The sequence below is a fragment of the Amphiura filiformis genome, chromosome 10, assembly GCF_039555335.1.
Source record: "Amphiura filiformis chromosome 10, Afil_fr2py, whole genome shotgun sequence".
Taxonomy (NCBI): Eukaryota; Metazoa; Echinodermata; class Ophiuroidea; order Amphilepidida; family Amphiuridae; genus Amphiura; species Amphiura filiformis.
The window spans coordinates 40,035,781-40,324,138 of NC_092637.1; the positions used below are offsets into that span (position 1 = coordinate 40,035,781).

The 288,358-nt window shown below is 37.2% G+C and overlaps 9 protein-coding genes, 2 long non-coding RNA genes and 1 pseudogene across 11 annotated transcripts; 7 read left to right on the top strand and 5 right to left on the bottom strand.

Annotated features, from left to right (window-relative positions):
• Positions 1-14,362: 14,362 nt before the first annotated feature.
• Positions 14,363-106,367, bottom strand: LOC140163267 (serine/threonine-protein kinase Nek10-like). The gene is made up of 35 exons (XM_072186665.1): positions 105,936-106,367; positions 65,203-65,368; positions 64,278-64,338; positions 61,286-61,434; positions 60,147-60,207; positions 54,115-54,152; positions 52,596-52,804; positions 52,187-52,191; positions 51,937-52,009; positions 48,839-48,906; positions 48,180-48,259; positions 47,198-47,284; positions 45,676-45,805; positions 44,083-44,174; positions 43,405-43,507; positions 41,716-41,755; positions 40,794-40,855; positions 40,353-40,439; positions 37,675-37,842; positions 36,568-36,696; positions 34,796-34,979; positions 33,476-33,597; positions 32,600-32,702; positions 32,064-32,142; positions 31,102-31,231; positions 29,749-29,819; positions 25,055-25,204; positions 24,433-24,549; positions 24,038-24,096; positions 21,881-21,955; positions 21,085-21,198; positions 17,930-18,097; positions 16,393-16,613; positions 15,800-15,917; positions 14,363-14,713 (listed from the first exon to the last, which is right to left on the bottom strand). The coding sequence occupies exons 2-35, from the start codon at positions 65,247-65,249 to the stop codon at positions 14,520-14,522; spliced, it is 3,594 nt and encodes a 1,197-aa protein (XP_072042766.1). The 5' UTR covers positions 65,250-65,368; positions 105,936-106,367; the 3' UTR covers positions 14,363-14,519.
• On the top strand, positions 67,948-69,111 carry LOC140162845 (uncharacterized). The gene is made up of 2 exons (XR_011860360.1): positions 67,948-68,010; positions 68,180-69,111. It is a non-coding gene; the product is annotated as an uncharacterized lncRNA (long non-coding RNA).
• A 4,064-nt stretch (positions 106,368-110,431) lies between the features above and the next one.
• Positions 110,432-112,913, top strand: LOC140163268 (low-density lipoprotein receptor-like). The gene is made up of 5 exons (XM_072186666.1): positions 110,432-110,474; positions 111,215-111,539; positions 111,623-111,844; positions 112,085-112,485; positions 112,609-112,913. Exons 1-5 carry the CDS (start codon positions 110,432-110,434, stop codon positions 112,911-112,913), a joined length of 1,296 nt encoding a protein of 431 aa, XP_072042767.1.
• Positions 112,914-121,949: 9,036 nt separating this feature from the next.
• LOC140162846 (receptor-type tyrosine-protein phosphatase U-like) lies at positions 121,950-130,371 on the bottom strand. The gene is made up of 8 exons (XM_072186156.1): positions 130,264-130,371; positions 128,503-128,609; positions 127,664-127,889; positions 126,874-126,973; positions 126,148-126,391; positions 125,346-125,415; positions 123,754-123,844; positions 121,950-122,737 (listed from the first exon to the last, which is right to left on the bottom strand). The coding sequence occupies exons 2-8, from the start codon at positions 128,593-128,595 to the stop codon at positions 122,632-122,634; spliced, it is 930 nt and encodes a 309-aa protein (XP_072042257.1). The 5' UTR covers positions 128,596-128,609; positions 130,264-130,371; the 3' UTR covers positions 121,950-122,631.
• A 2,022-nt stretch (positions 130,372-132,393) lies between these two features.
• On the bottom strand, positions 132,394-140,320 carry LOC140163269 (contactin-1-like). The gene is made up of 6 exons (XM_072186667.1): positions 140,181-140,320; positions 137,613-137,921; positions 136,624-136,914; positions 135,924-136,238; positions 134,047-134,469; positions 132,394-132,722 (listed from the first exon to the last, which is right to left on the bottom strand). Exons 3-6 carry the CDS (start codon positions 136,694-136,696, stop codon positions 132,394-132,396), a joined length of 1,140 nt encoding a protein of 379 aa, XP_072042768.1. The 5' UTR covers positions 136,697-136,914; positions 137,613-137,921; positions 140,181-140,320.
• On the bottom strand, positions 137,548-155,787 carry LOC140163270 (uncharacterized). Its single transcript, XM_072186668.1, has 7 exons — positions 155,685-155,787; positions 150,258-150,560; positions 145,518-145,778; positions 144,127-144,258; positions 142,259-142,411; positions 141,937-142,071; positions 137,548-137,921 (listed from the first exon to the last, which is right to left on the bottom strand). The coding sequence occupies exons 1-7, from the start codon at positions 155,734-155,736 to the stop codon at positions 137,548-137,550; spliced, it is 1,410 nt and encodes a 469-aa protein (XP_072042769.1). The 5' UTR covers positions 155,737-155,787.
• Positions 155,788-162,646: 6,859 nt separating this feature from the next.
• LOC140162847 (protein Skeletor, isoforms B/C-like) lies at positions 162,647-193,957 on the top strand. Its single transcript, XM_072186157.1, has 13 exons — positions 162,647-162,725; positions 172,939-173,088; positions 174,862-174,931; positions 176,514-176,622; positions 179,853-180,018; positions 180,804-180,882; positions 181,573-181,804; positions 183,406-183,645; positions 184,005-184,428; positions 187,466-187,659; positions 189,670-189,697; positions 190,773-190,942; positions 192,139-193,957. The coding sequence occupies exons 1-13, from the start codon at positions 162,680-162,682 to the stop codon at positions 192,268-192,270; spliced, it is 2,040 nt and encodes a 679-aa protein (XP_072042258.1). The 5' UTR covers positions 162,647-162,679; the 3' UTR covers positions 192,271-193,957.
• Positions 193,958-224,577: 30,620 nt separating this feature from the next.
• Positions 224,578-249,903, top strand: LOC140163272 (2,3-bisphosphoglycerate-independent phosphoglycerate mutase-like). Its single transcript, XM_072186669.1, has 12 exons — positions 224,578-224,590; positions 225,305-225,471; positions 226,092-226,208; positions 228,284-228,416; positions 231,919-232,101; positions 232,717-232,751; positions 239,126-239,284; positions 241,763-241,889; positions 242,522-242,670; positions 244,225-244,342; positions 246,266-246,400; positions 249,755-249,903. The coding sequence occupies exons 1-12, from the start codon at positions 224,578-224,580 to the stop codon at positions 249,901-249,903; spliced, it is 1,485 nt and encodes a 494-aa protein (XP_072042770.1).
• Positions 249,904-256,908: 7,005 nt separating this feature from the next.
• LOC140163273 (uncharacterized) lies at positions 256,909-261,439 on the top strand. The gene is made up of 6 exons (XM_072186670.1): positions 256,909-257,048; positions 259,392-259,503; positions 259,998-260,047; positions 260,196-260,324; positions 260,674-260,876; positions 261,296-261,439. The coding sequence occupies exons 1-6, from the start codon at positions 256,973-256,975 to the stop codon at positions 261,437-261,439; spliced, it is 714 nt and encodes a 237-aa protein (XP_072042771.1). The 5' UTR covers positions 256,909-256,972.
• A 4,561-nt stretch (positions 261,440-266,000) lies between these two features.
• Positions 266,001-277,805, top strand: LOC140163274 (protein Skeletor, isoforms B/C-like). Its single transcript, XM_072186671.1, has 11 exons — positions 266,001-266,094; positions 266,991-267,140; positions 268,145-268,217; positions 270,124-270,229; positions 271,528-271,699; positions 273,096-273,168; positions 274,358-274,589; positions 275,642-275,881; positions 276,403-276,832; positions 277,330-277,523; positions 277,632-277,805. Exons 1-11 carry the CDS (start codon positions 266,034-266,036, stop codon positions 277,803-277,805), a joined length of 1,905 nt encoding a protein of 634 aa, XP_072042772.1. The 5' UTR covers positions 266,001-266,033.
• Positions 277,806-278,244: 439 nt separating this feature from the next.
• Positions 278,245-281,339, top strand: LOC140162848 (uncharacterized). Its single transcript, XR_011860361.1, has 3 exons — positions 278,245-278,271; positions 278,962-279,131; positions 280,801-281,339. It is a non-coding gene; the product is annotated as an uncharacterized lncRNA (long non-coding RNA).
• Positions 281,340-281,845: 506 nt separating this feature from the next.
• Positions 281,846-286,171, bottom strand: LOC140162849 (microfibril-associated glycoprotein 4 pseudogene; annotated as a pseudogene).
• Between the last annotated feature and the right edge of the window lie 2,187 nt (positions 286,172-288,358).

A 288,358-nucleotide genomic window follows, 5' to 3' on the forward strand; every position in this document is an offset into this window, starting at 1 on the left:
TCAAATGAGTCACTCATTTGAAATTCCCACTGCCTGGGGAAGATTAAGGTCATGTCTTCCATAGGGGTGTATGGATAACAACAGGAATAACCTAATGTTGCATTGAAAGAGAGTAAGCCTGATGGCAACTTGGCGGCAATTTTCCCACAACATTCCTCATCAGGTATTGATTTAAGGGTGCTGGCATTACAGTGACTCGCATTGGACATTGATTACAATCACTAGAAACTACTGATCTGAGCGACGATTGCCTATCTGTACCGGTGTTTGATTGAACACTCGGCGATTTGTTTGGAAACATATCTGTGACTCCCAGCATACAAGGCAAACATAGTAGGGAGGATTGTAGCCATCAATCTCTTCCTGATGCTCAGTTGTGCCAAATAAAGACCCAAGCACAGTAAGGGTTGTAGCAATGTCGTATTTACTGTTTTTGGCTGAAACTTGCTATTAATCTCAGTATCGCACAAAAACAGTATCTGGTCGAAATTTGTCGAATATTGCTAAGCTATATACTAGCCTCACAGAGAGTCCCTCAATAGTATGAAATATAATAAACCATTAATGAACAAATGAAGGAATAGATGGATTAGGCTCTACTTATGTATGTGTGTGCTAATTCTATTAATACATGCTGTTTCCGTTGGAAGTATGAAGTAGCTCTACCAGGACATGTTTTTTCGTGCATTTTCCGAGGTGTACATATCAACTGCTCAGTGCCAGAAGTGTGTAAGTGCAATAGCTGCCATTTGTAGATGTGTACAATATACTCTGTGTAAATTGCCAAATGTACACATGGCAGCTATTGCACTTGCTGAGCAGTCAATATTTGAGTGAATGCTCGCGATTTGAGCCTGCGCACTGACATCACTGCTAAGTCAGGGTGAAAATGGCATTTACCTACTTCTGGCACTGAGCAGTCGATTTGGTAGTGTTTATTCAGGACAGGTCCTTGCAGATGACTTTGCTGAACCAAGTAGAAACAATTTTGCACCAACATGTTTGATCAATACTTGTTTGTGTCACTGCTTTGACACTATCGGTGCATCGCACCATGAAGCTGTTTAAGTTATGCCCAGTCTACGCATTCCAGCAAAAGACAGATACCCCAAAAATACACATCGCGTTAAGGGGGTACTACACCCCTGCCCAATTGTGTGCCTATTTTTGCATTTTTCTCAAAAATTATAGTGCATTGGTGGCAAGTAAGATATGTATATTATAGGGGCAAGGACTACAACTACTGCACTGGAAATTTTATTTCAGCACAGACAACAGTTGTGGAGTTACAGTCAAAAATGAGGGAAAATCAATATTTGATCAATAAATCAATAACTACTTGCATTGAGTTACTGAATTTTCAGTGCAGTAGTTGTAGTCCTTGCCCCTATAATATACATATCTTATTTGTCACCTATGCACTATAATTTTTGAGAAAAATGCAAAACATAGGCACAAAATTGGCCAGGGGTGTAGTGCCCCCTTAATATGCAGAGGTTTTTTGATTTCACAAGTCTGTGAATTTGATGAATCCATGGACTGATGTGGAGGTTTTACTTCATACATCAAATGGCATAGGAACTTTTCTTTACTTCATAAAAACAAATTGTATATAGGATATGTATATTACTGTGTATTATATTGTATCAATATTTTCTTCATCACTTCACACATAAATATTGTACCACACAATGGTGTATGTGTATGATATATTGTTATTTAATAACAACAGAAAGTCATAAAAATGATAACATTGTGTTTGTTTTTTAATTTTCTTGATTTTGTTTTGGATAGGGCTGTGTGTATGGGATTTTGGCATGGTCCAAATTTATCATGTTCTGTACAACCCCGCATGTTTCTTGATTTTAGTTTGGGTAGCAAAATTTAAAAATTTAGGTATTTTTGGGAACAAAATGTTTATCTTCGATACAAAAAGGTCAAAATTTTTGGTTTAAAAGTTATCATCCAAATGGTTGTTTAATCCGGTTGTTTGGCTGGCTGGAAGCAAATTCAGTAATCCGCTATGCAACTCAAACGCAATGACCGATAACGTCAAACTTGGTATGGTGATTGCATATGGTGGCCTTATGTGCTGTATAGTTTTGTGTCATGTTATTTGCATATTTATGATTATTAATGAGCTTGCCGCTCCCGGTAAGCGAAAATAAACAAGTAGTGTTGAAGTTTAATTTAATTTACTTTTATTAATGAGCTTGTTTGCATATTTTGCTTACATTTTCATTAATCCACTCTGCAGCTAAAACTTGGTATGGTGATTGGATATGATGGCCTGATGTGCTGTTATTTTATTTGCAAATTTGTGCTTATTTGTATATTTTGCTTACATTTTCATTAATCCTCTCTGCAATGCAACAGCAGATCAACTTCAAACTTGGTATATGGTGGCCTGATGTGCTGTAGTGTTTATAGTGTCATATTTATGAATATTCATGAGCTTATTCACATATTTGTGTGGGGCCGCCTTAAAACCACATAATTCTAATAATTATGATGAACAGCTAATTCCTCCCAGCTACATACACTTAAGATTTGTACAGATTAGATTAGATTCGACACAAGAAAAAATACAAACTCATTTCACCTAAATTACTCATTTCTCAATTTATTCACTTCTCTGTCCAATATTCTGCTTGTTCTTTGACCTTCACTTTTTTTTTTAATCAAGTTCTAGCAGTTTTAAACTTAATTTGGCTATTCCAGTTGAAAACCATACACCCTTTACGGAAGACATGACCTTAATCTCGCACTCAGAGGGTGTAGATTTCAAATGGAATCACACATTCAGGTAACCCCATTTGAAATTCACACTCCCTGTGTGGAAATTTGAGGTCATGTCTTCCACAAGGGGTGTATGGATTTCAACTGGAATTGCCCATTTCACACTGCAATCAAAATGATTGGTACACAAAATCAAAATGCACCATAAAATCCACTGAATTTATAGATTTAATGTTAAAAAAGTGCAGGCATGAGATTTTCAGCTGATCAGATGAATTCAGGTTTTTTGACTGCTCAATTTTATGTGTTTTAATCTATCTTCAGCCAAATTTGGGTCATTATTGCCAATATCACAGTTTTTCAGCTTTTTTTGTACTGCTTCAGTCAGTCTGATGTGACCGATTGTGATCATATCAAGAGGATAAAATGTTGCATTTCGAAGGGTTCCAATGAACGCCAAAATTGAAGGGTACCAAACATTTTGATACAGACTGTATGATGGGATCGTAGATTCGAATTCCCACTGTTCACGACCTGAGGAGAATTTAAGCACTTACTTTCAAGCTACAGCAGTGACAGTTCAAACCCTGTTGATAACACTTTTGTAATGTATTATGGGAAGTACTTAAATCATCCTCTAGTTTACATAATCTCTGTGACATACATCTTCAGAGACCAAACTTTCTTCCTACTCATGTTTCCTTTTAGTGGCAAATAATGCTCAACAACGTAAAATTTATTATCAAAATCTTTATAGAACACACATAAAACATAAGATGGGTTTATAAGGGTTGGTGGATTAGCAAACTGGGTATTAAGGTAGGGCTAGACAATGGAACTATTGAGATTCACATGGCAAGTTTGAACCAGATTGATTTGGGTCAAAATGGACACTGTTAGGTACACTTTTGAAGAAATTAGCTGTGAGTTTTTTGTTTTTCCCACAAATCTAAGAGAATTCACTTGTATCCATTGAGCATGAACTGTCCTTTAAAGGCTTAATGTACGATTTCCTTCAAATTTTAAATTTGTCATTATATACTCAAAATGCTGAAATAATGATCGGGAATGGTTTCTGTCCATTTTGAGCTGAAATAACGAGGTAACGTGCATGAAAGAAACACTGCTTGTTATTTTGGCCGTTTAACACGCAGTTCTATGGGCGTATAAAGTCATAATTTCTTGAATTATGACTTTATGTCGAACTTTGCTCTGTTTACCTACAAACACAACAAATTTGGCTGATTCCATTTAGGTGCAAGTTGTGACATGTGTAAACATTACAAATATGCCAAAAATCAGGTTTAAAAAAATTAACCAAATTCATATTATAAGATCGTACATTATGGCTTTAAGCCACCGAACCAAGCAAAATCCAACAGCATGTGTACCCTCTCTTGAGCGTGATGGAGCCAGGCAACATAGAGTAGAGGGCACATCCATCCAAAACTAACCAAGGATCAATCCTCTACCTTTCATGTAAGCTATCACGCTCAAATTACATACCATGCACATATTATTACATGTTTCAACAGTGGCATAGCCAGGATTTTCCCAAAGGTGAGCATGGTGCGACAAAATGGTAAAAAAATGTATAAAAATCTTAAATATCATAGCGGCCAGCATCCCATGTGGTAAGAGGTCCCAGGGCAGCTTCTCCCTTTCCCCTTAGTTACTCCACTGTGTTTCAATTCTCAAAGTTTTAGTAAATAGTCATAAACCCAGATCCAGTATTAGCTGTATAATATCATAACCATTTGGATCAAACTCACCATGTGAACACCACACTACTCAAAAAAATTCAAAGGATCAGAATACACCAGAAATATCAATTGAATGAGCAGGTGGTGGTCGCTGTGCATTCTCTAAATTCAGTAAATTTTCATCGCTCACCGTGTAATTGAATGGGATTATTTTGAAATTTTAAAACGCTTGAAATATCACAAACAAATAGGCCTATGTTAATAAATAATATAAATACAAGTTGAAACTGCTGGGGTTCAATAATGAACCCCACAAAACTAACTGAGTATATGGAAAATGCCATACGGTCGAGCGGTTTTGCCAGCTCTTTCCAACCATCATGCTGCCTGTGAATGAGCACAGCCCGACATAGCGTGAGAATTTTTCGAAAAACACTGAGCGTTGTACGTCAGCGTGTGCGCCTGTGTAACGCTGAAGTGAATCCAACTATGCCAAGTGACTGGTTATTGTATCAAGTCATGCATTCACAATGTAGTTTGAAATATGCGATATACAATCACTGTTGGATCGTGTACAGGTGTTGAAAGCTGTATTCATTCAATTGAAATTTCTTGTATAATTTATTATGATTTTTCAAAACGAGCATTAAAATTGTCAATCAGATGCATATGAGTGTCATTTCATTCAGTAATGCATTGTTCAGGCAACACTAGCACTACCAAGTACTGGAGTCCCATGACACACACCGACATCGCCTGGCTAATAATTACATTGTACAGCAGAGACACTAATATCAATACCCGGGATCGAGGGATCGATATACGATTACACGTGTATGTGCTATGCACGATTTGATATTCAGACGATAAATTTTGGATACCGGGTAGAAAATGATGAATATCTCCCATAATTGTGTTATTCTAAAGAAGCTGCTTTTGATGCTTGCACTTGAATATATGTGTTAAAAGGATATGATAGTCGTTAGCTTGGGTATTGAGAAAGAACCGTGCGTATTGATTCCGATTCTGATTTTATGTGCCAAACTATAGCACAGCGTAGGCCACTGGTGGAGGCAGTCTAAAAGCAGATGACCTCATGGCGTATACCATGCTCACTGACTTAGTCTTAGTTGGATGTCCCTCGGCCCATTATGCGTCTCAAAACTATTAAACAGGTCGGAACAAAATGGCCATGCGTGGCTGTGGATTCAACCTACCATGGCGATTTCTGCCATGAAGATATCGGGCGATGACACTGTGTGACATTGATTAACACTTATGAGCACAATGAGAACAGACAAGAAAGATTGCAAATTCCGATTCCAATTTTGATCCATTAAATATTTTGAGTAGTGTATAAATGCTAATTATATTGGGCCTAAATGTAAATCTATGAAAGGATTTCTAATGAAGGAAGGAATATATACCGGTTTGTAGGCCTAGAACTTAATTTACAATAGCACATTTTTAGCACATTATTTCTATATTCTGGAGATTTGAATATGATTTATTAATTTTTAAAATACCTATTTAGCACAAGTTTTACCCATACTATATTAACTCCTGGACGGAAAACAAATATTGCAAATGAACAAATGGCAGGCTTATTATAGTGAATACTTTAAAATAACCTAGCTCACAATATGGATACATGGTATACATAACTTTTCTATACCACTACTTAAATATGACATTTGAGATATTATTATTGAAGTTAATAAACATTGCAGGTTTGCAGGTTACTTCTTTATACTTTGATCAGCTCATAATCGGCAGGAATTGTTAGGCTTTTACTATACTATGCCGAAAAGGACACCGACTTACAATTTCACTCTCAACAAGTAATATGCAGTTATCAACCTTTAAGTAATTAACCTTTTCAAGTAATACTGGTTTCATATCACAACTTCAGTTTAAAAATATTGGGGGAATATTATTACAATAGGTCTCTGTGCTATGGGCATTGACTTGAATTTTGCAACTTTATCATTGCTTCCTCTCTATGGTTAGCAGTATGACAATTTTCATATTTTTAATACTATTTGTTTTTTATGATACAATTAAAAAATAATACTTCACTCTTCAAATTACTTTACAAGTTGAAAAATCTTGAAACAAGTTGGCTTCAGCCGAAATGACGTACAGGTCTTTGCATATATTTACATACATGTACAACACTATTTATATAATAAGTACATTTCATCTGTATGGACCTGCTCAATTCATTAGAAAATATAATTTGTACAACATGTACTTATTTACTTATATATTACAATCATGCAAATACTTAAGAGGTGGGGTATGAACGTTTGGATAGTATTTATTGTGGGACATTAGAGCACATCAAACATCGAATTGCATTCTAAATACGAAGAATGACCTTCTGATATCAAATAATTTTGATTTTTTGAAATTTGCAATGTAATACACATTTTATGGCAAATGATTAAATATTGATATTTTTGATATTTAACAGTACTTGAAGTAAACTTTTTTGATTGGAATGCATGCATAATTTATCCTAAATGAATGGTTTTAAATACAAACACCAGAAAGCAAAACCATGCATATATCAAAAATGTGAAAAATATCATATTTTAATAATTTGTCATAAAATTTGTATTATATCGTGAATTTCAAAATATTAAAATTATTTGATATCAGAAAGACATTCTTCGTATTCAGAATGCAATTTGATGTCTGTGTGCTCTCATGTCCCACAAAAAATACTGTCAAAACGCTCATTCCAGATCCCTTAAGGTCAAGGCTTATATATCCTATATAGGCCCCTACTTGTTACTTAGGTATGTATCTTACAGGGGTGTGAGAGGCCTCAGACAAAAAAAGAGGAAAATTACTCAAAAAAAAGCTGAAAAACAGTGTTTAATTCAGGGTAAAAACGCCAAATAGGGGCTGAAAATAAAAGATAACTTTTGGCAATAAAAAAGCTGAACTCTCACACCCCTGATCTTATTGGAGAGATTCATCAAGAATTCAAATTTAAAAGTTTTCATAGTAAAATTCCAAGAAAAACTCACTTGTTTTCCATACAGTTTTGCCTTTCCAACTAATCCAGAGGGTGTCCACAAAACTGCTTTTAATTTATGCTAGTTTAAGATTGGAATGCATGCATAATTTATCCTAAATGAATGGTTTTAAATACAAACACCAGAAAGCAAAACCATGCAGGTTGAAAGTTATGGGACAAAACAGGGAATGTATAATTATATCCATATAAAAGTATCTTAACAGGACAGGACAGATTTTGTTTTGGGACAAATTGCCTGAAATCCTTCATTTTTATCTTTACACAAATATAATAAGGACTGAAAATTCAACTGGGATTACAACTTGTAAGATACATACAACTAACATGTATCACAGCCTTTGGACTATTCCAGTTAAAATCCATACACCCCCTATGGAAGACATGCCCTTTATCTTCCACATGGGGAGTGTGAATTTCAAATGGGGTTACCTGAATGGGTGACTCCATTTGAAATTCACACCCCCTGTGTGACAAATTAATGTCATGTCTTCCATAGGGGGTGTACGGATTTCAACTTGAATAGCCCAATTAATCTTCATCTTGAAATAGTCTTCAAAATATCCTAATTAATGCAGTAAACATTCAACATTAAAAATAAAACTACACAGATCTTAAATTACAGTAAACAAAAATAACGTTTTACAAAAACGAATTGATATTACATAAAAAAATAAACACAACAAATAAGTGAAATACATTTCTTTCCAGATCCTCAATTCCAGAAAGCACAGTTCCATGGTCACACATCAAAACATTGACAATGCATCAAAGGTATGTCTTATTGGAAAGAAACATGGTCGGTCGCCAGTGCTGTACGGTGCAAACATTTTAGTCGCATTGGCGACTAGATTTTTTAAACCTTCAATCCCTGCCACCAATGGCGACTAACTGTATTCGCCAGCAAATAGGATAGGATAGATCAAAAGTTTTGATTGTTTTAAGTACTCAAGATGGTGTCAAAGTCAAAATGAACTTTGAATTTGATGAACTTTGGGAACAAGGAGAAGGAGGATGAAGCAATAAAATCAGAGAATCCAAAAGTACTATATGTAAGGTCATGGACCTGGAAATGGAAGTAAGCCTAAAAAACTTAAAATTGAACATAGATTTAAACCATTGTGGCAGAATGATTTCGAGCGGTTGGAATACGATGAGTTGGTGCCTCAGTTTTTTTACTTGGGAGCAAAATTTGGGCGCCTAAATTTATAAAGTTAGGAGCCATGGGCGCCTAAATTTATAAAGTTAGGAGCCATTGGCTCTTCAATCAGTTTTTGCACCGTACAGCACTGTCGATCGCAATTAAAAAAATAAACAAATAAAAGTGGCCCAATAAGCAAATAAAACACAAGTTAAGCATAGTGCTTAATCCTGTTTAGAGACCATAAAATTGTACCTCCTTGTTTTGCAATAAGATGGTATGGTACAAACACAAAGAAAAAAAATTACTCTATTCGGATTCAATTAAAACCATCATACATAACACTGGAAATTAATTAAAAGTTGTCCCCTGGCCCAGAAAACATTGGCCATTTGATTACTGAAAAGCAAGTAGATGGACGGCTGTTTTTGATATATCAGCTTTATACAACAAATACCTATAATTCAAATTTGCAAATTTGACTCATAATGAGCTTATTAAATATACCAATATGAATTATGAAATACACACAATAACATGCACAAACTAATGCTATATCAGTCTAGAATTCATTCAGAACTTAAAATTCCCATTCAAAAATATTTCTGCAAGTTGTAATAATCAATGAAGTATGACCAACAAAACTGCACAGCATGTATAGACCATCTATATGCAATCAGAAGTGAAGAAAATGTCCCCAAAACATGCATAATCGGGGGGGGGGGGGGGAGTAAAGTTTGGTTTGTGTAGTAATGTGCTGCTGAGAATGTGAAAGTGGACCCATCTCTATACCAATTTCTGAACACAAGTTTCCCCAAACATTTTGGGAAAGTTGCAAACATTTTGGCTACAGTGAGGCAAAATTGAGCTATTTTCCGAAAAAATTGAGAACATATGTAAAAAAAGGACCCATCCATACTACCAAAATTGGCCAACAAAAAAGGGTCATTGATATAGGCCGAAAATGCTACCCATGTTTGTGGCATGTCCCCGTTTGGTCATTTGTACTGAGTACCCTCCCCCGGGTTATACACACCGTTGGTGAATAAATTATTTGGAATAATACCGGTAATTTCGAATTTGAATTGGTTTCAAACCATGATATGCACATATGGCCACTGTAACTAAGGAACCAACCACTCTTCTTCCTTATTCATTATACTTATAGTTTATACATGCTTTGCTAGATAAGTTCCGTTCTGAATAATTTATAGTAATTGTTCACTCCTCCCTCACACACTATGCTATATAGATAAATTTTGTATCTTATTTTACAATGCGTATTGTTAACAATTGTTTGCCTTACAAAAATAGAGCACTACATACATATATTTATTAAGGTTTGTACAGTATTTTTACTAATTAAAATAAGACAGTATTTCTAGATCCTGGAAGGATATGTACAATATGTAATAATTATTTGCTTCTGTTTTATATACATTTGATTCTTCAATTTCTTCATGAGGTGTAGTCTTACCATGTTCAACCTTTTACCTTTCATATCTAAATTCAATTTAGTTCTTTAATTCTATGCACAATGTCATACTGTATTAGGAAGCCCAAAAGTCCATGTTATGTCAAGAAATGCCCAATTTCTTAACTTTTACTTGATTTTGTCTTGAATTTCCTTCAAAATTTAATTCAAGACATAAATTAACAAAAGTCAAGAAATTGACCGCTTCTTGACAAATCATGGATTTTCTGACTTGGTAAAGATTGCCATGCACCATTAGGCCTAAAAAATGTTTGTTTGCCGTACCAGACTCAACAAATTACGGTACTTTGGTCACTTTTTTACTGAACCTTCTCCCATTAATCAAAATTTGCAACGAGTGTGTACTCCGATGGGCAATTGGATGAACACACTTGTGACATGATCCAAGGGGAATGAGTCACATGTCGGCAATTTATAAGTTTTTTACATCATTTTCTGGCAGTTTACAAATGCTATATTTCGATGCAAACCCCATCAAAATCGGACATCTGGTTACTGAGTTATGAGCAATTTACCAAAGGCTAAAAACAATGTAAAACAAAAGAATTTGAACACTGTTTTTGTCAATATCTCAAAAACAATATTAGCGACATCTGACTCATTCCCCTTGATCATGTCACATATAAGTGCATGCGTCTGCTGTGTTGTGTAACCTCCCTGTGGCATGGAAAGTGGCAGGTGCTTTGTCACACTGTTTTCAATCTCAATTGGCTATCTGAGTATATTGTATGTATGTAGATGTTCGGATATCATAAGAACCTTAAATTTCAGCAATAATTTGCATTTTTACATTGGCCTAGATATTGTGTCTTAAAAAGCCACTGAAAAAATAAATATATAGGGTTGGTATTCTTTTACAGAGTCAAGATTTTTCAAATGTTGGTTAGTCAGGTTACAGCATGGCAAACAAACAATTTGTATACCTTTATCTACATGTGGACATGCTGGTCGTTTTTATCAGTGCCAATAATGCTAAAGTTTTATTCAGATTTCCTTTGAAAGCTTAACCATCGTGTATACGTGCGCGATGTCAAGCGTGTGCATTGGACCTTGCGCAAATAATATGCGCTGGACGGCTAGCAGTACGCTTAATTTGTAAAAAGAAATCTGAATAAAACTTTACATTTGCTTTAGCCTAACTTTTTCCAATTTCGTAACTTTTCCTTGAATTCATACTCTTCCAGGAACTAGGATAATGAGAATTCTTTTTGTTTATACTACTGCTTCTAATTATTTCATTGGAAAAATACTAACGGCAACCATCTAAGAGTGGTTCAAATTGAGATTTAACTAAAAAAGTTTAAAACATTTTCACTGAATTACAAGAAGGTTGTGTTTCCTTGCCTAAATTCATCCTTCTTGTTAGCTGGCATCCCTGAAAATCTTCAAATACTTATTAAATACATATCTTTTTACAAATACATTTTTTTTTCAAAAAAAACTTGTCTTCACAATGTTACAGATACAAAAATGTTGATAAGAAATAATTAACAATAAATACAATAGTACACTTCAAAACATGGCACACAAAATTCAAATGGACGGACAAATACAAAAGATACAATTTGCTATGAACATTGCAGACAGCTGAAACTTATATTAGTCTCAGGTGTACACATTATAAAACTTAAACGTACAAATCATGTATTATTTCAAATTCATTGGTAAAATTCATTGCTAAAATTCATTGGTTAATTCATTGCTAAAATTCATTGGTAAAATTTCCAGGCATTTTTCAGATCAAGGTTGTGGTTAAACACTTCAGTGTTGCCAGATTAAACACCTATTTTTTTTTTTACTTTTAGCAACACATGAGAAATTGGCAATACTCTATGTTCAAGGTGTTTTAACAAAAGGCACATATAAACAATACATAGATGGAAAAAATCATACACTTCACCCTATTTACTAAATTAATCTTGGCAACAGGATGGTAATTCATGACAAATTGGCAACACTTGTGTGTTCAAGGTGATTTAAAAAGGCACACAATCAAATACATAGATAAGTGCACAAACGGGCATAATGCACTTCAGTGTTGCCAGATGTAACACCCAATTTTCAAAATTACTCCTCATGTTTGATAAGGCAAGACAACTTTGTACTATCAAGGTGTTTCAACAGAAAGGCACACTAGTGCAAATACATCTATATTTTTGTAGATTTTTTTTTATTTGCTTCATGTACATGTTGCACAGACTGCTGCCCTCATTCATCAAACTTTTTCGGTTGACGACTAAGGAACTTACGTGCTCAAAATTGTCAGACTATACACCAGAATCTGGTGATCTGAGACTGCGCAGCTGTGTCCAAATTGACCTTTTGACCATGTTTGTTGTTAAACACATATTTTTACAACTTCTGAGGACAATCCTGTCACAACAGTGCGGCAAGACGAGGGCGCTGATGTGCATTCAAGCAATGGAGCACAACCAAAGTCACAAGCGAATATTTTCACGAGTCTGACACGATACGGAAGGTAATTGTTCAGTCATCAGTACAACCATAACACAAATACATGCGCAGTGCTGACGACCAAGAATTTTAGTCCACATACTGCACCGTCAAATCAGTGACAATATAACTTTGACAAATCTCCTTTGTTTGTATAATATCAATGTGCAAGGTACCAGCATTTTACAAAAATACAAGCACAGTGGCGTAGCTAGGGGTTGTGGTGCCCAGGCTATAAGGATACATAATGGCGCCCCTCCCCAATTCTTGAAACAAGTGGGAGCAGAGCGCGCGAAAATTTGTACTCATTAATTTTGGTTATAATGAAGTTCTTAAATTGATCATTCAAATGATTTTGTGCTCAAATGCACGCAAAGCGCACAAAAAATTTGACTTTCGTCGCTAGGAGGGAGCGCAGAATCAATGCACAATTGGTCAATTGGCCCCCTCTGCCCCCCCATCACTACGCCACATTTTAAATATGATCTATCATTATAAAATGAATACATACAAACCAAAAATGCATATTGTCAACACTGATTTGAGGAAGCCAGTAACACCAAGTTTTGAGACAGTTGTGCAAATGACCACTTCTGTACATGTACTTTACAATATTACATACATAGTGATAAAAAGTAATGGGCTGTTTTGCCAATAGCTATTTCTAGTTAATATTTGCCTACACAAAGCACACTTTATGTAAATTCAAGGTGTTTTTGTGTCAAGAACATCATCTTGAGTCAACAAAATTACAAAAATACGATTTCATATATACTTATATTTTTAACACATATCATCAGCATGAATCTGATAAACATTTTCTTTAAGGTTGACCTTACTAGTGCCGGAGGGGATGGATTAGGTTTGACTTGTGAGATGGGAGGCCCCATACACCCCTATTAGCCTTTTCGAGATATGGCAGACACAATACCGTAAAACCCCGTCTACAAGCATATATGGGTTTTTTTATGAAAGCTTAACGAATACTAATTAGGCGTATATATACCACTACAATAGATTGGTCTTACAATAATACTTGTGTTTATATCTCTTGAATGGGCGACTCCATTTGAAATCTACACCACCTATGTAGGGGATTAAGGTCATGTCTCCCACAGGGGGTGTATGGATTTCAACTTTAATAGCCCATCATGTCAGGTAGTTTTAGTCTCTCCGAGCATATTATGCTTATTGGACTATGCTTTGGTTCACCATGAGTTCAGTAGTGACGTCAATGCTTTTTTTGCGGTTCCGCCACAAGCGTGCGTGACAAACCACCCTATAATCAAATGAAGTATTTCTTGGCCCAACTGGAACAATGTGAACGCTGGTGGCTCCGCGATAAACACACACGAATATAGCGCGGTACAGAAGAAAGTATACAAGCGCCTTACACTGCGTACACGCTTAGTACACTACATGGACGCAACGCGCATGTTCCAGTTTGGCCAAGAAATACTCAATTTTATTATAGTAAATGTGTGTGTTAGCTCTGCACAATTAACTTTACGCGCATGAATCGATATTGCAACCAGCAAAATACACACCTATGTCACCACCAAACTTGAGGTAAACCAACGTTTACACATAATACCCGGACACTTCCACCGTAAATACAGGATATACCAGTAGTCATAATGAGTCTACCTGTGGTCGGTATCAGATATGGTTTTCATTTGTGCCATGTTCAGTTACTCACCAAGTATTCATAAGTACTCCCTTCTCCCTTGCAGCCTCCGAAACCAGTCATGAAATCTGATATAGTGTAGGGTACAATTCATGTCCAGCTATTCTTTTAGTTTTCCTAAAGCACATACTTTGTCGACTAAATTCAATACTTGAAGCCATAAATTCTACACATCATGAATCAGATAAAACAATTCATACACTACACAAAAACCTGAACAATTAAGTCGTAAATGCAGCCTCTGCAACCATCTATCACGAATCCGATAAAGCATTTCGTCTTGGCGTTGGAGGACTAGCTGTGATAGGTCCTAGGGGTAAAGTTCGATTCCTGGCATTTGGTGTCATGTCGTAGTAACCACTCTCAACTAACACACTCTCGATGAAGTTCTGCATCTGTTCATAAGTGAGCCCGATCTCCGTGTCATGAGCATCCAGGTTCGCAACAGCTGGGTGATAGAATTAAACAGAGTCATAAATAAAGTTATTTATAAATGAAATTCTGTGAAATGTTGAAGGTTTGGACAATCATATGGATTATATCAAATGAACCTAATTTTCAATTGACAACAACAGACAGCAAAACAACTTGATATGGGGGAGGTGAGAAGAAGTAGGTTCTTCATGGAATCTGTACAGAAGCTGGAAATTGCGGACTGTGAAGCACTACGTCGTTGGGCAGGAAAAAGCTCCTTTGTGTCTTTGGCCTCTGAACATGTTTAAAGCAAAACCTCCTATATGTAACCTGTTGGCAGTTTTGTTTTAAACATGTTCAGGGGCCAAAGACACATAGGAGGTTTTTCCTGCCCAACGACGATTGGAAAATTAAAACGATGAAAAATTAGGCCTTCTGAATTGATCAGGAATGAATTAGTAGGTCCTGTGGTAAGACTGTTACTTGAAGATTAAGTTCATCTTTATCAATTCAGCCTTAGCTGGTGAGAAGAAGGCTTATGATACCTCAACCCCTATGTAATAAGATTTTGGTCAAATTTTAATTTTGTCATTTGCCAAAAACTGTCTGAAAGGTTTCTTAGTCATTATAAGCCAAAATAATGAGGTAAAATTAAAGAAAACCACTTAACAACTTGACTGTGGAGCTCTACGCGGGAAATGGCAAATTAAACCGAGGATCCCCGGTTTTAGTCAAAAACAAATCAAATCCCTTCAGGCTTAGTATTTCACAGGGTATTTACGTACACTATTTACCCTTTGCACAGATCCGCCATTTTGTTACAAAAACGAGGTCCGCCCTGCAAACGCATGCGCAAAAAGTGATTTCTCGCGTTTTTCTAGCACACTTGACGGGCATACGCACACACACACTTTGCGGGTAGAATCTAGTTTTGAGATGACCGACCGTGCCATCAGCGAATTGGGTATTACAATCATGCATAAGTAGAAATTCAAAAAAATTTACAGGTGTCCTTTTGAGCAAATCACACTTTATTGCTTTAACTGGTTTCAGAAGCCCTGTCTTGTCTTAGGAATGCTATAATCATGGGCATATCGTGTGTGATGAAATACAAACTCACCAGTTTTGTCTCCTGATACTTGCAAAGCTGCTTCTTCATGGCTAGCTTGCCTTAGTAACGCAGACGTTTCACTAACTCCAAGATTTAAATCTATCAAATCTTTAGAACCTATGCAGACCTGTAGAAGATGGCAAAATAAAATAATACATTAAGCATGATATGTATAGCTAAATCAATTATCCCCTGTGTGTCTCACACACAAATACACATTAAATAACAGTGCATTTACAGAAATCTATACACTGCCTATGAAGACATGACCTTCATGGAGTCACCCATTTTAGGTTTACAACTCAAACTGGAATAGCCAATTTCTGGTGCAAAACATCTTAGGGGGGTGTGTGTGGTGGGTGCATGTTGGTAAATCACCCGAAGGACACACATTGAAAAGGAAATGTGGACGGTCCAGATTTTAAGGCTAGGTGAAGGGTAGAAAATTGCAGACAATTAGAGAATAAGGGATATAGGATTTTTTGTTTTGACTATTCTCTACCGCGTGATAGACGACAGGCAGGTGCAATATTTTGCGTAGTACAAAAAAAACATTGCACTTGTATGTGTGTACAAGCACATGTTCGTGCATTGCATCTCACCTTTTTCAATTCACTCTTTAGGTTGACTGAACTACTCTGTATAGAGAACAGCGCTTTCTTAAATCTCTCGATGACCCTCCTCCTTGGGTTCGGTGATAACGTTGGAGGTAGTTGACAGATGAAGATGATCTTATGGATGACGTGTAGCATCTTGAGCACAGGGTCACTGATCTGACGGACCTTACGAGGCGAGATGGTCAGTGTAGCGGCGGCTGAGGCAGCTGCAAAAATTACAGAAGAGATCATAGAATTATAAACTATAATAATTATGGTCAGTCTAACCGCTCCTGAGACAGCTACAAGGTTATAAAAAATGCTCTTTTTTAAAGGAGTATTTCGTGATCACTGATCCTAGCATCCTCTTTTTATGACATTTTTCACATAGATATCTACAAAGAAAGGTTATTCCCAAAATTTCAGTTAATTCTGATTTTACGTTTGCTAGTTGTGCATGATTATGTGTATTACACTGCTCCACACTGTTGTAATTTTGTTCTGGTATATACCAGAACGTGATTCAAAGTTGATGATATAGTTGCTAAACAAATTAATTTGCAAGAAATTTTTTGTACATAAACATTATGTAGCCAGAGATTTCCAAAGCTATAAAAATCTCAGCTATGTTTAAGAAGAGTGGGGATGAGAACGTCTGGATCAGAGAATGCCCATTTAAGGCAGAGAAGATATTTTACCCTTCCCAGAATCCTTTGTAACATGACATATCACCTCATTTCATCAATGGCTCTTCTATTACTTTTTACATGTTCCATTTGTTTTCAAGTTGATCATTGACTGGCTAAACATAAACAAACATAATTTTTAAGATTTGGATGTGCTCTGTTTATTTACATTTTGCCATAGTCTACCCATGTTGCATTTCTTATAGAGTAACTGAGTAGTAGTATCAAGTAGTCAAAACAAAATTATTCATTAAATTTTTGAAAACATTTCATTCTTTTTTTTTTTTTTTTTGGGTTGGAAAAAAATTGCTTCCCCAGATTTTAACCTACAATCCCTTGGTTTCTAGCTAGCACTCTGCATCTCTCTCTCATGCATCCTTTGATACCTCTGACCCTTGTTAGTTCAGTGGCTAATAAGAACACTGCATAGATACCTAGTGGTCAAAGGTTCAAATCCTCATCAAGGTTTTTCCCCTTTGCAAACCCAAGGAAAAGAACAAATTCTTTTCAACAGCTCTTCCTATATAGGACTATACATTTCATTCGGTGATGAATTCACACTTCTACATTAACGTATACGTAAACGGACATACACGTTACATGTGAGTGTGCAAACTTTGTGAAATAATCATGTGAATTAGACGATCTTTAGCTTCTTTTCATTGTTGAAAGGGATTCAATCAAGTTACACAGTGGTTCATCAACTCTGCACCCGACGCGTCCGCATATTTATATTTGCTATACGTATCTCTTGATCATCATTCAATAATATTGTTATCGTTGTTTCTGTATCCTGTTTTGCTCATCAATAAATAATCATCTGACAAAATTATTATCCATAATTTTCCTCTACTTACTTTGTCTTCCTTTCTGTCCAGCAGATGTCCTTCGTAATGTTTCCAAGTAGGACCCACTCTGTGATCTGTGTAGCATCCTGCCTGCAGGACTGGGTCTATCAGATGTAGAGAGTAATGATGGTTCACTTGGGGAGGGAAGGAGTGTGGCCATGCTGCCTTTATTACCAGCTGGGGTAAAAAAAAGAGAAAATAATGAAAATGGTTATTAAATTATTCAGAGGCTACTAAATTAAAAGGATGCAACCGAAAAAGACGGAATGGCGATATGGGAAGAGGTCCGATTTTAGAAGCAGAGGAAAACTGGAGCACCCGGAGAAAAACCTGCGAGGACGAGCATGGATCGGCAACCAAAATCACATGTGTCAATGCAGGAAATTGAACCCAGGCCGCAGTGGTGAGAAGCGAGTGAGAAGACCACCACACTATAATTAAAGAGATAAAAAGAATTTATCGCGTCTGATGTCACTGTCAATTACAATCCTTGATTGGTTTATACAGGTTAATAGCGCGTAAAAGGAAGGCCGATCTATCTGGTACTGATCGGAGAAAAGGAATAGCAGCAAATGGCGAAAAATTACGTACTTTTACAGCTTTTCTAGGCATTGTTGACATGGTGCCTTTGCGAAAGAAAGTTTCCTAATATAAAGACCTAACTTTTGAGATGTTTGCATGTTTGAAGGTGCAAAATTAACAATAAGGCGCCTGGTTATACCGCCGCGTTCAGCAAGTCATCATCACAACACTTGTAAACAAACCGTGTTTCGAATTTGATTGACAGATGACGTCAGACGCGATAAATTCTTTTTATCTTTGTCTTTCATTATAACCCATCCTAATATATCTGTGGTGCAATCTGAACAGGTCATAATTCTGCATCCAAGTATGCTAGGACTTTGGCCCAATCAGATCAGGTTGTATCACATTTAACTAGAGTTCCTGTCTATTTTTATGCCTCCACCGGAGGTATTATGTTTCCTGGTTGTCCGTACATCCGTCCGTCTGACCATCTGTCCGTCCGTCCGAGCTTGCGAGTGCAATTTCTCGGAACTGGTAAGGCGTATAGTGATGCAATTTGGTGGAGGGGTGGCAATTGGCAGTCTCCAAATTTTTCTAAAATCTTTCAAAATCTCCAAAGCAGGTTTTCGTCGCAAAATATGGTAATTAAGTCCCTAATTTGCATAATTTATGCATATCAAGCAAAATAACCTTGTGCACAGATTATCTGGAGATCTGTACGAGTTACAGTGATGAAACTTGGCGGAGAGTAGAACAGCCAGAGGTTCTTGACCTGATTTGCTTTTCAGCGCAAAATTTGCATAATCGCAAGGTCACTGTGAGGTCATTTGGGTCATCCAGGTTCAAATTGCCTTAGATTGTCGCAGGTTCATGAAATTTTGTGGGGATGACCACTGAAACAAGCCAAAAATGTCAAGGTCATTTTGGGGTCATTCGAGGTTATCTGGGGTCAAAACGCTATAAACTGCTGCAGGTTCATGAAATTTGGTAGGAACAAAGAATGTGAAGCTCATTTTGGGGTCAAGTGAAATTGTACTGGTTAAAATGATGGGTGTCAAGGTGGAGGCATAGCGGCCGACGCTTTGCGTCAAGAACCGCGCAGGTCGAGAATCGCGAAATTCTAGTTCAGCTCATTTCTGTTTGTGTGAAGAACAAGAACAGAATTGACACACTTTTCATCTGAAACTACACACATCCATTCATGCATGATCATGCTATTAGTATTTGTAAATACTAGTCATTAGGTTATTAGAATTAAACTATGTTGCTGAGGCTGTAACTTGCATGCTGGGATATATAAAGGGTACATATAAGGGCGTAAAATGTTTTTTTAACATTCAAAAAAAATTTAAAAAATCGATAATTTGCTGCAAAATATATATTAATGATATATATGAAAAAATTTGTGCAAAAATAACATTTTGACATTTTGAAAGTGTTGTTTGAGTGTTTTCTCACATAACGTTTTGAAGTGTTTCATCACCTTTATAAAACCTAACATTTAATGTTGTTAGAACATTTTTACCAAAACCCCTGAGAAAACCCTGTTTTTAATGTTTTAAAACATCTTGTGTTTGCTGGGTTTCCCTTCCCTCAATCAATCAATCCATTTCTATTAATGGCTCCTCTTTCCTGTTTAAATATCCCCTCCTTTCCTCTCAACCAGCACTTAGAGACCAAAGTTTTCCATTTTACCAGTAAAGAAAATGGAATGCAGTGTTTTGGTGGAAAACCAGTTTATGTTATAACTTCTTGGAGAAGACTTTATCAGACTAATTAATGTCATTTTAACTTTGCCTTGCCTTAAGGGATGGGGTATGAGCGTTTGGACAGTATTTATTGTGGGACATTAGAGCACATCAGACATATCGAATTGCATTCTGAATACTGAAGAATTACTTCTGATATCAAATAATTTTGATTTTTTGAAATTCGCAATGTAATACACATTTTATGGCAAATGATTAAAAATTGATATTTTTGACATTTAACAGTACTCAAAGTAAACTTTATAAATCTGATGATTTATACTTAAAGTGTATGTAGGTGGGATGAAAAGCCGACGATCAATTGAAAATTTTGACCTTTAGTATTGAAGATATGGATTTTTTCCCCAAAACACCCAAAAAAATTAGGTCTTTTTGGGAAAAAAATCCATATCTTCAATACGAAAGTTCAAAATTTTCAATTGATTGTCGGCTTTTCCTCCCAGCTACTACACTTTAAGAATATGTCATTAGATTTATAAAATTTACTTCGAGGACTGTTATATATCAAAAATGTGAAAAATGTCAAATTTTAATAATTTGTCATAAAATTTGTATTATATCGTGAATTTCAAAAAATGAAAATTATTTGATATTAGAAAGACATTCTTCGTATTCAGAATGCAATTCGATATGTCTGATGTGCTCTCATGTCCCACAAAAAATACTGTCGAAACGCTCAAAACGCTCATTCCAGATCCCTTAAACACTCCAAATTCATGCTAACAATAATGGTCTGTCTATGTTGAGGGTGTAATTTTGCAATTTGAAAACTGTTGGAAACTGGTCTTGCAATTCACAAAACAGAATTTGCCTTTCAGAAAACGGAAAACTTTGGTCTCTACCAGCACCTTTTCACTCTACAAAACAAACCTGGAATTTCCAGTGACAAATATCGCTTTGCATTGCTCGTCTTTCCTGCGCTTGGAGGATGCGGCACAGCAAATGTGACTTTACCGTTACTGGAATTGAGATTCAAACTGGAACCTAATACAGACAAAACACACAGCCGATACAAAGCAAAACATGCAATATGATGTTAGTAAGCCATGCTATATATGCAAATGCTACATGCAAATAAAATCAGCAATAACTGCTCTAAGTAAAGATGTTATACTTGGTGAGTCCTAAACTAGATGTTATATAGTTTGATCAGCTCGTAATAGGCGGGAAATGTTAGGCTTTTACCACTACGCCAAAAAGTAGACCCACGTTAAGAGTGCTATTGGTTGACCTTTCTGGTCTTTATTTTGTGTGTTAAAGAAAGTAGACAGAGTATCTGACTTGAATTAATAATTTGTGATGCTTCTGGCGAGATGTCACAAGAAAATTCTTAAAATAACATATTTTGATATTGATCCGCGATATTATAATATAAGTCCCACCGATTACGAGCTGATCTAAGTATAGGCCACACTCATGAAATATTAATGCTTTGGTTCTCGTCTGGAATATATATGAATTTATGAGGGAAGGTGTTTTTTTTGTTTTTCAATGTAAAATTACCATTGTTTGAAGTTTTGGGTCTTTTCCAAAAGTGCTTGAGGAAAACAAGGGGGTCCTTCTGGTTTTTAACTGAATTATTATACTTTGAAGATCACACTACAGAGTTAACGAATTATTGCAAATAGACATACTTATAGATCTAGAACTATTATGAACTGCTTACCAAGCACAGAGCTACTTGTGCTGCTATTTAGGCTGCTGCTGGATCCAGGGTCATCCTCTTCTATGCCACTGGAATCTGATTTGGAAATAACATATAACTAGACTTAGCTGTGGTCTAAGACCACGAACACAGCCGTGTTGTGACCCCTTAATGACCTTTGAACCCAAAATATATGAAAACCCCATAGACATTGGCTAATGTCAATGTATGTGTGCACGTGGCATCACTTTGCCATGTTATTTGTGGCAGAAGGGGCATTTTGAAGGTTTTTCGTCTCAGACCGGAAGTGACCCCTTAATGACATTTGACCCCAAATAAAAAATACCACATATGAATTGGGTAACCACAATTCATGTGTGAACATATACTATTACTGTCCTATGTTTTTCTTATCAAATAAAAAATTTTGAAGGTTTTTCGTTTTATACCGGAAGTGACCCCTTAATGACCTTTGACTCCAAATCTGTGTACACCCCATAGACACTGGGTAATAACAATGCATGTGTGCAAGTGGCGTCACTGTCGTACAGAATCTGTGGAAGAAGATGCATTTTAAAGGTATTTCGTTTTATACCGGAAGTGACCCCTTAATGAGATTTGACCCCAAATAAAAAATACCACATATACATTGGGTGACTGCAGATCACGTGTGAACATACCGTTACTGTCCCGTGTTTTACTTAGCTTATAATTTTTTTAAAGATATTTCGTTTTTACGGAAGTGACCCCTTAATGACCTTTGACCCCAAATCTGTGTACACCCCATAGACACTGGGTAATAACAATACATGTGTGCAAGTGGCGTTTCTGTCCCACATAATTTGTGGAAGAAGATGCATTTTAAAAGTATTTCTTTTTATACCGGAAGTGACCCCTTAATGAGCTTTGACCCCAAGTAAAAAAATACCACATATACATTGGGTGACTGCAGATCATATGTGAACATACCGTTACTGTGCTATGTTTTACTTAGCTAATAAAATTTTTTGAAGGTTTTTCGTTTTATACCGGAAGTGACCCCTTAATGACCTTTGACCCCAATCTGTGTACACCACATAGACTCTGGGTAATAACAATGCATGTGTGCAAGTGGGGTTAAGCTGTCCCTCGTAAGTTGTGGGAGAAGATGCATTTTTAATTGAAATCACGTTTTTGACCCCTGTGACCCCTGCGTGACCTTTGACCCCGCGAGTTTCATGTGACATGTAGGGGCATGGTCAATAATTATTGTGACCAAGTTAGGTCAAAATCGATGTAAGCATGTGAGTGCTAGAGCAAATGTAATGGTTGACAGAAGAAAGAAAGAAGAAAGAACCTGTAAGAAAAAAGACACAGCCGTGACTAACGTCACGGCTGTGTAAAAATGATGTTGCTTTTTATGGCAGGTATCAAATAAATAGAGAAACATGGGAAAATGTGTGCTGCAGAAAAAACCCAAGTAGGCTTGGGAGAATTGAGAGTGACAGAGGAAGATGGAGAGAGATGGGAAGAGGGGGGAGAGAAAGAGGGGGGAGGGAGGGAGAGTGAGGGAGGACAAGAGAGGAGTTGTAGAGAGTACAGAGGGAAGGAGAGAGGGAGCAAAAAAGTTTAGCATGAGGGAGGGAGGGAGGGAGGGAGGGAGGGGAGAGATTGTGAGAGGGAGGAAGGGGAGAGATTGTGAGAGGGAGGGAGGGGAGAGATTGTGAGAGGGAGGAAGGGAGAGATTGTGAGAGGGAGGGAGGGAGAGATTGTGAGAGGGAGGGAGGGGAGAGATTGTGAGAGGGAGGGAGGGAGAGATTGTGAGAGGGAGGAAGGGGAGAGATTGTGAGAGGGAGGGAGGGGAGAGATTGTGAGAGGGAGGAAGGGGAGAGATTGTGAGAGGGAGGAAGGGGAGAGATTGTGAGAGGGAGGAAGGGGAGAGATTGTGAGAGGGAGGAAGGGGAGAGATTGTGAGATGGAGGGAGGGGGGGAGGGAGTGTGGATAGATTGTGAGAGGGAGGGAGGGGAGAGATTGTGAGGGAGGGAGGAAGGGAGAGATTGTGAGAGGGAGGAAGGGGAGAGATTGTGAGATGGAGGGAGGGGAGAGATTGTGAGAGGGAAGGGGATAGATTGTGAGAGGGAGGGAGGGGAGAGATTGTGAGAGGGAGGAAGGGGAGAGATTGTGAGATGGAGGGAGGGTTAGAAGCTGCTTGCGGTCATGAACACCATTTGGCAAGTCATCAGAATCGAAAACATCACTAAAAATTAATAAAAAAAAGAATGAACAATTTTAACTTTAATAGTTACATGACACTAGACTATTCCATTTGAATGCACACAACCCCTGTGGAAGATTTAGCTAAAGTCGCCCACATAGGGAGTATGGGTTTCAACTCCAGTTGTGACAGATATTAAGCCATATACAGGGAGAACATGGATTTGAATATAATTAACACTAGCCAATGCCATTTTTTAAACATAATCCTTCTGTGGCAGACTTTTCTTAAATCTTCCACAGGGGTATGGAACCAGCAGTGTAGCCAGCCTTTTAGTGTGAGTGCAAAGTCATATATTTGAACAACCCCTGCACTTACCCTAACGAAGAAGCTCCACCGCTGCCAGCCAAGTTGTTCAGCTTATCATAGCGTTCTTGCGATGCTATGAATAGACGGTGATAATTCTGCATGTTCTTAGTAGCTTCGTGATAATGTCTGGGGATAAATCACACATTTCAAAAATGAGAAACCAAATTACTTCATATACTATCCTTTGAGGTTGTTAACCCCAAGAGCACTTGCGCCTTTCTTACAGTGTCTGTGATTGGCTAATTACATGATATAACCATGTGAGTAGCCAATCAAAATATTGCTTTTATACATCATTAGCAATTTTGAGTTTAATCTCCTTCAGCCCTACTGACTATTCTTACAGCATCTCTGACTGGCTCAATACATGATATAGCCCTCTTTGTAACCAATCACAATCAAGCTGCCAAAGAACTATATAGTTTTCCTCCATACTGGAGTTCTTTTAAATAATCTAATGAGCATTGACCGTAAATTTGCATTCCTTTAATTTTCAATGAAGGATCATGTAACTCAAATTATTATAAATAATTTTAATATAAAGCAACAAAATAAAAAAAAACCTGTTTTACCGCCGGACAGACTTTCAAGTAGGGACGCTCGATCAGGATTAAAAGCCCTTAAAGCCTACCTTTGTGTTCGTTTTCTTTCCCTTTCCAGTTTCTTCTCCAAGCTAATCTGACTTGTTCTCAATAGATCCATGTGCCTCATCATAACATCAGCAATCAAACCAGCAACCTCTACAATATCTGGTCTCTGATCCGCCTCGGCTGTTAGACAACTGAAATTAACAACAGAATAACAAGATATGAGCTACACTGTAGATTGAATAGATCTATATGTCTCGTCATAACATCAGCAATCAAACCAGCAACCTCTACGATATCTGGTCTCTGATCCGCCTCGGCTGTTAGACAACTGAAATTAACAACAGAACAACAAGATATGAGCTACATTGTAGATTGAATAGATCCATGTGCCTCATCATAACATCAGCAATCAAACCAGCAACCTCTACGATATCTGGTCTCTGATCTGCCTCAGCCGTTAGATAACTGACCTTGGAGTCATTTTTGACCGTAACATGACCAGGTCTGAACATATAACCCAACTTTGTAAATCAATAAACTGACAAGTACGCAACATCTATAGATTTCGCTGTTTCATTGACTATGATACTTGTAACCATGCTGCTAGAACTCTCATTCTCTCTAAACTGGACTACTGCAATGTTCTACTAAATGGCATCTCCAAGAAAGATCTTAAAAGACTCCAAAAACTGCAAAACAAGTGTGCTCGGTTAGTGTGTCAGCAACCACGATCTGCTCACATTACTCCACTTCTTGATCAACTGCACTGGCTCCCTGTCTCAGAAAGAATTACATTCAAAACTCTTTTCTATGTTTTTAAATCACTAAATGGGCTCTGTCCTCAGTACATTGATGCTTGCCTACAAAGTTAAGATTGAGGCCGGACTCTATGCGTACTCATTCATCATCCTGTATCACATTGGAAATTCCATCATCCACAAAACAAGCTGGGGACAGAGCTTTTTCCATTGCTGCTGCTCAATCTTGGAATAGGCTTCCTGCCACAATCAGAAATGCTCAAAACATAAACAGGTTCAAAACAGCTCTCAAATCTCATCTTTATCCGCAGTAACTTTTGTTTTTTGTTTTCCATAAACTCTTTGTACTTCTCATGATACATATATGTCACCATTGTTATATTTAATTATTGCTTAATGTTTATATTTTTGATCTTTTGTGTTTTGCTTACCAGCGCTTTGAAACTTTCTTGAAAAGGCGCCTTATAAATGTTGTAGTATATGTATGTATAATTAACAACAGAACAACAAGATATGAGCTGCAGCTATATATAGACTGAGGGCCAATGCTTGTACCTATTCTTCTGGCATGGTCAGGACTGTAACTTACTGCCCTACCCTTTATTGACAAATAAAAAAAAATCTTTCTCAATAGGTTGAGATACTCAATCAGTGTGTTGATAGTGGGAGCAGATGTGCGATACATTCCGGTATAATTTCGATCCGATCAGAAATTATCCAGAAACTTGCCCACTATCAACACTAGCAGTATATGTATGTATACATCGATATCCTTCTCAACCGAATGATATTGTCGCGAGATATTTGCACTATAAACCCACGAGGATTAATTAATCATGTGCGGTATTACCAGAAGTAGCTTGGGTGACATGCTACAAATAGAAAGGCAGGCACGGTCTGAATGATCACTGCACCGCATTCAAAACAAATCAACGGGTCAAGTTTTCAACATGTCAGAACAGAAGCTACAGAGTTTGTCAGGGGAGGGTCAACAGGTAAACTGGACAGACGACATGGTCAAGTGCATAATTACGCTTTGGTAGGAGGCGGTGGTGCGAAAGTTCCTGGACAACAAAAATCAAAGAAATACCACATCACCTACATGAACATGACCAAGGAACTAAGAAGGAGATCTGTCAGCTTGAAGCATGCAGCAATTGCATAAATTGCGACATGGTCAAGTGCCTAATTACGCTTTGGTAGGAGGCAGTGGTGCGAAAGTTCCTGGACAAACAAAACAGAAATACCACAGTACATCACCTACATGAACATGATCAAGGAACTAAGAAGGAGATGTCAGCTTGAAGCATGCAGCAATTGCATAAATTGCGACATGGTCAAGTGCCTAATTACGCTTTGGTAGGAGGCGGTGGTGCGAAAGTTCTTGGACAACAAAAATCGAAGAAATACCACATCACCTACATTCATTCATTCATTCATTCATTTATTTATTTCCACAATTCACATAGAAATATGCATTAAAATACCATCAAAGAATCATGGAGGAGATGGCCGAAAGGCCAGTAAGGCCAGAGGTAGCCATCCCTTTAACAGAAAAGTTACCAAACAGAAAATTCAACAGCAAATAATAAAAATTAAAAACAACAAACAAACAAACAAGAAACAAAAAAAAAAAAAACTACAATGCTCGAACATGATCAAGGAACTAAGAAGGAGATGTCAGCTTGAAGCATGCAGCAATTGCATAAATTGCAACATGGTCAAGTGCCTAATTACGCTTTGGTAGGAGGCGGTGGTGCGAAAGTTCCTGGACAACAAAAATCGAAGTAATACCACATCACCTACATGAACATGATCAAGGAACTAAGAAGGAGATGTCAGCTTGAAGCATACAGCAATTGCATAAATTGCGACATGGTCAAGTGCCTAATTACGCTTTGGTAGGAGGCAGTGGTGCGAAAGTTCCTGGACAAACAAAAAAGAAATACCACATCACCTACATGAACATGACCAAGGAACTAAGAAGGAGATGTCAGCTCAAAGCATGCAGCAATTGCATAAATTGCTTGTATCCAAAATCAAAGTTTTGAAACAGAAGTTCCAGAATGCAGAAAAGGCAAATACAAGCGGGCAAGGCCACAATAGCAGTTTGAGTTGTAAGGAGGGGGAGGGTCAACAGGTAAACTGGACAGACGACATGGTCAAGTGCCTACTTACGCTTTGGTAGGAGGCGGTGGTGCGAAAGTTCCTGGACAACAAAAATCGAACAAATACCACATCACCTACATGAACATGACCAAGGAACTAAGAAGGAGATGTCAGCTCAAAGCATGCAGCAATTGCATAAATTGCTTGTATCCAAAATCAAAGTTTTGAAACAGAAGTTCCAGAATGCAGAAAAGACCAATACAAGCGGGCAAGGCCGCAATGGCATATTGAGGATATGCAAGTATTATTACCAAATGGCAGCGTTCTTGGGGAACAGGGATCTTACCCACCCTCGAGTCGTTGTCGACCGTGGGACAGGGAATTCCGGTAAATACAAATTTATTTCGTGTATCTATATAATAATTGTGGCAACACCAGCCAGTTGTGTAGGCCTATATGTATATTTGGCGAGGGGGGGTGGAGGGCAAAAGGCAAATACAAGCCGGCAAGGCCGCAATAGGATATTGAGGATTTGCAAGTATTATTATGAAATGGTACCTTTTTTGAGGGACACAGATATAACCCATCCTTGAGTTGTTAGGACCTTCATCAACCTGTCTCCTCTTGGCCACTTTATATAGCAGGGGTATATTGTTCTTAGCATGGCATTATACACACTTCATGCACAATTTGACAAGCCGTTGACCTGCCAATACCAGTTACAATGATTCATGTGAGAGTCTTGCCCAGACAGTTAATTAAACAAGTCTGCTTCTTCAAACAAATTTGAATTAAATTAACAGCCCAGTGATAATCTGGCACTGCTAAATCATTCAATGTTGCCTGTTCAAATTTAATTCAAATATGGAACACATGAAATTTGCATAGTAGAAGTTTGACACCTACTTATTTATTGTTAAACTAACTTATATATTGTTGTAGTGTTAAGATGTAGTCATATTTTTCTCCAACAATGTATGCAAGTTAGAAAAGCAAAAGAAATCAACATTAAGCAAAATTATCAGATATTATTTATTATGCATGTACAATTAAACTATTATTTTAAATTTATTTGTAGCATTGACTAAATATGTATCAGGCTTGACATGTCTGCTACATACTATTAGCAACAGTAATAAGTAATGACAGGTTTTCCAATAGGTGACCCCGGAATGCCGTCACAAGCCGTTGACCTCCGTTGACAACAAATCCGATTCAGAAGTCAAATTTGTAGTGTTCTCTGGTTTGTCCCTTTTCAAATCGGCCAAAATACTACCATTTCTATAACTTCTCGACATGGGGCCTCCAGCCAACAACAAAAATAAAAGACTCTCCTCTACATGTTCATGTGTTCAGCTTCACATAAAGTGCCATTTTCGCCAAGTATTTAACCTTTATTTGACCAAAATCAGCCCAGAAATTTGCTTGATTCAAGGTCAAAACAGAATGTAAACAAAGTGAGTCAGCTCTGCTACAAGTCTTCCAACTAGTCGCCTGCTCCACGATCTATTGTGGGTTGAAAAGCGTAAGTGTACCGTCATGTAAAAGCTTGTAAAATAAGTACCCGGATGGCCGGGGTCACCTATACTAGCTTACAGATCCCCTCTCAGAAGTATATATGTGGATCCTGGGTTTCCATACCGGAAGTCAAGTTTAACCGAAATTCCTTCCCACCATACAATATGGGGGTTCTAACTTTGCATCCCTATTGCACCCCACACACGCTATCAGCAGAGCATACAGTACATGTCCTGTGTGACGTACGCAACATGTTGTTCAAGTATACGCAATGACAGGGTCAAACTGAGTTCCCGTAGAGAAACCCATGACCCACGTCTTGATTGCCCGTACTATTTTCTCAGACATACCTTTTTATGGTATTAGTCACAAGTTCTGAATAGCTCCCTTCAGGTACTGGATCATACTGAGCCTCCACAATCTACAACAAAATATACAAGTTGTGTTCATTTTAGAGTAAGGAGAGTTTTCATGACAGTAGCTTAATGTTTTCCCACATAAAATAAGTTTTTAGATATTAAAATAATATTTAACTGACTAAGAATGAGAATAGAATAAACAATGTGAATTTTTGTTTTACTACCCCTCTACCGTGTGATAGTAGATAGTTCCAATATCTCATCGTGGTGGATACCGGCTGCACGGGCATCTACAACTCAAAATATTGGACCTATATTTTGATCAGCTCGTAATCGGCAGGATTGTTAGGTTTTTAACACTACACTGAAAAGTAGACCCACATTAAGAGTGATATAGTTGATCTGTCTGATCTATGTGTATGTGTTAAATAAAGTATAGGACTTCTATTAATAATTTGTGATGCTTCTGGTCAGATGTCACAAGGCAATTCTCAAAATAAAATATATTGATATCAATCCGCGATGTTATAAGGCCCGCCGATTAGATGCAGATCACAATCATCATACATGGTCCTGTGTCACAACCTGGGGTACCTTTGTGTTACATAGTAAAAAAATGAAATGTTTCAAACATTTTACCTACACGTCTCATTTGAAGTGGTTCATCCTCCTGAGCATTTTGACACCTTTTTTATGGAAATCGGTTAAAAAATGAGAGAGTGCTGGTAAAAACAATCACAAAGTAGGTGGGATTTAACCCCACCTCTTTTTTCCACATTTACAATCATTCTGAGCAAGTATTAGTCTTTGAAATGACCTTCCATTGCCTTCTGTATTTATTTACTTGGTTTAGATGTCTGGGAGTTCATTTAGACATTTTTTTACTAGATTCAAATTTTTAATTTTTCTTCTCCTAATCCTCAACCACCCTTGGCACATTTCATGCCAAATGTCATAAGAAAATAATTAAAAATTATTTTAAAACAGGTTAAAAACATGAGTAGTATAGAATAAATTAGCCTCAATTTAAGACTAATTTCTAACTAGAAGGAATACTCAAGAGACAGTGTTATGAAATCCCAACTGCACATAAAAATGTAACAAAACCACCTTTTTGGGTACCCCAGTATATGACACAAGATCACACACATTTAAATGTTATTTGGGCATATGGCAAAACAATCAAGAGGCATAATATTTCTATGAGCGATATGCAAGAATGATAGAGTTGAACATTAAATGGATATGGCAAAACAATCAAGAGGCATAATATTTCTATGAGCGATATGCAAGAATGATAGAGTTGAACATTAAATGGATATATCCATTCCAGAGTAAACCTACCTTACTAGCCAATGCTAACATATTAGAGCTATAGAATGGTGGCTGTAGTGTACACATCTGATATAGTATACATCCTACAGCCCATACATCTGATTTCTCACCGTACGGCAGATTCTGGATAATCTCAGGGCTGTAACAAACGACACAAAAATAATACATGTGCATATCAGAACAGATTATAAACATGCCAATATGATGTAAAACTTGTTCACAGTTCCACACATGGTTAGTTAGTAATGTAGGCTATGGTTCTATGAAGGGCACAAGATAAACTTGCTACGAACCGCTTATTCCAGTTGAAATCCATACGCCCCCTATGGGAGACATGACTTTAATCTCCCACACAGGGTGTGTAGATTTCAAACGGAGTCACCTATTTGGGTAACCCCATTTGAAATTCGCACTCCCTGCTGTGTGGAAGATTAAGACTGTGTCTTCGATAATTCCAACTGGAATAGCCTAATGGTAAGTGCAAAAGACAAACGAATATACCCTCACTTTCCATCTGACACCGCACATTTTCCAAATTACTTTAAGAATACATAATATACCCAATTAAAATTTGACTGACATTGTATATTATACAATGTCAGTCAAATTTTAATTGGGTTATTTTTTGCCAAATATTATGAAATAATATTAGCAACAATTGTCAGAAAGTTGGTAATTTTAAGCCAAAATAATGAGGCAAAATGAAAGAAACCCTCTATTTTGGCCTCTTATCTGTGGTGTTCTATAGGGGATTTTTAACTTAACATTGTTCTCTTATCCTCCAAGCAGAATAAATGTGGCTGAATTCAATAAGTATAAGTTAGGACATTTGCAAACATTACAAATATGCCAAAAAATTAGGGTTGAAAAATACCAAATTCAGTTTAAAAGATTGTATATTATGGCTTTATTCTAATTACTTACTAATTTTAAAGATTGATGATATCAAAAATATAAGAAACCAAGCTTACCAATTATATAATATAGTGCCAACCACAGATGTCATTTTGCTGCAGTCTGGTTGCTTCTGTCTAGCAAGGCCAAAGTCAGCTGTAAAAAAAAAAGATAATATCCAGAATATCATTTTGAGGCTTCAAATTTAGTTTCACACATTTTTCTGTGTGGACTAACCCACCAACTAATGGATGTTGATATGTATTTTCATATGTTATATTATGATCTTTATCATGATCTCTCAGAGTACAATTCGATGGGTGAGTGCAGTATAGTCGTATGATGAAATTTTGTTTGATGAAATGGAGTTATTGATTATATGCCTATCACTTGTTGGGAGTGAAATTGTAAAAAATAAAACAAACAAAATAACACCCTCTCCTGTAATATCACCAAAATGGTTGATACAACTATACTGCACTCTACCAGGCAAAAAATCTTTGCAGCGGTATCTCAGAGCCAGGGCAATATGAAGAAAAATACTCTGCATGCATATACAGCTATACACAACTACTCAGCCCCCCCACAACACACCCCACCCCAGTTAACTTACTTATAGTGACTTTATCATTCTCTCCCAGCATAATATTGTTTGGTGTTAGATCTCTATGTACAATTTTCTTTTCTTTATGGAGATACCTCAGAGCCAGGACCAGCTGAAAAAAGAACAAAAACCAATTATCAATTATCTGCATTTTTACAATAATACTGTTTCAACATATACGGTGTGATCAAGCAAAATCAGTCTGAAGTCTTATAGGATAGTAAAAAGCATTTACAAATCTGCATTTTGCAGAAATGGAACTAGTTCAAAAGATACGAGCAAGAATTTCCAAAACAAGAGGAAACAAAAGGAATTATTTCCTTTGTTTGGCTATATCTCAAAATTAGGATTTGCTTGATCACATCACATATTACTACAACAATGCAGGTTGAGAATAATTTTAAGACACTACCCACAGCAAATTTTTACCTCAGTTTCAAGATAGGGACTTCTAAGAACCTCATCTAAACCTAAATCTGATACTAAAAAAAATAATCCTATCCCTAAAAGATAACTATATTCCTATCGTTTTGGGATCAGGCTTCGAAATAAGCCAAACATTTTCTGGGCCCTCTAGGGTTTTCTTTATGAAGTTGATAAGCATTTTGTGTTCAAAAAGTTGAATCTCCAAGAAATCCAAGAGCCTTTGCATATTTTTAATGGCATTTGGCCTAAGGGCCTCCTTTATTGGGTTATTCCAGTTGAAATTCATGTAGCCCTAATGGAAGACACGATCTTAATGTTCCTTACATGGGGGTGTAGATTTCAAATGGATTCACCCGTTCAGGTAACCCCACTTGTAATTCACACCCCCTGTGTGGAAGTTTAAGGTCTTATCTTCCATACAGGGTGTATGGATTTCAACTGGAATAGCCCAATACACACCTGGATAAAGATATTCCATATTCTTTCTTCCGAGAACTTTTCTCCTTTTTCCTTCAGTGAGTTGAAATGCTCGTACAATGGAGCACCCTCGATAAGTTCCATTACTATAAACAACTTCTCATCTGCAATATGAACAGAAAATAAAATACGTAAATGGATTTATTGAGCATCATACTGAAAACAATCTATGAGCATTCACAAAAACAAATTCATATCAAGCAAAATACAATCATACAACAGTGTTGCAGCCATCTTATTTAACTTAACATTCCATACTCTCGATTCTGAAAACATTTGAACGCTTAAGATGTTCTCCAGTGGACTTTTACAGGTAGGGCAAAGGAGGAAAGGTAACTTTCAAGGGAGACAAACTTTGATGAAAATGTTTAACATAAAAAAAAAGAACAAAAAGGCTTAAAATCTTAAATATCAGGGCAGCCAGCATCCCACGTGGGGGAGGGGGATTTGACTTGACTTCTCACAGGTGGCAGCTGCCCCCTTTCCCCCTTCCTTTAGCTATAGCACTGATGTTCTCTAAATTATTAATTTGTGAATTATTCTCTCTATGTTATCGATTGCTGGGGTGATGCATCTGACATGCAGTCACTCAAACACTTTTGCATTAACCATTACATTCCCACCGCAACCACCTTGCATCTGAATTCTAACAATTTACATTCAGTAAACGTCCTGTAGTACCTGACCACATTAAGTTAAATTTATACTACATCGCTGAGTAATAGCGATTGGTTTCAACCAATCTCATTGGTCAAATACCAATCCTTTGCTCAGCGATGGAGTATAAATTCAGCTTTAAGGTGCCTAAGATGCTTCTTGATGATGGCTAATTCACTCACTATATTCTGTTTTCTCCTTCGATGTTTTGCCTATTGCAGGGTTGTTGTAATTGTAATATATACTTTTGACAACTGAACCCTAATAAACCCCTCTTTTGTATCCAAGGTAATTCTATGACTGTACACTTATATTGAGGAATAGTGCCCTTACAGAGCAAACAACTTACATTCATTGGGATATTACAGTTACAATCCATATACCCCCTATGGAAGACATGTGCTTTATCTTCCACACAGGGGGGTGTGAATTTCAAAATGGGGGTTACCTGAATGGGTGACTCCATTTGAAATATACACTCCTTGTGTGGGAGATTAAGGCCATGTCTTCCACAGGGGGTGTATAGATTTCAACTAGAATAGCCCATAAAATGTCCTGTAGTACATACTCTCTATACTCCTACCATACACATGTTATTATCCTATGACACAACTACCACACACATGTTATTATCCTATGACTTACATTCAGTAAACGTCCTGTAGTACCTGACCACATTAGGATGTCTAAGATGTTCCTTGATGATGGTTAATTCACTCACTATACTATCTATACTCTTCTCCTTCTCCTTTGATGTCTTGCCTATTGCTGGGTTATTGTAATTGATCTCTTTCATGGCCAGAAATAAACCACTGGTTGATTTCTTCACCTGTGAAAAATATGTGAAAAGAAACATAATCATAACACAAATTTTACATGGTTTTTTGAAGACAAAACTGTTAAGGGCAGTGATTTATAGTGCGCTACGCACAGGCACAACGCCTAGACGTTGATCCACATTCAAGCCTCTGCACACTTTAAAGGTTGTCGATGATCACTACGGCCCACATCATTCCATAAACCATTTAACAACAACACAGGGACTTTGCTGCTTCAAGAGCGCACACCCTTGACTTTCCACAAATAACCATCGCAACCAGGATCAGCTCCCCGAGTTTCGTACAGGTTACAACAAGACAATTAGCAGTAAGTTCCTTGTCCAGGGGAATTTCAAGTAAACTCAATTTTCACGAGAGCGTACTTTACCACCACCAGGGTTCGAACCCGCAACCTCTCGCACCATAGTCAAGCGCCTTATCGATTGAGCTAACTTGACTGCAACAAGTGCGTACTTAGTATATATAAGTAAGTCCAACATCAGATAGCAACGTTTGCACATTATTTTTTGTGGGACCTGAGAGCACATCAGACACACCAAATTGCACTCTGAATAAGAGGAATGTCCTTCTGATATCATGATATCAAATAATTTTGATATTTTACAAATTTTATGGCAAATCATTAAAAAAATCAACATTTTTGACATTTAACAGTCCTCGAAGTAAGCTTTATAAATCTAATCAATGATATGTACTTAAAGTGTATGTAGCTAGGAGGAAAAGACGACCATCATTTGAAAATTTTGACCTTTCGCATCTAAGATATACATTTTTTCCCGTAAGGCGACGAGAAAAGAAAACCCTGTTCTACAGGCCTGACCGACCCAGATTTTGAACAAATTGGGAAAACAATTTTTCCTGTACAAATGAATGCCGTCCCAAATTTCGGAAATTTTATTTTCTCAAATTGCAAATTATTTACAGATTTTTGTGATTTTTTTGGGTCATTTCAAAACAAAAAAAAGACCTAACAATTTTTGCATGTGCACCTGCTGTAATAATGCCTAAGACATTGACCAATCATATAGAAGATGTTGGGGTGAGTTAGGCAATTTTTATAGGTGACAAATGGAGCATTATGTATTTTAACAAAGACTGTTTGTCTGAAGATGTTGCTGATATTTGCCTAAGTCACAGGCCAAAGTCACTGAAAGTAGCATTCATTAGTTCAGTATTCCTTTCTGATTATTCCTTTTAATTTGTCTGTTAGTGTATGTTCTTGGCCAAAGATTGGTGAAGAAATATGTTTAAATGCATCCATATTTTGTACTTTTTCTCAATATTACAAAAAAATGGATAGTAGCTTATTAGCCTTATACATATTTAAAATTCATTTGACTTGTGTTCATCAAAGTTCATCTGTTTTGGTATAAATCATGATTTTGATTTAATCTTTTGATCCAAAAACAAAGAACACATCAGCGAGTGAGTGACTGTATCAAGATCGATATCACGACTTGATCCAGTCACTCGATCGCTGATGAAAGATGAAGTACCATCTGAAAATTCCGAGGTAGCTATAAATTTCAAAAGTTTAAATCAAAATCTTCTTTTGACTTAGTTCTCATGGTAACCTACCTTGTACACACTACCAAATGCACCGGTTCCCAGATGTTCATACACATAGTAGCCTGCTATAGATTTGGTTGGTTCCCGATTCTGATTTGTATCATGGAAATTCTGTTTGATTTCTTCTAGTTTCTCCTTCTGCAAAATAAATAGTTGAAAATTCAAATTAATTGACAGATTATCATAATAGATATAACTTTGTTTTAGCATAATACAAAATTTTCCAAATATAGTTTTGAATTTCACAATTAGTGTTTACAGGGGTGTGAGTGACCACAGATAAAAAAAAGTCTGAAAAAGTCTGAAATTTGGAATCTCCTATACTTTTGTACAGAGGAAGTGCAGAAAAAGAGAAAAAAATCAAGATCAAAAATCTGAACTCTCACACCCCTGTGTTTACCTGTAACATCGAAAAATCTTACAGCGTAAAGCGACTGCAAGTGCAAGCATTCCATGTGATTGGATTGCACAACAATCCAAGCACTTGTATACACACAGAAAGGCTGGCCAGGCCAGGTCAACCGAAAAAACCCTTGTGGCTTGCTGTCCCTGGTCTTGTCGGCGGCGCCCACATTTCTCTTCATCTTCTTTCTTCCTTCCTTCTTTCCTCTCCCTCCACCAAAAAACCAGCATCAGGGTTAATCTCTTTTATGTTTTATAAAATGTTTTATCAATGTATTTAGATGTTTTTAAACTTTGTAATTTGTCATACAATTCAGCCCCAGGGCTACTGCAAGATGATGATTTTTTTTCTATTTCCATGCCTAACAAAATGTGAAGCAACCTATTTCAAAACATTCAATGCAGGTGTCAAAATACTTTTTATTTAATTTCGTGGGCTACTTTTGAAAAAATTGCCCCCTGTAATTCAACTTTCAGGGTTACTTTCAGGATTTTGAGCGCTAAATACCCAAAATCACCATTTACTTTGAGTCACAAGCCTCAAAATAGGTTTCTTTCAGGGGCTACTTAAATCACCCCCGTCATTTCATTTTTGAGGGCTTAGCGCCTGTCAATTTTGAGTGCAGATTCAACATGTAGTTTTTATAATGCTAACAATATCACCCACACACTCGTCTTTCAATTGAGTATATTTAATCAAGTATACTGACTTACCGGTATAGCATTCAATTTATCCACTAAAGGTTTGTAAGCAGATATATCCGTGACATAATGACCGACATCGATGAAGGCTTCAAACAAATCAGGAGGGAAGAGACGCTTGAATAGCTGCCGGTTGCGCTCCATACTGAAGAGAAACCTCAATGTCCTGAAGGCATTTTTCTATTGAATAAATCAAATTAAATCAGAAGTTTTAATATTCATGAGACAAATGAAAAAAATAGCAGCTGGCATTTGATAAATGTGACCAGCTCCAATAAAACCCGGAACAAGTCGCCAGACATGTTTTTGAATTATTTTAGAATTATTAATTTCATGGTATTTGACTGTGGGACAAAGTGGACTTTCAAATCCTTGAAAGTACTTATTAAAAAGATGTTTATTTAATCAACAAATAACAATTGAACTATGATAATCCCTATTCAATCCTGTGTAAGGCAGGAAATTAATTGGCCCATTACTCAGAATAGCAATTTGGCAAAAATATCAAGGTATATTACAAAATTATCCCCGAATTATCTTGAAAAGTATTGATGCTATTTACAGTATTGTTTGTAATAAACACCCGGGCGCGTTGCATTTTTCCAAAAGGGGCGTTTATTGAAGTGAATTGTCTGTGAAAAAACTTAAAAATCGTGTTCAATTTCCCGATGGTGCTCCTATTAAAAGGAGGGATTTACGACTATACAAGATGGCGGCGCCCAAGGAAAATGATATTTTCGTGGGAAATACAACAAAATTACACCTGTAAGTGCATGGAATTAGTGAAATTCTACCATAATTAGGCAATGAAATGGATGGGAGTTGAATCATAATAGGTTTTGTCCATTCAATTTTGCGATCGTGACTGACATGACTGATGCCAATTTTACACGATATGGCATGGAAATGTTTGCATTTTTGTCAATTTTTCACAGAAAAATTGGAGGGGGGTGTTTATTAGAGGGGGAGCGTTTATTACAAACAATACGGTATATAATTTTGGTATCATTTTAAACCTTGTCTAGTGCTTACAATTTTATTCAAATCATGAAATGTCAAAAATGAAACTTGTTCCTGGTTTTGTCAGAGCGGGTCACAAATGTGTTTTAAACATTGATATTTGTTGATGCGCGTGTGCACCATCCTGAACATTTAAATGTGTATACTTCTGCGTATAGCTACAAAGTAACGCCTGTTTCAATTTCATTGCAGGTAAGCGAGGTCTATTCTGGCCACTATAATTGAAGACCAAATTAAAAAGACAAGTTAGCATCTGACGTTAGTGCAAAGGCGTGGCGTGATTGGTTGCTGACCTGCACAGTAAAGCATTTTTGGTCTGGTTGACAGGACGTTATACGCAAACTAGTCAATTATAATAAGGATTTTGTTGGCTGTTGAATTTGGGATTTTAAGCTTTTAAAAGGAATTTAAAATACATTTTTATGTTTATGACTGAGGTTAATGACTAGATATGGTTTTGCTGATGTTCAAATGACAAATGTGACCTACTCCCACAAAATGAGCATAAGTCGCAAGTTTGTAGTTTTGAGGATGCTGAACTGATGTTCTTTGTAATGTGGCTCATACATGTTCAATTTTACTGCGCAATAGCAAATACCCTAAATACATCATCTACCTTTGTGCACTATTAATGATCGTTTGTAGATTACACAATGGTAGAATTTGTATTGAGGGTCTTTGATATTGCCCAATATAAATGAACGTGTATGAACCACATTAGAACCGCATGTCTGTATAAATGGGGCATTCTGCATGCCAGTAGTATGTCTTTTGTGAATGGGGCATATCATGCACAATGGGGCATTCACAAAGGATACACTGCAGACTTGTACATGCGTGCATCAAATAAAGAATGTCAACTTAGCAGCAAGGAGGTCTCAAACTACCAATGTTCGACTTTACGCTCATTTTGTGGGAGCAGTTCACAAATATCAATGGACTTAAGGATGGGGTATGAACGTTTGGACAGTATTTATTTTGGGACATTAGAGCACATCAGACATATATCGAATTGCATTCTGAATACAAAGAATGTCCTTCTGATATCAAGTAATTTTGAATTTTGAAATTATAATGTAATACACATTTTATGCCAAATGATTAAAATTGATATTTTTGATATTTAACAGTACTCAAGTAAACTTGATAAATCTGATGATTTATACTTAAAGTGTATGTCGTGGGTGGGATGAAAAGTTAACGATCAATTGAAAATTTTGACCTTTCAGATTGAAGATATGGATTTTTTCCCAAAACACCAAAAAAATTAGGTCTTTTTGGGAAAAAATCCATATTTTCAATATGAAGGGTCAAAATTTTCAATTAATCGTCGGCTTTTCCTCCCAGTTACATACACTTTAAGAATATGTCATTAGATTGATAAAATTTACTTCGAGGACTGTTATATATCAAATATGTGAAAAATATCAAATTGTAATAATTTGTCATAAAATTTGTATCATATCGTGAATTTCAAAAAATGAAAATTATTTGATATCAGAAAGACATTCTTCGTATTCAGAATGCAATTCGATTCTGATGTGCTCTCATGTCCCACAAAAAATACTGTCGAAACGCTCATTCCAGACCCCTTAAAGTTTGATTTTTTTCCATCACAATGCACTCACCCGCATTGTTTTGTGAAAAATAAAATCAGCCCACAGTCTTACCTGTAGGTTATTAACAGCCTGCGCTTCTGTCCTATTACTACATCTTTGTGGGAATATCTGCATTCCAAGGTAGTATATACCATTATTCTGTAAGAATCAATCAATCAAAATAAATAAACAAACAACAAAAATAAACAATTGATCAGCAACAACTCTTTTTGAGCTTTGAGAATGAGATTTTTGATATATTATTGTTATGGGTTTGAGCGCATCACATATTTGGTCATTTGATAACTACATTTGGATCCTACAATGATATAAAATTGGATCGATTAAGCCCATATTTATTGGTACGTCTCGTCCAATAATTTAAAACTCATAGTGAGACCAATCAATATTGGGTGTAAAGCATCCAATTTTACCATTATTATGTTTTGGATCCAATATTTTCCCACACTCGGATCCATCAAAACATAATAATTACTGTAATTGGTCACTTACTAGTACTATTTGTTGTGCATTTGTGTCGTTGTGAACCAGCTCTGTTAATGCAGCACAGCAAGCTGAAAATTAAAAAAAATATATATATTAAACCACGTAAAATATAAATTACATTTCACGTCTTATACATTTTTAATACTTTAAATAATTTATTCCTGTAAAATGTATATAGCAGCAACAGAAATAATATATGTATGGATGAATGAACAATGTGACTGCATGAATAAATTGTGAATACAAATTAAATAAAATGCCTCAATGTCAAAATGATTGAATCAATCAATCAACACTGAAACAAACGAATGCAATACTTATAAGGTGGGTAACCTGATTGACAATCTCATCCCCCACTTTACCTCATCAAAATGCTGATTTTGGTATCAGATGAAAGCTCATATTTTTCTCATAAACATATTGAAATTGGGCGTTCCAAATCGGTATGGTTCCGAAGAAATCGTCAAAAAACTGTCGAATTAGTCTCAAATATGGTATACCACATTTAAGACTAATAGGCAGTTTTTTTATAATATCTTCGGAAATACACCGAGTTGGAACTTCTAATTTCAATATGTTTATGAGAAAAATAGGGCCTTTCACTTGAAATCAATATATTACATGATCATGATGATTATCATTAATGGAAACACTGTACACTACCAATACCACTCTGTATAAATGTTGGTAATTCCATTAGGAATTAGTCACACTTACAAAAAACATTTACATGTTCTTTTTGCATGAGTGCTTGAAAGGGATGACATTTTATTTGATTTTCCAAATATATCAGGTCACCTTCCTTTAAAATGAATCCTTATATAATGAACAACAGGATGAATAATGAATGAGTATATAATTGACCATCACAATGAATGAATGAATGAACGAATGAACGACAAACAAAGAATGTGAAACCAAAATTTACCTGATTTCAAGGCAAGAATTTGGTCTGGCTGAACTTCCTCCTGTAGAAGAAAGTAAACAAAGCATGTTAAAGTTAGTAATGCAAACGTTTGCACACATAGATATTGCAGAAAACAAGCTTGAAGAATAAAAATAAACATAGAGATTAATTTGCTCCTCAGAAACTGGCATTTTTCAGGAGGAGTTCAGTAACTAAAACTATTATTGTCTTCATGGCAGGACTTCCAAATGTTCTGGGAAACTATGTGAAATTTTACACTGATTGTCCCAAAATTCTAAATTGGGGTAAAGTAATGAATACTGGATGAATGTAAGTCGTAGACTGTGCTGCAAACAAAGGGATATTTTTGTAAAGACTTTAGTCTAAAGCATAACAAAAAAGTTACTAATGTTGTAAAAGTCATGATTCCTTCGTAGACTACTTACTAGCTGGATAACTGAAAATCCAGGTTAATGGAGGCTGAAATACAAGCTTAAATTTCATTTTCTCCAGCAAGTAAGGCATGTAAATAAAAATTCCTTTAAAAAGGAATAGGGCGAGCAAATGAGGAAGTGTCAAGATAAAAGTGTAGTTATTTTATTGTTTGAACTGTTTCTATAATTCGCATCAATCATAATGAGTATGTTTTTATGTGCCTGAAATGACAATGACTATTTAGCCCATGATCTTGCAATGAGACTACAGTGTATGGGCCTATTTGTCTAATCATTTTGACTATTTAATTCTGACCATGTGATTAAAACAAGCTTTCAGATTGGTGAGCTATTGTGTACCAAGTGATAAGGCCGGGCACAGAGTAAAAATACACTGAATAATTTTTTACACCCAATTTACTGGCAAAAGGTGGGGCCAAATAAATCTTAGTTGATTCTTGAACACGATTTAAGCAGGAACCTTGAGGCAGAATTTGAATACATATTATCCTGTAACGTTTACTTAGCCTAACAGTCAATGAACGTTCATTGTTAGCATAATAAGTAGCTTTGGGTATCTTATGTTTATGAAAAAAAGTGTTTACAAATGAATAACATCTGTTATACATATACATCTACTTGCTAATACACTGAAAGTCTAATAGAAATGAAGGATAAAGAACAATTACAGAACATTTTTTGTTCATTAAGGGATGGGGTATGAACGTTTGGACAGTATTTATTGTGGGACATTAGAGCACATCAGACATATCGAATTGCATTCTGAATATGAAGAATGTCCTTCTGATATCAAATAATTTAGATTTTTTTTAAAATTCGCAATGTACCGTATTCATTCCAATAAGCGCCCAGGGCGCTTAACAAAGTCATTTTGGGTGGGCGCTTATTTTTTACCTAGTTTACCTAATTTTTTTGTAAGGGGTGTTGAATAGAGACAAATTTACGTATGTTTTAAAAGAGTCCTGAGACGTTCTAGTAGCTTTTCTGATGTAGAAAATGTATTGCAAGTTTACACAGGACTTGTAGTCCTCGACGTCTATTTGTCACTTCAACATTGATGGTACCCTTTAGTAAATTGAAAATTTCCTGGGTGGGCGCTTATTAGGGCACGGGCGCTTATTGGAACGAATACGGTAATACACATTTTATGGCAAATGATTAAAAATTGATATTTTTGATATCCAAAAACAGTGACATCTCAATATTTACTCAAACAGGATGAAGTTCCAGCATGCCCATAAGTTATCCTACTCACCGTGTCCTCCACTGGATATGATATCGAGTGGTATCTTCCTGAGGTACTGGCGCTACCTAGTCCACTAGATGTTGACGTCATGTCAGATGTAAACTGACGGTCACTGCAAATAGGCAGATATCAAATGGTGTTAATGATTTGCTATTAATTTCAAACACCAACAATATATTTTTCCTTGTCAAGACAATATTTAGAATTTGACCGCCGTCCGCCGGTGCCCTCGCATAACCGGCAGCTGTGCCTGGTGTCTATTTTGTTCAGAATGCATTTAAACTGCTGGTTCTGCCAAGGTGTAGTGGTGCGACAGGTTATATAGGGACTCACAGCAGCTGAAGGGAGTATCCCATATCATGCATCTGCTTGCTCCATAGCAAATACATACAAAGAGCGGCCTAGATATTGAGAGCTATGAATAGTTTCACAATACTTTGGCGATCATATTTTTTCAAACAAAAGTCTTAACTCCCCTGATATAAATAAGCGAGTAATTGAAAGTTGAAGTGAGGGATTTTGTGTACACTTTATATGGCATGTGCAGACTGCAGAGCATGATGGGATACATCTATCTGCTGCTGTGATAGGGACTGCATATATCAATTTAATACTTGTCAGTGGGCAGAAATTACATAAAAGTAAATGGCCAAACAAATAATTGGACAAACAAAGCAGGATACTTACTGAAGCAGAGCAAGTAGTAGTGGTATACCACCCATAAGTCTAATATCATTACTGGTGTCTGCGTCTTCAGCTAGCTGAACCAAACACCATACCTGAGAAACAATAATGGAATGGCATATTGTAAGCTTGTATTGTTAGCATTAGACCCTCCCTCGGGTCCATGGAGAACGACTGGTAATGTAGATTATACAACATTAAATAAACCCGATACATGGACCCTCCCAATGTGTAGGCAAGTTGCCTTCCAGCTCCCAGCATTTTGTGGGAGTTCACTTTTACCGATCCTGGGTCAGACAAGTTTTCTATATCACGTCCGTGGTCTCACTGTCTTGCCGTTTGTGTAAGCGGCTACTTAGCCTGACCAATCAATGAAGATCTCAGCAAGCAAGGCGATATTTGAAATAGGTTTTCATTGATAGTCTATTGTTCATAACCAACGCGCGTGCAAAATGACAATAGAACTGGGTCATGCATGTTATGTGCCTACCATATTTGAATTGACAATGAGGCGGGGCTATCATAATTGACGCCACAGTCACGTTACACAGCTTGATAATTATTTGGAAGGGAGTTTACTATCAAAGTGGAACAGTCTGGGTTTAGGAGAGCTATTATAAAAAAATAAACAAGTTGGTCTGTAGATTAATTGAGATTTTGGTCGACACACAGTGCTCTAGGAGCACTATAACTTTGTTGTCATTTATAATTAGGGCTTAGTGGTGTGTTGTTTTAATCTTTGGAGTGAAGGAGAAGGTGGTTTTAGCTCTAATTATTTACCCACAGATGGAACCCAGACTGTGGGACAGTCTATGTTAGCATAAGCATCTCGTATATATTCAGGCACATAGGTTAGAAGCAAACTCCATTTTTAGTATAATTTTGATTCGTATGCTTGAGTCCCTATCTCCTGCTCAATAACCAATTCTTTGAACTGCTACATTTTCATCAAAATCCAAATCAGTATCTTAAAAAGAGCCACTTGTGTTCTGATAGTTACCCTATATCTTCTTTAAACTAATACATTTTCATCAAAAATTAATTCTAAATTAGTTTCCAAATTAGCTTCCAAATTAGTTTCCTTAAAAGAGCCACTTTTATTCCGATAGTTACCCGATATCTTCTTTAAACTGCTACATTTTCATCAAAAATGAATTCTAAATTTAGTTTCCAAATTAGCTTCAAAATTAGTGTCCTTAAAAGAGCCACTTTTATTCCGATAGTTACCCGTTATCTTCTTTAAACTGCTACATTTTCATCAAAAATGAATTTTAAATAACTAGTTTCTAAATTAGCTTCCAAATCAGTTTCCTTCAAAGAGCCACTTTTATTCCGATAGTTACCCGAGATTGCTGGCTTCTATTTCAAATCAGCATCAAAAGCATTCTATAAAAATAAAAAGTTCATCTTCAATTTCATACCCATATGAAAGACATGACCTCAGGCTCCCACATAAGGTATGTGAATTTCAAATAGCACCACCTGAATGGGTGATTCCATTTGAAATCAACACCCCCTGTGTGTGAGATTAAGGACATGTCTTCCATAGGGGGTGTATGGATTTCAACTGGAATATCCCAGTCCTGAATTACTTACCACATTCCATATAAGTTTGAGATTGTCATAATGTAATATACTGAGTAACATGGGCACACCGTCACATATCTTCACTTGTTCCCTGACCTGCTCCTCCTGGCATAGAGTTCGTAGCAAACTAGCAGCAAGTCTGAACAAATAGAAAGATACATAAAAGATTTTAAAAATAGTTGATACAATAGTGCAGAGGCGAGACAGGCAGAGTGCTGTTAACAGCACATATACCTACCTTCAGTGGCCTTATCACAGCATACAAAAATTGACCAAATATAAATATCTTGTCAAGAATACACCTAGACTGGCCCCCAGTCTCGGTTCGGTTCCATCTCTGGATAATGTAACAATAAATAATTACGTAATGCCCTATGAAAAAAAATGCCAACTCCCCCCCCCTTATTTTCTTCAATGCCAAAAACCCATTCCTCTTCATCCACAAATCGACGCCACTAATTACACCCACCACAGTCATTCAACCATGCAGCAATATAGAAATATACTCGTATTATAAGTGAACGCGAAAGTCCGTTGAGCGCTGATTCCGAGACTGGTCCAATCTGTTAGAGATCTCACTTCCAAATATTCGTTCAACGAAGCACGGTGATTCCGATGTCAATTACGAAAGCCCCGCCCCAGTTTCAATTCAAATATGGTAGCACAAAGCTATGCCGCGGGATGTGACGCAAGATCGGATGGGACACTTGTCAACAACTGAGAGGTATTGAGCTCAAGTGGCACGCGTCTGATAGACCCATGGTACGCGCAATAATAAAAGGCAACCACTCGACTCGGACTTAGGCCTATTGTCCATTGACGTACCTTATCGCGTGCGGTTTGCAAATGTTTGCACATTATTTAGCTAGGGAAGCCTTTTCAAATATCCCCGCGCTGCCAAGCTGCGTTGATTGGTCGGATACAATATCGTTGTTTAGTCGCTACACAAACGTTAATGTAGTGAAAACATGGACGTGGTATATAGAAAGATTATGCGTGACTCCAAATCCGTAAAAAGTGAACTCCCAGCATTTTGTGGGAACTGGAAGTCAAATTGCTTACAGACTGGGAGGGTCCATGTATTGGGTTGATTTTTAATGCTATGTAATCTACATTACCAGTCGTTCTCCATGGACCCGAGGGAGGGTCTAGAATACACCCAATTTGATCAGCTACACCCCCGGGGAAAGAGAGGCAAGTGAGGTAAAGCGCCTTGCCCAAGTGCACAACACGATGGCAATACCGGGGTTCGAACTCGCAACCCTCCGATTGTGAGGTAGAGCCTGTACCGCTGTGCCACCGTGCACCCACTATCCTTTAGTATTGACATATGATGCTTACCATTCTCATAACCTTGTTCTTGATGGTAGAATACAGCATAGATTGGTCTCAGTGTAATGTTGATTTGTTCAATAACAACGAGATGCAACAGCATCCACTACTCAAAATATTGGCCAGCCCATCCATAGTGACACGATATTGGATAGGCAAAAGACAAAATCCTATCATTTATTCTCTAAATCCTACTCACTTCTTGGATAAGATGTCATAGTCTTGTACTATTCTCAGCAGTGTTTCTATACAGTCTAATTCTCCAATGATAGCTCTTGGTTCAGGGCTGTAGAAAAAAAGATATTGATTCATACTGTAAGAAATGGTGTCTTCCAGAAAGGCAATCGTCGTTGGGCAAGAAAAACCTCCTCTGTACTTGTGGCCCTTGAACATGTTTAAGATAAAACTGTCAAGAGGTTACATAGGTTTTGATTTAAACATGTTCAGTGGCCAACAATGTAATTCTTCCCTGGCTCTACCACGATTGGGCTATTCCAGTTGAAATCCATACACCCTATATGGAAGATATGACCTTAGTCTTCCATATAGGGAGGGTAAATTTCAAATGGCGTTAATTGAATAGGTGACTCCATTTGAAATCTTTTTGAAATCTTCACCCCCCTGTGTGGGAGATTAAGGTCATGTCTTCCATAGGGTGTATATGGATTTCAACTGGAATATTAATAGCCCATTTTTCCCCAAGTGGTCCTCATCCCATTTGACCCAGTCAAACTTTGTGAGGCCTAGTGTCACAGGAAATGGAAGCAAAGGGATATTCTAGTTGAAATCCATACACCCCCTATGGAAGACATGACCTTAAGCTCCCACACAAGGGATGTAGATTTCAAATGGAGTCGCCCATTCAGGCAACCCCATTTGAAATTCACACTCCCTGTGTGGAAGATTAAGGTCATGTCTTCCATAAGGTGTGTATGGATTTCAACTGGAAAAGCCAAATTTGCAACAAATCATCATCAAACAAAAGCTATGTAAGGAATTTAATTAAATTGCATAACTACATGTAGCATGTACGACAAAATTGTCTAATTTCGTAAAATATCGTGGCTCTTTTAAACATGTTTCATTGTGCTTACAAAATCCTTTCCAATTCTAACTGGTGTCATGTGTTCCAACTTGAGAAATAGACAATGTTCATTGTTTTCTTTGTTTTTAGTTCATACCTTTGCGCGAGTCCAATGAGTGCATATAGAGAACAGTGTAGCACCATCACATCACTAGCTGATAGTAGTAAAACCAAGGGCTGTAAAACAAATGATAGTGTATTTGCTTAGTTATTTAAGACTGTCAATACTGTTACTTATGGCCAGAGATCATGTCAGGAATTCCAAGTCAGTTCAAGAGTTCACTTAAATCTCATCTCATCAACATTATTGACTGTGTATATTTTTTGTTTCTTTGCATATGTGTAGAAATGCAAGATTTTGTTCAGTGCATTGGGGTCATTTCACTTTATAAGCATGTCATTCATTTCTCCATTCATTATTACTTATGTACACCATGCAATTAAAACACAAAAATCTAAACAAGCTATATTGTTAACTTCATTGTTCATTTTTGAAGGAAAGCCATTGAGTACACATTCTATTTGAACTGACATTTTCAAGCACTTTCTAACAATTTCAATCAAAGGTTTAAAAAAAATAATTGTAAAATGCTGTGTGCCCACTTCAAAATATCATTAAAGTGTTTCAATAGGATGTGCAGGTCTCAATGTGGTTTTAGTGTCATGGTGAAGTACTCAAGAGCTAAATCTTCTGATATTATAGTTTGTTAACTAAACAATGATTCCACGGTCACCCGTTTAATTGTGAATACTTACTCTGTGTGCCCGACAAGCCACTAGCCACTCCCTTTGTTTCACATCACTAGATAACTTCTGGAAGATATCTGAAGAAAAGAAAAAATATTGCAAAATTATAGCCTTACCCTTCAATTTTAATTTATAGTTCTAAATATTTTCACCTTTACATGCAGGGATCACTGATAGTATCTTATTTTGCTTCTTAAAAAAAAAAATCACATCAATCAACAGTTTCTCCTTTTTAGCTTTCAAAATGTCCACGTTTTATCAATTTTTGCTCACAGCAACACCGCAGATGACAGATAATATTGATGATGATTACTATTAATAGATGACCAACATCACTCCTGATGACTGTCATTGATACAGTCAATACAATTAGTTAATTGATTCCACAGGTCACTGGCTTTCTAATTAAGAATGTGTATAACATGGTCATATCTCATTTGACTAATCAACTTGATTCCAAATGCATATTTCACAATTCTGGGACAAAACATACATACAGACAAGACATACAGTAGGCATCAAAAAAAAATTCACCTTGACTATGGTCGCAAATAATTTACAATTGCAAATTTTAGCAACATACAGGGTGATTTAAAATGAACTGTACCCAACTTTACCCATTTTTTATATATATTCGCAGAGATTGTACATATCAAAAAACTATCAGAAAAAGCAGTGATAAGTGTTCTGCAGTAGAAATTTTGAATTTTGATAATAAGTGGTGTTAGTCAGAAGATATCGCATTTTCAATTTATCATCCTATTTTTAGACCAACACATGGAACTAAGTTTATCCGTGTTCTCTAACCGCAGTAACAAAATTGGTGTGTTTTATAAAAATGTACTTTTCTTCAAAACCATTTGAGGTAAAGACATGATTTTTTCACCAATAATAGGAAACATACTCTCCTGTTACAGCTTACAAACACAAATTATTTAAATGTCGGTAAGTATTTTATTTTAATTTTTGAATGTGGGTACAGTTCATTTTAAATCACCCTGTATGTTTGCTTATGTCCCATTATATTTATTAGGACTGGGATATCAGGTGGATCAGTTTGAAATGCTGCCATCCCCCATAGAAATTTTGGCCAGTATTTCATTCATACTATTGATACAATCAACCCCCATTTAGGTAATTGAATCCGCAGGTCACTGGCACTTTAATATATAGAATGCACAAAAAAGTCATACCTCATTTGACTAATCAACTTGATTCGTAAAAAACAATTATCATCGGACAATATATTCTGCTCTAATTGTTCTATGCATGCCATTCTGCTGTTCCTGGCATAGCATACTGCCTGCTATTTTATGTGGCTAATTAATACATATTTCTACTAATTACAAGATGAAGCCCACACTATGTTATTCTCTTTATACCATACATGGGGCTATTCCGTGGAAGACATGACCTTAATCCCTCACAGAAGGGGTATAGATTTCAAATGGAGTCACCCATTCAGGTAACACCATTTGAAATTCACACTCATTGTATAAAAGATTAAGGTCATATCTTGCATGGGGTGTATGGATTTCAACTGGAATAGTTTATTCTGCTTCATGTGATTCAGCACATCAAAAGAGGGGACTTTGTTTTTTTGCAGCAGTGCTTTTTAAAGATATAAGATTAAAATAGACAGAAAAAAATAGAATTTGGCATGCTTTTTTACTTGTATCAATATTTCATGTATATCAATTTTGGCAAATGAGGTGTCATTTTAAAGCTTGCAAAATGCTTCATTTGAAGCAGAAATTCTGAACTCAAAATTGACTTCACCTGCAAAGTCCTAACTTGGTTTTCAGCAAAATCCCTGTGTATTTTTAGAAGACCTCTATGTAATGCAAGCAATTTAATTTACAAATCTGCAGGATAGACCCATAGACATTGCCTGTATAGTATATAATTAATGTCTTTATAGCCATGTAAACACCTCACACATTTCTGCACATTTTGACCTCATTTGTAGCAATTGACTAAATATTGACGTCACAGCGCACATGTAACCCAAGATTTGAAAGTTGCAGTAAATTGTATTGATTTTGTATTCAGTATAATGGAAGGAAATCTGTGTAATGATATCTGAGTGTTTTTGTATTGTATGTAAGTGCAATTTTCAAATCTGGACCTCACTACATTAAATTGACCATTGTTTTATTGTTTTCTGGGCTATCGTATAAAATGAGGTGTCAAAATGCGCAGAAATAAATTCTGCTTCCAACACATTTTACAGATTTGTAATACAATAACCCGTTTTTGAATAATGGCCATTATTTAAGGGGGGTTAGTTACTTTTTTTTGACCTGTTTATTTGACGATGAATATGAAAACATATTCTTTCAAGTAGTCAGCACTAGGATCCACAACATGCTCATCTATCAGGGCAGAGTTCTTCAACTCCAATACATTTGTACATTCATTGAATGACCTTTGAAAATTTGAGTACAAAAACTCATACTCTGCAACTTGAGGTCAAATTTTGCACTATCATTGTTTAATTGAGGTTATTGAACTATGCCATTGGGATGAGGTTATTGTGATCCATAGTGCAGGCTTTTAACTCACAAAATGATTTTGAAATAATTTTGACCTCAAATTCCCTTATGCATAATTGCTAAGCAACTTACATGATGTAAGCAATTTACAATTGTGAGAAATCCCTAGGCAAACAAATCAAGCTCTTTCAACCCAATTTCATGCAGCAAATTGGTAGCTTGCATTGAAATTCAAAGTCAAGGCCAAATGCAAAGGGTTTTAATATTTGATTGCAGCACAAGCATAATACCACACATACATGTATGGTATAAATATACGACGGTTTCGTTGGCGGGCCAGCAAAACACCCATGGCTACCGGTCGACGATCGATTGCATGGCATGCGAGGGGTCTCAGGTTCAAATCGCGATGGAAAGAAACGACTTCTTTGTTCATCTTCTCTCTTAATTCCTTCCTTCTTTCCTTTCCATTTGCCAAAGAGCACTTGGGGTATTGGGGTTAAACCCCTTCCATCCTACTGACTATTCTTACCATATGTCTGATTGGCTCAATACATGACATAACCCTCCTTGCAACCAATCAAAACAGTTCTTTGATAACCAATGACTTACTTGACATTTCTTTAAGGATATCCACCATAAATGGTTCCTGGTCCCCATTGGATAAGTAATCCTCAGTCACCATCTGAATTCATACAACATCTGTGATTGGCTCAATACATGGCATAGCCCTCATTGCAACCAATCAAAACAGTTCTTTGATAACCAATGACTTACTTGACATTTCTTTAAGGATGTCCACCATAAATGGTTCCTGGTCCCCATTGGATAAGTAATCCTCAGTCACCATCTGAATTCATACAACATCTGTGATTGGCTCAATACATGGCATAGCCCTCATTGCAACCAATCAAAACAGTTCTTTGATAACCGATGACTTACTTGACATTTCTTTAAGGATGTCCACCATAAATGGTTCCTGGTCCCCATTGGATAAGTAATCCTCAGTCACCATCTGAATTCATACAACATCTGTGATTGGCTCAATACATGGCATAGCCCTCATTGCAACCAATCAAACAGTTCTTTGATAACCAATGACTAACTTGACATTTCTTTAAGGATATCCACCATAAATGGTTCCTGGTCCCCATTGGACAAGTAATCCTCAGTCACCAGCTGAATTCATACAACATCTGTGATTGGCTCAATACATAATATAGCCCTCATTGCAACCAATCAAAATAGTTCTTTAATAGCCAATCACTTACTTGACATTTCTTTAAGGATATCCACCATAAATGGTTCCTGGTCCCCATTGGATAAGTAGTCCTCTGTCACCGTCTGAAGCCTATCTGATAACACCTTCACACCACCTAGCTCAAATAGTGTCCTCTGGAAGGCTTGGTCTCGTAGCAGAAGCCGCAGACAGATGAGAACCCGGACTATGTTTTCCGTTGGGGCTCTTTCAACCCATTCTCTGTAGAGAGATAGAAAAGAAAGAAAACAAATTTATGCAAAATTTTATTCCAAATGACTTGACTCAAGATGAATTTTTGATGACTCCTTTACAACCCAGCAAAAATGAAGTGCTTTTCAAGATATTAAAATAGACAGAAACAAAATTATGAAAATGATAAGAATTTTGGGATGCTTTTACAGTTTTCACTCAAGTAAAATATGAATGCCTTGATAAATTTTAGCAAGTAAGTTGTCATTTTAAAGCTTGCAAAATTCTTGCAGAGCAGAATTACTGAACTCAAAATTGACTTCACCTGCAAAGCCCCCCAGTGACAAATGCCCCCAGTCAGAACTCATCCCCCCCTCCCGTTGCCCCCAAGTAAAAACCCAAATTAACAAAAATTTCCACTTTTTGCTGCAATTTTGTGCAAAAATTGTTGATTTTGCCCCCTCTGAAATTCACTTTTCCCCTGAATGCCCTTTCCCCCGAAAAAAATTCCTGGCGCTGCCACTGCCCCCCCCCTCTTTTTTTGATGTGATGCATCACAAATTTAACCTTTATATTTCATGGTTAAGAATTACTTAGTGTGACAATGAAAGACTACATTTTCATCAAATGATGGATTTCATCTAGAAAACTAATTGGCATGATCTCATTAATACTCGATGGAGGAGGATATGCACTCCTTTACAATTATTAGAGAGCGAGAGCATTCATGAATAATCTAGCCCCACAGCAGAGAGGAGTATCCCATCATGCATTGCAGTATATCTGCATGCCCCATAGCAAATGTATACAAAATATAAACAAGAGCCGCTTAGATATTGAGAGCTATGGATAGTTTCACAATACTTTAGGGGTCATATTTTTGCTTACAAAAGTCTAAGCTTCCCTAATTTAAACGAGTTATTTAAAGTTGAAGTGAGGGATTTTGTGTACATTTTCTATGGCACATTCAGTTCTATTATGGTACCGCAAAGCATAATGGGATACTCCCTTCAGCTGCTGTGATCTAGCCCCTTACTCTAGAGACATTCAGAAAAGAAAAAATAACCTCCTCTTATACATGACAGAAATGACAACCATTACTAACTGTTTTCTGTCTCAACATCCCAGCGAATGCCCTTGACCTCAGAACTAAGATGTGCAAATATTGTAAGAGATTTAAAGCAATACATTTTCTCTTTGAGAATGATATTTAAAGTCAATCCCTTTGATATATCTTCCAGAAATGATGCTGCATCATGCATGCATCAATTTGTTTTTAAAAAAGTACATCAAATTATACCAAAAAATTATATGTTTAGAATGGAGAAAAGTCTACTTACGAAGTACATAACCTGCTTTTTACAAGTGAAATGAAGATCTGAAAAAAAAAAGACACAATGTTAAATTATTACAAATGCAAAATTGACTAATACATTTTACAATACTGTTACTGTACTTTTATTATCATTTTTGTCCACTTGCATTAAGCATACACTATTTTCATGACTTTTCACTGTAAAGCCACTGAGCCATTAAAGAGAAGACATTTGTATTTTTAAAGGGCAGGTCTATTCGAAGAGAATAATTATTACATTACAAGTTGACACTTGTTGCAATTTTTTATGCATATTTCTCCTGAAAAAGAACAAATTGTGTGTGTAAAGTTCGGGCTCGTACGTGTTCTTCCCCCGTTTGAAGCGTAATGACGTAAGTAAATGAAGCGGACACTATATCATGCTCTCATCATACAATCACAATCACTTTGACAAGTTTGACATTAGCAACAATGAGTTGTACTATTATTTACCATAACAATGCTGCATAACAATATGCAGACTATTGTTCTCATTTGGGGCACAAAGCATCACACAGTATTGTTACTATGTGTTTGCTTTGTAATATTTCATCCAACTGAAATTATAATAACTATAGCATTGCAATATCGCACAGGGAAATCAGATACATGAGTTTGTGGACTTAACACGGTTTATATGCAGTCTCAGATTGATCACACTGAAATTCTAAGCTCAAATTATTTTTTTATTTTTTAGCCCAAATATTTCTCATGATATACATATGAATTGTAATATCACAATTTACTAAGCGGCTGATTTTATCCATATGTTTAAAAACCATTAAATTTGTAATAATTAATTCAGAGTTTTTTTCTGTGAACAACAACAGTATACGTTCTGTGCATTGAGAATGTTTATAGTCCCTTCTCGCAAAGCAGGCATAGTCATTTCATGACGTCTACTTTTTTCTAGATCAAATCTGTCTCGTTCGAAGGAACTCACCGCTTAAGTTGGATTTTGCGGAATATCAATTTTAAACGTCTGATTTTCTCAAAAAGAGAGTCATTTTCATTGTCCTCATAATATTACCTTGCCAATGATATGATGTTGTCCGAGCAATATACCTGACCTTTAATCAACATTACAATAAAACAATAGATGATCTCGTGTTGCTCTTAAACATTTTTTTTACAATATGAATTTGTTATTTGAAATTCTTAAACACTTGAGAACGTTCCTGCAATCTCATTGGTTCTTACCTGTGTGATATGACACGATATCACACGGGTTGGCGCGTGTGCATCAACGCGATACGCATGCTCTCTATTTGAACCAATCGGAGGCACATGGCAACAACGGGACTGATCGATTTTAAGCCCTAGGTAGTTCCTTGTAAAATGTAGGATTTAATTTGATTAAAATTACTTATGAAATTTCTATTTGAATTGAAGTGTTTAAGAATGAGAATAAAGGTATTGTTTTTAGCAGCTGTCGTGCATCTATCGTCTCATATAACACGGGCGACGTCATTATTTTTGGCGTAAAACAACTCGGCTTTGCCTCATTGTTTTACTTAAAATAATCATGTCGCCCAAGTTATATGAATGAGACGATAGATGCACTCCAGTGGCTAAAACCGGTACCTTTATTCTCTAATTAATAACTTTGTAAATAATTTTTATATGGGTAGAATTAATTCTCTTTGCAAATTTTGATAAATATAAATCTCCTCCAGTTAAATTTTCATCACACATTGCATTAGAAGACACACAAATAAATTTCATTTACTTTTCTGCTAGATGCAGAAATTATAGAAGAAATTCAAGGTTGATCGTTTATTGTCAGCAGTGACCTTGAACATTGTGAATAATAAGTAGGGTAAAACAGTTCTAATAATGCCAATCTTTTCTATTATTCACTGTCAGGTCCATTTATCACATTAAAGTCATAATGTCATGCAAGTATGTAAACAAATAAGATTTGAAATAAACAGGGATGTGGGAGACAACAAGCCAAAAAGGAGGAAAATTATTGAGAAAAAAAAAAAGAACCTGAAACACAGAAAAATCGGGGTAAAACTGTCAAATATGGGTCAAATCAAAAAAAAAAAAAAAAAAAAAAAAAAAGAAGAAGAAGAAGAAGAAAAAGAACATTTTGGCAACAAAATGAGGAAATCAGCTGAAAAGAGGAACTCTCACTCCCTGAATAAAGAAATTTATTTAAAACAATTGTTTCTTATACCTTTAATTAGGCTTAATAAATAAACAATTTAATTTTTTTTTTGGGGTGTGGTGGATTTGTAGCATTTAATTTTTTTAAATTATTTAATAAATCCAGAAAAAAAATGCATTTTGGATGAACATAAAATATTGGAAGAAAATTAATTTTCATTCTCTTATTTTCATTTTAAGGGTCTTGATTTATTTATTTCTTATTTAACCTGGGGTGACCAATCAATGTACTGGCACTGTTCTCCCTTGGTTCCCAGGTGATTGTTACCTCATAGGCTATATAACCCACATTTTGAAAGTGTCATTTCAGATATAAATCTGAACTGACACTTCCACAACGAATTGCTTATTTCAGCCTGCATCACATATTGGGCTGTTCCAGTTGAAATCCATACACCACCTATGGAAGACATGACCTTAATCTCCCACATAGGGGGTGTAGATTTCAAATGGAGTCACCAATTCAGGTTACCCCATTTGAAATTCACACTCCCTGTGTAAAAGATTAAAGTCATGTCTTCCACAGGGGGTGTGAGAATTTCATCTGGAACAGTCCATTGTATCAACCTTGCAGAGGACACAAAACCTCTATGATTGATAACTACTGCTGACTTAACCCTCTCTGGCGTCGACTGCAGACGACAATTTCAAAATTTTCATTAAAAATTCAAAAATTTCCAAAATTGTACCTTTTTATGACCATATTTGGAATCGGCATGCAAAATGCATTAAAATGAGTACAAACAAGCCTAGTATTGGTTCAGAGGTTCTTGAGATAGGTTTTGATATTTTGAGAAAATATCTCAAAACTTGGGACCTTTTATGTCGAAACCTATGGCTAGCATGCAAAGCATTAAGGAAGGAAAACAACACGCCATCTGCCATGGCTATATGCAGCAGGTTGACGAAGACATTGTTTTCTTATTTTTTTGTACCATTTTCATATGTATTGTATACTACATGATATGATTGGCTTGGTGTATCTTGCCCTCCACAAATTTAAGGAAAATTAAAACATGCAGAAAAGACAAGAAAATAAATAAAAAGCCAAAAAATTGTACAAATTAACTTAGTAAAATATTGAAGTAGGGCAGGGCTAGGTTTAGAGATTCAAATTAAAACAACAGAACGTGATTTTAGTCTGTAAGAGGTTAAAAGAGAAGAAGCTATACGAAATTGTATGAAGCTATACAATGCTACGTACATGTGTCAAATTGTAGTATTGTCTTACCGGCCTTTATAGACCAGAATGACGATGCACAATTCAGAGAAATACTTAATTAGTTCTTCTTGCACCTGCTAAGGAGATGGATAACTCCGATTTTGTTATTTTGAACAAGAATTTCCCTCTTTTTGTGTATGTCTGCCTCTCCCTCTGTCTGTCTGGGTGATTTTGTTATTTTGAACAAGAATTTCCCTCTTTTTGTGTATGTCTGCCTCTCCCTCTGTCTGTCTGTCTGTCTGTGTTTCTTGCTCTGTCTTTCTTTCTGTCTCTCTAATATATTCCTTTACTCAATGATCACATCTTTATTCAATACTTTTTCCTCTTTAATTTTCTTGGAGTGTAATTTCTATATTATTTTCTTGTCAGGTTATGTTGTCATCTTGAACCAGTGGCACTGGCATATGATGGGATGGTATAACAGACTTGTTGTGCGAGAGGAGTGGAGAACTATCACATCCAATACACAGGAGTTTAACCCACAAACGTACAAGAAAAAGATATCACACTTTGGCCTGTTAGCATTGCTCCATCATGGCCTTAAACATATTAGGTACAAATCATTGTACCTATAAAGTGTAATGTGTCACGGAAACCAAACCAAATTGACGCTTCATGTTTTGTATCCAAATTAACAATAGGATACATGAGGATATACAAAAGCCATTGAATACTTGCTATCAAATAGGTCCTTTATATGACTTTATGAAATCAGTTACAATTTTATAGGCCCAGTGAAAATTTGTACCAATTTTGAACTATGTAAAATGAATATGTCAAGTTTCCTTCTATTTATTGACAGGTTATAACCTAATGACTAGATTCTCAAACATCCTCATACATCAGGACACAATTCCTTAACCCCAATATACTTGCATATTCATCAGAATGACCTTTGAATGTGTTTGGTACCAAAAACTCATACTCCGCAACTTTAGGTCAATTTTTGTGCTATGATTGTTGAATAGAGGTTAAGGAACCGTGCCACTGGCGATGATACTATTTTAGCTTGCAGGGAATACATCAAAAAGTCAATAAATATGACACTTAATCAATGCATAAGAGGAAAAGGTTATATATATATCCCAAGCAGGGTTGCCAAACCTGCGATTTGGTAGCCCAATTGGGCGACTTTTGAAGATTTTTCCCGCGACTTCTGACAATTTCCTGTCCCATAGAAACCAATGGTTAAGAAAAAATTGGGCGACTTTTCAACATTGGCTCCCGCGACTTCCGATAGTTTCATGTCCCATAGAAACCAATGGTAAAGAGAAAAATTGGGTGACTTTTCGATTACTTTACCCGCGATTCGGGCTGAAATCTTTTGGCAACCCTGTCCCAAGCTATAAATAATAAGGAAGGTAAGAGGCACATGTAGGTATGTCATTGCAGTTATATAGAGCAGTTCAAATATTGGGCTGTTCCAGTTGAAATCCATACACCCCCTATGGAAGCCATGACCTTAATCTCCCACACAGGGGGTGTAGATTTCAAATGGAATAACCCATCCAGGTAAACCCCATTTGAAGATTAAGGTGGTGACTGCCATACAGGGTATATATATATATAAATATATATATAGCCCAATGTTTTTTGGGAGGCTAAAATGGGTGGGCAACACATTTTGGCAAGCCAAAAGTGACAACTAAACATTATCATGGCTTAGAAAATTGGTTTGAAAACATTCTGATTCAAAATATATCTGCAAAAATATATATCTGCTCCTTACATTCGCAACAAATATCTGGAATGTGGATCACCAAAATTTGGAATGTGCAAAGCAGAAGTATTGTTTTTTTGGTGGAGGGTGGAGGGAGGATGCAATTTTGGCATGCCATTTGGAACCTTTACCCTCCCCTGAGGGACATAGCTACCTTGTTGCACAGCCCCTAATAGGCACACATAGGTATGTCATTACATACAGTATTAGCATCTTGCCACCGTAAAGTGTATCATTAATATTTGGTGGGTATTTTTATGACATATTAAAATGGACATGTACATACACATTGGGATATTCCCTTGATGTGGATAATTTTAGAATTCCAACCAAATTTAACAGTTATTATTCCAGATCCAACCATTTTCATCCATAAAAGTAATAAAGGTGTGGAAGATTTTGGAATTCCAAACAAAATTTTCAGCAAACTTATAAATTCAACTGGATTTGATCAGGCCAAAAAAAAAAAAAAGTTTGTCTCAAAGCTCACGAGAAATTTAAAACAAATGCGAAATGCGATTTTTTTTTGTTTTTTTATTCCCGACTTTTTTCATGGTATTTTGAGAAAAAAGTCTTTCGCCAATTTTTACTAGAAAAAACTAAAAAAACAAATTTTTTTGAAATAAAAAATGTCCGCATTTGTTTTTGTCAAATCGTGGGATTTTACAAACGCGCGTGCAAGCTTTGAGACGAACCTTTTTTTTTTTTGGCCTCATTTGATAGCTTTTGATACATTTTCAATAATTTTCAGCTGGAATGTGGAATGTGCAAAGTGGCGGTACCGTATGTGTAACCGCCCACGCCCCTATACGCATATATCCATAAAAACATATCAGTAAAATCACTTAATGTGAGTGTGACTTGTTACATCCTAAATCTGAATTTGATCAAACATTTTTCTTACCTGTTCAAAGTGTTTGTGGTACTGATGTGCGCTGAAATTTCTCTCATTTTGGTATTTAGTGCTGAAAACAAAAAGGATATCTGCATTATTTGTAGAATTACAAACCAAGGCAAGAGCATCAGATCTTTGATGCTGGTCCCACAGTGCCTGGGGTTTACCAGAATTAGTTATATAAATTGACCACAACTATATTGTCAACCTGTGACTTTCTCCATGGCAAGAGCAGAGCTATAATGCTGAAATGTGATGCGATCAAGCAAAATCAGTCGGAACTCGGAAATATTGATTTCGAGATATAGCCAAGCAAAGAAAACATTTCCTTTTGTTTCCTGTTGTTTTGGAAAATCTTTAATTGCTCATATCTTTGGAACCGGTTGTTCAATTTCAATGGGGTTTTCTGCAAAATCTAGCTTTGTAAATGCTTCTTCCTATCCTATAAGAAACTGTAAATTTAATATTTCCGAGTTCCGACTGATTTTGCTTGATCGCGTCACAAATGATCCCACAGTGCCTGGGCTGATGTCTACAGGTCCCAGAATGAGTCACAATAAATTGACCTCTACACTACTGCCAACCTGTTTCTTACATGGAGTTTTCCACTGCAAGAGTCTTGCAGAGATTTGATGCTTGAATAGCCCCACATTGCCATGGGCTGACAGTCTACTTGTCCCAGAATGAGTTATATATCAGTCACTACACCTCTACTAACCTGCTACTTGTCCGAAATTCTCCACATCAAGAGGGTGACAGTCTACCTGTCCCAGAACTCATTATTCATGCTGGAATTACTGTCCCAGAATTAGTTACATAAATTGACATGTTAAAATGATAGCTACACCTCTGCCTGCTTCTTACCTGAAGTAAGTACCGGGAGCTTTGATGCTGGAATGGTCCCACAGTGCCTAGGGATGACAGTCTACATGTACCTGTACAAGAATGAGTTAGGCCTACTACATTGGCCACTACACTGCTACCAACATGATTCTTACCTGAAGTTTTCCAAGGCAAGAACCACAGAGCTTTGATGCTGGAATGGTCCCACACTGCCTGGGGATGACAGTCTACATGTATCTGTCCCAGAGTGAGTTAGGCCTACTACATTGGCCTGGCCACTACACTGCTACCAACATAATTCTTACCTGAAGTTCTCCAAGGCAAGAGCCTCAGAGCTTTGATGCTGGAATGGTCCCACCGTGCCAGGGGGTGAATGCCTCCCTGATCTATTGGCCGATGTATATCCATTGTTGTTATTGTTGTTGTTGGTAGGATCAAAGTCGATGGATGGCAGCTGGTGAAAAAAGAATGATATCAAAATGAAAAGACCAGAGATTCAAGCAATTATATTTACCAGCAAATAATTGGAGTGCATTAGTTTAAATATGAAATGTAACGATCTATTGGTAAAATAAAAGTTGATGATATGCTGTTTCTTGAGAACCGTAAATTTATGATTTAGTCCTATTTTGAGAACTGATGATGACTGCTCCATATCAACATTTACAATACTACTTGTATTTATCCCGATCCATGTTCGCTCTCGCAGGTTTCCTCCAGGATCTCTGGTTTCCTCCAGGATCTCTGGTTTCTCAAAATCGGTGATCAGTTGTATGGTTATCAAAAACTTCCTTCACTCAATGGAATTTGGGGATCTGCACAGATAATTGATGGATGTTACAATCGGATAGGTTTGCGCTCAGTTTGGCTGCAACCAGCCTAATTGATGCTATCTGATTGTGATGCTTCACCATGGCAGCAAAATTATAGCGCTTTTTCATCCTCCAAAATCAGGAAAAAGGCGCTATATAAATCAAAATGTATTTATTTATTTATTTATATAACAGTATCATGATTTTGCATTTATACCCACTTTTGAGATGCATCATATATTGTTGTTATTTGAGTTCTGTAAAATATTGTTAAATTATATTTTATCAGTCCAATGGGCCATTCCAATTAAAATCCATACACCCCTGGAAGACATTACCTTTTAAATCTTCCACAAAGGGGGTGTAGATTTCAAAAGGATTCACCCATTAGGTAACCCTTTTTGAAATCACATTCCCTGTTTTGAAGATTAATTAACCCTAACTGAACCAGGTCTCACTAAATCTCACTATTAAAACCACTGCTTGTGCATGCATTGCACGTGATGTGATGAGGCAATCACCATAAGTCATATATACCCAGGGAATCGCTGGCCGTGCGAGCGTCACCCGTGTGGCTACAGGTCGGTGATCTTTTGCGTGGCATGAGAGGGGTCCGAGGTTCGAATCCCGGGGTACCAAGTGACTTCTTCTTGACTTGTTTCTTCTTTGTTTCCCTTCCGATCGCAAAAAAACCTTGTGTTCAGTTAGGATTAAGGTTATAATGTATTCCATAATGGGGTATATGGATTTCAACTGGAATGTCCCAATCTTACTTAGGGATGAAATCAAAACTCGACCGCCGGTTGCCCGCCGGTTCCGGGCGGTTCCGTCCGGTTCTAAAATATACACAGTAATGAGGTCAGTCGTCACACCCTGGTTCATATGGCCCGTTGGTATCATCGAGTGAGTGAGTGGAGTGGTTTCAAGTGGTTTCTTTTCTAATTTAGTACAATAGGAATAATCGATTTTCCTTCCCGGAGTTCTTCTCAATCAATGTAGCTACTTTTAGAATTTTATTTTGATAAAATATAAGCAGAGGCTTGGTCTATTCATTTCTAATTATTTTACATCGTGACAGGTTAGACAAGGCCTATTTTAAAGTTTCATTTCCGAAGGAATAATCGCGATCTCGAATTCTGCATGTTTTAAAACGCAAGGGTAATACATTTCTCATAAACTTAGTTTATAATCGAAAGAAAGAAAGAAAAAAAGAATCAAAGAAAGAAAGAAAGGGGGAAAGAGAGAAAAAAGAAGAGAGAGTGGGAGAGGAAGAGGGAGGATGGGGGAGAGGTGGAATAGGGGTGAAAGTATGAGATGTGTCTCTTACATCGCATGAGAGAGAGGGGGATACAAAACTACACTATTCGTAATATAGGCCATATTAGGCCGGTATATTGGGCCTATAATGATGTTGGCCAGGCTCGTTGAGGTGATGTGCAAGAAGAACTAACGATTTTGCAAGATGCATATTAAATATATGCCAATCCCATCACCCTTCGGCACCGCGCCCTTCATCAGCACCAATGGAGACTAGCCATGGGGCAGGGTGGCAAGTCAGTCCCCTCCCCTGTCGACAGAAATGTTGTGACAAAATCTTCCTTTTGGTCTATTTTAGACCAAAAATCAACCCCATTTTAGGCTATCATTTTCTTGGGAAGAGGGGGAGGTGTCCCAAATATACGGGGGTCATATATTCGTGGAAAGAAAAATGGGGGGTCATAAAAATTTTGATAACCAAAATGTAGGGAAACATAAGATGACCACATATAGTGTGTTTGTTTTATTCAAAAAGACTGATTTTAGCCTGTTTAGAGGTGTGTCGGTGGTGGGATCATAAAATTGTTGTTGCCGAGATAGGGGGAATCTCAATTTAAGTACAAAGCAAAATAGCAAATGAGTCAATCAATATCACTTCAACTGGGGATTTCTTTTGTGATTTATGCAGCATCATGTCTTCTGGAGGAAGATTTGAACTAATGACCTTTCGTAAAATCGCCCTATAGTAATTTATAAGTGATAATTGTCCATCACCAACACAGGCCAATGTGATTCACAAAATAATAATTCACAACTTTTAAATTACTTAACCTATAGAAATCATTGAAACACTGTTCTGAACTGAAATTAAATGATCTAAACAATGGTGATATATTCAAGCAATTTTAACCATAAACAAGAAATCAGTTCCAAAATTAATTTGCTTTGGTGACAAGCCAATAGATACACGACTAAGAACAATCGATCATCGTGTAGTACTTTCAAGTATGGGCTATTGTGACCGTGAAATTTCAAGTATGCGCTATTGTGATCGCTGAAATAAACATATCGACATTTTGTGATAATCTCCCGGTTATGTGCTTAAACCAACCGGCGGTTGCTACTCATGCATTCTTGAATATTCATATACCAATGACCTCTGCCAACCGGACGGAACCGCCCGGAACCGGCGGGCAACCGGCGGTCGAGTTTTGATTTGATCCCTTACTTGCTGTTTGCTGGCTGGAGTGTTCAGCAAATCCAGGAGTCTACCCAAATCTTTTGTTTCTCTGAAAAAACAAAATAACAAAACCAAAGTCTGTAATAATCATGTCTCCAATGCCTGTTCTATACTAAGCAACTGCAAGGTGCATAGCACATGACATATTTCCGTTGCATGGTTGGAAAAACGACTGCCGATATATCGATCAAAAGTCACTTCAAGACTTCAAGACAACATTCTAGCGACATTGCTAGCCACATTTTAACTAGCATTTTACAATCAATATCAACGTTTGATCTGCAACAATTTTTTGATGTACGCTGCAATTTCTCGGTATGATTTGGGTGTAAATTACATCCAGAGATGCCACTTGCTTGTTGAAAAAAAATTAGGAAGTTGCAAAGCGTAGCCATTCATTCATTGCCAAAAAAATCCTGAATTTATGTCTAAAAATGGCAAAAATCTGGGATTCCTGATAAATCAGGAAAAGTGGCATCTCTGATTACTTCTTTCTCCCAGCAACATTCACTGATCCCAGCGAATTTGTAAACAAAAATTAAAATTGTGTGTAAATTGCTTAAAAGTGAAGGATAAGTAATTAAAACTGTTCTGGTATTTCGGAAATGAAACATTTGGCAAAAAATAAGGAAAACAGCAGTACTGACAGCCCCATTCAAGTACATGCAGCTAATAATTATCTCAACATAAGTAGAGATATTAGTTTTGTGTAAAAATGTCCTATTTTGTCTTTACTGCATGACTTAACCACTAACATGCTATGCTAGGACATAGATGTACTACTAACAAAGGTGCCAAAAACTTGAATTTGTATGATTTTACAAATGAGCAAATTGCTGAATAGGCCTTAATTGAAAACCAGATAAACCTTGATAATTTTTTTTTCTTCAAAAGTTGCAAACCTTTGACTTACCTGCTAGCAGCATCTGTTTGTTTTGATTTCTTTTCTCCACTGGGCATCTTGTTGGTCACATGATGTACCCAGCGATGAGAAATTAAAACTCGGGTTCCAAATCACATTGTAACCGCAGCTACTCACTTGACTAATGATCCATATTTCTGATTTTCAACACAATTATCTGTAAAGATACAAAATCAAATGAAACATTTTTTTTAAATGTAAGACAAAGTATGTGCGGTTTTTAATAGCTTGTCTATTCAAAAGCGTTTTTGTCACCATGGGGTCTCCCTGTTGGTTTTGTTTTGGCTGGGTTTTTTCTCGATGTTCGGGGGGAGTAAGGCAGGTTGTATTAATTGCCCCAGCTCAAGCCATATCAGTAACGTCACCCTTGTGAGGTAGTAACTGCGGCGGGGCTATTCCCCTTCGTGATTGGCTGCCTTACGACCTTGCCAGGCTCGGTCCAATCAGATCTCTTGTTAGTGAGCGTCTGGTACTTCGCGTTTTTTTTCCCTTTCCATCTCATTCACTTTTTCAGCTGGAGCGGTCAGGTTCGTTTGAAAATAAAATTTGTCTGAAGTGATCAAGTTCGCCTTTTAGAGCTGAATCAGTCGAACTTAGACTGAATTATAAACGGTCAAGTTCGTTGGACTAGCGTTGTTCTGATGGGTTGAAAGAGGGAAGTTACTGCACCGGCGAAGCAGCCGGACTCGGCGAAAAAAGGAAAATCTACAAGGAATACAGAAGATGACACATCGTGAACTGTGTTGGAAATTCCAAGATGGCCTCGGATAGCAGTAGCATGCATGTCTAGTGCCGGTGCGGTGCCTGCAGCAGCGCGGGGGCAGAGCCGATGCCTGATGTCAGGGTCGGTGTCGATGCTGCAAATGCTATGATGCTGCCTCCCACTTCAGGGGCCGCACCGGCCCTCCAGTAGTCGGCGTTTCAGCCACTAGAGGCCAAGATATTCACCCCGGTGAGTTTAAACAGTTTCGTAGTTCATTAAGCCCTCCTGTAGTGACTGAAAGGTGAATTCAAATTGGCCATCAAACCGCATCAACTTAAAGTAAAGAATGCAAAAACTGGGACCATTTTGTCATAGCCCTTTCCGTAGCAAAGTTACATATTGTCGGGGATCGTCTTTTATCAAAACTATTTCAGTCATTATTTTATAATGCATTATTTAAAAACAAAAAAAAAAAAAAAAAAAAACAGCATAGTCTTATGATAGCGCAGTTTGTCTCTACGTGTAGGCCAAATGGCTATCAAAATTCCTCTAAAATTCCACGTGCGATTGCTCATGAAAAATATTTAGGTGAAGTGAAGTATATGCAACATGTTTATGTAGCCTTTCATGGACATGCCTGAGCAATCTTTTTCTTTTTAAACTTCTTGTAAATATCAGGCTAAGATAAATCGCCTATCCGACTCGACTCCCGGGGCAATTTAAAAATACTGCCGGGCAAGCTAATTCCTCAGGCCTCTGCCGATCGGAAAATGGGGAAATTATTGTTCAAAGACGGCATTTTGACCCGCTGGCTTTACTTTTGTAACGTGGACAAGCAAACAAAATTTATTTCCGCACTAATTTCCACTGAAAATGTTATGGAGCGCGGGCTATTCCTAAAAGCATACATGCTAGACATGAGTGGACATCACCTGTTCAGACCGTGGGAATCCACCATATCAAAATAATGTTTTTAAATATTAATGAGGTCAAATCGTTTTTCATTTATCCCGAAACACGTACAGAGTATATCGCAGTGTTCATTATTGTTGGTACCGTACAAGCACATGTTTACTCTTTAATTATTAATGAGGTCGATCTGATGACGCGATGCTTTTTCCCTGACCCCGAAACATGTGCACGCAGTGTATATCGTATGTAGAATACGACCGCATGTGTACATCACTTATGAATTATTCAGCGCACGTGGGTTTTTCGGGCCGGCGCTGCTCGCCTGGGAGATGAGTGTCACCTAATTTGCATAGAACATTATATCAGGATTATCAGCCCGTCGAATTTTTCCCGCGCGGCCACCGCACTCGGAGGTTGCTTACAAAATTATTCATCACAAAAAACAAGATGATAATGAGATAATAATTTAGAGATAAACAGAGAAATAAATAATAGAGTAAAATTATTAACAATTACATAATGAGGAAATATATATATTAATAGATAAAGATATAAAAGAAAATCAAGAAATTTACAAAAAATTAAAATAGACAAGAAGGAAAAAGAAAACATCTGCATGCAATAAGAAGGGGGTGCATTCCGCCGCGCGATGACAAGAAAGGATGAAATGAACAATCTTTATGATAGAAAAAAAAAAAAAATGAAAATTGAAAAAAAAAAAAAAAATAGAAAAAAAAAAAAAAAAAAAATAAATAAATTTAAATAAAAAAATTAAAAAAAAAAAAAAAAAAGAATTAACACAGTACATATATACATGTATAGTTAACAATAAATAAAGGACAATAGATAATCAAATACGAATAATAATAATGAAAAAAAAAATAAATAAATAAATAACAAATAAATAATAACCAAATAGAATGATAGTTAAATAAAGTAATAGAATGAACACAGTACATATTATATATATATATATAACAATAATAAAGCAAAATAAATAGATTTAACTAATAGTTAATATGCACAAATAAATGGACCACAATGGGAAGGGAATATACAAAAATAAAATAGACCACAACAATAGAAAAAAAAAAAAAAGATTAAAATAAATAAGTCAATAAAAGGGATTAAAGACTGAATAACCCAAAACTCGGCTAGGTCATTCAAGACATAATTAAAGACAGGTACAAACCAAAACCAGTTAAGTTTAACAAGACACGATAATAAAAAGTAATAAGTTCAATATTAAGAACTAAATTAACAGGAGCAAAAACCCTAACCGGGTTAGTTGCTTAATAATAAAAAGTAGTAAGATCAATATTAAGATTCAAGTCAAATTAAAATTAAATACAGGAACAAACCAAAATTGGTTTAGTTCTTAAATAAAGACAGGACAATAAAAAGCAATAAGTTCAATATTAAGAATTTAAGTTATCAAAGGCAGGAACAAACCTAAAATGGTTTATTTCAAGCAGGACATTAATAAAAGACTGGAAAAAAAAAAAATGGGTTTCGTTCAATCGGACATTACTCAGTTAGCTCAATTAAGGCATAATTACAGGAACAAATCAAGACTAGTTTACTTAAATAAATACAGAATAAGTTCAATATTAATGTTATTTATTTATGACAAAAAACAACAACAACTTGGTTTAGCTTAATCAGGACATTAACTAAAGACAGGAACACACCAAAACTTGGTTAGGTCAATCAAGACATGCTAATAAAAAGTAATACAGTTCAATCAAGGATACTCAATACAATATTAAAAATTCATTTAATTAATTAATTTAATCAAAATTGGTGTAGTTCAATCAAATCATTTAATATGGTAATAAGAATTAAAAGTTAAATATTATAAACCAAAAAATTAGTTAAGTTCAAGCACAACATATTCAAAGACAGGGAAAAACCAAAACGGGGTTAGTCAATCAACCCACGATATTAAGAAGCGTTAAGTTCAATATTAAAAACTAATTTAGAAAGGATGGAAAACAAACAAACAAAACAAAAACAAATTGGTTTTATAGTTCATTCAAGGCAGAGTGATAGACAGAGACAAACAAGAACTGGTTTAGTTCTTAAATCAAGACAAGTTTAGAAGAAGTAATAAGTTCAGCGTTAGTATTAAATTATTTAATCAAACAGAGTTTCAATCGAGACAGAATTTAAAAGCATGAACAAACCATAACTGGTTTAGTTGAATCCAAACATAATAGAAAGTAATAAGTGCAAAATGAAAAGAATCAATTTAACTAGGCAATTGAAGACAGGAAAAAGCAAAATTGGGAGTTAATATCATAGACGTAATTAAAGACAGGAACAAAACAAAACCTGGCTTAGTTCAATCAAGACACGATAACAGAAAGTAATAAGTTCAATAGTAAGAATCACTTTAATTACCGTAAGACAGTACTGAACAAGCCAAAATTTGTGTAGTTCAATCAAGGCATAATTTATGATAGGAACAAACCTAACCGGTTTCGTTCAATCAAGATGATAATAAAAAGTAATAAGTTAACATGCAGAATTAAATTATTTAATCAAATAGAGTTTCAATCAAGACAGAAATTTAAAAGCATGAACAAACCATAACTGGTTTAGTTCAATCAAAACATAATAGAAAGTAATAAGTGCAAAATGAAAAGGTTCAAATTAACTAGGCAATTAAAAACAGGAACAAACAAAATTAGTTGAGGTAATATAGACGCAATTAAAGACAGGAACAAAACAAAACCTGGTTTAGTTCAATCAAGACACGATAACAGAAAGTAATAAGGTCAATAGTAAGAATCATTTTAATTACCGTAAGTAAGACAGTACGGAACAAGCCAAAATGTGTTTAGTTCAATCAAGGCATAAGTTATGACAGGAACAAACCTAACTCGGTTTCGTTCAATCAAGATGATGATAAAAAGTAATAAGTTAACATGCAGAATTAATTTAGTTAATTAAAAACATGACACAGGGTCGACACCCTATACTATTAACATAAACTTAATACTCTGGCACTGCATTTTGTGAGCGGGCAAATGGTATTTCACCGAACGCAAGAAAGGGAGTTCGGTCTGATTGGCTAGCAGTCGATCGCTAGATCGCTCAGCGGTGAGCGACAAACTCAAAATGGAGCGATGTATTCAATTCGATTGAAATTAATATTCTATTATTGATGCAGATAAAGAATGTGGCATAGCATGTATTGTTTAGACTTGTGATTTAATTTTCTAATATACGTGTTCCCTTATAGAATTGGAATTCCCAACAGTGGTATACATTAAATGTTTATTTTGGCGATCCAATTCGTTGCTTATAAAACGTAGTAAAATATACCCGCAGCAAACAGCAGACCCCGCTAATTATTCTTACATTTCCAGTTAGTGTATTTAAAATAAACCTGGGATTTACCTGACAACAAATCAAATTTTCTTGGAATAGCAATATCATACTGTTTATCAGAGTTAAGAAGGAAAATAAGAAATAAATACATACCATAGCGTAAGTTAAGTTGCATTTGCTGCTGATATTTCTCTTTTTTCTGTTCTGTGTCCCACCTTTTATTACAACAGGTCACCAGACGTGGACGGTGGGTGATAGCCGAGTATATTAGGCAGGAGAGCGCAACCCTCCACTCCCTGGCGCTGGACAGGTTCTCATGGATGGGGCTTGGCGGCACAAGAGTCAATACATTTAGGAAAGAGTTGACAAAAAGTGAATGGAAGGTCTGCTCCTCCTATGCTATAAGACACATTGGGAAAATGACATTTTCACACCCTAAGAAACTATGTCAGGCGGTTGACCGTCAAAGGAACTTCGGCAGATTACCCCATACATGCGTAGGGTCGCATGACCGGTTTATTGTCACGCTATTCTGGTTCTGCAAAGTCCTTTTGACGATCAAAAGTGGTGACAACAGGGTCATTTCACAAGGGCATCACGCATCATGTCCGTTCCGGGTGAAAGGCGGTGTCCATCCTCAATAAGGTTTTCGCCAGTGTCGCGACCAGGTGAAAGTTTTGCCAGCTCTATACAAACTCTTAGTCTAGACTGGTAGTCTAGTGGCCGTTTCATTTCATAAATAAACATTTTACATGAGTTGCACGGTAATTTATAAGGGCAGCACTTTTCGAGCCTCAGTTTGCATTTTCTCATCCCATTGTCGGCCTGCAAAAGGCCCGGTTTCGGGTTTCATGTAAATGTAAAATGGTTTCACGGTTGGAAAGGCCGGGCTGTGCTTCTGATATAGTTACCGTTCAATTGGATAAGGTATATCAGTAATTGGTTATAAGTAGTTGGTTAAACGGCTTGTTGGCATGCCTCGTTCAAATTCAACTCAAAAGATGTGCAAAAGCGTTGTAGCAGAAGGCCAGGGCAAACATGTCAGCTTTGTTGTGGGGCATTGGCTCACTTAAGGAAAACTAAAGCAAATTCTAAACCAATCAGCAATTTCAGGGGATATCGTTCAAAAACGTTAGTCTTGTTGTGGCGGTGCATTTTTTCATGTTAACATCAACTTGCAGAATGGATTGATGTTGTTTTGTCCTGTTCTTAGTCCACTTACGTTCTGGTTGGATGGCAATGAAAAGCCAAGTGAAAATGAAAGAGTGTTCGGTAAGGCATTTTCATTGAAATCAAAAAAAAATAGGCACATACGCTCTTGTGCGTAGGGTAACTAAGAGCAAATGACAGGAATCAACCAAAAGTGGTTTTGCATTTCGTTGGAAAAATAAAAAAGGGTTTTGGGAACAGGATTCCAAAAATGGTTTCCGTTCAGAGTTCGCTATTGCCGGTGAAGATGGTAATTAAAAGCAGGTAGCTTTTTAAAAAAAGACCAACCAAAAAATGGGTTTCTGTTGTTGCGGTGACATAGTTCACTTCAACATTAATAGTTGAGTCTAAAAAAATGGTTCGCTTATTATGTTATTATTCAGTGGAAATCAAAGCGAGGTTGGAAAAAGAAAATGTGTTTTGGAAGTAACTTTTCACAAAAGGTCAGCTAAAACATGCTTGCGTTATTGGCATGGTCAAGCAGGTTTATTGTGTTGACGGCAATTTAAAAGCCAGACAGCTTGGTCACAAAAATCATTCCAAATGGATGTTGTTTGGGTGACTGTGTTCACTCAATAGGCAATTCAAATGCCCACCCAACCCGCCCCACATGAGTTTTACTAGGGATGACCAATGAACCATCAACTTGATTAGAACACTCCCATAGACATGCAGGGAGCTCAACTGTGCACTGCTTGCACATACATTTCTAAATTGATCTCATTCTTTTATTTTTCAATATTTTTCTGTAAAATTTGGGGAAGTTACTGCCAATTATATTTTGTAACTATCTTGCAAATTACAGCAACATAACTTATTTTGTTTATCTGTAAGTGCGAGTCAAAATTGGTCCATCGCCACAGTGCGCTCAATTGCCAGTGGCTGAGTTTAGCACTGCTCAAGAATGGCACAAAATATTCAAATCAGTAAGATCAGGTGAAAAACGTGGCCTACTGAGCTGTAATTTGGCAGAGTTGCCAGTAATACCTCTATCATACCCTCTGTAAAAAGGTTAAAAAATTGAACAAGTAGATCTCGAGTTACAAATTAAATCACCAGCTTCCCTTTGGAATTTTTATATTCCTTTCAAATCATGTTAAGAAGACACCTTTCTGAACATAAATGTGAAGTTTCGTGCTCATTCGATGTATTGTTCACCTGATCTTAACCCTAAACGTTTTCTTATATTTAGGCCTATAACATCTACAACTTGCTGCTGGCTATACCTTGTTTAGGACTTTCAAAAGAAGTACCTGAATGTGCAACCATAACTGTTTCAAAATAGCCCGCGATAGTCATGCAGGTAACTCCGAGGTCAAGCATTGAATTGGTTTGAACAAAGATACTCATAATGTATTGAGTGCTACTTTGGTTTGAACATGTTGAATGAGGAATACTACAGGAATACACATGAGCATGATGAGGATAATCTCTATTGTTGTGAATGAGTCAATGACCTTCAAAACTTAAGATTTTGTTTACATACACCTACTAATTGGTCATATTAAACCCAATAACATTGAAATTCTTGGTTGTGAAAAAAAGTTCACCTACTTAGTGCAATTTTGATTTTGTGCCATATCGGCTATCTTGGATGATTTTTGGCAAATGTCCTCTAAATGCATGATTTCAATGCCTTGGTTTGAAAAAATAAGTTATGCCAGTGACTAGTTAAGTGCCATTTCATAAGAAACCCTTTGATACTTTCACAATATGCTTGTTTCATGTTTGCAAATATGTTAAAATAAAGAAATATATAAAGGTAAATATATGCTTATGCCAATTTTGCTCCCAACTGCTATTTTTGGACCTTGTCATTTTATTTCGTTCCAATGACCGGTCAGAATGGGAAACTTTGATAATTCATAATTCGAAAAGTTTTTGACCGATTTTGACCATTTAACCACCAAAATACTTCTGTTGATTAGTTCTACTCAGAAAACAATCTTTTGTAGCAATAGGGTCAACATGAAATTTTGATGGTTATCCCTAGTTTTACAAAAAGAAAAAAAAAGGGGCGGGGGGTTGGCAAGGGTTCAGTATGGAACCCTTGGGTGGCATGTTTTTCAGGGGGATCAGGGTCTGGACCGTGTCTTTTTTGGTAGTTTCAATGGTCGTGTCCGGAAAATATTTGGAGGTGTGTTGCCCCAAGTGGGATCCACCATCAAAATCATCAAATAATATGTCCAGAATCCGTCCCCACCTTTTTGTTCCCTATCAATGGGTAATCTCTGTGGATAGTCCTACTTGTTCGTGCATCAGTGTGGTGCTCTGACCGTTTCAGCTAAAAAAAAAAAAAATAAATGTTAATTGGGTGGTATCATAAATTGGCTGTGTGATGAGTTATTTTTCTCTCTGTGCATGTAGCCTAAGACCCTCTGAGGACAAGTGCGGTTTTTAATAGCTTGTCTATTCAAAAGCGTTTTTGTCACCATGGGGTCTCCCTGTTGGTTTTGTTTTGGCTGGGTTTTTCTCGATGTTCGGGGGAGTAAGGCAGGTTGTATTAATTGCCCCAGCTCAAGCCATATCAGTAACGCCACCCTTGTGAGGTAGTAACTGCGGGCGGGGCTATTCCCCTTCGTGATTGGCTGCCTTACGACCTTGCCAGGCTCGGTCCAATCAGATCTCTTGTTAGTGAGCGTCTGGTACTTCGCGTTTTTTTCCCTTTCCATCTCATTCACTTTTTCAGCTGGAGCGGTCAGGTTCGTTTGAAAATCCCGCCCAACCCACCCAGTTTGTAGCTGGGGGAGGGTTTGGTGGGTCGTGCCCCAGACCTGTGGTGTTTGGGGGTAGCTGGCCAGGTCTGTGCGCAGTCCCCGTGCCGGATGTGGGGGTGGGCTGGCAAGATATCTTGCAGCCGTGTGCTCAGCCGGGTATGGCATGTTTTTCAGGGGATCAGGGTCTGGACCGTGTCTTTCTTGGTAGTTTCAATGGTCGTGTCCGGAAAATATTTGGAGGTGTGTTGCCCCAAGTGGGATCCACCATCAAAATCATCAAATAATATGTCCAGAATCCGTTCCCACCTTTTTGTTCCCTATCAATGGGTAATCTCTGTGGATAGTCCTACTTGTTCGTGCATCAGTGTGGTGCTCTGACCGTTTCAGCTAATTCCGCAAAAAATAAATGTTAATTGGGTGGTATCATAAATTGGCTGTGTGATGAGTTATTTTTCTCTCTGTGCATGTAGCCTAAGACCCTCTGAGGACAATTAAATTTGGCTTTTGTTCTTAGCTTTCAAACACTCACTATATAAGGCACAAAAAAAAGTTATTTGATTGTCTGAGAAGTAATTCATTGGTAGAGCACTAGCGCAGTCACCTTCGAAGCCTAATTTCACCCTTATACAGATGAGCACTCCATTATAATGCCTCTTTGAAGGTGTCTTGGGAAGTATTTCTTGAACTGCATATCTCCTTGTCTTGGGTAGGCATCAATTGATTCTCTGAGGTCTCTGGACTTAGGACCAGACTCTGGTGGGTTAAACCAGTTTTAAGTGTGCACAACAGTGTTCGAATTTAGGAAAAATAAATGGTTGTCCCACGGACAACCAGATTACAATTTCTGGTTGTCCGTCTAAGTTTTTGGTTGTCCGTAGGCCTACAAATGTGACTTTTGGCTAGATTTATGGTTGTCCGGCGGACAACCGAATCAGTATTTTTGGTTGTCCGGCGACTTTTTTAGTTGTCCCGGGCAACCGGACAACCAAAATTTCGAACGCTGCTGCACAACCATCCCGCTTCCCTCAGAGATAGATTTTAAACCATGATCAGATCTTATCATTGTTGACAGAATTGAAGTACTTTTCTGCAGCAGATTTCTGAAATGTTGGGTTTCTATTTGTATCTTGGTTTAGAAGTTTCTTTTAAAACAAACTGGTGTGGATTCCTTCTTTAGCAAACTGGTGTGGAATCTTAATGTGGAAAAACTGTATTCCACACCAGGAAACTGGTGTGGAATCCTAATCTGGAAAAACTGTATGAAAGAATACTGACCCTAATTTGGAATTTATTCCAGAAAAAAAACTTTTTAGTTCAAAATTTTTGACATTCTAATAAGTTTTTGAAACAGTTCTTCATACTTCTGAACTGTTTTGAAAGGTTTTTTTTCAGTAATTAACAAGGGCATCACAGAATTCAAGTAGTACCCCTTGCATATAAATCAGAATATTGATCACGGGATGAGTACAAAGTATTAAACCAAATTTATTCCTGTGATTTTTTTATCTGGCCACGGGATCAGGAGAAAATAATAAGAACCCCTTTTTCAATTTTGCAGACATTTGTGCAATAAAACACCCCTATTTTTCCAATTTCACTGACAATTTTGTCCACGGACAGGCCCTAAAAACGACCCCTTTTTCCTTGATTTTGGTAACGATCGTGCGGTCAGTATTGCAAGTTGAGTGACCCCACCGGGCAACCAAACAGTTTTTTCCTGGCATAATTAATCCATTGTAGTAATCTACAATAATAGCTGCCCTACGGACGACATTTGACAATTTTTACCTTCTATATATTGCACTTAATTGTCTAAAATTATAGGACCTGGCAGCTATTGTAGTACTTACTCCTGAAAATATTTACATATTAGGATATCAATATGTTGAACAAAATATATGAATGAAATACGTGCTGTATGAGGCAGTCTTGGGGATGCCATTGCACCTCCAGCGAAGCGGAAATAATTGATTTCCTCCATTACAATGAAACCAACCATGAACATCATAATTATATGAAATTATTGATTTGACATTGTAATTTTGAGTCACTAATGATAGTGAACTTCATAAGAAATGCAACAAGTACTGATGGTGTATGTTTCGGGTGGTATGTAGTTTTTGCAAATGGTACAGTCTACATCCTTTTCCTTAAAATATAATGGCGTAAAAAGGCTAGATGGTGACACTACAGGTTGGTCCAAGAGCTTGCTGATACAGTGATACTATGTCGCTAGTATGCATATAAAATGGTGAGAACATAATATACCCAGGGAAGTGCCACCTGATATACCTGAGGAAGAGGGTGTTGGAAATGGAGGAAAAGAGGGGGAAAGTAGGCTGGAAGGGCTGGCAAAAAGCTGCAAAATGTTTATTTCCCAGGAACATTTATAAGCCAAATTTCACTCAAAATACAGCAAACTTTTCCATAATTTTAAATGTATTTCTTATAGATTTCCCTCCAAATTCCACTAATGAAAATTTCTCTCAAATCCTAAATTACCAAAAAAGGAGGTCTTCGGAAGTGACAGGGATGTGCGGACAGCAATTTGAAACTAGGGCCCCCCCCCCCAACAAAAAAGGTGGGGTCTTTTGGCAAGAAGGCCCCAAAAAAGGTGTATTTTGGTGAGACTGGAGCAAGGGGGTCTTCCATGAGACTGGGAAAATTTTAATTTAAATTCGAAATTTTTTGAAAAATGTCAGTAGAATTTGAAATTTTGTGACGATTTTGAAGAAAAATAATAAAAAATAACAGGGTCATTTGGTGAGAAATTTGTCTCAGATTCTTGAAAAGAAGGGTCTTTTGGTGACCAGAAAAAACAAAAAAGGGAGTCATTTGGTGAGAGGGAATTCAGTAAAACAAAACATGTATTGGGTGAGAGGAAGTTGAAAAATGGGGGTCAATTTGACCGTACATCCCGTCACCTATGTTTAGTGAGTGAGGGCCCCCCCCCCCCTGGGTTAAATTAATATTACCACCAGGTAGTTCACAAAATTCAACAGGTAAAATGCCAGTGTGCCAATATGACAAGTGACTTATTAGGTTTAATTATGGTCATAAAAATTCTCGGTTTAATTACCAACACTGGCTCATACACCACTAATTATTGATTGGTAATGACCATTAAGTGCACACACACACACATACCCAGCAGCATATTTATTGATGTATTGAAATTGTATTAAATTTTAATTTATTTGAGTATGAATGGAGCTGGAAGACCACTGTTTGTAATTGTGGTTGCAATTAAGGTTGATGCTTTACCTTTAGCTTTATACATCATGAGCCCACGGACATAAGCCTATAAATTTGAAGCCATAACATTTCCATCAGAAATAGAAATATATTTTTTTGGTATAAAATGTAAGTTTCACTGATACATGTATGTCCTCTGGCCCAAACAGACAGGCAATACAAAGAAAATTGATATTTAAAACCAGCGCAATGTCGCCAATGCGAGCCACTCATTCGAACGCGAGTCTGTCAGTTCTTTTGATATGTCACAACTCCCCGCACGCCATGTACCGTATTCATTCCAATAAGCGCCCATGCCCCAATAAGCGCCACCCAGGGTATATTCAATTTGGTGAAGGGTACCATTAATGTTGAAGTGACAGATAGATGTTGATATAGTGAAATAGCTGGAGGACTACACATCAGGTGTAAACTTGCAATACATTTTCTATATCAGAAAAGCCACTAGAACGTCTCAGGACCCTTTTATAACATACATAAATTCATCTCTAATAATCGCCCCTCACAAAAAATTAGGTAAACCAGGTAAAAAAATAAGCGCCCACCCAAAATTACTTTGTTAAGCGCCCTGGGCGCTTATTGGAATGAATACGGTACATACTGTGTTATGCACATGTTATGCACGTTCAACTAATATTTTCATCGTAATGATAAACCGTCTTATTAAAAGACGGTTTATTCAAAATCTCAGACTTTGACAAAACTACATACAGTGCCTCAAGTATATACAATCGTGTAAAAAACAGAATTTTGAAAAATATTGAGGGCGTCGTCCTCGGCAAATGTTATGGCTTTAAAGGTAATTTCCCCACTAACTCACATTCTAGCAGATGCAATCGCTGTGAATCTATCGTCATCTCAGTTGAAGAAGTAAGGTTTATTTTTTAAACATTATGTATGAAATATGTTACTTGTATTGTAATATTTACAAAATTTAGCCACTCAGGATATTATTTTTGTTAAACAGTATATTAATTTGTATTGAGATGAAAAAAGTAATATTTATCACTGTTTAAGGGATCTGGAATGAGCGTTTTAAGCATTTCGAATCTATCGTCATCTCAGTTGAAGAAGTAAGGTTTATTTTTGAAACATTATGTATGGATTGGTCATTCTTTCAACCAAAACAAATATACCAAAAAAAATATATACGAAAATAGGTCTTTGCCTTATTTTAGCCAAATTTTTCGTAAAATTGTGGGAAATTTAGCTGAACATTTTAACTTTTGAGCATAGGACAATTTTTTATATGCATGGACCACATTCAGATTCTTAGCAGCACATCCCTACAGAAACCAAACTTTATTACCCCCCCCCCCCACCCTCACCCCTAAATTCCATAAAATCAACAGTAGGTGCAAGCTGATGATTCAGTTGAAAACATTTAGAATTTGATAGGACATTTCATTTCAATGCACTACTATGAGCACTAAACATCCATGCCTTGAAATACGATGTTATACTTATAATATTTACAAAATTTAGCCACTCATGAAATTATTTTTGTTACCTACCGGTATAAGCTGGTATATAAAATTTGTTTTGAGATGAAAAAAATAAAATATTTATCACTGTTTAAGTTTTTGCTTAGTGCTAAACCATAGTTAAAACTACATGCTTTTTTTCCACCTGCAGCAAAAACCTGCAAACCCTGCTTGATCTTGTTTTAAATACCATCCTTGCATGGTCGTGATTTCATTTGATAAATAAACTTTTGCCAGTAGCACCAATTAAGAATGAGTAACCTGCCTGTGCAGCAGTATCAGTTACTTGCTAACAGCATAATAACACTATACCGCTGTGATTGAAGAAATATTCTAACCATGACTGTATGTGGACGCCCGGTGTGGACGCTACCGCCACCGTGACTTAGGCAATCCAATATTGGGTGCTTTTTTGAAGTTGTTAAAAATTGGGCTACTTGAAAGTCATTCACCACAAATTCGCCACACTTAGGTACAAAAATTTTTACTATAGTTCAAAATGTAACACACTATCTTTTGTCTGAACCTTGAAAAGAATGGTAACACACTACAGCAGTGGACGCCGTTCACCAGTATTTCTAAAAGGCTGCTAGAATAAGAAAAATTTTAATGCTATTTTCTTGCACATGCTGAGGAAGCCTGATTACCTTTTTAAAATAGCCAAGTGGGCGGGTTTTCAATGAAATATTTTTGTGTAAAAGGAACATTCTTCGGTCACGTGTGTGACATAACTAGGGGTATTTCACACTAACGCTCCTGTGCCTGCTTTACAAATAAAACAGATAACACCATATCTTTTGCATGATAGTTACACTAATATCTATTCTTTTCAAAAATATTTTAATATTTTTTTTAAGTTGTGTTATTTTCGTGTCAGGGGTCAACAAAGGGTCGGTCACGTGTGTGACATCAGACGGATGCAAGTTTTTGGATTTTAAAATTCATTTCTAAATTTCTGTGAATATTAAAGGACCTACATATTCATACCAAATGCATTGATATCTTGCAATTACAATGACACCAACATTGGCAAGAAACATTCATGCCTCTGTGTTAATTGAGGGTTTGATACGAAACGTTTGGTAACGTGTGTGACATTTGGTTTTGTTCGTCTGAATGGCACACACGTTACCAAACTTTTGGGTGAACAATTAAAGTATTTTATAAAGGCAAATTTGTTTCCAAATTTATTTAATATATGCCCTATAACCAACTAAATGTATTGTTTAGGGACAAACAGTGGTGTGATGTCAACAATCACTTCATATAAACCTTCCATTAAAACTGAAATAACCAAATGGGTAAAACATGGGTCAGTATTTACTCTTTTAAGAATATTTCAGGTGATGTTGAGTTAAAACTTTGTGTTTAGGTTCAGTTTGTGATTTACTTTTATATGGTCATTTTCACGGTAAAGGGTGTAACTTTGGATTTTTAACATTTTGATCCGTAGTGTTCTCATAAAGCCACAGAATTCCATGATTTTTGGCCACATAAGTCATCTAGTTAGCAGCTACCTTGGGTAGCATAATCATCTTCGGAGTTACTGCGCTCAGTTTTAGCAGGCTTAAATGTACCTAATATTGCCATTTTGAAAAACTATAAAAACAGTAACATTTTTGTAAAACCCTGTGTTTTCTTCAGTTAGTTCATGGATAATTTTTCTTATCCTGAAAGTACGGTCATATGTTCAGTAAATACTGCCACATTAGATTTAATTGTGAACAGCCCTGTATTTTTGAGAACCGGACTTCTAGATTTGCCGCTTCGGAGGCTTCATTTTCCGTTAACAATTGTTAACAAACTTTGTAGGTATAGCTTTGGTTCATAATTCTTGGTTATTTCTTCACTTCTTCTTGATTCATAACAGTTGATATCTTAACTTGAAATGGGTAACAAAAATTAGTCGATTTGCAAGCTTTTAAAATTTTTATAAAATCTTGACTTATAAGAGCCGTTTTTCCGTTAACTTTTTTGAAGCCTCCGAAACAAACTGTTCAGCAAGCTTGGGCCAATATAAATAAAAGAGCTCATCCAATCAATTTATCAAAATGTAGCAAAGTAGATCCTCAAGTCACTTGTTTTTAAATCATGGAGATATATATCACCGTTTGAAAATGGGACCCAATACAAACTTTCCGTTAACAATTGAAGCCTCCGAAACAAGCGAAGCCTCCGAAACAACAATAAGGTTAATTACCATCTATGCATATCTAAATTGGTGTGTTCCATATTGATATCTGCATTGTAATTGTTACATGATATGTGCAGAATGTCATAAATTTAAAAAAAAATTGATATTATGGTTAATGTTTGAAAAATATACTGATACCCAAGAAAGCCCGCTTGGAGGCTTCACCTGCAAATAACACCATACTTAACAAATGGGTGAAAAAAATACCATGTTATAAATCTACAATATCTGCCGCATAGAATCATTGATTCAATACACACAAGAAAATAGTAGCTTAGATGATCCCAACAGTGTTGTTTTCAAAAAAACTACTTCTCCAATGTTTAACCATTGTTAACATGAAGCCTCCGAAACAAAAAAAATGACTTGTTGTGATAATTTAATTTTTGTCAAACTGAAATTCAATACTTAGAAGCAAAGCATGAAAATTGGTAATTGTGATATTTTTAACCTATTTTTTCATGTCAACTTGAAGTAGTTAGCCAAATATTTTACTTTTATGATCACCTGTGTTGTTAACTGAAGCCTCCGAAACACAAATTGCTTGAATTGCCAATTCTAAAAAATAACTTCAATTTCTGTGAAACTTGGCTGGGAGGTTCCTTTCATCAAGTAGCATTTGTACATGAAGTTAGACATTCAAATTATTTTAGGAACCCAATTAAAACTTTAAAAATATGTATAAGGTTGGGAAATTTCCATTGCAAATGATCCTTGATGTTAAAAATTTTCAAAATTGCAATTACAAACATAGCAAAACATGGTATAAAATTTAACTTATATCTGTTGACTTACTTTGGAATGGGATTTCACATGTATTCCAGCTTTCATGTCATAATTTTCTGAGCTTATGTAAAATACATTTTTTCTTAGTTTTTAACCAAAATGTTACGGAAATGTCAATTTTTTTATCAGAAATCAAAAGGTTTAAGCCTTGAAACATTATTTTACTGGAATTTAAGTTGCTTCTATGCATGATTACAGTAAACAGAAACATATTTAAGTGGTTTGAAATTTTGACCCAAAAAATCAAAAGTTACACCCTTTACTGTGAAAATGACCATATGGCAACTACAAATCAGGTAAAAATTACATGTTTGGATTTTTTTCTTCCATAAAGTCCATTTTTAGCATATTTGTGTGTACAATCAAGGTTTTATCACATTTGTGAGGACATAACCAAAAAATGATACCATAGCAGCAAGGTATCAATAATGTTGGTACTTATTTTGGTGTCAGTGGATAGAGGAGACCCATAGCTATACATTGATACCAAAATTCAACATCATAGGGTTACTGTTTCGCCTTTTACGGGAATCTAATCTCCAATATCTGGAAGAAACTTTTGGGGACTTACGTGGAATTCTTGTGGTATACAGACTGTGTATACACGCAAAATGGTAGGCTCCATTATACTGACAAATGTATAGGAGTAGCACATGAAGCTGTGCAGCGAGTCAAAATTGATATAATGTATTGTGCAATGTGCATGTATGAGAGGCCCATTTATTTTTGAACATGCAGTTATTAACAATTGAGCGCTATTAATACACATTAATGTTTTTTAAAGCAAATAAAATTCCAAAATATGGTACGTTTTCTGTCTTTGCTTGTCATGTGGTAAGCCTATGTTGAAGTTGCAATTATATGTTCAAAAAGTTTCAAGATGGATACCAACAGTTATGTGGCCGAGCGGTCTAAGGCGCTCGGCTCATTCAGAATTCACGATAGCGGTGCCGCATGAGTTTGAGTCCCACCTCTGCCAAACTAAATTTCCCTTTAAAAAAAAAAAAAAAAATCATATTAATATGTTAGGGAAATGTGGCTGGGAGAATTTGACGAAGAGTGGTGTGGTAACCCACCCAATCTGTTAAATTTAAAACTCATCAAGACAAAGGAAATTAACCAGTGTCAGTGCAAATCTATACCTCTAAATGGTCATTTCTTCAGATTCTATGAATAGTAGCCCCTGTGTGTACTTTTTGCCATTGACAAAATATTTTCCATGGGGGCGGGGAGGGGCTATTTTGTGAAATTTAAGGCCTGATGCATTTATGCTAAATATTTAATACAATCATTACAAAAGATGGAGTTTGATTCCACGTCGGCACAATCTTTGATTTTTAAACAAGGACCAGCAATAATTTTCCTATGCCTATTAGCCCGGGGAGGGGGGACTCACATGTTAAGGTGGTATGGGTATGTGTGCCGCCAAGGGTCCCCTTTTCAGGCTCTCCCGCAGTTCCTTAAGCCCCACATTTGGATCTGCTCCAGTTTTTTGAGCCTCAAACTCCGACAATTGTCACTCTTTCAGCTCAAATTTGGGAAAATGGATTTTGTTTTTGCTCCACAGCCTGTAATTTGATTTGGCCCTAATTTCAGTTCATCAAGCCCTTATTTTGCCCGAAAAACAGTTCTTAAGTTTGGCGCTCTGCACCGCACACCCCCACCAAAATTTATGTTGAGTCCGGACCTTTATGCATATTATTATAAGTTGAACCAGGTTGAACAGACCCTGGGTTAACTGCCCTTTTCTGTTGTAATGTTATGATTATATTCAGTTTCCTCTTATATCATAATGTCTTTATTTGTTCTGGTTCACAATGCCCAACTTTATTTCCTATTTTATCGCCATTTATGCTTGATAATCATTTGAGCAGTTTCTTTTCAAAATATTTCCTACTGTTCTGTGATTCTTTCCCAAATACTTACATAACTAGTACTAGTAGTACAATTTATCATGTTTACAAGGACTTATACAACTTACAGTACACTTAATTTAATTGGCATACAAACTCTTTGAAATTTAGTTCCAGTTCACATACCACAAGTTAAATTTGATATAAAATCCAATCAAATCAGCAGCCATTAAATAACTAGTTATGCAACCTGATCACTGTCTAACTGATCATTTACATGCTGCCATGGTGACTAGTTTATATGTCTCCATGGTTACAATCTCAGGTGGTGTCAGATAGTACTTGTACTGGCAGAACTGATACTGGCATAATTGTGTTCTCTAGGTAGGTGATTCACTTCTAATCAAAGACCATGCATGAAACATTGCTTTGGATCAAAACAAAGTTCATAAAAAATAACAGGAATGACCTTCCCCACTCACTTCCTTTTTTAAGGATTCTTAAATTTTCTTGTTATTTTCTTTATTTCATGCATTAACATTTTGGTAAAAAATTTTTTTTTAAGTTTTAAACTTATTGGCAATAGATCTACTTGATGCTTCAATCTGTCCAATTTAACATTTTGAAACAGGTTTTGTTTAAATCACTCCCTCAGAACCATAAAATTACAAGTGCATCCTATTCAATTGATAGCGATAATGGGCAATTTTGCATCTAGGTCCAATTAAATATTACTTTTTTTTAAAACTTGGCCTTAGCTCACATGAAATTTCAGCTAACTGTACTGCACTTCCTCTAAAAACGCCCTGTTGGGCGTGAAATTTTTGAAGGGAGGGGGGAGTAAATTTTAGAACTATAATCCCCAATGTATTTTAATAATGATTTAAAAATCATTAAAGCTTTAAAATCATTTGAAGCATCTGTTACTTTTTCAATGATGACCAACCATGACCAACCTATTAGCAATGTCAAGCCCTGTCCATTTCAGTAAAAGCACACTTAAGTGATGTCACTTATCCTTGAATGTATTGATCATTATTGATCAGTATCAATCCATTATCTATCTATCAATATCAAGTATGTGCACAGTCAAGTACAGGCATAAACCTTATTAAATATTCAACATGTAGGCCTTATACTGTACAAATGCACTTCAATGATGAGATGATAGGAAATCTTGACCAAGAAAATCAATTGAATTTGAAACCTTTAAAACATTTGTACCTCAGATGCTTTTTGCTATTCTGTTGTTGTTTTTACCTGAGACATTTTTACAGAAAGAATTGAGCCAGGTATTTACCCATCAACAAGCCCGTATGCAGGGGGTGGGGTGCTGGGTGCGACCCCCCCCACCCCCCCCAAATTTTGAAAAGTACACAAAAAGGCCCAAAATTTCAGAATTTCCCCCCCTTGTAAAAAAAAGTCCACTTTTTCAAAATCAGCACCCCCAAATGAAATCCTGCATACAGGCCTGCCCATCAATACCAAATTTGGCCTAGAAAAGGGGTCAGTAAAGACCGATAATGCAGCAAATTGCGCACTCAACGGGATTGAACCCGGGCGCACGGGCATTGCTCAAGTACCGACTGTGAACTCAGGTAGCGCAGTGGTAGACTCGGACCGTTAATCCAGCAACCGGATTCAATCCCCGCTGAGTTCCAATTTTTCTCTCAAAATGTTCATATCATTCGTGAATGATGACAATTTCCATCATTGGGCGAGTTCGTAGCATGATTGTGTCATGAACTGGCGATGAAAATTACCTGTGCTGATGCGCTCTCATCATTCATGATCATATCATAATTGAGAAATTATGACATGATGATGAAAAAATTGTGGACTGTGTCAAAATCAAGCCAGCTGCCATCATTTCTGCAAATCTTTGTGAAACTAATATTGATTAAGGAGTCCTCCCTGTTTTACTATGATGACAGCACTCATATCTTATCAATAACTCTTTCTTCACTACAGGGTCAATAACATCTGAAGTATTGCTCACTGTTGGATTAAGAAAATAATCAATTATTAGGTTCTTTCTTCTAACACAATTCTAGCTTTCTGTTTCATGAATCTTAAAAGATGTTCTCATCTGTGCTCCATCATGATCTTCATCTTCAGGGCCATAGCAAATTGTTGTTTGTCTTTTTAAAAAAAGTTATAAAATGTACAGCATAATTATTTTATTATCTTTTTAGTTTTATGCTTTGATCATTCAATATATGTCTATGTTTGCATTTTTTATTGTATTGCACTGCATCCTTGATGTAAATACTGTAAAAGTAGAAATTTTCATGAGGTTTTTATTTTTGTGAATTTCGCGAGTGGACATAAAATCTCAAAAATTAAAAAAAAATAGTAACCTTTTGCATTAAGTTTCTATTGTATCAATATCAAAACCATGAAATTTCATTCTCGCAATTGGCAAAATCGTGAAATTATCTTCTCGCATGAAAATATTGACTTTTACAGTACCCAAGTATGTGTGTCAACTATATTCAACTATTAAAACTGCAGGCCTGACATTCAATTGATAATTATTCATCATCAAAGAAACTTCCAAAAATCTAACTTGCATTATATTTTCAATAGGTACTACAATTTCATTTTTTGATGTCACAAAAAGTGTTCCGACATCAGACACGCTGGGTCCAAAGCATCCAAAACACAGTGAAACACTTGACTGGGCAATAGATAATCAAGTGATACATGCATTAGATCTGTTCACTGCATTACACACACCTAATTACATAGGGATGGGATGACGTCACAAAAAGTGGTCACAAAAAGTGTTCCGACATCAGACATGTTGGGTCCAAAGCACGATTTATATTATCCAAAACACAGTGAAACACTTGACTGGTCAAGAGATAATCAAGTGATACATGTATTAGATCCTGTTCACTGCATTACACACACCTAATTACATAGGGATGGGATGACGTCACAAAAAGTGGTCACAAATAGTGTTCCGACATCAGACACACTGGGTCCAAAGCATGATGCCAAAATACAGTAAAACACGTGACTGATCAAGAGATTATCAAGTGATACACATATTAGATCCTGTTCATGGCATTACCCACACCTAATTACATAGGGATGGGTAAACATAGATAACAGTTATGTGTATACAATGAATGGTCATTCTGAATTTGGTTACAGTTATCTATGCAAGACTGCACATTATTTATTAGTTGCTACCCATTGGGAAAACTTTTGACCAATCAAACTGACCATCAAGAAGAAATTGGAAATGTATGCATAAACTTTCCAGACTATCACTGGCCCTTAACCTAAGGCGCACTGAAGCGTGAAGACCTGAAACTGACCTTCAGTGAAAAAAAGGCTGAAAATGCTAAAAACAAAAGCTGAAAACAGTTTGAAATTGGGGTCGACCAGGTTTACTTTATATTTTGTGCATATGAAAGAGTAAGATTTACTATGTACACTCAACTAAGAAAAATATAATGGGAACAGAACTATCATCATGTTCATCATCATCACTCAACTTCCATTTATCATGTTTATAAATAGCAGCGTTCAAATTTTGGTTGTCCGGTTGCCGGGACAACTAAAAAAATCGCCGGACAACCAAAAATACTGATTCGGTTGTCCGCCGGACAACCATAAATCTAGCCAAAAGTCACATTTGTAGGCCTACAGACAACCAAAAACTTAGACGGACAACCAGAAATTGTAATCTGGTTGTCCGTGGGACAACCATTTATTTTTCCTAAATTCGAACACTGATAAATAGCATTGCTCTGAGTGAGTCCCGGGAATTCGAGTCCCGCCCGATAATCCTATTACCCGGGCAGGAAATTCCCTGCCCGGGTACCCGAAATTTAAAAAAAAAAAAAAAAAAAAAAAATTTTTTTTTTTTTAATTTTTTTTCAAAGTTTTTTCCTGGTTTTGTAGTGTCTCTGGACCTAGACCTAAATGCTAGGATCATGGTTGACCTAAAAAAAAAAAAAAAAAAAATTGAATTTTGCACATTGTTTTGTGTTTTTTAATCTGAAAATACATACATAGTTTTCATGTCATACTCTATTAATGATATCAAAATGCATTGAATTTGAATGCATTTTGATATCATTAATAGAGTATGACATGAAAACTATGTATCAATTTTCAGATTAAAACACAAAACAATGTGCAAAATTCAATTTTTTTTTTTTTTTTTTTCCTTATTACCTTACTTATTCAATCATGATCCTAGCATTTAGGTCTAGGTCCAGAGACACTACAAAACCGAAAAAAAACTTTGAAAAAAAAAATTAAATTTTTTTTTTGCAATTTCGGGTACCCGGGTACCCGCTCGAAAAAAAGTTCGGGTACCCGGGAGCCGAATTTCCCGAAAATGAGAGCCTTACTGAATATACTGGAATCAGTAACATGTAGATGATGTTGTTGTTCATCAAATAAATGGATGGATGGCAACCTAATCGTATTGAATTCAACAGCGAGCTATAAAAGTCTGCTCCTATGCTGCCACAAAACCAGGGAAGAAAGCAAGACTGTGACAAAGACTATACTCATGATACTAGACAACTGAAGCAACTGACACAAGATTCGCAAGTTGAGTTGTGTGGTGACATGATTGAAATGTCAATGTATCGGATGCCTTGCTCTTGTTTGTTGATTTGAAATTAAAAGCAGTCAGGGTCTGTCTTGAAAATCAACTTCAAAGGCATGAATTTATGCCAAATACCAGATTTATTTATAATGTACTTCATCAACCTATAAGGTTTTTTTCTACAACTGCCAATTTCTAAAAATCCTGAACACTTGACATGAATCTTATTTTCAATGCTGCCTAAAAAGACTTTTTACGTTTGAAGTTTTGAATGAAATTACGGCTTTTAATGCTCAAACTTTGCTAGCTACTTTGACCAAGGGGTTGATAAATTTGGGAGTGAATATGCCAGTTTGGGTTTCGGGAGCCAGCAGATTCGTGTAAATTCTCCGTAACAAAAATTACTGTTTTTCCACTTCCAATTGCATGCATGCAGGCTACTGACACTAACAGTATTACCCGGTACAAAGTCTTCACAAAAAGTAATGAACCCATATATAAATTAATGCATAGCTTCAAAAGTATTCATTGTATTCACAACATTTTAACATCTAAGAATGACGGTTTATTTTGATACCCCATAAAAAGGAAATCTGTACCATAAACTAATCAATGGCTAATTAGTTATATACCCCTAAATTAAACATACCAGACGGTCTATATGAATTTCGGAATATTCCTAACAAAGAAAAAGCACTTTTAATCCTTCGTTACTGCGATTCATGGAAGCCGCCATGATAGCTGCTTCTGCCACAAGCAGTAGCGTAACCTTTCACACAGACCCATGGCGAGCGTAGGTGTTGCTATGGCATTCGCGACCCCACAGCGAAATTTGGTTTTTAGTGCTATTTTTACTTTTCGTTCTCAAAAGACATTGTTGATCATAAATATTACTTAAAATACATTTTTTTATGTTCTCCTGTAGTTTTATGGGTAAAAATTGTCGCGGTTTTTTTTTGAACGAATGTTGAATCTGAAGTTTGGTAGTATTCGCTTCGTGTCACCAAAGTTCACGAGCGCGAGTGCTGGTGGCACGGATTTCGCTGGTTTCAATATCGGGGGACCGTTACAGCGTAATAAAAAATACATCGGGTATCAATATGGCCGCCACCATGAATTGCAAAATGACCGTTGATCGTCGTAAGGAATTAAGAATTTCTCCTTTATTTGTACGTATAAGCTTGGGACTTTTACTGTTTGTCGTTTTTATTATTACTGCAACTATATAGCCATTGATAAGTTTATGGTACAGATTTCCTTTAAGGACAGGAAAAATGTGTGAAGCGCCAAAAGCGCCAAAATTTGCGCATTTTGGGTATAATCGCGCATTAGAGATCTGACTGCAAATTTTAAGATTTTCCCAAAATAATCATTTTTCAAGTACCATGTACATGTACTCGTTTTCCAAAAACTTGAGGACTTAAATAGATATCAAACTAAAGTTTATGTAGCGGGACATATGTACGCAAGCCTATATTGTAGTCCAAATTATGTAGGCCCCATACAGTGTGGATGACAAAAGACACTCAACATCAAATAAAACCAACACAAGCTGACAACACAAGAAGTTTAAACACCTTTCTGCGCTGCATCGCTAGAACAGAATAACATTAAAAGCAGATTACAATTGCTCATGTTGGGGGTATATATTTCATGGTCTACCAGCATGAAACAGACCTGTGCAAAGGTATGCAAACACGCATGAACTTTTGACTTCTATGTTTATGACAAAGAAAATTCAATTTTGACTTATCATGTGTCAACCCCCTACTACGTATAAAGATTAACAAAGCAGAAAATTCCCGGGAGAAAATTGTATTTTGCTTTTAAATTTTAAACCTAAAGGTTTCAATCTACCTGGTCTACTTGCAGACCTGTCTGGCATGGTACATGTATGATGGTATTCAGTTTTTTATCACAATGGTTTTAACCCTTGTTAAAAATTCTCATATTGACATTACTTTTCAATCTTGAGAATTCTTAGACTTTTTAAAAGAATATATGTTTTAAAATTCAACAGTTATGAATATGATTTAACCAATCCCAAAAAGAAAGTATCCAGTTTAATTTTGGTCCATGTCAAAGAAGGGACCAATCAAGACCTACCAAAAGTAAATATAGTGTGGTCCAAAAACAACTTTACCCAATTTAAAAGGTTTATTTCTCATAGTTGAAAAATCTGTTTCAAGTTTTTGTTGCATATCCTTAAAGAACATCTTTCTAAAAGTATAGAAAGATGATCGTTAGAAATTTGCAAGAACAATTTGAAAAAAACTTTTCAATTTGAGATATGAACCTTTGAAATTGGGAAAAGTTGTTTTTGGACCACCCTGTATAGATAAATTTAATTTACTAAGATGAATTAAAATGTTTGTTTGTTTTTTCCTTTTTAAAGCAATAATGGTGTTTAGTTATGCATCAAATTGAGATAAATATTGGAGTTAAATGCAGACCTGCCCTGCCAAATTCGGTATACATTGATTGATCTTGACACATGATCGATATTAGACCCAAATCAATTTTTTTTTAGCTGCTTCGACCAACAATACCTCGTATACCCTTAAATTCAATAAAACACATGAAGTGAAGTTAAACTAAAGTCCCACCAAACAGTCTTAGTCCGTCTTTGTTATAAAAATCAACTTTTGTTCCATGATTTGTATGGGGGAGTTGTAGTACATGCAGGTAGGTCTGTATGCAAAAAGAGACACTGTTTGCACCACTTAATACACATGAACAAAGAAACACAAAAGTCAGTTCCCTACCAGAGAGTTTACATTCAATCCCAATCTCATTAATTTCATACATATTTTCACCTTACATTTATTATAATGAAATAATCAACATGTTTTTAGTGCATCAATAGTAGCATTATTTACCTAATAGATTTGGCCTAAGGATGTCTATTTTAAGATCACCCAGTCAAACATTGGTTCACTACTCCTATACCATGTTCAGTTGTTATTTGTTTTGGAGTCAAAATAAACACTCTGAAGAACCTTACTGTTAACAGTTATGTCAATAAAAGTATTGGAAGTAAACAGTGAGCATAAAGTAATTTGAATATAGGGGGACCTCATTAGCATATAGTGGTACTATCTTTTGTTTGGAGCTGTGTAAATATTCTGTCATGCAGTCTTATTAAGTTAATTTGGTGGACATTAGAATGTGACCCATTCCAGCGAATTAAAAACCATTTTTCAACAAGAGCACCAATGGCGCTGTGGCTCTGTGCTTTTTTGAATGTGAAAGTAATTGCAGTCGAATGTGCAACAGGTGAAATCATATACATTGTATGTGCCAGATCACACGCAATCATACATCTTGCTGGTTGGTAGCTATATCTTATTTGCAGAGCATAATACATCCATCAATAAGTTTCATATCCACATGAGGTTTTAGTAATTTGACCACAGATGACCCCTGAGTGACCTTGGATGACCCCAAAATGACATTCCAAAAATTTGGCTTGAAATGTTAACTGTACCCACCAAGTTTCATGCCCATGCGAGTTTTTAGTAACTTAACCTCAGATGACCCCTGGGTGACCTCGGATGACCCTGACATGACCTTCCAAAAATTTGACTCTAAATGTTGACTGTACCCACAAAGTTTCATGCCCCTACAACAGTTTTTAGTAATTTGACCTCAGATGACCCCTTGGTGACCTCAGATGACCCCAAAATAACCGTCTGAAAATTTGACTCTAAATGTTAAGTGTACCCACCAAGTTTCATGCCCATACAAGTTTTTAGTAATTTGACCTCAGGTGACCCCTTGGTGACCTTGGATGACCCTGAAATGACCGTCCGATAATTTGACTCTAAATGTTGACTGTACCCACCAAGTTTCATGCCCATACGACAGTTTTAGTAATTTGACCTCAGATGACCCCTTGGTGACCTTGGATGACCCTGAAATTACCTTCCGAAACTTTGACTCATAATGTTAAGTGTATCCATCAAGTTTCATGCTCATACGACAGTTTTAGTAATTTGACCTCGGATGACCCCTAAGTGACCTCGGATGACCCCAAAATGACCGTCAGAAAATTTGACTCTAAATGTTAACTGTACCCACCAAGTTTCATGCCCATACGACAGTTTTTAGTATTTTGTCCTTAGATGACCCCTGGATGACCTCGGGTGACCTTCACCCACTAACCAATACAAACTTGTTCTGTCTGGGGTCAAGATGCACCCGCCCACCAAGTTTGAAGAATGTGCGACCCTAGTCTCCGAGAAAAAGGTTTTTGCATATTATGCATAAATTATGCAAATTAGGTAGGTAATTACCATATTTTGCGCTTACAATCGAATCAGGTCGAGATCCTCTGGTCATGCTACCCCCCCCACGTTTCATCATCATAGGGCTTAGCATTCTTACGGATCCCCAGAAACAGCTTCACAAGGCGGATTTCTTCAGATTTCCAACCATTTTGTAGAAGCGCCCATAAAATATGCAACTTAACAACTAAATGTGCATACTTTTCGCCAAAAACTAATCAGGTGATCAGCAGGTGTGTATCATTCCTGTCACAAGGTTTCGTTACCATGCACCGCTATCAATTTGCGCTGATATTCGCATAAATTATGCAAATTAGCTATGTTAATTTGCATATTTTCACCGAAAACATACGATTACGGAGCAAACTTGGATACCCTTCCTCCCACCAAGTAGCGTCCCCGTAGGTCTTACAGTTCCCCAGATACAGCTCCGGACAAACATTCGGACATCCCACCCCCACACACAGACGGAAATAGTGATTACTAAGTCCCATCCTGAACAAAGTTCAGAAATGAAATTTTATCAATTTGCGCTGATTTTTGCATAAATTATGCAAATTAGCTATGTTAATTTGCATTATTTTTCACCGAAAACATACAATTACGGAGCAAACTTAGCTCCCCCCCCTCCCGCCACGCAGCCGCCCCGTACGGCCAAGGCTCTTACAGTTCCCCAGATACAGCTCCAGACGAACACACGGACATCCACACCCCCAGACAGACAGAAATACTAAAAAAAAAAAAAAAATGAAATTTTATAACAAATTTTGTGACTTGAGATCATTTGCATTTTTTTTTAAACACCAAAACTGTTCTGTCCTGACATGTCATGTGTGTTGAACCCGGTCCAACCGAACAATCATAAGTTCTGTTCGGATCTGGATCTGCCTGGCCCTGGTCTGGATGCTGTACTCCGATTAAGCAGGACTAGCCTACATTATGCCTGCCACTTCCACATACTTGTGCATAATACGGAAGGTCGATTTGTGCCCATAAATGTTTAGGCCTATGTTAAACTGTATGTTATACAAATTGTACAGCTATCATTTCTACCCTATGACGAACCGACATACCTGTAAATCAAATAGCCCACAAAAAACTGGTCATCGCTGGTATTTTTCATGAAGAAAAACGACACTTTTTTACGCAGGAACATGTCCAAAACACGTCAGCTGACGTACAAGCCTCCCCACGCATGTACATAAACAAGCCGTGTTCATTGTTTAATTGTCACCTGCAGCTGTTCGCAAGAAAACTTTCTGCATAAAATTACCTGGGGTCGTTATCAGGCCTGAGACACACTGGCGCTAGTTTGAGGACAGTCACTGTGAGTTACTAATGTCGGCACATGCAGAAAATGCGTGATGGGTCGCCATTTTGTGACTCGTGCAAGCTAACACAAACAAATTATTGGACTTAATAATCTTTTCAAGTTTTAATAAAACGTGCATCTATCATGATAATATTACATTTTATTATTTTATTATTTGAATTACATAAGCTATGTCAATTTTGTGTCCATGTTAATTTTTATATGGATTTACCTGTGTTGATTTTAAACCGTTGTGAACGTGGAGCTACGCAAACTGGCAGGCGATTACCCACCATGCAATGCGAATACACGGAAACGATCCAGTTTAGGATGCATCGCAGTTCCTATTGTGTAAGCCAGGCGTAAACCGCCCATCCAACCTGATCGTGTGCACAGGATTTGTGCTGGAGCCTAGTTAATGCGCACAACCAATGCGCAGAAGAAGACCTTGATACTAGGCGGAGCTTACGTTTCACAAGAATGATTGACAGCGTGAGTAAGTGAAATTCTGTTCTGTGATTGGTACAAAAATATGGTTCTCGTATAAATGAATATATTATCCATGGCTTCCAAATTAGGTACCGTGTCTTCCACAGAGCCCTATATAGGGCTCTATGGTCTCTACTCATCATACACGACCGTAGAAGATCTGGCCAGCGACGACGCTTGCCAATCAGGCTAGCTATTTGTACGGCGTGGCTTCTCATCCTTTTTATTATCTCTGGTCTTGTCACGCTGGTAGATTCGCCCACCTGTGATTACTGACCTGGATCTGACAGAAGATTGTGGAATTTACGATTTTCAGCAGCAGGATTTTATGAAACTGCCAATATTTGCAAGTATTCTGAAGGATCGGTAATAATTAAAATATTTTTCATGGTGTCGGTAGTGCAAGTTGAAGTTAGTGAATTTGTGGTTTTCTATGTTATGTGCAAGAGTGTTTTCAGGAAGCGTAAATAGGCAGGCCGTTATGCTAAGCTCTCCATCTTATATGTAAGTTCGGCGACGAACTGGACACATCACACGGGAGTGTGATGTGTCCAGCCTGGATATAAGCCTACATCACATCAGTGTTTATTTCTGATAGATTTCACTTCATGATTTTTTCTTCAATTTCATCACTTACGAAAGTACAAAAGTAGACAATCTAGTAGTCAGTATAACCTCGGAGCAGTTCGTGTGAGACCTACGTACATGGAATAGTAGTACATGGCTTCCGAATTTGGAACTTCACATGTTCAACTTGTCATGCCGGTCGAGTCCCGCGTTTACAACTAAAATCAAACCACTTCTATATTAAGTCCATCGCTGAATTTTACAAATAACTTAAATAAACATCTTTATATTTAATTAAAAAAATATTATGGTATGCTCGTAAATGCTTCGGAATGACATTTACCAGAAGCTCATGAGCTCAGAATGGTAAACAAACTAGCGTATTTTCACCTCGATTATGCACCGTAGCTCAGTGTTGCCAAAACTTTTCAGCGTCAAGGCGCGGCGCATTGACTCGCCAGGCCGCGGTAAAGGATTCTCAAGTAGCCCAATTTTTTAAACTTCCAAAAAAGCGCCCAATACCGGATATTTGGGCGGATTTACCCGAATTTAGACCGCAAAACACCCAATTGGGCGGAAAAGCACTTGACTTTGAAACTTCCGGTACTTACTGGGAAGTTTACCGATCAATAAATGGTCACAAAACCCATTGTAATTTCAATTTGGAGCTTCAAACCTTTATAAATCGGCTAAATTGAAAGGAAAATACATCAAATTAGTGCCGCGGCCTGAGACTGGCAAAAGTAGCCCAATTTTAGACAAGTAGCGGCATGCTTTTTTGAGTAGCGGCAAGTGATCGCCAAGTAGCCCAATTGTGCGCCTAAGGCGCGGCGTTGGCATCACTGCCGTAGCTCTCTGTGGTTGGGTTTGCAAGGTCAGTGGGTCAGTGAACTTAGTCTCCTATGCAGCCAGTTTGGTTACGCTCCTCCACAAAAATGTTTGTGTGGAAGGGGCGGAGCCAAACTGGCTGCTGTGGAGACTACTGCAAGAATCGATCAATCACACAAAACTGTTTGCTGATTGGTTCAGAAATGGTGATGTCATCAATCAAGAAAAACTAATCGATTTATTGGTTCAAAATAGCCTCATGGAAAAGTACGAAGTTTGTTGAGCATCGCAGCTTATTGGTAAAAACGTGACCTTTAACAAAAAAATCGGCACAGTGCTTTCGTACTGCACTTGCGCAAGCCAAATAGTCCCCCAGAAAAGTCATTTGTTCAGATTTATTCGGGGATTTATTCAAGATTCAGACATGTTCTTGACTATTTTTTGACATTCCTTACCTATCTCTTTATTTAAATTATAAAGAAATAGTGAAGAAAAGTTAAGAAGTAGTCAAATAATTTCTGATCTGAACTAAATCTTAAAGGGACCATTGAAAGAAAAACATATTTGGTATCAAAATAAAGCTAATAACATATAGAATCCATTTCTAAAATGATAAACGCAATTTTCCTTTATTTTACCCCCAAATCAGCAAATAAAGACAAAGCGCCCAATGTCGCGTCGTTCCGCCCAATTCATATGTGCAGAGACACGTGGCAACCCCTGTGACGTCAAAGTGGTTATCCTTTCCGCTGCATGGCAACACTGCATAGTCCATACTTGGTCCTAAACCAACGCATGAACGTGTTTACAGCAATGAACTTTTATGTGCCTTTCAAGCTCTTTTAGGCCTAACAAGTATATTAAAAAGGATATTATAATATAAATTACAAAGCTACAATGACTTCTATGATAGGCCTATATATAAATTCTAGCTAGGCCTACACAACTGGCCAACAACGGGGAAACATAGGCCTAAGTAAGTTAGGCCTAGGCCTTCATATTGACAAAGTCAAAGCTGTCAGTGCTAGCTGCTCGGCGTTTGCAAGAGAGTGTCATTTGTTTTGACTGAGGCATTCTGATAATTTAGCAACTCTTTCTTTCTATTTCCTCTGAAATATCTGGTGAGGATAGGAAAGAGAAGACAATGATGTTTCGGGCTACCCCATGACATGCGACTTAATTTCTTTATGCCTAATTAGCCTACCTCCCGGGCGTGCGGCCTAGGTTAGGCCGTATAAAATTAATATTTTGGTTCTCGTCCAGAGGCTTTTCATGAATTGATGAGGGAGGGAGGTGTTTTTTTCAGTGTAAAATCAGCATTGTCTGCAGTTTTCGGTCTTTTCCAACAGTGCTCGAGGAAACGATGACGCACTTTTTTTTCAAATGTGAGATTCTGAGGGATAAACCCCCTAGAGTAGGCCCTACCACAAAAAGACTTGGAAGTGGTCCTTGTTCTCTAATAAACTTATTTATAAATAGGCCTATGTATGAAAAATTCATAAATCATTCCAAAGTCTAAAATAATTGAAAAATCTATTTTTTTTAAATCTGACAAATCCCAGAAATTGAGGAGGGAGGGGACGAGAACCAAAACATTAATTTTATACGGCCTTAACCGCCAGGCCTAAAACGCAAGCCGATCCTGACTCCGAAGTTTGGAAGCTGAATTGCGAGTGATTAAAGTGTGTTGCTTGTTTAAACGGTCGCTCCGTGTAGAGACACACAGGTTCAAAACAAAAGTCAGGCTCGGGAGAGCGAGTTGGCGCGGTTGTTTCCTCGCCTTTTTTTGCACCACTACTGAGGTCCCGGGTTCAACTTCAAGCCCCTGGCGCGCGGCCCAAAGACTCATGTGAACTTGGTTTATCTCGATCCCGCAGGTTTTCTTCGGGATCTCCAGTTTCCTCCTGCTTCTCAAAAATCGGTGATTAGTTGTTTGGTTATCAAAACTTCCTTCACCCAATGAAATTTGGGGAGCTGAAAAGATAATTGGTGGATGTTACAATCCAAGTGCGGCTAGATTTGCGACAGGTTCGGCAGCATCCAGCCAAGATGATGCGATCTGATTGTGATAAGTACCATGGCAGCGAAATTACAGCGCTTTGAACCCTCCAAGACCTGGGAAAAGGCGTTATTATATAAAAGCCGAAATTTATTTTTATTTATTTTTAAAAGCCTATGAAAATGAGAAACAAATTTGAAGATAAAGAACCACGAGAGGAACATATAAAGGCCACTCCAAACAATCATATGAACAATATTTACTGTCAGCCTTTAGTTTGCGTTATGGAAATGCTTATAGGCCCAATCCAATCTCAACTCCCACTGATACTTGAAAGTGCAAAGTGTCCGAGCGTTTTATCAAAGGTAGGCCTACAGTTACAAAGTTTATGTTAATTGGGTAAATCTTGTAAAATACAGCGCGCCTGGCTGGATATTTCGTTATTAGAAATGACTGACATCAATTTCGCATAGCCTAGGCCTACCCCGGTCCTAACCATCCATGGATTAAAATAAGTGTAGGCCTATAATATTTCCCATTTGATGTTTGTAGCATATAGGCTTTTTGAAGACCTATGTATGTTTATAGGCGCTCCTCGTAATTTATTTCAAGAACAGCTTGTATGTCATGTTCTTCTGAACCAACTTCTTCATCTGCCGTTCAGCTACTGCCCCAAATATTGGCAAGTCTCCCGTATAACACATGGTAGGCCTATAGGGGAATAAATTTGCAAAATAAAAGGGCCTAGGCCTACTTTGCCTTGTTTGGGGTATGAAAATAAGCACTTTTGAAAGTTAACTTATGGAAGAAAAAGCTTTTTTATACCAATTGTCAGGTTTTGGAAAAAATAATCATCTCTTGAATATTTTTTAAGGTAGGTCCTACGGAAAATACATAGGCCTATAATAATACCCATGGGAGGTGCTCGCGCCGGCACATCATCTGCAATTTATGTGTTGCGACAAATCTTGGCGATATTCCCCTCAACATCGTCACTATATCATAGGCCTATAGGCATACTCATAATTAGTTTTATATATGCCATGTAGGGCCTACATAAAGTCATCGGAATCATGGTCATGTTGACCGGGGGTTGAATTTATGAATAAGTAAAATAGGAAGCTGCATGCTTGATGATGATAAAAAAACAATTGATCGTCCCCGCCCGCTTCCTTTCGCATGGCATTGCAATTGAGGGAGTCTGAAATGTTTAATGTTATTTTCTTTATTAGGGGAAACTTCTTTTTTTAAATGTTTCAAAAGTTAATAATATTGTCAATAGTTTAGATTTGCTTCTGTCCAATAAGCATTTCAATTTAGAGGCTTTGTTTTAATCATCCTCTCAGAGAACCATCAAATAACAAGAGCCTCGATCCTATCATCCTCCGTGACAAATTACACAACTAGTAATAATGTCCGGGAATAATACATAGGCCTAAATGATCCATTTGCATTGTAAAAAATAACTAATAAATGATAAATAAAAAAGGCCCTCCACTTCCTCTTTTTGATAACAAGTGGACAATCAACTGAAATTTTGTTTTTACTTGACCTTTAAATAATTATAAGTGGTTGTATTACCGTGATTATTGCATCTGACAGTCTAAACGCAGGACAACCGATTCTTTTGTTCTGCTTAGTCGCGCTAAAAGTCGATCGATACATGTTAAAATCAGCACAATTCCGAGATGCACCTTTTTGCTATGAAATTTATTTTCTCGGTCAAATATAAAGCAAAATTTTTTTTTTCTTCAGTAATGTCAAATAAAAACGTAGTGCTTGGATGAACATTTTTTTTTAAAATCCTGGTGTTAAAATTAAGCATCAAATTGTGTCTTTTAGTGTGATATTTTTGATTTTTATAGGCCTTTAGTTCGCCCGTGAGCTTTTTACAGAATTCATTTTTTAGCGTCTCAAACTAATATAGTTTGCTAAAGAAAGATATTTCCCACCTCTGTAAAGCACATCGTGTGGGTCTATATATTATAGTTTTGTCAGAATTTCCGTTTTATTTTACCCTTTTTCCCTTCATCCTCCGAAAATGTCAAAATCAGTACTTTATCTCGAGAGCAACCAGCTGAATTAATCGATATTTCAATTGTTGTCAACCAGGTCCCTTTTCCATTGAAAACCAGGATTGCCTGACCAGCGATTTGGTAGCCCAAATCCCCAATTCTGGTAAATGAGGTGAATTTTGGAAATTTTGTCTGTTTGTTTGTTTGTTTGTTTATTTACCTAGGATGAGGTCCATGGGAAAATCCACTGTCCAAACCTAGAAAAATTCGCGTGTTATTAGAGGGGATTTTAATTTTCTGTCCCTCCCATCTCCAGGTGAATTTTGAATGACCCCCCCCCCCCCCATCGGGCATCTCGGGTTGGCATTTTCTTTACACCCTTCAGACTTGCGTTCGGGTTTGTGTAGGCCTATTTGTCATAATTTAGCGCTATAGGACCTACTTTATAAATGTATAGCTATAGCCGTGCTATATAAATATTATAAGGTACCGGTATGTAATATTATGTAGGCCTATGGGGGTGGGGTGGGTACTCAACACATTTTAACCATGACTTACAATGCAAGGCTCATTGTTGCCATAAATGATTTTTCCTTTAGGTCATTATAATAGGTTGTTATAAACTTCCATGTTTAACCTTGTATTGTTTTGGCTGCTTCATTATGACTTTCGGTGGGTTTAAGCAAACAAACACAAACTAAAGGCACTATACCCAGTCACCTTCATGACAATTGAAACACCAGGTAATTTCTTTGCTATATTGAAGTTCTGGCAACACTCTATCCAGGCCGGGCACCCAGAGATATCGATCCACAATGCTAGTATTAGCCGAAGATTTCACGCGTGGATTTGAAAATATTTCAACTGGTAGTCAAAAATTATCGGTTGTCCTGCGTTTAGACTGCTGATATTTAGATCGCGATCGCTGTTGTCAAATTATCCCGGCAAAAATGTCAACGCAACACAAAACGCGTAACCACAATGACGTCATCAGGAAAGCGCCCAATTTTCTACTTTTGATAAATGACGCGCGATGTAGCGTCGGAAGGGGGTAAATCGAGTACGTTGTTTTCATTCTATTTTTATTTCTAAAATAGTTAGTTCTTCAATTGTTTTAGATATTGATTCTATATTTTATGGGCTTTATTTTGATACCAAATCATATTTTCTTTCAATGGTCCCTTTAAGAAATGTACCTCCATTGGTTTCCGTCTGTATTACGCATCTTAAATTATACAGACCAGAATAATCTCTAGCACACACAGGGAACCAAGATATAACTCGATTATCGTGACTATTTTGGTCTTTTTTACCCAAAAATAATACTTTTATCGCCTGAATTTCAATAAAATCTGGAGTGCAATCGATTCGAAAATAACTTAGCCAAACTTAGAAACGAAACTTAAGTCTTCAAATCAGTCATTAAATGATCCTTAGCATAAAAACCAACAGCGTATTGTGGCCTGAAAATGAATGCTAGTTAGTTGCATGACAAAGGCACTGATAAGCTCCGCTCAGAGCCAAAAAATTAAGATGTACTTAGAATTTGTAGAAAGGTCCTATAGGCTCAGCCCAGAGATGCCAACATTAACATCCAGAAAATAGGGAGGATTCAAACAAAAAATAGGGAGGTTTTCAAAATTACATGCAAATTCAATGGCACATAACTTGTCAGAAATAGGGAGGTTGCCAAATTTGGGTGTCAAAATGGACAAAAATGTTTCCAAAAATAGGGAGCCTCTCTATCAAATAGAGAGGGTTGGCATCTCTGTCAGCCCCCTCAATAATTTTGGTCCAGATGAAGTAAAAAAAATGTGACCATAGTAACCAGGAAAAAATGTGTGTTTTTGACCTATTTTTCGCAAAATTTCCCCGACACCAAGGGGAAAACCCTCTCAACCACACCCCCCCCAGGATGGGTCGCCAAAATGTTGAAAATCTTCCTATGCCAATGAGGTCCAAATATTACCGTACTAGCCTTTTTTGTGATAACTTGCTTTTGAAAAGTGAATGTTTTGTTTTGAAGTACCGTAAGGCCCTTCGCACTTGATTATTAGTTTCCTATTAAAGAGTTTGAAAAAGGGACGAGGTGACTTTTAATTATTATTTTATTAATTATTAATTATCTTTTATTTATATTTATTTAGTTTGAACTATTACAAGTAACTATTGACTCGTTTTGACTAGAGCGGGCATTTAATTATTTCACAACAATATTCGATTTTAAATAAGTAAAGGTGGAGTTATTCATCATTATTGTTGATATTATTAAAGTCAGAAAATGGCACTTAGTAGAAGTAGTTGAAAGTATTTTAAAGGAGAAAATTAGAAATAAAAATAAAATAATCAATTATTTTGAGATTTTCAATTTTGGATGCGGGCGGTAATTAATCAAGTGCGAAGGGCCTAATGATGAATTTGGGTAATTCGTAATTTCCATGTCAATTCAACAAGATTTTTCAGAAGTTTCCCACACTACGTCCTCTCAGAATATCTTCTAATTTAATTTCAAAATGTTATACCAACAGTCATTAGAAAAAACACAAGTTTCAGATCCCAGGCCCTTATTGTTTTCCTGATGGTGGCCGATCAAATTTTGGTGGTTTTTAATCACAATTTTTTAACTTCACCTAGGATTATGGGGGGTGAAAGATATCTCCCCCCTCCCGGTTTCTAAGCCTTTGAATAACTATTTTGCTAGAAAGTTTTGGTCTCATTTTAAAGGGGAAACCACACTCGGTCAGTTCAGCTTGTTCAATGGAATAAAACTAAGCATAAAAGAAAGGTACAGTACACAGCTCGTCATCATCCCTATATCTTTGTGTCAAAAATTGCCGTGATAGTACGGCGAATCCTCTTGTTTTTCAACAGCTACGCATGACGATTTTGTTCGAGATAGGCCAAGTGAATCAGGCTAAGCATAGCATTTGTAAACACGATATGAGATACCACAGAGTTTCTATTCAACACGTTTTTACGATTTGCGCATGCTCAGTACGGTACCCCATATGATGTTGCCATTTTTAATACAAGAAAATTCGATTTGTTGTCTGGTAAAACCCAGGTTTTGTTTTCAATACACTGACTGGAAATTCAATACACTAATCAGCGGCGATTGCTGTGGATATATTTTACTGCATTTTATACATTATAACGATTTTTAAATCGTACATTAAAAATGTGATATTCAACTGTTCAAGAATTGAAATCAGATCCACATGCTGTATAGAATATTAAATCACAAGTCTATAATACAATGTAGTCCGAATAATCAGACCCAGAACAAAATATTAATTTCTGACATGATCGTGTTCTGGGTCTGAACTGTTTCCATTCGAAATTTTGATGGCAAATTGGACAAAAGAAGCACGTCATGGTCCTACTTCACAGTTTTTTAATCCCCTATTCATGTTGCGTGAATCACACTATTGTGGACCATCCTTTTGATACTCGAGTATTTGGACAAGCGGAACAGTTTTGACTAGGCCTTTTGTCTACCTCTCTGTTTGTAAACAAACAAGGAGGTCGAAATTGTCCTTCTCGCCGAATACGAAAGTCAGCGTAATAGTAGGCCTACGGCACTAAATACAATGCACATATCGAGACATGCAACTTTCTTTATCTGCGTCAATAATAGAATATTTATTTGAATAGAATTGAATTGAATACATCTCTACATTTTGATTTTGTACTTCACCACTGACTGAGCGATCTATAGCGATCAATTTCTAGCCAATCATATACAGGACCAGTTGTAGTAACTACAAATTTCGAACATTTGAGGACTTGTTCTCAAGTTGTAGCAGGTTCCAAAATGGTGCCCAGTACGTAAAATGTTGGCAAGTTTGCATTAATATATCTAGTAAAATACTCACTTTAGAAACCTGTGGCACTGATGTATGTTATCTGTGATTCCTGAACTTATTCTGTAGACGTATCAGCTGTTGTCCAAAGAAATAATTAAAAAGATGATTTTTTAGTGATTTTTAAGAGCAGCGAAAAGTCCATGCCATGACTATGTCGCCGTAGACCCGTTGTCGACCCACTTATGGAGCTGCTCGAGCTTAAACTGGCCCGAGTTGTTTATTTATTAAAATCCACGTGCAACACATGCGCACTCAGTCACACGGCCGGTTGATGAATTCTTAGAAAAATCTAAAGAAAAAAATTTAGATGTGGATAAATTTCCTCAAACTCGATCCACTTATAGGTTTTTATTGTTTTTAAAATATTCTAACTTAAGAATGTACCATTTTCAGGTTGTTTTTTTAAAGGGTAATGAACATTATTGACATTTTTATCAAACATTTTCTAAGACATAAATGAAGATGGCGCTGGATGGTACCTGCGTACTGCAACAACTTTATCTAAAATCCACTCAAAATTAACCATCAAAATTAATTTCTTTTTTAAATATAGGTTAGTTGAGATACTATTTATTTGCTTTTTACAATAAATATTAATTTTCATGCATCAAGTCATTCGATGTCAGTGGATGGAGTTTTTGTATTTTGTTTCAAGGCAGAATGACAGATTACATCAATTCTGCTGGCGCACATGGGAGTATAGGGTTAATCCACCAGTCCTTCAACTGCTTACGCACGGTCATCGGGTTGTGCCATGTTTATTGTTTTGAGATCGGGCCGAGGGACTCAGGCTAGGCTGGGTCATGGGTCGAATACATCCGGGAATGCATCACAGATTTGCGAGTTGCAACATTAAAATGGTGGAATGTCTGAAGCGACGCTAGAGGATTTCAAATGTGTGGAATTTTTTATATTCTGTTACCATTTTAACTGGAAATCATACGGAATCGATGGATGCATATGAATCTTGTGATACTTAAGCATCATTCCATGCTAGGCATCAAGCCTTGAAATAAGGATTTCGGAACCAGGAGCAATTGTACTATAATTTAACAATAAATTGCTCCTGGTCTATGTCTTTGTGTGTAATTTTCCAACAGAAGCAGGAGCATTTTGCCAATCACCAGGCGCAAATTGCGCCTGGTGCTCCCCTTATTTCAAGGCCTGCTAGGCATGTTCACAAAATTTTCAAGTAGGATATTTCACATTGAAATTATTTTGCTTAAAAAGGTGATTATTTAACTTAAAAAATGAGGGGTCAACCATGTCTGTAGGTCAAAAATTAGCGAAGTTATGGGCAAATGTCTGTTTTTAAAAAACTGCACTTTTCTGTGCCCATCATTGACAATGCCTTACACTGACTCACTGTACAAAAAAAGCATGTAATGCATCATTTTTTACCACGATGATCCATTTTATACAAAGGCGATTTTATTTTATGAAATCTAACTTTCACTGCATGCTGACTTCTGTATCAAGGATAAAGTACCAGCACTTTTTAGACTACGTCGTCAAGTTTCTGGTGTCCAAATTTCAAATTTTTGTATTTCCCTATGGGGATCACATCATCACACAGTTAAGCCATTGACTGTGAGCTACTGTGGACACAACTTTTTGGATTGAATGTCGCCCTCTATAATAAGCAATGTGGACATGTCTATCCATGCCAGTGTTGGCGAGTACTGACCGTTTGGGAAGTCACAGGTACTGTTGGCAAAATTTGTAATTTGCAAAAATCAGTGAATATGGCGAATACCCGAATAAACGAATATTAGCATGTACATACTACCTGTTGGAACTCAGACGCGGGAGTCTGAGTTCCAATTATTGGAACTGATACAGGACTCCTTTTCTTGCATTCGGTGAAATACCAATCGCCCATCGCTCACCAACGGAGTATTAAGTTGCAGGGAAAAATATTTATAATACAGGGTGTCGACACTGCGCAGTAGCTCATTATGTTTGTTAAGTCATGAAAGTCGAAAACATGTTACTTGCTTGTTGCGAAACTAGTTTAATAATTTTTTGTATGAACTACATGTAGTATGACTATGAAACAAAAGTTCTTGAATTGAAAATATGAATGATAAATTTGCAATTTTAGCTATAATTCTGAAGCGATATAATTACTAGCTCGGGTGGTCTAAAAAGTCAAGATCGCCAACACGACAGTGCAATGAATACATTATAGTGGAGTGGATAACAGGTCTTTGGACTTTGATCATTTGAACCGGTCATGCATAGCCCGTCAATGCGTTGCTGGAATTCTAGCGTCCCTTGCAACGAGCAAAAATTCACATCATTCATACAATTATCATTATCATTCATGATACTTACCGAAAACAGTTCCGAATTCAAAGATACGAACGGTGTCACTCGTCAAACAAACGCTTAATATGTCCTGTATATTCCTAAGAATATGACATCCAATTCAGAACCCAAGAATTCTTCTATCATTTGCTAAAATCCGTAAAATTCTGTGTGATGTTTACACCACCCGGCGTTTTCGTACCTGTACCTTTCACAGCTATTTCATGATTGATTGATTCAGAGAAAATAAAGGTAGAGAAGCGACACTCCGTACAATTAACGTGCAGACGGCCTATACCGATGTGAGGACAGAAAATGTGACTCTCCTGCTAGTCTCGGGCGCGGGCCAGACTGTATGCGGTATGAACAAAAACATAATTAACTGGTTGTGTAGGAGACTAGCAGGAGAGTCACATTTTTCTGTCCTCTGCTGTCCTCCGGAGTGTCGCGGTCCTGATTGATTGCTTGCTTTGTGAATCGATCGATTGGATATTTAGGTACATGAATGAGGGGGTAATTCTTCATAATATCGCGGCTCAGAGAGCAGCGGACAGGTCATTGTTAAATTAACTATCGAAAACTAAGTGGTGAAAAGAGTGGTGAACTGGCTCTTTTTATCATATCGTAGATCCAGGCCCGTACGCAGGATTTTTTTTTGGGGGGGTGCTGATTTTGAAAAAGTGGACTTTTTTCCCAAAGGGGGTGCGATTTTGTGAAATGTGGACTTTTCCCCCCAAATTTGGATCTTTTTTGACCAAAAAAACGTGAAAAACCTGATTTTTTTGCTCGCTACGCTCGCAAATTCTTCAATTTTGGGACTTTTTGTATACTTTTTGCAAATTTGGGGAGGTGCGGTCGCACCCCCCCCCCCTGCGTACGGGCCTGCGTATATCCTAAAGAAAATGGTACTTTATTCTTTATGATTACGATTAAAAAAAAAAAAACGAAATAATAATAATAATTAAAGGATGATAATATTATATACTATAATATATAGGATTTTGTTTTATATTAAAGAAATTATAAACATTTTTTTATCATAGGCCTAATTTAACCGTTAAACATAGGCCTAGGCCATATCATTTCGCAACATCTTATATAGAAATAGATTAGCAAACCCTAATAAAACAAAGTCAAACATAAGGATAACTTAAAAAGAATAAAAATCTATTTCTTTTGTTTTTTCCTGGTATTATGAGGAAAATGATGAGAATTGAAAACAAACATCTACAAAAAAGTTATTCTTATGTTTGACTTTGTTTTATTAGGGTTTGTAAATCTATTTCATTTGTTGTTTTTTCATTGTATTATGAGAAAAATTAAGAAAATTTAAAATAATGTTATTATGATTGACTTTGTTTGATTAGGGTTTGTAAATCTATTTCTTTTGATTTTCATTGTATTATGAGGAAAATAATTATGAGATATGAAAATAAGCATCTTATAAGTTATTCTTATGTTTGACTTTGTTTTATTGGGGTTTTAAAATCTGTTTCTTTTGTTTTCATTGTATTATGAGGAAAATTATGAGAATTAAAAATAAGCATCTAAAAAGTTATTCTAATGTTTGACTTTGTTTTATTAAGGTGTGTGAATCTATTTCTTTTGTTTTTTCATTGTATTATGTGGAAAATTATGAGAATTAAAAACAAGCATCTAGACAAAGTTATTCTTATGTTTGACTTAACAAAATTGGTCTTCTTCTCAGCACGGTTTCAATTTTCGTGACGGTAAATGACGCAGATTTCTGGACAGGAAATTTTAGACATAAAGGTTGAAATTGTTTTTACTCCTTGCTGTGAAAGATGTGTTACAATAACTTTTTCTACAATAGACAACACATAATTTGTAATTCCTGGTGTTTTTTACGTTGCTGAAATTATCCACTATTCTTAGTCAGTGGGAGTGATCTATTACGTAGACACATAATCTGATTGGACAATCGCATGTTTTTGGGTGTCGTCTATCTGAATGTTGTTAACGCGTAACACGCTCATAGAGGTGCGCGTATGTATCGCGTTTTATGCGTAGACGCAGTGCGGAATACTCGCACGCGCTAGCAGTACGCGCAGCAAAAGATGTGAAGTTGTAAACAAGTTTCGTTCATTTTAGAAAACGGGGAGTTTTTATGATGGTAACTTAATTTTTGCTTTAAAAAATAGTTTACAGTTATTAAAGTAATATTTAACTAACTAAGAATGAGAATAAACGATATGAATTTTTATTTTGCCTATCCTCTACCTATGATAGACGACAGTTCTTCTCAAATTTCGATGTTTTAAGAATTAATGTCGTACGTACTGCGCGTTCGACTAATATTTCCATCGTAATAATAAAACGACGGTTCCTGCGTTTTATTCAAAATCTCGAATTTTGACAAAACTACAGCACCTAAAGTCTTGATTTTTGCAGGGTATGTTAGTTTACTAAAGTACGTAAAAAACAGCAAATGTTATAATGTGGCTTAAGATTGATTTTCTTGGTGTACATGTGTCAAAAGTCAACTTGCTTTAATTCTCGTAAAAAATTTAGCCAAATTGTCTTGGCAGAAAAAGAATATACTAGCTGCGATGTATATAGCTATGGTAAAAGAGCTGTAACTCTTTGCTGTCGAGTGTTACAAATCTTTTAAAAAGATGTGTAGGATTCAATAAAATTTGATAGCCTCTGTATTTATTTTCTGAACTTTATATCGCAGATAATAAAAACTATATATAAACGTGCCTTGAAACTATTTTAACTGGTTTGCTATCATTTACTCATCAAGGCGCTCCACCGTTATTATAAGGACTATGCTAATAATTTAAAGATTGACATGTAGAAAATAAACCATACTTGATTGACAGAAAGTACTAAATGTGTACCTATTACGGTTTGGTGGCATTCCTCTTCCAAACGCGACCAAGTCAGGGCGGCCCGGTGAAGCAAAATGTGCATTGGATTAACACGGGAGTTTGGATAAGATGGTAGATTTCCTTTCGCATACAAATTCATGCTCCCCCGTTATTAAAGCTTGTACCGGATTAAAAATTCAGATATTTTGAAAGGAATAAGTAATTGAAACATAGAGCAAGTACTAAAATCAGAGCTTTTATACTTTTGATATATGACGCTAACTAGTTCATCTCCTATACCCACAGCACAGCGCTACTAGTACGGGTCAATTACCTATGTGAGTGCCCCTGTGTTGCAGTGTGCATACATGTAGTTAACAATAACTGCATGATGCCTCGCGCCAATCGATCCGTGTTCAACGTATAAGTGACGTATATTTTATTGCTTAAGCATTGGAGACATAGGTATTAACCCTGAAAATAGGGACCAACATTTTACGATTTTTCTTATAACTGTAAAACTATTAGATGTACGACTCCCAGAAAGCAATGCGCGCGAGCTACTGGAAACAAACTTGTTTCGTTTTTTGTTTGTTTGTTTGTTTGTTTACCCAGGTTGGTCCGTGAGGAACACATGCTAATCCATGGAAAACCATGGACCGTTCCAAGCTCATACAAATGCACAAGCCTGGATAGCCAGTGTAGGCTAATATATGCATGTTGGCCTAGATAGCTTTGATAAACAAAGCAAGAAATGGAAGAAAATAGCTAGGAAAAAGAAAAAAGAGAGAAGGCCACTCCCAAACACAATTGTACAATTTTACTCTTAGCCCTTACTTCGTGAGAAAGGAAACTGGAATTCCAATCTCAGGCCCCGATGCAAAGGCTGGGTTGGCATCTACCCTCGGAATGGTCCAACTTGAAAGTGGCCTGTCAAAAATGCTTGCCTGATAAGTGCAGAACAAAGCTTTTTATTCAAACTTTTTCAATAGTATACGCAAATCCTGCACATCCTGAAATGACATCACAGTTGTTTTAAAAACTCTTTTAATCCTCTTTTAAACCACTATTACGAACAAATATAGTTCATCATTTTGGCATATTTCAAACTTGTGCAATATAATTTTTGACTGCCAAGGTTGAGTTTTATACATGTTATATCTTTACATGCATATGTTTGAATATTAGTGGAGATACCACTTTCTTGCTACATAGGGTCCCGTGCATCGTTTTTTGGCAAAGATGCCAGCCGGATTAGAATTACTTGTTAGAGTCTCTTCTATGTGTTTAACCCGACTGGCATTTCTACAATGTGACGTGAGCTGAGATATTTTGGTTAAAATGTGTTTTTTGCGACTTTTTTTTTCAATTTCTACCCAAACATTTCAAATCTAAACGTAGCTATAAATGGGTTTTTTTTGGTCATGTTTTTTTTATTTTTTTTCTGGCGTCGATGGGACACCGTACCATGATAATTCAATGTTATCTGGACGTGCAAAGGTGGTTTACTTTAGCAGCAGAAACTGCACACGTACATGTAGTTACAGATTGTATGGGCCAATAACATTATTACAATATTCGATTCGACAGCAATAATCAAAAACCTATAATAATATTTGCTGTGCTATAGGAGCTTGAGCCAACTGCAGAATGAAAACATCCATCGGTAGGCCTAATACCCGCTCAGCTATGCAAACCATCGTTGTGTGTTACCTTCTGAGTCACGTGCAAGGTAAATGTTGTTTGCATGACTATATTTTTAGGGACTGTGCAATAATTATATAATGTCCCTCCTCGGAATGGGCAAATTTTAAAATAGCCTGCCAAAAATGCTTGCCCAATAAGCGCAGAAAAACCTTTTGAGTCAAACGTTTTTCAATAGTATACGCAAATACTGGAATGGCCCTGAAAATGTTCTTTTTCAGATGCACCCCTTGCACTATCCTTGCTGTAGGTTCTCACAACAACTCCTAACTTCTGATAAAGAGGGTGGTGGGATTGGAATTGTAAATATTGGTCTGTATGGGTTGGTTTCCTGTATATGCAGAGTTTGGTCGTGCCATCTGGTATCTTGATGATGAGAGTGTCTAAGAATAGTATGCTGCCTTCAGATTCCTCCTCGTACGTGAACTTAATTCTACCTGTCGGATCAGCTTGGTTAAGGTGTTCAGTTTAGTTGTCCACTTCTCCGCGCTTGATGATCTCTAGCACGTCATCAACAAGTTCATTCAGAGACCATGTTATCTGGATGTGCAAAGGTGGTTTACTTTAGCAGCAGAAAATGTTCGCGTACATGTAGTTACAGATTATATGGGCCAATAACATTGTAATGCCGTTAACTTGTACTTGCAGCAGACTGTGTACAAAGGTAATGGTCACTAATGTTTTAAACATTATTGTAAGAAACATGTTAACTCCAAGGTGATATGAGATGTCATTAAATTTGAGTGTACATCTTTTTGTGTCTTGTAGCTGAGACATTGACGACATCATTGGACATCAACGAGTGTAAAGCGTTCCCTCCGCCTTGCAGCCAATCTTGCCACAACGCTGATGGAAACTACAGCTGCAAATGCAGTGAAGGATTCATCTTGAAACCTGATCTGAGGTCATGCAGAGCCACTGGTCCGAACCCACTCGTCATTTTCACAAATCGTTACGATATCAGGCAGTTTAACATCATCACCAATGAGTATCGTCATATTTTTGATAACCTATGGAGTGCCGTAGGCCTTGACTTCCACATAGAGAGCCGAAGCTTGTATTGGACTGACGTAGCAAAGGAGAAAATTCAAAGGTATTATACCATCATCATTTTTACCGATGTTAAGTGAGTGATAATGCCCAGGTAATATATGTTTGCACTTTGTATCCTCGCAGAGGTCGTATTGAAAATTATGGCACCGGCACCGCCGAAGTAATCTTATCAAACGTGGACACTGCTGACGGAATTGCTGTTGACTGGATCCATGGTAACCTCTACTGGACAGATACAGGGATGGATACCATCAGCGTATCGAATCTGGATGGTTCAAAACACAGTGTGATCATAGACGATGGTTTGGATGAGCCTAGAGCAATTGCTGTTGACCCACGATCTGCGTAAGTGTTGAATTACATGAGAGAAGTTACGATCTGCGTATAAAGCGTTACATGAATCAGAGACGAAATTCAGTAATACTAAATAATAATAATGCTCTCGAAAATAATAATAAGACTTGACAAGTTGTGATTGGAGGAACATTGATCAAGATACTTTGTAAGTGAACAGTTATCATGATTATTATAACAGAACAATTATATATTTATTTTATCCTGCTTGGTTGCTTTTCTTAACTGTAGATTTATGTTCTGGACAGATTGGGGCATGGACCCAAAGATTGAGCAAGCTGGAATGAATGGAGTTAGCCGAAAGAGCATCGTCACCACTGACCTGATATGGCCAAACGGTCTTGCCATTGACTACTTTGCAGAGCTCCTCTTCTGGGTGGATGGCAAGATGCACACCCTCAGCAGTTGCGACTTCAATGGCTTAAACAGACACACCATCATCAACTCCAACACAGTACTGCCTCATCCCTTCTCAATTGCCGTGTTTGAAGATGAAGTTTACTGGACCGACTGGAAGAAGGCTTCCATTCAGAAGGCAAATAAATTTGATGGCACCTCCAGGATCAATTTGCTTACGAACCTTAACAACCCAATGAACCTGCGTGTCATGCATCCACTGCTCCAATCTAACTGTGAGTATCAGAAGATCAGTACAATATACCAAACCACCAAGTTTATCATTTGTTGTCCCATTTCTAAACTAATTTCATAAAGCTTCTTGTTGCTCATTCTATTTTGCTATTACGTTATTGCAGTTTCCGAAAACTACTGTGGAAAACACAACGGAGGCTGCTCATACTTGTGTGTCGCAGCCCCACAGATCCCCGACATCGACAGATCCGCCCGTTACGCTTGCCTGTGCCCCAACGGTCAAGAGATCATGGACGATAGTCACACTTGCAGTGGACAAACCCCGAACCCAGTCCTGCTGACCACCTCGGTTCCCACCAAAGCACCAACAAACGAACAACAACCTAGAGGTGGTGTCACTGGAAATCGTCGCAACTCAAAGAAGACCATTATTGCTGCCGTTTTCATTGGTATTATCGTCTTATTATAATAATCATCTTCATCGATGCAATTGCCGTAACCACTATATTACCGAATTCTCCCAGCAGTGACCACTAAAACTGATAGATGGTATCGGGCATTCACCAGTGTGACGGGGCCAATGGGCCATTCCAGTTGAAATCCACACTACCCCTGTGGAAGATTTTGGAAATATCTTCCACAGAGTGAGTATGTTTTTCAAATGTAATTGGCCTGGGTTAATCATTTTGAAACCCATACTCCCTCTGTATTATGGCTTTACCCATGTCTTCCACAACTGGAGTGAGTATTTCAAATGGAAGTTACCTAATTGTCTATTCTTTTTGAAATTCATACTCCCTCTGTGGAAGACTTTAGCCAAATCTTCCACAGGGGTAGTGCGGAATTTAAATGGAATAGCCCAATTATAATAGATCGGAACCACATTTTGGGCGACTTAATGTCCCCACCCAACATACACCTACATCATACACCATTGCGATGCTTGATGTTAACTTTAAGATTAGGCATGATCTAGAATTTCCAAGTTGGGAGAAATGTGTTGTCTGGGCCATTTTGGTCAAAAGCAATTATTTTTGGGCAAAAAGATGATTTTTGAGATATTACTATTTTTGACATCTATATACCAAGCCTCATTTCTAATTATCTCTTTTTTATGACATTAGGGTTCCCTGCTACACCTTGAAGTTGAAAAAAAAAATTTAATACTTTTGTAAGGGTGCCCTAGGGGTTAAAAATAGCCTGCCCAAAGTTTCCCCGCATTTGGGGCAACTTTGGTCAGAGTATTACATTACAAAGAGAGTATCACTCTCTTTCGTCTTTCTTTCCTTCTCATTTAACCGCTGTTGAATTCGTACAGCAATGGTGCCACTGCTAGATGGAATATCACTAGAAACCAACGTCACGATACCTTCGAGGTGGCGGGGTCTATGAGAGTCTGGTCCAGGGTGACTTTCAGTCGATCTCAATTGATGTTCACTCTTCTTGGACTTTGCAACCAACTCGCTTAGTGGTAGGTCTTCCGTGCTGCTCGTGGCTGAATCTAAATCATAGACGCGGTGGGTAATCTTCTGGCTGGTGACTGATTTCGGATTCGTAGAGGAGGTGCCGTTACAGTCCGTTTTATCTTAAATCTTGCTCTAATGACACAATATGTATTGATGTTGAGTATAAGAATCAGGATGAAGGGTATCCAATAAATGAATACAATTAAAATCCCAATCCAAGTGTTTTTTGGTACAAGACAGTTACCATGAGGTAGATGTCCTATCTGGAGGAGACGGTATATCGCAATTGGCAACCACAGCAACAGCGGTAAACCGTACGCGATACTCATGAACTTCACAGCCTCGCCATGGTAGGTTGAATCCACCGCCACGCATGGCCATTAATAGTTTTGAGTCGCATAAGGGCCGAAGGACATCTGACTAAGGCTACTGACAATAGCCCCGATTAGGCCGGTGACTGACCTCGCTGTGTGTGAGTCGAGCATGGTAAGCCATAGGTCATATGCTTTTAGACTACCTCCACGATTGGCCTATACACTGCGCTATATAATTCGGCACATATAAATCAGAATTATTGTCAGTTTTTGACTCAAGACGCAAGCTTCTTTCTCAAGACGCAAGCTAACGACTATCATATCTGTTCAAAATATATATTCAAGTGCAAGGAACCATATCTGCACATGGTTTCTTTATGCGAAATCATTTACGGGAGATATTCATCATTTTCTACCCCGGTATCCAAAGATTTTCGTCTCATATCAAACTCGTGCATAGGACATTCACGTGTATCGATCCCGGGTATTGATTTTAGTATCTCTGCAGAGAGAGTAATTAATATTAGTCAGGTGATGTCGGTGTGCAGCGGTAAACCGTATGCGATACTCATGAACTTCACAGCCATGCCTGGTACGTCTCTCCAAATGCCATAACGGTTTGGCCAATGAAACATATCGATCAATCGATAACATTACGATTGATTGATTCGATGCCTGAGCCGATGTTATAGTATTAATGAAAGAAAAGAAGATACACATGCCTGGACTTAAGAGGCCAATATTAGTACCAATTAATAACTAGCTACAGAATGTAGGCATGCTGACAATACGTAAGTGCGAAGGTTTGGTCGACACAAGAACCAAAACTAACCCGTTACTGAAGATAAATGTAGAAAAAAAGATGAAAATGCACCCGATAACTAAGCGAATTAAATCAGAATCGTTAATATTATCCTCATCATCATTTTTACTGTCATTATGAGTTGTATTGTCAAACCATGATGCTTCAGTGTCAGTGATAGTGGCAATTACAGTGACAGTGAGAGTTTCGATAACAGTGAGTGACATTTACGTCGTCAACCCCTGTTTCTGTAGCACTGCTTATCAAAATCGTGCATAGCACATTCACGTGTATCAATCCCGGGTATTGATTTTAGTATCTCTGGTGTACCAAGTAATTATTAGCCAGGCGATGTCGGTGTGTGATGTGTCAAACATCTTGTAATACCCTTATACACATCAAAATCTAATAATGTGAAACATCAACTTGAACTTTCTACACGCGTATATACATTTTGATTTAGGTTTATTTAAGAAGAATTGTGGCCTCTGGTTTAAAAAAAAACATACCGAATACACGTTTTTTGATCAAACAAAACACAACGATTCAAGACTCTTTAAAAACAAATGAAGAATTATCTGGTGAAGTAATTGCAACTAAGTATATGAAATTCATAAATCGAAGCTACCAGAGGCATCATTGTTTTCCTGACTAGGATATTTAGTTGTTGAAAAAAATAACTTTTTATTTAAAAGAATAACTTTTTATTTCCCGCCAAAAATGTCCACCGATAAGATCGCGTCGCCATAACATTACCATTATAATTATGGCAGGTGCGTAGCCAGCATTGTAAGTCCGGGGGATATCAGTACCGTCTCTATCTATTCTTCTCTCTCTCTCTCTATCCTCCTTTTCCTTTTATTCCCCCTCCCGTTCCTCCCCTTTCCCATCTCCTTCCCTTTTCTCTTCTTTTTCTCCCCTTCCTTCTTTCTCTCTTTTCTCCCCTTCTTCTCGTCCCCATTTTCCGGCTTCTCCGTCCCCATTTTAGGTGTCGGGATGGGGGTCTTCCCCATGCCCCCTGCTGGCTACGCTACTGTCTTTCAACAGATTTGGTGATCGATTTTAAGTCCTGATTTTAGCCATTTCTCTAACATGGTGCATACCAGACTTGTATAGTACCCGTACTCGTACCCGTACTCGAGTCCCAATTTCCATACCCGTACCCGTATGGATCCGTACCCGTACCCGTACACATCCCCTATTTTGGCTTCAGACCAAAATTTTTCGATGTGCCCCCCCTCCCCCGGGGGGACTGAGACCCATACACATGTTAACTCCACTTATGATGCCACTGTGAGTCCTCTGATCATTATCAAAACAATAGGTTTCGTTACATGGGTGGTTTTGGGTAGGGAGTACCACATGGATCCAGATAGCAAGTGTCCTTAATCTTATCTTAGCTTGTACAAGGCCATTAAAAAGGTAAATACGGCCCTGGCTACACAAAATGTACGTGTATGCTGCACACGTGCATGTAGATCTTCATTGCAACAGCCTGAAGCATGTGCACACTGCCACCTATATACATGTATGCTACATGTCTCATTCACACACTGACTGATACAGAAAAAAACAGGAAACTGGGAAAACATTTCAAGATATTTTCTTTTGTGTTGAATTTCAAGTTATCATGTATATGTTTAATATCATTATTATACAGCCTGTCTCAAAAAAAGTTGTGCAAGTGAAAAGCGCCCTCTTTGGCGATTAGAAAATACCGTTGTGACGTGATGCTTACATCATCGTCAAGGGCGTAGTCTTAGCTCTCAAATCCCGTTTATTCTGTTCAATTTGCTTGTTTTATTCTCGAGATATGTTTAGTTAAGAACGAAAGGGTAAAATCACAATTGTGCCACTTTTACTAGGGAATAGGGCTGTACGTGTAAATCAATGATAGCTGATGTTGATGCATCTAATGCACTTCCCCCTTAATTCGGGGCTCTCGTGCATTAGACGCATCAACACCAGCGCGCGTGCATTATTTTGTCTAATTTCATTATTTTGTCAAATTTCATGAACTTGTCAAAGTTCATTAACCTATAAGTGTGCAATATTTGTTTGTCTTTTAACATGTCTTCAATGACAAAGAGAACAGTATTAACCATGGTAAAATCATTGACATGCACATGTATTTAATTTTACAGCAGAATGTGAAATATTCATTTATCGTTTAATATGTCGTAAGTGGAAAAAGAGAATCATTATACCTTTATCATGATAAAACACTAAAAACAATTTTGTATTGTTGTGTAATTGATGCAATCTTTTGATTTCACGAAGGAACTCTTGATAAACTTGATGCTATAACTGATGTATAGCCCTATTCCCCTGTAAAAGCGGCACAATTGTGATTTTACCTTTTCGTTGTTAAGGAAGCATATCTCGAGATTATAAGAAGCAAATTGAACAGACTAAACGGCATTAGAGAGCTAAGACTATGCCCTTGACGTTGATGTAAGCATCATGTCACAACGGTATTTTCCAATTGCCAAAGAGGGCGCTTTTCACTTGCACAACTTTTTTGGAGACAGGCTGTAGGTTTTATTCATCATTTAAATAATATTTCCTATCCAAACACACTACATGTATGCTGCACACATGAAGAACATCCCCTTATGTATTAAATTGTAATTAAATTATAATGTGTGAATGCATGAACATAATTATAAAAGTACCTCCTGGTAATACCGTGCACACCTGTTATTAGGCAATGGATGGTTCCTAGACTCATCCTCATGCGCGTATTTTTTGGGCTTTCCCGGGGTAAAAGCGGCGGAAGAAGAAGGGGAGGCAAAAAGAAAAAAGGGCGGAAACAATTTGAAAAAGTATTAAAAAAAAAATGAGAAAAATGGTACTATACATCAAAATGTGTTGCTTTTAGGGCGCTAGCGCCTATAATCCCTTTTTCAAACCATCGAAAAAAAATTGGGTCAACCTTTTTGGGCTGTTGAGGAATGGGCGGCAAATGCAATTTTCTTCAGCCCCCGGGGTAGGAGCGGCCACGGTACGCCACTGATCCTAATTATCTCATTAACGCGTCGGCAGATGTCATTTTGTTTGCATGAAAAGAAACGTATCCCCCAAAATATATGTTGGGTTCCCTACTACTCCTCTACACAAGTAAATTCTAACGTATACTAGTTTATTTTTCTAAAAGTCACTTTTACTTTCTGAGTAAAATATATTTCAGTATAATGTCTAGTTTCTATCTGAATAAGTAATCATCATTCATTCATTCATTCATTCATTCATATTTTATTTCCATAAAAATCAAAGACATTACAAAAATATATATAAAACACGGTACATATGGAGGAAAAGGCTGGAAGACCAAAAAGGTCTGAAAGTTAGCCTTTCCCTGAAATCAAATGAAATTAACAAAATAAATCAACATTACATAACATAACCAAAAGACAAGGGAAGGGGAGGGGGGGGTGTGCTCACGAAAAGATTAATTATATTTAGAGATCAGTTTTGTTTTGAATTGATTACGGAAATGTTTAACAGATTTTGAAGCTTTCAGATTTTTATCTAAAGAATTCCAAAGAATGGGACCTCTTGTACGTATAGCATGATCAGAAAAGACTTTCTTATTTTTGGTTAGATATAGGTCATTTACATATCTCTCTTGGCATCAAAGTATTACTGTGTGTATCGCTCTCATTCATTATCACTCTCTATATTCCGTCGCTGTTTTGGCATACTGTCGTATGACGAAAAATGCCGTTTTGAGAAAATCGCATTTAATGTTTTTCCAATTTTTGAAGACCCACTGGAGAGCACCAAAGTAAAATATGTTTATTATTATCAAAGAATATAATCAATAATATATTTGTCTTTGTTCTCAACTTAATACAAACTTTTTATTCATTCACTAATTAGAAGTAATTAATCTGCAAACTCATACGGCAGTATGCCAAAATATCCAATTTGATAACCTATGTAAAAATATATGATACGCCATGTGATACGCCAGTATGCCAAAACAATAGGAAACTGCAGTTACATGGTGGGCTATGGCGACGTATCATGATACGACTGTATGCCAAAAAACAAAATGAAGATTTAGGGGGGTGTTACATAAAAAACATGTCGTATCATACTAATTAGTGCCATATCTCATTAACTAATTACATTATATATTCACAAAGTTAGATCTAAGAGTTTCATTCATAACTCATTTTGCCCAAAAATTGTCATACGACACTAAACCAAAACAGCGACGATTCGTTCCGTCTCTATCACACTTTCTCATCTCTCTCACACAAGTCCCTATCCCGTCGTTCTCACATTTTCAGACTTTCTCACCTCTCTCCCACTCCCGTCTCTCACTATAGCTAACAAGAATCACCATTGTGTGATACTAGGTACGTTTTTCACCATTGTCTTTGTGGATTTAAAAAATTAATTGAATTGAAATATTTACAGGAACAGCGAACCATTATAGCACCTACAAATGTTGTTCGTTTAAATGGAATAAATGTCTGCATTTGAGTGGGATTACCCACGCACACATCCCACACAAACATGCGCACCCCACTCCATCCAGCACACAATGAATCGCTTGATATTAGTAATGCTTTATCTTTCACACTACTTCATAATCTTCCGTGTCATTCTTTGCCTCTGATCGCATCACGAAAGCGACATTATCTGCTGCAGAAACCTGTTTAGCAATATCAGATGGAGCTATTATAAGATGGAGAGGAAATAGATTACGTAACGCATTGAAACCTTGTGCTGATTTGAAATCTGACAAGCTATTCATCGAAAGGTACCTTTTGTTTGGGACAAAGGGCTTCCGCCATTAAATCGGTAAGCTGACCCGACAGTGTATTAACGCTTTGCCTAGCAGGCTACTGTCAATAAGTGATCAAATGAAAGTCGCGTAAAAGCGCTTAATGGAACGAAAAGTACCTATTGTTATACATAAACCCAAGGGTGTGATTGAGTAGCCGTAAGCACAAAAGGCACACATTAGCCGCTAATGCATATTTCGTTGTCACTCATTAGGTGCTTCATCTTACTATAAATAGGGGAATGTTGTATCTATGTATCTATGTATCTATGTATGTATCGCTATAAAGGCTCCGTCAGTTTCGATCCAAATGTCGTCAAATTCATACGGGAGATCGAGGAATATACGGGGACGTGTTTAAACTTTATTTGGTTGAAAACGGTCAAGAATTGGCCTCAAAATCAGTGAAAATGTGGTCCGTTGCTATCCAAGGTAAACAAAAAGAGGAGTCAGTTACTAAGCTAGGCCTGCGCGTCGCACGGGCGTATCTAATGCCAAGCCGCTCGCGTAGCGCAGCGATACCGCGCGGATAACGCAGCACTACGCCATGGCACGCGTAAACGACGCAGAGTCACGTAATGAATGATATTACGGGTGAACGACCGTAGCGTAATAAATACGGGAAACAGATGTGTGTTAAAAAGTACAAACAACATGAAGAGGTAGGCCTACTATAAATAAAAAAGAAAACAAAATGAGGACAAACAGGCTGTACGAGTATGTGGGTTATACTAAGTCACAAAATGAAACCGGGAATAAAATAGGCTAAAGAAGGAAAGAAAGAAACTCTTCAGGAAATGTAAGGGGAAAAAAGCTATAATAAAATCAGGAAGTTTAAATAAAAAGCTATTAAACTGAGGACAGAATTAAATAAATAACATGAAAACGGGAAATCACAAGCTATGCAGCAAATAAAATAGAAGCTAAAATGGAAATGTAAGAAAGGACAGATTTAGAAAATAACGGGAACGGGGTTGAATAAATAAAAAAACATGGTAACGGAAAATCGGAAGCTTAGCAGCAGAATTAAAGAAAGAAAGAAGTTAAAATGGAAACGTAGGCTTAAAGATGGTCAGGTTTAGATAAATAAAATTTACCTTTTCAATGATTCTACCTGTTCAGTAATTCCTCCTGTTTTAGTGAACGCTCCCATTTACTCATCTAGCGGGGACCCGCGCGTAGCGCGGGTATCCCGCTAGTTTAAATAAATTGAATGCGCTTGCTGAATGATTACGCATCAAGGCTGCAATGTGTCTGCATGTCTATAGTGCAATAATGGTATTAAATAGCTACGTCCCGGGAGCTACGTATACATGTAACATATAATAAGTATACCGGTATAGGCCTATATAAAAGTTGTTTTACAAATTGAGATTTTATTTTATTTTATTTTAAGAAGGAGAATATCATAATCAGTGGCGTACTGAAGGGGGCAGCTCTTCTGTGAGAGTTCTTGGGAGGGGATGAGGGTGGAGGAGGGGATATGAAGAATGAGAGGGGACTGGAGGAAGAGAGAAAGAGGAAGAAATAAAGAGAAATAAATAAATAGACGTAAATAAAATAGAAAGGTAAGGAAAATGATAGGAATGAGAGGGGACAAAACGTAAGAGGGGATAATAAATATAATATAAATTTTGGATTTATAAATAAATAAATTTTGGATTGGAGAAGTAAAGGGAGATAAGAAGAGGGAGTGATACTTTAGCAAGTGCAGAGAAAGGAAAAGAAATGAATGACAAATAAATGTAGGCCTTTTATAATAATTATTATAGAAACGAAACACAGCCCCCCACACAGACACACATAGGCCTAACACTAACAGCACTATAGGCAGCCATTCGATGATGTCAATGCCTTTATGCGTTACGTATTTAAAACGCCCAGTCAGATGTATTTTACACATGCAAAGCACAAGTCACCCAATTTCGAAAATTGGACGTTGAATGTACACTCTCATGAATATTGATTGGCAACATTTTCCAATATGTCAGCGCTCAAATCGGACACAATAGAACAATAGACCATTCAGCGCGTTGACCATCACCATCTAAATCATCAGGTTTATCTTGTATGTACATAACCATCAGCAGAAAGCTGGACTTGACCACCATCGCCATTGTCTGCTGCTCGCTGTTGAGTATCTCTTGAATTGCTGATATCCTGATACGGGGCTTCTTCTTGTCTGCAGATGTCATTTTGTTTGCATGAAAAGAAGTGTATCCCCCCCCCAAAAGAAATATGTTGGGTTCCCTACTACTCCTTACACAAGTATTAATAAGTAAATTCTAACTTGTACTAGTTCATTTTTCTAAAAGTCACTTTTACTTTCTGAGTAAAATATATTTCAGTATATGTCTAGTTTCTATCTGAATAAGTAATAATCTCTCTTGGCATCAAAGTATTACTCGCAATTTCACATCTAATATATCTAACTGTGTGTATCGCTCTCATTCATTATCATTCTCTATATTCGTTCCGTCTCTATCACACGCTCATCTCTCTCACAGTAGTCCCTATCCCGTCGTTCTCACATTTTCAGACTTTCTCACCTCTCTCTCACTCCCGTCTCTCACTACCAAACAAGAATCACCATTTTATGATACTAGGTACATTTTTCCCCATTGTCTTTGTGGATTTAAAATTTTTTTAATTGAATTGAAATATTTACAGGAACAGCGAACCATAATAGCACCTACAAGGGTTGTTCATTTAAATGGAATAAATGTCCGCATTTGAGTGGGATTCTTGAATTGCTGATATCCTGATACGGGGCTTCTTCTTGTTGAGCTTTATACTCCACATAGCCGTCAGACAGAAGAAAGCTGAATCTGACCACTTGATCCTGCGATGTCTCCTCCATGTTTATCCTGAGAAGGTGACTTCGTAGTGGTTTCGGGGGTCTTCTTTTGCAATCTATAAAAGAAAATAATATTAAACTTTCGTCGAACAATATACATTATTACCAACCTGAACCATTCTATATGAATCACAAGCCCTAGAGACTTCTGATATCGTGTTGTTTTCATTATTGTATATCTATCTGTTCCTTTCAACACTCCCCATACAGTCGTTGGAAACGCGAGATGCATGTCCAAATTTTCTAGCAAATTTGTCTTTTTTTGTTGCTGCAACTTTGTAGTGTTATTGTAAGAGTTTCCGTCGATAACTATTTTTTCCGTCGGTAAAAACGGCCAAAATTTAGTTCTTGAAAACATTCGTAGCATTGTAGCACATCTACTGACCACTTGGTGGTTTTGGTATGGCGGCGCCCATGGGTCACGTGGGCATTAAATTTAGTGCATCTTACTATAAATAGGGGAATGTTGTGGGGGTGCGTGCGTGCGGGTATGAAAGTTAAAGGCTCCGTCAGTTTCGATCCAAATGTCGGCAAATTCATATACGGGACATCGAGGCATATATTGAGACGGTAATGCGAAAATTTGGTTGAAAACGGTCAAGAATTGGCTGCAAAAACACTGAAAATAGGGGGAAAACGGGGTTTTTGTTATGAAAATCGGTAGCCAGCCTACACGTCACTGCAGCTGGCCGGCAACGAAATATAAAAAAAATATGCTAAAATAATGAGAACAGATGGGAACGGGGTTAAATAAATAGATAAATAAATAAATAAATAACATGGAAATTGAAAATCACAAGCATGACAAGCTAAGCAGAAGAAACTAAAAAAGAAAATGTAAGAAGAGACAGATTTATATAAATAAAATGTACCTTTTCAATAATTCTACCTGTTCAGTAATTCTTCCTGTTATAGTGAACGCTCCCATTTACTCATCTAGCGGGGACCCGCGCGAAGCGCGGGTATCCCGCTAGTTTTATTAAATAGCCTATGATGACTGCCATACATTTTTAGGTAAAACTACATTTTGTTTTATGATTACATTTTAAAATGCTTTGTGATTCATACAAACCTCATTTTGATAACAAGTCCAACAATGACAATAGCGATTACTACAACCACACTCACTGAAATGATCACGATCACAGTATTCGTATTCGCACCTGAGAAATAAGAAGTAAAGTTTTGTTTGTTCTATGTTTTATTTCTTGTGTTTTGCATCATAATATCAATAGTACCACGTGATAATAAATATGAGGTGATGGGTGTGCTGTCCAGGAGTATATCGCCATATGTATACAAAGTAGTTTTATAATCCGCAAAGAATATGGGAGGTTATTCGTCCAAGTTCCTATTAATAGCATCAAATACTCTACATACTAAACAATACAAAACATTATATAATTTTTTTCTAGACCTTAGAACTACTGAGCCATAATTTGTAACACTGACTACGAAGGGGGGTACTAATTTTCAATTATGAACGCCATATACCGTTATATTTGGTACTAATATATAGCTATGGGTCTCCTCTATCCAGTGATACCTAAATGAGTACAAACATTTCCCACATAATGTCGCTATGACGTCATAATGTGAGGGTGCCCATGCAAATTTGGGAAATTCCGGCTATGTACAAAAGTATAGGCAACATTGATTATCGGCTAAAAATTCTACAAAAATGCGATTTTCACCCAATTTTATCCTAAATTTAAAACGGAAATGACTATTTTCACCTCAATAACAAGTAAGAAGTCAGTAGCTCTTGGAATAATTTCACAATACCGAAATCATTGGGGCCTCACCAATCGCCCCCCCTCTCTGTGGTCATCTTTGATGGCCGGTCCTACCCCCGGGTAAGTTGCTGGGGTAAAAATGTTGTCACTGCAATGAGCACAAAGTATGGATCTACGATTAGCTTAGGTCGTTTGGGCGGATAACCACCCCTTGTAGTTCTAGGCTTAAAATACCAACAGCTATTATACACATATATTTTAAAGCTATTTTTAACTTGGATTTTCTTTGCATTATCAATATTTCATTTCTGTCTTTTTATTATATATTTGGGTTCAACTTCTAATTGAGGGCGCTATTTATATATATTGTTAATTTAATTTAGCCCAATAATTTAAGCTATTCCTTTCATTTCGTGATATAAAGTAGTTTGAAAAAATTCCTTGCTATAATCTTAATCTGTTGTATGATGTTTTAATGCCGTTATACATCACTGGTTTTGAGTTCGTATCACACGAGGTCTACCACTTGTAAATATGCAAACAAGATTTAAGATAAATAGCGGCATCTGTGTTCAAGTGTTATACATGTCATCAAACAACCGTTATACATGTCATCAAACAACCGTGTTTTGTTTAGTGTGTTTTTATTATATAGTTTTATATTATTATTATTATTATTATTATTATTATTATTATTATTATTATTATTATTATTATTATTAGTATTAGTGTTATTAGTGTTATTATTAGTAGTATTAAGATTATTGTAAACTTTATTTTTATTTATTTTTTATTGATATTCTTAATGATAGTTGTTGGTAATGATTGTGGTGTTGGTGTCACTGTTGTAATTTTATGCTTTTATGATAATAATTATCATTTGTTTCTTTTATTTATGCAAGCATTCATTAGAAATTGTATCGCATACCTTTTGATAAACTTGATTCTGAAATAGGTAGTGTAACTGACGTTCCTTCAGACCATGACTTTAGGGCGTACTTTGTAAACAAGAAAGAAAACAGGCATAAATATGACAGATCAAGTAAGGGTTAAATTGAATACATGAATACAAAACCCACCCCAAGTCCATGGGAAGTGATTTTGAGAGAAAAACACGTGTATCATTTTAATTCCTTCAGTTATATTTACCTGGTCAATATGGTAAGTTTTACGTGCAAATGAGTGGGTTTCTGTATTAAGTATGACGATTAGCATTTGAGGGACTTCGTGGGGTTCATTTTAAATTTTGGACTTGGGTGGTTTTTTGAATCATATACATAGACAACAATGTTTGAATGAGATTACCACTAGTAAGATAATACAAAATAAAGCACACAGGTATGTATAATGTTGATAAGCATTCTGCCATGTAATATAAACCACACACTTTCCTTTATTAAACCCATTTTTTTTCAAAAGTCACTCTGAAGCAATGAATGTGTTACAAGCGGACTTTTATACATACTGGATTTCAATCAATGTGTTACAAGACTCAAATCATGGACTTGGGTGGTTCTTTCATACATGCTATTTTTCACATGCTCAATAGACACAGTGGATGAATTTGAGTTGTTTTTTCATACATATGACAGGCCTATGCATAGCAACAAATTCCCATGCTTAACTCAATTTGGCCACAGTATGGACTTGGGTGGCTTTTGTGTATATTCAATTGAAGAGAAAGAGGAGGAACAAAAATCAAATCTAATTTTGAGGTGAAATTAGCTCACCGAGTCATTGATACGGCTTGCAAATGCTGTGTACAACTGGTATGTTTGGCCCTCTTGAAGTGGAGGGTTGTAGTAGGACCCGTAGGTTTGATTGTCTCCTATTACAAAACTCGAGTCATCGGTAAGCTCTGATTTGGCCAACTCTGCTGCCACATACATTGTTGGGGATTTGTCGTAATGATCAAATACACCAGCTTGTCTTTTACGTTTGCTTGAAATCAACTTCACACCCACTAGGTAGGCACTGTGAAATAAGGCAAATAATAATAATAATAATAATAATAATAATAATAATAATAAAATAATAATAATAATAATAACAATAACAATAATAGTAATAGTAATAGTAATAATAATAATAATAATAATAACATTAAAATAATAACAATGATAATAATAATAATAATGTTATGTGACCCTAAAATATTCTATCATATTCATTAAAAGTTTTGTCATTAGACATTAATCTTCACTTGTTTTGATATTTATCTCCATTGGTTTGTACATGAAATATTCTGGAAATTCTAGAAAATGCTGATCAGTAAAAGTGAACAAGAAATTCATTCATAATCAGTTATATGTACAAATTTGGTGGTGACGTAATACAGTAACCATCTATACAGGTTGATGATTCTGATTGGTTTGTGTTGAGGTAATGAGGTATTTTTAGAAATGCTGTAATTTATCTGATAATATCAACTTCATCGAGGTAATCCTTTCACTTACCTCACAAACTCTGATGTGCTTAGTGGTATATCTATCTCGACAGTTGTTGGTGTTTTCTGACTGTCTCCCACTTGTTGCAAGTAGGGTGGACTTGAGATATCTGTATTCAATTTTATAAGCAGATATACGAGGGTATCAAAAAGTTTTTGAAATCGCCCAGAAGTGAGAGAGCTATATCAATGAAATGTTGTCAGTGCAATTACTGGTCCTTATGTACACTATGGTGCAAAAATGGTCTCATAAGTATGTTTACTTTTTTTACAGGCGCTAGATGTCAGTACATGCCTATGTATCCGCAAAATGGAGGCATGTAGCATGATTAAGTTCCATTTTAAGGGTTACAGTGCCCAGAAAATCTGTGATGAAATAAAAATTCCTTTTCCAAAAAGCATCAGTGACATATCACAATCACCACCGAAGATAACTTTCATTTCCTCAATCGATTTTCTAGGCACTGCAACCCTTCAAAAGCAGGATCTTAATAATGCTGCTTGCCTCAATTTTCTCCATCTTGCAGTTTATGCACAGTAACTGGGGCAGCAGGTTATTTGCATCTAGCGCCACCTGTAAAAACAGTAAACATACTTATGAAACCATTTTTGCACCATAGTGTACATAAGGACCAGTGATTGCACTGACAAAATTGCATTGATATAGCTCTTTCACTTCTGGGCGATTTCAAAAACTTTTTGATACCCCCTCGTTTACTACATAATATTTTAATACTGAAAATTACCCAAAATAAATATATACCAATAAAAATTTCTTTTAAAGTTTTGTACAACGATACCTTCTCTGGTAATTGAGTCTGTAGATTGTTGAATACTTGCAGTGTCCCCCTTTCCAACGACAGAAGTGGCAAACACCGTCAATTCGTATTTTGTGGAAGGTTTAAGATCGGTGAATGTATAGGTTCTCTGCTGGGAATCAAGCTCTTCATTGACGGCCAGCACAGGATCTGAACTTGTGTGCGTGAAACTGGTATCGTAAAGTTTTTCTAAAACGACGGCTTGCACCTAGCAACATAATGTAATTAATAATATGTGACCCGTTACAGCAAAAGGTACCTTAAGTCGGGAGCTACATATGCCTTATTTTGCTAGTAACAAATGCATTCTAAACCAATCATTAATCCTATTGTTGTAGAGGATAATAAGCTTGTACCTGTCTATAGAACTGTTTGTTATACAGCTCTAGTCTTTATTTGATATGGCTAATCCCTGTTCAAGTGGCGTGAGTGGTGGGTTACAAAAGCATTGTATTGTATTTGTATAGGTATGTAGCCACCCACTAACAATGAGAGGACATTCCTGAATCTCGTTGACTTGTAGATGATTTGAAATGACCGCCACTTCAGATTGTCATTATTGTTTGATATTTTCTGCCAACATTGGGGAAAAAGAGACACTTGTAGCAGCTGACATAAGGTACCTTTCGCTGTAACGGGTCACATATGACGAGTATCCATTACGCAAACATCCGCTTCTTTATATGTTGTATGTTTTTATACTCGTTTATTAGTGAATGTTAGCAAATCTAGTAAATGCCTGATAAAAGAATGACACTGTATTATTGTTTGTGATATGCTTTAATAAGTTGACGAAAATATAAAGACGAAATGCTTCTTACTGTGTACTTAGTGACTACTCCATTTGGGTTTTCCGGCTCGTCCCAGGATGTCTCCATCGATGTCTTTGTAACATCACCAACCTGGAATTTCATGGGTGCACTTGGTACTGAAACATGAACGACTCAAAATGGATATAAGGAACAAACAATTCTTCCATTCCTTTTCTATGAATTGAAAGTAGGTTAGGTGAGAAACATACAGGTGATAGATTTATCGCCAAAAAAAGATTTAACGCCAACGGTTGTTGGATGGCATGTAAAACTGAGTAATTTTTAAGAAAATCTGAACAATGATGGCGCTATTTATCTTAAATCTTGTTTGTATCTTTACAAGGGATAGACACTTGTATAATGGTATTAGATCATCAGCAAAAAGACCAACAAATGAAAAAGAAATTTTCAAAAAACATTTTATCATGTTTAATTCAGGTTCAACTCATATTATTTGGCTAATTTTAATTTAAGATATATATAAATAGCGCCCTCAATTTGCCCACAATTATATAGTTTACAGAATAAAAGTTACCACAAAAACGCAGAAAATGATGAAAAATTTGATTTAGAAACGAAAATCTATGTTAAAATATATATGTGTGTATACAGGTTATTAGGGTGATAGCTGTTGGTATTATTCAGGTCGAGAATTGAACATTAATATGTTTTGTTAGGAAAAGTAAAAAATTGATCACATCAAACAACCGTGAGGGCCATTTGTTGAGAAGTTCGAAAAGTTGGGGTCATTCAGTACTACCTGTGCAATTTTGTAACGCTAATAGTGCCTAATACAATAATTGTCAACAACGGGGTCTAAATTATTTGGAAACATTAAAAAGAAACATCACTACCCTACACTACACTACACTACACAATTCTTTACAGAATAAAAGAACTATTTAAAAAGAAATCACTGGGTGAGAGAAATACAAAAAACGGAGTTCATTGAGTGAGATGGGTCTAAAAAGGTGAGCCAATGTGACCGCACATCACCATCACCCATTTCCAGTGAGTACCGGTGATTGTATTTATTCTAATTTATTTAACACTGCTTTGTGTACACTCATAGAAATGACTTGTTCGCCTTGTTAGCGCAATTCAAAAGGAGTAAGTTTGGTCAAAAAAAAAATAGTGTAAAAGTTGCCAAAACAAAATTCATTTTAGTTATCCGAACTTTAAAAAATGCTGAAAAAGCTCAAAAAGTTCCGTCAACTATTCAACTTTGTTGGCATTACTTAAAAGTTGATGTAAGTCGTTGCGTCAACTTTTTAAGTAATGCCAACTTCTGAATTCAAGTTCAGGGAACTTAGAAAAATAAACAAGGTTCAAAGAACCAATTAGTTGAGTTATTGTAACTCAACATGTAAGTTGATGTAACTCGTTCATATTAAGTTACTGGTACTTATTGTTTTGAGTTATTCCAATTTGGTACTTTGTTACTTAATTCACGTAATTGGATCATTTTCTGCACAATTAGCAGTATTCAAATATTTATTTTTGTAATCAGTGCAAAATTTTGTGTACTATAGCACACCTCTAGAAAATTATGCTAACCTAGTTTCATTTTCTGAGTTGTAACAACTCAATAAAGTAAGTGCAAATGAGTGCGACCAACATAATGATATCGAGTCAGCGTTACTCAAAATTGTACGCGTTGGCATTACTCGAAAAGTTGACGCAACGACTTACATCAACTTACTGAGTAATGCCACCGAACAATTTCTATGAGTGTACTATTCATAGAACGTAAGCAGTATTTTATATTACCGGCTTCAGCAGTCACTACCAGTAAACGAATTGAGGGACTTTCGCCTGCATCTGTCTCGGCGGATAGTCTAAACGTATAGTTTGTGATGGGATCAGTTTCTTGATGGTGATATATCTATATTCAGTTGAGTTAACTACTACCACGGTACCATCAGCATTGCTTAGACTATAGGAGTAAGCAACTATTGGTCCATTTCTGGAACCACAAGTAGGTAGAGACCATCGAATGCTGATTTCATTTGATGTCACATCGTAAGGCGTCACGTCTGATGGAGGTAATGTTGGTTCTGTAAAATGCAATAAGAAAATTGTTAAAGGTTGGTGACCGATTGATAACCTTAAGGGATGGGGTATGAACGTTTGAACAGTATTAATTTTTTGTGGGACATTGAAAAGCCGATGATCAATTGAAAATTTTGATCTTTCGTATTGAAGATATTGATTTTTTCCCCAAAACACACACACAAAAAAAAAGGTATTTTGGGGAAAAAATCCATGTCTTCAATACGAAAGATCAAAATTTTCAATTGATCGTCGTCTTTTCCTCCCAGCTACATACACTTTAAGAATATATCATTAGATTTATAAAATTTACTTCGAGGACTGTTATATATCAAAAATGTGAAAACTATCAAATTTTGTCATAAAATTTGTATTATATATATCGTGAATTTCAAAAAATGAAAATTATTTGATATCAGAAAGACATTCTTCGTATTCAGAGAGCAATTCGATATGTCTGATGTGCTCTCATGTCCCACAAAAAATACTGTCGAAACGCTCATTCCAGATCCCTTAACGGGGATGGGATATTCGTATTACATTTTGGCAGGGGTGTGTAGCTGGAATTCTGCAATCCCTACCCATATTTAGGGATTTCTTGCAAACTAGCGACCCAATAGAGCGGCACATCTCCGTAAACCTTGTATAAGTGAGTACACCACCCCGGGGGCCCTAAACCCCATCATCATCATCAGTCGGCTGCGGAGCAGGCGACTACAAGCTTTCTCCAACTAATGCGATCTTGGGCAAGCGAAACAATTTTGTTTGGCTGCAGCATCCCTTCAGTATCTCCCAGGAGGTGCTGGACATACTGTAAGTACAGTGTGCGCGGCCGTCCCGGTTTCCTCTTCCCATGTGGTGGAATGTAAAGCCCACTTACGAAGATTGTTGCATCAATTGAAAACCTCACATTTTTTCGAAAAACAGTTGCAGTTGTTTCATGGTATGACCATCCCAACACCACATGCTGTTCTAGGCGCCATTACTATAAATTCTAGTATCAAAATCCCTTGAACAGTTGTAAGGCAGTGTATTCAAAACATGTCACGGTTGTTTGAGGGGATCATTTATTAGTTTTTCAAACAAAACATCATAACCAAATTTTAGGCTTAAACAGCTAAAAGTGATGCTTTTGAGTCGTTCTCACCTTTAATTTCCCCTCTTTTACCAAATTGTTCACTTTTATAGTATTTTTTAAAGCTTTTTCGGATATAAAATGTCTCTATTAATGACAAAATTGGTGGCGCTATTTAGTTACTGGAAATTACCCTTTCAAACTTTTAATACAAATAATTCCTTTTATTGTTTGATAAAATATGTTTATAAAACTTCCTTGTTGCTTGTTTCACCTATTCCAGCTGTTTTAATGGCTGTATTAATCACCTAACCCTTGCAAATAAAGAAATACGATTTAGGATAAATAGCGCCATCTATAGTTTGCATTTAGTTAATAATGAAGCCAATTCTATATACATCAAACAGGCGTGATGTAAATCGGAGGCTGTTTTGGTGACCAATAGCACCATGAAAAAATAGGACCGTTAATTTAAAAATGAGAACTCTCGAGATAGTTTAGGTAAGCGAGGATGCTGTTCATGGGTAAAGTGGTTGTCGTATTCAGCAACTGGGTTCTACGCATCAACTTATAGTAAGTTAAAGTAATCCTCGTCATATTTTGTTGTGACAAATTCAGCTTTGAGCCGAGTTGTATTCCAATATCGACTTGACAACTTTATAAATATTTTATTGCTTTTATTAATACAGGACGATCGATAACATGGATAAGATATTAAACTTATACAAATTTGGGAGCCGTTAAAACTGTGCATGGCAAAACTCATATATTGGCTAATTTGGCTTACGTGAAGCGCCAGTAGTTATGACTTGTGTAACGCTTTCTCCCGGTCCTGCATCATTGACCGCAGCAACAGATATAGAGTAAGTTGAATACGGTAACAATCCTGACAAAGTCGATGATAAGGAAGTGCCAGAATCTGAGTAGCTCGCATCTTTTGGAGAGTCTTCCACCACTTGACATTGGTCTCTATTCAGCAATGTATACTGGACGTTGTACCCAGTATCTCTACAGTCATTGTTATATGATGTTGGCTGCCATGTCATACGAATTTCAGAAGATAAAACAGAGGCAACGGCAAAATCGGTAAGCTGTCCGGGAGCTGAGATGAGAAGAGAAAAGGCCCGGAGAAAAGGATGAATGTGTCTAGACTACAGGGTGTATTGTATAACTGATACGTTGAAGATGCGCAGTGATTAGCACTCCGAATCATCGATTAAAAATGAGGGAGTTTCGTAAAATTCTTTTATTTCACGAACGGTGTGGTCAATTGTCAACATTCAAAAAGTATGTGATAGCTGATGTATTCCTCAAACACACCAGTTATTTAGTTATGTTCAGTTGTGGCGTTAAAATACTCAAAGAATTAAGTTTCTGACGATACAGTTATTTCAGGGACACCCTGTATTAAATACAAAATGTGGTTAACGTTCAATGAAGTCTTTATGTCATTATGCCTTATATGTAAGAAAACTATTAATCAAGCACGAATCACGTGGTTTTATTTAAAACAAACTCATAGTGAACATTAAAACGAATAAAAACCTCCGTCTCTCAACACGCTGTATTCAAAATTCCCGGGCGCCAAAATTGTCGAGTGCAATGACGTCCCAGTAATGCAATGAAGGTTGACGACAATTGAGCACAAATAACCATTACGTCATTGCACTTATTCGGCGCGGAAATTTTGAATATCGCGTGTTGAAAGCCGACTGTTTTTATTCGTTTTTATGGTCAATATGAGATTGTTTTAAATAAAACCACGTGATTCGTGCTTGATAATTGTTATGATTGCCGAAAACAGTTTTACCTACCACCTTACAGGACGACACTATGGCATGGGTTGTTGAGGCCTAGCGATATTTACTTTTGCTTTTATAAAAATTAACATTCTAAGAAGTACTAAATTACGTTATAACCAAAATATCTTAATTTAGCAAGAGAGCACTTATAATGGCATATCAGTGACGTCATTATCATTGGATAGAAGAGACCCATAGCTGTTCTTTGGTACCAAACGGAACAGTACAGTGTAACCAAAACCAAAAACACATCAGTAATTAGACAATGGTTAAATACTATAATTTTATACAGCTCATAGCAAGATCAAGAGGGACATTTTCGTTTGGTTGCTTGGAACTTTCGTTAACAAATTTTTCTTGAACGAAGAATTTTTGAAATTTATTCTGATGTATTTAAATTATCTGTTTCAGAGTTTTTTACCTATTGTTCTTATAGATGAGGTGACATGTGTTTACATTTGATACGCCCTCTGTTGGTCTGTGATCAAATCTGTCAGGCAAAAAACACTATAGTTTACATGGAAGAAGTTGATTTTTATTCATTAACTTTGGTTTCAAAGCAAATAATACAAAAATGGTATCAATCTTGTTTATAAATGCATCAAGCTATATACATAATATCACACAAAACGTCTAAGGTTTTTGAAAGTTGAGTTTTAAAGAGATTTATCTGGTCTGTCATAGACACTTCTGTGTTATTTTGCCTGCTTTGAAACAACAGAGGGCGGTCTGAATGTAAACATGTGACATCATAGGTCACCTCATCTATAGAATCCGTCTTTTGCTGAGACCAAGAGCCATCACCAACATTATTTGAAGCCCGCACCATAAACCAGTATTCACTGCATGCAGTAAGGTTTTCAAACGCAATAGAATATGATGTTGTACTCATGCTATCTACAATGGGCGTATTGTCTTTTCCAAGCCGGTATTGATAATGGAGTCCGTCTCCTCTGATCTGACCACAGGGTACAGCATCCCAGGTAAACGTCAAACTATTAGTTTCCACCCCAGCAGATGAAGTTACCAAAGGAATATAGGTTGGTGCTGATAATTTTGTACAGACAAAAGGAATTAAGAGATGTTTAAGAACTTTGTACAACACTGAAGAAAGAATAATTCCGTATTTACCCATCTTACATGTTGTAGCCTCTTGATCTTACAATTTGAAAGATTCGTAATTTGTGACATGATCAAGAGGAACAAAAAAACACCCAAAAAAATTAGGTCTTTTGGGGAAAAAAATCCATATCTTCAATATGAAGGTCAAAATTTTCAATTGATCATCGGCTTTTCCTCCCAGCTACATACACTTTAAAGAATATATCATTAGATTTATAAAATTTACTTCGAGGACTGTTATATATCAAAAATGTGAAAAATATGTCATAAAATTTGTATTATATATATCGTGAATTTCAAAAAATGAAAATTATTTGATATTAGAAAGACATTCTTCGTATTCAGAATGCAATTCGATATGTCTGATGTGCTCTCACGTCCCACAAAAAATACTGTCGAAACGCTCAAAACGCTCATTCCAGATCCCTTAACGTGGATGGGATATTCGTATTACATTTTGGCAGGGGTGTGTAGCTGGAATTCTGCAATCCCTACCCATATTTAAGGATTTCTTGCAAACTAGCGACCCAATAGAGCGGCACATCTCCGTAAACCTTGTATAAGTGAGTACACCACCCCGGGGGCCCTAAACCCCAATACGCAGATTGTTGCATCAATTGAAAACCTCACATTTTTTCGAAAAACAGTTGAAGACCTGAGCGCAAGAAGACCGTAAGTCCACTTGGCCCCTCAACATGTATACACTAAAGTTAGGTATAGTATCTTAGGGGTTTATAATGTTTTATTCATGTTACAGAGTGAAAACATCATGAAAGGTTGTGAAAAATTTGTTTTCTCCCCTGAACATGTATAAAACATTACCAAACTATACGAAACTATACGCAACTTTAGTGTATACATGTTGAGGGGCCAAGTGGATTTACGGTCTTCTTGCGCTCAGGTCTTCAGTTGCAGTTGTTTCATGGTATGACCATCCCAACACCACATGCTGTTCTAGGCGCCATTACTATAAATTCTAGTATCAAAATACCTTGAACAGTTGTAAGGCAGTGTATTCAAAACATGTAAATCAGAGGCTGTTTTGGTGACCAATAGCACCATGAAAAAATAGGACCGTTAATTTAAAAATGAGAACTCTCAAGATAGTTTAGGTAAGCGAGGATGCTGTTCATGGGTAAAGTGGTTGTCGTATTCAGCAACTGGGTTCTACGCATCCACTTATAGTAAGTTAAAGTAATCCGCGTCATATTTTGTTGTGACAAATTCAACTTGAGCCGAGTTGTATTCCAATATCGACTTGACAACTTTATAAATATTTTATTGCTTTTATTAATACAGGACGATCGATAACATGGATAAGATATTAAACTTATACTAATTTGGGAGCCGATAAAACTGTCATATATTAATTGGCTTACGTGAAGGGCCAGTAGTTATGACTTGTGTAACGCTTTCTCCCGGTCCTGCATCATTGACCGCAGTAACAGATATAGAGTAAGTTGAATACGGTAACAATCCTGACAGAGTCGATGATAAGGAAGTACCAGAATCTGAATAGCTCGCATCTTTTGGAGAGTCTTCCACCACTTGACATTGGTCTCTATTCACCAATGTATACTGGACGCTATACCCAGTATCTCTACAGTCATTGCTATATGATGTTGGCTGCCATGTCATACGAATTTCAGAAGATGAAACAGAGGCAACGGCAAAATCGGTAAGCTGTCCAGGAGCTGAGATGAGAAAAGAATAAATACTTTTTCTAGACTATTAAATACAAAATGTGGTTAACGTAACGTTAAAGGGCAGAGTTTTAGCGAAAACAGTTTAAATAAATAGATAAATATTTCAAATTAATCGAGTATTAAATTACACTATAGCCAGAATATCCTAATATAGCAAGGGCGCACTTTTAATGACATATTAGAAATGATATCGCTGGATAGAAGTGACTCAAATAGAACAGTATAGATGGGTATAGGCAGAATAACACCCCTCAGTACAGCGTGTAACCATAAGTATGTCAGTAAGACAATAGTTAATAGCCTTTCCCTACCCTAGATATATTAACGTTATAAGACGTTTTAACATTTCCAAAATCTCTAAATCTGTTTTTACCGATCGTCCTTATAGAATCCGTCTTTTGCTGAGACCAAGCGCCATCGCCAACATTATTTGAAGCCCGCACCATAAACCAGTATTCACTGCATGCAGTAAGGTTTTCAAACGTAATAGAATATGATGTTGTACTCTTGCTATCTACAATGGGCGTATTGTCTTTTCCAAGGCGGTATTGATAATTGAGTCCATCTCCTCTAATCTGACCACAGGGTACAGCATCCCAGGTAAACGTCAAACTATTAGTTTCCACCCCAGCAGATGAAGTTACCAAAGGAGTATAGGTTGGTGCTGATAATTTTGCACAGACAAAAGGAATTAAGAGATGTTTAAGAACTCTGTACAACACTGAAGAAAGAATAATTCCATATTTACCCATCTTACATGTTGTAGCCTCTTGATCTTACAATTTGAAAGATTCGTAATTTTATATGTGATTCATAACCTCATTAATATACGCAGCAAGTGAGATCCAATCACAGATAATAACTTTTAAATACACGGACGCAAATGCAGGTCATTGAAAAAGTATAATGACCGCGTCTCGTGACGTAGCTAAAAGTACGCTCTACAATGACCGCGTTACGTGACGTGTTACGCGTTCGAACAATTTACGCGGACGCTGGCCGCCGTATTTGGACATCGCATGATTGCGTGCTAGTGTGATTGGTCGCTAGCGGTATTTCCTTAATGGGCTATTCAATTTTTTACTGGGAAAACGACAGATAAAGTTAAAATTGTGTTCTGTTTTCAAATTAAAAGAAGAAAATGTGACGTAAATTGAATTTTAAAAAGTGAAAAGTGACGGTTTATCCTCGGAATATCCCTCGGGGCTGCGCCCCTCGGGATATTCCTCGGTTCCAAAGCACAATGTTTAGATATTTCACAATACCCTCAAAACAACTGTTGCGCAGTCATTAACCTCTAAATATGAAAGGTCCCTATTATTTTGGTAATGTTATCGTAAATATCATTGCTCTTACTCTCACCTGTCTGTTCGGTTATTATTGTTGCAGTTGACGCCGTGCCTTCTGTTATTAATCGAGAATGTCTTGCAGTAACGGATATGGTATATGTTGAATAATATTCTAAATCCGATATGGTTGCTTGTGATGCAGATGTATACGATAACAGTTGAGTAGGTTCATTTGTCAACTCAAGACACTGGTCTCGATTCGTCAATTCGTATTCCACTTTATATTCAACAGCATGACACGGATCAGGGGCTGAATCCCATTGAATAGATACACTGTTTTCAGTTGCTGCTACTTGCAGATTGGAAACGACGAGTTGCAGTTCTTTAACAAGATTAATTGAATTGAAATGGAAGATTATTAGTAGGCTAACGCTTGGTAATAAGCCAAATCGGCATTGGAAGTTTGCAATGCATTGTAGGACAGTTTTCGCAGTTTTGGGACACTTTGTCCTTTGACCTTTCAGAAAATTCAGAAATATTGGGTTTGTGTACGTACAAAATATTATCTAAAATGTTTTACAATAATTAAAACAAATATAAAAATATAAGTATTGTATAAATTAATTATTTGGTATTTTTAATGATCAACATTATGACGATAAAAGAAAATTAATAATAATTACGTAAATTTTCCCGATATGTCAGAGGTCAAAGTGTCCCAAAACTGCTCTCAAAAACCGGAAGTTAGAATGGCGATTGGGCTTATTTGCAAACAAATGTAACAATAAATGACGAGGACGACATGATGATCAGACTTGAAGTTGAGTAACCAAACTAAAGTCACGAGTCGAGTCGATTCATGTACTGTAGTCTCGTGTTTAGTCGAGTCATTGAAGGATCGACTGTCGAGTCTTGAGTCGAGTCCAGACTTCGGGTCAACGATGAGTCAAGTCGAGTCGTTTCAAAATGTCGAGTCGAGAATTCTCACACAGTCGAGTTATTGCATGTTGAGTCGATTCCATTCATGAATATAAACTGGGCTCAAAAAGAAACTTAAAATTTTTTACAAGGTCATATCTTAATATCCTGTCCATAAAAATGAACAAAAATTGCACACAGGATTACTTCAATACTCTACTCTAAACACTGGTCAGTAACCAAACAGTTGTCCAATTGACACAACAGCAAAATGCACTATTTATGTTGGGCTGTGAATTTGGTCCAGGAAGGTGTTCCATGTCAGTGCATTTTGCTGTTGTGTCAATTGGACAACTGTTTGGTTACTGACCAGTGTTTAGAGTAGAGTATTGAAGTAATCCTGTGTGCAATTTTTGTTCATTTTTATGGAGAGGATTTTAAGATATGACCTTGTGAAAAATTATAAGTTTCTTTTTGAGGCCAGTTTAGAATATATGCTTTATTTATAGTTTATTACAATATATATTACAATATTTTTGTAATAAAAAGAAGATGAAAATAAGTACATAACGAACAGTATATGTTACATACCCATTAGAAATGATGAATTACATATGTGATTGGACACTACGAATCAGCCGTAAACTCGGCCCCCGGTCAATTTTGTTTTATTTCGCGTTTAGAAAATATATATCATAAGCTTTAAAATAGTATATCATTTGACTTCAAACGATATCCAGAAGCGGGGCTATGGTTTGTTAAACTCTGCTCCTTCAACAAAATGGTCCCTTTTTCGGTTCTACACGTGTCTCTTTTTCCACATTGCTGTGAATAAAGTCATCAATTAATTGGCGGTCATTTCAAATCTTCCCCAGAAATGGTTCAGAAATGTCCTCTCATTGTTAATTGTTGGTTATACATACCTAGACAAAATACAATGCAATTGTAACCCACCACTTGAACAGGATTTAGCCAAAGCAAACAAAGACTAGAGATATGTATGATTCTATTTATGTAGGAGATTATTATCCTCTTCAGCAATAGGATTATTGGTTGAAAGCTATCAAATGAGAAACATGTCGCGCCTAATTGAGACACCAATGAATATGACCTACAAGTGCATTTTGCACTGTATCTCAGAATACAATTTGCCGAGTTTACGGCTCATTCGTAGAGTCCGCTCACATATTATTTCCATAAAACAAGCAGTGAAATACTCAATGCTCGTACTGGCAGAAAAGTGTATTCCAATGTTTGAATATCAATCATTAAAGCTGAATGAACTCCATTTAAATCATGTTTTTGTGTATTTACCATTTAGCATACTGCACATAGAGGTCCAACCTAATCTCATGACAAAAAAAAACCATGATGTTTTGAACAACTTGCATGGATATAAATAGTTTATTATGAAACGTTTATCTAACTCCTTATCTGAATGTGATGCATTCAATATGAAGGTCGCGTCATGAGTAATGAATCGAACCCGAGTCATATGAGCATTGGGTCGAGCCATTGATGTGTCGAGTCTCTAGTCGGATTGTTGCCGAGTCGCGAGTCATTAACGTCGACTCTCGAGTCTTAATGAGTCATTTGAAATGATTCGTTGCAAGTCTGATGATGATGATAACGATAATGATAATGATAATAATAATGAGGTATTTCTTTACAATGATAATGATAATAATAATGAGGTATTTTTTTTACATTGGTATAAACCCACCTGGACAAAATTCTTTGATGAAGCCAGTCGAAGACCAATCAAGTTGTGGTTAGGAGAAAACAAACCAAATTATGTTAGTAAGGTTTATAAAGCGGAACATTACAAAATATTTATTGAATTTGCATAAACAATACTGTGAATACATATTTGACTGTCGTTACTGTAGAACGTAACACGTTTTCTTCAACTGATGCTTCGCCCAATTAAGCGATTTGAAAAGGCACATCATGTACATTACTTTATCCATCATTATCGTTTTTCGAGAGACTACACACACAATAGGATGGTAATGTGTAGGGGTTGAGTAAAGCATTTAATACACATTTTGGTTGTTGTTTGACCTTCATACCACCTTCCCTTCCTGAGATATCATATAGTTCCCGTTTGGGAAATCTTAGGGAATTTCCGAAAATCTGAACTTAAAATGAATATAAAATTTTAGGAAAATAAGTTTTTGATGTATAATAGTAGCCTTGAATGTTCTTTAACTATTAAAATCAAAAAGAACTGTTTTGGGGTCACTATGTTTGAAAAAATCATTGTAATTAACATAAGTTGTAGCTTAGGAAATGCTCAAAAATGGCATTTTGCCGGATTTAATTAATAACTCATAATTAAAAAAGTAAATGAGATATTTCAATTTTTCTTTTCGATTTTGAAAGCATTATAGTCAAGCTACTTTAAGTAGTGCAAACAAATGGACTCAAATGTGATTGCAAAGGTGGTTTCTAGAAAAGGGATAAATTTATTTTGTTGCAAAAGCCCTTACATCCACAAAAGACACGATATAAAATAAATAATGAAATAAATAGGAAGGCTTGAAAATTGTACAAAACATATTCTCTTAGTTTCTATTCATCAACACTTTATCCAAAACTAAAATGAATCAAATTGAACAAGTAATACTTGCACAATTAAAAAAAACCGTTTTTCTCAAAAAGTTAAAAAGCTCTTCATATTATGCATTTCATAGGATAGGTCAATAGGAATAAAGCTGTAGTTTTTACGTCCTTGATAATTGACAATATTCACAAGAAAAATTATTGATTTAATGACAACATTTTCAACTTTAATTCAAGTTCAAGTTCAAGTTTATTTCACCATCATATCATAAGTAACAAAAGGTCGATGGTAGGACAATCACAAGAGCAAAGCTCGAAAGAAGTGATTGCCCTCAGTGACAAAAACAAAAAGACGCCTACAGACAACAGACAAGGACGGGGGTGAAAAACGGCAGACTGACAGGACTAGTGCAGACAGACAAAGACGTTGGCAATGGCAATGACATATAAAAAGTCAATTGAGAAATGTATAAGTAAGTGTCTTAACTTACAGTACAATGATACAATTTTATGATTAATGGCATTATTATAATGTGAATACAATAAATTTATGAGTATAAAGAAATCAAGTAATCTTTATAACTGAAGAATTAGGAGACAAGGCAATTTTGATATCATCGGGGATGGCATTCCAGAGCAATGGACCTTGCCTTCTAATGGTATTTCTAGCCAAATCATATTTGAATATTGCAGGACGAAACAAACTCGATGAACGAGTGGAATAATTGTGGATGGTCATATTTTTAACAAAATAATTGGCACAATTACAAGGCATGTTGTTAATACTGAAATTATACATAAAGCTTTGATAAGTTTATGAATATCAAAAATATTCAAGGTATTTAGCTGGGAAAATAAATAATACATGATAGGGAATAACGATATACGGACAAATCTACTTAACTTTCAATTACCTTGACAATTCACTCCATACCAATCTGGATGACATTGTCCACCTGCACATTCCCCCGTATCCTTAAGACAAGTCACACCATCAGCACAATGACATTCCGATCTGCAATTGGCTCCATAGAAATCATCTTCGCATTCTATACAAACAAACATCATTTTAACACTTAAAAAGTAAAAAGGACATTTAGAAAGAATTCGTACCATTTGGTTACAATTATGTATATGGTAAAAATATCCAAAAGTCCATATTTTTAATGAAGTAAAGAAAATGACCTCCTGCACTCAAAACGAATAAAGGGTAAACAATGAAAAACGTAGTTGTACCTTCATTACAGTCGATTCCTTTAAAGCCTGCAGCACATGAGCATCCATATGGGTGTGGCAAGCACAAAAGTACTCCTTGGCATCCATAAGTGTGATCGTCAGTCCCTGAGCAACGCAATTGTCCATCTTGTCCCAATTTGTTTCTTCCATGAACTATGCGATACAAAACACCATTTAATATTAACGCAGACACAAAGTGTGATTGGATGTCCCTGAGCAACGCTACGGTCCATCTTGTCCCCATTTATTTCTTCCAATAACTATGCGATACAAAACACCATTTAATATTAACGCAGACACAAAGTGTGATTGGATGTCCCTGAGCAACGCTACGGTCCATCTTGTCCCCATTTATTTCTTCCAATAACTATGCGATACAAAACACCATTTAATATTAACGCAGACACAAAGTGTGATTTGATGTCCCTGAGCAACGCAATTGTCCATCTTGTCCCCATTTATTTCTTCCAATAACTATGCGACACAATACACAATTTAATAAAGCAATCTAAAACAATTAACCCCGGGGGGTCACTCCCATTGTGGCGTGTACACCATCCGCGATAATAAAAACGCGTAAAAAGGGTAGTTTTTCGTGGGTATGTTTAGGGTGTCAAAAACATGAAATATTGGAAAAAAGGGTAGCAAAATTGCAATTGCTAATACGCGGAAATGAAATTTAGGGTATGAAATTTGATGCAAGGAATAAAATCCCTGTTTAGGGTGTGAAAACACCTGTTTATGGTATTGTTTTATCCAAGGGTTAAATCCTTGTTTAGGGTGCTTTTCAAAAGTTGATTATCGCGGATGGTGTACAGGCCACAATGGGAGTGACCCCCCGGGCAATTAACACACCCTAAAAACATTTCCAAAGTAGTGAAAGTCCACAGCTATTAAATTTAAGAAACTTAAGGGGCTGTGCAATAATTATGAGCACTGGGGGAGGGTAAAATGGGGTGGGGGTGACAAGAGTTTTTTGGCAAGCCAAAAAGGAGGGGGAGCAACAATTTTTAGAAAGCCGAAAGGGATGGGGGAAGCGATGTTGGCACCTTTTAAATAAAGTGCTCTAAAAAGGCTTAGAAAAACGGAGGTAAGTAGGCCTATGCAAATTTTTCTGCTTGCTACGTTAGCATTATATTACTGCGCCACTAAAGTATCCTTACACTTAGAAAAAAAGTTATATTTTTAACAATCATATTTGGTTAAATTAATATTTTAATCATGCACATTTTGACATATTTTGTTATTTTTTCCCTAAATATTGCACATTTTAACTAGCAATTTCTTCAACACTGTAAGCTGGCTAACAACAGTAGTAATCTTTATTTAATGAGGGAGCCTCGGGAGGGGCATGTGGGGTACATCTGTTGACATCGTGAGCCGTAAGGGACCTGTGGGCTACATCTGGTTATCTGTTTGTAAGATAATTAGCATAATAATACATGTTAACTGGGCATTGATTCTAAGCCCGGGGGTCACTCCCATTCTGGCCTGTACACCATCCGCGATAATAAAAACGCGTTAAAAGGGTAGTTTTTCGTGGGTAGGCACGATACGCGCGTATCGTGTTTAGGGTATCAAAAACATGAAAAATTGGAGAAAAAAAAGGGGGTAGCAAAATTGCAATTGCTAATACGCGGAAATTAAATTTAGGGTATGAAATTTGATGCAAGGAATAAAAGCCCTGTTTAGGGTGTGAAAACAGGCGGGTGTTACCTGTTTATAGGGTATCGTTTTAGCCAAGGGATAAATCCTTGTTTAGGGTGTTTTTCAAAGGTTGATCATCAGGGATGGTGTACAGGCCACAATGGGAGTGACCCCCTGGAATTCTAAGCCAGAGTGTATGCCGTTTGAATTTGTAATTTTACCTATTTGACAAAATACGCCACTGAATCCCGGTGCGCAGATACATTCACCAGATCGTTCATCACATATTCCTCCATTGTAGCAGCGTGAACATGTAAATTGACAACTAACACCCCATCTATCAGTTTCACATGCTAAAGAATAGTAATAAAGTGTATACATATTACTGCATAAAGGAATATGTGACCGTACAGCACGAATGAGCCGTAAATGTCCTCAATTGTATTCTGAGTTACAGTGTAAAATGGGCATGAAGGTCATATTCATAGGTATTTCAATTTGGTGCTAGGTGTATCTCATTAAATGAGGTACACGTAGCACCAAATTGAGGTACCTATGAATACGACCTTCATGCCCATTTTACACTGTAACTCAGAATACAATTGAGGACATTTACGGCTCATTCGTGCTGTACGGTCACATATTTAGAACATGTGCAAATCACAGTAAACGACAGGTAATTAATCTTAATATGTCAATTTGTAGAGAAAGGTTATGATTGATTTTTAACTGTGCATCAATGGTTTTCTCAGATAGTATTTTAATATTATACAAATGCTGTTTAAAATTAGATAGAAGAAAGTGCTACATTTTGCATTTAGTGCTCAGAACATGTGCAACATCTTCTGAAAACTAGCTATATGAATTTATCATTCTGTTGCAGCAGATATAACAAAAAGCAACAACAAGCACAAAACGTTTTCTGTACATTATTCGCAAAAGGTTAGAAAAGGTTACCAGAACACGTTTAAATGTGGGTTATATAAAAGGTATATTAAGGGTATTCAAAATATTTTTTTTAATTTACTGCAAAAGGTATATCAGTTCGGCAATCGCTCCGCAAAATATTCTACGTAATGTTATTTCAGTGTTGTTAAAATTTTTGCCAAAAATGTTGGCAAATGATCGGGGTGAATTTTGGTGGGAAACGGGCTCCTTACCCCTTTCTTATTCTTTGACTTCCCGATTTTCTCTGTCATTTTTTTAAATGTCAGGTGCACTCGTTTGAATGGCCATTCCCTAACTGTATATTTAAATGCCTTTTTATCCGACATTATCTTATTTTTAGTTTGTTAAAGTCACATTTTGTTTAAAGCGGTAATCAGATTTCATCCCAATAAGCACCCGCAAAGAGCACCCGGTTCTGACTCCAGCTTTGCGGTGCAAAAACCGCTCTAGTTTGACTAGAACTAATCGTCGAATTCGCTCCATTGGAGCCCAATTTATAGGTCACCAATGGTTGTTTTTAAGTTTTCAAGTCATGGATAATCCATAATAAAATGTGCTTTCACTTCCTCTTTACGCGCCATTACGATTCAAAATGTGACAAATTATTATAACTGGAATAGTTTTATTGTGAAATTTACCATATCCCTGAATTTACAAAGCATACCTCTAACGATCAGTTGGAAAATGGCATGTTGACCATTAGTTCGTTTTCCAGCTTCATGGCACTCATAGAAACCTGCATCGTCAACGGTAACACTGGGGATTGTAACGCTCGTGACGTCATCCCAATTTGGACGGTTTCCGATTCCATTATATTGCACATTATTGTGCCACCATCTGAGAGCAGACTTGGTTGTGTCCATTGTGAAGGTTACTGACTCACCAATGCTTACTGTTTGAGAAATATGCTGTGGTGTGACATCACCTATGCGAGAGGGAAGAAATAGTCCACATTTCCAATATCACGTATTAATCAAACATAAACACATACATCACATATCAAACTGCAAAACCGAGTTACCGGAATATTGTCCTTTTATTTTTTAGTATTAATTCATTTAGTTTGAAAATCATCAAACTGAACCAAAATCTGCCTTACATAAACCCGAATCACGTACATTAATAAAATTCGTGACTGAATGTCTTTTTAACATTAAAAGTAATTGTCAAATATGCCCATCCGCCCCGCCATCCGCTAAGTTTGGCAACCTCAGGACCATTTTATATGCAGACATTACACTTAAAGACGACAGCAGTTCTCTAGAATTTTAAAATCATCATGTTTTAACTATGTAACATTGGACGAATCAGGAAATATTTAACCGATGATACCACTGAAGTAGTTCACGCATTTGTCACATCACTCCTGGAAAATAATCGCCAACTCTATGTTATATGGACTTCCGGAGATTGAAATTAAGCAGCTCTAAAGCTTACAAAATTTTGCTGACTGTATATTGTTACTCTGACTAAGCCAAGTAAACAAATTACGCCGGGTTAAAGGAATAGCATTGGCTACATAATATAAGGCAGGATTGTGCCTCTCATACGACGACTAAACACTCCAAGTAAGCTCCAATATAGAAGGGTCCAGCCGGGCAAGAAAGCAAGGGTAACGGACTGTCTCTAACAGTAACGTTAAAGTAATTTGACACCACAGAATATATATTCTACTTTCATAATTAATGTTTTCAACTTTTACCCTTTAATCTCCCTCATACTAAGGGGAAAAAACCCTTTTCGGTACACGCATGTGTTCACTTTAAAACTTAACTGACCCCCATAGCCATGTTGTTGCTTGCTTGAGAAATGTAAAGATATATTTTCACATGTTAACTCCAAGAGAAAGGTGTGAAAAACGTTCTTTTCTTTAAGAGATTGATTGATTGGTTGGTTGATGTTTTCAAAACTGAGAGTTTACTTCATATTCTTCTTCCATTCTAAACTACAATGCAGCACATTATGTGTATTGCCCCATTGAGCGTGTTTATAGTGGTGTACGGTATTTATACGGTATCCTTATACGCATATGGGATTAGGATAGAATGTGACCAACTTTCCTGATGTGACTTATCCGGTATCTCGGCTGTTTATAGTGGCAATCAATAGCGCTATTCTGAATCCGAGGTGATTGAACTCATCGTGTTCGAGGTCACCGCAATGCAATGTGGGAGACACAAATATGGAGCCAGTTTCAAATAGTTTGCCGTCGAAACGATACCGGCCATTTTTTAAAACATTATTGCTACAGTACCGTACTATATTTTTAGTTGATGTGTTATTGCAGTGACAAATTTGAACTCAGATAGTTATATTACCCTGCTCCACTTCCTTGAATAACGGTATCGTTAATCCCTGTCTGTTTATAGTGGCCGTATACGGAATGAATATACTGCAATATCCATCGATATCGAAGGATATTAGTTCCGTATAATAAGTGCGGCAAATAACGCTATTGGTCTGTTTATAGTGGCGACCAATACCGTATAAGATGTACTTATACCCTAAATACCGGATAATCTGGCTCACTATAAACAGGCTCATTGGTACAGCCCAAAAATGTGTCTGTTTATATATTATACCAATTATCTCAGTGACGCGTGAACAGATTTTGATGATTTGTGTACCATGAAGAAACGTCACGGTTCTTGAATCTACCAAACATTTTTGATTCTTAGTCAGTGGGAGTGGTCTAGTTCGAAGACACATAATCTGATTGGACAATCGCATGATTTCGGGTGCCGTCTATCAGGCCGTAGACGATCCCACGTCATCATGAGCGTTGATAACGCGTAACACGCTTGTAGATGTATGCGTATGTATGCGTAGGCTAGTGCGGACTACGCGATTGCTCTAGCAGTACGCGCAGAATACGTGAAGCTGTAAACAAGTTTCGTTCATTTTATAATAAGGGGAGTTTTTATGACGGTAACTTAGTTTTTTGCTTTAAAAAATAGTTTACAGTTATCAAAATAATATTTCACTGACTAAGAATGAGAATAAACGACAGGAATTTTTATTTTGCCTATCCTCTACCTATGATAGACGACAGGCAGGTCCAATATTTTTATCGTAGTGGATGCAATATTTACAGACTCAAAATATTGGACCTGCCTGTCGTCTATCACACGGTAGAGGATAGTAAAAACAAAAATTCCTATCGTTTATTCTCTAATTTTACTGCCGACATTTTATGTTATGTCCCCCAATCCACTAGCAAACTGAAGTACTGATCAGTGTGCGTTTTCTTTCTGTAACTACTGAGTTTCACTGACCCGTCTGGTTTTCTTTCTGAAAGAAGCCATCTGGATACGCCGAAAAGGAAAACACACTCTAAACAAGGACGAGGGGGCCTACTCACTCAACAACATCTTTGACTAACTCACGGTCACCACGCCCTCTATAGTGGCTCCTGCCGCCTATAAAAGGAAGCAGTCAGAGGTGATGAGTTGCCAGTCTGACGAAACCACTAGTTTAGTGGTGAAACGTCACTGACTAAAAATGTGAGTTTTAACACCTTCATTTCTATTGGATTCGCATAAAAAGAATCATGTTAACAACAAAAAAGTCAATTGTCATATTTCTGTAGGATGCGTAGTTCAGGAATTATGACGTCAAATAGATCAAAGGTCAAATTTTAAAAATGCTTCAATTCGCCCAAAACTCAAATCATTGCTCTCATGATCCAGACAAGTAATAATTTCATAATTTGCGTGATTTTTGAACTTCTTATTGTCAGGTACGCATTTGATTTTTTTTGCATCCATTAAATATAGGGTACCTGCAGGTAATATGGGACCATTAAGGACGTTTAGCTTATTTGCATAAAAACTAAAGAAGATATGCCCACAAGAGATTGTTATGATGAACAACCTGTCCTTTAAGATTAATAAAACAGGCAATGTTACCTTGTTTTTATGTTTGTTTGGACGCTATGACGTCAAAATGACGTCATCGTCAAACAGTGTCCCATATTACCTGCATGTGCAGGTAATATGGGACACTGTGTTATCTCTATGGTGAAAATCAAAAGTTCAGAAAATCACTCTTTTGTTCTAAAAACATTTTTGTTACATGATTTTGAATGTTAAATGCAACTTTCAACAAGCAAATTCAATTTTCTAAATAGTTTTGCTTTTCGCATTGACAATGCACACAATTTCCTATGTGTCCCATATTACCTGCACCCATTCAGTTGAAAATCACAGAAAATAATCATTTATAAAAGGAAAGTGCCACTTGTCAGTGGAATTTTACCTGCTGATAAGCTTAACCCATCACCTAAAGATCATAAAAAATGACAAATGCCCCCTCAGTACCAGAGTTTTTGGATACACAATCATAAAATGTGACGTCATTGATTTTATATCAGGCCAAAAAAACGACATAATTTTTTGGGCAATTTCACTCTTTTTGGCATTGATTTCCAAGAGTTTGATACACAGACTCCAAAACTGCATTTCTAGAAGCACAATTGATGTCTCTAAACACTTAACAAATCAACTTAAAGTGTTTACCTTCTCTAAGCTACTTTTTGTTAAAATGAAAACAGGTGTCCCATATTACCTGCTGTCCCATATTACCTGCACCTACCCCTAGGGCATGCACAGGTTGACATTTGATCCATTTGTTCCATCAGAAAATGGGATGATCAATATGTGTAAGTGAGGTTTTCATGTTTCTTTTGTCTAATGAATAATTTGAAACAATCTGAGACAAATTTTGGACGAATCGGAGCATTTTCAAAATTTGAATATAATGTAAAAGGTCGTTGACCTTTGATCTATTTGACGTCTTAATCCCTGAACTATGCATCCTACAGAAATATAACGATTGACTTTTTTGTTCCTAATGATGATAGGAAGAGTTTGAGGTATCACACAGCAAGATTAAAGCACCCATAAGATTTCACATCATTATGACTTTTGATCTAAGCTGGTGACCATACAAAATATATGAGATTTTGAAAACAGGTACTTTTACATTCCTATACACCTATACAAAGTATCTAAACCTATTTCCAGCTTTTTAACCACAATGTTTAGCAAATTTCTATAACAGCAAGCTATGGAGTACCGCTACCTGTCTACCTGTACAAAGGTATAGGAAGAGTTGTCGAAAGTATAGCTGAAATATTTAATCTCTCGATAATTTAATTAATACCGTAGAATACAAGTATATATAAAGCTTCTAAATGAGGTTTTTGTTTTTGGCACCTTCCACAAAAACATTCAAGTAGATTGGTCTGACAATAATACACGTTTGAAAATCCACCTGTACTAGTAGTTCCTCAAACTCCAAATAATGGTGTGTTTTTTGTGGGTGTGCAAAATACCCTTATTCATTATGCTTAAAGACGGAATTCTACGGTATTCTAAAATAACAGTTTAATTTGTACACCTACTGTTTTCAGCCATGATAATCGTATTAATTCGTTCAGTTGCACCATTTTTGTCAGCTTGACAGTAAAAAGCACCAACTCTACCTACGCCACCTGCGCTTGGCATATAGAGACGTGATGATATGCCTATATAGGATCCAGTAGGTAATCCATTCCCTGTCCCTGTGTCCAGTGTGCGTCCAAATGATATCGAAGCTTCTTGGTCACCACCACTCTTAAACCCTCTGATAAACGCACCGTCATCACCATTGATATTTATTCGTGGATTGGGGCTGAAGCAGGTGACGTCCAAAACACCACTTGTCTCTAAAACATGAATGAATAAGGTGAATTTGTATTTAATTATGAAATAAAACAAGAAAACTGGAATGTTAAACTAGCCTCCGATTTGGGTATTCGATTCCTTATGGCTGATATGGCTACAGAGTACTTGAAGGACAACACCCATACTCAGATGCACTTATTTATACAAAGCTATACAACACTTGGTTTAATACATTGAATTGAACCTCATAGGCCTATGCCAACGTTCTTTCAAGTACTCTGACATAACATCTAGGAATAATCTACCAGATTATTTTAACACATTGAATAGTATTAATACCTTCAAAACATTTCTTATATTAAAGAAGCATATCGTCCCGAGTTCAAATCTTGTCAGAAGATTGACTTCAATCGGATTTAATTGCAACATCTACATTATTCAGACGTCTGCGATCCCCAAGATTCACTTTACAATATTGACTAAACATGCTAAATGGACCATGAGTGTACTTCGTCCTTCGGAGGTTATGTCAAGCCTTCGGTCAAATGTATAAAGAGTCATACCTATTATAATACATGTATATCGCAGTCAGTTTCAAAAAGAGTAAGATTAAAAAAAGAACAAGAAATGCAATACACTAATTAGTGTGGAATGCTGTTTGCTGTGGATATATTTTACTGCATTTTATAAGTAACGATTTTGAAATCAAAAGTCAAAATTGTGATATATTCAACTGCTTGAGAAATGAATTATATAAAGGAACCCGTGTAAGATCTAGGTGCTGTATCTATAATACAATGTACATTATCGACACACTATACCACCTTCTTTATCTGCGTCAATAATAGAATATGGATTTCAATCGAATTGAATACATCTCTCCATTTTGAGTTTGCACTCCACCACTGAGCGATCTAGCGATCGATTTCTAGCCAATCAGATAGGACTCCTTTTCTTGCGTTCGGTGAAATACCAATCGGCCGTCGCTCACCAACGGAGTATTAAGTTTATATTTATAATACTGGGTGTCGACACTGTGTGTGGATATATTCAACTAGTTTGCCCCGCAGGGCTACAAAGAAGCACTGACCGCGAAATATGGATATCCATTAAGCTGAAACTATAAATTAGCCCCCGATAGAGGGCAGGGCTTGAATAATGAGGGAAATTATGGGGTAAAAAGTATAAAAAAGGAGAGTTTGGTTTAGGGTTAGGGTTAGGATTAGGATTAGGGTTAGGGTTAGGGTTAGGGTTTAGTGTTAGGGTTAGGGTATTATTATTATTATTATTATTATTTCTAGTCCTCCTATGTAGGACTATAACAGTGATAAGTCTGTCACATGTTATGCGCAGTTGAACTCTTGTTTTGGTCACTACTGAGTTTAGACTATGCCATAGTCGATTTTTGATAAATAAAAATATGTTATTAATCATGATGAACGCATTCAGTTGAATTCGAAATTATACTGATATTTATTACATCAAAATACTATACTAGTATAAAATGGTTATGAAAAAGTTTATATAATTATATGTGTGACAGTAAAAGTAGGCTTATATTATTGAATGCAACATATCATAATGGCATAGCTATAATGGCACTTCAATACTGAACAATTCTAATTTTAGAATCTGCCAGTTCGTTTATTATTCGCGAATGCCCGAATTAAAAATCTTGGGAAGCTAACAAACAGAGCTAGGGAGTACGGTGACTGAAAAGATCAGATGTGAAAATCTATCAATTGTGCACAAATAATTGAATCAGAGTTTTAAGCTTAAATGTAATAGCCAGAGTATGCACAATTGGCAAGTGGACTACGGAGAAATCTATACTGAGTTGAGCTTTAAAATGCAAATATAACGCAAAATATTCCACGTTGCATTTTGCGTTATATTTGTAGAGAATGGAGTGTATTATTATTATTATTATTATTATTATTATTATTATTATTATTATTATTATTATTATTAATATTATTATTATTATTACTAGCGGGACGCCCGCGCTTCGCGCGGGTCCCCGCTAGATGAGTAAATGGGAGCGTTCACTAAAACAGGAGCAATTACTGAACAGATGGAATCATTGAAAAGGTAAATTTTATTTATCTAAACCTGGCCTCCTTGGGCCTTCATTTCCTTTTTAGCTTCTTTCTTTCTTTTGAGTTTCTTCTACATGAGCCAATTTTGTTCCATTTTTTAAAATTTTTGCTGCATAGCTTGTGATTTCCCGTTTCCATGTTAGGCCTATATTATTTGTTTAATTCTGTTCTCAGTTAGCTTTTTAATTTATATTTCCTGATTAGTTTCTTTTTTTTTAGTTAGCTTTTTTTTTGTTACATTTCCTGATTAGTTTCTTTCTTTCCTTCTTTAGCCTATTTTATTCCCGTTTTCATTTTCTTTTGATAACCCACATACCCGTACCTTTTTTGTCCTCATTTTCTTTTATTATAGATTTATAGTAGTCAGGTCAGGGAGAAAGTGGACAGCGAACTTGGCAGTTGAGGAGGCAGAGTCAAGGCTGAAGCACAAGGAGATGGTTGGCGCTACCCAGCTAGGCCGTCAGGGGCTTGGTTGGACTACGCACAAATGGTGGTCGTCTTCTTCTGACAAGGAACGTCGCAAGCTGGTTTCGCAGGAGATCAGAGAGGCAGAAGAGGAGAAGAGACTGGCTACAGCAGTAGGTCAAGCTAAGCAAGGCGCTTGGACACGGTGGGAGAATGTTGAACAACGCAACATGTCTTGGAGCGTGCTTTGGCAGATGGAACCTCTTCGCATCTCATTTCTGTGCAGGTCAACATATGATCTATTACCAACACCAGCCAACCTGAGCGTCTGGTATGAGGACAAGACGGATTGTTGCAATGCGTGTGGAAAGAAGGGAACTTTGCAGCATATTCTGAGTGCATGTACACCTGCTCTTGCGAGTGGTATGTACACCTGGAGGCACAATAACGTCCTCGGAGTGTTAGTGGAGGCAGTCAAGCTGCAAGTTGATCAAAATAATGTTTCACAAGCTCCAACCAATACCAAGCGTTACATATCATTTGTGAAGGAGGGCTCTCAGTCCAGGTCATACAGTTCCAGTTTAAGATCGAGCATCCTTTCTTCAGCAGACGACTGGTGCATTAGAGCTGATCTGGATGGCAAAGGAGGATTTCCAAGAGAGATATTGATCACCACACTGCGTCCAGATATTGTCATATGGTCAGAGGCTGGAAAAGAAGTGATCATTGGAGAGCTGACTGTTCCATGGGAGGACAACATTGATGAAGCTCATGAGAGAAAATTGACCAAGTATTCAGAATTGAGAGCAGAATGCAAGGATAGAGGTTGGAAGGCTTCTTGCTACCCCTTCGAAGTCGGCTGCCGTGGTTTTGTTGCACACTCTTTGCAGAAGTGGCTGCGAGATTTAGGCTTCAACAGGAGAGAGCTAACGTCAGTTAGCAGGGCAGCGTCAGAGGCTGCAGAATCAGGATCGTCGTGGGTGTGGTCCAAGTACATTCAGAGGAGTAGATAATCTGGAAGTGAAGTACATCATCAGTATCCTCAGCCAGAGCAGGCAGGCCAGCTAACCATATCTTTTTCTTGTTCTCATTCCTTCATATCAACTCCAGTTAGCTAGGGTTAAGTGATTCCAGCTGCATGGTAGGGTTAGAGGCGCCTTATCCCGTCTGCTTACTACAGACTAGTTTGGTCATCTGGGGGTACATATACACAGATCCCCCTTTTGACGGTGATGGCGTATCCCCATATGGGCAAAGCGTCTTGCTTTGTCATGCTGACATAGTATGGGTGCTAACTGGTGCTTGATCTTCTATTTTGGTTAGCTGGCCTGTGCCGGTATCATTTTCTGAGAAGCAGATTGTTTATTTAGCAAAAGATGCTAGAAGCAGAGTTTTAGTTTTATTTAGTAGCTCACCAGCGGGAGGTGGTGTTTCTTTCACTGCCGGCCCCCCACCTCGAGGGAGTCTTGATTATAAGAGGGCCGAAACTACCCAAGACAAGTGGCAATCAACTGATGATCTCGCTGGTGAAAGCACAAGACATTTTCCATCTGGTCTTTGTGTATATTTAACCTAACTAGTACCGCTTCATGCTGTTTAGGCCTATACTTTTTAACAAACACAACTTCTGTATTATCATGTCCACTGGTCTCTGGCTCGCAAGTCGTGTGGCTCTGCGCCGTTTACGCGCGCATTGATATTGGCGTAATGCGAATTACGCACGCGGCGCCGACGTGCTGCCGGCCAGCTGCAGTGACGCGCGGCTGGTAACCGATTTTCATAACCAAAAACCCGTTTTTACCCATATTTTCGCAGCCAATACTTGACCGTTTCCAACCAAATTTTCGCATAACCGTCTCGGTAAGTTCCTCGATCTCCCGTATGAATTTGGCGACATTTGGATCGAAACTGACGGAGCCTTTATACACATACGTAGATACAGGGTGTCCCAGAATGATTTGTACCGTGTTTGCAAAAATAACTAAAAATAGAAGACGGGCAGTGTATCTATTTTTGATACCTGTATTATAATGTTGGATATGTCTCCTACTTATTCTGGTAATTTCAGCACGCTACCTTTATTTGTTTTGGTGTGGCATGGAATAATGTAAAATCGATGAAAACCCTGCTTTTCATTTTCAGCGCAAACGACTCGCATACCCTTGAAAATGGCACAACACACTTGATCAACTCATGGATCTTTTTATGTAGGCCTACATTTAATGTCAATCAAACAACTTTCATTCTTTAACTGATTCGTAACGTCATAAATAATATATAGATGGATATCGGCTATTTGGTGGAAATATGAACGGGGCACAACTAAAATACCTGCATAACTTTTTCCAAATCACTTTGTGCTGAACGGTTAGTAATTTTACAGAATTTCAAAATAGGTTGCATTGTCAAAACTTAGAAATCACCATTTTTACGCAATCTTCTATAACTTCTACTAAAAACGTCCAATCTTTAAAATCTACAAAATCTGAGAAAGCTAAATATATGTAGAACTTAAAATGCAAAACAATATGACCAATAAACATGCCCTTCATACCTAAAAAATTCCATCTTTTCCGGTATAGATCATTCTGGGACACCCTGTAGATAGATACATAGATAGATACATACAACATTCCCTTATTTATAATACTATACACTCACTTGAGACGATTTGAAGTATTGCTATTAGCTTCAAGAACACAGTCGACGCCATTATTTCCGTATTACCATGTTCTTAATAACTGTATGAACTAAGCATAAGCATACCACATGAACTTACCATGTATATAAATATATAAATATAACAATATACTATTGTACACCACATGAACTTAGCAGTACAATATAACAATATGCTATTGTACTTTTGATTGTATTTGAATAGGTCGTGTTTTGATCAATTTCGGTCCGTCAGAAAAGTGTGTGACTTCCTCATTTTGGATCTGTATTGAGAATCTCAACTCAGGTGGAAAGATAGAAAGGAACGGTTCCGTGTTGTTTGCTTTCAGGCTACTACATAGGGTAAAGCCAAGAATTCTCCGCGTTGCGGAAATTCCGCGAAAATCGCGGAATTCGGAGGTAAAGCGGAAAACGCATTTCTGAGAAAAAAAAAAAAAAGCAAAAAAAATTGACCTAGAAAACAAACAAACAAATAAATATAAAATACTAAATGAAATGGGTCTTCAAAATTCATCAAAATAAAGTAAAATCCGTCATAGATTTACCGTACAACGCCTGTCCTACCTCCCATTGCAGCCATGATACCCGATCAGTTTATTATTGGTAAGATTCTTGTGAAATTTTATTATGTCAGAAATGTGCTAACATTACAAAGCGGAGAAAAGCGGAATTTAGCATTTGTAAAGCAGAAAATTCTTGGCTTTAACATAGGGTAATGCCAAGGAATATCTAGCCTGGAAGCGTCACTAAAGATTAATATAACCTTTTGTTATTGAAATGATCCATTTGACTGTGCTGAGCATGTTGGGGTGCACAAATTTATTACATGATGCAGTCATGTCTACAGTAGAATTCACCACGACCTTTGCAGGACTTAAACCCCATTAAAAGCTATTAAACCAAGATAACACTCATTGAAAACAGCTCAACTATGTTAAATCAGATCTTCTCTGTTTAAATCCACACTACACATGTTTCTGTTTTACCTGTGCGATATTGCAATGAGCTGGTATTATAGTTTCAGTTGGGTAAACGATTATAAAGCAAACGCAAGGTAACAATACTGTGTGGGCCTTTCTAGGGGCGGCCATTTTGGATTTTGGCCTCTAGTGAAAAATGCCGGGATTTTCGCGAGGGACATGGGGGCTAATTTTTGTCTAAATGGTCCATAGAAGTCAAGTCAATCGTCAAACCTTACTAGCCAGAGAATGGTCACGGAATTGAGGTTTTTGACTATACTAGTTGGTCTAATACTTTTGCGCTGAGCACGTTCGGTGGCGTTATGCAGACCATTACTCCGAGTCGATACTCGATAGACCGCCCAATAAAGCGGACTTAGTCACCGGTCAGTTCTACAGAATAGGTCCATGGCTAACTATGGAAACATGTTAAAGGACATCCAGAATATTTTCTAAAGGACATCCAGAATATTTTCTAAGTTATTTATTGATTTATCGAGTATCGACGAGTAATGGATATATTCTGTAGATTTAGGTCATTGATTAAGGTCAGTGAGCGTGTTTATAGTGGGAGCAGATGTGCGGTACATTGCGGTATAATTTCTATCCGGTCAGAAATTATCCGGATACTTGCCCACTATAAACACTAGCAGTAGGCCTATATGTATGTACGGTACATCGATATCCTTCTCAACCGAAGGATATTGTAGCGAGATATTTGCACTATAAACACACCAGTATAAATTGTGTGCGGTGTTACCGGAAGTAGGAGCTTCTTCATGATGCGTAGCAGGGGCGGATTTAGGGGGGGCGCAGCCGGCGCGCGCCCCCTCTATTTTTTGACTAGCAAAGGGCGCCGGTAACTTAAAAATACAAAAATTTTAAGAAATTTAAAAAAAAGGAAAAAATTCGGCCATGAACAGCAAACAATGGGCCAAAACCGTTGAGTTTTCGAGGGGTAACCCCTTTAACACATTTTTTTCGTCGTCGACCAAAAGGCGCCCCCTTTATCAAAAATTCCTGGATCCGACCCTGCGTAGGATGCGCGCAGGACATCATGCATTCGGAACGATTCTCACCCCCAAGAGTTATCAAAACAGAAGCTACATGTTCACCGCCATGATCATATTGTTGAATGGGCTGTTTATAGCTCGCGCCACAGTACACATTCCCCGTGTGACCTCGGGGTCATTGCAAATGTACGATAATGTTTGTTGGTATATAATTTGTGCGGTAACTGTGTCTCACTATAAACAACAAGGGTATCGGTATATATACAAGGATTATCGTATACGGTATACTCAAAATGCGGTATATTCACTATAAACACGCTGTATGATCCATTGTTGAGGAGTTAAGAAGATCAGAGAAAATGAGAAAAGAGAAGATCGCTCGAACATTAGACTACCCCGTAGTCCACTTGCCCATTGTGCATACTCTGGATATTGTATTTAAGCTTAAAACTCTGATTTAATTAATGTGTGCACAATTGATAGATTTTCACATCTGATCTTTTCAGTCACCCTACTCCCTCTGTTTGTTAGCTTCCCAAGTGGACTACTGACTTTGGATTGCGGTCAGAGATGCTTAACACGGCTGTCTATGAGCTTCTATGGATGAGATTGTCGGAAATCTGGCCTACTAAAATTGGCCATGATGTAATGCCTCTTTAAATGGATCTGGCTTGTGATTGGTCGCCCAGATCTCGTTATGGTTTAAATCCTCCGGGTACCTGTCATTACCATTAATAACTACATGGTACACAAGTATGTGGGCCTACCCCTCCTTTGTGTTGTGTAATTGCATGAACGTGTCAATATGTGCATGAACGCGTCTTGTATTTGCTTGCGGTTAAATTTGATTGATAAACAAGTATGATTGACAGTGTGAGTGTTAGGGACTTTGCCCGTTCAAAATCCCGTTTAAAATTGAAAGTCCATAGTCTATTTTTAACCTGGAATTTCGCGATTAATAAACTGGCAGATTCTAAAATCAGAATTGTTCTTATTGAAGTGCCAATACAATTATTTTACATTATGATAACTCGCATTCAATAATATAAGCCACTTTACTTTTACTGTCACTAATATAATTATATTTACTTTTTCATAACAATTTTATACTAGTATTTTGATGTATTAAATATCAGTATAATTTCGAGTTCAACTGAATGCTTTCATCATGATTAACATGCTTTTATTTATCAAAAATAGACTATGGCATAGTCTACTCGAACATATAATCTGATTACCCACAGTTAACCTCCATTCACTTTTCTTTATTTGGGGTACTTAAAACACCACTTGAAACTTCCTTTGTGGTAATCTGTTCATCCGCCACACGCTCGACTGATTCGGTAGTTCTCTTAGTGGAAAAAATATTCCACACACGGAAGTACATCGTTAAATTCCCAATTTCGCAGTCAAATCATGCTTTTTTTCTTTAAAAATAATAATAATAACTGCAGGGTGACCATGATTTTTAAACGAGTGAAAAAGCATTATATATATTGCAACGCCCATTAAAAAAATCAAAAGTTTTGTTAAGTTATGGAAAGTCAAGCATAATTAATTTTCCAGTAAAATTAATATAAGGTCAAAGGAAAAGAAATTTAAAAGCTTTTAAATGATAACCATTTGAATATTTGCGGCAGTTTACGGAAACTTAAAACTAGTGTAGGCCTAATCAGTAATTCAAACTCGTGTCAGTTTCTCCATATACTCCCGTTTTGTGTCCAAACGTACGTGTCCAAAAATGCTATTTGGTTCCAAAATGAGGGTCTTTTTCACAGGGATGTCGGGTCTAACTTAGCAGCCGGTCATGCCAAACAATACAGAAATTATAATTCGCGGTCAACTGACGTAACAAATTGATATCCGGGCATGCGCCGTTTAGAACTAGACAGTTGTGACTTGCAAAGCCACTTATCGTATTAGTTGATCAATCGGATTAGATCATTGTTTCCATCAATAGGCGGATGCACACATTACTTATTTGATGTGAGTAGGCTAGTATTAAGCGACCTCCTCTTTTATCATCTTCTCTGAGCGTGTTTATAGTGGGAGCAGATGTGCGGTACATTGCGGTACAATTTCTACCCGGTTAGAGATTATCCGGATACTTGCCCACTATAAACACTAGCAGTATACATTGTATGTATGTACGGTATATCGATATCCTTCTCAACCGAAGGATATTGTGGCGAGATATTCCCACTATAAACACACCAGTATAAATTGTGTGCGGTATTACCGGAAGTAGGAGCTTTTTCATGATGCGTAGGATACGCGCAGGACATTCGGAACGATTCTCACTCCAAGAGTTATCAAAACAGAAGCTACATGTTCACCGCCATGATCATATTGTTGAATGGGCTGTTTATAGCTCGCGCCACAATATTTACACATTCCCCGTGTGACCTCGGGGTCATTGCAAATGTACGATAATGTTAGTTGGTATATAATTTGTGCGGTAACATTGAGCGTGTTTATAGTGGGAGCAGATGTGCGGTACATTGCGGTACAATTTCTACCCGGTTAGAGATTATCCGGATACTTGCCCACTATAAACACTAGCAGTATATGTATGTACGGTACATTGATATCCTTCTCAACCGAAGGATATTGTGACGAGATATTCCCACTATAAACACACCAGTATAAATTGTGTGCGGTATTACCGGAAGTAGGAGCTTTTTCATGATGCGTAGGATGCGCGCAGGACATTCGGAACGATTCTCACCCCAAGAGTTATCAAAACAGAAGCTACATGTTTACCGCCATGATCATATTGTTGAATGGGCTGTTTATAGCTCGCGCCACAATATTTAAACATTCCCCGTGTGACCTCGGGGTCATTGCAAATGTACGACAATGTTAGTTGGTATATAATTTGTGCGGTAACTGTGTCCCACTATAAACAGCAAGAGTATCGGTACATATACAAGGATTATCGTGTACGGTATACTCAAAATGCGGTATATTCACTATAAACACGCTCTGTGTCTCACTATAAACAGCAAGGGTATCGGTACATATAGGCCTACAAGGATTATCGTATACGGTATACTCAAAATACGGTATATTCACTATAAACACGCTCATGCGTGAGCGTGTTTATAGTGAATATACCGCATTTTGAGTATACCGTATACGATAATCCTTGTATATGTACCGATACCCTTGCTGTTTATAGTGAGACACAGTTACCGCACAAATTATATACCAACTAACATTATCGTACATTTGCATTTGCATACATACATCCGTCCTCACCTGGAGTACTCAGTCCAAGCCTGAGACGAATATACAGGTCCAAGCATGGTGTCCATACCTCAAGAAGGATATCACTATGATGGAGAAAGTCCAAAGGAGAGCCACAAAACTCATCCCTACCATTAGACATCTGAGCTATCCAGAAAGACTACAAGAGATGAAGCTGTACTGTTTGGAGCAAAGGAGATTAAGAGGAGCCTATTGAAACATTCAAGATCATGAAAGGACTGGAAGGGATTGCATGCAGCAACGAAGCTATTCACCCTGAATACCCAGAGGCATAGAGGTAGAGAACACAACTACAAGCTGTAGGCCTACAAATCAGCACTGAAGAAGGGCCCCGGAGAAGGGCCTCACCTGAATTTCTTCTCAGTCCAATCAATTTCAGCCTAGAGTGGAACAACCTCCCAGAAATAGTGGTAGAGGCTAAGACAACAACCCAGTTCAAGTCTCAGCTTGATAAGTTTTGGTATAAGAGCGAAAATGGATATAATGGGGTCAAAAAGGCTGATGCTTAAATATTCCCATCATACCGGTACCTTAAGGGGGTACTACACCCCTGCCCAATTTTTTGCCTATTTTTGCATTTTTCTCAAAAATTATAGCACATTGGGGAAAAGTACCGTAAAATGGGGTAACTTCGGTCAGCGGGGTAACTTTGGTCGGTCAAATATAATTTTTTAAATGGTCATATTTTCGTACAGCAATATTGTTTTTAGTCATATTTGGTGTCAATTCGTTAAGAAATATGTTTGGAAGAAATAATAGTCGATCATGTCCAATTTCCTTAAAATTTACGAAAAAAGCGGGATTTTTGACCAAAAATTAGCATTTTTACATTTTTTCCGGAAAAAATAAAAATCGATATTTGTGAGCAAGGATGTGTGCTTGATTAATTTTGCAAGGGGTCAAATGTCACAAAAAACAACAACTTGTCCATATACAGCGAAGATCAATTTTTTAATTTTTTTTTCCTTCATGGAATGTAATACTGTGACCAAAGTTACCCCAAATGCGGGGTAACTTTGGTCAGGCTATTTGTAACTCCTAGGGCACCCTTACAAAATTATTAAAAAATCTTTTTCAACTTCAAGGTGTAGAAGGGAACCCTAATGTCACAAAAAAGAGTTAATTAGAAATATAATTGTTTCTGTTTGGAAGCATTGGGGTAAAAACTCTGAAAAGTGCCCAAAGTTACCCCATTTTACGGTAAGATATGTATATTATAGGGGCAAGGACTACAACTACTGCACTGAAAATTTTATTTCAGCACAGACAACAGTTGTGGAGTTACAGTCAAAAATGAGGGAAAACCAATATTTGATCAATAAATCAATAACTACTTACTTTGAGTTGCTGAATTTTCAGTACAGTAGTTGTAGTCCTTGCCCCTATATAATATACATATCTTACTTGTCACCAATGTGCTATTATTTTTGAGAAAAATGCAAAAATAGGCACAGAATTGGCCAGGGGTGTAATAGGCCTACCCACCGTTAGTGCTTATAATTAAAGTAGGCTTATTACCCACTCTTAATTTTGGTATGGTTTATTTTATATGTTGTTTTAATGTGTAGTAATAGGCTTAAATGAAAAGGTGTTCGGAATTACCCCACTCTCCCCTAACCATTTCATATGACGCATGGATGTATTCGTCGAAATAGGCGAAACAATGACGTCACCTGATTAATTATTCATAGAGACGTTGAACGGTTGGAATACATGATTACAAAAAATAACAACAATGATGGCCGAATTTTACAAGTTGCTGTTGGCTATTTATTGCGGAAGTAAGTGAACAGTTTCTCGTTTGTTTTATTCACATGTTTATTGAATGATTGCCACACATTCTACATTCATGATGATACTAGGCCTGTAAGCTGATAACAAAATAAGCATTCCAATTATTGTTTTGGTACGGTGACTTTACAAATGCTGCATGGCTTTCATTAAGCTTGCATTGTTAAGCTTAGTTTAATAGGGTGGTGCAATAATTATGTGTACCCCTGGGGGCGTGAATTCTCAAAATGGTCTGCCAAAAACCGCCTGCCCCCCCTTTGGCCGTGCCAAAAATCTTTGCCCCCCCTTTCGACGTGCCAAAAAAACTTTGCCCCCCGCCCTTTTGACGTGCCAAAAAAATCTTTGCCCCCCTAGTTACAGTGAGTTACACATGCCCGATTTTGGGGAACCCGAATTTAAAACATTAAATTGTCTTATCATATAATGCGAGCGCAGCGAGCAGGAAATTTTGCATTATTTGAATGTGTTCCTAATGTTTTCCTACGCCTTTTTAGGGTGTAATATAGAAACAGTACCCAAAATATCTGTGCCAAAAATTGCTTGCCCCCCCCCCCCTTCGACCTGCCAAAAATCGCTTGACGCCCCTTTTGACATGCCAAAAAATCAGTGTTCGAAATAAGCATTTATCCTCTTGTCCAAAAATCACTGGGGACAACCATATTGAGATGTGCACTTATCCTCTGGACAACCACTATTTCTACTTCTTAAATATGACACATTTTGGGGACAACCAAAATGTTTTGAGGACAAGCAGAATTGATAATTTAGTTGTCCTCAGGACAACCTTCATATTTTCCTTATTTCGACACTGCAAAAATGCTTGCCCCCCCTTCTGGCCTGCCAAAAATCTTTGCCCCCCCCTATAATTCACCCCCGAGGTACACATAATTATTGCACCACCCTTACCAAAAAATATTGTCGACGCAATAATAGTTCCTGCCTGCTTTCTAGGACTGCGGAATTCGGAACTCAGTCTTCAATGATAGTCAGTCTTTTGTGATGCGATCAAGCTAAATGAGTCTGATGTTGATCAAAATCAAAATTCAGTTTTCAATTTTAGGCTGCATTCGTGTGTCCCGGACTCACCAAAATGCAGTTCAGAGTCCAGACCCTTTTAAAATTTTCTGCAAGTTCAGGGGTCCCTGCAGACCCCCAGTTTTTCAATCCAACACTACCGCAGTAGGGTGAATCACAAAAAATGAAATTGGTATTTTTCAACGGGACACCCCCTCATTTTGTTCATTTTGATAGTAAAATCATACCTACAAAATATGAAAAAAATTCAAAAAAGTTTAGGGTGTGCTTCCGGTCAATGAACTTTTGTACACAAAGTCAATGGGATTTATGAGCCATTTTCTTTACAAAAAAGCCATGTTAATTTTCCCTGATTGTGCTAAAAATATTTGATCATAGTGTGAGTAATGTCCTTAAAATAAATGCTAAAGAAAATTGTAAAAATGTTAACCCGCTTTCCAGAAAATTACATTTTTGTGAAAACTGTTACATTTGGGGCAAGGCAGTTGCTGGAACAGCCAAAATATTATGGTACTTGGCTAATATAAAGTTGTGTTTATGGGGCTCTAGTTCTTTCTTTTTTTTTAAATGTATGTAGGTTTGTAACTGTAAATTATGTTATTCAAGTGTTGAATGTGTGTAGGTTTGTAATTTTATGTAAGTGTAGTGTAATGTTTAATGTGTAATCCAGTAGTAAATGTGTCTTAGCCACGCTAGCTCTTGTCACAAGTACCTTGCACAAGGTGTAGTTTTGAACTGGCCACTATCCAATGTTGTGACCCCAATTTATATACATGTACATTTCTTTTCAACCATGGTGAATCTAATCCTTCCTGAATCTAATCCACCCCTGATACAGATGTATGGATTTTGATAGTTACTATTACATAAGATTTCAAAAGCTGGTATCACCATTGGGGTAAACTAATATGTGACCATCCATCTCAAACCGCTCGTAAAGTCGGCAAATTGTATTTCGAGTTACAGTCCAAAATGTGCATCAAGCTTGTATTCATAATGTACCCAATAATTGTCCTACAAGTTTCTCATTTCAGTCCAGTCCGCACATCAATCTTTAATCCTATTGTTGAAGAGGATAATAAGCTTATACTTATAGTAAATAGCTTTAGTCTTTGTTTGCTATGGCTAAATCATGTTCAAGTGGTGGGTTAACCAACAATTAACAATGAGATGACATTCCTGAACCTCGTTGACTTGGGGATGATTTGAAGTGACCGCCAATTATCACAATTTAATATTTAATACCAGCAATGTAGAAAAAGAGAAATATTGTAGCACCAAAATAATGTACCCTTTTACTGAAGGAGCAAAGTTGAACAAGCCATAACTCCGCTTCTGGATATCATTTGAAGTCAAATGATATATCATTGTAAAGCTTATGATATACATTTTCTAAACAGGGAAGAAAACAAAATTGACCAGGGGCCGACTTTACGAGCGTTTCGATGTGGATAGTCACATATGTGAAGAATTTTAATCTTTTTTTTTATCAACAGTTCAGTTCAATAAGGTATAAATTTGGGGTGCCTGGTGGGATTCCAGGGGATATCCGAGGGTATTCTTTTCTTGAGCTACACTCCTCTGTCACTTTTGAAACATTTTTTATTATTACAGTCAACTATGAACTTTAATTTGGTAAAACCCATGTTTTCACAAAGTTAGGTATATCATTGAACATTTACTTCAGTTTTGCAAGCCTGGTAGACTTTTTAGGCCCTGAAATAAGCGTTTGAAATTTTGACAAAAATCCCATTGACTTTGTGTACAAAAGTTCATTGACCGGTAGCACCCCTAAACTTTTTTCAATTTTTTTCATATTTTGCAGGTATAATTTTATTACCAAAATGAACAAAATGAGGGGGTGTCCCGTTGAAAAATACCAATTTCATTTTTTGTGAATCACCCTACTACCGCAGACATACTATGATGCATTTGTGTAACTAGGACTCACCTATATATAACTCTACTATGGACCCGGCCAGGCTTTTTTATTTTCTGCAAGTTCGGAGGTCCCTGCAGACTCTCTGGAGTGTTTTGTTCTAGCGCTATACCCCTGGACAGGGGCGGACCGGTGGTTTTAGGCGGCCATGGCAAATTGATTAAGACCGGCCCTATTACTCAATTCGAGTGCAGCGAGCGTAGCTACTAGCGCATGGGGTCCAGGGGCCCGCGTAAGGGCCCCTGGTAGGGTCTAGTGGTAAAGCCATACTTGGCAGTGGGGTTTGACCCCCACCCTTTATATTTTTCCCCCACCCTTGTTATTGAGGCACCCTTTATATTGAAAATTCCTGACCCCATGCTTTTTGCTGAGGCACCCCTTATACTGAAAATTCCTGACCCCCACCGCTTTTTTCCCCTATTTGTATACATTGATGAAGTCACAGGCAGTTTGGTCGAAGTAAATCAAGTAGGCCTACGCCGAATTCTGCACCTATCATCACACGATAGCCTAGTGGATGTAAACATGCATCAAATGGAATTTTATCTTGCGATATGGTTTGCTGGCAGTGGTTTGGCACTTATTCTTGTGGTTTGGCACTTATTCTAGGATGATTTTATCATTCAATGAAAATATATTGTAAGCTGGCACTCCCACCCTTTTTATTTTACTCCCACCCTTAAAAAGGGTGCCCTGCCAACAGTGAAAGCCCCTGGTGGGGGTCCAGGGGGCAAAGCCCCCGGACAACTAAGGGTTTTAGCTATTCTATGGGGTCAGGAAGCCCGTATTTGACAACGATTTCTCAAGCCAAATTCCATTTGTACAGACTTGAAGTATTCAAGTATAGCAATGTGCTATTATTTTTGAGAAAAATGCAAAAATAGGCACAGAATTGGCCAGGGGTGTAATAGGCCTACCCACCGTTAGTGCTTATAATTAAAGTAGGCTTTTTATTTATTTTTTTTTTTGGTATGGTTTATTTTATATGTTGTTTTAATGTGTAGTAATAGGCTTAAATGAAAAGGTGTTCGAATTACCCCACTCTCCCTAACCATTTCATATGACGCATGGATGTATTCGTCGAAATAGGCGTAAACAATGACGCCACCTGATTAATTATTCATAGAGACGTTGAACGGTTGGAATACATGATTACAAAAAATAACAACAATGATGGCCGAATTTACAAGTTGCTGTTGGCTATTTATTGCGGAAGTAAGTGAACAGTTTCTCGTTTGTTTTATTCACATGTTTATTGAATGATTGCCACATTCTACATTCATGATGATACTAGGCCTGTAAGCTGATAACAAAATAAGCATTCCAATTATTGTTTTGGTACGGTGACTTTACAAATGCTGCATGGCTTTCATTAAGCTTGCATTGTTAAGCTTAGTTTAATAGGGGTGGTGCAATAATTATGTGTACCCCTGGGGGGGTGAATTCTCAAAATGGTCTGCCAAAAATCGCTTGCCCCCCCCTTTGGCCGTGGCCAAAAATCTTTGCCCCCTTTTTTCGACGTGCCAAAAAAAACTTTGCCCCCCCCCCTTTGACGTGCCAAAAAATCTTCCCCCCCCCCTAGTTACAGTGAGTTACACATGCCCGATTTTGGGGAACCCGAATTTAAAACATTAAATTGTCTTATCATATAATGCGAGCGCAGCGGCAGGAAATTTTGCATTATTTGAATGTGTTCCTAATGTTTTCCTACGCCTTTTTAGGGTGTAATATAGAAACGGTACCCAAAATATCTGTGCCAAAAATTGCTTGCCCCCCCCTTCGACCTGCCAAAAATCGCTTGACGCCCCCTTTTGACATGCCAAAAAATCAGTGTTCGAAATAAGCATTTATCCTCTTGTCCAAAAATCACTGGGGACAACCATATTGAGATGTGCACTTATCCTCTGGACAACCACTATTTCTACTTCTTAAATATGACACATTTTGGGGACAACCAAAATGTTTTGAGGACAAGCAGAATTGATAATTTAGTTGTCCTCAGGACAACCTTCATATTTTCCTTATTTCGGACACTGCAAAAAATGCTTGCCCCCCCTTCTGGCCTGCCAAAAATCTTTGCCCCCCCTATAATTCACCCCGGGGGTACACATAATTATTGCACCACCCCTTACCAAAAAATATTGTCGACGCGATAATAGTTCCTGCCTGCTTTCTAGGACTGCGGAATTCGGAACTCAGTCTTCAATGATAGTCAGTCTTTTGTGATGCGATCAAGCTAAATGAGTCTGATGTTGATCAAAATCAAAATTCAGTTTTCAATTTTAGGCTGCATTCGTGTGTCCCGGACTCACCAAAATGCAGTTCAGAGTCCAGACCCCTTTTAAAATTTTCTGCAAGTTCAGGGGTCCCTGCAGACCCCCAGTTTTTCAATCCAACACTACCGCAGTAGGGTGAATCACAAAAAATGAAATTGGTATTTTTCAACGGGACACCCCCTCATTTTGTTCATTTTGATAGTAAAATCATACCTACAAAATATGAAAAAAAATAAAAAAAGTTTAGGGTGTGCTTCCGGTCAATGAACTTTTGTACACAAAGTCAATGGGATTTATGAGCCATTTTCTTTACAAAAAAGCCATGTTAATTTTCCCTGATTGTGCTAAAAATATTTGATCATAGTGTGAGTAATGTCCTTAAAATAAATGCTAAAGAAAATTGTAAAAATGTTAACCCGCTTTCCAGAAAATTACATTTTTGTGAAAACTGTTACATTTGGGGGCAAGGCAGTTGCTGGACAGCCAAAATATTATGGTACTTGGCTAATATAAAGTTGTGTTTATGGGGCTCTAGTTCTTTCTTTTTTTTTTAAATGTATGTAGGTTTGTAACTGTAAATTATGTTATTCAAGTGTTGAATGTGTGTAGGTTTGTAATTTTATGTAAGTGTAGTGTAATGTTTAATGTGTAATCCAGTAGTAAATGTGTCTTAGCCACGCTAGCTCTTGTCACAAGTACCTTGCACAAGGTGTAGTTTTGAACTGGCCACTATCCAATGTTGTGACCCCAATTTATATACATGTACATTTCTTTTCAACCATGGTGAATCTAATCCTTCCTGAATCTAATCCACCCCTGATACAGATGTATGGATTTTGATAGTTACTATTACATAAGATTTCAAAAGCTGGTATCACCATTGGGGTAAACTAATATGTGACCATCCATCTCAAACCGCTCAGAAAATCGGCAAATTGTATTTCGAAAGTTACAGTCCAAAATGTGCATCAAGCTTGTATTCATAATGTACCCAATAATTGTCCTACAAGTTTCTCATTTCAGTCCAGTCCGCACATCAATCTTTAATCCTATTGTTGAAGAGGATAATAAGCTTATACTTATAGTAAATAGCTTTAGTCTTTGTTTGCTATGGCTAAATCATGTTCAAGTGGTGGGTTAACCAACAATTAACAATGAGATGACATTCCTGAACCTCGTTGACTTGGGGATGATTTGAAGTGACCGCCAATTATCACAATTTAATATTTAATACCAGCAATGTAGAAAAAGAGAAATATTGTAGCACCAAAATAATGTACCCTTTTACTGAAGGAGCAAAGTTGAACAAGCCATAACTCCGCTTCTGGATATCATTTGAAGTCAAATGATATATCATTGTAAAGCTTATGATATACATTTTCTAAACAGGAAGAAAACAAAATTGACCAGGGGCCGACTTTTACGAAAGCTTTCGATGTGGATAGTCACATATGTGAAGAATTTTAATCTTTTTTTTTTATCAACAGTTCAGTTCAATAAGGTATAAATTTGGGGTGCCTGGTGGGATTCCAGGGGATATCCGAGGGTATTCTTTTCTTGAGCTACACTCCCTCTGTCACTTTTGAAACATTTTTTATTATTACAGTCAACTATGAACTTTAATTTGGTAAAAACCCATGTTTTCACAAAGTTAGGTATATCATTGAACATTTACTTCAGTTTTGCAAGCCTGGTAGACTTTTTAGGCCCTGAAATAAGCGTTTGAAATTTTTGACAAAAAAATCCCATTGACTTTGTGTACAAACGTTCATTGACCGGTAGCACCCCCCTAAACTTTTTTCAATTTTTTCATATTTTGCAGGTATAATTTTATTACCAAAATGAACAAAATGAGGGGGTGTCCCGTTGAAAAATACCAATTTCATTTTTTGTGAATCACCCTACTACCGCAGACATACTATGATGCATTTGTGTAACTAGGACTCACCTATATATAACTCTACTATGGACCCGGCCAGGCTTTTTTATTTTCTGCAAGTTCGGAGGTCCCTGCAGACTCTCTGGAGTGTTTTGTTCTAGCGCTATACCCCTGGACAGGGGCGGACCGGTGGTTTTAGGCGGCCATGGCAAATTGATTAAGACCGGCCCTATTACTCAATTCGAGTGCAGCGAGCGTAGCTACTAGCGATGGGGTCCAGGGGCCACGTAAGGGCCCCTGGTAGGGTCTAGTGGTAAAGCCATACTTGGCAGTGGGGTTTGACCCCACCCTTTATATTTTTCCCCCCCCTTGTTATTGAGGCACCCTTTATATTGAAAATTCCTGACCCCATGCTTTTTGCTGAGGCACCCTTATACTGAAAATTCCTGACCCCACCGCTTTTTTTTCCCCTATTTGTATACATTGATGAAGTCACAGGCAGTTTGGTCAAGTAAATCAAGTAGGCCTCACGCCTAATTCTGCACCTATCATCACACGATAGCCTAGTGGATGTAACCATGCAACAAATGGAATTTTATCTTACGATATGGTTTGCTGGCAGTGGTTTGGCACTTATTCTTGTGGTTTGGCACTTATTCTAGGATGATTTTATCATTCAATGAAAATATATTGTAAGCTGGCACTCCCACCCTTTTTATTTTACTCCCACCCTTAAAAAGGGTGCCCTGCCAACAGTGAAAGCCCCTGGTGGGGGTCCAGGGGGCAAAGCCCCCGGACAACTAAGGGTTTTAGCTATTCTATGGGGTCAGGAAGCCCGTATTTGACAACGATTTCTCAAGCCAAATTCCATTTGTACAGACTTGAAGTATTCTTTATCCATTGTCACTCACTTGCAATAATCAAGATCAAACCAACAGTTATTCAATTTTTCCTTTATAAGTGGCGTAGATTTGTTTTTTGACATTGGGGTTGGAAAAATATTCTTAAAATAGTACCTTTTGGCGACATTATAAGTTTATTGTACAAATGCGCGCGAAGTGCACAAACATTTTTGGCATATTGAAGCTAAACTGGTGATGATGCAGTGGAATAAATAAATTGACACTTTTTAGGCTAAAATGGCCAAATATGAGATTGATTTGGTCAGAAACTCACATAGGCCTACAGATGTCATCATGGGAGGGGGATATTGTATGGACCATCCCCCTTTTAAAATATTGGGGGGGGGGTTATCCCCCATCCCCCGGGATCTACGCCTATGAGTTGAAACATCAAAAGGGAAAGAAATTGGTTTGGGTATTGAACTGAGTAATGTGGCTGTAAGTATTATGTAATGTAATCCCTGCATTACAAGGAGCACCCCAGCCCAGAGGTTTTCGAATGATGGTCTAGCCATGGTAGTTTTGACAGCTGATGGTGGTCCAAAGGCCGGGAGGGGGGCACTCACTCACAACCCACATTAACCCCCATTTTTCAACTCCCTCTCACTCAATGACCACTTTTTTATGTTTTATTTTACTGAATTCCTGAACTCCTCACTCAATGACCCCTATTTTTTCTTTTTTTTTCACAAAAAGACCTCCCTTTGTAATTTTGATGACTTTTGAAAAACAATTATCAAAAATTTGTCAACTTTTATATTTTGACCCAAGTTTTGTCCCAGTCTCACTGAAAGAACCCCCTTTTGAGACCTCCTTACTGAATGACCCCTTGGCTATATGGCGTCAAGCTCTCACCAAAAGACCCCTATAGTTTCAAACTGGTGTCCCATGTCCGCACATCCCGTCACTTGAAAAGTCGAGTGCCTATAGGCCTATCAGCCCCAATATCTACAGGCCTTAGGCCCTATCACTATGCAGACAAATAGCAGGCACACTATGTAGGTCCTTATATTACTCATTCCCCCCTCAATGATCCCCTCTTTTCATTTCTCCTATGTCTGCCTAATACCAAATGCCCATATCGGCCCTAGCCTCATTCCGCAGCCGCAATGAAATACCAATATTCCATTGACAGCCGGCCCAATATTTTGCTGTTGGCTTAAAATTTAAAATTTTTACTGTATCGCATCTAGAGTATTGGCCTTTTGCTGTGTTTACGGTCTAGAGAATTGATTCAAAAGGCCATTTGTAGGTGATGCCGCGACGGTGTACTAGTGGCCGGCCTATAATAGCTTAGTGCTATACCTTAAGCCCTAGGGCCTATGTCTTAGGCCTTACGCCTTCGGACCTATGCCTCAGGCCCTAGGGCCTGTCTTAAGCTACTATACTCTTTCCCCATTCTCCCCCCTTTTCTTCTATTTTCCCTTTCTTTCTTCTCTTTTCCTTTTCTCTCTTTCTTTTTCTCCGCCTTCTCCTTTCTTTTCCTTTTTCTTTCTTTTTCTCTTCTTTTTGAGCTTTCTGGAAACTGGAACGCCTTTGGAGAAGCCCGTCCCTGCCAATCGAAACAAAAATCAAGCTGTTTCAGACAACGTGTGTTACTGTCTTTCTGTACGGGTTCGAGTCATGGGTAATTACCAAGGACATGGAAAACAAGATCAATTATGCATTTGCAACATCTTGCTACAGAGTCATGTTAAACATCAAGTGTGCGGATCGGATTCCAAATGAAACCATCTACAACCTGACCAACACCACTCCACTGGTTGCCAGAGTCCAGATTCATCAACTCAAATTTCTCGGCCATATACTGCGTCTTGAAATGGTGAGCCTGTGAAAGAATATGCGCTTTATATTCCACCACATTGGAAGAGGAAACCGGGACTGCCACACACACTGTACATGTACTTACAGTATGTCCAGCACCTCCTGGAAGATACTGAAGGGATGCTGCAGCCAAACAAAATTGTTGCGCTTGCCCAAGATCGCATTAGTTGGAGAAAGCTTGTAGTCGCCTGCTCCGCAGCCGACTGATGAAGATGACACACAGTTCTGTTTCAGAACCAGGGGCATTTTGCTTTTTAGCAGGGGTAAATTTGCCCCTTGCTCCTGCTTATTTCAAGCCCTGATGTAGCCCATTCATTACCTTATTTTTCCCCTCTCCCCTTTTTACAGGCATCATAGTGTCAGGAGAAGGATACTATGGAAAACAGATCACTAATGGAAAAATCCGAACACTAGCCCACCGTGTGACAGGCACAGTGTATGCTGCCAGCAACAAGAGGTTGTACATTGAAGGTTTCTCCTATGATGGAACAGCACCAGGTAAGCACAGAGCCATAGCCAGGGGGTGCGTGGGGGGATGCAAAAGTATACAAAAAGTCACACAATTTAAGAATTTGTGAGGGTTGCAACTTGGTCAAAAAAGGTCCAAATTTGGGGAAGAAAGTCCACTTTTCAAAATCTGCACCTCCCCACAAAAAAATCCTGGCTATGGCCCTGGATAAGCACATGTCACTATGAAATTTTGATTTGCTCAGTCACTGATGTGCTTCACATTCGAGGCTAGCAGACCATTGCATTCAAAATCTAGTCAGATTCGTTGAAGCACGACACCGTTTAAAGTAGTGGTAGTTTGCAGTTGTAAACGACGGGCGATCACATCAAAAATGTTGCTAAAATTGCACTTCAACAAAATTTTGGATTGTTCAAAATACGAGGCATGATTTACTCAAAAGATTATAGTTGACTCATCAAAATAACTTTCATCCAAAGAATAATAACACCCGTTGCAAAAAATGTCAATGCTGACCGACCGATAAAAGATATCAATATACTCTAGCATCGAATGCGTAACTATTGTGTGCAACTTCGAAGCTAGAGCTCTCGAGTAATATTACTTGAGCCATTTTCAGTGTTACTCTGGATATTTTCAGTGTAATTCACATTGTGGCTATTGTTCAGGGATTAATTTTCATAATGATATGGTTTGTATTTAATATTTGAAGGTGCAAAATTAACGATAAGGCATGCATGCTCTTTTACCGGTGCGTTCAGGAACTCGATCATCACCACACTCGCAAATATATATATGAAATGGGAATTACAAATGGGAATTTACCAGGATTGGTTGATTTTAAATCACATTGGCTTAAATCACTGAATTCAAATCGCAATTCAATTAAAATGATTTAAATAAAACATTTTTAATTTAATTTTATTGTGGACAATTCATCTTCAGCTGTTTTTTTTAAACATTCAATCTGCTTTAGCCTACATGTACATGTATTTTTGTAGTTGTACATCTTTTATAATCCAAAGGTACATTAAGGGATCTAAAATGAGCGTTTATTGTGTTTCGACAGTATTTTTTGTGGGACATGAGAGCACCTCAGACCTATCGAATTGCATTCTGAATACGAAGCATGTCTTTCTGATATCAAATAATTTTCATTTGTTGAAAATCACAATAATTATAATACAAATTTTATGACAAATTATAAAAATTTGATATTTTTCAAATTTTGATATATAACAGTCCTCGGTAAATTATATAAATCTAATGACATATTCTTAAAGTGTATGTAGCAGGAGGAAAAGCGACGGTCAATTGAAAATTTTGACCTTTCATATTGAAGATATGGATTTTTTCCCCAAAAGACCTAATTTTTTTTGGCGCTTTTGGGAAAAAAAATCCATATCTTCAATAATGAAAGGTCAGAATTTTCAATTGATCGTCGGCTTTTTATCCCACCTACATACACTTTAAGTATAAATCATCAGATTTATAAAGTTTACTTCAAGTACTGTTAAATATCAAAAATATCAATTTTAATGATTTGCCATAAAATGTGTATTAAATTGCGAATTTCAAAAAATCAAAATTATTTGATATCAGAATGACATTCTTCGTATTCAGAATGCCATTCGATATGTCTGATGTGCTCTAAATGTCCCACAATAAATACTGTCCAAACGTTCATACCCCAGCCCTTAAGTGACCTCAATCAACGACACACAAACGTGGCGGAGTCGATACTCTTTGATTCTACCTCATTGTTTCTTGCATGTATATACATTTATTTTGTGACTTTACAGATGCTTTTGCATGGATGGGGAGTTCAGATGCACCATCATCAGCAGGAGATATCATCCCAGTCAATGGAAGGTAGGCAATAAAGGGTGATGTGTAGGGGTGTGGGTGTGTCAGTTTGATTTAAATCACGCTGATTTAAATCACTGATTTAAATCACGATTTTTTTTAATCACGATTATTTTTAATCACTTGATATTTTGGCCTATGCCCCACCTGTTTTTTTCCTTGATATCTTAGTAGCCATGTTCAAAGGTGCAGTTGGTAGAATAGTAATGTAATGTAAAAGTTATATGCACGTGCAACAGGCCATAATAATAATTCTCCAAGAGTTCCAAGTCGAGCCGAGAAAAGAAGTGTTTTTGCCATGTATATTGTAAAATGTACAGCAAATATTTTGTTTAAAAAGAAATGAATTACGGATATCTCATTGAAGCAAATGGAAATAAAGTTAATCACACAGAATACATTGTACAACACTGCCATTTTCCAAATAACTGCAAATCATTTAATATATATATTATAATGACAGTTTGATGATAAAAATGAAAGTAATGCACTCCTAACGCATTATACTATCATTGCAACAAGCTTGTTGCCATGACAACAGGGTTTTTTAATGCAGGTTCCTTCATGTATTAAAATGCTATATACACTAAACTGTTGGTATAATTATATTTGACAATATCCATGGCATGGCAACCATTACATTAATTACATTAGAGTTCCATAATGTCAGAATTAGATAAAATGTAATATAAAAACAATTGGTAGTAAATGCAGGCAAAAACATATGTTATATCCTTTCTGAACAATATTTGTACAGGCATCAAAACAGTAGCCATGAATAAAAAGTCATTTTAGTCATTTTATTTCAATTCTATGCAAGCTTCTGGGATTTTTGAGTAAAATACTGTAAAATACTAGTAGGGCCTACTATTAGTAAAAAATGATTTTCAGAGTACAAATGTGATGCGATCAAGCAAAATGAGTCGGATGTCAGGAATATTGATTTTCAGATATAATCAATAATTCAACTTCTTTTGTATTTTATTGTTTTGAGCAACACTAAAATGGCCATAACTCTGGAAACTTAAGTCTAATTATGATGGCGTTTTCAGCAAAATAAAGCTCTGAGAATGGCTCATGTAATAAGATTGAAAACTAAATTTTGATTTTGATCGACATCAGACTCATTTTGCTTGCATCGCTTCACAAATACTCAACCTCTCCTTAGAGGATTTGTTCTAGGCCATGGCATAGTTTGGCATCCCAGTCAGTGGAAGGTACTGCAACAGGTGACGGTCCCCGTTTAGCTGACAAGAACAATTGACTGCAAACAGCCTAAAATTAAAAATGCATCCTCTGTTGTTGATATTAAAATCAGTCCCAGGTAGTGTAGGTTAGAATAGGTTAAAAATTATGTATAATTTGTGTAAAAATGGGTCAACAACCCCAGTTAGGCGCAGAAAATAAGAATAAAAAACAGGTCCACGTTCATCGGTTGCTGGCGAATACATGCAGGGGTGGGTGTTTACACCGGTGGGAAGTACAGAAACACTGTCATCACAACTTTTTTTTAAATTTATACTTGTTTAATTTGTGTGAATTATGGAAATAAATTATCTTGATTTGATTGATTGATTTACTTTCACAGCTCTGGTGTTCTTGGCTCATTCAGCAATGATGTGGTTCGATTAGATCTTCCCGATGGGAAAACTTTGTCAGATTATAAGTGGCTGTCTATTTGGTGTCGACGATTTACGGTAAGTTTTTATCAATTGTGTCGTAATAACACAATTTCATGTCATACACTGTTGCAGTCCAATCACTCTTAACTGAGAAAAATCATGCATATGGGGCAGAAATTACACCACTTTATATATCAAGTTTCGGGATCTCCTTCATGGAACCCGTACTATTCCTCTTGTGTGTCAGCTTTATTTGCCTCAATATTTGAGTGCAAACACCGCTAGGTCATGTTCTCCTCCAATCCGCCTTAACCCATATGATTGTCCCTTAACATAAGCAAAGAGTGAAGTTTTTAAAGTAATTAGTGAGATATATAGGTTATTTGTAAATTTGCTGTGATTAAACAGGCTTTGAGTTTTAAGAGGAACATGTGCAACGCTCGTGGAGGGCTCACTTTAAGTTGCCCATCCGAGTGTGATTTATAGCTCACCTTATGAAATCTGCCAGACTTCTTCACAAGTGCAGTTTATAATATGGTCATTTTCACGGTAAAGGGTGTAACTTTGGATTTTTAACATTTTGATCCGTAGTTTTCTAATAAAGCCACAGAATTCCATGATTTTTGGCCACATAAGTCATCTAGTTAGCAGCTACCTTGGGTAGCATAATCATCTTCGGGAGTTACTGCGTTCAGTTTTAGCAGGCTTAAATGTACCTAATATTGCCATTTTGAAAAACTGTAAAAAACAGTAACATTTTTGTAAAACCCTGTGTTTTCTTCAGTTAGTTCATGGATAATTTTTCTTATCCTGAAAGTACGGTCATATGTTCAGTAAACACTGCCACATTAGATTTAATTGTGAACAGCCCTGTATTTTTGAGAACCGGACTTGATATTTGTCGCTTCGAGGCTTCATTTTCCGTTAACAATTGTTAACAAACTTTGTGGGTATAGCTTTGGTTCATAATTCTTGGTTATTTCTTCACTTCTTCTTGATTCATAACAGTTGATATCTTAACTTGAAATGGGTAACAAAAATTAGTTGATTTGCAAGCTTTTAAAATTTTTATAAAATCTTGACTTCAAAGAGCCGATTTTCCGTTAACTTTTTTGAAGCCTCCGAAACAAACTGTTCAGCAAGCTTGGGCAAATATAAATAAAAGAGCTCATCCAATCTATTTATCAAAATGTAGCAAAGTAGATCCTCAAGTCACTTGTTTTTAAATCATGGAGATATATATCACCGTTTGAAAATGGGACCCAATACAAACTTTCCGTTAACAATTGAAGCCTCCGAAACAAATGAAGCCTCCGAAACAACAGTAAACTTAATTATCATCTATGCATATCTAAATTGGTATGTTCCATATTGATATCTGCATTGTAATTGTTGCATGATATGTGCAGAATGTCATAAATTAAAAAAAAAATTGATATTATGGTTAATGCTTGAAAAATATACTGATATCCAAGAAAGCCCGGTTCGGAGGCTTCACATGCAAATAACACCATACTTAACAAATGGGTGAAAAAATTATCATGTTATAAATCTGCAATATCTGCCGATAGAATCATTGATTCAATACACACAAGAAAATAACAGCTTAGATGATCCCAACAGTGTTGTTTTCAAAAAACTACTTCTGCCATGTTTAACCATTGTAAACATGAAGCCTCGAAACAAAAAAATGACTTGCTGTGATAATTTAATTTTTGTCACAACTGAAATTCAATACTTAGAAGCAAAGCATGAAAATTGGTAATTGTGATATTTTTTACCTATTTTTTCATGTCAACTTGTAGTAGTTAGCCAAATATTTTACTTTTATGATCACCTGTGTTGTTAACTGAAGCCTCCGAAACACAAATCGCTTGAATTGCCAATTCTAAAAAATAACTCCAATTTCTGTGAAACTTGGCTGGGAGGTTCCTTTCATCAAGTAGTATTTGTACATGAAGTTAGACATTTAAATTATTTTAGGAACCCAATTAAAACTTAAAAAATATGTTTAAGGTTGGGAAATTTCCATTGCAAATGACCCTTGATGTTAAAAATTTTCAAAATTGCAATTACAAACATAGCAAAACATGGTATAAAATTTAACTTATATCTGTTGACTTACTTTGGAATGGGATTTCACATGTATTCCAGCTTTCATGTCATAATTTTCTGAGCTTATGTAAAATACATTTTTTCTTAGATTTTAACCAAAATGTTATGGAAATGTCAAATTTTTATCAGAAATCAAAAGGTTTAAGCCTTGAAACACTATTTTACTGGAATTTAAGTTGCTTCTATGCATGATTACAGTCAACAGAAACATATTTAAGTGGTTTGAAATTTTGACCCTAAAAATCAAAAGTTACACCCTTTACCGTGAAAATGACCATATAGCACACCTGACAGCTCGCCTGAACATTTTAAGAAGTGCAATTTATTGTGACATGCCTGGTATTTTCAAACCTTAAAGCCTGGGTTATAAGTCTTACAGCAGTTTCTCAAGTGGTTTGACTTGATTTCATTTGTTCAGGTTTTGACAAACCTGGATAACCCAAGGAAGCCTCTATTGAAGCTTATTTCCATTGGGGTCCATTTGAACACCGGGATGGGTTGGGAACCATCAGGGGTTAAAACCCTACTCTTTTCGAAACTGGCTGGGGATACATGTACTCTCTGTACATGACAAACAGCTTAATACCATATCCCCTCTGAAGGACGGAGTACTTTCATGATTCATTTACTAAATTCAAAATGAACCATGGGAAGAGGTTGCCAATTTATTAATTTCAGACATTTTTTCCCCAAGACAATATCCCAGCAAATTTCAACTGCCAGGAATTGAATCCAGGACCTCATGCAGAATTTTTTTGTGAAATCTTTATTGAGGGGGTGTAAACTACTTCAGTGGCTAGTAGCACTGCTTTCCAAGCAGGCCCTCATGCATAAAGTAAAATGATATTTACAAGATTTGCAGAATATCTACACAAAAAAAAACACCCAAAAAACATGATATTTACAAGATTATAAAAAAATATAAATACATTGTAAGTACATAAACATTATAATAAATCTAAAAATACATACAATAATAATAAATGATTATAATTCAGAAGCAATGATGCTTGTCTTGAATTTGTACAATGACAAAGATTCAAGGTTCACACAAAATGAAGGTGGTAAATTATTACATAAGTTTGCAGCTCTTAAAATAAATGTATGTTTAGCACTATTAGGCAAGGCTTACCCTAACCATTAGACCACGCTCTCCCTTAACTTGTCCTCTTTTTTATTCTTATCATCAGGCCAATTTTGGTGACCTCATATTTCCAGCTCAGATTAAGACCCCAGCACCTGTTTCTCTCGGCCAGCTTGAAACCCGTGCTCATAAGGTGCGCGCAGATGATGTAATCGTATTAAATCACAGACAGATAAAACTGGTTAACTTGGATTATGATGGGAATGGACCAGGTAAGATCAAAATAAAACTATTTAACTTGGATTGAAACACTTTTTTAACCTGGTTACTATTCATAATGTACAAGAAGAGGATGTAATCATTAAAATCACAGACAGATACAATTAGTAGATTTGGATTATGATGGGAATGGACCAGGTGAGATCAAAATAAAACTATTTAACTTGGATTGAAACACTTTTTAACCGGGTTACTATTCATAATGTACAAGAAGAGGATGTAATCATTAAAATCACAGACAGATACAATTAGTAGATTTGGATTATGATGGGAATGGACCAGGTGAGATCAAAATAAAACTATTTAAAACTTAGATTAAAACACTTTTTTAACCTGGTTACTGTTCGTAATGTGTGCGCAGATGGGGTTATTGTTTTAAATCACAGACAGATACAAGATCAAAATACATGTAAAACTGTTGAAAACTTAGATTATAAAACACTTTTTTTAACCTGGTTTGCTATTCATAATGTGCAAGCAGAGCATGTAATCATATTAAATCACAGACAGATACAACTTGTTGACTCGGATTATGATGGGAATGTACCAGATAAGATTCGGACTCCTGTGTGGATGATTGAGCTCATATCTTCCAGGGGGGGTATGGATTTCAACCAGAAGAGCCCATTGTGCCTTTAGAAATGAGCCAGTATCACTGTCCATCATTGAGCTGGATAGTTCAGATAGTACTTAGTTTTTGGATCCACTACAGGAAACAAATAAATAATTATGTTATCTATAAGGCAAATTCCTGTTATTATTTATTTACATTTTTCAGATGCTTATTACTGGGGTGGTTCAGGAGGCACACCTAATAGCAATGGTTTTGCCTTAGCAGATGAATCCAGATCAGGAAGGTAAGATGCCTCACCCCACCCAAATATTTGTCATATTATATTTTCAGAATCTTGCATCCTATACCTTTGTACATAACCTAGCTGTCCGATTAATTCACCACTTGGACAGTAGCTGCATTTTGCATGTACTTTTCCCCCAACATTTTTTTCCCAGGAAGTTTTTGACCAAAACTCATTTCTAAAGTCATTTCTGCCTAAAATCACATTTTTGACTAAAATTCACATTTTTGACCAAAAATCACATTTTTGACAAAAAACAAACATTTTGACCATAAAATCACATTTTTAACCAAAAATTACAAGGTATATACAAAACTGCATGCAAACAAGCTAATTGAAATTTGCCATTTGAAATAAATTACTGTATGCCTACTTTGTATTTATACATGGCTGTTTATTCCGGCCACTTTTATATAGGGCTCCCTCAATTTAAGGCTTACTGATTTTATGTAACTTACCGTGAGCTACATGTACCAGTGAGTATTTTAGGTGAAAAGAATATTTGGAGCGATTGCAGAATAGGGTGCAACTCTACTAGTCTTATTACAAGACTGCCCTACCCCAACCCCAGCCCTAAACTCTGTAAACGAGGACTAGACTGAAGTCTAGCAAGTTGTACCCTATTCGGTAATTGTACCAAATATTTAAATCATTTCTTCTTGTTCTCATTTACTGTTTTCACAATTACAGCACAGCAAAACTCCCAGGGCAGGCCCTAAATGACAAGACCGTGACTGTGACTGTCCCGGCAAACAGAGGAGACGTGTTCAGCATTGGATATGTCGGTCTGTGGTGTGTGCGATTTACACAAGACTTTGGTCATGTTGATATCCCGCCGATGTCTGAACTCAACGTGCCACCGTTTGATGGAGAAAGCGCTGTTCCTATAGCTCCAACGAAAGACACCTATACACCACCTGTGGTGAGTTGGGACCAGAATATGTATGGGTTTTCAGGCATATCATTTAAAGGGCAGGTCTCTATTCTCTATTCAAAGAGAATGATTATTACATTACAAGTTGACACTTGTTGCAATTTTTTTGTGCGTATTTCTCCTGAAAAAGGAGAAATTGTGTGGGTAAAGTTCAGCCTCGTCGTGTTCTTCCCCCGCTTGAAGCGTATATGTTCTCCCCCATTTGGCTGATGACGTAGGTAAATGAAGCGGGCACTTTATCATGCTCTCATCATACAATCACAATCACTTTTGTACTATCACTTACCATAACAATGCTGCATAACAATATGCACACTATTGTTCACATTTCGCAAACAAAGCCCACACAGTATTGTTACTATGCGTTTGCTTTGTAATATTTCATCCAACTGAAACTATAGAATTGCAATATACAGGGAATCAGATACATGAGTTTGTGGACTTAACATGGTTTATGTGCTAGTCTCAGATGAAATTCTAAGCTCAAATTATGTATTTATTTTTAGGCCTAATATTTCTCATGATATTGATATACATATGAATTGTAATATCACAATTGTCTAATATATATAAAAAAGAAGCGGCTGATTCTATCAATATGTTTAAAAACCATTAAATTTGTAATACTTAATTTGGAATTTTTTCTGTGAACAACGACAGTATACGTTCTGTCCATTGAGAGCGTTTATAGTCCCTTTTCTCAAAGCAGGCACATCTCATTTCATGACGTCACAGTTTTTCTAGGCCAAATCTGTCTCGTTCGATTTTGCGAAATATCAATTGTAAACGTCTTATTTTCTCAAAACAGGAGTTATTTTCATTGTCCTCATAATATTAGCTTGCCAATGATATGATGTTGTTTTTGCAATAGACCTGCCCTTTAAACAATATATACCAGACTCATCTCCAAAGTGGAGGTCACTTCAAATCATCCCAAGTCACATGGTTTACAGAGATACAGAGAACATTCCTTAACTATGTGACTTTGGGAAGATTTGAAGTGACCTCCACTTCGAAGATGAGTCTGGTATTTATTTCTAGCTATTATGTGAAATGAGACACATGTAGCAGCCGAAAAGGGCACCTTTTTGATATTGATGTACATATATGCGCTACGCTTGTCAGGGACTATATAGCGGATTTATATGAACCTTTGCAAAACAAGATGACAGTTGGGATTCCAGCGGTGTCGTCTGGTCTGGGGCTCCTGTTGACGCAGCAGCGTTAGAGACTACAGTGGATCGAGTCATACGAAATTTAAAATCAACAAATTAAAAGGCATCTGTTTATTTTCAGATTTTGTTTTCAAATATTCCTCGCGTTCAATTTTATTGATCTGTTATCCTCAAAGTTCGCAGAAATATATTTTACAAGGTGGTTGCCACATTTTCACAGAATATTTTCAGATCTGCAGGAAAATGGTATTAAAAAATTAGGATATTTCGTCTTGTTTTTTGTTTTGTTTTCTGCGACTATGAATTTTTTTCTGGGAACGCCGGTACCACGATAACGTGGATTTCGTAGCCCTGAGGCTTAGTGTGGATTTCAACTGGAATAACCTATTATATTGTCCCTCGTTTTATACCCAGACAAGGGACAACTGTGAGGTCCTCATTGATGACACATACCAAGTCAGGTGGTCTGTCACTGCTACGGATATAGAAGTATCGCTAAGTGCACGCATCTTCCCAGGAACCTACATGGCATTTGGGTTGAGTGGTTCTGACACTAGAACATCAATGATAGGTAGCGATGTGACAGTAGCATGGCTCGCAGAGACTGGTATTAAAACAAATGCTGTAGACTATTACTTGAGTGCATACCAACAGGTGAGTTGTAGGACTTGTTGCAGAGACTGGTATTAAAGCCAACACTGTAGATTATTCAAGCAATGCTGTCATCGCGTGCCCCAGGGGGGCAAAGCTCTGGTTTTTGGTTTCAGAGTCAAAGTTTTGGTGAAAATGACAGGCACTTTCTAAATACTAGCTAAGACCCTGCTTGCCAACTGTGTAATAAAGACAAAATGTAGCCAAACATGAAAGAATCAAAGAATATAAAAATGTGTGCATACTTTTTATTCTCATATTAGTGAGGTTATCAAAAAGGGCACCATCCGATAAATATTTTGCACAGAAAAGCTTGTCTCGTTAATTAAGTCATTTTCTTCTCTTCTATACCATAATTATAGTGTGTTGTTAGCAGTGGATCTGGTGCATGTACAGATGAGGGCTCTACTCCAGCCGGTACAAACGATGTTATAGTCGGTGAATCAAGCAATGAGAATGGCATCATAACCATCTCTTACACAAAACCTCTAAGTACCAGTGACACTAACACTGACAAAGTAATAGCAACCGATAAAGATGTGTTTGTGTCATGGTCTATTGGTCCAATCAACCCTAACGGGCTAGCAGCTAAACATCGCCAGCAGCCTTCTTCCGACGTCAAGATCAACTTTGGACGGGCGACTTCAGAATGTCCTGCATTCACGGTTGGTGATAAGGAAAATTTGAAAAAGTGGGAGATCCCTAAAGCTGGGAAGGAAGGCAAGACTGAATTCCAACTAGACATGGGACAGGCTGGAGGACCCAGAGGCTATGAAGGAATTACTGGTAAGTCAACCCCCTGAACACTACCTGCTGATCTAACATGGCCTCTGATTGGTCAATTACATGATTTCTTCACTTTCATCACCAATCAGAATGGAGCTTTGCAAATAATTCACCACAATTTTTGGTGTGGTGAAATTATTGTAACAATATTGCTGATTGGTCCAATTGATAATGAAAACTTCTTTTTGGCGAATCGGCCAGTAGTTCTCATGGGGTTAAAAAAACAAAATTGTTTGATTGGTGTAACCCGACCGACCCTAGTTACATTGCCAACCCCGAATATTTTGTTATATATTTAAATGGAAAAAGTAATTTTTTGACTGTTTCCTGTCACATTCTGCTATCTTTATTTCCCATTGAAGTGATATATTGTAAAACACAGTTCCTAGAGTCTGGTGGTCTCTGATTAAAAGCAAAAACATAAAAAATACACATATTTTAACTGCCATGTTAGTATCTGTGTATACTTTTGTATATTCAAAAGCATGTGTCGATTGGGCAAGTTTGGGATAAAAAAAAAAGATCCCTACCTACCTCCCGGTGTCGTCACTTAACATTCAAAGGCGTAACGCATGATCGTTCCCTAAGTCAAAAATACCCCCCCTATTTTGCGCGGTTTCAAGAACATTTTCGTCATTTTTTACCCCTATTTTACACGAAAACAGGTACAAATTAGTCTTAAAAAATGCCCCTATTTTTTGCATTTCAAGTACACTTTTACAAAAGTACCCTTTTTAACATTTCAAGAACACACACAAAAACACTTGTTCTGATTCATTGTCTTTTCTGAGGAGAACTCTGTTGTCCTTTTAATATATAAATGAGGAAAATAACAGAAAAATATATACAAATACATCCAATAGGATGCATCATGTGTTTTATGATACAGTTATCAACAATGTAATCGTTCCTCCCGTGTTTTTTTGTTTTAAAATAAAGCTTGAATGTGACCAATACATAAACTGACTGACAAAAATTACGAACTCTGGCATTTGCCACGAATTCCCTCACTCAAACCACTATATCAGCCCCATCTTTAGATATTTTCAAGAAAAACCTCTAGCTTGCCGGTCACCCTGCTGACACAACTTCAGAAGGTTCAGAATTCCTTTATGATCAGGTGCCATTTCGAAGAGTTTGTGGCCTGGTTTGTGGGTACCCAGTTTGTCAAGGCTCCGGAGGCCGGGCACGTCATTAATAAAGCCGATGAAAAAAGTCCCATGGAATCAGCGGCCAAACTGGGTAAGTTCCCAGTGACGTAATCGGTGTAAACAAACCATGAAACTGTGAGTCGAGCATGTTGCTGAATATTTAGGCCGGATATTAGGAAGGCAAAAAAGTTTCACAAAAGTGAAATCCGGAAGTAAATTGAGCGAGAAATGGTAAGATTTCTTGGGATTTCAACATTATCATGATTCACAAAAATATACCCTATTTTTTAATTTTGAGTACACCGTCGTCAAAAACAACCCTATTTTTTAAACATCGCGAACATAAAATGTTCGCGAACATAGTTTAAAAATAACCCCTTTTTTCGCGAAATTGGGAACGATCATGCGTACACATAGTCAATGTTAAGTGACGACACCGGGACCTACCTACTCTAATTTTTTTTTATCTGACACCAATCAAATAATTTTTTTAGGCCTAAGTGTAAAATGTTGCTTTGGACCTGTACCTGTAATTCACCATCAGGGGTAAGATAATTTTAGGGATCTGCTGACGACCACTTCAGCAGTAGGTATCAAAGTCGCTACTACAGTTTGTCCACTCTGAAGTTCAAAGTGACAACGCGCGCGTATACAGCGCATAAACAGTGCGCAGTGCTGGGTCTCTGCTGCAGGTATGCGTGCCTTCGAAGTCGGCACAATGTGTGCGTCCGCATCTGTACTTTGTACTTCAGAGTAGACTGACTGTACCTGCCATCAAGTGCACTTACCAGGCTCCCATAGGGCACATTTCTCACACATTCAGCATTGTACACACTGCTGATCACATAGTACATGTATACGATGGTGGATGCGTGTAGGGGTATGGCGACCATTGACTTGATAATAAGTGTACCAATATGCAGTGTGTGGCATTTTGTTAGAAAGCTCTGTAGCGTGCAAACGATAATCAGCCAAGTTTCAAAGCTAGTATGTTCATACAAATGGTGACAGGTGACAATGTATCAATTGTTTCTTTAGTTTTAAAAGCTGTAAAAGGATTAAATAAGTTGCATCAGAATTTGATTTTTCCACAATGCTTTTTTGTAAGGTCCCTGTATGGATTGACTGTTTAAAAGTCTAGAGAAAAGTGAACCCATGCAAAATATGAAGAAAAAAAACAGTTCTTGAACTGTATACATGCACAGGGAGTCAAATTTCAAATTGCTTCATGATTTAAAGCTTCGCCTAATGAAATGCACACTAACTCATCAAGAGTAAAAATACCATAGGCATTGTATTCCTTGAGGCAGAGAGACAAGATGAAAAGAATTTGACATAAAAATCGCCAATATCCATTGGCGTCTCTGATCGGCGCAGAGCTTGATTGCAAGTGTAAATAAACAAACAGGCAGGCGAGGGCAACCAAAGTCATCATAGTCTTGCTCGCACTTACGTAGTTTGTGGGAGGTGTTGCGTGAACTTGCAAAGCCAATTATCATATTAGTTGGAAGTGGGTCTAATCCACTTTGTTATGAATATCAATGCACATTGCTTGTTTGAAGGGGACAACCATCTCTCTCCTCATGTAAAGTGTACTGAGGTTTGCGGATCAACGTTTAGGCGTTGTGCCTGTGTGTAGCACCCTATAAATCGCTGCACTTTTTTGTCTTCATCTTTGCTTAAAGGCCGCTCCAAATATCTGGAAAACATATTAGATTGGGAGCTGTGTAAAGGTTGGTGGTATAGAGGTGGAAATTGATTTGATTATATTTTAAGCCTACTTAATTGTGTTGCCCTTGTAAGTTTGCCTGGTCAACTGGATGGGTCTTTAAGGCAACGTACAGCTACAACATTTATGTGAAAATTTCGCATCATTTTTTTTTCAGGTCAACCTGGATGGGGTATTGCGTGGTACGTGGACGGTTTCATCATACCAGAAATCACACTGAAACGGAATGTGACGTACACGTTTACTGTGAACGGAGGCAGTGATGAGACTATACAAGCAAGCTATCATCCATTCTATATTACCAATGATGAGGAAGGAGGCTATTTCCAGAAAACTGCAGAGGAACAACAGGTAATATTGTTGTTGGGCAGGAATGTGCTTTTGGTCCGTGAACATATGTTTAAAACAAAACTGCCAACAGGTTACATAGGAAGTTTTGCTTTAAATATGTTCAGGGGCCAATGACACATATGAGGTTTTTCCTGCCCAACAATGTGACTCGATTTAGAGGATTCAGTCCAGGGTCTTAGCTAGGATTTGTCAAGTGCCAGTCGTTTTCACTCAAACTGCCTATTCAAAATCTGCCTCTGCAAACATAAAATCAGACCTCTGCACCTCCTGGGAGTTCAGTCCTTTCAAAAAGCTATTGCTATAGCATTGATTTATTCAAGTATGGTCTTGTTTTGACTTATTAAAGCAATATTTTTATAATTTAGCATATATTTTGTATGTCACAGGTATTAATTTTGCCTGTCCCAGGACCAGATTGCCCGTCCAAAATTCCGGGTGGCTATCTAAGACACTGATTCAGTCTAATATCATCAAGTTTCAATTTTGATATGTTCATTACCCCCCCTTGGGGACAAATTTCTTATACCAGTATCAATCTTTGTCAATTTAGAGCTTTTGGTAGCAAATGCGGTATCAAATTGGAGCTGACAAGATGCAGCACACAATTGTGTCAATCAAATTGTCATAAGGCCAAAAAATTAAGTTTGTTTCCTGGAGCGCGCGCGTATTTCGTTTTTGACGGCTTATTGTGCGCATTTGAATTTTTTTCACTTCCAAAGTAAAAAAACAGAAGAAAAAAAATGGAAAAATTGCAAAAAATAATATAAAACACTACTGGAGTAAACATTTACACATTACACAACAAACGAGCATAGTGTAAAACTACTGCAGGTTGAAAGTGGGTCATAAATATACTTGAATATGAAGAAATATGATTTGTTTTTGTGTGTGTCGGAGAAACCCACTGTAAATTCCCATTCCAATTTGCAGTGAAAAGGGTATTTTTTTCCTTTTCAAGACATGGATTAAAAAAAAAAAAAGAAAAAAGAAACACATTTCGCATTTGACTTTTTTGAACTGCTACAGGAAACAAACATGTTTTTTTTTTGCCTAACATGACCCGGTTTAGATTTATGACTGGTTACGGAAGTGAAGAGTTTCTCTTTGTGTTGTGTTTTTGAAGAGTTCTGATGCAAAACAGGATATACGCCATTTTCCAGCAGTTTGCATCAAGGCCACAAACATCTGTTCTATAATACAAGCTTTTAATTAACACCCTACTTTCAAATGGAGTCACCCCATGCAGGTAACCCCATTTGAAATTTACACTCCCTGTGTGTAAGATTAAGGCCATGTCTTCCATAGGGGGTGCAAGGATTTCAACTGGAATAGTTTAATTGACATACATGTAACATGAAACTTCGGAGCTATTACCAAATAGGGTGCAACTCTACTAGTCTCATTACAAGACTGTCCTACCCCAACCCTAGACCCTTACCCTAAACTCTGTAAACAAGAGACTGGACTCCAAGTCTAGCACATTCTACCCAGTTCGGTAATTGTGCCGAAACTTCATTACGTTATCTCAGTGATTATAGACCACTTGACATGTGATGTCATTGCCCGGCAGTATGCGCGCGAATTATGGCAATTTCCATTTTCTTTGCCCTGCAGTGTGCGTACGCATTGTAGTTTGCTCAGGGCATGTGCATTTTAAATCGCCCACCACATTTCATATAGCACAAGAAAGCCATTGAACAGTGTAGTGGTTCGTTCGAGCATATCGATAGACGAGTCCTTCACTTTTGTTGATAAACAATGATGTTAAGTGGTCTATACCTGGTCTCTAATAATCCTATATATGTGAAAATGTAAAGTTTGTCAATATCATATGTCGTCACTGGGCGGGAAAAAACCTCATATGTACTTTTTGCCCCTGAACATGGATGAAGCAAACCATTCAATATAAAGTCTACACCTACAAGGCTTTATCCATGTTCAAGGGCCAAAAGTACATATGAGGTTTTTCCCACCCAGTGACGATGTGTTTGTTTTATTTCATCTTTTCAGGGAGTGATTATCTATGCTGGACCAGTGAGTAAGTACAAAATTAAAGTTACATTTTGTTGTTCACAGAACCTAAAGATTAATTTAAATTTTGGCCTTTTCAGCCAGCGCACAAGCCAAACCATGTGCCAGACACAAGTTATTAACCGGTAATGAACAAGGGTGAGTCGTTATTGAAGCTAAAGATCGTATAATTCACATGATTATTTCATGATGAATGCCAGTTAATCATTGCCACTTGGACTTCCAAAAAGATTGGGGATTTCTCTGTTGATATCATCAAAAAAACTTCAGAATAAAACAGCAATGTTTAGCCAATATACTAAATTCAACTTGTAAGCGTGTATATGCACACAGGTTCCAGGCATGACAAATTTTACGCGCTCACGCTACTGTAAAAGTGTGGATTTATCACAGATTAAGAACGGTTGGCTCCTGTATAAAGGTATTGGAAGAGGTGTTGACAGATATCGATTGATCACAGGTTATAGGTTAGGGTTAGGGTGAAGTTTAGGGTTAATCACTTTGATCTGATCTTATTTACATGTGGATTACTTAGGTTATATATAGGTTAGTGTTAGGGTGAAATTTAGGGTTAATCACGTTGATGTGACCTTATTTCTTACATATGGATTACTTGGGTTAGAGGTTAGGGTGAAATTTAGGGTTAATCACTTTGATCTGACCTTATTTACATGTGGATTACTTAGGTTATATATAGGTTAGCATTAGGGTGAAGTTTAGGGTTAATATAATCATGTCTGACCTTATTTCTTACATATATATGGATTACTTGGGTTATAGGTTAGTGTTAGGGTGAAATTTAGGGTTAATCACAATCACATTGATCTGACCTTATTTCTTACATATGGATTACTTGGGTTATAGGTTAATGTGATTATTTAGGGTTAATCACTTTGATCTGACCTTATTTACACGTGGATTACTTAGGTTATATATAGGTTAGTGTTAGGGTGAAGTTTAGGGTTAATATAATCATGTTGATCTGACCTTATTTCTTGCATATGGATTACTTGGGTTATAGGTTAGGGTTAGGGTGAAATTTCGGGTTAATCACGTTCATGTGACCTACTTTTTTCTTACAGATGGCTCATTGTGTGAGTACCAAAGTATGGGTGCTTATAACCCTGATGACTTTGACACGTTTGAAAAATACCGAGATACATCTTTGAATCGTGTGTGCGACTCTCCTGAAGAACCTGCAACCGTGACATGGACGCCAGATGCTGACACTCCCGATTTGGTTTACTACCACGTAAGTGTATCACATATTGATAAAAATACAACCAAAAAATTAAATGAGTATTTTGTGATCCTTGCATCCTCTTTTTATGACATTTTTCAGTACATATCCACGAAAAAAGCATATTCCCAAAATTTCAGTTGATTCCGATTTTATGCGTTTGCGAGTTATGCATGATTATGTGTATTACACTGCTCCATAGACAATACGTTGTAATTTTGTTCTGGTGCACCAGAACGAAATTCAAATTTCACAATATCTTTGCTAAACGAATTAATCTGCAAGAAATATTTTGTACATATGTATGTACATTGTACATTATGTAGCCAGAGTATTCCAGTGATATAAAAATCTCAACTTTTTTTGAGAAAAGTGGGGGGATGAGGCTGTGGATCACAAAGTGCCCCTTTAATTACCCCCCTTTATTATGAGTCAAAGCCTCGTATGGGAACTGGCTTTGAAAGGTCCCAAATATCTTTTGCATCAAAGATGATTGATGAAGTCCAAATGGAAGTTCCAATTAACAAATATTAATTTCCAGCTAGTATTAATTTAATTTCAAATTACAATGACAAACAATAAGAGAATAAAGGTATTGTTTTTAGCCGCTGTCGTGCATCTATCGTCTTATATAACACTAGATTTCGCGGTTTTCAGGGTCGAGCGGTTCTCGTGATAGGCCTATTTCCGGGGTCCTCCAGAATATGCTTTCCGATGTGCGCACTGTACTCCGCGCACACTCCCGTTGATATTCCGCGATATCGCACCGCGAGCACGCGATAGTGCACATCGCGCGAACGCGATTGCGCACGGACGGACACTCTGTGATTAGTATTATGATGGGCGACATCATTATTTTTTCGCCTTGTTGTTTTACGGCTGAAAACAATACCTTTATTCTGATACTTAAACACTTCAATTCAAATAAAGTTATTAATCATAAGTATACCAAACATTAATCAAATTAAATCCTACATTTTTACAAGGAATTACCTAGGTCTTAGAATCGATCAGTCCTGTTGTTGCTATGCACCTCTGATTGGTTCAAATAGTGTGTACGAGTTTCGTATCAACGCGCACGCGCTGAACCGTGGTGTATTGTGTCATATCACACGGTTTAGAGCCAATAAGATTGCAGGAACTTTCTCAAGTGTTTAAGAATGTAAATATATAGTCACTAATGAGTACCCTATTTTTTTCCTGTACAGTGTTATACTCACAAGTGGCTGGGTTGGAAAATCAACATAGTAGATGACTACACTGATGCATCTCTTCCCTCAACTACTATCTCCATGGTGACTCTTATTGCTAGCATGCTGATAGCGATCATCATGATGTGAGACAGAGACTGATGTTAGGTCATCAACCTCTTTCCTTGAGTACAGGTATTGTATGTTAGTAAATATCTTGCATTGATGCAGAAACAAGTTCACTTTTTGGTATATTTTGAAAGCCTTTTGCCAATTTAATCAAGAATTCATCATCATATACCAGTGCCCATTCTCAACGCTACTGTACATGTTCCAAAGCAGGCATAGTGTTGTCACTGTTGTGCCCACATCTGGTGAAGCAGTTGGGAGAATGCTCAGTGTTGCCAACTGGCATGATGACTTATTCTCGGTTAAACTTACATTTATAAATAAAATAACAAATATAAACAAAGAGACCCTAAAGGCCGAAAACGAAGTTTGTCCCTCAGACCTACCCACATAAGTATGAAAGCCAATGAGTTTTTTTTACAGAAGCCTTTTTTAAAGTTATAAATAAACAAAAAAGAGTGACTGCATAGAGGCAAAAGAACTTGGAAAAGTGGGTTTAAAACACAATCATGAATAATAATAATTAAAAAACATGTAGTACATAGCTTTGTTGCAAAATATTTGATTTTGCATAAGAAATAGTACTTTATCCTATCCATGCGCAGGGTCACATATGAATATTACATGGTAAAAATGTATAGGTTATATATTTTTGTAAGATTGATATTTGTCATAGATTTTTTGTGTAGTGAAATGTTTTATATTATTGTCTTTCTGCAAAGGCTTTCAAGATTTACCGAAGTGAAGTGAATTACTAACGACTAGCTAGTGCCTAAATTGTATACTTTATATCATACCACTATTTTCCAATTTGTAGTCAATGTCTTTCCATATATCTTATGGTGCTAGAACCATTATTCAATCTAGAGGCTCAATTTGATTACATTATGTTGAACTTCCCTTAAAAAGTTGGACCACTTTCACCAGCATTCAAAGCCAAAGTTACTGGTAATTGATAATTTGACCAAAAAGGAACAGTTATGACTGATTGATAGGTAAGTTCCGGCACAAGGCCATGTTAAGTAACTATATTGGTCTAACATTGCCCTTAGCTACTTGTTATCTGGTTACCTCAGTGAAAGATAGAAAAAATCCCAGTGGGATTTCTAACTTGTGTTCGACTTTTTAAAACCAATTTTAAAATGCAGTCCAATCTCCCGTATCCGGACCTCATTTAAACAGAGCTCTCTGTTATCCGGACATGTGATCTTAATAGAAAACATGTTTTTAATACTTTGAGACCTTGATTTCATGCGCTGTTGCATTTAGAAGGACATAACTCAGCACTCAAATACCATCTTTCATTGTTATTACCCCATTTTGACTAATTATTTTGCTGTCTCATTGTTAGCACTTCAGAAGTTCAATGCAAAAATATATATAATTCAAAATTAGAACAAAATTTTTAACTTCAACACAACTTAAATTTGATCTCTCAAGTTACCTGGAGTGCTTTCACAGTATATACCAACTGCATCCTCAGCTGGATGTTATGGCTCTGATGATTTATGGTTTGACAACCTTGGGATGATGTCACAGCGTTTTCCTTGTCCCCTGGTGCTCCTGGGTATGAGAATATATTACATATAATTCACTTATCCGGTTAATGCTTGCTTCCATTATGGCCAGGTAAGAGAGGTTGGACTGTAATGACTTTTTTTTCTACAACCTGTTGCCTTGTCACAATTGCCTATCATTTGATGAAACTTCCTGTGGCACATGAGAGCACCTCAGACCTATCAAATTGTATTCTGAATACGAAGCATGTCTTTCTGATATCAAATAATTTTCATTTTTTGAAAATCACAATATAATACAAATTTTATGACAAATTATAAATATTTGATATTTTTCGAATTTTTGATATATAACAGTCCTCGAAGTAAATTTTATAAATCTAATGATATATTCTTAAAGTGTATGTAGCAGGGAGGAAAAGCCGACGGTCATTTGAAAATTTTGACCTTTCATATTGAAGATATGGATTTTTTCCCAAAAGACCTAATTTTTTTTGGTGTTTTGGGAAAAAATCCATATCTTCAATAAAAGGTCAAAATTTTCAATTGATAAATCGGGCTTTTCAACCCACCTACATCACTTTATGTATAAATCATCAGATTTATACAGTTTACTTCAAGTACTGTTAAATATCAAAAATATCAATTTTTAATGATTTGCCATAAAATGTGTATTAAATTGCGAATTTCAAAAATTTAAAATTATTTGAAATCAGAATGACATTCTTCGTATTCAGAATGCAATTCGATATGTCTGATGTGCTCTAATGTCCCAAAATAAATACTGTCCAAACGTTCATACCCCAGCCCTTAAATCTATGTGTCTTACCATATATGTGTCTTAGTACAAATATCTATATTATATCTATTTCAGCAAAGTTTATCACTGTTATTCGCACAACAATACTATATACCATAAAGCACTTTTATATCCAACACATACAGTCCCAAGTGTTGATCATATTGGACTCTTTAACTCGGTACAAAGTATATGAAGGAGAAGATTCTGAAAACATAATAATGTATACATCAAATTGGACTTTGATAAAAAAATACTTGCCGCAATCAAAAGTGTGTCAAGCTGGAATTTGTCATAATTTTTATGTTATCAAATGTGTATCAAATTGGACTAGCACTCAATAAATAACTGTTTTATCAACAGTGACTGAAATTGAATCATGGTAAAATCATGGTAAAATACAATTTATCAGGACTTAATTTAGACAACAAAATAATTTATGGTATCCATGTTTTTAAATAATGATACTTTTACACAATATACCAGTGTTTGATGAAGCTATTGATTGAATTATCCTGTATATCCTATATAAATCATTTTATATTCACATGAGTATATTATGATGTTAATTAGTTGTATGTCTAAGGGGTTTTGTACTTGAAGAAAAATATATATTTAGTAACTTCTGTAAGAGTAAGTTATAAAAAGTATTAACATTTTATCAGCATTAGTTTTACAACTGACATTTTGTAGTTTCATACTTTGAAACTTATTTATACTTTGAAATGATCAATGTATAGTTTGTTAAAGTTTTGTAAAACTGTAGTTGAAAGAATTTTATATATCGAGGGTCAGTCAGTATGTTTTAAGAGTTGACTTGTGACGTCATATGTGGATTGTTTTCATGGCATTTCTCAATGATTACATAAACACTGTACCTTTGTCTTTCAAACAACACATGTAAAAATTATACACCATGAAAACAATCCATGTATGACGTCACAAGTCAACTCTTAAAACATACTGACTGACCCTCGTACAAACACATAGTTACATAACCCGTCAGAAATCTAAACCTGCTCATGCAATGAAAATTTGATTGACACAGCCGTGTGCAGCATCTTGTTAGCTCCAATTAGATGCCACATTTGATTCCAAAAGCTCTAAATTGACGAAGATTGATGCCAGTACAAAGATCTTTTAGTAAAGCTAGATGAGAATTAGTGTACATGTTCACGTAACTCATTTGCATAATTTTGGAGGTAGAGGATCGTATTCTGATTCGTTGAACTCTAAATTAGCATACTTTTGGAGGTTTCCATATTTGGATTTACCTAATTAATTATTAATGACCAGGACGTTGTTTACATCATGACGTCATTAGAGCTTGTCACTCGTCCGATTCGAAACACAAATTTGAAATTTCATGCATTTTCATTTGGAAATAAAAACGGTCACACAATCGGAATTCTGGGCATAGCTAAGCTCGCTTGCCCTGCAATGGCCCCCTGTCGATTAACTGACCGGTTAATTCAACAATTAATTTGAAATGCATAGAATGCAGCAGCTGCTCTATACGAGGGCATTATGCAATCAAATTTACCCAGTGGTCGTTTCAGTCTATGTCATGGTCAAGCTACGCAATTCACTTTTACAGCTCTGCATGCTCCTTTTTTGATTTGCAACTTTAACAATTGCACCAAATTTCATATACTGGTATCATCAATCTTGGTCAATTAAGAGCTTTTGGTAGCAAATAGCTAAAACAACCGTATTAATCAAATTATCAAAACGTATCTATGTGTTACATACCGTATTTCGTCAAATAGTCGCCCCCCCTCAAATAAACGCCCCCACCACTTTTTTCAACCAAGATGTTTCAAAAATGCCAATATTTCCATGCTATCTTGTGTAGTAAGCTTACCAAGTTGCGCACATGGTCCATAATAGCGTCAATAATTGGTGAAAATCTGGATCAGAAACCCGGAAGTGAGCCAGAAGTCAGTGTTTCTAGTTCATAGTTCGTCATTTTAGCGTGTGTTTTTACTTTTCCTAATGATTTTAACGGGAATTATCGTTCTAAAATTGACCTTGAATAAACGCCCCCCTGTGGGAAAATGTAACGCGCCCGGTGGCGTTTATTTGACAAATCGGTAAGTGAGGACTTTACTTTTGTGTTGTGTTCATAAAGGGGGCTTACAGATAAATACTATCATATCACCAGTGATGCCAACACGGTCTTGGGCTACTTGGCGATCACTTGCCGCTACTCAAAAAAGCATGCCGATACTTGCCTAAAATTGGGCTACTTTTGCCAGTGCCAGGCCGAGGCAGTAATATGATGTATTTTCCTTTCAATTTAGCCGATTTATAAAGGTTTTAAGTGTCTAGAGCTCCAAATTGCAATTACAATGGGTTTTGTGACCATTTATTGATCGGTCAGTAACTTCCCAGTAAGTACCGGAAGTTTTTAAGTCAAGTGCTTTTCCGCCCAATTGGGTGATTTGCGTTCTAAATTAGGGTAAATCCTCCCAAATATCCGGTATTGGGCGCTTTTTTTGGAAGCTTAAAAATTGGGCTACTTGAGAATCCTCTACCGCGGTCTGGGGAGTTATTGCGCCGCGCCTTGGCACTGATAAGTTTTGGCAACACTGCATATCACTTATGTATAGATTCTAGACAGTTCGTGCCATTGAAAAAAATGTTACTATGAAGCGTCTGACAGTTCTAATCATGACAATACCTATTAATACAATATGGTATGACCTGCTTTGTGAGTGTCATGTGTGTTGTTTCTTAAGACTCACAGATTTTGTTGTAGGAATTATTTCCAATGGTGCAGTGATTGACTTGTAAACCCTTATTATTTTCATCTGTTTTGAATTGCTAAGAATGTTCAGAATTTTGGGTATGTATGAACGGAGCTCACGCCTCGGGTATAACCAGCGATCATGCCCTTAATCCTATGAATGAACCCCTAATTCATAGTTTATTTTCATCTCATTACATTTACAATACAAATATAATAAGAAGTGCATTATAAAGCTGAAATAATATAGAAATGGATATTTTGTTTATTTTTTTTGTACATGAAGGACCATCAAAGAGAAAGACCATAAAAAATAGTTGTCCACCTCATCTGGTGCAGGGTTAATATATTATAGTAAAATGTATAGCTTATATTTTGGTAAAATTGGTATTTTGTCATAGAATGTAATAGTACATGTTAAGAAATTTATAATTGTTTTTTTACCATTAGGGTTATCCCCTACTAAAGCAAAAACGTGCCTCAGACACCCCCCCCACAGGAAATGTGCCTTTGAATTGCTCTTTCAAATTTTTGACCCTCCTAATTTACAAATCCCCCATGAAATTTTCGTAAAGACTACACTGGATTGAGCTATCCCAGTTGAAATCTACACACATCCTGGAAGACAAGTCTGTAATACCCCACACAGGGGGTGTAGACTTCTAATAGGGTCACTTGTTCAGGTAACCCTATTTGAAATTCACACCCCTGTGTGGGAGATTAAGGTCATATATACAGTGCACAACTTATAAGTTCCCCCTAATGCTTTTTAAAATAAATCGAAAATTATTTAACGAAATGTAAAATTGTAAAAAGTTATGAGTAACCTTATTTGTTTTACTAATCTGGGCCAATTTGTAGTGTCACACATCATTGCGTTTAGCCACAATGGTTCATTATGTAAAAAAAGAGGGAGTTTTAAAAGTTGCACCTGAGTCCATAGGAGTCAATTGTCAAACAATACAGTATGTTAGGCCTGTCCATGTGTTTGTAATGGAAATAAAACTTAAAGTCTAGATGTTTAGTAGGGGATGTGTCCTCCTGCACTGTTGACAAGTGCATTACAACGTCGCCGCATGCTATTTATTAAATTCCGGACCCGTTGCTGGTCCATGTTGTTCCATACATGTTGGATTGCTCTGGTCAGCTCTTGCAGTGTTATTTTTTCATTGATAAGGTGGTCAACCTCATTTTTAACATGGTCCCAACTGAAATTTTGTTCTCAATTTTCGAATTGCATTAGGCGCAACTCCCATACGACGAGCAATTTCTTTCACCGGTACATTTCCATCCAGCAAACCTATTGCTCTACCGCGAAGAAATTCGGACAAACGCGGCATTATTAAAATGTGACTTTTCACATGTGATGAACTACTGGCGATGTGGTCTATTCTCACTGCAGTACATATCCTTCCATCTCAGACATTTATCATTAAAAAGAAAAGAATAAAACACCTGCTTTGCTTTTCAAGAAGAAGAAGAAGAATACCAAAGATTAAGTTTTCTGTTACAAACACATGAATATCCCTGGCCGACTTTATTGTTTGAGAATTGAGTCCTATGGACTCAGATGCAACTTTTAACACTGTTTAAAACGGTCTCCTTGTTTTACATAATGAACCATTGTGACTGAACGCAACGACGTGTGACGCTCAAATTCGGTCCACATGTGTAAAACAAATAAGGCTACCCATAACATTTTACAGGTTTGCATTTCGTCAAATAGTTTTCGATTTATTAAAAAAAATATGTATGGGGGAACTTATAAGTTGTGCACCCTATATGTTTCCAGGGGGGTATGGATTTCAACTGGAATATCTCATTACTGTATTATATAGATAAAGAGATTGATGGTAGACATGTTGGGGAGGGGTCACTCATGTAAGATAATATGTGACCATCCACCACAAAGTGGTAGTAAAGTCTGCTCCATGTCATTTTCTGTTTATTGCAGATTTTGAAAGAATTTACTTTCAGCTTTAAAATGACACCTCAACCAGCTTCATCTGACACCTGGAAGTGAAGTTATGGTTCATCAAAGGTCAAATTCCTAGTATATTTTACATAGAAATCCATTATACTGTTTTTGATTGTATCTCAAAATGGAGAATGCCCACTTTACGACCAGTTTGTGGTGGATGGGCACATATACACAATCATGCATTGCCAACTCATCAGTATAGTTTTACATTGTATAAGACAACAGGGCATCTTGAATGTCAACATGTGACATAATAAGACAGCTCATCTTCACAAAAGGGTTCCCATACAAACTTTCATTATACTTTGAAATTACTTCGTACTCTAGGTCATCAGCCAACGTGAGAAGGATTTAATCTTTCCCTTGAGAAGTACTTTTCAGAGGATTGAGCTTTCAGAACTCTAAGAAGTGCCATCATCAGAGCTACTAGATAAACATGATTTAGTTGAGGGAGGACACTTCAAGAGGGGAATACTTCCTTTCAATGACATTGACATGCCCACTTGACATGTCCTAGTGTATATAAGGTGCATCATCATGTTTATTTAGTTGCTCTGAAGATGGCACTCTCTAGACTAGAGTTCCGAAAGCTCAGCCCTCTGAAAATAACTTTTCTGGGAAAGATTAAATCCTACTCAACTTCCATTAAATTTATAGCTTTTCTTTTTTTTACTTGTTTATTTGTTTTGTGTTCTGGTGGGGTGTGGGGTAAAAGTCATAGTAGTGAAATAGAATACTCAAGTCTGACATACATGTAGACTTGTTTCAATTTTTGAAACCTTGTGGTTGAAAAGTGTCTTTCAGGGTCAAAAGGGTATTGTCACCAAATCTTTGTCTATCTATAGTTTGTTCGGCTTATAATTGGCAAAACCAATGATACTCATAACATTGCGTTGTATTGATCATATAGAATAGCTTGCATGCAGTCGGGCCCATCACTTACGCTAGTTGCGCATTGCATAATGTGTGATTGGCACTTGCTTATGTGAATTTACCCGAGCGTAAGTTGGAAGTTTATTGACGTGGGCAATAACAAAAAAACAAATAATTTTTGCCAAACTATCGAGCCACATAATTAATAAACTAAGATACAAGCAAAAATGGAATGGTGAAAGGAATGATATTATGTACTCAGTAAAACCATGTAACTTAATATAAAACTAGGTGTGCCAGAGCGGGGATGGATTTAGGGACCGTTACCTAAATACATGGTGTCAGCTTAGCTGTGGAATCCCTTAGTTTCCCTCAGTTTTCCCCAGTTACAGCTTTTTACAGCCTCAGTGGGCCCTCATAAGAAATATCATGCACATATGGGGTGGAAATGATGCCCCTTTTTTATCCAGCAGTGTTCCTTTATAGAACCCATACCATTCCTCTTGTGTGTCAGCTTTATTTGTCTCAATATATCAGTGCAAACACCACTAGGTCATCATGTTTCCTCCTACCCCTTAAATGCATAAGTAGGAAAATGCCCCAAACTTTCATTTGCATATTATTAATCAACAACCACAAGACCTAGACAAGTATTGGCTTCATTTCCAATAAGATCAATGTATTAATATTAAACATACACTGCAGGTTTTTTAGTTACATGGCTAAAACTGGAAATATATGGCCCTGTCATCCTCCTTGCAAAATGTGATGAAATTCATGTATGGAAGGAGATATGCCTTTTTTCATGAACTGTGTGAAATTTAGTAATACTTCATGATTAGTAATACTTCGTGATTTGACAGTGCAAATATGCATCTTGCATATTAATGTGCAAAGAGATGGGCATATATATGCCAATCCCAGCATAGCCCAGCTCTCCCCATCCAAGCTGACACCAAGTATTTAGTACATGCCCTTAATTATAAACATTTAAAAAAAACCGTTCTAATGATTGGATAATATTATTAGGTTTCAATATCATGGCAAAGGAAAGGGAAAAATAAGTTCAATGATAATATTTTAAAAGTATAGTGTACTGTTTTGTGTCAAGTGCTGGACACTTTGTTGTAGTAATAGAGGGCTATTCCAGTTGAAATCCATACACCTGGTATGGAAGATGTGAACTCAATCTTCCACCCAGGGTGTGTGAATTTCAAATGGGGTTACCTGAATGGGTAACTCCATTTGAAATGTACACCCCCTGTGTGGGAGATTATAAGGTCATGTCTTCCATAGGGGGTGTATGGGTTAACCGATATCAACTGGAATAGCCCAAAAGGAAGGGATATATTGTCGCTGGGCAGGGGAAACCTCATATAAATTTGACCTCTGAAGTCAAAACCGGGGGGGGTACTCAAGTTTGATACTTGAGTACCCCCCCCCTGCTGAGAATTTTAAAGTGAACTCATAAATATACCAATTTTTCAAGAAATTTGGACCCATTGATAATTTCGAAATTTTGGCTAGATTGAGGCAAAATTGGGCTATTTTGCGAAAAAATTGAAAACATTTTGAAAAAAGGATCCATTCATATACCAGAATTGGCTTAGGAAAAGGGGTCATTGATATACCAAAAGGCCGAAAATGCTACCCATATTAGCGGCACGTCCCCGTATGGCCATTTGTACTAAGTACCCCCAGCGGGTCAAAACCTCATATGTTGTACAAATATCTAATGACAAACCTCGTTTTGTGTGAAATACAAAGAAAAACGTTCAAAATTAACATGATTTAAATAGAAAATAATGTTGGTTATTTGGTTGTTTACAGACACCTGGCGCAGTCTAAACTCAGGGAAGGAACAAGTTTCTTCAAGTTTGCACACAAAAAAAAGAATTTAGACAAAATTTGCACATGTTGGGTTTATGTACTGGGGTCCACTTTTTACACGAGGTTTTGCATTTGATCTTTGGAATTGCATAATGAGGTTTTTAACACCCAGCGATGATATACATTGTTGACTATCTTATTTATTATAGTCCTGAAATGGTTATTTTATGTGTCAGATTTTAATAAAATGGAATAGGTATACATGTATGAGAGAAGTCTGCTGCTCTTTATTATTTCACATTAGGAACAAAAAAGTTACAAATTCCCAATTTCTTATTTCTCGACCCAAAGCCTATGAGCAAAATTGTACAATTGATTTGTTGGAAGTGGCCTCCTTTCGTTTCCTTGCCCATTTTCTTCAATTATGAAAAGCTGGAATTAGAGCCCTGCAGGGCAAGATTTTCTTCACACCGTTCCCAAACATTTTAGGCAAAATACTTGATGTAGGCCTACCACAACCCGCAGAAACCCTTTGGTCTTGAGCAATGAAAGGTCCATTCAGCGATCCCAGTGAAAGTTACAAAAAAATTGAGCACAAGTTACTAAAAAGTGAAGGATAAGTCATTAAAATTGTCATTGGGTATTTTTAAAATAAAAATTTGGCCAAAAAAGCAAGGAAAACAGCAGAATTGACAAAGTTGAAGCTCCATTCAAATACTTTGAGCTGAGTAGAGAATACATTTCCATGTAAAATGACATAATTTTGTCTTTAATACACGGCTTTCGGCTCAAACACTTGCAGGCTATGTTAGCACATCTTTGCTGCTAACAAAGGCAAAAAGACTGAATTTTGATGATTTTATGAATGAGCAAATCACTGAATGGGCTTTGAACTAATCAACTTTAAATAGGTGACCTGTATCACTTCCTAAAAAACAATTCTGAGATGAAGGCTAAGATACAGGGTGTCCCAATAAAAACAGAGCCATCATTGCGCCCTCTTTTTCTCCTATTTCTGAAAAGTTGATCAAATGTATTTTGGTATGTAAAGAAATCGTTAGCTTTAATAAACCAAAACAATTATTTCAATCGGCTTACAATTTTTGAAGATATGCCCTCTTTAAGAAATGTGCCAGTTTTTCACTCTTTCCACGGATGAAGTTTGGCTACATCAAAGCTTAATACGAAACACACGGTTAATAACATGGATATATAATAGCAGTGGTGTAACTAGGGTTGTATGGTAGCGCCCGGGGCAAGAAACAAAATTGGCAATTGGCAAACAAATTGGCACGTGGGCAATTCTTGAAACAAATTTTGGACAAATAAGGCCTGCCACTTATTAATTTTGGTTACTACATACTGCAGTTACTGTCCGTTTTCCTATACACAATACACAGTGCTCTTACCATTGATGCGTGACCTCTACAAATAGCGTACGTTAGAAGTATGGGGATTTGCCTAGTTAACGTCGCTGTGTGAAAAATAACCGGCCAATATTAAAAGTATTCTTCTAAAATTCTAGAAAATATAGTTTTGTAACATGTCCTAAATTTTTAGCTAATTTAGATGTTTGGAAATATTAGTACTTTGGTGTTTTAGTGTATGTTATAGGTAATAGTACATTGCCTAGTTAACGTCGCTGTGTGAAAAATAACCGCCAATATTAAAAGTATTCTTCTAAAATTCTAGAAAATATAATTTTGTAACATGTCCTAAATGTTTAGCTAATTTAGATGTTTGGAAATATGCGTACTTTGGTGTTTTAGGAAGGATATGTAAACGACAGATAACACCAAAAAATATGAAGAAATTATTTCCAAACCGTGTAAAGTCAACAATCATTATGTTGCTCATTTTCAAGAATGCTGGTTAACAAAAAGCAGACCATTGTCTCATTTCGTGAACAAAGGTCCACATACCATTGTTTCCTTGCGTTTCCTTTATAATCGGTTAGGCACCAGAAACAAATTTGTTCGATCTTTGGATCGACCGTCGATGCTGCTTCGATGCTCATTATTAATGAACTATCAACTATTTAATCGGAATTAATGCTAAATTTATATTGGTTAATATCGCTACAGGCAAGAATTACTATATTATTTCAATTAACAATAGTAAATTAATTGATTTCATTAAAAATAAGGAACTACCAAGCATCGATGGTCGATCAAAAGATCGAACTAATTTGTTTCTGGTGCCTTACCCAACTGAAGCTATAATACCAGCTCATTGCGATACCGCACATATAAAACAGACACATGTGCACAACCAGAGAAGATCTGATTTAATCAGTTGAGCTGTTTTCAATGAGTGTTATCTTGGTTTAATAGCTTTTAATGGGGTTTAAGTCCTGCAAAGTTCGTGGTGAATTCTACTATAGACATGACTGCACCATGAGAAGTTGAATATCAGTCTTAAAATGTTCTTTCAATTGATTTTGTGCTGAAATGCGCGCGAAGCGCCCGAAACTTTTGACTTTCATCACTGAAGGGGCGCAGAATCGATGCTGAATTGGTCAATTTGGTGTCCCCCTATGGGTAGCGCCGAGACACGTTGCCCCCTCTGCCCCCCCCTCCTCCGTGAGTTACGCCACTGTTAAGCATTGGGCTTTGGAACGTATTCATTATGCGCGAAGGATCACCAGCTACCCTCCAACATCTTCCCAACCGTATACGGCGCACAAGGAGGGTACGCAATGCAATTGATGCAATGAGGACCAGGGCTGAAACATGTATTCGTCAAGGAGACAACTAGGTACATAGAGGGCAAAGCAGCACAGTTAAGGGAGGTGTAATGAGCGAACCGTGGTTTGGATTCTAGAGGGAGGGTGTCTGTAAGAGGCACAGCCATCAGAAAATGAATAACTGAGATCGCGCGCCAAATAAACTTTAATACTGCAGTAAATTTTCCAAGTCTTTAAAAAAATAGGCATAGGTGGGAATCGAACCCGGCACCTTCCGGTTCTGAATCAACGGATAGTATCACTAAGCCAACTTCCTACACAGGCGTTTCGCGCATCCAGATGCCCACTGGATGCCCACTGGTGGTCCACTGGATGTGACATCCGGTGTCACTCCGGTTTAGGCACATCCAGTTGACAACCAGATGTTGACATCTGGTGTGACACTAGATGTCAATATGTGGTGGACTGCTAGTATTGGAAATCAAGCGGACCACCAAAAGTGTGCATCATGTTGTCTGCTGTTTGCATACATTAGGTGGCCTGCTTGATGTGGTTATTTGGAAAGCTAACACAACAATGATGCCATATTTGGGCATACCAATTCTCATTTACAAGTCACGTGACCAAAATCTTAGCTAAAACGTAAAAAAAAACATGATTTTTGTGATTTTGATGAAAAACCATGGGAAAAAAGGTTTTAAATAAGTCTAACTCCGTTATTTTTTAAAATCTTGGATCTGAAACTTTGCAGATATATCAAGGTTGATAAAAACTTACCATATAAAGTAACATAAAGTGAATCTTATATTTTCACTATCTTCTGTTGTCATGGTAACATGTTTAAAATCCACAGATTTGGTAAAAATGAGTCTAACTCCGTTATTTTTAGAACCTCGAACCTGAGACTTTGCAGGTGTGTCAAGGTTGATAAAAGCTAACCATATATAGTAAAATATAGTGAAACATATATTTTCGCTATCTTCTGTTGCCATGGTAACGTGTTTAAAATCCACAGATTTGGTAAAAAATTAGTCTAACGTTGTTATTTTAAGAAACTCGAACCTGAAACTTTGCAGGTGTGTCAAGGTTGATAAAAGCTAACCATATATAGTAAAATAAAGTGAAACATATATTTTCGCTATCTTCTGTTGCCATGGTAACGTGTTTAAAATCCACAGATTTGGTAAAAAATGAGTCTAACACCGTTATTTTTAGAACCTCGAACCTGAAACTTTGCAAATATGTCAAGGTTGATAAAATCTAACCATAAACAGTAGAATAAAGTGAAACACGTGTTTTCGTGATTTCCTGTTGCCATGGTAACGTGTTTAAAATCCACAGATTTGGTAAAAATGAGTCATAACTTCGTTATTTTAAGAAACTCGAACCTGAAACTTTGCAAATATGTCAAGGTTGATAAAATCTAACCATAAACAGTAGAATAAAGTGAAACACATGTTTTCATGATTTCCTGTTGCCATGGTAACGTGTTTAAAATCCACAGAGTTGGTAAAAAATTAGTCTAACTCCGTTATTTTTTAGAAATTCGAACCTGAAACTTTGTAGGTGTGTCAAGGTTGATAAAAGTTAACCATATATAGTAAAATAAAGTGAAACATATGTTTTCGCTCTCTTCTGTTGCCATGGTAACGTGTTTAAAATCCACAGATTTGGTAAAAAATGAGTCTAACTCCATTATTTTTAGGAATTCGAACCTGAAACTTTGCAGGTGCAAGGTTGATAAAAGCTATACATATATAGTTTTAAAAAAAAATGTGAAACATATATTTTCGCTACCTTCTGATGCCATGCACAATGTCAACACCCTATATTATAAATATTTTTTCATACAGCTCCATACTCCATTGGTGATCAATATTCTATTGTTGACATGGATAAAGAAAGTTTACATATGCATTGTGACATAGACTTGTGATTGAATATATTCTATACAACACCTGGATCTTAGGTGAATGGGCTAAATGTTCCTTTATATAATTGTAATTTTAAAAATGAAATATATCACAATTTCAACCTGCGATTTAAAATTGTTACGCATAAAATGCAGTAAAAATATTTCCAGAGCCAACAACAATGGCCGCTAATTAGTGTATTTAATTTCAAGTTAGTGTATTAAAAACAAAACCTGGGTTTTACCTGAAAACAAATCGAATTTCCTTGTAATAGCAACACTACATGTGGTACTAGATCATGTACGCAAATCGTAATAATATGTAGAATAGAAACTTGGTGGTATCTCATATGATAAGTCGTATGATGCTTAGCCTGAGTCGCTCGGCCTATCTCGAACAAAATCGCCATGCGTAGCTATTTAAAAACGAGAGAATTCGCCGTACTATCACGGCAATTTTTGACATGAAGATATAGGGATGATGACGCTGTGCCATGGTAACGTGTTTAAAATCCACAGATTTGGTAAAAAATAAGTCTAAAAGAGGAACAAGATCAAAACGCTCATCAGAAAAGTTTCCAAGTTCTTAGAACCGCTGAACCGAAATGTCATCGTAATCGACCAGTAGTGATTGACGAAATTGAAGCCTCATTCAAATACATGTAGCTATATTTTTTTAAAAGTAGGCCTACACGGCTTTCGGCTGAACCACTAACAGGCTATGTTAGTACATCTATGGCAATGACTGTGGGTAATGACAAAGGTACCAAGATTTGAATTTTGATCATTTTTACGATCATAGGCCTACCCCGGGTGGTGCACTATAGGTGGGGGCCAAGATATTTTGGCAGGGGAATGGGGGGGGGATTTTTTGGCAGGTCGGTAGGGGAAGGGACAAACGATTTTGGCAGGTTGAGGGGGGGGTAAGTAAGGAGGTAAATAAGGATAATTTATTGGGTGGGCGATTAGGAAAATAATTTACTGGGTGGCCAGCTGAAATTAATGGCATCCATACGTTTGCATTTTCTGAAATTTAGACCTAGGCCTATTTCAGTGGCGTTCCGCGGCCGATCCTAAACGGGGGGCTGCGGAAAAGATAAACTGTGACGCCTGCTTCATCAACATTTCGAAAGGGTTGACCCATTTTATCGGTGGTTTGAAAAAGTGAAAAGCAAAAAAAAAAAAAGGGGGGTTATAGGCATTCGCTAGTTTCTTTTTTGCCGCCCTGCTCACGCCCCCAAAGCCCCACAAATATGCGCATGTATGTGACAAAAAAAAACCCCAAAACAAAACAAAAAACAGCTCAAATTTGGTGTAAAATTTGGATTTTACCACTCCTAAATGGACATTTGGTGGCTCTTTCCATCATATTTCCTCAATTGGAATAGGTCATTTGTGATTTTGCTGTGAACCAACAATCACAGTCCGGGTTCCGCTCCAAGAGATCAACAATTGACATGATCGTCTCGCTACGGCAACTGCAAGAAAAATGCAGAGAGCAGCAACAACCCCTTTACCTGGCATTCATTGATTTGACCAAGGCGTTTGTTCTTGTTAGCAGGGATGGTATATTCAAGATGCTTCCTCAGATTGGCTGTCCACCCAAACTACTCAGCATAACTCGTTCTTTCCATGATGGGATGATGATACAGTCCAGTTTGATGGCTCAATGTCTGAAGAATTTGGTGTCAAAAGTGGAGTAAAGCAAGGCTGCGTACTCGCACCAACACTGTTTGGCATTTTCTTTCCAACTACTCAAGCACGCCTTCAAGTCATCCACAGAGGGAGTGTACCTTCACTCACAATCTGACAGTAAACTCTTTAACATTGCACGCCTGAAGGCCAAGACCAAGATAAGGGAAGTACTGATTAGAGACATGCTATTTGCTGATGATGCTGCGATAGCTGCCCACTCTGAAGTTGAGCTACAGTAACTGATTTTTATTTTATTTATTTATATTGGCATCACAGTGGCAGCCTAAGTTGGTCAATATAGGCCCAATATTTGGTCCAAGCCAATCTTGGGCCCATGAGCAAATGATATTGGGCCATTATTGAACATACATCTGGCCACCATCGGACCAATATCGCCATGGGATAATAGCTCCACCATCAATCCACATCATCAGTGATCAGCAACTTGAGGTAGTTCATCAATTCACCTACCTATAGGCTCTACTGCCACAGACAATGATCTATCTCTGGATGGATGATGAGCTCAACAAAAGGATCAGCAAGGAGGTCTCTACTCTCTCCAGGTTATCTAAGAAAGTATGGGAGAACAGCTCACCAATACAATAAAAATGGCGGTCTACAAGGCAAGTGTAATCAGCATGCTCCTCTATGGTAGTGAATCATGGACGACCTAGAAGAACGGAAGCTGCAAGTATTTCACTTGAGATGTCTACGCCGCATTCTTGAAATCTCCTGGAAACACAAGGTCACAAACAATGAAGTCATGCCCAAGGCGGGTATCCCATCAATGCGGGTATCCCATCATTGCTACTATGTCAACGTCGCCTTCAAAGGCTAGGACATGTGAGTCGAATGGAAGATGGTCGCATTCCCAAGGATCTCCTCTACGGAACTGTCATCAGGACACAGAAGATAAGGTCGATCGCTACTCCGCTTCAAGGATAAGCACTTGACATGAACTGGGTCAACTGGGAATCTATTGGTAGTGTGGGGATCGGAAAATCTTGGAAGCAACATCTCTCTGATGGCCTGAAAAGGGGAGAAGACCTCATCCAGAATGCTGCTGCTGCTGATGACAAACGAGCAAGGCGCAAAGCCAGTCAGTGAGGCACATTCAAACCAACCCTACCAGATGCACCAGTCTTCATATGTCAGGTCTGGAATAAAATCTGCCATTGGTCTATTCAGCCACACAAGACGATGCTTTTCAACCACCTCAGACAACGCTACTCCATAGTCTGCGAAGACTGACCGATGCCAACAACAACAAAAAACAATCTTATTATAATGTCCGTTTTATTTCAACAAGTATTCAAATTAATAAGATGTTGACCTTATTACTTGACAAGATCATCCATTTTACTTTGACAAGATTCTGTTATGTCCCCCTCTGGCAAGAATTATTCTCATTTGATTTCTTTTTTTGGTCATAGGCCTATTTGATAAGTTGGATCATTTTTGACAAGAATCCTATTAATTTTTAAGCTGACAATTAATTGACATGTCAAATATTAAACTTGAGTTTCTGGTCATTTTGATGAGAATGCTCATAAATAAACATAATTTTTACCAGATAGAAAAGGTGATACCGGCGGGGATCGAACCCACGACCTTAGGTTTACGAGACCTGTGCCTTAACCACTGGCCCAAGGGAGCTTCCTGATTAAGCAAATTGTTCGTTTTGATAAAACAATTCAAATAAGGATAGGATTGCACCATCTAAGAAGATGTTTTGTTACCTAGGTAACACAGAAAAAAATTGAAACAGATTTTTTAAACTGTGAGAAATCAACCTATGAAATTGGGTAAAGTTGTTTTTGGACCACACTGTAAAGTGTACATTGTTATTGTCGTGGAATGTTAGTTAAAAGTGTGACATTTCTTGACCTATTTTCAACATGATACACACATAGCAGCATTTTCATTTTGTGGCAACAGTAGGATTCGGCATATCTGTTCATAACATCCTTTATCTATGCATTACAATAAGATGCACTCTGTATCTTTTCGAGGATTAGAAATAATTAATTTACTAAAACTATATCATTTTTTTTTTTTTTTAGGCCTCATGGCCGCAGCTAGAGGGGAGATAAGAGGGGAGATGGGGGGGCTGATACCTCCCTTGTCAAATCTGTCAGCAAAATCGTTCCGTTCTCTGCAAATCGCAGAGGAGAGGAGAGGCTGCGCTCGCAACATACGAGGGCGGTCAATAAGTTCGTAGAACAAGGTACTTGAAAGAGTACTAACCAAATTATTTCTATCTCACTCTTGAGCATGATCACTGCAAACCTTAATGCACCCGTCGCAATTTTTCTGGAAGCCTTCTATGTCAAAAAATGGCAGTCTTCCGATAGCTCCTTGAGCACTCTTCAGTGAAGGCTCACCAGCATTGATCACCAGCAAACCTGATATTATGAAGCTAGGACTTAAAATTCTAAAATAGGTTTCACTAACTGGAGGCCATGCCTGAACCACAATATGGTTACTTTAATTAACTGACACCTCTGTCGTGAATGGCAGCTTGACAAACTAAGAATAGCATTCCTACTATCAACCTTCTTCACATGATGGCTTGCCTCAATTTTGCTATCAAAATTGTATGATATATGCCTATGATTGTACTTTCATTCGGCAAATGATCTGCCATCAAGACTCTCCCTGGATCTCAGAAACGGCGATGAAGACCTTGCACTATGGTGACCGAGTGATGATCTTCTTAGGTGTGGGAGATCCAGGTGCTTCCACTAAATGCTCTCGTAATTCCAGTGATTAATGTATGTTTTATCACCTTTAGCCACATATAGATTAAACTTGCCTCGGTCCTCATTCTAAGTGTATAGAAGGTGTGGACCTCAAATCCTCAATATGTCAATTGGTATCAAATTTGTACATGAAGATTCTGAGACCCCATCTAGAAGACACCCTGGAATACCCAATGTTAATGGATTAATGTTGAAAACACATTCAACAGAGTTGTCATATTTTGTGGCTATCTCATCTTTCTTTTTTTGCTCTGTATTCATTAACAATACCACTGTACCAGCACGTATATCGTTAGTGGTAACGTCAGCAAGTCTTTTGGACCTTGGATGATCTTCAAGGACGCTCATTCCATTCTTGAACTCTAAGAACCATTTCGTTGCTGTTGAATATCAAGGACTTCATTACCATTTACAGCAACTGTACATTGTTAAATTTCATTTGAGTTTTCACTGCCGCCGTTCGAATAAATTTCCATAATGACCCTGTATTCACTTCTGGTAGTACCTGTGAATTCATGGAGGTTGGCTTCCTCTGAAGAGTGTCCTGTCCACATACAGTGATGCAAAAATCTAATATCTATGCAGTAATGGTTTGAAGGAACAAGCTTTCAAATAAGACCAAACTCAATACCGTGCGACAAAGTAGTATACCGAGTTCTACGAACTTTTGACCGCCCTCGTACATCTAGATCATTTAAAGTTTGCAATTTGGGATGGGGATTTGGGATTTGGCATGTTCAAGGGGGGAATTAATTGGCATGCCAAGAGGGGGGGGGCAAGCAATTTTGGCGGGCCAAGAGGGGGGCAAGCGATTTTTGGCAAGCCGTTTGGAAATTTTACTCAACATTATTGCACAGCCCCTAAACTATCTGTGGTCATGTTGTGACTCCCTACATTTTCGTCATCAAAAATTGTATGGCGCCCCTATTTTACTTTTCAAAAATGTATGACCCCTCTGTATATTTGAGACCCCCTTCCGAAGAAAATTATAGCCCCTTAGTACTAGCTAAACAACATATAGCTTTTATAACACAGGGAACCACCCCTGGAGACTTGGAGAGCAAAAAACATCAAAAATTATTAAAATTTCCAAAATAACAATCCATGAAAACAAAGATCAATCAATGCATTTAAAAATAGTACCAGCTGAAAAACATGGAGCCAACAACACTGGGAACCACCCTATATTATTAATATTTGTTCAAAAAAATAATTTGCAACATCGAGAATAACAAAATCCATTAAAACAAAGATCTAGCAATTATGCATTAGTATAGGCCTACCAGTTAAACAACATGGAGCCAATAACACCGGGAACCATCACTGGAACGTGGAAACCATCAAAAAGATGATTTTTTTTGTTCCAAAAATAATTTGCAACATCAAATATAATTTGCAACATCAAAAATAACAAAATTCATGAAAAAAGATCTTGAAGCAACGCATTATAGTACCAGCTAAACAACACGGAGCCAATAACACTGGGAACCGCTACTGAAACGTGGAAACCGTCAAAAAGTATAATTATTGATAAAAAAAATTGCAACATCCAAAATAACAAAAATCCAAAAAAAAAAAAGATCAAGCAATGCATTAGTAATAGCTAAACAACTTGGAGCCAATAAAACCGCGAACCACGAATGGAAATTGGAAACCATCAAAAAGTAGATTTTTGTTTAAAAATAATTTGTAACATTCAAAATAACAAAACCCATGAAAACAAAAAAGATCCACCAACGCATATACGTACTATCCAAACAACACAGTGTTAGAAAAGAAAAGAAAATGGGAACCACCACAGGAGCCATCTGGAAATTAAATCGGCCAAAAACTTAAAAAATATATATCATGCCAAAAATATTTTTGATGACTGCATGTAGATGTGCACGGTATGTCTACATCTGCAGTGCAATCGCATGTATGCAATCATAATGCTAGCAGATGTCTACATCTGAATTCTAACTATGTGTGAACATCTGTCAGCATACCTGTTGTCCACATCAGGTAGGCCACCAGATGTCACCACATCCTCATGTCCACCTGGTGCAGCTGCATCCAGTTGCCCACTAGATGTTGCCGCAACCGGTGGGCAACTAGTGGTGCACCTAGTTGCCCACCGGATGTCGTGACATCTGGTGGGCAACTGGATGCGCGAAACGGCTGTGTATCTGCACTAAAACCTGTGATATTAATTCTTGATAATGCTTAACGGAAAAAATCAATACTAATGTACGATGTCGATCAAAATCAAATAGAAGTCCCACAACTAAAGTAGCAATCGATAAATCTGCTCACTCAATCATCAAATAATCAATCGAAAAATAAATAAATAAATAAATAAATAAATAAATAAATAAATTAAAAAAAAAATAATAAAAAAAATAAATAAATAAATAAATAAATAAATAAATAAATAAATAAATAAATAAATAATACAAAAAGAAATAATAAATTAGTTTTTCTAGGCACTACGCTGGAAAAATAAAGCAGCATAAGAAAAGTGACAGACGCACGGTTTCGAACAAGCGACGCTCAGAACAGCAACTAAGAAACCACAACGCCTTAGACCGCTCGGCCATATAATCACACAGTCTATTCAATGTCAAAGAAATATATTAACCTGTAACGTTACGCAATATTGGCACATGACACGGGCACATGTCTGCGGGTAAAGATACTGCATGATAGAAAGGCGCATAAAGGGTCTATCTCTGAAGTTATACTAACCAAATGGTCAACCAATTCTTTGTATACCAGCTACAGTCAACATATAGAAAGAAGTATATTGTTAGGCGTAGACGCAATCATCAATGCGGGAAGTTAAAACCATAGTCGCCACTCGTGCACTTGTTTGAGTCCACGGGTATTCCGAAAACAGCCTTCAACCCTGAATTCAGAGGTCGATTTTGGGTTGTTACATGCAAATACAAACTAATTATATCATGAAAAACCCCACCAAGAGGACTACGATACTTATTCAGAGCCAATCTACATTCTGTTATTTACAAAAGCCGACGATCAAAGTAAAATTATAAAAGGGGCAAGACCAGATATCAACGTTAAATCACGGTAAGCCTAAAATCGCATCGAAAACGTCAAAATGCAGTCACAAAATTTATAATATTACTAAATCACCAAAACGAATTGTAACGTAGGTATGCAGAAAAGAGTTGTATTAGCAATAACAAAGTATGTGCAAAAAGATTTGTCTTTGGCATGTCGCTTTTTGAAATATCACCAAAAATATCAAATTTTGGAAAAACGCCCCAAAATTTAAAACAAACACGAACCTTCCAAAATAAATATATATTAGCACTCGACGGCCCAGGCACTACCTGTCGCTGTGATTTGGGGTAACTCGTTGCTTCCCTTCTCCAGATACCTGTACTTCAAGGTCGCTCATACCCCATGCCTTAATAGACCCAGACAAATAATTTAACATGTCTTTCAGTGAATTTGGAGCATGTTTAATTTTTGCCCCCTATATGAGCATGTAGGGGGTTCGGGGTCTTTTTTAAGGGTCAAGGGGTTGGCAGACAAAGTATTTGAATTCAGCATACCCGAATTAACCAAATTGGTTTGGTTGCCAGCTTTTACGCGAACTTGCCGCTTAACGCTTAAGCACATAATTCCCAAAATAGAACCAGTCTACGGTAATAAAGAATACCTGAAGGTTATTTTTCTTGAATAATTTGACCTTTCTATAGAAAAAAAAATGTCTAGAAAAAGGAAATAGCGACAACCTTGAAAGAATTGAATATGCTCTGTTCTAACATCAATAACAGATAACAATCACATACTGATGTGCTCAATTGTTTTCGCTTCTTCATTATTTCATTTCACACCATTCCCTTGCTAGTGGTGAAAGCTAGTACGAGGAACCCATACCGTAGTAGCTAGCTCTGCACAACTTAGATAGGGCGTCACCAATTACGAAAATGTCATACCGATAAATGATGTGTCTGTTTGCCCGTTTTTCTAAGTTTGCGTTGCGAACTAGGTGAAAGCGCTGGAAGTGAGTGATATTTGGCCGGTATATTTGGACGAACTTTTACAGCCAAAATGGACAAAAAGGTTTGCTTGATTGTAATTAGCGGATGGGGGATTTCTGAACATAGAGATGGTAAGTGTTCACTGCTTGACATCCGAGATTTGTAGTATATTCCAAGAAATGCTATGTCATGGGGATTTCCCAGACCAGCCACGCCCGTCTCCACGTCAGTTCGAGTACTCACTTTTAAGTGAGTACTCGAACTAAAAAATCGGACCACGCCTCTTTAAAAGAGGCGTGGTCCGATTTTTCATGTTCTGTCATACTGCAGTAACTGTCCGTTTTCCTATACATAATACACAGTGCTCTTTCCCATTGACGCGTGACCTCTACAAATAGCCTACGTTAAAAGTATGGGGATATGCCTAGTTAACGTCGCTGTATGAAAAATAATCGGCCAATATTAAAAGTACTCTTCTAAAGTTCTAGAAAATATAGTTTTGTAACATGTCCTAAATTTTTAGCTAATTTAGATGTTTGGAAATATTCGCACTTTGGTGTTTTAGTTAATGTTATAGGTAAAAGTACATTGCCTAGTTAACGTCGCTGTGTGAAAAATGACCGGCCAATATTAAAAGTACTCTTCTAAAATTCTAGACAATATAGTTTTGTAACATGTCCTAAATTTTTAGCTAATTTAGATGTTTGGAAATATTCGCACTTTGGTGTTTTAGGAAGGATATGTAAACGACAGATAACACCAAAAATATGAAGAAATTATTTCCAAACCGTGTTAAGTCTGCAAAACCACCATGTTTCTCATTTTCAAGAACGCTGGTTAACAATAAGCACGTATTGTCTCATTTCGTAAACAAAGACCACACACAATTGTTCTCTAGCGCTCGCTTTATAATCGTTCACCCAACTGAAACTATAATCCCAGCGCATTGCTCCATTGTACGTGTAAAAGCAGAAACATATGATGTGTGTATTTAACCAGAGAAGATATGATTTAATCAGTTGAGCTGTTTTCAATGAGTGTTATCTTGGTTTTAATGGGGTTTAAGTCCTGCAAAGGTCGAATTGAATTCTACTGTAGACATGACTGCATCATGTTTTCTATCTTAGATTGAGGACTAACATCAAAACAATATGTTTCCAAATTCTGAGTTGCAATGCTGCAGCAGTTTTGACATGAGAATCAGTCAGCTGATTCTCATGTTATACTCAGGTGTGCTGTGTGCACTCTAAATTGTGACGTGTCATGTCAAAAAGGAGACACTTTTGGGCAGGATCGTAAATGGAGAAATAGCCAAAAATCTGCGGGTGGGTGATTTTTTTCACAATTTGGGTTTGTTGCTAATTTGTGATGTTATTAATGTTAAAAATATTGTCTGATAGTTTCAGACCGGAATGTAACTGGCATCTTGTATTTTTTGAGCCATTTTTCAAGTTAATTCCCACTCTCAACATTGTCAATAATATTTTTAAAGGCCGATATCTCAATTTCCAATTTTATAATACCATAACTTCCGAACTCAATATCTTTGCTTAGGAATGTCCAAATTCATTTTGGAAAACGGCGTTGTGGAGCAAAATATCTCTATATTTAAGATATGTAAAAACCTCAAAACTCATAACCTGCCCAAAAGTGTCTCCTTTTGACATGACACGTCACAATTGTGCAACGGTTAATGTACGTAGTTGTGAACAAATGGTTGAACTGTTTGTTGCACTCTCTCGATGCTACGTAGGCCCTACTTTGAATAAATCTGTGTAGATAACTACATGCAGTACTTTACCATTAAATGGCCCATATGTGTCAAAATTAGTCTTTTGTTAAAGGTCTCGTAATTGTTAGACGACAATTTCTTTGCTTTTTATACAAAATACACCATGTGTTTTCGGGACAACTATATGTGTTAGTGCACTAACACATAGTCTTTTGGTAAAGGGCTAATGCACTAGCGCATAGTTGTCCCAAAAGTTTGCGTTTGTATTTTCGGGACAATAATTAGGTCCTACGTGTTACTGTTAGTGCAGTATTAATAGGCCTAGCCAAGAAACTTGAATTACTTTTACCAAAGACTTTTCCAAAAGAAAATTAACACCTATGGCTGTTTTATTGGATTTATATTGTCACATAGGCACACAGGTTTATTCAAATTACGTAGCATCAAGACAGTGCAACAAACGGTTCAACCATTTGATCACAACTACATTATACCGTTGCATAATTTTAGAGTGTGGTAACCACAAATCACTACGTTTTTGTTGACACCATTTAAACGAAACAAATCTTGGGCGTCAAATTCCACTGGGGTAGCCTAATGAGAAACATTTCAGCTTTCTTCTGATACCAGCATCTCAATTTTGATGAATAAAAATGGGGGATGCATATGAGGCTGTCGATAGGGTCACGGACCTTACTAACAGTAAGTACTGGTGCATGGACATTTTGCAGGAAATCTTGCTATTGTCAGACTTCCTACAATAGTTGACCTACAATTCAATAGTAGGATTATCCTGAATATTCAGACATGATCCCTAAACCAGCCTACCAGCACTAAACCAAGCTATCTCAGTCGCAGGTTCTAAATAAGATGGCTCCCCCGGATTTAATTTACCCAAGACCTTGCTTGCACAAGTAAATCTTAGCTTGGAAAAGGTTCCAAGTAGAAAAACACAAGGTTCTTCGTTACGTTTGTGAAGGTTGTCATTCATCCAGACATATTGACTTATTATATCCAGATATAATAAGTATTAAATTGGAATAATAAAACCAATCAACTGGACTCAGTCACACAAAGGTAATTGACCCGTGACAAGGTGGCATTGCCACATTCTTTATTATAATAAAGATTCCCTTTAAAGGAAAGCCAGCTTCAGTTAAGAAGTGGGTCTTGAATAATTTGGTGCTCACGTTAGCCCTATAAACTAACAAAATTCCTCAAATTCCCACCCACCGCACGTCAAAGCGACTGTAAGCCAACCAAGCACACAACACACGAAAATTCTGGCCTGGCCAGGGATACACTCATGGCTAGCCTGAGCTATCCACAGTCTTTTCCTGAGCAACCGAGGGTTCCATGGTTCGAGCCCAGACCGAACTTGAGCAAACATATTTTCTCTTCATCTTCTCTCTTTCTTCGTTCCTTCTTTCCTTTCATTTTTCCAAAAACCAGAAGCGGTGTTAAATTAAGGTTAGATTGATTCTCTACAATTTCTATTGAGTTGAAGGGATGAAGTGTTTGGAAGCAGTGGCGGATTTGAAGCTGTCAGCAAGTCAGCAGTTGCTGACAAGGGCCTTGTAGGTTCACTTGCCATTTTGGCCTATGGGCCCCACTGCCTTTATATAATTACTGTTTTAAAGTTTTTTTCTTCGAGGGGATCTTTTTTTCCTCCGAGGTTCTTAATAACTTTTTATAGATAAATTTAAGCCGTGTTCAAATGTGCAGTAGGTAGGCCTATAGACTAGTAATGAAAAGTCATTGTATACACGCATGCGATGATTGTGATATACTTGCTACTCCTCTTCCCCCTTCCTTATTAAACACACAAGGCTAGCAAACCCTAGCTCTACAATTACAGAAGTCTCAGACACTAGGGTCATACCCCGAAGATGTACAAGAAGGTCAAGGGCCCCAGAGGGCCCAAATGTAATTACGTTACGCGTTATACGGAAAATACAGTTTCTCAGCCAATGAAATAACATTATACATGTTCACCAATAGGCAAAAGCATGAACCCAGCAAACACAAAACGTTTTCGACATCATTCGCAAAGGGTTATAAAAGGTTGTCAGAAAACGTTTAAATGTCGGGTTATATAAAGGGTACATTAATGGTATAAAACGTTTTCATAACATTAAATAACATTTGTTGGTAATTTACTGCACAGCAAACACAAATGTTTAACAGAAAACATTTAAATGTCGGGTTATATAAAGGGTATAAAAACGTTTTAATAACATTCCAAAAACATTTTTGAAAACTTGGTACAAATCATTCTAAACAGAATGTTATTTTGGGGTTGAAAAATATTTTGCAAAAAATGTTTGCCCAAAATATTTACAATAACGTTCTTAACATGTTTTCACGACCTTTATATAACCCGACATTTAAATGTTATTAAAACGTTTTGTAACAAACATTTTAAGAACATTTCTGTGTTTGCTGGGTGCAAATATTTTAACATAATATTATTTAAGTGTTGACAAAATATTTGGCCAAAAATGTTTGCAAAAATAGTTTACAATGACATTTCAAAAACATTTTAAACATATTGTTATAGTGTGTTTTCATACAAAACGTTTTAAAACGATTTCATGACCTTTATATAACCCGACATTTTAATGTTATTAAAACGTTTTTACCTAAACCAAAAGCCAAAATATAACTTATTTAAAACGTTTTAAAAACGTTTTTGTGTTTGCTGGGAAGGTCATCTAGTATGGCACCCAGGGTCCCAAATGTTAAAATACGGAATAAATATTAACAAGGTTAGATCAAAATCTTACACACAATAAAATAATACAAGCTTTATTGTCCGACTTTCAACAATAGGCTTTTGCCTAGATAAGACAACTCATAGCTGAGTTTATTACATCGCTATATCACTGCCAAAATTGTGTCTTACCTGAGGACACTATTTTAAGGCGCGACTTTGAAGCCACTTTTTAGCCATGTCCTTATGCAAGTCATGTCTTGCATGAAGACATGGCTTGTGGAAAGACGGAGACATGGCTTGTGGAAAGACAGGACTTTGAGCTATGTCCTTATCCAAGACATGACTAGCTATAAGACATCAACAAAGTATGTAGCTAGCCTTAAGTCATGTCTTAATTATAGGATCAGAATGGGACATGTCTTACTTCATGTCCTAATTAAAGACACATTATTGAATAAGTGACTTCTAACAAGTCACTAATGCTTCGAGTCGTGTCATATCGCAATTTCCTATGTCTCTAAACTAGACATGACTCATATGCATAAAGTCATGACTAACCACAAGATATGTGGTTATGATATGTGACTTGCACAAAGACGCTAAATTAAGACATGTCTTCTGAAGACATGTCTCCATGCTAAAAGACACAATTTTTGCAGTGTAGCGATTGGATTTTAGCTGATGAGATAGAACTCCAGGAAAAGCGAGCTACTTTATTGGTCCGATACCAATCGCTCACCATTTTATAGAACCACGTGATTTGCTGCAGGTCTTTTTTCTATTGGTTCGTTTACTGCCTGTACAAAATAGTTATTTACCTGGTGTGGACAATGTGAGATGTCTAGCTACAGGGTGTCCCAAAAAAAAGAGGCCCCTCATTGCGCCTTCTTTTTCTCCTATTTCAGAAAAGTTGATCAAGTATAATGTAAAGAAGCCTTTACCCATTAGCAGTTTACAGTTATATCAATCGGCTCATAACTTTTGAAGATATGCCCATTTTTGAAAGTTGCATAAAAATTGGAGTTGTCGTTTTCTTAAAATGGCTGTTTTACATCGAAATAAGGATGTGAGGGCGCTTGGCATAAAACACGCACACGCTCTTTTTACAGGAAATTTTAATGATAAAACTGGAAGGAACTGGTTGATCGGATGATCACAAAATCTATAATCTACTCTCCATGACAATACGATAGTTACTGTGTGGATAGTAGATAGAAGATAGACCGGGGAAGTATATTGTCCGTAAATCGTCACCAATTTTCAAACACATTATTGTGTGAAGTTTGTCCCCCCCCCCAAGATTTTGTATCCGTCATAAAATAACGCACGCGTACACGCTCAAACAACCTAAGCTAATCGTAGATCCATCCTTTGCGCTCATTTTAGTGGTAGAATATTTACCCCAGCACCAATACCCGGTGGTAGGACCGGACATCAAAGATGACCATTTCGTACTTGTGTAATTATTCCAAGAGCTACATGATGCAGTCATGTCTACAGTAGAATTCATCTCGACCTTTGCAGGACTTAACCCCATTAAAAGCTATTAAACCAAGATAACACTCATTGAAACAGCTCAACTGATTAAATCGGATCTTCTCTGGTTGTGCACAAGTGACTGTTTTCATGTGCGATATCGCAATAAAGCTGGTATTCATAGCTTCAGTTGGGTAACCGATTATAAAGGAAACGAAAGGAAACAATGTTATGTGTGGCTTTGTTCACGAAATCAGACAATGGCGTGCTTTTTGTAAACCAGCATTCTTGAAAATGAGCAACATAATGATTTTTGACTTAACACGGTTTGGAAATAATTTCTTCATATTTTTGGTGTTATCTGTCGTTTACATGTCCTTCCTAAAACACAAAAGTACGACCCTCTCCAAACACCTAAATTAGCTAAAAATTTAGGACATGTTACAAAACTTTATTGTCTAGAATTTTAGAAGAGTACTTTTAATATTGGCCGGTTATTTTTCACACAGCGACGTTAACTAGGCAATGTACTATTACCTATAACATTAACTAAAACACCAAAGTACGAATATTTCCAAACATCTAAATTAGCTAAAAATTTAGGACATGTTAAAAACTATATTTTCTAGAACTTTAGAAGAGTACTTTTAATATTGGCCGGTTATTTTTCACACAGCGACGTTAACTAGTCATATCCCCATACTGTTAACGTAGGGCTATTTGTAAAGGTCACGCGTCAATGGGAAAGAGCACTGTGTATTGTGTATAGGAAAACGGACAGTAACTACAGTATGACTGACATTTTACTTGTTAGTTAGGTGAAAATAGCCATTTCCTTTAATATTTAGGAGAACATTCGGTGAAAATCGCATTTTTGTACAGGGATTTTTGTAGAATTTTTAGCCGAAAATAAATTTTTCCTATACTTTTGTGCATAGCCAGAATTTCCCAAATTTGCATGGGCGCCCTCACATTATGACGTCATAGCGACATTATGTGGGGAATGTTTATACTTATTTTGTTATCACTGGATAGAAGAGACCCATAGCTATACATTGGTACCAAATAGGTATATGTATATGACGTTTATTATTGAAAATTAGGGGGGTTGCAACCCCCTGTCCCTCCCCCTTCGTAGTCCGTGTTAATGGGTTAGTAGTTCTAGGGTTAAATTGTATATGTATTAAGGGCTGGGGTATGAACGTTTGGACAGTATTTATTTTGGGACATTAGAGCACATCAGACATATCGAATTGCATTCTGAATACGAAGAATGTCATTCTGATATCAAATAATTTTGATTTTTAAATTCGCAATTTGATACACATTTTATGGCAAATCATTAAAATTGATATTTTGATATTTAACAGTACTTGAAGTAAACTTTATAAATCTGATGATTTATACTTAAAGTGTATGTAGGTGGGATGAAAAGCCGACGATCAATTGAAAATTTTGACCTTTCGTATTGAAGATATGGATTTTTTTCCCAAAACACCCAAAAAAAATTAGGTCTTTTGGGAAAAAATCCATATCTTCAATATGAAAGGTCAAAATTTTCAATTGACCGTCGGCTTTTCCTCCTGCTACATACACTTTAAGAATATATAAATTAGATTTATATAATTTACTTCGAGGACTGTTATATATCAAAAATTTGAAAAATATCAAATTTTTAGAATTTGTCATAAAATTTGTATTATATTGTGATTTAAAAAAAATTAAAATTATTTGATATCAGAAAGACATGCTTCGTATTCAGAATGCAATTCGATAGGTCTGAGGTGCTCTCATGTCCCAAAAAATACTGTCGAAACGCAATAAACGCTCATTTTGGATCCCTAATAACCCCTTTCCAAAACAAAACCCTCCGATTTCACGCAAATGTTCAATAGTATGTGATTTGTCACAATAAAATTATAGTTCCTAATAACTGACTATCACAACAATGTGTACAATCATGTATGTTCAAAGAAATGATACCTTTACCAAACACAACTTATTGATTAAAGTAGGAAATGTTCTTTTTCAGATCCAAATAATCTGGTACTCACTCAAAAATATTTCAATTCCTATCAGGAATCTTGACCACTCTGTTGTGGTGTTTGATGAAACGGCAACACTGACACTGTTTGGTCTTGATGATGTTTCCAAACTTCCTGGTTGCCGTTTATTGATGAGTTGATTGTATATAGATCTTGTCTAGTTTGTAAGCCCCCTTGTCTTGGTATTGCGCCCCCTGCTACTGATCCATTTTGCTTCTTAGGGAGGGCGAGTTATGCAGCGGTAGTTCCCTCGCTTTGCACCACTGAGGTCCCGGGTTCAAGCCCCGGCGCGGCCCAAGGACTCATGTGCACTTGGTTTATCCCGATTCCATGCACGCTCTCGCAGGTTTTCTCCGGGATCTCCGGTTTCCTTTTGCTTTCATAAAATCGGTGATTAGTTGTTTGGTTATCAAAAACTTCCTTCACCCAATGGAATTTGGGGAGCTGCGCAGATAATTGGTGGATGTTACATTCTAAGTGCGGATAGGTCTGCGCCTGAGGTTCGGCTGCAACTGGCCTAGATGATGCGATCTGAATGTGATGATTCACCATGGCAGCGAAATTACAGCGCTTTGAATCCTTCAAGATCTAGCTGGAAAAAGGCGCTATATAAATCCGAAATTTATTTTTATTCTTTTAGCCAACGGGTTGTTTTGTCAGCTTCTTGGTCAATAATCTGTGCCTCCTCTCATCCAATTACGTGATTTTGTGCTGCTACATGCTCAGCGATGGCTGATTTGTGAATTTCTGTTGTTGAAGCTTTTCTTTGGGCCCTGGTAAAACTTTTTGCACTAATTTTTTCAGTTTCTGATTTGAGATCACATTAGACATCATTCGTCGTATTAAGTTGGAACAAGATACTGACCTTAAAAAAGGACACTTCTCGACATTGACGACATCATGGAGTTGGTCAATTTCATACTTACCACTACATATTTCACTTCGAAGGGCAATATTTACCAGCAGAAGAAAGGCGTGGCGATTGGAAGTCCTCTAAGTCCAATAGCAGTAGATCTCTTTATGGAGTGGCTAGAAGAGGAAGCCATTGCCACATCCCCCCTTAATTGTAAGCCCACGCTCTGGAAGAGGTATGTTGATGATGTCCTGGAAATCATCAAGCGCGGAGAAGCGGACAACTTAACAGAGCATCTCAACCAAGTTGATCCCAGTGGAAGTATTAAGTTCACTTATGAGGAGGAATCTGAAGGCAGTCTACCATTCCTAGATACGCTCATCATAAAGAAACCAGATGGCACGACCAAGCACTGCATATACAGGAAGCCAACACACACAGACCAGTACCTGCCGTTCAAATCCCACCACCCGCTACATCACAAATTAGGGGTAGTAAGAACCTTGTTAGACAGAAAGGATGCCATAGTCACTGAGCCAGAAGACTAGATCAGGTAAAAGAGGAGACTCACATCAAACAAGCCCTCGCACAGTGTGGGTATCCATCATGGACAATTAGCAAGGTGAAACAAGAAAAAGAGCATCCAAAACCAAAGAAAAAGCCTTCCAATGACAGTAAAGAAAAGAACAAAGGTTTTGTGGTCATCCCTTATGTTGAAGGATTGTCAGAACGGGTTTCCAGGATTTTCAAGAAACATGGTTTTTCCATCTGTTTCAAACCCCACCGCAAACTTCGCAACTTGCTTGTACACCCCAAGGACAAACGCGACCCTCTACAGACTGCTGAGGCAATATATGAGATTCCATGCCAGAACTGTCCTAAAACATACATAGGAGAAACGGGTCGCTTGTTCGGCACACGGCTTACAGAACACAAATCAGAAACTGAAAAAATTAGTGCAAAAAGTTTTACCAGGGCCCAAAGAAAAGCTTCAACAACAGAAATTCACAAATCAGCCATCGCTGAGCATGTAGCAGCACAAAATCACGTAATTGGGTGGGAGGATGCACGGATCATTGACCAAGAAGCTGACAAAACAACCCGTTGGCTGAAAGAAGCAATTTGGATCAGAAGCAGGGGGTGCAATACCATGAATAAAGACGAGGGGCTTACAAACTAGACAAGATCTACGATCAACTCATCAACAAACGGCAACCAGGAAGTTTGGAAACATCATCAAGACCAAACAGTGTTGCCGTTTCATCAAACATCTAGAAACACCACAACAGAATGATCAAGATTCCGGAATTGAAATAATTCTGAGTGAGTACCAGATTCTTTGGATCTGAAAAAGAACCTTTCCTACTTTAATGAACTATCAACGATCCTGATGAATTTGTTTCAAGACAACTTATTGATGTATCTAATCATTCACAGGTAATGCTATCTACCATGCTTGTACCCCGACTATGGACAGTTTATGCTCTGGTGCTCAATATGCAACATTAGATGCGTCCGGTTTGGCTGTGGGTTTGCCCAACGGCCTGATGGGTAACAGTGATGTGGGGCATCTCACCATTGGTTCTGGCCGTGTCATTTATCAGGTTTGTGATATTAGAAGTCGGAATATGTTTCTGACTAATGGCAACAATAGACTGTACAACATATTTAATTTAAATTCAACAAGAGAGTTATAATAGTACTCTATTAGGCTAATAAAAGTTGAGTCACAGTTTCTCCCCCCCCCTCTGTGGAAAACCTTGCCTCCCTGTAAAAATATGTGAAATCCCCGGGAAATCACCCCACCTCCGTGGAAAATATGTAATAGTTATACGCTTACATTATGTATAGGCCTAATGTTACCCAATTTAAACTAATTAAACATTACATGGCTATTTCCCCTATTTTTTCCTTCCCATTATCTCAAGATCTTGCGTCTGACGTCACGTCATGTTCAAGAACTGCCCCCCGCACTTTGTTAAAAATCATGTATAATCAGCCGTTTTTGGCGATTTTAGCCATTAAGGCCCGCATAATGCTGAAAGAGGGGCTTAGCCGCTTCCCGCAGGAAAAGATCCTGGACACGCCGGTTTTACTGCACATCAAAACTCCTCACACCCTGCAAGGGTGTTTTTATTTTCATATTTTGTATTAGTCTGTCAGGAACAAAAGCATTTCTAATTAGAGGATACATCTACAAAATGTATATGTTTTCTCACAACAGGAGATTGTAAAGATTAACCACGCCATCGAGACGAAAGAGCTTTTTAAGGAGGAAGCTTTTGTAAATGCCTGTGACCGGGCCAAAAATGGCAACGGACGTCTCCACTTCCTTGGATTGGTAAGAACTTGTAATTTAAGACTAAATTTTCTTACCTACAAAAATATTGCTTGAGATATTTGAAAGTTCTGTATGTGCGTGTCAGTTTGCATGTGCACATGGGGTTCACCAGGATAGTTCAGCTGAGGATGAGGGGTGAAAGTTCTTAAAACTGATCCAAAATGTCATACTTTCAAAACCCTCATTTTGGGCCATTTTAGACACTAAAATGCCCATAAAAAAATTAGCACTTAGTTCGGATGTAAAATTCACACACAATGCTACCTCAGTGAGTACAAACGTAATTAAATACATTTCATTCGGGGGCTATAGCAAAAATAAAAAATGTCCTATACCTAAATGGTTATGGAACAAAGGTGCCTACTCAAAGAATGGGAAGAAGGCAGAAGCAAAGAATCGGCTCACTACCTGCCGATCTAACATTGCCTCTGATTGGTCAATTACATGATATCTTCATTTTAATCACCAATCAGAATGGAGCGTTGCAAATAATTCACCCCAATGTTTTTGCGTGGTGAAATTATTCTAACAATGTTGCTGATTGGTCCAATTGATAATGAAAACTTCTTTTTGACTAATATCCAGGTAGATCAAATGGGGTTAATATTGTAAGTATCTAGGTCCATCTAGGAACTGCTCTGCAAGCAAATGTACAGGCCAGTTCTTAACGGTGACTTATTTTCTAGATTTTAATAATAATGGAAAAGGCGGTAGTTTATACACTGGTCAATGTTTTGTGTTATTTAGATTATGCATTTCGGCAAGTACAACTGTTTTCTTTCCCTACCAAAGTCCAAGAAACTAAAGGGCAGAAGAACAATGTTTATTTTCTCATAACATCATGATTTAAGCTGCCTCAAGACCACCAGACAACAACAAATACCGTAAAACCTCGTCTACAAGCATATATAATGTTTTTGATGAAAGCTACATTAAAACGAAACAGCCGTTACGCGTTAAAATGTCAATAAAATAGATCGATCTTACAACAGTACTTGTTTGTATTATGCTTGTATCAGTTATTTATTTGCTCAAACTTCATAATGTAATAATTTTGTCGATGGATGGTGCCTGGATTAATTCAGCTTTCGTCAAAAGCACTCTATATGCTTGTAGACGAGGTTTTACGGTATGTGAAATGCAGTGGAATGTTGATTTGGAAATTCATAGCTTGCATGTATAGACGAATCCAACGAGCCAAGTGATGGTCAGAATTCAGTCGGACATTACTGGGTCCCGTCTGCACCAAGCTGGTGTTGTTACTGCCCAATTGGGTGGATTAAATCCGCTTAAAAATCGATGTTGAATTTTATTGTGTTGTAAACTTTCATCATTCTTTTGTCTACGTGTAACACCACGGGTGATGGAATGCAGTTTAATATCCCCGCCAAGGTCACATCATTTCACATTTTAGGTGGGATAGACCTAAGGGGGGACCCAGCTATGGCTGCCATTGAGGTGTAGGAATGCGTGAAATTGGAACCTTACATAAACTAAAATATCTTGGTTGGCTATCTATATAGACAGAAAATGTACTGCTCATTTATTTGGCCAACAAACTGAGCAGTTGTTCTCTGTATTGGTTCCCTGGTTTACAACTCCAACTACTTCTCAAGTAGTCAAGTTATCTCAATCAATAAGGCGTTCGACTGTGGTGCGAGAGGTTGCGGGTTCGAACCCTGGTGATGGTATAAAGTATGCTCTCGTGGAAAAATTGAGTTGAGACAAGGAACTTACTGCTAATTGTCTCGTTGTAACCAACCCGTACGAAACTCGGGGAGCTGATCCTGGTTGGGATGGTTATTTGTGGAACGTCTAGGGTGTGCGCTCTTGAAGCAGCAAAGTCCCTGTATAATTGTTGTTAAATGGTTTATGGAATGATGTTGGGCCGTAGTGATCAGCGACAACCTGTAAAGTGTGTTGAAGCGTGTGGATCAACGTCTAGGCGTTGTGCCTGTGCGTAGCGAACTATAAATCACTGCGCTTTTTTTTTAAAGAATCTAACATGCTATGTGAGATGTGTTTTTTTTAAATGTAGAATAATAAAAATTAGTATGTACATTATGAACTTGCAGGTTAGTGATGGCGGTGTCCATTCACATGTTAGCCATCTGTTGGCAATGTTGGAAGGTGCTAAGCAAGCTGGAGTACCCAAGTCATATTTGCACTTCTTTAGTGATGGTAGAGATACTGCATCTACCAGTGGAGGTATGTATGTACTCAGGCCCGTACGCAGGAGGGGGGGGGGGTGGTGCAACGCACCTCCCCAAATTTGGAAAAGTACACAAAAAGTCACAAATATTTCAGAATTTGCGAGCGTATCGAGCAAAAAAAATTAGGTTTTTTTAACACTTTTTTGAACAAAAAAAGGTCAAAATTTTATCCACTTTGCCCCCCCTGGAAAAAACGTCCACTTTTTCAAAATCAGCACCCCCCAATGAAATCCTGCGTACGGGCCTGTATGTAGGCCTACTCATAGGTTGATGGTCAAAGATTATTCAATGTCTTGAGAACTACTTGCCGATTGGCCAAAAAAAGTTTTCATTGTCAATTAGACCAATCAGCAACATTTTTAGAACAATTTCACCACACAAAAAAATTGGGGTGAATTATTTGCAAAGCTCCATTCTGATTGGTGATTAATGTGAAGATATCATGTAATTGACCAATTAGAGGCAATGTTAGATCGGCAGGTAGTGCTCAGGGGGTTAACAATGATTGTTTGTGATGCATCCAGCAGTCACCTAAACCAATATCTCAACAATCTTGAGAGAAAAAAGCTTTCATTACAATCTGTTTTAGATACTTCTAATGACATATCTGCTGTTAATCAGAAATTGACTACAAGTATGACCTCAAGTTCCACTTCATTAGCTTTCATTAACGAAAATAAGTTACATCATATTGTTTTCTTACAGCTTTTTTCATAAATTCTAGCATTCATGTTCCCTATTAACAAAATAGATTTTGAAATGGGTTCACTAGACAATGAAAAGGAAGCTTTATATATAACAACACCCTGAGATTGGAGAGAAATTGGTTATAGGGTCACTCCATATCAAATCAAGGAGGCGCCCCACCTGACCCCCTCAGATTTGCTTTATATTTTAGTCATATGTTGTACCTGTAAAAATATTAAAAACCTGCAAATTTGAGGTTTGTAGCTCTTACGGATTTTCGGTGGCAGCCATTTAAAGTTGGAGTAGGGGGGTCTAAATTTGGACCCAAAAGTTGCCCTTTAAATAAATTTCATCTTTGGGCGTTTGTGCCTTCTTTATAAAAAGAAAGAGAGGTCTGAAACTTTGCATACACACTAACTGCATGCCCAATTTGTCAAAAAATAAAATTAAAAAAATTCTGTAATTGCGCGTTGTGTCACGGGCTCATTAAATATGCAAGAAAAAAATGTAATGTTTTGTATACTGGCAAGTTTAGCCGTCCTAAATTCACTTTTTTTGTCAGATTAATTATTTTTTGTTGTCACCGATGCTATATATAGGATAAATACAATGCACACCCAAAAATTGGGGTCACAACTCATTTACATTTCGAACAGCGCCCTCACGAAGATGGAATTTATTGCACATTCAACATTTTCAGGGGGCCCAAAGTCGATGTGGTCCACCTTCAAAGTTTATAAAACATCACTTTTATATAACTACAAGTCTTAAATTACAACTTTGCTAAGTCCCAGTAATTGTATAGGTTGACTTCATATAAAATGACAAGCCCAAAGTTAACCATTTTCTTATGATTGCATGTAGTGCAAAAGGGTGCAAATGTGCCGAATTCGGAAGGTTGAAAGTCAAATTGACCCCAATATTGAAAATAAAATGGAAATAAAAGTAAATAGGGCCAATAACTATGCATCTAGTCATTTATTTTCAATATTGTGGCCATTTTGACTTTTAAACCTTCCGAATTCGGCACATTTGCAGTACATGCAATCATAAGAAAATGGTCAACTTTAGGCTTGTCGTTTTATATGAAGTCAATCTATAAAATTAATGGGATTGAGCAAAGTTGCAATTAAGACTAGTAGTCATATAAAAGTGATGTTTTATAAATTTTGAAGGTTGACCACATCGACTTTGGGGCCCCATGAAAATGTTTAATTTGCAATAAATTTCATCTTCGTGAGGGCGCTGTTCGAAATGTAAATGAGTTGTGACCCCAATTTTTTGGGTATGCATTGTATTTATTCTATATATAGCATCGGTGACAACAAAAAATAATTAATCTGACAAAAAATGTGAATTTATATTAGGGGGGGCTAAACTTGCCAGTTTACAAAACATCTTCGTGAGGGCGCTGCACTCCAACTTTAAATGGCTACCATAGAAAATCTGTATATATTGAAAACGAAATGGAAATACAAGTAAATAGGGCCAATAACTACTCATCTAATCATTTATTTTTAATATTGTGGCCAATTTGACTTTCAAGCCTTCAGAATTCGGCACATTTGCACTACATGCAATCATAAGAAAATGGTCAACTTTGGGCTTGTCATTTTATATGAAGTCAACCTATACAATTACCTGGACTTAGCAAAGTTGTAATTCAAGACTAGTAGTTATATAAAAGTGATGTTTTATACATTTTGAAGGTGGACCACATCGACTTTGGGCCCCTGAAAATGTTGAATTTGCAATAAATTTCATCTTCGTGAGGGCGCTGTTCGAAATGTAAATGAGTTGTGACCCCAATTTTTTTTTATGCATTTTATTTATCCTATATATAGCATCGGTGACAACAAAAAATAATTAATCTGACAAAAAATGTGAATTTAGGGGGCTAAACTTGCCAGTTTACAAAACATTACATTTTTTCTTGTATATTTAATGACCCCGTGACACAACGCGCAATTACAGAATTTTTTATTTTTTATTTTTTGACAAATTGGGCATGCAGTTAGTGTGTATGCAAAGTTTCAGACCTCTCTTTCTTTTTATAAAGAAGGCACAGACTCCCAAAGATGAAATTTATTTAAGGGGTAACTTTTGGGTCCAAATTTAGACCTCCCTACTCCAACTTTAAATGCCTGCAACAGAAAATCCGTAAGAGCTACAGACCTCAAATTTGCAGGTTTTTAATATTTTTACAGGTACAACATATGACTAAAATATACAGCAAATCTGAGGGGGTCAGGTGGGGCGCCTCCTTGATTTGATATGGAGTGACCCTATAATGAATTTTGTCATATTTTGCAATGTAACTTTAAATCAGGTTCATCAACTTGAAGTACATTTTGATATGACTCATCCCGGGGGGGCACATCAAAACATTTTGGTGGGTAGGTGGTGGGTCTTTGGGAGCTGACTGCGTACCGGTAAAAGGGGGTCTTTTGGAGCTGCAAACAAGTTAAATGGGAAACTTTAGGAGCTGCGAACAGTAAAAATCAAAGGACTTTCTTGGCTTTCTGGTTGAAAATCGCCTGAAAAAACCCCCAGAAATATGAGGAATGAGCAATTTTGGGGTCTTTTAGAGCTGAAATTATCTAAATCAAGGGTATTTTGGAGCTCTGTTTTGGTCAAATATTGGGGGCCTTTCGGAGCTGCGAAATTCAAAAGGAGGTCTTTCCGGGGGACTTACCGATATGGTCATTTGTGTTACGTGCCCCCCCGGGGGACTCATCATAAATAAATGTTGTCATTAATGTTGAAATGAGGAATATTTTCAATGGTACTACCTTTTTTTTAATTTTCAGTGAGGTACATCCAGCAAGTACTTGATAAAACAGAGGAGCTTAAATACGGGTCACTAGCCACCATAATAGGTCGTTATTACGCCATGGATAGAGACAAGAGGCACGAGAGAACCAAGATTGCTTACGAGGGTCTGGTACAAGGTATTGGTACAGCTACAACCAAGGAAAATGTTGTTGAGGTTAGTTAGAGGTTAATAACTGCGCATCGGTTATTTGGAGGGCATTCGGTCATTTCAAATGTTTAGTTTAGTTTTGGTTTTAGTTTTGGTCACGTGGTTTCCTATTATCCTGCCTAACCACTTGAGTTACAAGATATCGAAATCTTTGTTTCTACCTTTTGTTAAAAACTGAACATTTGTATCAGGCCGATTCGGTTTTCGTTTCAGTTTCTTATAAGTGGGGTGAAGAAGACAATTACAGGGTTTGAAGTTACCTAAAGTATACAAAAGAAATGTTTAAATTTCGCAGTGCAATATTCACGAGCAGAGAAGTCGAACAAAGCAGTCTACATTTGAAAGCATTGATTTAGTTTGAAAGCATTGAGACTACGAAATAGCCTTAGCTTATTTCACTGTGAAAATATATAGACCATCGAAATATTTCCACAGACATTACAATAGACACTTGACATATTATACACTTGAGTGATATAATAGACACTTCAGTGATATAAACACTATTATACACAACTCTATTTATGTGCATGTCGCATGACGGAAGATCAATATCATAGAAAGCTGGTTTAAATTGACTTTTATTCAATTTATTTATTAATTTGGGTATCGCATGATGTGAGAGTAAAAGAAAGATGGAGAAGAGAGAGAGAAGAGATCGTCAGGGAAAGAGGGTGTGTGTGTGTGGGGGGGGGGGGTTAGGGTAAGGGAGAAAGAGAAACAGAGGGGAGAGAGCATTGGAAGTGGGAAGGGAAGAAGGGGGAGAGGAGAGCTCAAGAGTGGAGTGGAATAATAGGGAAGAGTCGATATCGAGTTTGGGGAGGCGGGAGGGGGGAGGGAGGAGGTTATATATAGGTCGCGGAGGGAGCATAGGTAAGAGGTTTGGGTTGTGCTTTCCGGGGAATAATCTAATTCATAATCAAATCATCTACATCATCATGCATCGTTTATATTTCAGACAAATAAACACCCCCCCCCCCCCACCCCTCAATATATGCACATGATTTCTACGTGTAGGCCTCGTAGAACTCGGGTGTAATTATAAGGTGTCATGAAAGTGTGCCACCTACGACAGAGAGCATCAACTGTCGCCCGCGTTGATAGATATCCGATAATGAAAATGTTAGCACAATAGGCTATTATATACGTATGGTTATAGGCCATTATACTTTTGGTTATATATACCTTCTTGTGTCCTCCCAGCACAATAGTGTTATGATTACAGACCAGTTCATCTCCACTTTTTAATCCCTTGATTTGTGGTTTCTGAACAAAAGAGAAACCAAAACTAATGATTTGAAATGAGGGATTGTGAAAAATCTAAACATTTTGCCTTTGGAACCGAGGAATATTCCGAGGTCCAAAGCAAAATGTTTAGATTTTTCACAATGCCCGACATATTACCGATGCAAAGTTATTAACCTCATTCCTAACCTTCACTTTGATCTTTTAACTTTACAAAATAACACAAAATTTCCTCAAAAGTTTGTAAAAATAAACAATTTTTACATCTTCCCTTTCCCAAAATCGATCAGGCTAAAACAAGACGACCAATAACAAAAGTGCGTATCAGAATATGTGCAAATATGGTAGCGCGCAATCCAAATACGGCAGCCAGCGCGCACAGTTTGTTGGACGCACAATACGGCGCACGCGGAAGTCAATTGTGTGCGACATTGGAACAATTACGCATTTTGCGGTCAATTGTGAGATATTAATGACCTCGATTTGCGTTCGCGTTTTCACAAATATTAAAATATGATTGGATCGCACGCATCACGTTTATTAATGAGGTTATGAATAGGCGATATTAGGCCAGTAAATCTAGCACTTTTTGGGGCTAACTAAGGAACTAATTGCAACAGAATTTTTTTTACCACAATGCATTTCCTTGAGGTCCCCAAAGTACCATATTAAAAGTCCCAAAATATCCAAGTATGGGAAAGGTGCCTAATTTGCATAAATCCAAAATAGCCGCTAAAATTTTAGAAAAAACCTAAATTTTGACATACCTTCACTTCTAGATGGCCTATTACAATGATTTAACATTCTAGGAAGGGGTTTTTGGTCACATCGAGTGTAATGGGATATGTTACAAAATGTTTACACAGCAGCATCATTAGCATATTTTCAAAATGGCCGCCAAAATGTAAATTATCTGTATTTTACACAGGAAACACATTATTTCGTATTGTAGAATATCTTGGAACAACTGTAACATTGTTTTTTTCACCACAATAATCATTTGAGAAATCTTTAATACTATAGTAATAGTACCAAAGTATCCAAGTATCAAAAAAGATGATTAATTTGCATAAATCCAAGATGGCCGCCTGCCAAAATTCAGAAAATGAAGATTTTGACATACCTTCACTTCTAAACGTGTTAAATGGACTATTACAGTGATTTAACTTTCTAGTAATGGGTTTGTGGACACAACCATTCTTATGGAATAGGATATAAGCTGACCATAGAGAATGATCACTAGCATATTTTCAAAATGGCCATAGGCCTATTTACACAACTACACTTGGAACAAATCAACAGTTTCTTTCAGCTTAATACAATGTATTTGAGTTCCCTGAACAACATTCTATAAGTTCTCAAATATATATAGAAAAGTATGGGAAAGTATCATAGATTAATTTGCATAAATCCAATAAATGTACCCAAGATCACCAAAATTACACAATCACAAAGACCACAATCTCATTTTTGAATCGTCATTCTTTCCACACAAGAAAATCCATAAGTTAACTTGGAATTCTCCCAATGGAAGGACAATCAACCAAATTTACCATACCTTAATCAACCGAAAATGGCGTAACTCCATAAAAGATGTTAGAGTGTACAGAGGAGCTGATGTTGGAAGTGACCATAACCTGGCAATTACTACCATCCACGTAAAATATGACACCAGTAAACTGCTAGAGAGTGATGTTTTGACATGCTTTAATGCTAAAATCTGTGGAAGGTTCCATGCATTGGCTGAATTAGATGCTAATATGATGTTGATGAAGAGTGGAATGTATTTGTTCAGAATGCAGTAGAAGGAAGACTGGATCTCAACCGAGACAAAGGAGCTTATTGACAAGAGCAAGATAGTCAAACCAGCAATGGATAGTGACTACCGTGAACTCAACAGGCACACAAGAATTGCTTAAGAATGACAAAAAGACCTGGATGAGCAAGATCGGAAGTAGCCTCAAGTAAAAACAACATGAGAGAGAGAAGTCTACCAGCTGAAGAATGTTCTCATCGGTAAAACCAGCAGAAAGGCCTCGCAGATACGAGATGCCAAAGGAGAAATACTTAAGGATGAGGCTGCTTGACTGCAGAGATGGGCTGAATCTTTTGACGACCTGCTCAACACTGAAGAGCCTAGTGAGTTATTAAAATTCTGAAGGTTCAATCCTTGCGAAGAACTGAACATTGACATGGAACCACTAACTAGAGAAAAACTTGACAAGGGAATTAGCCTGCTCAAATGAAACAAAGCAATGGGCATTGTTAACATCTTCCCCATCAACGAATGGTGGCTGATAATTTGTAAAGTGATGAAGGCGAATCGAGAAAACACCAAGAGAATCTGGACAAGCCATAATCCTTCCATTACCAAAAAAGGGAGACCTTTCTCACTGTAGCAATAACTGTGGTATCACTCTACTAGACATTGCAGGCAAAGTTTTCTCCACAATCGTACTTCTAAGAGTGATTGATGACGTTGACGTAAGAATGAGGGAAAACCAAGCTGGGTTTAGGGACGCTCATGCCAGGATTAAATATTCAGCCTGAACCAAATCATCGAGAAATGTCTGAACCAACAGCTACCAAGCTTTAACTAACTTTATCGACTTTAAGGCTGCCTTTGACAAATGTTCACCAACCATCTCTATGGAAAATCCTGCACATCTATGGCATCCCAATGAAGATCATCAACATCATAATTAACTCTTATCATGCCACAACATGTGCGGTCAAATCAGAGGGCTCCCTTTCCAAATTCTTCAGTATAGTCACTGGCGTAAGACAGACAGGGTGATATTTGGTCACCACTGCTTTTCGGCCTTGCCATCAACTTCATATAGAAAGCAAGAAAAGTATAACCCTTCTACCTAGGCGAAGCTTGAGGTACCAGGAGGTAAAACTGGTTGATCTAGACTATGCTGACATAGCCCTCCTGGAAGATTATGATGCCAAGATGACAGATACAACTGAAGCCATCACTTGGTCGTTCGAGCTCAGCACTTTTGGTTCCAATGAGAGATGAAGGCCTCATCAAGGTCATGGATCACTTTAAGTATCTGGGAGCATACTTTAGTTCTGATGTAGCATATACTAAGGAGCTCAATCATAGGAGTGGCAAAGCATCTGGTGCTTTTAAAGAACTTGAGAAGGTGTGGAGGGACCGGTAATCAACTTACACACCAAGATGAAATCTTATAGTGCATGCGTTCTCTCTGACCTTCTATATGCTTCTGAATGTTGAACCCTCACTGAAAGAGATGAGTCCAGATTAGATGCATTTGATATGAAATGCCAAAGGAAAATTCTCCGCATCAAATGGACCCAGCATATCACCAACGACTTCATAAGATCATCAGTGACGAAACAACAGAAGCTTACTACTATCATAAGAAAGCGATGCTTACAGTGGTTTGGCCATCTGCACAGAATGGACGAGAGTCGCATCCGGCCCAAGAAAGCTCTACTTCTGGAATCCCACCCACGGAAAGAGAAGTCCTGGACGCCCTAGGACAACTTGGAAGAGTGTTATTCAGAGGGACTTGGATAGACTTGGCACCAGGTGGTCTGTAGAAGAAGCTGAAATTGCTATGGGCCATGTGAAAGTTTTTCCTACGTAAGGCAGCAGGTACAGAAATGCACGATGCTGACTGGTAGGTTGGTAGGTAGGTATTTCCAAAATTCAACACCGTCACCCATTAATAGTTTCATTACAATAGCTTTATATAATGTAGTTTGTGGATTCAAGGAATGTCTTGGGAGACATGTCAGGTCAGAAAACGATTTTCAGATTATCCCTGCCATGAAATGTGAATATTTTGTAATGTAAATGCTTTACATCACACAAGTAGGCTTTTTTCTTTTCAAGTCAAAAATGTTAATGTATTGCATTTTGGAAAATTCTAGCAGTCTTCTTGGCATTATTCTTTCCCCACACTGCTCACACTGCTTTCTGAGAAATGCAGGAGGATTCTACATTCTACAGTTTCATACAAACAAATATCATAATTATATGCATCCTTGAAAATCAAACCATCATACTGGTCATCATGGTCATTAGGAAGTAAAGATATTTCAAAGTTTATCTTTTTTCATTGATTTCGGCAGGTAGCCATTTTGGATTTATGCAAATTAGGCATCTTTTGCAATACTTGAATTTTGTGGAGCTGTTCATGATCCATGTGTGTAATCATTTTCCAACCTATCCCATAAGACCTGAATCATTGTGTTAGGTCATTTAGAAGTGAAGATATAATGTCAAAGTTGACATTTTCTGAATTTTGACAGGCAGCCATCTTTTAATTTATGCAAATTATAGGCATCTTTTCTATACTTGGATACTTTGGGACTTTTAGTCTGGTGTCAAGAGACACAAATTAATGTGTTGTGGTGAAAAAAATATGTTTCAATTTGTTCCAAGTAGAATATTGCTATTCTATCATTCAAAATGATGTGTTACGTGTGTAAAAAGATTTTGGCGGCCATTTTGAAAATATAACGATGATCTGTTTATGAAATCAATTTTTAATCTACCTCATGATACTTGTTGTGTCCAAAACCCCCTTCCTAGAAAGTTAAGCCGTTGTAATAGGCCATTTAGAAGTGAAGATATATTAAAATCTAGATTTTTCTGAAATTTTGGCGGCCATTTTGGATTTATGCAAATTAGGCACCTTTCCCATAGTTGGATATTTTGGGACTTTTAGTATGGTACTTTGGGGACCTCAAGGAAATGCATTGTGGTGAAAAAAATTCTGTTGCAATTAGTTCCTTAGAAAATGCTAGATTTACTGGCCTATATAGAATACATTTTACTTACAGACACAAGGTTTGAGTGAAGAAAATCGCTTGGTTTAGCAAGTTGATTCCTGATACCAACAATGTTTTAAATGTAGCCTAATACAGGATAGCCCAATAAAAGCCGAAACCTGATTGAGTGGTCTTTTTACATATTATAAGACTGATCAAATATATTTTGACATGTATGATTGACAATTTGTTGCACAAGGTTTGGCACGGCACAAAATAATAATGTTAAATACATTAAATTATACAACGTTTTGGGTCTGAACCTTTTACAAGTGTGAGTAAATGCAATTTTACCGTACAGAAGCAAGCAGTGTGTGACCATGAACAAATGGAAGAGAATCCAGAGATAACCCATTGGCCAAGACCAAACACTTGCATAATAAGAGAAACTAGAACCCCTGTGATCAGAGACCACGAACACATCCGAGATGTGACCCCATAATGACCATTGACCTCAAAATCTCAGAACACCCCATAGACATTGGCTAATGTCAATGCATCTGTGCACATGGTGTCACCCTGCTAAGTTATTTGCACCAGAAGAGGCATTTTGAAGGAACTTCGTTTGGATCGGAAGTGACCCCTTAATTACATTTGACCCCAAATAAAAAAAACACCACATAAACATTTGGTAACAACAATTCGTGTGTTAACATACCATTACTGTGCATTGTTTTTCCTGGCTAATAAAAATTATTGATGAATTTTCGTTTTGGACCAGAAGTGACCCCAAATAAAAAATTACCACGTATACACTGGGTAACAGCAATTCATGTGTGAACATACCGTCACTGTGCTGTTTTTATTGGTTTTAAGCCACAATTCAATTTGTTCATATCAGAAATTTGTGTAGATGTGTTGTATGGTTACATTTCTTCAATATCTGCCATTGTACTTGATTGATGTGATATCTTTGATTCTTTGTATCTCAACAGCATTGCAACTCTTTGTACAATTTGGAAGGAGATAAGTGTGAAAAGGATGAGTTTTTTAAACCAATCATAGTTGACAAGGAAGGCTGCATCCAGGATGGTGATACACTTATATTCACCAACTTCAGGGCAGACCGAGCCAGGCAGATGACAGAGGCATTGGGCATCAAACCTCTATTTGAAACCAGTGTTATACCCAAAAATATTGTAAGTATTAAAAGGAAATGCATATGGTGTACTTCCCCACAGAGAAATGATTTAATTCCACTTCTTCGACCAAATTATTAAAAATAGTTTGTCTTGCAAACATTTGGTAAAAAATCTTATTTACTTTTTAATTTTGAAAAATAAGTAATTGCTACATGTGATTATTTACCTAAAAAAGACCAGAGTCTTTTGTTGAGCAGCAATGTGCGCTTGTGACAACATCACAGTAGAGAGATTGCGATTTTTTATACGCCGACGTCGACCGTACGTTTTTACGCACGTTAGTATGCACGGATTTACGTAGGTATGCATCGCATGAGACCACATACTCAACCAGCGCTCGTGTGGTGGCGCTATGTCCTATAGTCAGTCATCTGGTGATCATTGCGCGATTTCAGTGGCCCGATTTATTTTGCATGCAATCAGCCCGGGGTAATCAGTCGCGTCGGGTTGAAGTTGGCTAAGGGGGCTCAAAGAATTATATCCTAATAAAATTGATGTCAAGAAACAACCAGTGTTGTACATACGAGGGTGGGTCAGTACGTTATGAGAGTTGACCTTAAAACGTCCAAGCACATCAAAAGTACATGGTGTACAGTGCAGTGACATTAAACTTGTGTGGAAATGGGACGTCTTTGAACTTCAACAACTTTAGGACTTGAAGGAAAGCAATATGTTTCTGCAAAAATGGCGAAAATGATCAACATGGTCCCTAATTCTATTAAGTAGAATCCTATTGTACACCTTAGCTGCAACTGACATAAGTATGATTCCTCTATAGTTCTTTATGAGGTCGAGGTCTCCTTTCTTTGGAAGGGGAACAATAACATTGGTAATCCACTGTTCCGGCGGCGTAACCTTTGTAAAAATAAATCTACGCAGAATTTATGGATGATGTCCACCATAGCTTCAACACCACCCTGGATTGCCTCAGTGGTAAACACACAGTCCAGTCCAGCAGCTTTGTTTGTCTTCATTTTTAAGTTGATGGAACTTACTTACTCAACTTATTGAAAAGAACACAACTAGCCTAGACCGGAACATACTGGCCGTTGAACCTGATGGTTCCTCCGCCCTAAAGCTGACATGTTCAGCAACTGAGCTAGGGAGGCAGGGGCGCTCATTACCTCACTCTGGTAAAATACCAGCCCGCACCTGGGAGCACCCAATGGAAAATCCAACACCAGAAATAGCACGTTAAACACTGATTCTTTGCAACCGGGGTTGCAGGTGGTAGCAAAGGTAATTGTCAGCTCCCCGACAATGCAACAGTGTCTACCTTTTAGTTACCCCCTGTTTGTTCACGAAATACGGCACCAGACCGTAGATATCGTCCCGTATTTTGTGAGAACAATAGGGGTAACGATTCTATCCTTTAGTGAACATGAATTATATTATCTTTCGACTTGTTCGTAAACTTTGTTGAAAGAATTTAGTTTGATAGTCTTACTGAAAAGTAGGTCAGTTTCTTCCTTGCTTTTTTAACTGTACAGTCATACCGCGCGTGAAGTATGCGCGAGAGGTTTAGGATATCGCGCGCGTTAGGACTACGCAACAATAGCAACAACAACAATGTATAAATCGTCAATATACAAATAGTCAATTGTTCAAAGGCGCTGAAAGGCAAACGCATTTTTTCACCCCATTTTCAATTAAATAGACGGAAATAACTCTTTATAGTAAGGAACCAAAATTTAACCACAAATTGCCTCAGGCAAAACTCGCTTACTGGGAACCAAATACCACACAAGGTCATTTTTATGTAATTCATCGAATCATTTGTGTTATATACTGCCAATAGCTATATGATATCCTTGTGATCTGGTCAACTCATTGACAGATACTAACCTCAGGAGGGAATTCAATTTTTGATCAATTCTCTTCAGGTAGTGAAACGTAATGGGATATTTATCCAAGTGGTGCTTGACCAATCAGATTGCAGAATTCTTATCAACTAAAGGATAAATTCCTGCACCCTCAATCCAGCAAAATTAGGCCAGGAATACAGATGGAATACAGATGGAATACAAATGGAATGCAAATGGAATAACAAAATATGTATTCCACTTTGGTAAGGGACATGACCGAAACTGAAATCATCCTGAGATTCAGAACAGTTCGGGAATCCAAATGGCATACGATACCTCTCGGTCAAGGATGGGGTGGTCAGTACTTTAGGTTACACCCCTCACTACCCATGTGTTGTTATGTACATTAAGTTTCAAGATCAAATACAATTGCTGCCATTTTAATTATAATTGTATTTGTATTTTGTGCAACTAATAAGATATTCCTGAGTTTATTTGCTTATTTCAAAGCACCAAGCTTTGAACTGCATTTTTGTAGTGGTGTAGTGGAGAATATGATATGAATTGGATATGAATTTTTATGCTTATATAACATTCGGCGAATCTAGCCAGGCAAAGCCCTCATTCCCAGTATATTGAAACCACTTTTATTGCATTTATATATTTGCAGGACTTGACAACAATGACTGAGTACAAAGCAGAGTTTCCATTCTCTGTGATCTTCCCCGCTCAGTCGACTACAAATATACTCGCAGAGTGGTTGGCTAAACAGAACATTAAACAGTTTCATTGTGCAGGCAAGGCTTTTGTATTCTTCAAATTTTGAAACAATATTGATTACAGTGTGAGAAATGGTTCAACATTCACATTTTTGATGTAAAGACTGCACAAAGAGTAACGCAGCTGTTATAAACATGCCTATAGCTTCAGAACTAATAATTGTTATCACAATATTGAACATAGAAAGAAGGGTGGTTTATCTACGCACATTTTGATACCCCATTCTTCCAATTTCGTTCAATATTAACAACACATCAGTGTTTTTAAAGAAAAATGCCCACAATTTATTTGTATTGATTTGAAATCAGTGCGAAGATAATGGAGTTTTTTACGTGCCATAATGCTTGCGTAATAACCACTGATCGCTGTAAACTGCAACTTTTAAATTCGGGTATTTTTCTTTAAAAGCACTACTGTGTTATTAATATTGAACGACATGGAGCAAATGGGGTATCAAAATGCGAGTAAATAAACTACCCTTCTTTTTATGTGAACGTAAAGTAAATACGATTAATAGTTCTGAAGCTATAGGCGTTTTTATGACGACTGCGTCACTTTTTGTGAGGTATTTACTACCATATTATATTGCTATATTCATAACCCGACTTCTCTTCTCTGTTTTTCTTTCCTTTTTTCCTTTTTGTCATAGAAACTGAGAAATATGCTCATGTGACGTTCTTTTTCAATGGTGGTCAGGAAAAACAGTTTGATATGGAAGACAGGTGTTTGGTACCATCACCAAAGGTTACGACCTATGACCTGAAACCGGAAATGAGTGTAATGGGTGTTGCTGAAAAGGTATGAATGCGTCAACAATATGTATTTGTAAGCGTTTTTGCCAAAATGTGCCTGTGTACTTTCTATTGAGTGCCCTGGAGCCAATTTTGTTTTGTCGTGGAGATAAGAGGGGTGGGGCGTACTCGTAATATGTGGGGTGTGTTTTATTCTGCTTGAAAGTGCTATACATTGGCTCTTGTATTTTGTGACTTTGTGCTAGATACGACACGATTTAGGGGTAAAAACAGATATGTTTTCAAAAGAAACTTTAATACCTCATAGTCATTTGAGACACTAAACAATATACCATATAATACAGGATAAAGTAAAACATAATGATATAAATATCTGGCTTTTAAAAGTCTACATTTTGAAAGCATCATAAAACAATTTAAAAAAATTCTTTCGAGATAATACAATGAAAAACAAAAGAAATAGATTTTCAAATTCTTATAAAACAAAGTCAAACATAAGAGTAACTTTTTTCTTGATGCTTATTTTCAATTCTCATAATTTTCCTAATAATATACTGAAAAACAAAAGAAATAGATAGAACTTCCTCGTAATGTGACAATGAAAAACAAAACAATTAGATTTTCAAACCCTAATAAAACAAAGTCAGATATAAGAATCACATTAATTTTTTCTTGATGCTTTTTTTTCAGTTCTCATAATTTTCCTCATAATACATTGAACAACAAAAGAAATATATTTACAAATCCTAATAAAACAAAGTCAAACATAAGAATAAATTTTTTCTAGATGCTTATTTTCAATTCTCATAATTTTTCTCATAATGCAATGAAAAACAAAAGAAATAGATTTTCAAACCCTAATAAAACATGGGGTACATGTATTACAATCGTGTAAAAAGTAGAAATTCTATAAAAACAAATTACGGGCTGCCAACCATCAATGCCAATGCTATCAAATTCGATGGTGTTAAAAGCTGGAATTCTATTTTGCTTCAATTTGGAACATCTCTTGTACTATATCCTTTTGAGAATCACTACAACGCTCATAGCTCTGAACTCAAGGAAATAAGGTGCGGTGTTCCTCAAGGGTCAATAATGGGGCCGTTGTTATATTTATCTTGTACATCAACGATATTATTTATACTTCATCAATTTTGGATTTCGTACTTTTTGCGGACGCACTACTATCCTTTTTTCACATAAAAATATTAACTCCAAAGTAAATCTGATCAATTCCGAATTAAAAGAAGTTACAAATTGGTTTCGAGCTAATAAGCTCTCTCTGAATGCGAGCAAAACAAACTATATGGTACTTGGAACTCAACACCAACCAAATAGACAATTTGAACTGGATGATGGAACAAGCTTAACAAGAGTAAATAAAACCAAATTTCTTGGAGTTCAAATTGATGAAAACTTAACATGGAAGGACCAAATAGGGGGAGTTTCAATGACAAGAATCACATCAAAAGAGTATCTTGCTTTCCAGACCTTTATACTGCGTTTCTTGTTTTTGTGTGCCCTGTCATGTCTTCTTTTTTAAATATTTATGGTCAATGGTGATTTTCATCTTGGGATCAAATTTATTTTTTAATTTCAGATGATAGAGGCAATCAAATCGGGTAACTATCCGTTTGTTATGTGCAACATGGCACCTCCAGACATGGTAGGACACACAGGGGTTTATGATGCAGCTGTCCAGGGTTGTGAATATACAGGTAAGATATGTATGCCAATATATTGAGTGATCCAATTATGATGTACACCATGACATCCCTTGACATTTAGGGAACAAACCAAAAGATCGATATAAATGTAACTAGTTTCGTTCCTCTCTCCCTGCCAGAAACGTAATAATGAAATGTTGAAAATTTGGCATAATAATAATAATGACACATTCTTCAGACCGATGTTTTTGTACAAACGTAATCGAGTATTTTTACCCCCTCCCTTCTAAACGAAACTAGTTTCGTTTACAGGACGTCATTATTCTTTTGGTTTGTTCCCTTAGCTTTCTAGAACAAACCTGGGTTTATGACTTTTATGAAACACCTTCTTGGGTTATGAACACACAATATTGAGGGGCTCTGCATTAACTATGAGCCCCTTCCCTCCCCGAGGTAAAATTTTCAAACGGCTCGACAAAGATCGGGCCCCCTCTCTCGGACCGCCAAAAATCACTACCCCACCCCTCGGCCTGTCAAAATCTTTGACCCCCCCCTCCATTTGTGCATGCCAAATTTTTGGGATCCCAAATTGCAAACCTTAAATGGTCTAGATACATGTTGCGAGCGCATCGAGCAGGACAATTTGCATATTAAAGCATTTCCGTACTGTTTTCCTATTTATATTTAGAGCGTTTTATTTAAAAGGCGCCACAAAAATCGCTTGTCCCCCCTCGGCATGCCAAAAATCCACCCCCCCTTTGGCTAGTCAAAATTTCTTCCACCCCCCCACCCCAATTTTACACTCCCACCAGGGCTCATAATTATTGCACAACCCCTGAGTGATCTAAATGATATGCGATATGACATGCTAGCTGTCATTTTCTTCGGAATGGGGGGGGGGGGGGTCATGAATATGGAGCTACATCTAAACCATCTCCTGTCCACTCCGGGGTCCCACAAGGCAGTGTACTTGGGCCATTGCTCTGTCTCCTCTTCATCAATGACTTGCCTGATGTTATATTACCTCAATCCACGGTCAAGTTATTTGCAGATGACTGCATCCTATACCGGAAAATCCAGAAGGAGGAAGATGCAGCTGGTCTTCAGCATGATCTCGATCAACTGCAGAAGTGGGAGAAAGATTGGTTGATGGAGTTTCATCCGCAAAAATGTCAAGTGCTCCAGGTTACCAACAAAAAGAAGATCTTCAAGTTACCATGCATATAACATCCATGACAGACTCTGCTAAATACTTGAGCGTCAATATCTACCATAATCTCACCTGGAATCACATTCAAAAAAATTGCTTCAAAAGCCAACTCTACCCGTGCATTCCTGCAAAGAAATATCAATCATTGCCCTAGGGAGACCAAAGTTCTCTGCTACAAGACACTTCTGCGCCCTGTAATGGAATATGTAGATGTTGTCTGGGATTCATCCATAAACTGGAAATGGTACAACGTAGATTTTGGTTTGTGTGATACAATTAACAGAATGTTCTTCTTGCCAAAACCAATTATATTTTACTGACCTGACAGTTTCGGCCAACTTGGTCGAAGGCCATCTTCGGAGTGATGGTAGTTGATCCTTCCTTCTGGTTGATTGATCACCAACAGAGGACGTACTAGCGCCCAGAAGAGGATCGTATACGTGACTGAGAAAATGGGCCCCTCATCTCTGTTCATGGTGTTTGGAGCTCTCTTTCTTATCCACATGGATTCTTTGATGCGGCGAGCCCCCGAATCACATTCCTTGTCGAGGATTTTAGCGCCGTCCCAATTGATCACATGATTAAAATGCTGAACTGCGTGGTCTGTGATTGCCGATTTATATAATTCTATTTGGTGGTGTGAAATCATTATGCACACAGTTATGCACACCATTTTCATGATTCTGTATCGATCCACGATGTTATGAGTCGACAAACAAAATATAATTAGGTTGAATACAATGATTGTCATTGCAATATTGCAGATCAAGCCATTAAATTGGTCCATGAAGCGTGTATGGAATGTGGGTATGTTCTCGTTATCACTGCTGACCACGGAAATGCTGAAGTTATGAAGTGTGAAGATGGAAGCCCAAATACAGAAAATACTACAAACAGAGGTAAGTAACACTTTTGGTCTGTCAGCTTAACACTTGGGCTATAAGATTTTCAAGACGTAACACATCAGAACTTCAGTAACACTCTATCTCTCTTATATTTGTGTATATTCTCAGTCATCCAGGTATATAAAATATCAAGTTGATTTAATTAAAATCTAGTCAACTGGACTTACTATTTTTGACTGGCGACGTTTCACATCCTATCCTGAATGCTTCCTCTTCCTGGATGCGTCACGGGTCACTGACCAATCGCCGCCGAAAAATCAGAAAGTTTATGGAGGCAGTGATACAGAAGCAGCTTCAAAAACATTCTCATATCAGACATATAGTTTGACTTTAGACCTCATCACAGCACAAATGACATCCTATCTCAGCAACGGTCCAATGCTCTAGGCAGAGGTCACAAAGTGCATCTAATTACCCTGGACATCAAAGGAGCATTTGACAAGGTTTGGCATAAAGGACTTTAGTCCAAGCTGAAAGGCAAGTGAGTTTCTGGCAAGCACCTCGATTGGGAGCTACCTATCCAACCGGTCCGTCAAAGTGGTTCTGTCTGGCCAATCCTCAAGTAATCCATTCATCAATGCCTCTATATTGAGCCTGCGCTGCTGTTCACTTCCTTTCCCAGATAGCAATACAACGTACATTGGCTTGCAAACATTGGACCAATGCCTTTTCTGCCATCGGGCCAATGTTGGCCTAATGTTCAAATACCAACCAAATTAAGGTCCAACATTGGGCCAATGTTGACCCAATGTAAGTCCAAACATTGAACCAACATTGGCTTGCAACATTGGGCCAATGTCTTTTCTGCAACATTGGCCCAATGTCTTTTCTGCCATGGGGCCAACGTTGGCCAAATGTCTAAATGCCAACCAAGGCAAATAAGCCCATTGAGACAAAATCATAAATAGTAGTTGATAGTGTATACTGCAGTCCTTACCATTAAGTCTTATATTACCTAGCTATCTATTTCACAACGAATCAAAATTGCCTAGCTTAATTTTATTCCTTAATTTACCTACCGGGATTCGAATCAGGGACTTTCTGTATGGGAGTCTGGTACCTTACTGATTGAGCTAACTGGGGGTATATATTGAATGAAGTGTTTTAAGTTAATATAAGCAATAGTTTGATGATTAAACCTGCCAAAGTGCATTGTTTTATGAATATTGATCAAATTTACTGTAAATATTGATAACATTTATTATAAATGTTGAATTTTGTTTTGAATTGTTTACGTTGGCATACCGACCATAATATAAGGTTGGTAACAACGTTGGCCTGTCACGTTCCCATACCAACTATAATGTAACATTAGTCCAACGTTGGCTTGGCGGCAGCATATCACCTGCGACCAATTTTGTAGTGCCAACTGTTGGTTCACAAATGGCATAACAACATTCCCAATGTTGCAACTTAGAACAGGAATGACCCCGGGAATGGCATACCAACATTGGCCCAATGTTTGTTGCATTGCCAACTATCGAAACCTGAATGACAAACAACATTGGCCCAAGTTTGCAATGCCAACTATCGAAATAGGAATGGCATGTCAACATTGGTCCAATGTTGCAATGCCAACTATCGAAACAGTAATGGCATTCCAACATTGTCCCAATGTTGCAATGTTGGAATGCCAGGGCTATCGAAACAGTAATTGCATTCCAACATTGGCCCAATGTGGCAATGCCAACTATCGAAACAAGTATGGCATTCCAACATTGTACCAATTTTGCAATGCCAACTATTGACTCATGAATGGCATTCCAACATTGGGCCAATTTTGCAGTGCCAACTGTTGATTCATGAATGGCATTCCAACATTGGTGCAATGTTAATGCCAACTATTTGACTCATGAATGGCATATCAACAGTGGCCCAATGTTGCAATGGCAACTGTTGATACAGGATTGGCACTTCAAAATATTGGGCTAATAATGGAATTCCAAAGGCTGCTGAAAAGGAGACAAAAACACCTTGGGCCAATGTTGGAATGCCAACTGTTAGTCAAAGGAGTGGCAAACCAACATGGGGCCAATGTTGGCATGCCAACCGTGATGGTTCCAACGTTGGGCCAATGTTGTATTTTTATCTGGATTATTGATGATCTGGAAGATGAATGCAAGAACACACTGTATCTGTATGCAGGTGGTTAACTTGGTTTGGGGCGGACATTTTATAAATTAATTTAGAAGAGCAACAACGACACCACTTGCATTACATTCCAGATGTTAAATCTACATCATATGTAACATTTGAGGAAAATGAACGAGTCCGTTTTATTTTATGGCCATTTGTCTATAACTGGTCTTTACATGTAGCCCTATAGAGAGTGCCCGTTGAGGGCGCTATAACCCCCATTTTAGGAACAAAAATGCGATTTAAAAAAAACCGGAACGGACCCGTGCGAATTTTCTAAAATTGTCAGAGTATGTAGTATGAGCATATAATCAAGTAGTTGCCGTACCTGCTCTCCTCCGAAAAAATAAAAAGTCCTATACCTCAATGATAATGAAACCTATTCGAATTCCACCCTATACTGTGAGATCAGATTAGTGATGTTATCATCTCCTGATCTCTGAGATCAGATCAAGTGATGATAACATGTCTACAACAGCAAGCCTGGGATCTGGGCAGACAAGTGAAAAGTGACCTTTGAGCCTTCGAAGTGTAAAGCCCCGACTATTTCAATGGAGAGGAACTAGATCGGTCTCTATTTTGGTAACACCAAACTGGCAGAGAAGGATGAGCTGGAAATCCTGTGCGTCACTATTGATAAGAAACTCAACTGTGCTAAGCACATTTCCAACACTGTAGCCCGAGTTGAACAGAAGCTTGGGACCCTACGGAGACCACAAGCTTGACGTGAAAGGGAGAGCCACAGTTTATAAGGCTCAGGCTTGTAGTGTTGTGGAGTATGCCTCACTGCTAGATAAGTGCCTCAACCACAACCCTGAAGCTCCTGGACACCATACAGAGTAAAAGGATTGAGGAAAATCATAGAAGCCTTAACCCTCTGAGCACTACTTGCCGATCAATAACATGATATCTTCATTTTAATCACCAATCAGAATGGAGCTTTGCAAAAATATCACCCCAATTTTATTGCGTGGTGAAATTCTTTTAACAATGTTGCTGATTGGTCCAATTGATAATGAAAACTTCTTTTTGACCAATCGGCAGGTAGTTCTCATGACTGACGATGTTGGAATATAAATGGAAGCGTTCATAGTGAATAAATCAATGGTGTTGCATAGCTAACTGCATCTGATATTTATTACCACTATTTGCATGAATATCCACAACTCTATGAATTAATATTGGCCTGTTATTATGCTCTTATATTTTCAGTTCCTTTTGTGATGCAAGGAAAAGGCACGAAGTTCACTGATGCAACCCATAACCTGGCGCTTTGCGATGTAGCTCCAACAATTCTGGATTTGATGGGAATAGAAATACCAGAAGAAATGGATGGAATCAGTCTACTGAAAAAGGAATAGGGTTTATACTAGCAAAATCTGCATCTTTTAAGGTGTATTGAAAACAATCACTGATTTTAATAACATTTACTATAACTGTTGATTTGTTTTTTCAAATTCATTAAAAAGTAATATTAAAATAAAAATCTTACTTATGATTGAATTCCGAAGTTATTATTGTTTTTATTATAATTATATATTTATTAGGGTTATATTATTATTATTAAGCATTATCATTATTATCATCATCATCATTAGTGTTATTATTAATTAGGATTATTATTATTTATTAGGCCTATTATTATTATTATTATTATTATTATTATTATTATTATTATTATTATTATTATTATTATTATTATTATTATTATTATCATTATCATTATTATTATTATTATTATTAGTTTATCTAGTGGGGCTTTTATAGTCTTTATTTAATGTCACACTTTAATATGCTTAGTAAATAAAAAATATAAATATGACCATTCCCATGACTTGGACAACAGTACTGTTTACCAACGTTCGTCAGATGTCGGCATTCCGACCGTCATACTAAGATCTGTGCGACGACGTTGGCCCAACCTTGGCGTAACAACCGTCATTTTAAGACTGGTTGGCTACGTTGGCTCGACGTTGGCATACCGACTATCATTTTAAGGTTGACACAACAAAGTTGGTTCAACCTCGGCGTATCGACCTTCATTTTAAGGTTGGCAAGCTACGTTGTCCCGACGTTGGCATACCGACCATCATTTAAGGTTGGAATAACAACGTTGGCATGCCGACCGTCATTTTCAGGTTGACTGGCTACGTTGGTTAGACGTTGGCATACCAACCATAATATAAGGTTGGCATAATAACGTGTGCCCAACGTTCGCCTGACGTTCCCATACCAACCATAATTTAAGGTTGGCACAACAACGTTGGTCCAACGTTGGCTTGGCGTCGGCTTACCGACCGCGACCATGCCGACCATTGCCAACGTTGGGGCATCGTTGTCTTGCTATCTGGGAAAATGCTCAAATCTGCAATAGAGAAATATAGAGTTTTATCTAGCGTAATGCATTTTGTACAATATGGCTGGCCAGAAGAGGGGTTAGGTCATGAATTCAAACAGTTTGCACAACATGAATTATCAATTCAGCATCAAAGTGGTTACGTAATTCTCTTGGTTACCGGATCACGCTATTTTGGTATGCCTTCGAGTGCCATATACTTTGTGTGGTGTTCGTTTCGATCGTGGTTCATTACTCAAGATGTGATCACGTTGACATAGTAACATTACGTAACTTCGATACTGAATTGATGAAGGATGTCTCCTGTAGAGTGATAATTCCAGAAAAGCTTCAGGCAACCATACTTTCAGAATTACATCAGCAACATGTAGGCATTGTAAAGATAAAATCCTTAGCCAGGATGCATGTTTACTGGCCAAATATAGATCAGCAAATAGAGCAAAAGGTGAAAGAATGCAAAAGCTGCAATCAGCATACAGATCTAATCAAAGCCAATCAGAATACATGGATCTGGCCAAACAAACCTGTGGCTAGAATTCATGTGGAATATGCAGGTCCTTTGAATGGTATGTTAGATTAGTAAAAAGTAAAAAACAAGAAAGTAGACATCTTAGAATAGAAGTACGTCTATTCTGAAGTACAAAGTACCGACGCGGACGTACACATTGTGCCGACTTTGAAGGCACGCATACCTCAACAGAGCGCGCAGCAATGCGCACTGTTTACGCGCTGTATACTCGCGCGTTGTCACTTTGTACTTCAGAGTGGACAAACTGTAGAAAATTGTATAACATTATCAAATAAGAGTTCTTACACAGCTACCTTAACAAATTTTATCTATGAAACTGACAGTACAATGACAGGAATTTGTGAGAGGATCATAAAGGTCTTCAGGCATTAACCCTAACACCAAAACATACCACGATGAAAACCACTGCGCATGCGTGAATACCAGGGTCTGCGATGACGCAATCACCCTAAGTGTTAAGGGTTAATTAACATAATGATATTTGTAGTACAGTAGACTATAACATGTTTGTACAGGCATTCACAAGCAAGATTGGACAATTAACTTCCTTCTATACATAATATGAATAAAATCATTACAGGGTGAAGAAATAATTGCAATAAATTTAAACTTTAATTGTTTAGACTTTATGAATGCAAATATTCGATTAAATTTTTTTGCATCGAGTATTAAAAGATCATAAAAACTGATGTTAATTTAAAAAAAATCATACGATTTTTACCTTGGATAAATATTGTGACAAATTTAAACAAAAAAGAGATATAATTTGTTAAAGCATTATTGTTGATAAACGTTTTAAAGTGTAATCAACAATAAAATTGTAAGGGGCTGGGGGGGATAGTGTGATATACAGAGATAAAGACTAGAAACACTAAAGTCACTAACGTTATTAATGAATATTCTTAATGGGTGTGTTACATCTCAATGCACTATGTATATTATGTGAATGCACAAATAAATCTTCCTTCTTAATATGTTAGCTGTGGCGCCAACAAGTTGTCCATGTGTATTGTGATTTAAGTCTATGGAGATATAGAACAGTTTGCTGTTGAACCACCTTGTAAGAATAAGGCTCGCTAACCCTAACCCAAACCTAACCCTAATCATAACACTAACCCTAACCTTTATTCTATATTCGGATTAGAGAACCTTCGGATTAGCGAACTTAATTTAGTCTTCGGACTAAAGAACCTTCAGGACTAGCGACCCTTCGGACTAGAGAGATGTCACGGTGTGATACACATAATCATGCATAACTTCCGGAATAAAATCGGAACTCAGTGAAATTTTGGGTATAAGCTTTTTTCGTGGATATCTACTGAAAAATGTCATAAAAAGAGCATTCTAGGATCACGAAATACTCCTTTAATTACTTCACCGATTCTTAACCCAAGTTGCTGTTTTATGTAGTTGTAAATCCTTGTGCATAACCTAGGATTATATGCTTGCCAACTATCCCTATGTTGGGATTTTCTCCTTGCTAATATTCTGAAAAAATACAGAGAGTCCGCTTGCTGAAAGCTCTTACCCCTATTTCTGATACCATCATACTGGTGTAAATTTAATCATGAGATAAACAAAAGGTGATGTCAATTTCACAAGCTTCCCTTCAGGTTGCCTTCAAGCTATTGGTGATGAATTTAAACTGGAATAGCCTAAAGGGGATGAAGGTGTCGTTGCTGGGCAGGAAAAACCTCATAATAATGCAAGTTTGATCTCTGAAGTCGTAAAAATGTCCAATGACAAACCACAGTATGCAACAATTTTTTCATATTGCGTGAGATACAAAAAACAGTTCAAAATTAACAAGATTTACATAGAAAATGATGTTGGTTAATTAAGTTGGTACACACACACACACAAAAAAGAATTTTGACCAAGATTGCACTCATGAAGTTTATGTATTGAGGACCACTTTTGACATCAGGTTTTGCATTTGACATTTGGAATCCCATGATAATGAGGGGTTTCTCGTCCAGCGATGATTTTGTGCGTGTCAGATTCTGATAAAATGGAATAGGTATACATGTATAAGAGAAATCGGCTGCTCCTTGTTGTTTCACATTAGGAGCAAAAACTTTACAAATTCCCAATTTCTTATTTCTAGACCTAAGGGCTAAGAGCATTGTATAATTGATATGTTGGGAGTAGCCTCCTTTATTTTTCTTGCCCATTCACTTCAATTATTAAAAGCTAGAATTAGAGCCCTGCAGGCCAAGATTTTCTTAACCCTGTTCCCAAACATTTTAAGGCATGCACTCCACACTGACCCGAGGAAAAAATAAGTTTTCCTTTGGTCTTGACAAAGAACTTAAATAGCTGACCCATATCCCCTCCTACAAAACACAATTCTGAGCACGGTTGTTTGATGTATATAGAATTGGCTTCATTATTAAGTAAGTGCAAACTATAGGTGGCGTTATTTATCAAAAATCGTATTTCTTAATTTGCAGGGGGTAGGTAATCAATACTGCCAATAAAACAGATGGAATAGGTGAAACAAGCAACAAAGAAATTTTATAAACATATTTCATCAAAAAATAAAAGGAATTATTTGTAGTAAAAGCTTGAGAGAGTAATTTTCAGTAACTAAATAGCGCCACCAATCTTGTCATAAATAGATTCATTTTACATCCGAAAAAGCATTAAAAAATGCTGTGAAAGTGAATAATGTTGTAAATAAGGGAAAATTAAAGTTGAATGTGACTCAAAAGCATCTGTATACATTAGCATGATATCACTTTTAGCTGTTTAAGCCTAAAATTAGGTTGTACATGATGTTTTGTTTGAAAAATAATCTCAACTTTTCTTTGAGAAAGAGGGGGGGTGATGCTGTGGATCACGTTTTTAAGATGTATTCTAAATAGCTTTAAATGACTGATCAAATTATTTAGAAAACTAGCATAAACGGAGAATTTTAAAATTAATTTTAAAATTAAACACCATATAATGAAAACAATAAGATACAAAAGCAATCGTACCCTGCTTTTACCAAAATCTCATTATCGTTATCATCAATATGGTTGGTGCATTTGAGTTTTTCATAAACAAGAAGAGAATATTTTGTCAATTAATCAAGTAAATTTGTTTTTGTCATCCAGCAAAACCAATATAAAATTTTATTAAGCTTAAATGAGGCATATTTGCATAAAACTATTAATGAAATTTTACTTTGTTTTTAGTAAAAATTAAAATTATAATATTTGAAAACCATATGCCCAAATTTGATATGTATAATTTCAGCATAATCATAAATACAGTATAACCTAGAATTTATCCACGGTCACGGCCGTTTTGTTCCGCCATGTTTACTAGTTTCGAGATCGGGGCCGAGGGACTCAGGCTACAGTATAATCATGATAATTGGTAACTTAATTTTCTTGATAGTGTCACAAATAATCAAAGCTTGCAAGAACCTATAGGCATCCCTAAAACATTTTCAATATATATTATAATTATCTATCAGTACTCGATGTGTTGCTTTTATTCAAAAACAAAACAATTCTGACAGCTGATGCACGATTTAGGAGAAGTAAAAATGAGAAAAAAATAACTTTTTCCCTACTTTTAACAAGAAACACATACAGAAAATGTGAAATTTATCAAATAGAAATCAGTATCACAACACTTCTATTAATATTGTTGATGTTGATGGAGGTCTATAGACGAATCCAACAAACCAAGTGATGGTAAGAATTTAGTCGGCCATTACTGGGTCCCGTCTGCACCAAATTGCTGTTGTTACTGCCCAATTGGGTGGATTAAATCCGCTTAAAAAATCGACGTTGAATTGTATTGTGTTGTAAACTTTCATCATTCTTTTGTCTACGTGTAACACGGGTGATGGAATGCAGTTTAATATCCAAGCCAAGGCCAAATCATTCCACATTTTAGGTGGGATAGACCTAAGAGGGGACCCGGCTATGGCTGCCATTGAGGTGTAGGAATGTGTAAAAATGGATTCGTCTATACGTATTTTTTACTCTATGATTTTTTTTGGTTAGAGTAAATACTGAAGCCAGCAAGACATTTTAATGCTCTGCGTGCTAGCCATGCGCTTCGATGGAAAAAGTTCAAGTTTTTAAACATTTTCTCAAAATATCAAGAGCTATCTTAAGAACTACTGAATCAATACTAGGCTTGTTTGTACTCATTTTAATGCATTTTGCATACTGATTCCAAATATGGTCAAGAAAATTTACATTTCTGAAATTTTGAATTAAAAAAAATTGAAACTTGTCGTCTGCAGTCGACACCCGCGTGAAGAGAGTTAAGGGTAGACTAGGTATTGTTGGTCGATTTTCATTATCTAAATCAATATATTATTGAAAAATAACGCTTTGATATTTTGCAAAAGTTCATTCTACAAAATAATAATATACTTTGAAAACGTCCTTTATTGTTGTTAATGAGTTATGTACGTTTTACAAGTGGTGTTGTTACAGCCCTTTTATATTTTCTTGGTACATTTAGTATCCTATTGTTTTTGTAAAAAGGACTGGAAAGGCTCATTAATATGTAATTTTTGCCAATTTTGCTAAAAATCAATGCATATGTTAGGGTATTTTTATTTTGCATACTTTTGCCCTGAAACTTGGTCAAAGTGTTTCTGATATGTTCTAATGTATTATATAGTGAATTGAAGCCGCCATCTAATGTGCATATTTGCATAATTAATTAGCTAATTTGCATAAATGCACAGAATTCAATTCCTTCTTGACTCTTTTAGTTCCCAGGGTTAAAAAAATAATTGAAATAGAATATACTCTACACGCATATAATTCGCATAAAGTTTGATCATTCATTTATCTCAATAAAGCAGTTTTCAGTTTTAAAATGCGCTGGGTAATTATCAAAATATTATCAAAATTATCAAAATACAATATGCTTTCATTGGACTTTCTATTTAAAATCCACACTACCCCCGTGGAAGATTTAGCTATAGTCTTCCACAAAGGGAGTATGAGTTTTGAATTGAATATCATTATAATTGGGTAACTTCCATTTGAAATACTTACTCCAATTGTGAAAGATATAGGTAAAACCATAATACAGGGGGAGTATGAGTTTCAAAATGATTAATCCTGGCCAATTACATTTGAAAAATATACTCCCCCTGTCGAAGATATTTCCAAAATCTTCCACAGGGGTAATGTGGATTTCAACTGGAATAGCTCAGTATACCACACGCCAAGTATGGTGATAACTAGTCGTTTTGCATTGAATTCACATTAAGCCCAATTAGATATCCAAATAGTGAAAATGTACTGGCAAGTAGTACCTGAGGATTCAAAGAAAAACAGTTAAAGTTTATTACCCTGGGTAATTTTGTTACCATATTGTATCAAAATATACAAAATATAATACAGTTTATTTGCTTAATGACTCGATTATTAATTTACACGTGGCATTTCATTAATCTACCTTGCGCGCACCACAACTAGGCCTAGATGTGTGGTAGTTTGAAGTTGTTGTTGAGCAGATAAACATCGTTTGATTTTTGCTTGTCAGTGTTATACACACAGTCGCATCACGTAACCTCACGATGAAAATCGTTCTTATTCTTGGACTGGTAGCATTTGCTACGGATTTTGTTCACGGCATTAAATCACGTAAAGAAGGTAAGTAATTTAAACTAATATTCCTCCTGTTTTTTCTTCGTAGTTTTCATATATTTGCAGCAGCGCTCGAAATAAGGCGGGTCCTTGCGTCAAATACCCGTGGAAGTAGGCCCGGACCCGCAAATGTTCTACGCTACATGATAATTGAACCAAGCAAAGAGCAGAAAATCCTAGTTTTGTTGTTCCACTGGAAAATCTGGTTCACATACTAGTAATAGGTCCAGCTCCCTGAGTGAGTACTCTTTCATTTTAGTTTCCCATCAAGTTTTCAAGCCGGTTTTTCAATTTTCTACAATCTAGACATATCGCGACCGCCGTAGCTAATTCTCTCTCTTGAAATTTTAAAAGGCATTGGTCCGGCGTCGGACCCTTGAAAATTAGTGAGGACCCTTGAAATTTCAAAGGTTTATTCTTATTTCGAGGCCTGATTTGCAGCCAATTTCGTCATCTCCACCACTTGCATCTTCTTCTTTTAATTACTCTTTTTTTTTCATCTTGTTTATATTGGCGATAATTACATTGTTATCTATTTGCTTCGTTATCAATTTTGTTTATCGAAAATCATTCTTCAAAATCATTGATGAATGTACATGTAGTTGCAATGACAGACGTAATATGCTGCGCACACGAGACGAAATTTTGGATGAGAAAACGGGCATTTTGATGAGAAACGGCCAAAATGGAAAGAATTTAATTTTCTCATTCTTTTGGATTATTTTGGATTACTCGATTATTTGTCATTCAAATGAGTGTAGCTTAGTGGAATAAATTGCATCGTGCCGAAAAAGGTATCGAAGTACGCAGCGCAAAATTCACCATCTATCTATTACTTTATTTTGCAATTTTAGATTTTAATAGTTTCTTTAAGGGATCTAAAATGAGCGTTTATTGTGTTTCGACAGTATTTTTGTGGGACATGAGAGCACCTCAGACCTATCGAATTGCATTCTGAATACGAAGCATGTCTTTCTGATATCAAATAATTTTCATTTTTGAAAATCACAATATAATACAAATTTTATGACAAATTATAAAAATTTGATATTTTTCAAATTTTTGATTTATAACAGTCCTCGAAGTAAATTATATAAATCTAATGTTATATTCTTAAAGTGTATGTAGCAGGGAGGAAAAGCCGACGGTCAATTGAAAATTTTGACCTTTCATATTGAAGATATGGATTTTTTCCCAAAAAGACCTAATTTTTTTGGTGTTTTAGGAAAAAAAATCCATATCTTCAATACGAAAGGTCAAAATTTTCAATTGATCTTCGGCTTTTCATCCCACCTACATACACTTTAAGTATAAATCATCAGATTTATAAAGTTTACTTCAAGTACTGTTAAATATCAAAAATATCAATTTTTAATGATTTGCCATAAAATGTGTATTAAATTGCGAATTTCAAAAATCAAAATTATTTGATATCAGAATGACATTCTTCGTATTCAGAATGCAATTCGATATGTCTGATGTGCTCTGATGTCCCAAAATAAATACTGTCCAAACGTTCATACCCCAGCCCTTAAGATATTGCTTACGTTTTAAGTGTTCGGATATTTTATGTGCGCGGCATAGTATGGAGGGTGGGCCCGGTGATGGAGTTTAATGTATGGTTGTCAAGTACCTCTACAATTCGCCGTAGAAGTAGTGATGTAACGGAATTAATTAGCATAGCGATCCCAGTGGGCACAGGTTAGGATTTCGACGTTGAATCAACGTTGATACACACAACGTCGAGGTTTCAACTTAAGGGCAGAGTAATGGGAGAGAACATGGACCTTTTCGAGCTTCATTATTTCTGAATTGTATGTCCAAAGTATATAAAACTATACATTTTTGAAAGGAAATGAGTCACGGAATCCCATGGTGATGTCAGATTTGTTCAAAAATCTCAAGTTTTTGAAAAAATCACAAAAATTCACTTTTTTACCCAAATTTTTTGTGACAACTTAGAAAAAAATCCGTTCGGAGTAAAAAAAAATCAGTTAGCTTTTCATGAAGAAGAGACATGAACTTAGGGAAGGTTTTTTTAATTTTTTTGAAATTCGTCTCTTTTTTCGAAATATTGAAAAAAACATGTGAAAAAAGCCATTTTGTCACTCTATTAAGCTAAAAATTGCACATAATGGTGTATATTTTTGTTTAGTTGAAATCAGGTTGTATCAACGTTGAAATTTTCAAGTCCATTTGCAAATACAACGTAATTTCAACCTGATTTCGACATCCGGACGCTAGTGTGCGATGCGTGTTTTTTGTTTCCCTTGTATAGTGCCATCGTTTTTTATTCCATGGCACCGGTGCATATTTCATCCATCTATGTTTGTTTGTTTGTTTGTGCAGATTTCAGTGCCGATCATGAAACGAAACTTGAAGGTCACCTAGAACTGGAACTTGAAGAAGACAAAGTGTGGCTGTTTCACGTTGGTCTATGGGGAAATAATGAGCAATACATGTAAGTCTTTTTAATGCATACATTTCTAACTACCCCTGAGCCTCTGTAAAGCGCACCTCTTCCATACATTTCATGTACGCTAACCACCCCAGAGCCCCGCCCAGAGCTTCTGAAAAGCACGATGATGGACAACATGAATGGAGTATCACGTGGGTTGTGTTACGCACAAAAACTGTCCTGGAGTAGAACCTATAGTTATGTTCAGAACTACTACTAGTAAATTCATATCAATAAGTGAGCACAAATTCTGTTACTACGATTTGATACTTGCTACTGCGCAACTCTCTTTATCAGATTGGCAAACCATTACTTTGCTTATAACTTTACTTCTTGAGGTCACATTGGATTCAATGTGGTGTCAAAATGTGAGGAAAAGTCAAATACAAAAACTAGTTCTATCTGAACTATATATAAAGACATAAACGACAATTATGTTTATCAGTGATAATCGTAGCTTAGATACATTCATCATTATTTTTCTTTTCAAATACCAGCAACGGTGAAGGAGTAGCCGCAGGTTTTGACATCGACGTCTTGAACGCAGGTAAGACAACGGCTATTCCATTAAAATCCATTCACCCCTATGAAAGACCTTACTTTTATCTAAAATCATACATCTTAATTTTGATGACTTTCATGATGTTCTGATTTAGCAAATTACATTTTTAATATTTTTCATTTTAATATTCCAGTGTGCAGGATTGCTGGCAAGAATTGCAAAACGGTATATGACATTACCACTAATTGCGTGTACAGCGCTGACCAGGAAGACCCACGAGGTGGTGTTGGGATGATGGCGGGATGGTATGAAGGATGCATAGGTAAGTCACTTACGTAGCCCGTATATGTAAGCTGGCGGGTTACCCTGGCTGATCTTTTTCCATAAGTACCAGACTTGAGCCCTGTTTATCAGGTACCGTCTGTGTAGATCAGTACTTAGAGCGTCCGTCCGTCAAGAGGAAGGTCTGGGTTCAGGTCCCCGGGCAGGCAGGTATGTCCGGAGTTTGTCTCTGGTTTATCAGCCCATGCATATTTCCATTGAAATTTCATATTAACTTGTGCTAATGTGCGATGCGTGGTTCTTTTTTCCTTTTAAGTAGTACAATGGTCAACAATAGTCAAACATGCAAAATGATAAGTTTTTAATTCACATAATTTTAATTTTAACAGGATGGAGAAACACGATCGAACGCAGACTTTATTTTAATTTCAGCGACGATTACGTTAAGCCAACGATGGAAGCGTTCGTCACCCTACCAGGCAATCCCGGCGGCTTTGATTATCGCGATTTGACGGCGAAGAAAATTGGTTTCATCAATGGGTTCTCATCCAATAAACAATGCGTGGCTGATTTATATGGTGAAAGTATCGTCGTAAGTATATAGAAGATTGTTTTGTAGAATACGAAAAGCGTTGAATCGTCTTGCCCAGGGGCGTAGCAATAGCATCAGGGGCCCATGGACATGGAGCAGTACTGGCCCTTTTGTCCACCAGGGCGGGATTTACTTTATGGGGGCATTCACGGGCCGAGGAAGGCATGTGCATTCCAGTCATATGATACGTATAATATTTAATTTCAGACTATTTTAGCCCCAGATCAATGTGAATTTCTATTTGAATGCGCACGAAGAGTGGAGAATTTACAATATCGTCCATATCTTCAACATTAATCTCGCAGACACCAATACAACGTCAACTTTTTTTGTGCACGTGGACTTCATTTGCCAACATTTGCTCTTACATAATAACTTAAATCAAGCTTATCGTTTGTATTCATTTGTCAATCTTACAGGGAGCAGATATCCCAGCTGAGAACGTGGTACAGTGCGCAGGCGTTTCTGGCTGTATCCAGGCACTTGAAAGCAAAGAAGTAAGTTTCAATTCGATTAATTTTTGTCCTAAAAATATACATTTGATCTTTAAGAAATGGGATTAATTGATTACTGGTTTACACTCCAATTTTGTGTCTTCGCATGTATTACAGCTCTTCTTTTCTCTATTTAGATCGACGCATGGTTCATTCTTAGCAGTGTGGTTCGTGGTCGAACTGATGTTGAAATAGTCTCGGAAGAATTGGCCCCCTGCACACCTGGAGGGAACAGCCTTATGGCTCGCAAAAACTCCCGCGTCTTGGAATGGTTTCAACCTGCACTGGACAAACTCATGTCCAGCTCTGAGTATGAGGAGCTGTGTCAGAATATCATTGATGTTCATGGTAAGAACGTCTAACTTTAAGGCCTTATCAATAAAAAAGAAATCAAGGTCGCAGTGCCGGCAGGCCCGAGGCCGGCGACTCCCAGACAACGACTATAACTATACTCCATGTGGGACCCCAATATAAGTGCCCAGCAGGGCAAGAAGCTGCAAGAAAGCAAGAGGAATCTTAATGTAACATTGACCAACAGCAACAGCAACCGGAATGTAACAATGACTAACAGTAACCTTAATGTAATATTGACCATCAACAGTAACCTTAAAATATTTATAAGAGAGACGAGGATGCAATATCGCATCTATCGAAATTGACCAAACATTAAAATTAGACTCATCATTTCAGCTATATTTAATTTGGCAGAACAGGATTATATTTTAGCCAAACCCTATAACAGGCCAACATGACTAGAATTTCAAATATGTGTAAGAACCGATGAAAATTATCAGATTCTATACTTTTCATACAACTTCCATTTGTGTTATTTCAGATAAACATCTCAAAAAAAGTAACTAACCCCCTTAAATAATGACCATTATTCAAAAACAGGTGATTGTATTACAAATCTGTAAACTGCATTGGAAGCAGAATTTATTTCTGCACATTTGACACCTCATTTGCAGCAATTGACTAAATATTGACGTCACAGCGTACATTTAAATCAATGTGACCCAAGATTTGAAAGTTGCAGTAAATTGTATTGATTTAGTATTCAGTATAATGGAAGGAAATCTGTGTAATGATATCTGAGTGTTTTTATATTGTAAAAATTTGTATGTAAGTGCAACTTTCAATCTGGACTTCACTACATTAAATTGACCGGTGTTTTATTGTTTTCTGGGCTATCGTAAATTCTGCTTCCAACGCATCCAACGCCCCTTTTTGAATAATGGCCATTTTTTTAAGGGGGGTAGTTACTTTTTGAGATGTTATATCCTACAGGAAGTCAAATTAGGACATTTTAAAGATCTCAGTCGACCATCCCAGAAAATCTGTGTTTGTCATGCCATGTCACTAATGATTCTTTTCTTACTTCTTCATTACTAGGTGACCAGCCTGGACGAGGCCCCGAAGGAACGTGTTTTAAGGAGTAATAACGACGTTTACATTGTCACCATTGTTCGTAAACAGATGGTTGACAGAAGATTATTACCATTGTTAATGGTTTAAGAGATTAAAAAAGTATTAATTAAACAAAATAACATTAAATATAAGGAAAACATAATTATAAACAACCTTGTTCGTTTCTTCTCTTAAGGCTTGTTCAGACGATCGCTTGTAAAGTCGCTTGTAACGACATTCGAATGTAAACTTGCATGTAGTGCCCGTCTAAATGCACATGTAAGATATCTTACATGTAGCGAGTTACAATCGAATCTAAGGCCAGTGTGAATTGCATGTAAACTCGCTTGTAAGCATGACCTTGATGACCCAATCCTATTCTGAATGTGCATAATCATGGCATAATTTACCAGTGAAGGTCACTCTTACTTTTCTTTTGAGTTGGCTTACATGTAAGTCCCGTGTGGACACACACTCGTTTATAGCATAAATTAATTGGTGGCTCGCTTGTAAGTAACATTCAAATGTAGGCTACCGTCTAAACACACCTCATGTTTTTATTTGCACCCTCAAATATGCAAGATGTCTTGCTTCAGTATTGAAGGGCCCAAGTCTTGGAAGTTTAACTTATTATATAAAAACAAGTCTTGATTACATCGCAAATAAAAAACAAATCTATAAATTTGAGAACTTATGTGTGTTTTTATCATTATGCGTGCGTTCAAGGTAAACTCGGTAACTTTAAGTAATATTACACTTAGACTATCTTTTGAATAAAGTGCTCAATACGCTGGCGAAATTACGTAATTAATCAGATTAATTACCATAGCAATAGGTGAAAACAATTTTGAACATACCGCGCTGCACTACAAGCAATACTAATCTTACAGGTGCAAGTGATCAGCATGATATGGTTCAATGCAGAGGTACCGCGTGAACGTATCAGTGCAGCGCGGTATATTCAAAAATTGTTTTCACCTATTGCTATGGTAGTTAATCCTATTATTACGTAACTTCGCCAGCGTATCCCAAAAGGGAGAGCGTATAAAAATTCAAAGAACAGACCTTCCAGAATAGGTACTCGTTATTCTGAGTTTCATGCCAAAAGTCAATCGTCAGACGACACGATGAAATGCTTTGGAGGGACTACCATATTTTGGGAATGTGATTAAATTATACATTCCGTGGTGTCAGCACAGCCAAAGTCTATCCCCTTATTTAAAAATAGTCTAACTGTGAGTAAAATGTTATTATTACGCTCCTGTTTTGCAGTTGAACACTTACATGTATATACATTCTGTGGTGTCAAAATCATGACAAACCTACTATTCCAAAAGAATCGAAAGTGCTCAACCACTATAAATAGTGGGGCGTAATATAACAAGTATTTTTTCTCTGGTGACTAACTTTGGAATTAAAAGTGCTCTATGAAATAAATATAAAGACACTGAACAAGAATAGAGATAACCCACGAGGATTGTATCACTTGGTGATCACCCGGCAGTATACCATGGCATTAAAAATGCCGTTTTAGACCTATATGCATGGTGGAAGACTTAGTAAATCAAAGCCTCGCCTATAGACGAATCCAACGCGCCAAGTCATGGTCAGGATTTGGTCGACCATTTTTGGGTCCCCGCATGCACCAAACAGGTGTTGTGAGTGCCCAATCGGGTGGATTAAACCCGCTTAAAATTCGATGTTAGATTCTTTTGTGTTGTAAACTGTCATCATTCTTTTATCTACGTGTAACACGGGTGATAGAATGCAGTTTAAAATACCCTTCAAGGCCGCATCATTTCACATTTTAGGTGAGATAGCTGGGTCCCCGTCGCGGCTATGGCTGCCATTGAGGTGTAGGAATGCGTGAAATTGGCCCGTCTTACCATTCAGCCACACATTCAGCCTTCGTGGTCTAGTGGTTAGGACGTTTGCATAGTAGGCCCTACGCGCACGCAAGAGATTCCCGGTTCGAATACGGACGAAGGTTTTTGCTTTACGTTCCTCGTGGGTTTTCTCTATTCTTGGTCAGTGTGTATATATATTTATGATGCACGTGTCTATCTTTCCTTGCGACCTTTGTACTGTTATATTAAATATCTATAATCAGTTGTGACAATAAACTTGACCACCATAAATTATCCAGATCAATCGATCAGCGAATATATTTATGCTATCCCACAATGCAACTGAAATATCTGCATAACCCCGAGCTACTCATCTATTCGCCAAACGACAAGTGTTTCTGGAATGCTGCTAAAATAAGAAAACTTTTAATGCTAATTTATTGCACATTCTAGGGAAGCGTGGTTACCTTTTTTAAATAGCCGAATGAGAGGGTTTTCAATGAAATATTTTTTGTGTCAAAATTGAAGCATCCAATGTATAAAAGAATATATGAATATTTACTGCACATCATATATGACGATTCGTGATGCCCAATTGTGGCACAATTGCTGTCGTTTAAGAAGCAGAGAATTTTATTTCAATTTTATATACGCCAAAATATTTTTAATTGAGCAAGAATAAGGATAGAAAAAACGTGGTCTATGTAAAATTACATTAGACCCCGCCAAAGATTACTGTTTCGTTTTTATGGTAATTTAAATTTCTTGAATTAGGTCTAATGTGGAATTTTTAAATAAATGATAAAAACATCGAACGTATAGGCTACACTATAGTATTATACTGATACACATGTATATACGATGTACGAGCGCACGTGTCCGGCGAGTCAAAATCGATATAATGTATTGTTCATGTAGAGGTCCACGGTCGGATTCCTGTATGTAGAACACGCAGTTAACAACAATTGAGCACTATTAATACATATTAATGTTTTTAGGCAAATAAAATTCCAAAATATGGTACGTTTTCTGCCTTTGCTTGTCACGTGGTAGGCCTATGTTGAAGTTGCGATTATATGAGCTTATATGTTCAAATAAGTTTCAAATGGATACCAACAAGACAAGTGGCCGATCGGTATAAGGCGCTAGGCTCATATAGTATCCAAAGCGGTGCGCCGTGAGTTCGAACCCCGCCTCTTCCTAACTTAATTTTACTTTAAATTTCATATTGGGGAAATGTAACTGGGAGAATTTATGTATGGCGTGGAGTGGTGTGTTTCTATATCAATAAACTTGGTTTTGATTAGGGATATACATGCATCATATCGTAAACAAGGAAATAGTACTGTTTGTGAATTACTATCATAACGTGGTGATTGGGGTTTAGGAATATTCATTACTTAAAGGACATGATGAAGCTTCTCTTCAGGTTTGCTGTAATTGCTGGTATTGGGCTCAGTCTGTGGCCGGGTAAGTATGTAAGATACTTTAATAAAGTTGTATCTAGACTTGTATGGAGAGAAAAGAATTATATTTATTTATATAATTCCCGTCGAGCATGCCACTGTTTTTCCCTGTAATAGCACAGGGAGGGTGGCAAATTATTTCTCGAATTTACGGCCCTAGCTACTATAGGCTATATACTATTTGCAGGGAGGATATAAGTTTAAGTGACCGCTTATGGGTTCGAATTTCAACCAGCCTAATCACGAAGCTCCCGTGGCCGAGTGGTTAAGGCACAGGTCTCGTAAACCTGAGGTCCTGGGTTGGATTCCCAGGCGGGTTCGCTTTGTCCACTTGTCTCCTTTATTATTTTCGACGAAACATTATGTTTATTGTATCTAGACTTCACTGAAAACATGTAAGTAGAAGTTTACCTTTCCCATACTAGACTTCTCCGCAGTCCACTTGCCCATCCTACTCTGGCTATTACATATATATAAGCATAAAACTCTGATGTGCACAATTGATAGATTTTTCTTTACGGACTCTGTAAAACTACATTAATTTTTAACAGTGTATTATTAGGATTGGTGACATTGTGTGGAAACGGATTCCATATGAAGACCTGAGCGCAAGAAGACCGTAAGTCCACTTGGCCCCTCAACATGTATACACTAAAGTTATGTATAGTTTCTTAGGGTTTTATAATGTTTAATACATGTTCCTGTGAAAGGTTGTGAAAGATTTGGCCCCTGAACATGTATAAAACATTACCAAACTATACGAAACTATACGCAACAAAGTGTATACATGTTGAGGGGCCAAGTGGACTTACGGTCTTCTTGCGCTCAGGTCTTCATATTCAAAACTTTATTTTCATTTCCTGTTTGCCATGATTTTGTTTCACTTTCTTAATACTGCAGATATTACAGTGCTCGCACTAACAGAAGATTATTTTGGTAAACTCATTGGTGACTTATCATCGCTAGCCCATGGTGTCAAAGGGACGGTCTATGTGGCTACTAATCAGAGACTCTATATCAGGGACTTTTACTACGATGGCCTAGGACCAGGTAAATTGAACACTAGTAAAAAAAATGTAGCCAAGTCATTCTGGAATAATTCGATGTAGCAGTAGTGATGTTACAGGATTAATTATGATCGTATTTCTATGGAAATTTCACATTGTACGTTTCACTCACACCTGTACGATTTGTGTCTTCAAAAAGAGCCGTATTGTATTCAATCTATAATTGCACACATACACAGATCCGGGATACAGGCATGACAGGTGATGAGTGCGGCATACCTATAGTACAGGGCAATACATTGTTTTTACATATAGCTTCTTCTACGGGGAATAGAAAAGCATTCTTTTGCAAGGAAGGGTTGCCGATTTGAAAATGATAGCGATTATAAAAACTTCAATATAAGTATTGGTATTGCCATTTGTGAGATTTGATTGTCATTCAGATTTGCTTTTAATATCTTGCCTTTAGATTAAATTTGAGCCTAAGTTTAATTGGTCAGCGAAATGAGAATTATAAATCAATTTTATACCGATAATGGCATTCATTAAACCAGAATACATTATTTGTGGTCATTTAAGTGTACTTCTGTGTCACTATCTTATGGAAACGAGAAACATTGTAAATATCTCTCTTAAATTGGCTATTATTATTTCGATCTTTTAACAATAGATGATATAATACTCAATCTAAATAGAATGAAAAATATATAGAAATGTGTGGTTGTTGTTTTTGTTGTTGTTGTTTTTGTTTTTGTTTTTGTGTTTGACTCTTACTCTTTTTGACTGATTTCAGTCAATTTGAAATTCACACTCCCCGTATGGGAGATTAAGGGCACGTCTTCCATAGGGGGTGTATGGATTTCAACTGTAATAGCCCAATGTATAGTTATGATTTTATTGTAACGAATATCAGATGAATAGTCACTGATCCCGTAAAAACATAACATCGCCCTCTGTAGTTTTTATATTAGAACGGGACGGTTTTTATTTAGTTAGGTGTTCGTCATTATGAGAAAAATGAATTTTTATCTCTATCTCAATATATAGATGCATACGTGTGGATGGGCTCAGAATCTTCAGAACCGTCACCACAAGGCGAAATTGTCCCAGTTAACGGCAGGTAAGCATGTGAGAGTCGTACAACGCAATGTTACACTCTATCATATGGAAAGGTTTCTATACAAAAAGGATTCTCTTATAAACCATCATGCGCACAGTTTCCACCTCGATACATCCGAGCACACAGATATTTCCAAGCACAGCTTGTCTATCCTCTACGCAGTCTGTGTTTCTACTACACGGTTGAGTGCATAGCATCGTAAGAGCTGTGTGAGATCTAGTGGAAAATAGGCATCTGTGATTCGTTTTTGTCAAAACCTCAAGTGTTCCCTTCATCCGATCAGAATGTTTTATTTTTTATATCGAACGAAAGAAAACACTTCCCCCTAAAAAACATATTTTTTTCATTAGGTCAACAGATTTTTTGACCAAAGTTTAGGTTTTAAAAGTCACAACCTCAAGCGTTCCTTACAATATTTTTTCACGTTTTATGTCATTACATGAAAGAGCACACTTATATTATCCATATACTAGCTTCATTACAATGAGCTCTTTAAATTGCAAATCGTGTGCAAAAAGTTACTATTTTCGCCTGTTTTGTCACACGGTTGTAAATTCAATGAACTATGACTTTGCTAAAGAGCATTTACAAATTGATGTGTACGAAGGGTGGGTCATAATTGTGGAAACTCGTGAATAAATTCAGCCAGTGCCCGATCCATTAAAATTATTATTGGTGATCAAAATTGACAGATAGACACAAGTCTCAGTAGGCTATAAGAAAATGCCTCCCCCACCCCCACACACACGCACACCTCTAATTGTTTCAATTGGGTCTTACCTTTGAAACAAATTTCAGCTTTTTTTCCAAATTAAATTGTACACAATAAAAGTGTACATAATATACAGCAAATGGCTTCAATTTGGCTCTCATTTTGTAAAAGTTTCCAACTTGATATCACCACGACTCCGTAAACTAATATTTACTAAAAGAGTAAACACTTGGTGTCAACAAGTGGTAGGATTGTTGTATAAAGGTATAAAGTCAAATACAAATGGTCATTGGTCATAAATCGTGAATTGCAGAAAAATAATTGTTAGAACACTTTAATATTGTTACTTCAAATATGCCCCCCATCCACACTGTCAATGTTGCCAGTTGTTTATTTGGCCATGCACCGTAGAGACACTCAACAATGACGGGTGAGGAGGCGGGGGGGGCTGTAGCAGAAAACGGTTCAGGCTTTACACCAAAGAAAGTATGTCAAGTATAACTAAAAATACAGTTTAAAACAATTCTATTTTTACACAAGTAATTTTGACCGGGATTGTAGTTCAGAGGCGGACCCAGCGCACCTATTGCCGAGGGAGGGGGGGGGGGGGGCAATGTTTTTATTTACGTGTCCACTCCTGGGGGGGGCTGGGCTGAGAGAGCCCCCCAGGAGTCAAGACACTTTGGACAAAACGTATGTCAAAAACGCCCAGGATTTTTCTGTAGCGCTCCATTACCTGTCCTGAGAAGTGTCGAGAAAATAATAAATAGCAATGATTGACGCAAAACCCTTCAAATTCTATAAAATATAAACCAGTGGCGTAAGATATATTTTTGACATTGGGGATGGGGCTAGGAAAAAATTCTTGAAGTATATCCAGCACCTTTTGGCAACATAATATATTTATAGTACAAATGCGTGCGAAGCGCACAAATATTTTTGCCATATTATTGTAGCTAAAATTGTGAAATAGGCCTATAGTGCAAAAGTGGAACACATTCGAACGAAGCACGGAAAAATAGGCATTTTACGATACAATTGCCAATATTAGGTCAATATTGGTCAGAAACACACATACAGGCGTCAACATGTGGGTGGCTGGGGGAAGGGGGGTAATTGTATGGATCATCCGCCTTTATCAAAATCCCCCCTCCCCCAGGATTTACGCCTATGATATAAACGGTTTTTTTACAGCTATGATATTCTGGATGGGTTTTCAGATGGCGTATTACGGGTTGACTTACCTATGAAGACATTGACTGAATACAAATGGTTGTCTATTTGGTGTCGAGAATTCACGGTAAGTTGATCTTTTTAAATTATTGGAAAAAACATTTTTTCCCAAATACCAAGACAACTTTCCCAGGACAGGTATGCCTACACTCATAGAAATGACTTGTTCGCTTTGTTGGCGCAATTCAAAAGGAGTAAGTTTGGACAACTCAAAAATTAGTGTAAAAGTTGCCAAAACAAAAATCATTTTAGTTATCCGAACTTAAAAAATGCTGAAAAGCTCAAAAAGTTCCGTCAACTAATCAACTTTGTTGGCATTACTTAAAAAGTTGATGTAAGTCGTTGCGTCAACCTTTTAAGTAATGCCAACTTCTGAATTCAAGTTCAGGGAACTTAGAAAAATAAACAAGGTTCAAAGAACCAATTGAGTTATTGTAACTCAACATGTAAGTTGATGTAACTCGTTCATATTAAGTTACTGGTACTTATTGTTATTCCAATTTGGTACTTTGTTACTTAATTCACGTAATTGGATCATTTTCTGCACAATTAGCAGTATTCAAATATTTATTTTTGTAATCAGTGCAAAATTTTGTATACTATAGCACACCTCTAGAAAATTATGCTAACCTAGGCTAGTTTCATTTTCTGAGTTGTAACAACTCAATAAAGTAAGTGCAAATGAGTGCGACCAACATAATGATATCGAGTCAGCGTTACTCAAATTGTACGCGTTGGCATTACTCGGAAAGTTGACGCAACGACTTACATCAACTTACTGAGTAATGCCAACAAACAATTTCTATGAGTGTATGTTGTGCGTATTTTAACCCGCAAATCATGACATTTGAGAACAATTTCTGAAGGTGCCGTAGATTTACCGAACAAAATTTTAAATATTTTTTTAGTCTTTTGTCAATATGTCCAATGTGTACGTTTAGAGGTATTATGTGAACAATATATAGGCCCGAATATACAGGTAGACATCTACATCCAATAATTGGGCTATTCCATTTAAAATCCACACTACCCTTGTGGAAAATTTTGGAAATATCTTCTACAGGGGGAACATAAATTACAAATGGAATGAACTCATTAGGCAGCTCCATTTGAGAAAATCTCCGAGAAAGATTCAACCTCAATCGTCCGACTGAAAGAGGGTGAGTTTCAAATGGAGCTGCTAATATGTTCATTCCAATTGAAATTCATACTCCCCTGTGGAAGATATTTCCAAAATCTTCCACAGGGGTAGTGTGATTGAATAGCCAATTAAAGAAAATTTGATGGGCCCGTCGTTCTAGAGTGAAAATATACTTCCTCAATAAGAACATTACGTGTCTGGTTTTGTTGGCTGCTTTTATTTAGGTTGACTTTGGAAATGTAATGATTCCTTCTGACTTTGAAGCACCAGCCGAGGTTTCTTTGGGGTCTCTGGGTTTCACGCCACGTGTTCATAATGTCTATGCTCGTGACGTCATCATCATCAACGATCGTCAGATAAGTTTGGTTGAGTTGGATTATGACGGTAATGGACCTGGTAAGTTAAGTAATAGCGTGTACGTTTTGTACTAGTATATACTCTACCGAATAGCCAGGATATTTTTGACCGGTTGACCGGTATGTTGTTTTATGCCATGGATCATGTGGATGCCATGTAGAACTGTATTCATTTTAAAGCAAAGTTGAATACTGATGGCGCTATTTATCTTAAATCTTGGTCTTACTGAGGTATTGCTTGGTGGGGTGGGGGTTCAACCCTCTTTTATGACATTTATATTCAACCCTCTCTGCCCTTCTATCTGGTACAAGTGGATAGCTACGAGTCGCCTCTATCCAGTGATACCAAAAATAAGTGCCGACATGTTCCATGTAATGACGTCATTATAAAAGTCCAGCCTCGCAAAATTTGGGAAATCTCGCTTAAATAGGTTAACAAATCGTAGAAACATTTGGATAAATATGAAAGAAAATCACAAATCTAATCTGAATAGGGTGGAGTTGTTAAATCAAAAAGTCGCTGTGCTGAGCGCGAGCGTAAGGGATGGTTCGTAAATTATTCAAAGTCATTCGGTCGCTTGTAGTAGTATGTGAGCCCGGGGTTGGACGGTACCACTTGGGTGGATGGCAAAGTTGCACTTTTAGCGTAGATAGTTGACATCACACCTTCAACCCTGGGTAGAGAGAGGCAAGTGAGGTAAAGCGCCTTGCCCAAGTACATAACACGGTGGCACCGCCGGGGCTTGAACTCGCAACCCTCCGATTACGAGGTAGTTTGCGTACCGCTGCGCCATCATGGAAAGTATCCTTTAGAAAATGAACATTTAAACATTTTGATCTTGGCAATAGCTACTTGAACAGTAAAAAGCATTTTCGCCTTCAGATTCATTCGAACCCTTTACATATACAAAAGAGTTCACGTCGTCTTTAACTATGATAAGAGATCTGTCTAAATGTGGTCCCATTTAGGTTCCACCTTAAGGATAATGTAGGGGAGGGGAAATATGGGAAATCACAATGTTTGAATATGATGATGGTTTCAATGTAGGGTAATCACAACATTTTATTGTTTTATATTTGAAGAGCTTATTTCCAAACCCTGTTAAGTCCACAACCCCATGTGTCTCATTTACCTGTGAGATACAATCACAATTACTTTGACAAGTTTGACATTAGCAACAATGAGTTGTGCCATCAATAAGCTATTATTTACCATAACAATGCTGCATAACAATATGCAGACTATTGTTCTCATTTGGGAAACAAAGGCCTCACATCGTATTGTTACTGTGCGTCCATCCACTGTTTGCTTTGTAATGGTGCATCCAACTGAAATTATAATACCTAGCATCACAACACATTGCAATATCTCACAGGGATAGTGGACTTAACACGGTTGGAAAATAAGCTCTTTGATTCCTGTTGTTTTGTTATAGACGCTTTTTATTGGGCAGGAGAGGGTGAAACACCAACCGCAAATGGATTTCCTCTGGAAAATGAATTCGGAAGGTAATCTACCGTTAGATAAAGGTCTCAGTTATGTAGACAAATCCGAAGTTTCTACTCAATTAGACAGTTTCGTCACCCACATCCACCGATTTTTCCACGTTACTGAAGAAGTCACCCGACCTGGGTGATGAAACTGTCTAAGTAAGTAGAAATTTTGTATTTGTTTACTTAACTGAGAACCTTAATTTACCTCACAATCCTAAAGAATCTGTTTCAATATGTAATCTACCGTAATTTTATAGCATACTATCGAATAGCAGATTTCTATAAACCATCCCAATATAACCTATAAGGTTGCGCCGGTAGCGATCATGATAAAAACTGTTTAAATGTCGCCCTCTATAGTGGGACTGGTTTACAGTTATTTCGGATTTGTCAGTATGCGGTAATCATGACGGTATGAAACATTTGTTACATCTTGACATTATTACGTTTGTAATACTGTTGATGGATATCGAGTGCAAAAGACAAACCTTTTGAAATAAAATCTTATCAAAGTGCTATATTCATTTACGAATACCATAATTATTTCCACCAAATTGTAAAAATAATTCATTTAATAAGTTGTGATTGTTTTGTTTCTATACCACCTGGGCACCACGTTCGATTTGGTTCGATAGTGCTACCGGTATCCCGATAGCTGCCGATAACCCTTTTAACGTTCCCTAAACATGCTGAATGCATTGTACTATCATAATAATGAGCATGTATACGCTATCGAAGTTACGTAATAATCGGATTAACTACCATAGCAATAGATTAATACAATTTTTGAATAAATCGCTCTGCACTACAAGCATGGTTGCACGCATCACCTGTGTATACATGTCTGCAATCATAGATTGCATACAATACCGCTCTTTTCAAAGATACTAACATTACAGGTGCAAGTGATTAGCATTTATTTCACATCTATGGTTCAATGCACCGTGGTACCGTGGTACCGAGGTACACCAAGGTACCGTGTGAACGTTGTAGTGCAGAGCGATCTATTCAAAAATTGTATTCATCTATTGTTATGGTAGTTAATCCTGTTACATCATCACTTATAGTACTATCGTTTTTATTACAATGAAAAATGTATGCGAGTCTTCTTGGTACGATAGAAAATGCCTATCAGGGCACCACCGATAGCGCTGCGCTATGACGTGGTGCTCTAGCCTCTTGAATATTTGTTGTCAATTTCCAGCACTGAGCCTCTGGAACGCGGTTCACCATTCAATGACAAAAATGTGACTGTGACAATTCCAGAGGATAAAGGTAATGTGTTTGGCATTGGCCACGTGGGTCTATGGTGTGTTCTGGCTGTACAGGATTTCGGCCATGTTGATATTCCGGATGCAGGAGAGCTGAATATCCCTCCGTATGATCCAGATGTAACCACTACAATGGCTCCTATCCCAGCAACTTATGAGCCTCCGGTAAGGAATATTATAATAATATTTATAACATGCATCAATCGGAAAATACGTTTTTCCTAGTCACTATATTAAATTCTTATTTATTGATCCCAGCGAAAGTGTAAACAAATTAAAATGGTGTATACATTTCCTGGAAGTAAAATATTAAAATTAAAATTGTCATTAGATATTTTTAAAATGACAAATTTGGGGAAAAAACGAGGAAAACAGCAGTGTTGACAAAGTTGAAGCCCAATTCAAATACATAGCTAATTTCTCTAGTAGAGGAATTACAGATTAATGTAAAATGTTTTATTTGTCTTTAATATACGGCTTTCGGCTTACCCCTAACAACTAGCAGGTTATGTTAGCACATCTATGACACCAACAATAGTGCCAAATTCTGTACGATCCTCCGGATGAACAAATCACTGAATAAACAATTAAGCTCCGCTCCCCTAGTTTAAGTCATCAGGGCCTTACACCCCCTTCTTTTGGTTAATAACTGTGAGCTACTACCAATATCTCTCTGCATGAAGGTCAACGAGTTGACGCTTAAAGCCCCTCCAAAGTCTCAATTATCCAATTCTAAATTAAACGCAGTTTAAGCAGGGGAGAGTGGAATCACCAGGGGCGTAGCAAGCAGGTGGGCTGGGTGGACGAAGTCTGTGGGCCCCGAGGGTTCAAGGGCACCGAGAAAAAGCGAATAAAATGAAGTGGATTAGGGATAGGGCCGATGTACTTGCTACGCCCCTGGGAATCACTATGGTGTTTGTGCGTAGCAAGAGCATTGGGGATCATGGGCAAGGAGCAGTTCGGGGCCCTTTTAACATCTCCTTTATCAACCCTATCCCTAACCTATATATTTTCGCTTTTGCTCGGGGTCCCTGAACTCTCGGGGCCCATGGACTTCGTCCACCTGTCCGCCCGCTTGCTATGCCCCTGCACTATGGGGAGACTAAAATGTGGGTATCTGAATTTGGAAATAAACTCAGATTATTCTTCTGATCTTTTTCTTATCCTTTCTTTAGCTCTTACCACCTACGAAATGTATTTGATTCTTATCTTTGTAGAGTAAAGACAATTGCGAGGTCCTTATTGATGACACTTACCAAGTCAGATGGACAATTGAAGACGACACTATAAACATCGCCCTCAGTGGTCGCATAAAACCAGGAAACTATCTAGCCTTTGGTCTTAGCGGTTCGGACAGCACAACACGGATGGTAGGGAGTGATGTAACGGTGGCTTGGCTGAATGAGCTTGGTACAGAGGCTAATGCTGTGGATTATTACCTCAGCGCTTATCAACAGGTAAGGGATAGGATTTGGTTTGATCCCACAACGCTATCAGTGGGAAGTTATCCGTGACTGAGTTGATTAGAGGTTGAATGCCTTTTTATCGAAACGGATCCGTACATTCTGCGGATGTGTTCACCATGAACACGAATGACACGCACCAGGAGCCCAGTTAAGTATTTATTAGAAGTTGTCTAAAGGCCTCTATGTCCGATTTAGACGTCCACCTTGCTAGAATGAAAGACTTGCAAAGGTAAATGATTAAATCTGTGTGTCAGGCCTGACAAATCCTAAAACACTATGGAACACTTACGGACAAATCCGGACGCACTTGTGATTAACATTTTGGGACTTAATGAATTAATTAACCCAAGTTTATATGCCTGATACCTACCTAGTTTTTCCCCCTTGGTATTCTCTTTTTAGCTTCTTTAGTTTACTGACGTAAATCAACGAACAACTTGCATTTGATTGTGACATCAGTTTTATACGTGTATTGTTTATTCAATTAACTTTCCCGTATCTTTTTCTTTAAGTGCGTTCTCGGCGATGGACCTGGATCTGGTACCGGCGCATGCCCAGATGATGTGTCTAAACCAAGTGGAACTGATGACGTCACAGTAGGAGACTACTCTAACCTGTATGGTATCATAACCATCTCTTACACAAGACCACTGAACACTGGTGATACTACTGGCGATCAAGTCATTCCTATTGATGAAGATGTATATATTGCGTGGGCTGTTGGTCCCATAAACCCGTCTGGTTTGGCAGCTAAGCATCGTCAGCAGCCATCAACGGATTTTAAGATCAACTTTGGTCGCCAGAATTCGTCATGTCCGCCATTTTCAACCGGGGAAGACGTGGAGTTGCCTCCTTGGGAGATTGAACCGGTTGAAGATGTGGAGGAATTTATGGTAGATATTGGACAGGCTGGAGGACAACAGGGATACGAAGGCATAACAGGTATGTGTTCGTGTACATCCTGCGGTATCCACATGATGGCCATAAGATATCAACGTGTGGACCATGTGATATTCACGTGCCCTCCTTGCGAAACGGCCATGTGTGCAGCATGTGATATTCACGCGATCATTTATACCTTGTTTGGATCAATGTATTGATCAATCGGCGCACATGCTCAGTATGCCAAAAAAATGCTCAGTGTGCAAATTACGCGTCGTATTTGCATACTGATCACGTGTGCATACTGATCATACGTGCGGTTTGCTTTGATCTTTAGCTACACTTTGAGAGTTATCGGTATGCATTTGGGGGCCAACCCCGTTTTCCACCAAATCAGGCCAAATTGATGAAATTCGCGCATTCAATCAACTGCCTCGCAGACCCAAGATCACATGGTAGACTGCCATCTCTAGGCACATGGCGGTTGGATTTGTTTTATGTAATAGCAATATAATTATAATACGTGAGAATATTGAATTATTTTTGATTCCTACTAGGTTCCCCTGGCTGGGGTATAGCTTGGTATGTAAATGGACTAATTATCCCTGAAATAACGGTCAGACGAAACAAGAAATATACATTCACGATAAATGGCGGGGATGATCCGGACCAGACAGCTAATTATCATCCATTTTATATTTCAAATGACGAGATTGGTGGCTACGCACAAAAGACTCCAGAAGATAAAGAAGTAAGTCCTTTGAAATATTTTTTGGTTGTAAATTTGACCATCTATACACAAAATGGTACTCTCTCACACCTCTCCATACGTATCCCATATACTCACACTCACTCTCAGCTATACACAAGCGAGTACTATGGGGATGAGGAGAAGGAGGAGGAGGAGGAGGAGGAGGAAGTTAAGGAGGGGGAGGAGGAAAAGGATAATAATGCTGCTGATGATCATGATGATGACAATGTTGTTGCTACTGCCGTTGTTGATGACAACACGACGACGATGATGTTAAAATGATGCGAATAAAGGTTATGATGACAATGATGATGATGTCCGGTGATGATGATGATGATGATGATGATGATGATGATGATGATGATGACAATGATGATGATGATGATGACGACGACGACTACAGCAATGATAAGTTTTATTGATAAAATCCTCGTTGAAGTTCTCTTAGAAACGAGTAAGATTACCTTGGTTGCTTATTTGTCAAATGTTCGACTCTCAATAACTTGTGCTGCTAATAACTGTCGAGTCACAATCCATGTAAAAGGGTAGGTACATATTTTTACACACCAACATTTTACACATTCAAGAAATAATTCTTATTAAATCATTAGAGTGGATGATAAACATGCAGTTAATGCGTGCTGTGAATATTCGGATTGTCATGCCAATACGTTGATGTCACTGTCAGTGTATTAATCTTCCTTAAAATGTTTTTTGCAGAGTGTGATGATTTACGCTGGTCCTGAGTGTAAGTTGGTTGTAATGAAAGACAGAGATAAAAAATTTAAATCGCGTCTAACGTCGGGGCAAAGGCGCGCCGTAATTGGTTGCCGACCTGTGCAGTACGGCATTTTCTGTCAAGTTGTCAGAATTTCAGACCCAAACTAGTCTTTTTATCTCTGTTTTTCATTATAATTTGGTCAATTGTTTCATTATTATAATAGGCCTTACGGTAAATGTTTCCAATAACATTGAAATGTTTGAAAAAAGATAAGTATTGAATCAAGAGTGTCTTTAATGCGCCCTCTGTATTTCTTCATAATCTTCTAAAATTGACAAAGAATGAAAATCATTTCTTCGCAAAATTGTTAATACAGTGCAACAATCTTTTGTTGTACTTCAAAAAACAAATACAATACAATGGGGAGTAGTGGTTTTCACCGAAACGAAATCCCACTTTTTTCAAGACTTTCTTATTTAAACCTATGAGAACTACCTGCCTATTGGTCAAAAAAAGGAGTTTTCATTACCAATTGGACCAATCAGCAACATTGTTGGAATAATTTCACCACGCAAAAAAATGGGGGTGAATTATTTGCAAAACTCCATTCTGATTGGTGATTAAAATGAAGATATCATGTAATTGACCTATCAGAGGCAATGTTAGATCGACAGGTAGTGCTCAAGGGGTTAACGTTTTGTCTTCCTTCCTTCTTAGCCGGGAGTTTATGTGAATGGCGTAGCGTTGGTTTGTTCAACCCGGATGACTACCAAACATTCCAAGAATATAGAGATAACGCTTTAGAGCGACAGTGCGAATCCCCAAACAACCCGGGAACATTGACTTGGACACCAGATGAAGACACCCCAGACTTAGTGTATTACCAGGTAAGGGACCGATCAGAATTTATGCGGGGAGATTTAGGTGAAACATGATGACTACCAAACATTTAAGAATAGTGCGATAACACGTTATAGCGACATTGGGACCCACCAAATTATCTGGGCACCCGCTATGCCGAAAAGTTTGCTAGTACCCAGTCTCTAACACTAAACCTAACTCTAACACTATCCTAATTTCGGACTAGCCATGATGCAGTCATGTCTACAGTAGAATTCACCTCACCTTTGCAGGACTTAAACTCCAATAAAAGCTATTAAACCAAGATAACACTCATTGAAACAGCTCAACTGATTAAATCGGATCTTCTCTGGCTGTGCTCATGTGTCTGTTTTATATGTGCGGTATCCCAATGAGCTGCTATAATACAGCTTCAGTTGGGTAACCGATTATAAAGGAAACGCAAGGAAACAATGGTATGTGGACCATTGTTCACGAAATGAGACAATGGCCTGCTTTTTGTTAACCAGCATTGTTGAAAATGAGCAACATAATGATTGTTGACTTAAGGGCTGGGGTATGAACGTTTGGACAGTATTTATTGTGGGACATTAGAGCACATCAGACATATCGAATTGCATTCTGAATACGAAGAATGTCCTTCTGATATCAAATAATTTTGATTTTGAAATTCGCAATGTAATACACATTTTATGGCAAATCATTAAAATTGATAGTTTTGATATTTAACAGTACTTGAAGTAAACTTTATAAATCTGATGATTTATACTTAAAGTGTATGTAGGTGGGATGAAAAGCCGACAATCAATTGAAAATTTTGACCTATATCGTATTGAAGATATGGATTTTTCTTCCTAAAACACCAAAAAAAATTAGGTCTTTTTTGGGAAAAAATCTATATCTTCAATATGAAAGGTCAAAATTTTCAATTGACTGTCGGCTTTTCCTCCTGCTACATACACTTTAAGAATATGTCATTAGATATATATAATTTACTTCGAGTACTGTTATATATCAAAAATTTGAAAAATATCAAATTTTTATAATTTGTCATAAAATTTGTATTATATTGTGATTTTTCGATAGGTCTGAGGTGCTCTCATGTCCCACAAAAAATACTGTCGAAACGCAATAAACGCTCATTTTAGATCCCTTAACACGGTTTGGAAATAATTTCTTCATATTTTTGGTGTTATCTGTCGTTTACATATCCTTCATAGAATACTTTAAATGTAGCTTGTACCGTTTTTTGTGGCATCCTTCAGAACGGAGCGGTCCGTTACCAATATAGCTCAATATTTTCGGTCAAATCTCCATTCAATTAACACGGGGAGTTGGCTAGCTATGAGCTAGCTATGCCTTGCCCTCACGCATAATTTCGACGTGTTTTCTCACGGGCATATAATGGTGATTTTCGCCGAATTCAAGATGACCATCCCTGTTACAACAGTGAAACATGCCTTACATGAATCACCGGGAACGGTAGCGACTACATGTATCATGTCGCCCTCTAGAGTTAATATTAAACAAGGGCATACTTTTTTTGTACCTGAAGTCGACACTGTAAAAAGTTACGATTTTTAGTTCGTAATTGAACAAAATTGGTTGATAAACAGGTCTTGTTGTTCAATATACATTTATAATCTTGATTTTCTACAGATATTATTAATTCCCTTTCCTTTTTCATTTTCCCAGTGTTACACACATCAATACCTAGGCTGGAAGATTCACGTGGTTGATGGCGCTACTATGAGTTGCTGTATTTCTGTTGTGACTCTTCTCGCTGGCCTTTTACTAACCGTTATAATGAAATAAATTTGAAAAGTTAATTGAATTTTTATATATCGTGAGTTTAGATATTTTTTCCCATCTTAATTACCGCATACCGCCGAATATCAGGCAACTATCCTCGTCATTAACACCCTTTCGTATTTTCCGACTACAGAGGGCAGTACAAAGCTGTTTCATCCCTGGTCGATACCCGCACTCTTCGAGTTATATTTATGTGGGCGGATTATAGTAATCTAGTATCCCGTCCATCTACTTTGTTCAAGAAGCGGATCGAACAAGAATTGTCGAGTCAAGAGATACATTCCAAGGATAATTGAAATCTGGATATGACAATTCCTAATTAGCATGTGACCAATCGTTATTCAAATAGGTTATTGTTATAGAAAGAATGTCATCACCTCTTCAGATGCTGGCCCACATGATTTTGTGGCCACGTCACTGCAACTTGTTTACTGGTGCTTTACTCTGACGACGTGGTCAACATTGTGTGATTTTCTATACAGCAACTGTTGCTCTTACACCCGCCCTTGTCTTACCAATTATTAACCTATTTATCAAAGTTCACCAAGGTAGTTGTGACCATCGACGTTGACCCCACCCCCGTCCCCCAAATGTGACCGTTCACGGCGAATGAGCCGTAAATTCCTCCCCAGGTCAATTTTGTTTTATTTCGTGTTTAAAAAATGAACATCATTAACTTAAAAATGGTATATCATTTGACTTCAAACGATATCCAGAAGCGGGGTTATGGTTTGTTAAACTTTGCTCCTTCAACAAAATTATAGCTTTTTACGTTTTTACATGTGTCTCTTTTTCCACATTGCTGGCAATAAATAGCAAACAGTCATAATTGGCGGTCATTTCAAATCATGACCAAGTCAGGTTACTCCTTCATGTAATTATACACGAAATTAGGGTTAGGGTTAGGGTTAGTTTAGGGTTAGGATTAGGGTTAGGATTAGGGTTAGTGTTAGGGTTAGGGTTAGGGTTAGGATTAGGGTTAGGATTAGGGTTAGGGTTAGGATTAGCTTACACGAAATAATTACATGAAGGATCGACCCCAAGTCAACGAGGTTTAAGAAAGTTCTCTCATTGTTAATTGTTGGTTATGCATACCTGTACAAAATACAATGCCTGGTAACCCAATACTTGAACAGGATTTAGCAAAAGCAAACAAAGACCAGAGCTATTAAAAGTTCTATAGCCATCTAAGGTAGAAGCTTATTATCCACATCGATAATAGGATTATTGATTAGTTTTTGACTATCAAAATGAGACAGATGTCGGCCAGCTTAAGTTACCGATGAATACGACCTTCGTACACATTTTACACCGTAACTCAGAATACAATTTAGGGAATTTACGGCTCATTTGTGCTGCCGGGTCACAAATAAGTATCCTAAATGTTGTATTCCAACCGCTTTCATTCATACCATATAAATCCCGAGGACCAAAATCAATGTCATTGTGATGAGCAGGTTCGCGCAGTAGTGCCCGCTATATCGTCTGAAGATATGACCGATAAGACCTCCCGAAAATGGCAAGTGACACTGGACGATATCAAAGCAGAAAGTCCATATTGTATAAACTGGTGCAAATCAAATGGAAGGATCGAGTACCTCTTCGCAACGATACTAGACGTATGACGTACTATTGGACAAAACTCCACGTCTTGGTCATCTCCCAGCAATTCTAACCATTTTGCCGAGATCTAGCCGGGATTGGAACTTCCTTGGGAATATGAAAAGATCATGCTGGGGTGATATCAAGGGGTGAAGTTAGCTCAATCGTTAAGGCGGGATGCGGATTTAAACACTGACGGTGGTTTAGTAGGTCTACATCTTCGTGGAAAAAGGAGTTCCACTGGACAAGGAACTTACTGCTAATTGTAACCCGTACGGAACTCTGGGAACTGATCTGGTTACAAAGGTCTTTTGTGGATTGTCTAGGGTGTGCGCTTTTATGGAATGATTTGGGCCGTGGTGGTCAGCGACACAACCTGTAAAATGTGCTGAGGCTTGTGGATCAACGTCTAGGCGTTGTGCCTGTGCGTAACGCACTATAAATCAGTATTATTCAACTTGAATAGCCCAATAACAATTTGACTAACACATGGCCATGCTAAAGAAATAAAGTCGCTTGTATGCACAAAGTACTAAACCGAAACGCAGTGCGCCGCAAAACTGACGGTATGATGTCAACTCAACTTTCTAGCTACAATGTAACAATCGGTTAAGAGCAGGGAAGAGTGCATGGTTGGTGACCAATCAGGAACCTGGACCAAAATAAACAAATTGGACCATACCTAGACGCACGTAAAACGTCATACGCGGGACGTATAATTGAAATACAGCGTTTCTAGAATTTAACACATAATAAATGAGACAGATAGCGCCGAATCAGAGAAGATATCTTCGATTCCCATAATGCATTTCTTCCATTTTAAATTTTCTACACTGATTTGCTATCCAGTGCAACATGGGTCGATAGTGACGAAATGTTCCTTGCAAAAGTTTCTTACTTGACTATAGAGCCATGTTCAGCCAGTCTGTTCTCAAAATTAAAAAAGGGAACCTGTACAAAGTAATGTGAGTATCATTTGATGAAATAAGCTGACGTATCATGTTGCAAAGGATTCTGGGAAGGGTAAGAAATCTTCTCTGGTGCCGAATTATCGTCACAACAATATCATGGGTAGCTCAATAACAAAATGATATGACACAAAGTCTACGATACAACGAAACAGGAAATCCAAGGTACTTTGCGGAAATATTATTTGAGTTTTTGGTTCACTGATGTTACGCGCATCAGTTTCAATTTTTATGCAGATTCCTACATGTACATTAATTTGTTGCATTTAAAGACTAGTAGAGAACTCAACCAAACCTGGTTGTGAAGCTACGATATTTCAAAATTTAATGTTCTGGTTTTTTTGTGGTTTTTGTTTCTTTTCTAATTCAATTGTTGGCGAGGGGAGTTAATTAAACCCCTGTTTGCCAATGAATATATTATAATTAATTGTTTTAAATACAACCAATGAAATCAAACATTACGTTTCGATACCTAAAGAGAATTGATCAAAAATTGAATTCCCTCCTGAGGTTGATGGTATCTGTCAATGAGTTGACCAGATCACTAGTCTTTTATTATAGCTAGAGGCAGTATGTAACACAAATGGGTCAATGAGTTACATAAAAAGTACCTTGTGTGGTATTAGCCGTGTTCAGACGTAGGGTATTTAACTCGAGTAAAGGGGTATTTACCTCGAGTAAAGTGCCCAGTCGGGGTAAGCTCGTGATAAATGTCGAGTTTGTGCCCGTCTGGACAGTAGTCGGGGCAGCTTATCCCGACCTCAACCCGACTGATTTACCTCTGAAAAAGTCAGAGGTAAATCCTTAACCCGACCGGAGCAGTCAAGGTTGATGCATGTGTGGATCGCACTAGAGGTAACAGTCGAGGTAAACATCTGAGTTCTTGCTCTAAACTACTTTACATGAATCAGGCGTGCGTTTTTTCTTCGCTGAATGGTGTAGGCCTAATGACCCTGCAAATACATGTTTATACAAAACTTTTTAATAGCATTTAAATGTCGGGTTATATAAAGATCATGAATACGTTTTTATAAAATTATATTTGGGCAAACATTTTGGTAAAATATTTTGTCAACAGTTAAATCAAATAAAATGTTTTGCATCACGTTTTCCATTTTCCGTTGCGAATTTTACTCGAATGAAATTGGTTTACAATCGGACTGCATATTTACTTTAAGAACCTGCGCGCTACTTCCGGAAATTATCCCGGGGTACAAAATGGTCGTGGTAAATTCACGTCAGCAGGTCGTGTTAAAAGGTCGGGGTAAGCTATGTATGGACAATCAGTCGAGTTAGCGAAAATATTTGTGGTATTTTATCACGGGTTGTAAAAAATTTAACTCGAGTAATAATTCGGGTCTGAACGTGTCTAGTTAGTTACCAGGAAGTGAGTTTTGCCTCAGGCCAATTTGGGGTTGAATGCTGATAACTCACTGCAAGAGTTATTACCTTCGATTTGGTTGAATAAGGAGGTGATACATGATCAATTCTGTTCAGGCAGTAAAACCTAATGGATAACTAGTATATTATTATTATCTGCATCTTATTCGCTCAAGTCCTGTATCGCAAAGTCAAACTACATTTCCGTGAAGGAAACTCATCAAAACACCTGTTCAAAAACTCCTGCCATGGCTTAAGATGTTTAAGTATAATCTACAAGATGTATAACGGTACTGCAAATACATTGACGTCAGAATGATTTTAATTTCGCGATATTTCGAAGATACGGCTTATAGTCCGGAATTTACGGTACTCCATTTGAGTGACAAAACTTTTGAGACGTCTCAGTTCACTAGCCTTATTTTCATTTCGCTTCTCTTCAGTGCTTCATGAGATCCAGTAAAAGCCCACCATGCCATTGTAGCAGAAGATTGCTGAGGATAACCCGAGTAGAAGCCGTTGAGATTTGAAGCGTGACATTTCTTGTACCACCAAGCACCTTTATGTCCAACAGCACATTGTCCACTAGCAAAGTCATTATCTCTGTCCTTTGTCGTGAATGGCATATTCGCATGAACGCCGAGCCCGTCTCCAGCCGTTCCACTATACTCTCCCAACGCAAGCTGATAATTGGTTGCTTCATCCCCGACACCAAAATCATCATATTCAGCATAAGCAGTGTTATTATCGAAATCTTCCAACTCGATCTTCAACTTCCAAGAGGACCCTGTTTTAGTCAGTCGATTGATCTTCTCAAGTCCAAGCCAGTACTCCCCATTTAGGTCTCCAAAACCGTTTTTATAGTCCTCCCAACCACGAAAGAAATCTACTGATCCATCAAATCGTTTCTGTATCACAGTCCAGCTTTCTCCTTCTGTTTCCAGATCACAGAAGGCTTGAAACGATCCTCGACGACCTAAATCATCCCATGGTGTTATCGTGTAGACACCGCTAATGTACGGTCCTTGCGCGGCGACGTCCGAACAATCCCCGGCTGTTAGATGCGTGCCTTTCGTCAATGTGTTTAAGTAAGCTACCATTTGGCTGAGGAGCTGGTTTTGTGTGTCCAATAGATGTGCGATTCCATCGGAATCCAATATATTATTGGTAGCTCTTTTCTGAGGATAGCCGTTGGTACATCCCGCGTAGAGAAATAATATGGTTATGAATAAGGCAGCATGGCGTAGTGTGCTCTCCATGATGATAATTGTATATGGTTTGCTTAAAAGCGTGTTTACTGTTGTCTTGCTTTAGTCTAAATTGATCTATAGTACCACAGACTGTAACAAAAAAAGTTATACAATTCCAGTTTTGCTTTTCAGAAAAAAATAAAAGGGATCATTGGAACAATGCTATTTGCAGTGGAATAAGTAATATCTTGGCTAACAAGAAAACTTTACTAGTTTCTTTACTAGTTTGGGCTCAAACGCTATACCCCATTCACTAAATCGTCCAGAAAACGAGTTGGGCCACTTTTGACATGTGTGAGCATATCAAGCTTACGGTCGGTAAAATTGACTTTCATGATTTATACGCAATTGTGTTTTTGTTCTTAACATTTAAAAGTGTTAAATGCAGCGGAATCAGTAACATCTTGGCTAACATATAAGCTCGATTTACTAAAAAATCGCCGGAGTTTTAGCCATGTTCGTACATGTCAAGTTCAACTGTACCGTGACACCTTGTTTAAAATTGCTCATCTTAAGAGCACCGATCAGATGGTTCATGATTCAACTCAATTCAAGCTGACCACTTTACTCAATTGACAATATCTTCGTTTGGAGACCACAACATTGAAACAAAACTCAAATATTAGCTTAATAAATTACCTTGACGACAAAGTAAAAACCAATACAATCAATAAGTGAAATGTTTGCCTAATACCATGAATACTATTTTCTAATCTGTATAATTTTTTTTGTTACAACCTGTACATCAGAAGTAGTGACATAGGTGAAGAATCAGGATGTGGCTATCTATTGAGGAAGGTTGATGAAGTCAGACATATAATGTAACATATATTATCATCGGTCAAAATAGCTTCACGATTTCCCGTTGGTACTATGCGTGCAATTCCTAGTTCCTGAATCTGCCCCGCACGGATGTCTAGAGCAGTCGATAGCAAGTCCTATTGTATCACTTTAAAGGAAGACAGAAAACAATTATTTCATAAGCATGTCATTTTGAGATCTAAATAACAGAAAAAGATATTCAAACTACAGATGAGTTGACTTCTGACGTCAATGCCTGGCAGTATGCGCACGCATCATATTTTGTTCAGGGCTCGTGTTTTTAAAACTCCCGCCACATCACAATAAGTCTTTTGAACAGTGGACATAGTGGTTGCATTGGGTTTACTCAAGCATATCGATATACCAGTCCCTTGCCTTTGTTGATAAACATTGAGGTCAACTCATCTATACATGGTCAAGTGGTTCTTAGTTAGAACATAGCATGTTTGAAGAAAAAAGATTGAAGGTATTTATTTGTAAATTAGGGTTCGCCGTTTGGACTGACCTACATACCCCCACACATAGGTTTCCATAACTTCTTATATAGGGTCAGTAGCGTAACCAGCGGTGTCGGGGCAGAGTGCCCCCCTGACATAAATAAAAGAGAAAAGTGCCCCATGGCCAGGGCCGTTCCTAGGAATTTTGCCGCCCTAACGCAAAGCCTCTCCATGCCGCCCCACCAAAGCATACCAAAAAAGTGTTAAAGGTGGTTACCCCCTTGAAACTTGTCAGTTTTGACCTACAGGTTTTGACCTAGTATACTGCCCACCAGCGGCGTAGTTAGGGGCTAGGTGGGGCTAGGGATACCTAGTGATGTCCCCTCGCCCCGATTCTTGAAACCATTGCCTACCACAAATAAATCTTGGCTATAATGAATTATAAATGGATTTTAAATAGGGTCTACCACAAATAAATTTTGGCTGAATGAATTTTAAATTGATCTTTAAAATGATTTTTGTAGTGAAATACGCGCGAAGCGCGCGAAAATTTTGACTTTCATCGCTTGGAGGGGCGCAGAATCGATGCTGAATTGGTCAATTCGGCGCCCAGGGCACGTGCCCTCACCTGCCCGTCGCTACGCCACTGCTGCCCACGACCGTTTTCCTTCTTTTCTGTATTTTTTATCCCTTCCATTTTTTTCTTTTTATCCGCTCTCATTTTTTCTTCCCTTCTCTTTCTCCATTCCCGTTTTTTTTTCGCCCCTCTGCGTTTGCCGCCCTAGGAGACCGCCTTACCTGGCTTAATGGTCGGAACGGCCCTGCCCATGGCAAACAAATGAAAGAGAAGTCGGGAAGTCAAAGGAAAAGATCCCGTTTCCCACCCAAATTCACCCGATCATTGGCCAAAATGATTTTTTTGCGAACTATGCGCGCACCTTGTCCTGTTGTCACAATGGAAGCTCGAAGACTAGCTAAGACT

Bases quoted from the DNA above. Each gene is read 5' to 3' on its own strand.
- LOC140163267 (XM_072186665.1), bottom strand. From the start codon at position 65,249: ATGCCCAGTGGAGAAAAGAAATCAAAACAAACAGATGCTGCTAGCAG. The intron at 32,143-32,599 runs GTAAGTTAACTG...TTTTTTTTACAG, and splicing joins GAATGATAAAGTCACTATAA to CTGACTTTGGCCTTGCTAGA. The intron at 24,097-24,432 runs GTAAGTGCAGGG...ATTAATTTTTAG, and splicing joins GGTGGAGCTTCTTCGTTAGG to TGATGTTTTCGATTCTGATG.
- LOC140163269 (XM_072186667.1), bottom strand. From the start codon at position 136,696: ATGGTGCGGGCTTCAAATAATGTTGGCGATGGCGCTTGGTCTCAGCAA. The intron at 136,239-136,623 runs GTAAAAACAGAT...TTCTCATCTCAG, and splicing joins GGATTCTATAAGGACGATCG to CTCCTGGACAGCTTACCGAT. The intron at 132,723-134,046 runs GTGATATTATGT...TTCTCATCTCAG, and splicing joins AAAAACCTTAGACGTTTTGT to CTCCCGGACAGCTTACCGAT.
- LOC140162846 (XM_072186156.1), bottom strand. From the start codon at position 128,595: ATGAAATTCCAGGTTGGTGATGTTACAAAGACATCGATGGAGACATCC. The intron at 125,416-126,147 runs GTGAGCTAATTT...TTGTTTACAAAG, and splicing joins CAAGCCGTATCAATGACTCG to TACGCCCTAAAGTCATGGTC. The intron at 123,845-125,345 runs GTATGCGATACA...CTTATTTCTCAG, and splicing joins AGAATCAAGTTTATCAAAAG to GTGCGAATACGAATACTGTG.
- LOC140162847 (XM_072186157.1), top strand. From the start codon at position 162,680: ATGATGGCCGAATTTTACAAGTTGCTGTTGGCTATTTATTGCGGAA. The intron at 181,805-183,405 runs GTGAGTTGGGAC...TTTTATACCCAG, and splicing joins ACACCTATACACCACCTGTG to ACAAGGGACAACTGTGAGGT. The intron at 189,698-190,772 runs GTAAGTACAAAA...TTTTTCTTACAG, and splicing joins TATCTATGCTGGACCAGTGA to ATGGCTCATTGTGTGAGTAC.
- LOC140163273 (XM_072186670.1), top strand. From the start codon at position 256,973: ATGAAAATCGTTCTTATTCTTGGACTGGTAGCATTTGCTACGGATTTT. The intron at 259,504-259,997 runs GTAAGTCTTTTT...TTCAAATACCAG, and splicing joins GGAAATAATGAGCAATACAT to CAACGGTGAAGGAGTAGCCG. The intron at 260,048-260,195 runs GTAAGACAACGG...TTAATATTCCAG, and splicing joins CATCGACGTCTTGAACGCAG to TGTGCAGGATTGCTGGCAAG.
- LOC140163268 (XM_072186666.1), top strand. From the start codon at position 110,432: ATGCAAACCATCGTTGTGTGTTACCTTCTGAGTCACGTGCAAG. The intron at 111,540-111,622 runs GTATTATACCAT...GTATCCTCGCAG, and splicing joins GCAAAGGAGAAAATTCAAAG to AGGTCGTATTGAAAATTATG. The intron at 111,845-112,084 runs GTAAGTGTTGAA...TCTTAACTGTAG, and splicing joins GCTGTTGACCCACGATCTGC to ATTTATGTTCTGGACAGATT.
- LOC140163274 (XM_072186671.1), top strand. From the start codon at position 266,034: ATGATGAAGCTTCTCTTCAGGTTTGCTGTAATTGCTGGTATTGGGCTC. The intron at 275,882-276,402 runs GTAAGGGATAGG...TTTTTCTTTAAG, and splicing joins ACCTCAGCGCTTATCAACAG to TGCGTTCTCGGCGATGGACC. The intron at 277,524-277,631 runs GTAAGTCCTTTG...ACTCACTCTCAG, and splicing joins AGACTCCAGAAGATAAAGAA to CTATACACAAGCGAGTACTA.
- LOC140163272 (XM_072186669.1), top strand. The intron at 226,209-228,283 runs GTAAGAACTTGT...ATGAACTTGCAG, and splicing joins GTCTCCACTTCCTTGGATTG to GTTAGTGATGGCGGTGTCCA. The intron at 246,401-249,754 runs GTAAGTAACACT...TTATATTTTCAG, and splicing joins AGAAAATACTACAAACAGAG to TTCCTTTTGTGATGCAAGGA.
- LOC140163270 (XM_072186668.1), bottom strand. From the start codon at position 155,736: ATGGCGTCGACTGTGTTCTTGAAGCTAATAGCAATACTTCAAATCGTC. The intron at 150,561-155,684 runs GTGAGTGTATAG...TTCATGTTTTAG, and splicing joins AATACTTCAAATCGTCTCAA to AGACAAGTGGTGTTTTGGAC. The intron at 144,259-145,517 runs GTATGCTTTGTA...ACTATTCTTTAG, and splicing joins TTTCCAACTGATCGTTAGAG to CATGTGAAACTGATAGATGG.